Raw genomic sequence first — 286166 nt, 5'->3', positions numbered from 1 at the left:
CAACATTAGATCTCTACTCTTCACTCTGTCTTTCAAGTTAGCAATGTTCACCTGACAGAATAACATTTAGCAGAAACTGTGTCTTCACAACTTGGGAGTGAAGAGGACACAATGCACTGCAGGCATCCTCAACACAACCCCACTAAACACTTGTGGTTTTAGCCTGCGTGTGTGCTTCATGCCAAAGGAACCAACACAGCCACATTGGTAGGCTTGTGACAAATGTTGGTTGAAGAATGTTACACCATTCCACAGAAATGTGTTACCAAGCTGATGACCAGCATTGGGAGGAGATACCAGGCTGTTGGACCCCATGATCGGGGTGTTGGACCCCATGATCGGGGTGTCGGACCCCATGATCGGGGTGTCGGACCCCATGATCGGGGTGTCGGACCCCATGATCGGGGTGTCGGACCCCATGATCGGGGTGTTGGACCCCATGATCGGGGTGTTGGAGGCTTAGGGATTCACCTTGTAATCTGTAGGTTACTGGTTCAAACCCCCGCTCTGGTTTTCTCATTCATCGTGTCCTTGGCAGCATTTTATTTATTTTTTTTGTCTGCTTGCTCTATTCAGTGTGTGAATGTTTGTATGAGTTATATGACTGCAGTGCATAGTGCTTTGGAGTCCTTGGACATGATAAAGCACTGTACAAGTACAGGCTATTTACATGGTTTTTATGTGTGGTTCTCCTATAAACCAAGGTCAGCCAATTAAGTATTCAATCCAATGAATGATGCGAAATGAGCCAGTTGGCATTAACAGGGAGTATTTGACAAACTTATCTTAAAGGATAAATTAAGAAGAAAACATGAAAATGTTTTAAGAGTTAAAGAGCATACTAATTTAAACTATCAAAGAACAAAAATCAAGGAAAATACTCACATTAAAGTCCTAAAAAGGCTTGGGATCTTGGAGAGGAAAATGTGCAAACCATAAAATATGGATATGATTTTTTTTTTCATAGAAATATCCTGAAATTGCTGTTTAGTTAGTTTTGTGTGAATTCTTTCTTAATAGAGTGGTGTAATTTACAATTTTACCAATAGATGGCAGTCAGAAGCCACTATATGCATATACTAAAACAACTATAATGTATTTAACTTTTTTCCAGGTTTGTAGTTTGCAGCCACTATGGATTCATAGCAAGGACCAGCAGGAGGAGAATCAGGATGAACCTGCTCATGCGTAGAGAACCACAGGCTTCCTAGAAAACCAGAACGATTGTCTCCATGTTTGTGTGTGAGTGATAACGAGAATGTTCTGGAGTGCACATGACAGATGATGGGGGTTGGGAGTTTAATGCCTGATGCATCCTGCAGGTGCCTTGCGGATTGAGTGATGGGACATCTGTCCTCAAATCAGTAGATAGCAGTTCTGAATGAGGCTTTTTTTTTTTTTTTTCCAGGATCCAGGTCTCTGCAGGGAGCCCCGGGGATCTGGAAGTGGGACAGAGATGTGGGGATGTATTGGTATCCTCGAGTCCTGCCTGGCCTTCGGGGGACGGCATGGACAAGGGGGGTGTGCAGTGATGGTGTGTATGTGTGTGTGTGTGCGTGAATGAGGGGTGGGGGTAGCTTTCGTTGGTGGATGACCTCACCATTACGGGAAACTTTCCCACAGCCTGAACACAAAGAAGGCCGTCAAAAGGTAAAAAGAATGAGAAAGAATAGAAATTTAACACAGTGTGTAAAAGAAGGAAGAGCAGTTAGAGGATGGGAAAGAGGTTGTTTCGGAGGGGGAGTCTTGTTGCCTTTACAGGGTTCAGAGATTTTCGGGGTTGATAGAGGTTCTGCCTACCCCCTCACACAGCCTGAATCTGTCCTCAATCTGCTGAGTCACCTATCGCCATTTTCTGCCCCTCCATTTGCACTTCCTGCTGCACTTCCTGTCAGACAGCACACCAGCACCTGGTGGCAAGGTGGTTTTCACAGCCGCCGGCCAGAGCTTCTGGACAACATCACATTCCTGGCATTACTCGCTGAGAATGGTGTTTGGAAATCCAAAGGCCGGCTTCCGTTTGGGAATGCCTCCCTCACAGAGTCTCTCTCAGCCTCTGATCCCTGGTCTCCTCTCATTTTATTTGAGTTAGCTATTTAAAGCTCGTGCTAAGTACGCTGCTGGCTGTAAGGGGGTGGGGAGCAAACACACACACACTTCGTCTCACACGCTAAAACCACAACGACCCACAAATAATCCCACTCCTATTTTTAAGTTACTGGGCTGAGGGGGGATAGTGCCTTCAGGGCTGCCTGAAGAAAATTACAGATTTTCCTTTAGTTTTCATGTTATGCTTAAAATAAAAGCTGATCAGAGCAAAACTAAAGCAACATCACTAAATATTTACTTTTGGACAGTTCTAAAGTGAATCAATTATTAAAAAATAAAAAATCTTCACAGGGACTGCTTCATTTACCAGTTTAAAGAGCAGCAGTGATGATTTCGTAAGCTTTTGACACTTAAAACAGTTGCCTATTTTTACACACAGTAATTTCTGAATGTATTTGACAAAGAAGCACAGTTTAAAGATAAGTTTATTGAAAAGCACATTTTTACTGCACAAACAAAGGGGTATACAACAGAGCCGTTTAACCAGAATACTAAAGGCATCACCAAAAAAATTTATTAACAGTCTTGAAACCTAATTGCATAATCATCTACCCACAATTTGCCACTATATCTATTAAATGGGCAGTGTTTTTTATTTTTCAGGCACATAGGGGCATTTATGCCACTTTTTGCATAAAATTTTTCTCAAATAATGAAATTTAACCTGCTCAGTTCTGCCTATTTTGAGCCTCTTTCAGACTGAGCAGTTTCAGAGCCTCTTGTCACTTTAAATCCAGACAAGCTGTTGCTGGTCACCCCCCTAGCCCCCATAACATATACACTGGCATTTATATCCGTCAAAATGGCTGCAGACAGATGCACAATTGTACAATGGTCCATCTTCGAAACCTGAGTGAGACCCAGAAGGAGAAAAAGTGGAGTCTCCTGCACAAAGATCAAGGATCCAGGAGCAGTTTCTGAATGGTAAGCAAAAAACAAAACACTTGTCTTTTCCAGCAGCCATTGTACAATGCATACAACAATAAAACCAGCTGACCAAAAGTGCTTGTCCTCCACTTGGGTTGCTAGGTGAGTTGGATGGAGTTTGCTAGGTAGCAGCACTAGGTAGCAGTGCAGTCCCCACTGATTGTGACTTAATATCCGGGAAATGGTCAAAACAGCTTGTTCTCCTAAACACAAAAATAAATTTTCATATTGCCATAAATTAGCAAATTGCTTTTACTTAGGACTTTGATTGATTGTTTCTAGAAACAGTAGCATTCCACATGAAAGAAAACAAACAGGCATAAAGTGAATTTCTATAATAGATCCCCCTTAAGGTTTTCAATAGCACCAGATCTTTATAAAATAAAACCTGCAAGATGTGTCATTTTGGAAGAAAAACTTCACACTCATGCTACAGCAGTGTTTTTGCACTATACTAACTTAAAATCTTTGAAAGAACAACAATAGTGGGCAGTTGTGGTTCTTTTAATCTGTATTTCAGAACATAAATGATTTAAAATACTTTAACTTTGCTGGTTACATTTTGTCATAGAAGTTGAGATGAAAACTCTACCCTCTGTGTGTCCAACGTCATAGGGTCATGACAGCAGAAATCTGTATTTTACTTCATAAAATGTTTCCACTAATGTTGTATTTTATAAAAGTCTTTGTATGCAAACCATGTAAAATACTGTGATTTGAAGCATGGTTGGTTGGGTCTAATTGTTTTGTTTGCAAACAAGAATGAAGAACCTCTCTTGTGTAATTTCTAGTTAACAGAAACTATGAATAGCAGAGGATTATATAAACTGGTGACAAGCAAAATGCTGGGGGGTTTCTGCACAGCAACTACGTACAAGTAAGCTCCACTTTTGGTTCAGCGTCTATCCAAATTGTCCTACGCACTTAGAGTAAATTTCCAGTTCTCTGATTTGGTTCTGGTTCCTGTAATGGAAATGACAGAAAGAGCCTAGAGAAAATCACCCCAAAGAAAGTTCATGCAGTTTTTCCCACCCCATCCTTTTTGTTCTTTCAACGTGTTTCATAAAAGCTTTTTTTTTCAAACATGGTTAGTCTTGTTTCCACTAGTATCAACAAATCATGACAGTTTTATAAACTTCTTTGAGGCTGAAGGTTAATCTAGCTCCAACAAAAAGCTAAAACAACCATGCAGGCTGCAGCCTATCCCAGCTGTCATTGGGAGAGGGGTGGGGTACACACTCTGACCTGTCGCCAGTCCGTCACAGGAACAACACACACATACACACTCACTTCAGTGGAAATCACCAATTAACTTAAAACGAATGATTCTGGTCGTAGCTGCAAAAAAAAAAAAAAAAAAAAAAAAAAAAAAGATGTGTTGAGGTGGAGATTTTTTTCTTTGAGGCAACCAACTACCTGATCTTGTAGTTTACTTAATTAGCTGAAGATGCTTTACATCAGATTATGTCCCCCAAAAGCATAAACTAAGTTTTAAGTTTACCTGCACCGGCAGAAACTCAGAGTTACTCAATCTCACAAAGACCATCTTAGATTTATGTACTGAACAAGAACAGCTAAGACAAATATGGCTCCAGTGCACAGAGGCATCAAAAACTCAGATTAAGTGAGTAAGCATGGCGTGCTTTTACCGATATGCTTCACCTCTCTCTCTCACACACACAAAGACATGTTGATGCACACACCTCCACTTGTCAGTCAAGATTTGAGGCCTACGTGAGCTCAGGCACATGCCTGAGAAAACTGCTCCTTTATTGCCTCTGCTCTGCATTGCCTCAGCTACAGCTGACTGACAACACACTGTTTCGCTCACACACAAAGGCTCTGAGTACTTGGGTATCAACGTCAGTCTTAATGAACCTGTCTCCAGGGGGCGGGGCCAGGGTAATGTCCCACACAAAGAATCCCCCACTGGGCCACAGAGCCAACCAGAGGCCAACAGATTAACTTGCATTACATCAGCATCTCCACAATACACCTAATGAGGGGGGATTATGTCCGTGTGTGTGGATCTGTGTGTTTGTGTGGCTCTCAAGGCATTGCATCACTAATAAAATGCCCTGATTCACTTTTGCTGAATCAGTTTGCACTCAGCTGACAAAACCCGCAACATTTTGGTATAAATTGAACTCTACCAGTCTAATGTGTAGAGCCATACATTAGACTGGTAATTATTATTGTGAGAAATAAAATTGTAGTATCCAGTCTTTTTGATTACGTTTGAGATTTTAGCTCACAAACTGACTGTTTTGGTTAAATATAAAGTCAACCACCTGCCTGACTGGAAATAAAAGAAAATGTTTTATGATCCAAAAAAGGCATCCATGGTAAGAAGCTGCATAACAAGCCCAGACTAAAAGCCTCCTTAGTGCAACAACTTGATGTCCACAGGAAACTAATAAGAAAATCAAGTGATTTTGTGAAAGACATAAGGAAATATATGTCACTAAAATTGCATTGTTCAAAGAGCTTTTCATCATCTTAGCACAGGCAGCAGCAAAACTGTCTTTAAAAGTAATGATCAGTTTAACAGTCCAGCTTGTCAAGGTTAGGATTCCTCTTAGGATTCAAAGACAGGACCTTCTTTGGTGTTATCTTTGAGGCTAAGCCTTTTCACTCTGAGGACGTTTATTTGAGCTGTGTGGGTGGAAAGTCTTAGTTTTGTACTAGATCTATATCTCATGACCATAAAGCAGATTAGAAACACTCCAACTGTAAATCAACATGAACATGAGTCGGCTGCTGCCTTTGTCTGCCACACAACCTGCTCTGAAATGATGATGTAAAGCAGAACCAAATGTAGGGAGGACACGGGAGGCAGTTAGGTAAAAATAATGGGTAACACTTTATTTGACGTGTTACCCACGTAATGAAGGTTTTGCTATGCATTTTATTAATAATTTATTTGATTTATCTATGTGACAGTTTTGGATTTGTGTCACATTTTACCTTCTAAAGGAGCCTTTCATGAGGACATCAAGAAGTAAGAATCCCCCGAATGACCATGATCAGTGATCACCTAAACGTTTGGTGAAATCAAATTACACAGTAGAACTATGGATTATGTTAAAAAGTGAATGTAAGAACAACTCCACAAAGGGAATTCCACAAATTGCAGCTGAGTAGCCAGGAGAAAACCACAAATCAGTGAACATAACTGGGAAAAAATGCGACAATTTGTAAGAGAACTTAAAGAGAACCTTTGGTTTGTTATTTTGTTTGTATTTCCTTTTAATTCCTGTAAATCACTTTGTATTGCTTTGTTGCTGAAAATGTGCTTTATAAATAAAATTCCCTTTACCTTACCCTTTACCTTTAAAGAATGGACTCTGGAGAAATGAAAGGAGGCCGTATAATCTGATGAGTCCAGATTTACCCTCTTCTAGAGGCAGATGAAGAGATGAAATCATCAAGAATAGTGTCTACTGTACAAGTCTATGGGGGAGGTACTATGATCTGGGGTTGCTGCAGTTGGTCAGGTTTAGTTTCAGCAACATTATGAGATCAACTGAGGTCTACCTCATTAGACTGAATCATCACCATCATCTATTATAGACTGTATTGTTTCTTCCCTGATGAGACGGGAATATACTAAGATGACAATGCCAGGTTTCAACAGGCTGAAGTTGTGAAAGTGTGGCTTAGGAAGCATGAGACATAATTTTCACACTTGGATTGACCTTAACCCTATTGACCTTTACCATATTGAGAAACTTTGCAATATTCTGGAAAACAAATTGTATAGTCGTCAGATTTTCCCATCATCAATTCAAGATCTTCATGAAAGTTTTTTGTAACACTGGATGGAAATAAATCTTTTGACCCTGGAGAATCCCATCAACACAACGTCACCACAAATGTTTGGTCTAATCAAAGATAAAGACAGTCCAACAAAATACTGGTTGATGTGTACCAGTATTTATGCTCAATTGTGCACAGGTGCCTTTAGACTCCATCTATTGGGTGAACGCCACTCACATGCATGCGGACTGTTTCAAAAATGAAGATGTACAAGGCTAGCCAGAGCGACAAGATAAGCCCCCTCCCAATGGCACTAGACCATGCTGCTCTGTTGGGAGATTATTTTAGTGAGAAAAGAAACAGCAAGTATAACCCAGGTGTCAGAAACCAGGAGAATGGTTCAGCTTGAAACCGATCTAAGTTGCATCTCAAGGTAAAGTAAATTCTGATATTTTACTTAGCTCAATCTCAGATTTGGGAGTGCTATAATACGTGTCATTTTTATACAGAGCAAACTAACAGTCTTGACCAACTGTGTTGAATTTGAAAGAGGTTTTAAACAATTAAAGAAACACAAACCTGGACTTAAACTTCATAGTTTTATTTTATTACCTCTGTGTCCTGTTTTCTATATTTCTTTCCTAAATGTTTAGCAATTGTTGTTAGTAGAAATAAGGCTCAAAACTAGAGTATGAGCTGCCAAAAACAGTAACTTTATCTCATCACTTCAGAAAACAGTTTGTTGTCTCAGTTTACTTTTTGTGAAAACACTATGTGTATGGGGTCTCATTGTTAACATATTCTGCTTCTGTCCACAGTGTTTTATTGGAGCTGACATACCTCTGGTTCAAGTTTCAACTGTTTTTTCCCATCTTTAGTTTCAGTCACTGTCTCTTCTCTTTTTTTATTTCCTGTCTATGCTGGAACTGTGCAGAATGTGTGGACAAAGTGGTAAGTGTATGCCAGTCTCCTGCAGAGAAAGACCCAAGCTGCCAGTACTATTTGGCTCTCTTCATCCATCTTTCCCTTCCTCTTCCTTCCTTTCTTTTGTATTTGGCTCTATCAGCATTCTCATTTGGCACTTTGACCTCATGCGTTTTTTTGGCAGCCTTGACCCAGATTTTTCTCTTTCAGAAAAGGAAAAAAATAAAGCAGAAGGAAAATAAGAAAAGGAGGTCAGCATTGAAAATCTAATCACCAATTAGCAATCAATGAACTAATTAATTGGAGTAAGTTAGCTAGAAGAATAAAGAAGCAGCTCTGAGTGGAACAAATGATTGTGAGGCTGACGGATGAAAAGAGAATGTTGGACGAAAATAGGAATAGGGTCTATAGGGATCGGTTCACAACGGGCTGCAGTGTGAAGACACTCCAGTGTCTGTCCCACATCGTTTCCCCACACTAACGTGGCCCTGGGGTCATATGGGGTAAATGTGACAACAAAGGAACGGAGGGAATCCAGTGCTACTGTCTGTTCATTACACAATCCAGGAGCACTCATGTGGCTGTAAGTTGTGAACAATGTTCCTCCACTCACTCAGTTGCAGAAGTTAAGATGTGATTGGACCAACGGATATAAACCTAATAAACACATTGAGTTGCAACAAGAACTATCAGTCACACAGCTATCATAAGGACAGAAAATAAAAAGCGTAATATTTTTCTATTATAAAAATACATTGTGCATGTATTCTATGAAGTTGTTCTGAAAAGCTCAGGGTCTCTGTGTTCGAAATGGGATATTAAAACATGTTTTTTTCACTCACAAACCAACCATTTTCTTTTTTTTTCAACATTAACTTACCATTAGCGGTAAAAGTGGAGAGGCCATGCACTTTTACCGCTAATGGTAAAAGTGCATGGTTACATTTTTATAATTCTAAAGTATTTAGAGTTTGTCTATCACATCCAAGCTCAATAAAAGTCCTTAATAGTTTCTGACTGATTTTTTTTTACTTTGTTTGTAAGAACTGTCCTACTTACTGACAGGGTAGAGGTGTTGAAAATCAGCCGGAAAACTTAGTTTGCAGAGGCTTTTTACTGGATTACTCAATAGACGAAAGTGGGAACATAATGATAAAACAATGGACCTTTATGTGCCACATAAAAAACAATTTTTTTTTTCAACAATCAAAACCACTGTGTGTGTGTATGTGTTAAATGACTAAATTAAAACAAAAAATCTGTCAATTAAAATTTATTAAGCAAACAGCTGATAAAAATCAAAGCAAATAGGCAACAACAACAAAAAAAAAAAACCTCCAAAACTACATATATCTATTACATCATGAAGAAAAATTAATACATTTTAATCAATGTCAAAAAGTCTAGGTTTGGACCACAAAGAATCCACGATTATTTGTAATAAATTTTTTGTTGTAAAACGTTTATTTCAGCTGGAAAAAATAACACAGTATAGGTACTAATGGCTGTTTAGTTTTTATAGATTTAAATAAAGTATTGTTACATTGCAATGCATTATGGATATATGACGTATGGAAAGTGCTATGAGTCAAGCCAAGTAATTTTTGTGCAGAAAGCAACACTCAGCACTTTCAATTTGAATCGAAGTGCATTATGGAAGACAATGCAGAAATGACAAGGCAAAATGGAAATGAGGAGGAGCGTGTTGCCCATAAAAGCTAGTGTTTGTGCCACTTGGAAATGCTAACCAGAAAATGCTAGAGGTTAGAGATCAGAAAATGCTAGAGGCTTTTGTTTCAAATTCAAGGGACAAATATCAGAGTCAAAACATTTTCTCAATTTTAGTGTTAAAAGCTTAATATATGCTTCACTACTCTTTTAAATGGTCCCTCGTTTTCTCCCAATTTTCTTTTGGTTTTGTATTTGTCCATAGTGTTATCTCTAGCTAATATAGAAAACAGAAGATCACAAGCTGATCATGTTTATTTCAACCAACACCTCGTGCACAGGAAAACGTTAAGGCAGTTTGCCTCAATCCAGAAGTTTTTTGGGCTGCTCTGGCATTGTCCTGTCTCCCTTTTACAACTCCTCCACCACAAAAGACACAGTCATTGTCTGCTGCTTAACAGCAACAATGATAAACTTTATAGCAGTTTTCCAAAGAATTAGAACACAAATACAATATAAAAACCAACTTTATAAAGCTCTAAACAAACAAATTTCTAACTTTATTTGTATTTTTTTTGAGCTGGTAAAAAAAAACAAACAAGCAAAATAAACTTTATATTGATGAATAAACAGAATAGGATAACCAGATGCATAGTCTCCATTGTCAGATACCTTTTTTTATGTTGAACACAGACTTTCAGCTAAAAATATTTTAGTTTGCAATAACAAAATATGTTCCTTTTCTGGTCACTTTGTATCGATTGATTTTAATTAATCGAGCAGAAAAATCTTTTATGCGGCTGTGGTGTAATATTGCTGAATGGGTTCCTGTAGTGTCCTGTGTGTGTTTTTGACAAACACGTTAGATGCCAAGTCTCGGATTATATGATAGAGCCATGTTGACCACCAGCTGGTTCCTGGTGGAACAGACCGGCTGTTTGGGAAACCTCCAGAACCTCCTGGTGATCAGCCTGCCCCATATTACCAATAACATTTACTTAAATTGAGCTCCAAAAATCCAAACTTTTGGTTTGACTCAGTGGAGGGAAGTAACGAAGCACAAGTACTTCGTTACTGCACTTAAGTAAAATTTTCATGTACTTTACTTAAGTAGATTTTATCTTGGATGCTTTCAACTTTTACTCCACTACATTTTACAGTATCTGTACTTTCTACTTCTCTACATTACTTCAAAACCGTCGCATTACTCATTACATCCAAGTTGCATTGCGCTTTTTTTCCCATTAAAATGCGAAGTTCAGGGACTTAACAAGCCGCTGTCAAATCCAAGCAATAACACAGATTACTAATTACGTGTGTCTGTTGTTACCGATCGCATCCACCCTAACGTACTTTATCTGTGGTATTGTTCATTAAATGTATTGCTGATGTATTAAAATTAAATACAATAGGTACATTTAATGATATTGCATTAGCAAATAGGTATCACATTCAGCGAGTTTAATTTTAATACTGAAGTATTTTTAAAAGCCAGAACTTTTTCAATTTTACTTAAGTACAAATGTTAATGTAGTACTTTCACTTTTACTAGAGTACATGTTAGTCGGTTTATTTGTACTTTTACTTCAGTACATTATTTGAGTACTTTCTCCACCACTGGTTTGACTGAGACATTATGTCTTAAAATAGATTTTATAATTGCCTATCAAGAAATAAATACCAGGAACTGAGGAGAAGCTCAATGTTTTGGGCAGTTCAGGTGAGTCAGATTTTGGAGGGTCAAGGCTCGAGTTAATCTTGAGATTTCTCCTGCCATGTCGTGTTAATTCCTTTTACCACGGTCACAGGAAGTCGGTCACTCAAACAGTCTGAAGATAATCAAATTAGTGGCTTACGTATCTGTCTTTCTGGCTTTTAGGGCTACCTTTTAGACTGGAGCTTTTCTCACAAATGTAGTAATACTGAAATATCTGGGTAATTTGCACGTGTTACTTATTTTGTAAAAATAGCTCCTCTGGATTTGATTCTTGCTGATTGAATATCCTAGTCTTGTGAGACAGGCCCACGGCATAACCAAGATCAAAGAAAATAAACTACAAGGGTGAGCATGTCCTTTATCTCCTGTCAGCTGCTCTGGAGCAACCGGATGACTGAAGTTTTCATGATAATTACCAGATGTTTTCCTAAAGAGGATAATTTGTGTAACCAAGTTCTGCACAGGCTGCTTGGATTAGAGCTGAGTTCTCTCTCATCCGCACTGCTAGCCTAGCTTCTTCATTTTCAGATAGAACTGACAAAATAGTCATTGTGCTCATCTCATTACTGCACAGTCATGCTCATCTCAAGCAGAGTCAGCTGTCAGAGGCACCAGACTCCCTCACTGTGTGATGTCATGCAGCACAGGGCTGTGTGCAGGGTGTTGCGGGGTGGGGTGCGGGATAACAGTTAAGCCTGAACCCTCGACCTCATATTCCAAAATAGAGTCACCAGTCTGAAGGAGCTTCTTCATTGAAGGGTCCAAGAGAGGGTAACAGCTGGCTCTTAGCCTTAGCATGGGCTAATGAGCCCCGCAGTCTTGACCTGCAGGTCAGAGGGTCGAGGGAACACCCTGAGTCGACACCTTCTTTTTCTGTGTGCTCACATATCTGCATACAACGGCCATCTACTGGCGTTCCACCCAAAAATCCAGCAGAAAAAAAACCAAAAAAAAACAAGGAAATAACAGGTAACCTGATGCACATTCATGCACTCTTTCAGCCATCAATGCAGGAGCGGATGCATGCACACACAATCCCATCAAGGTAGGGTTACCTCCAACATAAACATCTACACCCAAAGAAAACAACACACCCCCTTGGGGACGCAGGGTTGTATCCTGAACCCTCCCGCTGATAAGCGTCATGTGTGACTGGGACACTCTAGGCTGAGCTTGGGCTAATTCAGCACCTGGGAACCCCTCCACACTCTTCGTCCAGCCCTGTCTAACTCACTCTTTGGGAACAAACCCACCCTTGTACGATTCCCAACAATGTCAGTGACACTCTACACTGCCCCATTGCCACTAATTGTTAGTTCACAATGCTTCCTGGTATTGTGTTCAACAATGACCACTCTGAATGGAGAGTCTAACCTACTTGTATTGTCACTAATTGGTTTCTTGAGAGGAGTAGAAAATGGGGAAAGAAAGAGAGAGAGGAGATGTTGGTAATGGACTGCAGTTTCATTGGAGTCATCAGTAAATAGAGTTCACAAAAGGCTTTGTGGGGTCGAGGGCTGAGGGTCAGAGGTGAAAAAGAAGAGGCGCACCTGCACTCTCCACAGTCCGACAATGAGCTTATTCAGCTGGTCTGCCCAGCAGGGTGATTGAGGACGGAGGCAGTGGCTGTCCCAGACACCAAGCCCCAGTTAAACAGTCAGGAGGTGAAATAAAAGCCAGAATGAGGGATATTGGGGAAGACTGGTCCGGGTGTTTATGGAAGGAATACACGTACAGAGTCATTGATATGTAAAGCAACATTTTTTTATTTTAAAGTCTACATTTTTCTTTCCATGCACAATTTAGGATTTTATATGTGGGCAATTCAGGAAAGGAACAACAAAATCTCTGATAAGCCATACTGTCAGAGAATAATTATGTTGCTTGTGCAGTTTTATTTGGGAAATGGATTAACTCTAATATACAGTTCAATCATTCAAGAAAATGATAAGTGTGGGAAGTGTTCAAGAAAATCTATTATTTTATTCAGTGTCTGTATCATTATCTGCATTTCTCTTGTTGTTAAATCTGTTCAATAGCTGAAGCCTGACCCAAACTGGACAAAAATCCCCAAAACAGTGTAATCTTGAACAGAATGGCTAAAAACGAAAAGAAAAAAAGCTGCTGTAATCACCCAGTCAAAGTTGATAAGTCCCAAGGTTAGGGGGTCTGTCGTGTCTGTGAAAAGTTAGTGTTACAATAAATTGTTGCAACTTTGTACTAAATTATACAATATCATTCACCAAGCTAATAGTCCTGTGATTTTTATTTACTTTGGATGTACATCTGTTCAAAAGTTTCAAAAGACAATCAAGTTTTCATGAGGTTTTTCTACTGACTAACTGCACCTTTCACAGGTCTGAGCTTGTGTGAGAAAATGTGCAGAAATACATGCCTAAATATTTATGCTGTTGAGTTGGTTCCACCTGAAGCAACAGTGATTTATATTGCACCAATATAAACTAAGATTAAATAGATAAATTTTTGCGCTGGGAGGAAGTGCTTTCATTCCTTTCACACCAACCATAAATATGTAATCCAAACATATATGCAAAGTTAAATACACATCTCAAATGCAACTCTGGTTCATATAAACTGAAATAAAAGTTTATATGAAGTTCAGTGCAGCTGGTGGATCATGCTCTCAATTTTGCAATTTTGAATAAACTCCTGCAAACATAAAATTTTACAGCACATACTTAAAATACATTCCTCACTGCTTACATAAACATTTAGTTCTGGAGACACAAGAAGATTCAAGATATTTGGAGTGTTTTCAATTGCTTCCAGCAATATAGACCCACATTAAGGATGATAGTCTACTCTTGAGGGAAATTTGCTGCCAAAACCACTCTGGCCCTATGTGAAAAACTAATTTTCCCTAATTATTGGTTGATCCAACAACTGCCATCAAACATTTGCAATGGGTAATGAGTCTTTTGCATAGCCTTAAGGGGGGTAATTTTATTCAGCAACACTTTCTTTTTATGAAAGAACAGCATATTTAAGATCATGCTTCAGACTTTGAGTAGGCAACACCAAAAACTTCTTTTTTGTTTACTATTTAGAGGTGGACTTGCTTGTAAGCTTCATGTCAAGTCAAAATCTTGAGCAAAACCCCAAGGAAGCTTTGGCTTGTGGTTATGAACTGATGGTTGGACATTCTCATGAGGATTTTCTGTTAAAGGTTAGAGTTGCCCTGTGATAGTGATGATGTATTCTACCTCTTGCCTAGTGATCGTTGGAGATGGGCACCAGCACCTTTGCACCCCTGGGGTAAAGGTAATGGATGAACAGATGGTGCAAAGTTCAACATACTGAAGCAGCAAGTGAGCCCAATCCATCATATCCCCAACATCTTGTTTTACTGTCAGGATGCTGTGATAGTTTTACACCAAATGTTACAAGAACACACACCTCCCAACCAGAAATTGTGCTCTAGTAAGGATAGTGCTGCTAATTAATATGACTCAAGTCGGAGTAAAAAAATCACAGTACAATCAATTTTCAGAACTTCAAAACTGTACTCAAGGAAATGTTGCCGTAAATTTGTTTTACCCAAATTTACAGCAACATCTGGGTAAAACAGATGTTTTACCCAAATGTTGGTCACTTTTGAGTAAACATGATCACTCGTGCTCTCTTGGAGTAATTTTGGTAGGTTCCATTTCAAGAAAATGGTCAATGGTGTTCCATGTTTTCTCTATTTGTTGATAATGCTCTCACTGTGGTTTGCTTTTGGCCAGAAGCCTTAAAAATTGCTTCCAGACTGATAAATGCCATCTGTTTTTAAATTCCTTTAGATCAGAACATGACATGATGTATTTTGAAACCTTTTAGTCTTCTTTGTGTTGCTTGATCGGTTCTATTTATATAGTTGTTATTTGTCTGGCATTAATTGGGTGTTCCTAGTGAAACTGAACTAAAACAGGCTGAACTATCATGATTTATTTTGATCCTGGATTGGGTCTACACCCATTTAGAAGTGACTTCCTTCTTTTAAGTGGCGCCTCATTCTGTCAAATGATTCTGTTTTTGTGAGCAAACAACATCGAGAGTGAAGGTCTATAAGATGAAACCGGCCTCACTGTGTCTACAGTGCTTAAGCACCTTCCCTCTTTAGCTTTGTGGAGTGTATAATGCATTTCAAATAATAAAACTTGTATAGGAGGGTTTTTTTTTTTCAAAGTGTGATGTGTTATGAAACTTGTGACTAAAGCTGAATGGTAAATGTTAAATACAAAGCTGATAAATCTGTACATTGTCTACTATCATCCACTTTGTACCTTATAAGGACACAGTGCTTGAATGCCTTTGTTGAAACAAACAGTTGATGAATGGGTGAGATTATTAGGTGTATCTTAAATAAATATTAAAACCCCCAGGGGACTTTCAATAGACCAATAAGTATCAATCATTCTCTGATGGTTTATGTTGTTATAACTTTTCTTTTTACTGATTACCTCACCTATAATTTTCCCTCTTGTTTTTTTGTCCATCTATGGTCTCTGCTTTTATTCCCACTCTCTATTTTCTCTCTCAAATTAATCAGTTTATCTTTCACATGTAACAGATAAGGCTGAATACTTTTATGTAGATTCTTTCCCTTTTTTTCCACAGACATACTCTTTTGCACATATGCATGCAGTGAAGGCAAGCACACATCAGGACACTCTCCTGTGCATGATATATATTGCTATGAACTCCCAAGGCCATGTTTTTGTTTCCATTGTAAATATAATAGGGTAAGTTCAGCCACTGCTGACAGAGGAGTCTCGGCTATGGAGACACTCCCTGAATGCAAAGCCTGTGGTATTATATGGTTACACTGAGAATGGTGTGTGTTACAGTTCCAATGATATATCTATATCCTTGTGTGTGTGTGTGTGTGTGCATGAATTGTTTGTGCCCTAAACATTTATTTTTACAAAGTAGAGTAATTAAAAAATTCACATGTCAAGATTTGGCGTGTTGACAAACTCCAGCAAAAGAAGAGTTAACACTGAAATTTAAACACACTCCAACAAACTGTTAGCTTTAGATTTCACACACTTAAACAATACATTTATTACACAATTTATCTTTATTTAATAACATAACAGTGTTGTTTAATTTTCAATCCAATTTGATGCCACTTTAGAATTGCACATATTTTTCAATGTTTCACTTTGGTCTTATTATTTTACGTCATAAAATCAGTTAACAATGAGCAGACCCTTTTTAGATGTTGGTGAAGTCAGTATTTTCATCCTCATCATAGCAGAGCACAATTTAACAAAACTTGAATTGTTAAATTGAAGTTTAACAATTCAGTTTCAAGTTTAAGTTACTGTTTAAACATTTGAAACATTGCAATCTCCTGTTCATAAACTTTACATGTGACATAAAATAATTTTTCTTTAAAAAAAAAAATGCTGATCCCAGACAAATTCTGACAACAAACACACCCAGGATGCAACAGGGTTGATTGAGTGCAACACATGCAAAATTATTTGAATAACAACCATCATGTTACATCTTGTCTCTGTGTAATTATTTGCACCCTTGCAGTTACATAGAACGAAACAAGTTTTTTATGATGCTGTCAGACCAAAAATACATACCTCTAAGGAAGAACTTTGGAGGGCCTGTTGGTGCAAGCACATATGAGGAAAATTCAATGAAGATGACGGAAGATCTCAGGGACCCAGTTGGCTCAGGGACGAGGAAACAGATTAGCCGCCAGTGTTACCAGTAACAGCAACAGCCCAAGAGAGCTGTAGCTTCCTTCAAGCCAGTGCATGCTCAGAGCCTGGGGGTTGAAGCTCCAAGAAAGAAATGAAACTTATAAATCTTTACATTTTAGTGACAGGGCTCCTTTGTTGCGAAGTTGAATCACAATTCTGAGGATTACAACAACCGTATTAATCAAGATTTTCCAAAGTCATGAGAGTTTGGGAAATCAAGAATGGTGGCAGGGACCATCAAACAACTGTTTTCTCTCATCATGTTGGATAGTATATCTGGTTATCCCAAAAGCATCCACTATTACCGTACAATCAGTGTCTGGGTTTACAGCCAATTAGCTGTATAATCTTTTCTGGGTCATTATCTTTCCATCCGTTGAGTAGCTACATTTCTTAACATAATGTGAGTATGTTTACTTCCATCTCTTTGATTGTGCTCATAGGTAGCTAAAGCAAACAAAAAAGTGCAGTAAAGCCAAAATATTAAATAAAAGAATTTATAAATCTCTAAATATTTTCATTCTATGAGAAATAGTGTGTTACTCAAAACAGCTGCCAACATGACCAGGACTGTCTGCTCAAGCACATTTACCCTGGGAACAGACTGCAAAATGCCAAAAGACATCTCCAACACTCTTGGTACTGTTTATATGCAAGTGCAAACTTCATAGAGGTGTGCCAGGAGGAAGCCTTTATCTCAAAGAAAATTAAGAAAGGCCAGAGACAGTACAGACAAAAAACAAGACCTCTGGCTTAATATTCCTTGAAACAAATTAGTCTACAATTCAATAATATGGACACCAGAACAGAAGACCTGTTTGATATTAACCAAATACACCATTCCATAAAAAACATGTCACAGTTTGGGGTAGTTTGGTTGCAGTGAGATCATTTAAAGATGTCAGTGTCCCAAAACATCCTGAGGACTGCCTGAGAATTTGAGGGACAGTTTTGTATATTTTCCAGGAACATAGTACAATTTTTTGGCACAATCAATTAATTATGTGGCTTTGGATTTATTTGGAAAATAAAAATCTTGTATCAAACATAACTTCAAAGAAATTTGACATCTTTAAATTAACATGTTCTTAGAAGTTTGTATGATAAATTCAGCAGATGTGGATCCAGCAACTATTTGGTAACTGCAGCTGACACTAGTCTGAAGGAGCTTGATAGAGATTGCAGTTCCAATTAGAAGCTTTGTGGAAGTAGGTGGTGCTTTGTCTGGTCAAGCACTTAGGCACCCTGCAAATGGCTGCAACAGGAGTTTCAAAGATCCCTTAAACATACATTAACTAATCAAAAAGAGTTTCATTTCCATATGATGTCCATTTATCGGCTTTGGTCCCACATTATAATTCTAATGATGCTCTTCAAATAAATTAGCTACATCTGCCCACTGCGGGAAAACAGAGAAACTCAGACAGTTTGTAACCACTCACTCGCAAAGTCCATGTCTAAGAAGTAGTTTATCCCGGGTTTAAAAAAAGATGTAGAGTCAAGGACTACTTGGACTTTTATGGAACCAACTTTTCCAACTTTTGATTCTTAGAACAGTTAACAACCAGTAAGAATATATTGCGACATGGAAATATCAGCAGAGGCATTAAAACTGGAAATGGGTGTAAAAGCAGAAGGGCAGAGGGAAAAAAGGCAGAGGGAAAATGGGGGGATTTATGAAGGGAGCACAGAGAGCGATATAGTCTGTTTGGGTTTGGGGGTATATTGAGGTCGCAAGTGAAGCAGTGCATTAGATAGCGAAAAAGCGAAGGAGTGGAAAAAAGCAAGAGAGAGAGAGAGAGAGCAAGAAAGGGGATGGGGGTAACTTTTAAAATAGCCTACATGGAACACCAAATCCCCTCAGCAGAACAAATCAGCTGACTAACCACCACTTGCCAAGGAGTAGGTGTTGGAGGGGGAGCAGTGCTTATAACTCTCCTCACTGACACATTCACCCTGCAAAGACTCGTACAACAGCTTTATCCATGTTGGCCCAGGAGAACTCTATCCCCACCTCTATCCCATCTAAACATAGACTGTGCATTGAGATGAGACGGAAGAGACCGGCATGTACACATTCAGGGTGTTTTCAGGGTGCACCTTATAACTTTTCTGTTTCAGTACTATTTCAAAGGGCTGCATTATTATGAATACTTTATGTTTCAAAAATTCTTTTAGTTCAGATACACAAGCTACCTCTTAAACCACTACTATAAAACAGCACATTATCCAAGATTTTAAAACATTTGGCCGTCGTAAACTTATGGACACAAACTCCCTTTTTGACTTGTTACTAATAGTTTTCAGACAAATTTTGGCCAGGGGAACCTTTTCCATCCATTTGGAGCAATTTGTATGAGAAAGTGTTCATTACTGCCAATACAGTTATAAAAACATTGGGTTTACTTAATGATTCAACATCTTTGGCAGCAGTTTCTCTCAGTAGTCATTTTCTGTTTGACTTCATCAGTCTCTCCAATCACTGTGGAAGAATTTTGGCCAACTATTCTTTCTAATGTTTAGTCAGACATTTTGTTTTTGCAAAGCTCTATTTTGATCTCACCCCAGTATTTCAGCGAGGCTAAGGACTGGTCATCGACAGAGTAATTGCAATGCCTTGATTTTTATTTCTTTTTCAACCTTTCTCTCATGAACTGATCAACTTTTCTTACCCATTGATGGCCTGAGGTAGGCAACAGCCATCTTGTGACCATCCAAGGATTAAGTTGGTATAAAAAACGGGCAAACATGTGTCGCTGTGTTTGGGATCATTATCCTGTTGGTGTCTCATTTTGAGCGAGGCATTCAATGTCAGATAATTGGCCTCGCATCTGAGTCTAGGACACTTAGGAATACAGAAAATTTTATGACCAACTCAGAGCTGCGAAGAAAAAAAAAAAAAAAAGCTCAGACCTTCAAAACCATGCCTAACAGTTGGTGTAACTTATTCTGAGGTGCTTTGTTTGGTTTTCTTCAAATATGGTCAGAGATCTTTAATCAAAGGCAGACATATGCTCTTGTGTTAATTGTTGCTTCTACTGCCAAAAGAGCTGAAATTCAGCAAAGTCTGCTGAACAGGTGTTATAAAGTCCTATAAATGTTGGTGCAGAATACAAGAAATGTTTCTCTTTTTTTCAGATTAACCTTAGGGAACATGAAGTCTACACAATTTGGATGGGTCATCGAACACACTTGTTACTTCCAATAAGCCCATTATACCAGACAGTTACACAAAATTACCAAATAGTCAGATGCAAAACCATAATCAGACCCCTTTCAAACAGCATCAAGCGATTGTACTCCTGTCTCATGCATTTATGATGAATTCTTTCAAAATGGTGAACTTAGTTTTGTACTGGCTGTTGGATGTTGAGCCCATTCATGATCTCTTATGCCCATTTGAGATGTCGCAGCTCCTTAGAAATTACAATCATTGTTATTTATTTTGTCCAAATAACAAATATGATATGATACTTTTTGGGTGCAATTTTTTAAGAACGTTTTCCAAAATGGAGAAACAGCAACCAGCTGCTATGTAGCTGCTGCTGCTGAAGCCAAGTGTAATGCAAGATGGTACAAAGCCAATGTTTAAAACATGCATGAATCTCATACTCAAAAATCAATAAAAGTAACATTTACGTAGCATTTTTGAGAAGATATTGAACCTCAAAGGAGTTTAATGTCAATGTAAATAATTGTGAGCAAAGGTTGCCTTCCAGGCCACAAGACATCTATATATTGAACAGAAGAGAAAAAAAAATACCCAAATTTGCTGAATTCAGGGCTGTAATCTCCTTTATTATACTGGTACCACCCAAGTTTTACCATTTTATGTCCTTTCTCCTACTCTGGGTGTCTTCTCCTTGGTTGAATGACTAACTTCTTGGAAGAGGAGGATGGAAAATATGCCTAATGTTTCCTAATGAATATCAGATATGGGTGTGTCATGGTTTCTGATTCATATCCACTGTTATCTCAAAAGCCCCATAAGTCCAACCACTATTTCTACACCAGGACAAAAAAGAATAGGAGAACAATTAAATGAGCTTTGGCCAAAACATTAGCTTTTAGTTGGAGTGATTTGAGCAAAAACAGATTCAGCTTGTACAGTGTCAAACTGATTCTGTCTTGTTGCAAATCAGAAAATTAATTTCATCTGGCCTGATTTAAAACAGACCACATGTGATCTTTCAGACCAGTGCTTCCACACATTATAGCCAATATATTGTCATTATGGTTTTAAATTGAAATTAAGCAATTTTTTTTTTTACTGCTTTCAAGTTACTTTTATCAACATTTACTAATGGTTTACATTTTACTGCACAGGTGTGAATCTCTATTCCTCAAAGGGCCGCTGTCCTGCAGTTTTTCGATGTGCCACAGATACAAAACACTGGATTGAAATGGCTTAATTACCTCCTCTTTGTGTAGCTAGGTTCTCCAGAGCCTTGCTAACAACCTAATTATTCTATTCAGGTGTGGTACAGCAGAGGCACATCTAAAAGCTGCAGGACACCGGCCCTCGAGGACTGGAGTTTGACACCCCTGTTTTACAGTGTAAGTCATGGTTGCGGACATTGTATCTTCAGGGCGTAACTCCACAGCTGGCAAAACACCCAGGATCTAAAATCTGTTGCCAGAGACCAATAAAATAAACATGACATGAAGTAAAAAAGAATGCCGTGAATGATCTTTTATAATAAAATATTACATCTTCCATCACATAAAAACTAGTTACATTTAAAAGCTATAAATTTTATGATTTTTTAAAATGCAATTTCTCAGTATCCACTGACAGCATAATAATTTACTCTTGTTGGCTTGCCATTTAAAAAGGACTGGAAATGTTCCTTCAGGTGTTTGAACTGAAAAGAGAGTGTGCATTTTCCCATTTCCATTGCAATTCAGCAAAGTATAACAAAGTCTGTTAATGTTAGATTTTCTTTGATGAATTAAGGTATCTTATGTAACAAATTATGACGTTTTACCCCAGATAGATCATGCAGCAAAACTGACAGCTCATGACTGAATGCGTTTTTTTTTTTGTCAGTGATTAAAGTTTCCATAAAAGTTAAGCCTGTGAATCTCAGAAAAAGTAGCTTAAATGGAAAACAATTCCTGACTAAGTGTGCACTGCCAACTAACTTATAAGCAAGCCAAATACAGCAGCAACTCTCGCCAGAAACTCATTTAGTAAATTCGAGAGAACATTAGAGTAACCATTCTATCTTGTAACCTTTCATATAAAACAAGAGAAACAATCGTCCATTGCCATACTGACAATCATCCACCACTTTATTAGGTACTTTTACTGTCCGGATTCTTGTTATCAAGATCCGGATGTTTTTAAGACACGTTGATCAAATTCAACCTGAGCATTAGAATGGGGAAAAATGGCGAGTGATGTGGTCACACTTTGTGTGAGGCCATGATTATCAACCAGAAAAACAGAGGATACTGAACCCAAGGTCACAGATCATGTAGGTAAAAACTGAGATGGGATAGACACATTGGGTCTTCATTTGCAGAAGGAACAATTAGACTGTCACGATGAAGAAAGAGCTGAACCAAATAACAGAGCTCTCAGTTTTCCCCAACCAGGACGTTAGGACATGCTTGCACATTCATCCAAATATGACAGATGACAGTCCAGACAGTCTCTCTCTTAAACATTTTCAAGAGCAAGAAGGCATGCAGTAAACCTATACAACAAATGAGAGGAATGTGCACACACTCATCGCAGTCTCTCTTGAATCTCTCAGAAGGCATGCATGACAAATACAGTAAGTGAGTGGAATGACGTGTGAGTCTTGTGTCCCTGCTGTGACACACAATAAAAAGCACTTTGATTACATTCTTCTGTGAGCAGTTATTTTCTACTTTCCAATCTCACTGCCGCCAGCTAGTGTTTTATGCCCAGATGCCTTGTTTTCATGATGCGGAGCAGTGATCTGGATCCTGTGGGGGGTGACTCAGCCATTATGCATCCTTTTGATTTCCTCAGCTTTAAACTTCCCTGTACTTTATGTTGCAGATGAATAAGTAGTGGGAGTGGAAAGAGGTACTAAAGAGGTTCTAAAATTATGACAAAGACTGTGGTACAGCTCAAATTCAGACCTAACTTTGAATTAGCTCAGTTACAATTGTGGTGAATTGTTTAATATACTTGAAACTAAAACATTTTTTAACCTAAACAATTTTAAAGGGAATACAATTTAAATAACATTTCTGTTTTGATCCATGGCCTCCTGTTTTCCTTGTTGCAAAAATGCACAACAGCTCCATGTTTGATTCTGGTTCTGGGGATGCAGAGCAGACCAGAACCAGGAGACCTAAGAGCTCTGGAATGGTTGACGCAACAACAGCAACTCTTTAATGTATTGTAGTGTAAAGCTGTTCAGTGATTTATAAACTAACAACAATAGTTTAAAGTATGTTCTCTGAGTTACAAGGAGCCAGTGGACGGACTTTAAAACTGCTGCAATGTGCTCTGACTTACTGGTTTTAGCGAGAACCTGAGCAGCAGTGTTCTGTATCAGCTGGAGTTGACTGACTGATTTTTTTAATCAGACCTGTGAAGACATTGTTGCAGAAATCAATGCAACTAAAGACATCAGTCCTCTAAAATGTTCTTCAGGTGATAGCAGGTTGACTTTGTTACTGTCTTTATGTGTCTCCAAAGAAAGTAGCTGCTGTTCTCAACTAGCTTATATCTCCAATCAGAGCAGCAATTCAGAGCTTAAGCTGTCACCAACAAGGCCAGTTGAGAACCCAAGTTTATATAGCACCATGCTCAGTGAATTGAAAAGTACAAAGTATCTCAAGGTTCACTGTGAAGCTTCAGTGAAGAAAAACTTCCTATCCGTCACTAAATCTCCATAACAACCAAGGAAAACTTATTAATATCTTGGGTTGTTTGACTTTGTTTTAGCTTCGTTATTTTTGTTCCTTTGGTTCTTATCTCTATTTATTCTGCCTTATTTTCATTGTCACTTCAGTTCCTTCTTAGTGATTCTAATCACGTTCTCTCTATTCCAGTTTGACAATTTTCTGTTCATCAGTCTTTATTAGATCAGCCTCGTTTCTCTGTTGCTTCTGTTTTGTTTCTATTCAGTTCTTCTTAGTGTTTCTACCCATGTTTACTTTCTTATTTCAAGTTATCATGTTTCTTCAGTCTAGTTAGTCTTTAGTGTTATCATTCTCTTCTCTTCCCAGTGACTCAGTCTGCCTCCTACTCTCTTCACTTACACCTGCAGTCAGTTCGCTCATCAACTGAGGTCTTTTGTTCAGCGTTCAAGCCAGTATTTAAGCCTCTCTTTCTCACTCACTACTCACTGGATCTGCTTGTCAACTCCTGTGACTTTCCTGTGTTTGCCTTGTGTTTCTCTGCTGGTTTCATCCCATGGATTTTGGGCTTTGTAGACTGCATGGCATCATACAGTCTTTAACATGGACATTCTAAAGTAAGATGTTCATTTCTTGAGAAACGGATCATTGTTTGCTCAAATATAAAAAAACAACAAACAAACACAAGCTAATTGCTATATCAACATGGCAATGGTTCAACAGAAAAATCAACTTTCTTCCTAATCCATTCTAGTTACTAATCCAAAATCCTGAACAAACCCACACACACACTTGGACTCAGCTGAAAAATAGAGAAGGCCTAGTACTCTGTATGATGTGAATGATCAATAAGCGAAATGATCAACAATCCATCTTTCTTTAAGCCCATGCTTTATGAGATGTTACCAGTATTAAAAACTGTATTTTTCTCTGTGTGTAAATGTCTTCTATGTACTGTATTGAAGGCTGGATTTTTTTAAGGATCACGTTGTCATACAAAAATATGTGTTTTAGCTGTTTATACATTTTACCAGTAAATATTTTAAGTCCAAACAAAAAAAGTAGCCATGTTAATAACTGATAAACTAGTCTAGAGTTATGTTTTTCCTTTTGCACTGGCATATTTAAAAATGACCTGTGGCAAAAGAATAATACAAACTTTTAATCCCCAAAATGAAATGCTGTACTTACAGTTTTTGTGTTGTTTGATACTAAAACGACTGTCAGCTCACTGACTTCTGATTGAGGTCCTCGCATTGTGAAAGTTGCGTTTGATCCTCCACTTGTGGGAAAATAGGGGATTTCTGATGACTGGAGTTAAGATTGGAGAGCCAAAAGAAGCTGAGTCATTTTCACCCAGATGACATGTTCTTTCTCATAAACAAGAAACTCCTATTGCATGTAGACCACAAAGGTTTTATCAGTTTAATCTCTCTCCTTCCTTCCTGTTAAACAGTGACTTTTAGATGATTAGAATGTAGTCTAATCCTCGAACAGTGTACTGAAATGTCTAGCATGTTTCATTGTAACATAGAATTGTCATTAAGCAAAATTCCTCCAAGTTGTCCATTTCAGACTCTACAACACAACAGAAGACGAGATGGCTGTCCATAGAAATATGGCTTAGACTGAAAGTAGAAGAACAAAAACAGTCTGAAACTTCAGTGACCAAAAGGCAAGAAAATTGAGTAATCTGTAGGTAAATAAAGTAAGAAAGGTTTATAGCCTCTACATTTGCTTGAACTCCCAGAGGTTTATGACAAATTGGCTTGATATTTGGTGAGCTTTCTCACAAGGAATGATGGGTCAAAAGTTATCATAATCCTGATACTACATGCATGTTAAAGATGTTATTCACATGCTGCAACACTTCACCTAAATTGTGCATTTCCTTTTAAGGTCCCACCACAGCATTTCAAACAGGTCTGAGCTTTGACTTGGTGATCATAACATCTTTTTCTTCTTATTCAATCATTCTGCTTTAAATTTCTTGCTGCATTAAATATTATTGTCCTGTTGAGAATTAAGTTTGGCCCAGGCTCCAGCTGATTGACATATTTCCTCACATTTTACAGTCAAATTGACCATTTTCCAGAATGTAGGCTAATCCTCAAAATGAAAGCAATTGACCAAGAGAAATGAACAAATATGTAAAATCTTTGTTAAGCTATGTTAAGAATAATAATGGAAATGTCTAAAAAGACTATTACGTGAAAATAAAAAAATAAAGGATGTAAGTGTGTGCTCAAATGATTCAATCAAACGAATGTCTAGTTAACCCTTTGACTGAGTTGCTCGGGGGCAAGATCCTTACATCTGCATTGGAACAAATGATTGGTTGAGAGAAGATGACTGACAGGACTGGCTGACGGAACCGATAGGCTGCTGAAACCTCCTGATCTGTCTCCACCAGTCCTTGCCAATCAGGTGACACGACTTCATAAAATCAATGCGATCCATCTGTCCCTACAATTAGCAGAAGCAGCTCTAACAAAAAATTGTAACTTATCAATTTGCCTCTTTTTTTTCTTCAGAAAAAACTGTTTTGTCTGCTGTGGATGGTTTCTGGCTTAAAGCAAATATATTATATTATATGGAGACTGACTAACTGCGGTACAGTGTGCTTGAGAGAAAGACAGATTTTATCTTACAATTAGAATTATGTGATCAATGTTAAAACTTATAATGAAGCTTTTAGTGAAGACTTAAATTTGCAATTTATTAAATTACAATTGTACATCTCCGGAGTTGGAATTTATTCCCATTTCTGCTTCAGTAAAGCAAATTCTTAAAATGTTGTGTGTTTGCTCTAGTTTAATGTCTACCAGCTACCTAAGGGACATAAATATCATAGGTAAAGGAAGACCAAGTTGACTCCAATATCTTACAACAATTATTAGAAATCTAGATGGCTAATCTTTGCTTTGGTGCCCACAAAATAGAACTTCAATACTTACAGAAATTTCTTTACACCATATAATACAACACATAGCAGCTTTTTCTTGCTGTTAGAACAGTGTTTGGTTTGTTTGTTTTAGATCACCAAGTGTAATCTTTTTTTTTACTTGCTTGATGCCAATTTAATAGAATGTTTTTTCCCTCTTTTTCTTTAATTATAAGTTTGCCTTTAAGTTAGTTCTATTTGGTAATAAGAAAACTACAGCGGGTTCCGATATATGCTTGTTTGCTTACTAGGGGAGGCCGACAGGAGTCTCTCCATGCAGGTAGGCATCCGTTAATTCATGCAAGGTCAAGGTCAGTTTTCATACACATTTCTTCTAGTTTTTCTTTGATTATGGATCGACATAAACATTGGAGTATTTGCTACAACTGCATAGTTTCCATCAATGTTGACATTCTCTGTCTTTCACATGCACATTTACTTTTTCTGTTTTAACACAAAAATCCGATCTTTCTTTTAAAAAGGAGGACGGAAACAAAAAACTACATCCTACTCATTTTTGATTCCAGAATCAAGACATTTTGAGACAAAACCCCTTTTTTGTTTTATTGGTTTGGTTAATTTTGGCTATACAAAGTTCCCTAAATTTGATGGATGGGTATGTGGATGAATACATATTCAATCTGAAAATTAAATAAATTACATCATTTTAAGTAGTAGTATGTGGTGCAAAATTTAATCTTGAGTAACTACCTGTTATTTTTAATTTTCTTTTCTGAACTGTACATCCAGAAAACAATGAAGAAGCCAAAGGACAAGTCCCATAAAACATTTAAAAACTTTTAGAACTTTAAAATAAATCAAGAGGAAGACCTGTGGAGGAAAATGTTTTTCCTTTTCTTGCTTAGCCATCTTTCAGTTCTTCAAAGGGCCACAAATGAAGTGTGAACCAGTTTAATTTGTCAGCTCCAGTGTACAATTTGCATGATAAAACAGTTACAACACGGCTACAGCACTAAGAGCAGTTTGCTTAGTTTAGCTTTGTCTTGTTTATGGAAAAATAAATGGTGATGTGATGAAAAAAACTAAAACCACACAAAACACGCAAACCCTCTGCAACGTCATCAGTCATTCAGTGGTGAGCACCAAGTAGACCAAGAAGCTTCAGAGACACCACAAAAAAAAAATGTTTATTGTCTTTGGCAGGACAACATGAAACAACAGCTCTTCCAACTACTTAAAGGCTGCATTTCTTGTTATGAGGGAAATATTTCCATACACAAAACAACTGTGGGAGAATGTAAGCATGCTTCACACATGTGTAGTAGTAAACAAACAGGCACGTACTGTGTGCTGTGCGTTTGCAATACAGCCAGCAATATAATGAAGTTGTGTGGAGACTGGACAGAGAGGCCAGTGAACATCTGTTATTCAAAAGCTGTAAAACAGATTATAAGTAGACGAATTGAAGTATTTCCTGAGGTAATTTTATTGTCTGCAAAACACAATCTTGGGATTTTAGGCATTTGATGTGCAAAAACTTTGATTATAATGACGATCAAGCAAATAGCAGCTTATTGTTATCAAGGTTTGTGGGTTTTGTTGTGTTTTGGATTTAATTTTTGTTTCTTGTTTTTCTTTTTTTTTTAACATAATGGTTCATGTTCTAGCTATAGTCAGTTCATTTTGGTTTCCATGTATTATTTCTAATAATACATGGAAATAATAACTTTATTTTTTAAAAGTTATTAGACATGTGCACGTTGAGTTGCAGGAACTGATTTCAGCAATTTGTTACAGGTGAAGGGCTAGTTTCATGTTAAAATTTATGCCTATGTAGATCATTGTGAAAGTTTCAAAGCTGTTTAAATGGATATCAACATTAGATCAGTTTTTTCATGCATATCAATATTCAGTGTCAAATAATATTAATTTTGAATTAAAATAAAGAAACATCACATTTTAGTGTCTAGTTTAATAAACCTTTCCAAGTTATAGTTATATTTTGACAGTTGTGTTCTGTGTTTTTGACAAAAACAAATGTTTTTTTAATCTTTTGGAGGCTATTTATGTTTCTTAGCACATTGAAGAAGTGGCCCTTTTAAAGACATCAGCAGTTGTATCAGGTTAAAACAAAGCAAAACAAAAACATCTGTAAGTTTATCATTTGCTCTTTTTCGTGACTTGTAGGAAACCAATCCATGGCCCAGATTCTCACTGATGGAGACATTTAATTGTTTTAATGGTGCTTGGAGTCGATCCCAGATTCTTGGCTTCTGTTTCTCCACCCTCTTTCTGAGAACTGACCACAAGATCTCAATGGGTTTAAGGTCTGTGGGTTTTCTTGACCAAAATGTTCTATGTTCTCAACTTTGACTCACTTTATTATCACTTTCGCCTTATGACAGCGCTTCATCATGCTACAAAATATAGAAGTCACCAAACCGTCTATGATTTGTTTCAAGCAGTTGATTTCAGTGAAAGCTTCAAATTCTTCGTTCATTGCCAATGTTTTTGAACATGAAAATTTTCAAGTCTACTTGCTTGGATGAAAAGTAGCTCACACAATAATATCACAATACACAGAAGCCATGGTAACTCTCTTTCTTGGTGGTTTCTATGACAAAATTTGCTACTATGCTGTACTTCTCAAAACTTCTTTGTGCGCTCACACCAAGTTGCTGCCAGAATTGATATTTTGTAGTTTTCTTTTTTCTATTGCACTTAGTAATTGAGTTTTACTAGCTTAGTAAATTCATTGAACTCTCTAAAAGTTAGTTATTTTTTTTAAACTATAAATTTTTATATTTAGATGACAAGTTAACCGTTTTTTTTAATTTTTGTATACATGTACATGCATGACTTGCTGTTTGAGAAAGTCAGTGCACTAATTTACTCATCAGCTATTGTTTTGCAAAATTTGGGGCTGAAAACATTTTGATTATTATTCCTTGCTGTCCCAACTTGGTCATTTTAATTTAAATTACTATTCTTTGCAGTATTGTATAGGGGTGCAATTTATCAGCCAACCAACTTGTTGGCATCAATTTTCTTAACTTTCGGAGCTCGGTAATCAGATGATAGTTGCTTATGTATCTCAGCAAAGGTCTAAAAAATACCACCCGCTGTCCTCTTTTGCTTTCCTGTGAGGGAGGTTTGACTGACAGACCTGCACGCCGGGTCATGTCTGCATGTTTGCAGTTAACAATAACATCACCTCTCTATTAGCAACTTGGTGACTTTTTTTCCTATATCCATCAACATTTCAGACAAAAAATGTCTGAAATGGTGTTGCCCAAAATCAGACTCAGTAATCAACGATCGGCCAGAAGACTGCAGTAGGTGCACCAATGTTCCCAACATTGTCATGTTTTTGACAATTTATGTATTTTGTGAGCCACACAGACTTTGTATGTACTAATGGCGAATGATTATCCCATAGTCAAGCGTACCAATTTTCTACTGTTCTCTTTCCAAATTCCTTCATTTCTGACAAATCCACTTACCTCCTTGAAATTATGCTTCACCCCTACACAGGATCTGAGCTGTTTCCTTCCACCTATTTTTGTTCTCTTAAAGTCCTTACATTCCCTCATTAACTGCTTTTTTGCCAGACATGCTAACTTTAGCTGTGAAAACTAAAGAAATAGCAATGTTCTGTTTGTCCAACTGAGAGTGCAGTTGGACAAAACTGCACTCTCAGTTCTATTCTAAGGCAAACTGACCTACAGTTCAGACAGAGAATTGATTGCAGGCCAGTGGTTACAAAGCACATTATTGGAGCTCTTAAAAGGGATCCTGTAGGAAAAATCTGAAATATTTTTTCATATGATCTTTCATGTTGATTAGCAGTGAAACACAATTTTTTAAGCCCCCTATTTCAACCCACTGAATTCATGCAATTTCCACTGCTCTGATTTGATGCTGGACTTGCAGCTCTGCCTCTCACAGAAGCAACATGTACTTTTGTGGCAAAGAACGGCACTTTTAACTTAATGAGGCCATGTACCGCCTGATTCATTTACTCCAAAATACATGTTGTGTGGACAAGAGCAGTATGTCATTAGAAATCACTTGACGGGGACTCAAAACAGAAACAGAGGAGGGAAAGAGATGGCAAACAAAGGCAAAAGAAATGGGAACAAGAGGAGCCAGGAGGAGGACCATGAATGGGTGTGAGGAAAAGTGTGAACTCCTGCTCTTTTGTGACCTGTTAAAATGACTCGATGAGCATTGAGGGTCATTCAGGACGGAGGAGGGAGGCGAATCCTCTCTTTCTCTGTTCCGCAGGGAACAGCTCATGCTTGACTAAGTCTTTGGATCCCCATCAAACCGATCTATTTGCGCTTTCTTCTTCCCATGTATCTGATTCTGAAAGTGTGTCAATGCCAATCACTGTGTTTGTTTCAGATATCACTGACCTCTGTGTTTGGAAGGGAACCCTCGAGGCATTTTTCTCATGCACTAACTGTTCAGCATCACAGCCAAACCACACAACAGAGGCTCTCTTGTAAGGACTGCGACTCTGTCAAATGCATTTTGCGATGCATGCTGCTCCAGAGGTCTAATTATGCTTGGTTTGAAAGTACAGACACCCCCATGTCAAAGACAGACTCTATAAATTACACACAGTCATTAGTGGGTGAAATATGCCTTAAACTCTATTCTTTAGAGTGCTTGGCAATACTACATAAAGCCTTAACAAATAAAAGCAATAAACTATTTATTGTTTCAGGGTTAGAATTGGTTACATCTCTCCACACAGTCAGGAATGGCATTTACGTAAACGAATTGGCTGTAAACGCTTTTTATTTGAAACCCAGGATATAATTAGAAACTTGTGGCTGGAATACGTATGGATGTGCTTGTGTGTGTATGACTTAGTGGTTGCGTGTGTTTTTCTTTTTCCCACATTAACTTTCTCCTTTTCATTATGTCAAGTAGCTCTCAAATATTTTGTGTCAGAAACAAAGTTTGTATGAGGAATTTCACAGTCAGCTGTTGAAAAAATACATTAGACTATATGACCAGAAAATATTAAACTGACAAGCTTGCTTGCACTGAGGACAAATTCAATATTGGGAAAATAAACATAACTTGTGTTGCCATTTTAGTGGAAAGATTTACTTTTGGTCTTTTAAAACCTAAATTTTCTAAATTTAAAACCTATTTAGGAAGTAGGTTTTACATTTCTTGAAGCAGTTTATACATTTCCAGGTCATGTTAATGTTTATTTTACTTACAATTATGGCAGCAAAATCAGAGCCAGTGCAATTGACTTTCAGAAGACAATGTTTTGTTGAGTCCATGAGCTTTGATTTTTTTTCACTGTACCAAACCAAAGCTGTCAGACTGAAGTCTACAAATAACGACCATGAAGTTAATTAGAATGGACAGGACTGTATCTGACTCCTCCCGGCATTTAGTGGGGGATGCTGCAGGAATATGGGGCTCTGGAGTAAACTTCCATACTGAGAGTAGACCAGGTCCCTGTATCACAAAAGCGAGAGTTGTGTCCAAATTGTGGGCATAAACTTGATGTTTTGCCAAGTGCAGGTTGGGCTACACAAGAACTGTTTCATGTTTTTTTCGCATTCTTGAACAGGATCTTTTGTCAAAATATCCTGGTTTGATTTTTGCTTTTGTGACTGCAATAGTTCTATTCAAGACTGAAATTAGTCATGTTCTCTAAATCTCATGCCATGGTTAAACCCTACACAGGATCACAGAAACCCTACAAGGTCACAGAAAGTCTGTGTCCTAGTTAATTTCCAAGCTTGGAAATTAACTAGGTGTCAGAGGTGGATAGATTGAAGTCTAACCTACAGTAATGAGAGTTGTGCTCTACTTTGCTATGTTGAAAATAGTAAATAAGCAAATCTCTAAATTAACCTCTCCATCTGTCTTTCATCTTTTACTGATAACTGTTATATTTTAACTGATATTTAGTTTTTTTGTCTCTCTCTCTGTGAACTAGATTTTATGCGTTGAAATCTCTTCTAGAGTTATTAAAACTTCTCTAAAAGATCCCTCCACTCATTGGCTGTTTCCTATGTCAAAACCCACCAGTACTATACCAAAGGGGGAAAAAAGCCTTAAGTATGACAAAAGATGGGGTAAGGGATATCCAGTGGAGCTCAGAGTAGAGTTGCTCTTTCTCTCAAACAAAGAGAACAATTTCAGTTTGTTCAGATAATCTATCAGAATAACTCCTGGATCTGTCTGTTTTGATTATTTCAGGCATAACTTAATAGAAGATATGTGAAAACTGTAGATATACATTTGAATGTGGAACTTTTCTTTATGGTAAAATACAGATTTTACATTCAAACTTAAACTTTACAACTTGACTAAAACTAGGTCATTTCTGTTGTAGTACCCTAAAACTGAGAGTTGACTTGTGTTTTACACTGGCTATATTCCTAGACCAACTCCTGCTTCTATCTTTCATGCTACGGTCTTTATTATGGGTCTAAATGCAGCCAACATATTTGTCTCATTACTGCTTGGAGTTGATCCCAGTCTATTGGCTTCTGTTTTTCTTTCATGCCTTTTGAAAACTGACCACAGGATCTTTAAGCAGTTAAGGTCTTGGAGGTTTTTCTCACCACAAGTTCAGCATGTCAGTGTTCTGACCTTTGAGTTTCTTCATTGTCTCTGTTGCCTTGTGAGACAGTTCTCCATTTTGCAGGATCACCCTTAGACCATCACAAAATTGTTCCTAAATTACTAGAAGAATTTGCTCTTGTGTAACCTTTGATCCCACTTTTTGTTCATTGCCAATATTCTTGGACAGTACTGGTAGGAAGACTACTTGCCAGAAAAAAAGCAAGTCATAACATGGATTATAGACAGACTCATTAATGTTGGCACTTGGCACTGCAACAGACTCTCTTCTCCAATTGTCCTGAACAATCGGAAGGTGAATGCCCCAGACTTTGAAACCTCACCTCTTCTGTCCATCTGTATACTTTCTGCAGAACCATTGTCAGTCCTTGGTTTTCTTGGAAAGACTTTGCTTTTTGCTTTTCTTCTTGTCCACAAATCTTCATTTCTTTGTGCATAGTGAAGGAAACAAAACTAATGCTTCCAGGTGGCAGGGTGTTTATGTTGCTCACTTCTTCTGGGAAATTAATTTCTGTTCAGTAATTTTCTGTTAGTCATTTCTACACAAAATGCAAACCAATGATGGCTGCACATCAATACCATTGTTAACATAAGAAGACAATGATGAACATCTACCTTTTTACAACAATAAGTCTACAAACAATCACCTTAATCACAAAGGACCTGTTGACCCTCTCAAGCAACTGGGAAATCTAGTCATTCACACCCCTAGCAGATTTAGACCTAAAGTTATGCATTTTTAACCCTCTCAGGCTCAAATTACTTGCAAAGACTGGCTAAGTTGTTGCAAATCTGCAACACCTACCTGGAGAGGGTTAAAGAAATTAATAGTTTTTTTCTCTGAATGGCACAAATACAACTGACCTAAGCAACAGTTTCAGTTTCAGAACCACAAATATAAGACTCATCCACAAGGGTCTGGATGTCTCCATCCATTCATCCATCCATTATCTAACATATTTATCCTTGTGAGGTTGCGAGGGGGACTGGTGCCTGTCTCCAGCAGTCAACAGGCAAAAGACAGGTCCACCTTGATCAGATCACAAGACAACCTTGTACACATGCATACTTACACCTTGGAGAATTTTGAGAGACCACATAAACAAAGTAAACTTACTATAGAAACTGCTTTTTGACGTGTTTGTCTAAAAGATCAGGTCATCTTGCTTCTTTCAGTAGCAAGACTCAATGACAATTTAACACAAACTCAGCAAGATGTTGAATTTATGTTTTATCAAGTTATTGTCATTTGTCAGTAAGAATAAAAATAGTCTATAATGACAGTAATGTTAGACAGCACTGTCAGTAGCTCAGCAGTCTTTTAATATTACAGATGTGGCATGAAAGCTATAGAAGGCTGCTGACAGTGATACTATTTTCACTCCTAGCATCTTTGCTGTTGCTCACCCCCCATGAAAATCAAATGATATGATGCACACATCAAGTCTGTTCAGACTCCCAGCACAATGAGCATAGTGAGCAGCATGTGACCATGCCTGGGTTGCACAAGATTTATCCATGGATTGATGGGGAGCATACTCGATGACTTCCAAAGAAGACAGATTTAAAAGGCGACAGTGGGATTACATTTTCATTCTTTTCTCTTTTTCCGCTGCTGACATAGCAGCATAGTCTATTTACTTTACCAGCCTTTTACTGCCACTTTGCCTCCCCACCTCAGTGCCACTCAACACAACTGCCTCACCAAACATGTATGCTAAGAGATAAGCTGAGGGCAGTCATTAATTTCTGCCCCCAGCACACTCAGTCTTTCCATTCACTTAAACAATCTGAGAGCTCAACATCTTTACAGAGTCACTGAAGTGAGGAGCACAGTTTTGTGTCTGACAGTCTGTTACCATAGAAATCACACACAAACACAAAAATGTTCTATAAACTTGTGTTCTCTATGATGAATGGCAATTAAAAAGTTTCTTTAGAATAGAAGAAGCCAAACAATATACAAAGCATGGATTCAACAGTGATTTGCAGCATTACTAAGATCTGCCTTTGTCTTTACATTTGGGGAAAGTCTGTTGGATGAGAAACTATATGAAATGTTTCCCACTTGTCAGTACTTTTTCCTAACATAAACTAATGGACGTAAGATACTTTGAAAATTTGCATTTAATCTTTCCCTGTTTGACAGGTAGCAATTGTGGCTTTTTTGAAATTATTTATAATTTACTTAATCCAGACCTGCTAACTAACAAAAACAAATACTTTTTATACAGATGATTCAAGTTCTTGATGAAAGTAAGCAGGTATTAATTTCATTTGATATGCACCAATAGGTTTTCACCAAACTTTTTCCACATATTTTCAATATAAACATGTTCACCATGATTATACTGAAAACTGCTTTAAAACTTTATTTTGGACATTAAAACATACTCCTTCTCAGTAGGATTTTGAAAGCTGCACATACATATTGTGCCACGTAGATCCCTGAAAAGCTTCTCTTGGCTTAGATCATTTTCTTTTACTGCTTGCATCAAATAATAAGCTTAAGCCTTTCAGCCATGCAAGGTCTTGCTAATGGTATGTTTACTTAAAGAGTTATTTTTTCCCTTTCAAAGCTCAGCTCAGTGCATTGTTTTTTGCTTTAATCTCAGTTAAGTGTTATGTATTAAAAGTCACTTTAAATCTAAGGCTTAGATCCTTGTTATTATGTCGAGAGTTATGACTAAGATTTTACCACTAATGCATTTTGTGACTACCTGGCAAGTATCAAATCCAACATTTGCTCTCATTTAAGCTTTGTCTTTTGACTGTTCAGTAATATACTTGCAGAAAATGTTTGGTGTTTCTGTAGCTAATAATTTGTGTTAACTGGTGCTTCATTGTGTTTGTGGGCTCTTGAGACAATGTGGTATAATGGTACTTTATTATGAGCCATTTAGCTGAAACAATTGCTTGCTTCAGTGTAAACACAACACGAACAGAGCGTTGCAAAGAGTAAACCACTAAATGTGCCTAAATATTTGAGAGTGTGAAATAAACCACACGAAAATTAGACATGCAACATTATTACAACACACAGCAAATACGTTTCTGAAACTTAAACATTTACGTTTGAAACGAGGAAGCTACCGTCTTGAACCTACAAGTCATCACGTAGAGAATAAATGTTGCTTTCTGGTGGAAACATTTATTTTACAAGACACACATAAAAAGTGCATCTAAAGTCAGTGCTACGTGACGTGGCTGCAACTCTGAACTGAACAAATTACGAGTGTTGTTTGTTTGTGGGAAGTAAAGCTTAACATGACATTTGTTTTACTGTGAATAATGTCTATAGGTGCAGTTATTTTGAAATCCTGACTTCCAAACAGGAATGCTGTTACCTCGGGTCTGACGTTAAACCCTTCTCCGAGTTCTGAGGCAACTTGAACGCAACATTATAGCATACTGTTCCTTTATTTAGAGGTGAGATAAAGTTAAGACAAAAAGCTATGGAATGTATCACTTATGCTCCAGAAATATAGAAATCTCTGAGTTCTAGAAAATGTTCAGTGAACATATTTTAAATAAACCTTAATATTTCTGAAAGTAACCTCTATAAAAACTTACTCAAGTAAATGTATGAGTAAATGTAAGTTGTCACCACCCTCCTCAGATCTGAGAGTAAGACTCAAACTTTCCTACTTTAACTATTTCTGTGTATTTGCCTGCTGTTCTTTCTTTAGTCCAATCACAAAAGATCTACAGAGAATTCTATTCAGCTTTTCAATAACTTGTTTGAATAATCCTATGAGTAAGCTGTACGTGCTTCCATGGAGGTCTTTACCTCTTTGCAACTGATCACGGTTTCACTCCAAGAGTTAAAGTTAAGATCACAATCCTCTTAGTGACGACTTTGTATTTCCAGTGTCACATGGTGTGATCCCATTTCTGCTGCAGGAAAGCCTTTTTTCACAAAGTGAGAAAGTGTATTTTAGGTTATAAGCAGCGGGACTAAAGACAGTCCACTAAAGATGAGTGGGTCTAGCTGGGTAACTGTGTCAGGCAGGAAAGGGTAACTGATCCTCTTAGAAGGCTAGAATTGGCCCGTTTGTTTGGTCAGGATGAAAATACCATGAGTCTTCTTCTTCCATCTTCTTCTCATCTTAAGTCTGGTTTGCTGCACATATAAAATATTTCAGAGTCTTACATGTAGATTAAGTTATTGTAACTCCTTGTAGTCTGAAGAAGGGTTCCCTTGTCCTATTGAAAACTATTTGTATTCAAAAATGTTGGAGACAGTTTCCTTGTTTAATAGGCAGCTAAATTATTCAGTGGTTATTGCTGTTGTCTTGCAGCAAGAAGATCCTGGGTTTGAAAACCAAATTGGGATTTTTCTGCATGGAGTTTGCATATTGTTCCAGTTCATGCTGGTCTTCTCCAGGGACACCATCATCCTCCCAGGTCCAAAATATATATGATGGACTGCAAATGTCTCCAGGGTGGATCTGGCTTCTCACCCAATGACCACTAGAGCTGAAAGATTCATGAGTCCAACTGTAGTTCAACGTGTCTTTACTTAACCAGTGCCTCACTACCCCTGCTGCTCAGATCGTCACGCTTTCCTGACATTATCATCAGCTACTCTGTAATCCTATTTTACTCAGTTGCACCACAAGACCAGTACAAAATTTACTGGCAAAGCTGAGAAGGCATGTGCAAGTAAGACCTGATCCAGTCACACCCGTTTGTCTGAGGCAATTGGGTCAAAATTCTGGCATACTATTATGAGAAGCTTGTGCAAAAATACCCCACATGTTGGACCAAGGTCAGACATTTTAAAAGCCAACAATCCAGAAATACTAAGTAAACATGTAAAAACTTATGAATTTCAAAAATAAAATTATTAGATTTTTTTTGCACTGGTGGAAAAAAAAGGAAATCCTGAAACACCATTACAGGGACATGTTTAGAAAATGTTGTGCCCTTTGTAACAGTGTATATAAACATTTGGTTTTACCTGTGTGTCTGAACCCTAATGTCTGTCTTTGCTCCCACATGCAGTTACCTTTATTAGCACACTCTACAAACTTGTTGGCGTGGATTCGGTCCCATATTCACCTCTGTTGCTGTGCACATTCCTCAGCTCGTCTTTCTTCTCTTGTCTCCAGATGTTTCTCTAACCATGTCATGCAGACAGTTTTGCAGTGTAATGAGACCATTCCATTAACTTATTGAAAACAGATACAAGAGGAACAGTTCATTCCCGAGCAGCAACACCCCTATTACAACAATCAATAAAAATTACCTTGTTTTAAAAAACATGCATGGCATTTATTAGATTTCAATAAACTCTCCAAGCATTGTCCCTGGAAAAAGAGGGGTATTGTTTTACAGCAGTAAAACCTGCATCATAAAACTCAAAAAGTTAATGTCTATGAAAATTAAATCTGTTCCTTGCTTTAAGGAATAGACACAGTATAAAGAAGACATAACTACGTAGCATTGAGGTCGACATATAAATGCATTTTTGCAAATACAAGAAACTCATGCTGATTTAGACTCCATCCAACAACCTACGGTCTCTAACTTTCTGTAAAACCATTCAACTGTTGCTCCTAACCTCAGAACAGCCAAATTAATAGGGTCTGAGGATGGTGGTTAACAAAGGCAGATGTCTGCCACCCAAGTTGGCATCCTACTATGAAAATATCCCTTCTTTTTTGCTGTCCTGAAATTAAAAGACATACTAAGTGGTGATGTTAGATGTCGAGTCTGATTATGATCAAAGTTACAAGTCCCGTGTATCCGTGTATCTTAATCCTCAATTTTTTGTGGGTTTATCAAATTTTCTATATCTTGTGGAGTATTTTGTTATTTAATGACCTGGAAGACACGCTAGACACCACTATCTCCCTGTAAAAATATGCCAGTCTTTATTATACGATCTTATTTCCTCCTTGATGTATGAGGCCTGTCTTTTCTGTCAGCATGCCGACTGAGTTAAAGAACACCATCTGATTTTCCTCTGTGGGATGCTGGCAATGCATATTATTTATGTTTTTTTGCTTGGAAGCCACAGTCAACATCATTCAGCAAAATTATGTGTTAATCATTTTGCTGATGGGAAAGCAAAGGAAAAAAACTTGGGACCGAAGGCAGTTGGGCTGCACAGTGTAAGCCAGCAACACTACAGACAATCTTAAAATATTTGGGCTGCCCCATGTGGTTGTTTATGAGTTTGGAAGAGATTCCCATTTGATAAGAAAGATTTTCATTTTGCTGCTTGAAGGAATAATCGATCTCAGTCCAGATATCCCCATTGGAATTTGCTGAATGCTATCAAAAATGTTGGGAACTAATTTGCCTGTGATGAAGAGTCTATTGCAAAAAAAAAAAAAGGGTTTGGCTGGATTTTTGTGGCTTGTAATGTTTTTCTCTGAGAATAAGATGATTTAACAAAGTCAAACATTTTTGGGACGTCAATTTCATTTCTGGTTTGTTGCAGTTTTCATCTTTTTTCAGTATTAATCAATTCAGTTAGTAAGGTAAAATTACATCAGTTTTGGCAATAATATTTGCACTCACTCATTTCTATAATGAAATTGAGGAGTTGTTTGAAAGTTCCTGTGTATAGTATGGTGAATTATGTTATACAATTTTAGATTGCTTTTTGTCTTGATCAGAGCTGATGACATGGTGTAGCAGGGGACAGACGAATTGTGGTTTTGTCTGCAAAAATGTGGCTTTTTTTTCTTCATGAATAAATTCCAGAGCCTTTCATAAAATAAAAAATGGATGAAATCTTGAATCCAGGCTGCTAAAATAAACGCAGTGTCATAGAAGAATTGGGCTGTGTCTAGTTCAATATGGTTAGGCATTATGTCACCATCATTAGAACACTGTGGTTGAAACCTTGTACAAACCCCTTGAACTTACATGAGAGTACTAAATCATTCTCCTACAAAAATACCCATTTGTTTCAGGTTTCTGACACACTCCATTATGACATTACTTGAGGATGCCCAATTTCAGGATGGACTACAACTTTTAAATTTCTCTTTCTTCCAACATATCTGAGTCAAATGGCTGAATTCCTTCATTGCGATGCTACTCAGTTTTGAAGAGGCTTGGTAAGAAGCCTTTAATTTGATTCAGCTGCGTTGGAAAAGAGACATCTTAAGGCTGCACAGTGGTAGCTCTTAAGTACTGTATCTGGGCACCCCTGCTCAAAGGATAGTAATGTGCACAGGGTCTTAGTTAAGCCATGTCAAGTTTATTTGTATAGTCCTATAACCAATTATGAAAATAGCAACAAACATTACATAAGCAAATGCCACCATCAACATCATCAAAAATAATTATCTTCAACTATACATCACATATATAATCAGTGTTCCAGTTATTAGTAATACAAGGCAGCTCTAAACAAGAAGATTTCTAATCTTGATTTGAGGGAGCTAAATGTTTCAGCTGTTTTGTAATATTGTAGAGGTTTGTTTCATATTTGTGGTACATAAACACTCCTGTTTCTCTATGTTTGGTTCTAACTCTGGGATGCAGTGTGAACATAAGCCAGAAGACCTGAGAGTTTTTTGTATGAGCGACAGCAGATCTTTAGTGTACTGTGGTGCAAAGCTATTGAGTGATTTATAAGCTAAAATAAGTATTTTAAAGTCTATTCTCTGCTTTATGGAGGTATTCAGATTTTAAGCCTTCTCACTAGTTTCTAGCTGTAATAACAGAACCTGGATGATGACTCTTGATCATTCTTCTTTAGGTGAAAAGATGAATTCAGTCTTATTTCTGTTCAGGTGGAGAAGGTTTTGACACATCCAGACATTGATTTGCTCTAAGCTTCTGTTCAGTGCTTGGATAGGGTTGGACTCACCTGGTGACATGGTAATAAAGAGCTGTGTATCATCTGCGTAGCGGGTGCCCCAGGGTTAAATCTTGGGATACTCCACATGAAAGGTTACCTACTGACACAAAGAAGTCCCTGTCCTTTAGGTAAGATTTGAACCAGTCAAGTACTGGACCAGAAAGTCCAATCCAGCTCTCCAGTTGCTTTAATAATATGTCATGGTCAACAGTGTCAAATGCTGCACTGAGGTCCAACAGAACCAGCACTGTGGTTCTTTCATAGTCTGTATTTATGTGGATGTCATTGAACACTTTGACAAGAGCAGTCTCAGTACTGTGGTGAGCACAAAAACCGGACAGAAAGACGTCTAAGTACTTGGTCATTGTCAAGAAGCCTTTAAAGTGTTGAAATGCAGCTTTTGGACTCTGCAGATTGGTAAATAATTCTGCAGTAGTGACTTGTCCAGACAGTTCAGCAGTTTGAGAACTTGACAGTTCAAGTCATTCATTAGTACAATGATTCTGTCATTTTTCATTGTGCCTGCCCTCATCAGCTACAGCAGCCTGTGAGGTACATAGAAAAAAACACCAAACATTACAAAGTGCAAATATTAAACGAAAACAAAATAAAACAACCAACAGTGCCAATCAAGCAGACGAACATCCACAAACAATCGACACCATGCTTAATTTAGAAAATAATTTACTTTAAGTAGTCAACAAATTTAAATAATTTAGACAATTTATTTTAAATAGTTCACTATTCCTTTACAACAGCCTTGAATTTTCTCTATAATGAAGGTGGAAAATTCATTGCAGGCCCTAGAGTTTAATTTAGATGTTACAACCTCAGAAACGTTTCTCAATCTGTCAACTGTGCCAAACATGACAAAAGGGCAGTTGGTCTTTTTGTCAATGAAAGAATGCGTCCCTTGCATGTTTATCGTTAAATGATATCTTCGATCTTGCCTCATGCCTTGCTTCATACCTCTTGTTGATGTTTGAAATTTAGGTTTCCCTTGTAAATTCCTTTTGAAGTGCAGCAAACTTGTTTATCAGTTGAATTGTAGTTTCATAGATGATGGGGTTTGTTTTGGCTGCAGTTCACTGTTTTGTTCTCAGGGCCAGAGTCAAAGAAGGAACATCTCAGTTGCTTGTCAAGGTACTGTCTGTCAGTTTCTTTATCATTTTGAATCATTGGTAAGGTTGTATAATAATTCCACAAGCCCATATTGGCATCTATCTCTAGTCAATGTGTCTTCATTTCTATTGCTTCAGTCCTCTGGAGAAGCTTGCCAACCTCTGTGGTTCAGCTTGTAGGTCATAAAAGAAAGTAAAGAATCTCAGTCCTTCAATTTGGAATTATCTAGTTATAAGAGTAGAATGACACTTCATCATATCAAATGATGAAGGACGACAAACCAGGAGAAGCCGCTTAGTCTCATCAGATCAAATGGTGCAAGTGATATGATCTGAACTACAGGGTTCAGATGACATCTAATATTTATGTTTGTGAAGGAAGGGATGTTTTTTCTTGACATTCCTCCCTGACAACTGCTTGCCCAAATAGAAAGAGTTTAACTGGTGTATGGCATGAGGACTATAGTCAAGTCAAGTCAGTTATGGCTCTTACTGTTATATCATAAATCTAGATAAGTAGTTATTTATTTTGTCACCATTTCTTGTCTTACATAAATCACATACAGGTAGACAATTTCTGGCATATTGTGCATTTTTGTGATAACTGGTTCAACATGATTGAGATTTTATAGTCAAGTTTACATACCTTCATTTTCCACAATCAAATAGATAACAGTAGGTTCGATGAGCTTGTTGTGAACCTAGCTCCATTTTTTCTTAGCTAGTTCAACCATTACACCCCTATTAATGCGGCACAAAGTGGCAGTCAAGCTAGAAGCTGTGTTTGTGTTTGTGGAAGGATACCCAAAGTGAAACCAAATCAAACTGTTTTTCGTTTATTATATAAAATACACAATAAAGGAATCCAAAGTTCTCAAGTTGAAAAAGTTAGAAATGTCTAAAAAAATGGTTCTCATTGTATATTCTGGTATTTAAAAAATATAAATGTTTACTCTTAGTGAGCTAAAAACAGAATAGGGTCAGCTTCATTTAATGTCAGTCATGGAGAAAAATAAGAAAAGTTGTTTATTTTTTCTGTGTATATCAATATCTGCCTGTCATTGTACATTGGGAGCAGATTTCATAACAAAGGAAATGTCAGAGGAAGATCTTCAAGAGGTGAAGACATGGATGTGAAGGTTCAACTTTGAGAAAGAATATCAAGTAAGAAAAGGAAAATGTGGTTTTCCTGCTGCCTATTAATTGTCATGAAGCCATAAGAGGGCAAAACATTGAGATCATACTTCCTTTACCACCACCACCCCTCCCTGCCACCAGTAAATCTTGTTGTATCAATTAAAGCAAGAGCAAACATTATTTACACACGCATAACATCTTCTTCTGAATTAGTTAAACCTCCCAGGCTGTTCAAGTAAGCTACACTCTGGCTGAAGTACAGAAAATAAGCAAGCCGAACGTGAGGCTCTAAATATTCAAGAAACTAAAATATCCAGAAACAGAAAAAAAAGTCATACTAAGAAAACTCAGCATTGAGTTTTCTCGCTTTTCTTGGGGTGTTTCCTTACTCTCTGCTTGCTTTTTTGTAATGTAGACTTTACACTTTTTCTGCTTCTGTGGTAGAAATCATACAATGGTCAGTACTGATTGCTTTATTTTCTCAGCATGTACCCCCCTCTCGTGTTTGTTATTGCAGCACAGGGGGACATATCAGACTGGAAGGGGCATGCAGTGTTTAGCCTGCACAATCTACGCATTTTTTTGTTCAAAAATTTGGAATCATGTTGGGTCAGTCATGTTATAAAAGGTGAAAGGGTGGAGGTCTTTGAGCTGTACGGTATGTGGTGGCAGTCAGGATGAGGGAAAATGCCAGATCACCAGGTCTGCTTAAGGTATATGAATGATGAGCAGACCGAATCAGATATGCAGACCGATTATGGCTGGTGTTCTGACTGATGTTATTATTTGAATGCTGAGGCTTTCATAGACCAAGAGTAAAACAACATTTCTTTTGCTGTAGACATGACCGGTGCCTTGTAAACTGATCATTTGCAAAACTATTTCACTTTTTCCGTTATGTCACATAACAATCACAAAGTTCAACCAGAACTGAGACTTTAATCTTGTAGACCAGCAGCACAGACCGGTTCACTATTGTGAAGTGGAAGGAAAAGTGTACATGGTTTCTCAAATACATCTACAAATAGCAATATTTAATGCAAATTTAAAAATGTGCATGTTTGTTTACCCTACTGGACTAGAAACGAGTTTCACTGTAATTAAACAGTTGCAAGTTATTTGGATCAAGTCTCTAATAGCTTTGCATAGCTACAGATAAAATTATTAATTTAATAATTTCTTTCCAAAATAGCTCAAACTGTGAACATCAATTTGTAAGAATGTAACATTGTCTAGTTTCCCTGGACTGTATGGAAATGCTGTGAATGCGCGCCTGAGAAAATGTAATGTTTGCGCAGCGCTCTCCGGAGTCTGAACGTAGCGGCTCTTCATGTTGGGGCTCTCCGCTTACATTATTCATACGGAGGAGGGTGTGACTTGCTGGCTCTTTTTCCGCCTGTATAAAGCGAGAAGTTTGCGCAAAAGAAAACACAGATGGAGAAGGCCAGTCGGCTCGCTGTGTCACAGAGAGTCACCTTAAGCCCGTGTGACAACTCCCATTCTGTCCCTTTGTGACAAGCTTAATCACTATAATGCCAGGTCTCTGCGCGCTTTGTCTCGCCGTCGCGCTGGCTGCGCTCGCCCGGCTCACCGGCTCTGTGGGGCCGGTGGTCCGATGTGAGCCGTGCGACGCCAGCGTGCTGCAGCAGTGCAAACCGCTGCCGAAGGACTGCGCGGAGAGCGTGAGAGAGCCCGGCTGCGGCTGCTGCATGACGTGCGCCCTCGGCGAAGGACAGGCTTGTGGAGTGTACACTGCGCGCTGCGGCTCCGGCTTGACCTGCAAGCATCAGCCCGGGGAGAACCGTCCTTTGCAAGCTCTGTTGGAGGGACGAGGGGTATGCACCAGCGCAACAAAAAAACTCATCAGCAATCTTAAGCCGGCGCAAAAACAAGGTAGAATGTGGTGCTTTCCATTTGCGCATTTTATGGTTACTCAGTATGTCTGCTTGGGTAATTCTGACAGGCGCCCTCTCCATGAGGCGCTGCTCTGACCGGGGCTGGGGAGCTCCCTCTTTATGCAAACAGATTAAGTGCGTATAAGGTTGAGACTGATCTTCTTATAGGGTAAATGGCACAAGTAAACATGCGCAAAGGTGCTACGTTTTGCAGCTATTGGTTGAATCAAGAAAACATTTTGAAAAACCGAGAGGGTTCATGTTTAAACAATAAGATTAAGTTTTTGTCGCTCTCCATGTGCGCATTTGTCGCAAATTATGAAATTTAAAATAATAAACAGAACACATTGGTTTGCGAGATTTTTCTCATTATAAAGCAACCAGTGCTCGTTTAAATTATTTTAAATCATTCATTTAGTGCACTAAGAAATTGACACAGATAACACAGGTTGTCATGAGGTATGCCTTTACACGGCAAGATTTCACAGATTATAAAGTATGCAAAAAGTGCACTGAATGATAATAATAAAACCTAACTCTATGTGTATTTGAGTCGATGTTATCATTGGATGCATCAAAATGAAGATGGTCAACTGCAATCAACTTTAGATAAGTACAAGGCCTGAAGCTTTCAAGTCCTTTTCCAATTGGACAGGGTTCTGAAATAACTTCAAAATATGTTGTTGTTGGCCCACATAACACCTTTGTAAGACAAATAAAATTAAATAGATCGGGAAACACCCTAAAAATTAAATGAACCTGCTGCAAATAACTCTAATCATTTGCTTAATGCCTTACATGATGTCATTGGAGGCAGGTGTGTATAGACTCTTTTTCTTTTTCTTCCCCTCAGGATATATTTAATATAAAATGGTCCCATAATTTAGAAAACTGACTATGGCACCTGGTTCTATAGATGATATACTATCCATAATGACTTAAACTGACTTAATGGAAATGTCTGTCTTGTAGCATTTACATAGCAACCACACATATGCATGCATGAAGATGACCTGGATATTTCCCCCTACCACCAAGTGGAGTATAACCCATTATTTAGAACTTTTCCTCTTTAATGCCCTAACTTGTCTTCAACTCTTGAAATGTTGTACACTTGCACAAGAATGCAGCAGCTTCCCTTAGTCCAGGATGGGAGCCAGTGTAGTTCAGGTGTCTAGCAGTGAGTAGAGTGACATAGGGGTTGGTTGGCCTATATAAACAAGCAACACACACTCAAAAATCACAGCCCATTATCAATGAGCTGCTTGCAAGCCTACACGACACTGGGGGTGGGATTCTGTGCATGATGATTAGTGTGGATGCTGCTCAGACTGGTGAAATGGCACACATGCCACCTTCATGTGAAAACACACACTTGTGTGTTCAGGCACCTAGGTGCCCCTGCATGTGCTTTCTGATTGTGTATTTGGTTTGAACACACAAACACTTGTAGAACTGTGTAGTATTTGACTTTTTCTCTCTATTTTTTAACCATTCCCTGCCTCAGTTTGAAAGTATTTTGAAATTCTTACATGAAAGGGAATTATTCATAATGATGGTATTACAGTGTCTCCAAAGATGGAGATGGAGTTAAAAAAAAAAAAAAAATGTAGGTGGTCTTAAGCGCCTCTGTTGGTCAGATTATGTCATTGCAGCTTAGTGGTTTCCACCCCCATTGGTTCCCATTTCCAGAGCAGCTTCTCCTCCCAGACATTAACAAGCTCCCCTGACCACAGTTTGTGCTGTTTACTCCTGTGCCAGTATACAAACAAATTGCGTAATGTGTTTATCCAAAATGCATAAAGCTATAAAAGGTGATTTATTTTGATCATAAAAAATTTTGTCCATATTATTAGCCAATGAAAAATATATATATTTTAGGGAAGTTGTTGTTGACATGTCATTTAGTTATTCCCAGTTCTTTTGACTGGATCACCACTGCCTCGCAAATTGATCAGGTAGCCACAGAAAAAATTTAAGGGTGGATTGCCAGCCTGGCTGCCCACATGAGCTACACGCCCACATGCTTGTCCACCGCCCTCATCACAGCTTGTGCACACCAAATCTGCTTTGAGTTAGAAACAGTCTTCAGGGTTCTGGTGTGCTTTTCCATTGCCCACTTTACTGTGTGATGATGTGGTTGATCGGGAGGGGGGCAGATTGTGGGTATATTGGTGCACCCCACTTTTGGGAGGAGTACTTGAAGCCCCGTTTTTTTTTTATTTCACTCATCTCTAACATTTTAAAATGAAACCACCCCAGCCCAGTTACGTTTGATGTTCTCCCCCACTTTTCATTTTACATTTTTTAAAATTCTCACATGTACTTTTTAATGTTGTCTTTCAAATCTTTTGCTTGTTTATGCCCAGAAATTATCAGATTTATCCAGTTCCTCCTTTATCTCTTGCTCTTCATTATATGCAAATCGGTGAATACCATTTGTAATTCTGACAGCCCACAAGGCAAAGACCTAACTTTATTTTGTTTGATTCCAACAAGCCTTTATTACACAGTCAACAGTCCTCAGTTGGATTGGGAAGCTTAGCAGTAATAATTCTGTATTTGTGTAATTTACAGGATAGAATCATAAAAGTTTGGTATTGGTTTAGAGGTAAATGCAAAAAATGTTTTGGGGAAAATAAATTATTATAATTTGCTGCCTGATTTTCATTGTGAAACCACATGAGACACAGCAAAATCTGGTCCAAGTATGGCAAGTTTTTAAACAAGCTTGAGCTTTGTAATAAATCACGTAACTCTTTCCATACATCTGTATACTGTGCCAAAAGAGAGAACTGGCATAAATTTCACAGATCTAATTTAAATTCGTCTTTGCAGAAAATGCAGGAAATCAAGTGGACGACGGCGCCAATGTGACCGTGACCGTGACGGTCGTGCCTGCTGAGGCAACTGTGAACTGCGGGCACAGCCCAGGGTCAATGAACACTAGGCCTCCTCTGCACAACACACTTATCCAGAAGGCTGAAAATAGGAAGACGCAGAGCTACAAGGTGGAACCTGTGTCAGGAGGAGTCAGTAAGGACATGCACAACTTCTCCCTGGAGAACAAGAGGGAGACTGAGTATGTAAGTCACACCCTGAGGCAATGAGACTTTCTGTGGTAAAATCTGTGTTTGGGATGATAAAAACATAGACAGAAGTAATTAAAAATTAGCTCTGTGGTAAATGTGGGTTCTGCACAGCTCATTAGACAACACATCACATTGCAATGCACACCTACAAAACGTTACCTCACCATTTAAGTGTGCTTCACATGCCTTTTCAGATGAATACCTACTTTCAAGATGAATACAGATTCACACCAAGAAAAGCAAATTATGGTCCAATTTGGACTTCATTCTATTGACCAGAGATGGCTATCTAGATAATTTGATTAGCAAAAATATGCCATGTCTTTTTCAACATTTTCAAAAACATTGTTAGTTGTCATTTCACAGTATTTTTGTAAAAAGGCCCATCAAGTTCTTACTACATGTTGCAAATATTTGATGTCCTCAGATGGTTTCCAGTCAATTTGAATGAGCTCTCTTTTATCTACAAGAATATACAAAAACAAAAAAATAAATAAATAAAAAGCAGTCTCCAGATGTGTAGAGTCAGTAGAATCAAAGAGTCAGCAAATCTTTTTAGGCAACTAACAAGATTGAGTCAGGGTACTGTATCCAACTACATTCTACAGTTTTCAGATTTATCTTGGTAAAAACAGACAAACCATTTTATTTACACTTCATCATTTCAGCACTACTTTGTTTTGGTCTATCAGATTCAGTCTAGATGAAATACATTGCAGTTCATAGTTGTTACATAAGATAAGGGGAAAAGGTTAGAAAGGTAGAAATACCTCTACAATATGCTGTTAGTGATGGCATAGTGAGTGAAGCAATAGCATTACAGGCATCAGGTGGCGCATCTGTCAATTGAAGTGGTGATCAGTTTACTCTTTGTGATGACTTCCCAGGACTTTAGTAAGATAGCAAAGAAAAAACCTAGTAATTACTACTTTACAACTTATTAATTTAACAGAAACAATTTTAGCATCGATTAGAAAGGTCACCCAACAATATCTTGTAGTGTTTCTGCGTAATCTACATTCGGGGAAGACATATGATCAACAAAGTGAGTTTTTTATGGTTTTCCTCTGAGTTTAAATTGGGACAAAGACAAAGATGTCCAGTACATGGAAGACATCTTTTGATTATCTGACTGCTACTTTACTGCTGTTCAAGTTGCCCTGCGCCTCTAATGTCATGCATTTCTCCTGGTTCGCCATAGTGCTTTTTTTTTTCTAACCAAGACATCGCCATAACTTCATAGATGATAATAAAGCTAATATGTTATTATATGTGTGGAAATCTTTGCATTTGTTGGTGTTTTGGTCATCTTTTCTACATCCTGACTGTGTCTTAGTTTTTGTCTGTCTACTTATCAAAAAAATGATCACAGTCTCAGGGATCTGGATGAGGCAGTCTTTGTAGGCCTCTTTGATGTCTGTGGAGCATGGAAATTTACTGCCTATAGACTAGAGAGTTGCAAACTGTCTTCAGGCACTCCCGGTGTTGTATTCAATAGAGCACAGCTTCGTTGTTGAAAATCCCTATCACTATGCATGTATTTATTTACAGCTAAGTCTTTTCCACAGTGACACAAGTAGAAAAGCTTAATGACATCTGGGCCCAAAAATGTGTTGCAGATTAATTTTACAGAAGAACTGATGTTTTATGAATGAACAAAGTAAAAGACAGACACTGTGATACCTTGGCCATTTGCAATAGGAGAAGATTTGTGACACTGTCACATGTAGGTGGTATTCATGGAGAACTTGATGCATGTGCTGGAAAAAACAAAACATACAAACGATGCCAAACACTGCCGTGCTCTGCAATTTGTGGATAAAAGTCCACAGACCAACTTTATGTTCTTTAGTGTTGTTTAGGTGCAATTACTTTTGATTACAAATATTTTGAAGCGGTAGGTACCACTTTTTTTCAAAGCTGGCATCTCATTTTGGGGCATGACCTCTTTAACCTGGACCCACCAGAAAGTTCATTTCTGCAAGACAATGAGTACCTACGCAGACTTTCCAGTTCAAACTAAGAAATTCGGATGTTTTATGCATGAAAGAACAGGGCCAGGATTAAGTGATAGACACAGGTCAATTTTCATAGTTTGTTGCTCAACACAAACTCTCAAATTTGTGAAAGTATTCCCAGTATTCTCTGTCTTGGCAATCTCTTTATGATGGCGTGTTTGCTGCGTTGTTAGGGGCCATGCAGACGGGAGATAGACAGCATCATGAACAGCCTGAAGATCAACAACGTGCTCAACCCTAGAGGCTTCCGCCTTCCTAACTGTGACAAAAAGGGCTTCTACAAGAAAAAACAGGTGAGTGGCTCTCCCTGCTGTTTCATCTATACTTTTTTTGTTACACACCAAACTCTCGCACATACACACACGCAGACACACACCTGCAGACATGCAAATAAACCCCCCACATGCCTGAACACTTCCAAAGAATCTTCAAAGACTCATCTCAACCACCCACACATGCACAATCCCCCCATTTTTGCTGCTCAGGTTGCCTTGACAGCCACATCAACACTTTATTATCAGAATGGCTAATAACCATGTATTACTCCGGTAAATGCACTGCAGCCGTCTGACTCATGCCTCACAGGAAATGAAGTCGGTCAGGTGTGTTTGTGGGTGTGTGTTGTGGGAGCGTGTGGGGGGTAGGGATGTAAGAATGTGGTCTGGGTGTGTGTGTGTGGCGCGGTGGATGTGGCAGCAGGGGAGTGTATGTATGGCGCTTGTTTGATGGCGGTAGTTTTTTGGTGGGGGTGCCGTTGGTGAGGTAAAGAAAACAAACAGGCCGTCACTGGTTTAGATTTTCTTGTCTGTGGAGCAGCAAACCGAGGCCACCCATGGCCAGCTCATTTAAAAGACGAGAGAAAAAAAAATCAAACGAGAGAAAGAAGCAAGAACGTGAAATTTTGTTGGAGGACAATTGACTGAAACTCCTTGAGGAAATGTGGTGCATGAAGGCAGGTGGGGCAAATAAATACCAACAGCTAATTTTGAGGTTGCATTCCACAGAGCCCATTCTAACAAACACATGAGTCACCTAAAACACGCATTATTACTCAGAGTCCAACTCAAGATGTGACAAAGTTCTAAATTACAGCCCTCATCCTAACCCCACTCCTCATGGCCCCAAACAGTGGTTTCAGTGTCAAACGCTCTTAATCAAACAATCAAACCTCTGTTAGATTATCTAGTTTTCTAATATTCCTCGAAAGATTTCATTGGATATTATAAGATTTAAAGACTAGGCGAGGCAGATAGACATTTTGGTTTACCACAAGGTTTTCTTCCTGTCCAAAACCACTGTTTTGGATATCTGAAATTATTGGAAAGACAAGTGGTTGGCTTTTTTCCCAGTCATGTACTTAGCATCACAGAGAAAGATTCCCTCGAATAAAAAACACCATTGATCATACTTGGGGCAGATTTAGGTCTAAAGTAATTTTAACATTCTGGAGCCAATTTGAACCTGTGATGGCAAAGAAGGCCTCCTGACTCCTCACCACAAACAAACTGTCAAAATACCAGAGGAAATGCCCTACATAGTTAATCAGAATTATTAGTTTACTACTTACAGGATTTTTTTTTATTGATTGCTGTGAAAAGTAGGAGTAAAATTAGGCATATGCTGATGAAAAACCATCAGCCTATGCTTCCAAAGGCTTAGGGATACTACAAAGTCAATGGCTCATTACCAACAGTGGCGTTTCCTTATATAGATGTTTTAATGCTTTTTTTTTAAACCAATATCATTAACTCTCCTTGACTGTATGATATCATTATGATATGGGATCCAGAAATTGCTTGTTGCTCTAGTTCTACAGTTTGATAATGATCATTATGCTGATGTCAGATAACTTTCCAATAAGCTTTGTCCCTTGTAACATTTTGCTGATTAATTTGCTGTCTTTTGGCTCACAAAAATAGATTTGTAAAGATCTAGAAAAGATGTTTCCCACTACAAAAAATTTATTTTAATTGTTTTATTTATTTTTCAAAATTGGGAGCAATGTATAATTCTGGAGCCAATGTATAATTCTTTGTAGTTTGGACAAATGGAAGTCTTCAAAATTGATTGTGAATAGAGAGATTAAAAATCGAGATCTATTTTTACATGACATTCACATTTTTACAAAAATGTGAATGTCTTACAGAAAGCCATTACCGTGTATTTTTCTGACTGTCATGCAAATTTCACTAGTAAAAGTATCAGTGCTGCTGTAAGGGTGTGTTAGGCTGAGGACTGTAGTGTGCCTGGTTCTGTCGCCTTTTTCTCAGAGGAGCAGGCGAGTGTTGTGTTGAACCCATCTGAGGGGATGTGCCTTCCCGGTGTGTTGCAGAGATTTATGACCGGAAACTTAGTGAAGAGGAGACCGTGTGAACGTCTAGGGTGACAATGCTGTGAAAAGAAGGGAGCAGGAGAGTTGGGGGTGGGGATGAGTGAAAGATTGAACACATGATTTACAGTACTATTTCTTCCTCTGTAACCTACAATCTTTTAAAAGAATTAAGTCCCAGTAAGCCTGCTGAAAGGTGTCTGGTTTCATCTTTCTTTTCTTCTGAGAACTAGATGGTGATCAGACTACTTCCAGGAAAAATGAATCACCAGGAGCCAAAAAGCAGTCGACTTAGGCTCCCATTTGTTTTTACTGCTTCTAATTGTGTTCAGGGATCAGGCAGAAATGTTTTTGTTAATAAGCCCCTCACACTATTGTGTGTCAGCCTTTCACTTCTGCTCCACCAGTGTAATGGATTTCTCACTGTACTCATAATTTCATCACCAGATAAGCCAATCTTCCACAAATCGTTTAAACAGGTTGGAAACGTCCTCTGCAAGGGCACTACAGCTTTCACCTAGTAGTTTTTTTCCAACTGAAATATTGTAGAAGTGATCCACTGGCAACATTGCTTGATCTCATAGTACTTTATATAGACACTAGTCTCACCTTGACATGCTGGATTCTTGAAAATTAAAGGACAACTAATGGCACTTCCTGTTTGATTAATTCACCAAATAAGGATCTGACCACTCGCGGGAATTGAAATGATTCACAGGTAATTCCCAAATTGCAGGTCAATGTTTTAAAATCATTAAAAAAAACTAAAAAGCAGTTGGCATGATGGAAAGATTACTAACTCAGACAAATTGCAAAACACCTCACTGTTAGTCCCCGTATGAAAAGCACATTAAAATCAACACACGTTCCAAAGGTGTGGCAAAAGTTGATGTTCCTCAAAAATACACTTAATTTCTTCCCATTTAAATCCAATTGAAACATCTTTATCCAATGTGAAAAGAGCTGTGTAAAATATAACAAATTTGCCATGTTTATTTTTATGGAATAAATATGTGACACAGAAGAATACTCTTGGGAAAATAAAGAGCTCATGGCATTGAATTAAGCCAAATAGGTATTGACCTACACAACTGAGAAAATGGCTAAAAACATTTTTGATTCACTTACACTTATGGCACTAGTAATTTTGTTTAAAACACACTTCTCTCCCAATAATTACTGTAAACAGAACTAGAAATAACAAAGAGGTGGTTTTATTTCCTCCATTGGTTGACTTAGTAAAGCTGGATTGCCACTGCTCTTATTTTACATTTCAATCTGGAAATGTCTTCTAATTCACATAAATAGAAGAAAATCTTCCAAAAACAGAGTAAAATTGTGATTTTTAGATGAAGAAGCAACCTCACTCATGAAGTCTCAATTATTATGCAAAGATCAATTATTATGCAAAGATTATGCAAAGAGAAAGTTGCAGAAATATAAGCGTGGTTTTCTGTTAGCTGGTAATATGAGTGGCCTGTAAGAAAAGAAGTCAAGCAGTGCAGACCGTCTCTCAGCTACAACACATAGAAACCTAATTTTAGCTGCAGTTATATGAATTGGCTCCATATCCAAGCTCAGGCCCTACATGAACCAACACTGACCCGCTCATTACACCCCTCAAAGCCTCACTCTCTCTTTCTCTTATTCATCATTCCACACACACCCATCATTACCCCCCTTTGTGCCTTGTCTACAGTCATGCACCAGCCTTTTGTTCTTCCTGCTGGCTCCATCATTCCGTCCATCCTGCCCTTCCGCCCACCTGGCTTTTCCTTCCTTGTTTGGCCAAGAATCACCCTACAGAGGGTTGTGAATGGGATGGCAGTGTCTGTTAGAGTTAAGTGTGTGTGTCTGAGAGGAAGAGGAGGAGCTGGAGGAGGTGGTGGGTTACGGATGTGTGCCAGGTGCCAGTGTACTCTTCTGCTTCTTCCTTCAGTGGGTGCTGGCAGTGCCAGGCCCATAAGGGTTGACTTATTGAGCGTGACTCAGAAGGATCTGTATAAACGTACTCACTGACCACAATGGCTTTATAATAACTGACCAACTTTCAGAGACCCAGACATCTATTTTCATTCTGTCTCTCTGCTTGGTTCTGTTCCCTTCCCAAATTTCAAATCCAGATCTTCTTCCGACTCCTCCTAAACAAAGTCTGTTTTCCTCCAGTCAATGTTGCATAATGTACAAAGCAGATTTGAGTTTTTTTGGAGCCAACGCAGTATACATTTGTGAAGATGCCAGTACCATTTTCTACTGAATCTAAACTTAGTTATCCTAATGAACATCAAATCTTAAAAACTGATCTCAGGATCACAAAAAATAATAATATCCAATGGGAGGAAGTGCTCAAGCCAGATCACAGTCATTACGTTACACTTTACGAGAACATAATGTGGCATCAATGTAGCACGGCTGTCACTTATACCAGCTGCTTGTGACGTGAAACACTCACTGTGATCCCCCTCCTGAACAATAACTGTCACTGCTGAAGGATCAAGGACTGCCACTCTTAAAATACTGCCAGTAAAAGGCACATAACAAATACACTAAAGCAAGGTTGATATGTTCATTCTGGCTGAGCTCAGATGTATTAACTGAATTTGTTCCCCAATTCATACCCGCATGTTACCTCTTTGTCCCTTTCTACTTCCATTTTGACCCTGAAAACAGATAGTTTTGTAGTTATTTGATGCTTACCTGTTTATTTCTTAGCATTCTTCAATAATATTGGAGAAAAAAATCATAAAAAATCTCAAATATTGCGTAAAATATAATAGTATATTATTTTGTGCTTTTTTCAATTGATTCCACTGTTTACTCTGTTCAAATCAATCGTCTCCTATTAAGCATGACAGAAAATGACCCCCAGTCAAACCAAAATTAATTTGCTAAATTATGTAATAGTCACAGAAAGGTTTCTTACATCAAATTCCAAAGTTTATGTAAAGTAAAAGTTGTACTTTTAAACAATTTGAGAAATCATAGATCATAATAATATGGTTTTGTAAGGTTCTTACAGGCTAATAACAATTGAGTTAATTGTAGGCACATCCACCTCAAACCTGCTGCTTCCTGTGACCTTAACAAAAAGATCCACAAACATAATAAAAAGGAGCTAAGATATCAAGAAGATGATTGTGGATCTCCACAAATTTGGTTCTTTGGTTCTTTAGTACAACTTTTCCAAACCTCAAATGCCACATTCATCTTTTTAAACAGTTACATGCAAATATTACCAGCTTGGGATTGTCCAGTCATCACAAGGTTCTGAAAAAGATAACATGTGTTCAAGAGATTAATATATTTTTTGTGTTAAATGTGCTTTAGTCCATAGCTGAAGACGTAGTGAAGACACTGATATAAAGTGCTCTAAGGTGAAGACTTCATCAACACTTGAAGTGCAAAGAAGCAACTTTATTAGTTGACAAACATGTTTCAGCTTGTGTCGTTCATCAAGGACAAGCACGCCCATGCATGCACTTAATAAAAAGAGGTTTTAGTATAAAGATTTGTAAACGGTAGTTTGTGTTTAAGACAGGGAACCAGTTGCATAGTTCTTCCCTGTGCTGCTTCCAAATAGTCATTCAATAATACAAATATGAGTGCAGTTTTTTTTTCTCTCTTTTTGAATCATAAATCATTTGATTGTTCTAAAAAATAATATAATGTACACTGTTTACATTGTTTATGTGCAACCCTTTTTTTCTGCTGAGTAACATTGCTTTTGCTAAGCAGATGGGTTGAAATACAAAGAAGCACAAACATATCATGGGGAAGGCATTGAACTGAAATAAGCTCAACTTTAAGGAAGTTAAAAAAGGAAGAACAGAGAAGAAAATTGTTCTACTCAGTTAACGAGTAGAACGACAGACATAATTAGCAAGGATATGACTAATCCCAGCACAGCTGATTATTGGGACCAGAATCAGATGAGTGTAATATGTTGAATGACTAAGTGCTGCATAGGGACATGAACTGAGGAGCTTATTGGAAAGTGAACACAAGAAAAACTAACAAATACTCAGCTCAAAACCAAACTCAAAGTCCAAGAATAATGACAGTAGATAAATTTGCAAATTCCATTTAATAATGTTTGGGTAGTTAATTAATTTGTTGGGTTTTTAAATAATTTCATCCATGAAATAACAAAAATGTTAAAAATGTACAGTGGAACATTGAAATAAATATAAAACTTTTACTCCTTCATGCAAATAGCCACAAAGAGTTGCTATGTCCTCCCAAGACAAAACCCTGTTTTAAACACAAAACGCTGTCGGTATTTACGCCAGTAAATTAGAAACATCCTATACATACTTTCTCCCTTCATTCAGGTTGAGAAAAATCTATCAAACTCTAAGATGATTACTGATCACATATAACTATTCTGATCTGGTTACACATCTAATGCCTCGGAGGTGTTTTTCTTTGTCATATCCTCCATACTAATTTTTTTTTTTTTGCGCCACACAAACTCTAGCAAGTAATATGTAGTCTTCATTTTAACATTAATGTACATTATGTGTTTGCTTAAAAAAAAGAATCCTGGACTTCATGTCTTTCAGATTTTTTTTAAATTTTATTTTAGAAAAGCAATATCCCGCAGCTACTGCCAATGCATTTCCAAACACATGCACAGATGCACCTTCTTTTATACAAATACACACGCCCCTATGCCTACAAACACACACCTTGCAGTTTATGAGCTTGTGTTTATCCTGTGGTCGAACCAGGCTCTTTTTAATGTCCGTGAAGCCCAACGGTGCTGCCATTAGTTATAAAGACCGGCGTCACAAGAGCACGCTTTCATACGCACAACACATGCATACACGTCTCATAAAGGCAGCATTATGAATGAGCAGCATGTATGTTTTTTTTTCTAGTGACAGCCGTGTTGGACCACGCAGCACCAGGAGCGTGAGGAGTACAGAGCACAAGGGTTTAACCTACCTTCAGTTTGGACTCTGGTGGAGTGTGTTGAGATCATAGGATAAATGGGTATTCGTCTCCCAAAAAACCATATTGACTATCAATTTTAATTTAAAATGATGGGGGGAAAGCTGTATTTCTATTACATTGTAACTCTCCATAATTTATGCGTTGGTTGATATTTATGCTGATCAACAAAACTTAAAATTGCTTGAAACGATAAGAACAAAAGGTATTCACACACTTCTGTGCTTTTAAAAAACTGTGTGACTCACTTTCTTTGAAATGCAAGTTCAAACAGCTGGTTTTACTATAGAAAGGTTTCTGATTTAAATGTTTGAGGCATATTTAAATAACTGCAGTGATAAAAGATTGTGGAAACCTCTCAAATGTTTGAAAAAAGTAAAACTGAGAGCTTTGTTTGTTTTCTAAATTGCCACATGAAGCACTTGACCATTTCTTGGAAAGTTAAGAATGACACTTTATTTATGAAAGTGGTCCAAAGAAGAAGGTTCTGGGGTTCTATTTTGTTTTTTTCTTTGCACCCTGAAAACATACATTAGTGTCCTCATTTCTTGTAATTAATAAGAAATGAGGACAAAGCAGAAAATTGATAGAAATGCCATCAAACTTTACACTGGAGTGTGAGAAACCTGTGAAGCTATTTCAAAGAATTTTCTTTTGTATTTCATATTTAGTTCATATTTTAATTAAACTTACTTTGATGTTGGTTTACCTGTAAAAGCTGTTCTTTTAAAATGTGTGCAGATATTTGTGAAACTATTTAGGTAGTTTGTTCCAGTATGGCAAGGACTCAGGTGGTACAGCAGGTGGCCCCCCACAGTTTTCTAGTTTAATCCCTGGTCATGGAGTCAATCAAGTGGTCAGGATGGGCATCCAGCATAATCTATGTAGGTCATGTGCGTGGAGCGCTGGAGCAGACGGGACGCTGGGCTGTGCCCTTTGGAGGGAGGTATTAAAAGGACAATATTAACAACCTAAGAGAACTTTTGAATTAGCAAAATATTAGTTAGTTTTAAAAAAACAACAACAAAAAAAACATTACTGTCCTTAAAGCAGTTGAATGATAACTTCAATTTTTTCCAATTGAATTTAGGGAAAAGGAAGCCATAAAAAACAAGAGACAATAACATTTTGACGCTTACATGGTTGGATCACCCGTCGTGTCACCTGGTGGAAGCAGTTCCAGTTGGCGAATATAACAGAATGCATTTTCGCTCTAAGATTACACTGTTGTGGTGGTTAAACTAGCTGGTATTGGACTGTTTCAATCCAGAACTTTTCAGCGATGCGTTCTCCACTTGTTGCTTGATCAAAAAGTTTTCAGTCTCAGTTTTCTTATGATACGAGTCTGACAAGGCTTAGAAGTTAAAGTTATGAGATGAAGAGTTACAGTTTGGGCGCTTTCGTTGGTTTTCGTAAGCTAGACCATGACACATCAGAAGTCATGGATTATCACAGTAAAATTAAATAATATATACACTTACATTAAAAATAGTTTTAAAAGACTATTTAATATTATTTTTAACTTATTTAGAAATCTAATATTTATTGTGGAATATTATTATTATTCTAACCAGGATTTTGATCATGTTATTTAATTTTTTTTTGTTGTTGTATCAATTTATGTCATGGTGGACGTTTTTCAACCTGAAATATTTTGTTTTTGGACATGACCCAAAACAAAATACTGAGTCAATAGTTTCATTATGTGACTTTAACACTTTCCTGATTTATACATGGCTCCATTTTTGTTTGTGGTTAATTAGCATTTACTCTGAATAATGAGGAATACCATAGTTAGCTGCATAAATTTTAATCCAGGTGCGTAATGCCATAGTGATATGATTTTGAAGACATTTTCTTTAACGATAAATCAGTTGAAAGAACACATTTTGTTTTTCCAAAATGTAGAAATAAAGCTCATAAATGTAATAATTACACAGTATATTAGCATTAATTTGCTTTTGGGTGTGTGTAATAAAGAAGTAAATAAAGAATTACTTTAGATGACTGCTAATACTTCATCAATTAAGGAGAGACTGAGCAGAAATTCAAAGGTAGCCAAGCAACAGGGGAAAGCACACATGCATATTTTGCTCTTCCACTCCCTTCCACCTTTCTCTTGGCTTTTCAACCCTTTTGTGCACACACACACACACACGCACATACAAACACACAACACAGACACACATATACATTCCCTCCATGCTCATGAAGGAGTCTATTATCATTTACCAGAGCACAGGAACACAATGTTAAGCTTGTCTCTGCAGTCTCGTCTGCTGGGTCAAGGCTAAAATAGAAGCTGTCCACAGAATTAGCCGATGGCACAGTGAGAGGAAGAAGTGCAGAGCAAGAAAAGGCAGAAAAAGTGAGAATGAGACAGTGAAAGAGGAGGAGCAATTGATAGGAAGAGAAAACTTTTCTGTTAAAAGAATCTGCTGAAGAAGGCAGCATTTTGGGAGGTGTACTTGCTCCCCAGACTGTTGCAGTAGTTCTTGGTGAGGTATTTTAATAGGCCTGTGTCTCTATAAAGCTGCCTTTGATCATGCACTTAGGCTGCACGTGAACGCCGGAAACAGACACCTGGTCACGCTCTAAAGCTTGTCTGTGTGCCTGCCTTAAAGTATGAAGTGACTTTGTGCCAATTCATGACTCAGATCAAACCGACATGCTTGTAGAAAAGTTTCTTGTTGATGGAATCTTGTCATTTCTTCACATGTGGTGCCATTACTCATAATTCATTACTCAAAACAAATAGACTACTCATCCTTAAGAAATAGCTGTTTAACTTCCACATTCATGAAAGGCCACCAGGGCCTGCCCAAGATATAAGCAAACTAAGCAGAAGCTCAGGGCTCCAGGGCTACCAAGGGCCCCCCTCAGAGTTTTATTTTTAGTGACGATTTCTGTCATAGAATGACAAAAACACTATTTCATCATGAAGTGATTTGTTTTTACAATGATACATATTTGATGATGTGTGTAGAAAGAATTTATGGACAAAAAGAAAATAAAAAATGCTAGGTGAGTTACGCTTTAGAGAAATTAATTTAATCATAGAATGTGATAAAAATGTGTGTAGGGCTGCACCAATTCCAGTTTTCTGGCCGATCCGTAGTTACCAATCTTTAAAACTCCTGACCTGCCAATTTTGATTTTGGACAATATCAATCTTTTTGTCTGTAATGTCACTAAATATAGCAAGAAAGTTACTGAGTTGGCAACAGTGGGGTGACTATTGTTAATTGTAAACATTCAGACCTGACCTGGTGGGCCGGTCTGGTCTGTCAGTCAAACCTTTCACTGCAGAGCAGAAGAGAACAGAGACTGATTTGTCGTCTTCGCTGGCGAAAATAAGACCAGTGGATAAGATCAGCTTCACATGTGAGCATCAATCGATCACCGATCCCCCAAAAATAAGAAAATTGGTGCCCAGAAAACCACCGGCCGATAAATCCATCCTATATTACATATGCATAGAATACAATGCAAACAGCATCATCAGAGATGGAATAAGTTTATTGCTGGTGTGTGAATGATCTAATATTCTAACCTTTGATTCCAGCCGGCCCACATTGTTAGCAGAAATAGAGGACCCCAAAACCAATTTTTGCTTCGAGCCCCACGGACGCTTGAGCCGGCCCTGAAGGCCACTCATCATGTAAAAGGCAATTTGCTGTCCAAAGCTTTTAATTTGTCTCTAAAATCTAAATGCCAATAAAGTCTCTAACATGAAAATGACACCATTAAACTACAACTGATAGACGGTTAGATTGGACCACAGCTTTCGCAAATACATTCATATTTTCTTCCTTTTGTACATCTAGCTTGTTTCAGTTGCTTCACCTTCATATTAAACATCAAGCAACAAGTTAAGTTGACCTTAAGTGCTATTAATACTTATAAGGATGCATTTAATTCTTTTTTCCGTATGACACTGTAATGTTAGCCAGTTTCCACTCAGTTGTTTGTCATTCTTTTCTATGCTTTTATAATTCATTTTGTTTGTGAATTGGAATATGACACAGTTGTATAAGCTTGTTAAAGGAGACTGACACCTCTTTTCATTTCAAAGCCATCCATCTGTCCACCTATACATTCATTCATAAAAAGAATTTTGATAAAGTTTTGATTTTTGATTTTTTTATATTTTGATATAAAAGTGTAGGAAGGACCTTACTAATCTCGGATTCTGCGGGGGATTTATTTTTATACCAAAACTGTTCTGAATGACACATACATCCAGTCTCAGCTGATCAGTACTGCCTTTTGTTGAATATTTTTACTAGTTCCCGATAAAACTCTGTGCTGGTTGGTCTTCTTCCCGTACAGTAGGAGATTACAGGAGGAATAAAGTGAGTCAAGGTTTACCCTGACTTGACTGATCGCATGACTTTAAGTGCAACGCAAATGGAGCTCATAAAGTTGCCACCCTACAAAGCTTGGCCCCCTGTGGGACATCTGATATTACAGCATACATGTGTTTGAGCAGGTAGGAGGTATGTCTGCGCGGAGTCTGCTGAAATCATGTTTGTGTGCAGCCTACATGTTTGCTGGTGCATGTTTATGTGAGCCCACGTGCACACGCAGGGAATAATCAGCTCCAGATGAGATTTCAGTATCTGCCAGCTTCCCAGAATAGCAGCGCTGCCTTCCCTGCAGCCCTCCAACTGGCCTTGACAAATATTTTAGCAACTTCATGTTTACCTTCACACTCGAGGGTACTCACCCCCTCACTCCCAGTCCCTCTCGATCAGAATTAATCTGCTCTCCACCAAGTAAACTCCTCAGCACAGCCTAAGTCGGACAAACTCTGCAGTGCGCTCCCCCGCTCTCTGCTCCAAAAAATTCATTCCCGTATCTATCAGCAAGCACGCAGCTGCATCGCCTGTGCTGTTTATCTCTAAAAGTTCCCGTACATAAAAATTCACAGACAGTCACAGGCAGCAAGGCATTCCACTCACCATGATCGATGGGATGTTTGCCTTTTTGGAGTTCTAGCGAGGCGTGACAGTTGAAAAGCGTCATAAAAAGAAGGGAGTCTGAATTAATATAAAACATTTCTGCACATATCTAACAATTTCTCACTGTGTCAGAGAGAGAGAGGAAACTATATTTTCCCATTTTCACAGTGCTTTACGAAAGCGTATATACCGCTTGAAGTTTTTCACATTTTGCCAACTACCACCACAAACTTTAATGCGTTTTTATGAGACAGAACACAAAGCAGTGAGTTATTGTGGATGCAGGGAAGAAATGAATGCAACTGATTTTATACAAAATACAAATCTGAAAGGTATCAAGTGCATTTAAGATTGTCTCTGAAATCCAGTGCAACTAACTGCAAACAGTCTGTCTGTGCAATTTAATCCCAGTGTAAATGCAGCTGATCTGTGAAGGCCTTAAAGGTTTGCTTGAGAAAATCCCACACTTCAAATCTCTAAGAGTACTGTACAATAAAGTACAACATAAAGTTAAAAAGGTTTGGCCAAACCTATGCATTACAAGCATTGGAACTGGTGCATCATTACTCAGAGGAATTGCAAAGAAACACATAATACCTCTGGAGAAGCTGCATAGCTCCACATGCTTGGTGTTGTACAGACAGTTATTAGCCGTCCTCTCCAGATCCCAGATTTAATGAGTGAGTGGCAAGATGAAAACCATAAGAAGACACATTTAAAGCTTGCCACAAGCTATCTAAGGGACACAGCAAACATGTGGAAGAAGGTGTACTGGTCATATAAGACCAATATTGAACTTTTTGACCTACATGCAAACACTATGTGTGGCGGAAGTCTAAGTCTGAATATTCCACTGAACCCACTACTCCAATGGAGAAACACTCTGGTGGCACCATCCTACAGCAGATGGTTTTTTTCTTTAGCAGGAACAGGCGAACATTAAAGGGGAAATGGATGGAGTTGAACACAGGCCAATTTAAGAAGAAAACCCTGTTGAAATATGGGCAAATATTCAGCCAGAGGTCCAATTGAATCATTAGGTCAAAGCATATTCATGTCTTAAAATGGCCCAGTCAAAGTCTAAACCAACCCCTTGAGACCTGAATTTGAGGAATCCTGGTCTAGATCATAAACAACTGAAATTAGTGGCAATATTTTTCAAAAGTTATTTGTTCAAGAACACTTTCCATCCATTCTACTTAGGAGCTTTGCAAAGAAAAATGGGCAAAACGTTAAGGTTAAAATTCTAATAAAGTCTGCTGAAGCTTCCAGTAATGCGTGAAGAAGTTCAGCTTCTGTGAATACTTTTGCAAGGTATAGCAACTTGTCACTAAGAGGTAAAATTAACTGTCTTCTCATCTGGTTTTGTGAGAACAACCAAACAATTTGATAACATTTCTAATTTTCCCATGTTTTTTTTTTCCTTTTTTTTTTTCCCTCTTCTTTTTTTCAGTGTCGCCCATCCAAAGGCAGGAACCGGGGCTTCTGTTGGTGCGTGGACAAATACGGGCAGCCTCTCCCAGGCTACGATGACAAGCAGGGAAAGACAAAGTGCTATCACCTGGAGAGTAAATGAGGGGAGGACAGATGAGACAACCCATGGATGGAGAGAAAGAGGAAAACAGCACAAAAAAAGTCAAAAAAAGAAATGGAACGAAAGAAATAAGGGAAAGGGAACGAGGACCTGTTTTTGCTCTTGCATGTAGATTGATGTAAACATTTGAAGGAACTTTGGACCTTTTGTTTTAGGTCCCATTTCAAGGGTGGGGGGAGTACAAGGATTAGGGAGAGGGTAGGGGGTGGAGCACAGTCTCCTGTCCTTTATAGCTATCTGTCCTATACTTAGGGAACCTCCATCCTTTCTTTAAAATATGTATAAAAAACAGTTAAGCTGAGACAGAATGGGAGGAAAGAATAAATCCTATCATCTGCACTATTTTTAAAGGGGGAGAGGAAGGAGGGACTTTCCCACTCACTTTAAAGAGGACTTGTTTATGACTGTGACCCCGCGCCCCCCTCTAAGAAAGTCACACCAACACCGATCTATCATGTGTGTGTTTGTTGTAAGTGTGTAACCGCGAGGTTTGTTTGTCTTTTAATCCGTGAGCGCCTGCATAACTTACGTTTTCACAGCTGCCTGTCTGTGCAAGATGGTGTGTGAGAGCATGCTTTCCCAAAACAGCTTCCCTTCCTTCGACCCTGCTCCATCAAACAATGCAGAAAAAGACAACACCTTCTGGCTCAGGGTCCATTTTGTAGTGCAAGGTGTATGGAATGGCAGAGTTTTTTTTTTTTTTTTTTAGCACGTTGACCTCCTTTCTTTGCTGCCTTTTTGCTGTTTGTCACTGATGTGCAGGGTAGATGGATTGAAGGCAACCTGTGCAGTTAAAGTGCCTTAAAATCCTTAACACCTCCTTTTTCCTTCTTAATTGCATGAGACAAGTTATGTTTCAAATATTAAGACTTGAGAAGTCTTGAGAAGACCTGAGAGCATCCAATGCATGTTACATTTCTAGATTTTGATAATCGTTTTAGAACAAATAGGTATATCAGCATAATTTCTAGCAGAGATCCAAGGCATTGTATCCTCTGTTTAAACAGATTTTGAAGAAAGGACATTAAAAATACCACCCCAGCCTGACTGATGGATGTTTGCTGAATTGAAAAGCCGTCCAAGCTAACCACATACGTTTTCATGAGTGCATTTAAAAGCTAGTTTGCTCACTTGAAATCAAATTTTTGATGGTTTTCTCGTAAAAGCAGTCAATCTACGTAAAATCTGCTTGCACGTTTACAAATACGACATTAATTTTCTTCCCCGTGTTCTGTGTTCATTCTTCTCTCATCGTTCTTGCAACTCTGAGGTTCTCTAGTCCTTAATCACATGCCATTGTCCTCAGCTTGCCCTCTTTCTGTGTATGTGCCTGATCCTGATCCCTTGCCCCGCCTCATCCTGTCTTAGTGGTGCAACATGGTGTTTGCTTGTTTCAGTTTTTTTTTCTTTACGGGTCAAGTCAGGTGTGACCGTTTTTGCTCTGCCACAGGTGCCAGCTGCCCCCTATGCTTCAAGCACAAGCACTTATAGCACTTTAGCTGTCCCGCTGCTACGCAGTTCTAGACAATTGGACCTATCTGCGTCTGCGTAACCTTCCATGGCGGTAATGCCAAATTTAACAGCGTGTTATAAGAAAACAATAATATTCCATTGAGAAAAATAAATGAAAGTAAATGTATACAATTCAGGTCCATTTTTGTGCAAAAGCTTTAAAGCGTCTTTTTTTCCTGAAACTTACAGGCTGTCAGACTTTCATGTAATCTTTTAAAGTGTGTTTGATCACCAGTTCTGGTGGCTTTGTAAAACCTTTCTCAGGGCTTTTAAAAAATGTTCTTTGAAAATCAACTCAACTGTCCGGTCCTTTTACCTCACCATGACAGTATACTGTGAATGGTACTTTGAAAAATAGCACAAGGTAATTACTAGTAGTAATTAGTTAGAACTAACTAGTACTAATTTGTTTTAACACCATAGTACCATAAAAGATAATTAAGGATCCTTTTGCATTTGTTTCATTCTTAAATGGTTTTCATTTTAATATTAGATTTATGAAAGGTCAGTAAAGTTACATGAATGCTTCCCAGCCCATATGTGTGATTTTATGAATAACACATAAAACATGCTTTAAATTATTCCTAAAAGTCTATTTTGGTCATTAATACATACAATTTTCAAAAAATATATTTTCTCCTCTTTTAGCCCACAGAAAAACTTTCAGATAGATTTAGAAAGGCTTGAGAAATTGATCTAAACCACTTCAGCAACATTGCAGGAAAGTCTTTCCGCTTGGAAGCAAACTATGAAGTAAAAGAAGGGTTGTTTAAAACTTTTGGACTGTAGTGGAAACCAGATCTCCTGGCAACAAATATAACAACAAATATAACAAACAACCGCGTTGGTGTTTTTCCATTGAGTGCATCTATTTTTTTTCTCCTTTGTTTTTATTGTTGATGCTTTTGTTTCTTTGAGAAAATGCTTGTGTGATCACATGCCAACAAATCTCCACAAGGTGGACACAGCACCAAAAATGCATTCACACACATGGCAGGGGGTCTTACAGAGGCAGTGCGGTCCTCTCTATGGGGCTTCCTGCCCCATGCTCTCCCACATCCTGTGCACAGACTTGAAATGTGGAGAGATGGCCGAAGAGAGCCTGCTCAGTTGCTCAGTAGCTCAGTAGCACCACATCAACTTAACACACTCAGATGGCGGCAACTTACAACCAGCCTATTGGTGCTAAATCCCATCTATTCAGAGACTTGATTTAAGGGGAGGAACAAACAGAAAACATTTAAGCTATTCCCTCCCTAATATTTGTACGTGTGTCTTTTTATATATTATTATTTTTATTGTTATTTTTAGTAATATTTCCTGGCCAGCTACATGTCTGACTGGACATCATGTACAGTGCGTAAAAATAAAAATTATTTATCTATGAAAGAATTATAAGCTGATCCAAAATTGGTTTTCTTATGAAGAATTCAGTGACTCACCGATTGCACAGCACAGTCTATATGATTCAGTGTATTTTTGGGGACTATAATCACTAATGAATGTTTTCTTCTTGAAGAACCATTTCCTTCTGTTGCTAACCTCCACTCCCTCTCAGTGTGGCATTCAGGCCATCCATGTTCACCAGCCCTTAAGGACAGTGAACCTCTCACAACATCACTTCCCTCCATGCACACACGCAGCCATCCTGCCTCCGCCAGTCAGCGCAGAACCAGGGTCACATTTCTGTTCTGTCACATTTTATTCAGTTTTCAAACCAGCTTCTTAAAGCTGAAGCTCTCTCTGTTCACGGGTATTGTAATGTTTTATTCAAGCTTCTCGTGGTACAAGCTACAAATCACAAAGCTATTTTTTTTTTCCAAAAGAGGAAATGATTTTGAATCAAGATATACTTTGTATTTAATGTCATTTTTTAAATAAAAATGAACACATTTTAAGAAGTTTGACTTTGATGTTTTGCTTTGTCTCTTTTGCGACTTGCACCGATGATCATCTAAGCACCACCAACACGCAACAACATCCCAGGTGAAAATGTGTAAAAACCATGTTAGTAAAAAAGCAGTATATAGTAGCACTGTAATCTCACACCAAAATTGTTTAGAAACTGGGTTACATTTATTCAATCCAAAAAAAAAGTTAGATGCCAATAGTAAGTCAACAGTTTGTTTCGAAGTTAGTATGTTAATATGTTTGGAAATAGGACATATTCAAATTCTGAGATGTTTTAAGATAACTGAAATTTATTTTTGGATGATTAGCCACTGACTGAAAAGCTAAAAGCAAAGCAATTTTTTTTTACTGCATGTAAGGTACCGTTTGCTCATAAATCTTTACTGAAATAACAATTCTGAAAAATGTGAACTATTCCTTTAATTAATGCAGGGAATCAGGACAAAAATTTGCTCCGGGGAAGCAATCAAGCTCCCCTCAGGGGTGGAATGTGTCAATACAGATGAAGCAAAGGTTGAATTTGTAAAGAACAAAAATAAATCTGGTGGTGCCAGGCAGGCTGGCAGTGGGCATGAGAGGTTGAGGCAAATTCCTGTGCCCAACCAAGGCAAATAGAGCGGGTCAAAAGGCAGTGCTGAGCCGGCTAAAGTTAGACGAGCACCTCCACTTTAGATCTCTGTGATAACAAAACAGACTACAGACAGAGAAACGTGATCTTGGAAAGCATTAAGTCATGAATGTTAGAGCTTTGTGATTATTTCCACAGTCATACTACCTTGTTATTTTTGCAAATAATTATAAGAAAATATATATTTTGGGGTATGTCTCTATAAACTTTCACATCCAGAGACTGCCATGCAAAGCCTCAAATTCAAAAATTACGGGCCCATTTTTAAGATTTCTTTTGAGATTTCAGTAATTCACCCATATGTTGAAAATAAGTTACTACAATGCAGCCACAGCTGCTGTGCACCAGTCCCTATAACGACCACCATCAGGCTATACAGGTAAGTGTCTCACCCATTGGCACAACTGAGACTGAAGCAAGGGTTCAAATCGACAACCCACCGATTACTCCTGCCACTGTCACCACTATTGGCCCAAGGAGAAAAATAGAAGATCTTTGGTGAGTTACAGCCCTTCTCATCTACTTCTCCAGGCTTCTCTAGCATCTAGTGATATTCTGTCAGGAGATTTGAGGGCATCAATGGCTCTACTGGATCTAACATCTCCCTTGCAAACAGTTGATCATTGTATTTTGGTTAACAAACTTCATAAGAGGGTTTATCAGATATGGCTCTTAATTGGTTTCACTATTATCTTTTTGATAAGATAATTCTGTGACATTGCAAACCAAATCATATCAGATTCTAGCAATGTCTTTTGTGAGCTACCGCAGTATTCAGTCCCAAAATCTATTTTATGTTTTACCCAAGGCCTATTCATTGGGGAGTTCCCTGATGGGCTCCATAATTTCTGCACTGTTGGCATGTATAGCCGAGCTTACATCTAAAGTTATCCTTGATAAAATATTGACCCGTATAAGCAGTGGCTTAGTGACAAAAAGCTTGAGTTATAGGAGTTCAAATTTAGAAATATCTGCCTATGACATAGATTGTAATAAAATAGAATAAAGCTTGTGGTTAAAATGTGGGATATATGACAGGAGTGCAACTGAGATTAATGTTTTTATTAAATATATCACCTTTTTTCTTTTATTACATGTCAGTAACAAAAGTGTACATAGAGTTAGTCACTTTGGAATAGATCCACATAAAATACAATTCTCTCTCCAACAGCAGCATGTATACAGAGCCGAGTCAAGCAGCTCACTCTTTGTGGTCATGTGGTCAAAGAGGACAGAAACATCAACAAAAAAAAAAAAAATGACAGCAGACACGTAAATATTGGAGGTAGGTTAATGTAGAGATACCCGTTTGAGAGGAGGCTCGGGAGAATTGCCACCCATCACGTTATCTGCAAACCCATGGGATCATGGGAAATGATTTCTGAGAGTGTAGAGGATTCCCAACTGAGAGCTTTTGCATTCACTTACAGAAACTGATGTATAATTTTATTAAATAAAAAAAAAGAAAACAATACAAAAATAATAAAAAATAAAAAAAGTCATGAAGTGAAAAGGAATAAGAAGATCATTTAGAAAAACTTCTAAATGAGATTTGGTCATTCAGTGCTTTTGTTCTTGCTCGGTTTTTCTCAAACCAAACCTCCAGACAGCTCCTTAAGGGTAGAGCGAGCTCAACTCAGCTGTGGAGCTGTGGGGGCCAAGATACATATATACACTTTATACACTCATAAAAATAATAAGATAATAACAATAAGGCAAAAAAGATATAAATACTCATGAATAATTACAAATAACAAATAAAAAGCAATAAAATAAATAAGGCTATAGAGCATAATGTAAATGCATTGACATTAAAATCTCCTTTACAGAAAAAACAAAAATAGATTTTCTTTGTGTCTTTGGGATGGAGGTTTGCAGAGGAAGGGGGGTTTAGGGTGTAGGGTGGTTGGGACCTATAGCCCCGTAATGACAGTGTACCTGAATTAAACACCACCATGGACAAGGTCAATAAATAACAGCTACCCAAAAAAAGGAAAAATAGTGGCTTGCTTTTTCGTTTCTTCGTTTCTTTTTTTTTTTCTTCTTCTTTTTTTCTCTCTTTCACTGTGAGATCGGACCAATCTCTTTAAGGACACTCGGCATCTGCAGGCAGGTCACTGGAACTTAAAAGCTTGCCATTCCAGGTGTTGACGCACCAACATCGGCCCTTTTGTCCATCCAGAGATGATTCACACTGTGGGGAAACAGAAACAGAAAGCCTTCTTATTTCAACTGCTTTCATTTGTCACAGATCACGACGCATGTATCAGCTCTAAAATGAAACTTGGTGCATATCAAGTTGCACGTCGTTTCAAAAAACACTCAAATGCCTTTCAGTATTATTACTATGGTTAAATTCCTGTACAGAGTGTCAACAAAAGTGTTAGCGCTGATAGTTTTCTCTGGCTGTGTCAGATTCCCTCTCCCCAACCTACTCCTGCACACTGCAAGTCAGCTGGCTCGATAAGGCTACTGTAGTTTTTCCTTGCCTACCAAAAAGACACTTTTTGTAGAACATTTTCTGGACATGAGAAACATGAACAGTCATGGTGTGGAAACTGAAAGAATACCACCCAACATTTTCATTAATGTAGTGTTGCTGTTTTAAAGCTACAGCTGGGAAGCAATGAGTGGGACGTCTGAACAGTGGCTAACTGCTGCCGCTACCTGAGCAGAGAGCCTGACTAATTACACAACTAATAGCTTGTAAACTTGCTAAGCAGAACAGATGTAGACTATATAGAATGACATAATATTTTGGGGGATTACATGTCAAAAACAGAATGATACATGCATGGACAACTTTAACATGAGACCTTTGAATAAAATATGAGAGTGATTTTATTGCATTACAAATTCCAGCATGCTTTCCATATGTGTCTCATATAGGTAAGAAATTTGATAAGTAATGGGCCCCAGATGGGATGTCTACAGCTTACATAATGGCTCAGTGTTAATCACTTCTACAGGCTGGATGCAGGATAACTGTGTAAAAAGGAATCCCATATGGGTCCAAGATGTACTGCACAATTTAAACTGATTTTATTAAGGTCAATTTGAGACCCAGTAAGACCTGCTGGTGTTTAGTCAACCAAAGCAGATCTCCTTTGAGAAGCTTGAGAAAAATCAGCTCATAGCTCACATACACAGGTTTGCTGAGAATGCTTGCAACAAATGAAATATCATGTTTCTTAAATATGTATTAATTGATTTGAAAGTACAAAAAAAAAAAAAACACTGCCTTGTTATAACTTGTGTTATCATGCTGTGCAAATCTCAGCCTCACCAATTCCTAAAATCTATCTTTGTCATCCTCAAAAGACACCAACCTGCTTGGGTTTGTAAAGGCCACGCTTGTCACAGTTGGGGAGGTAGAATTTGGTGAACTTCTCTCCTTGTTTCTCTTGGGATTTGGTAATCTTGTCCAAAGCAGTCACCAACTCCAGATGACAAGGACCCTAAACAGAAGAAGCAGTGGTGAGCAGATTAATCAAAACATCATTATCACTTTTTCGCAAGCAGCAAGCGCGGGGGTTCTGATATTAAAGTGCAAATAAAACTTAAGGAAACGCGAGTCTCGTTGCATCCCTCTAATTTCAAACAGCGCACCAGCTCCCCCTGGTGGTCATCAGTCATCTTTAAATCCTCCGAAAAACTTTCATCCTCTCAAAAATCTACATTTTCACGCTAGCAACGTTTGTCTCACCTGCTCCACCAGTTTCCTGCGAATGGCGATGAGTTTGGCTTTCATGCTCTCCTGAGCCTCAGTCACAGCCCGCGGGTCAAAGGGGAGACCGGGGAGGTAGCTGGAGCCGGTGATGGCTGAGTTGTCCATCTCAGCGTCTGGCTCTCCCTGGTCTGGAGGAGGAAACAAGCAAATGAATGAATGAATTAATGAGAAAACATATATGAAGAACTCGTCTGATTCCAGCGGTGCGGCTGTGGGATATGTGACCGTGGACGTGGGAGGCCTACCTTGAGTCTGGGGCTCCGGGGTGGGCGCCGGCGCAGCGCTCTCCGTGCATACGGCCTGTCCGCGGGTGAGGGAATGCAGTGGCCGGGGGTCGCCGGGTCTCGGGGTGCATCTCAATCCGGAGCCGCACGGTGCGGTGTAGATCCCGCACAGCTCCCCCGCCTTCAGGGCGCAGGCGAGGCAGCATCCGCATCCGGGCTCCCGCAGCACCTCGGCGCAACCGGGTGCCACCGCCGGACACTGGCTCAGTCGTTCCGGGGTACACGGGGCGCATCGGATCGGTTCTGACCCCACCACCGGGGACCCCAGCGTCACCGTAACGAGCAGCGAGCACACAGCCACTGCCACAGCTACGTGCCTCAATCCACGCATAGCCAACATGTTCTGAGTATTAAATTGGAATATGTAATAAAGAGCAGTTCAGAGAAAATTTGCAGGTGAAAAGGCGCCGGACTGAATTCCCACGAATGCTACTCTGTGCCTTTCGTTTTTTGGAAGATGTCTAACTGTGCGTTGCGCGCAGCCGTATTTATAGCCGGTCTCTCTGTGAGTGTTTGACGCATCGGCGTTATGAATGATTTCTGAAAAGAAGGTGTAATGATACGATGAGCTCTGATTGGCCCGTCCGTGTCCGGTCATGTCGCTCATTTGAATACAACAATCGCGTCAATATTTATTTTGGAACAGGCGGTGCTTGGCACGTATTGCTGACGACACCAGTGTTTGATGTTGCAATCAAGGACCCCCTCTTCCTCCCCAACCCCCATTCTCACGCGGGTGCTACTCCAAGCCAGCGCATTTTAAGAACAACATACAGGCATTAAAGTCAGTTTGAGCTTATTTCCATAACTTGAAAGGGGAATGTGTTGTCACTCTGGAGCTGAGCTGGTGATTACTTTAGTGCCTGATTTCTGCTCTCACACAAACGGACCTCTATTTGTGACATTATTGTCTATTCATGCGTGTGTTTCTCCATTAATTGTCCTCAAAATAACGCCTTACACAACTTTGAGAAAAACTAATAGCCTAATGAGCGCAAATTACGCACGCCCACGTTGCGCGCAAAGAGCGTGGGTGCGCTGAGAACGAACTGGCCGCTCCAGTTTGACATGAGAAAGCATTCCGAGCACTGCGGCGGGATAATAAAACCAAGTTTCAGAAATAGCTGCGCAAATAAGGGTCGCCGTTTTTGCCAAGGGACGGGGCGACTCGGGACTTCGGTATGCGCACACAAAAGTCGGGCTTTGGAGTTCTTCCAGGAGATGTCCCGTAATTACCCTTTTCCTGGGGATAATAATAGACCGGAGCTCTGAATCGGGGCAGTCTGACATGACCACAGACACGTCCCTCTCATCGGCTTCCTCTGGGGGGATGTGAGGGTCCCACGCCGGAGAAACCTGCACGTTTTCACGGTTTGCTGCAAAGACGGCTTATGCACTGTCACTCTTGCCCAGAATGTGACAACGTCTCCCCCGCCCCCCGTTTACAATCAGCCCTCCATAGCATAGCATGCTTCCTCTGCTTCACGCCCTCACCTGTGTCTGATGACACATTTCAATTAACATCTCCTGTCTCAATCTGATGCAATCCAATGGAGTCCTCCTCTACATGCAACAGCCTAATGGGATTGCATCAGCTGACTACTGGTGTTAACCGTCACTCTCACTGATGCCCAGATTTCTTCCAGAGGCTTTAATACAACCTGGTGTTGCTAAGAACATTTTCTACCACCCATCCCATGACACATCCATATGTACAGTCAGATACCCGGTATACAAAGCTGTAATTTTATTAAACTGAATCATATTCTTTTATCAAGGTGACATGTGACAAAACTGCTGAATTTTAAGCTAACTATGGAGTCAACCCATCACCTCAATGATTAAATATTAGAGGCAGTTCTGAGGTAAATGTGGGATCTAACCTGGAGCTAGCAAGATGTACTTATTCAATTCTCCCATAATTGCTGCATAGTACAAATTATAAATCAAATATTGATGATACTCCAAAAAGTATTTACTAATCAAATGTTATCTGCATTTTTTTTATTTATTTTATTACTATACCTTTTAGTGAATTACAGAAGTTTCTAAAAGTATTTAAAAGAAGTATTTAAAAATACAAGTTCTTTAATGAATATTTCTACTGAAGAAAAAAAACCTTAGGTTTCATGTAAAACTGTCTTTTTAGAGATTTATATCATATCATAATGTTATTCCCTCATCAAAACCATAGCTGAAGTGTCGCTTTAATGTTTTTCCATGCACGTTTGACAAATTCTTGAATCTCCATTGTCTTTGTGGGGTGCCTAAATATTTAATCTCACAAAGCTCCACCATTTTCCACAAACTTCTTCTTTGGAACCTGCAGTCTCCAGCAGAGCTTCGACCTCTCCTCCCCTGCGTCTTATCTACTAAGCTCCTTCAGACTAGTGGCAGCAGGTGTTAGCAAACACCTGGTGGAGCTGCTCTCCTGCTGGGATTATCATACAAACTACTTCTCAGTCCAACACGCCTAAGAAGAGTTGTAAATGGCGTAGTGGAGGAGCATTGTTGTGACAACATGAAAGAGTAGGGATTTCTTAAAGAGACAGAGGCTTTTTTAAAGGCTCAAATTATGAAGTTAAATTACTTTTTATGTCATGTTAGATATATTCAGCATTTTCTTTTAAGGATTGGAGCTAGCATACTTATTTGATTGTGCTATAAAAGTTCACTGTGTGCCTGGAAACCATGTAATTACATCCCTTTAAAAATGGCCTATTAAATATAAACAGTGTCTGCACTTTTAGACGTCTGAGTGACAAAAATACTCATAAATTTGGACACACACATCAAATGCTTTAACCAGTTATAATTTTAAAATGTCTATATTTTGTGCAGTCAAATTTCCACATAATCTTTTGAAGTAGTCTATTACAGCAGTTTCCCAACAGTTATTTTGGGCATAGCAACCTTTTTACAGATATTTATCAGGCTAATAGTATTTTGTGAATTGTGTGTTTAGAAAATGTGTGTTTAGAAAGTAAATATGTCTTTATGCTGCCCCATGACTGGCCCTGCTAGTAGTCCTTATGTGAGGGTCATTGCTCATTGACTACATCGGTGTGGTGTAAAGTTAATTGAATGTTTATATGTGGTTTTGAAACCAATTGACAGTAATGTCTTGGAGGTAAAGCAGAGGATGACGGATAAATTTGAAATTGTTGTTATTCAGTTTCCTGTTACAATTCAGCAAATCAACAAAAGTTTGATACTGATCAAACTAAGTTTTTTTCTTTTAGAAACAACACATTCTGCGTTATTTCATCACAGAGGCAAGTAATTCTGACATTAAATGTAAGTTGTTACTCTGTAGTTTCTATCTTACCAATTAAATATTTTCTTTACATTTTTGTCTGTGATGTTCAGTATAATAATTTGTTGCACAAAAAATATATAAACTTTGACCAAATAAGTTTAGAAAAAATTCTGAAAAGAAAAACCCTTAAGTAAGTGAAGAAAAGATTTGATCAAATTCTCTGTACTACATTACAAGAAATGATTGCTGCTTGAAAGGAAGATTCAATGTGAAAATGCAGGCCACACCTAAGTACTAAAGACAAAATGGAAAAGGTGGAAACATTGACGATATTTGGCTGGAGTCCAAGACAGTTTTTCAGCTACATAGAACAAGTCTGAATCACCTTCGGCAAGGTAAAAAAAAAAAAAAAAGAACATAAGGAGGTGAAAAAGGAGTGGGAAGGTGTGAGGATCCCATTCAAGTTGTTGAATGAGATGCTTTTAAACAGAGGCTGAAGTGGGAATAGTTCAGGTCTGATTTTTATCCCTACAGTGTATTATTTCACCGCCAAATAAAGATGGCCAGAGAGCTCCACTATCTTTTTTGGAGAGATCAAAGCTGAAAACTTGGGCTCATTTGAAACATCCTTAAATCTTTAACATGTCTTGAAAAGTAGAAGACTTTTTTTTTTTTAAACAAAACAAAAAACTGAACCAAGAGGCTCATAAAATGTACTGAAGCAGTGCATGATGATAAGGCTGCTCTCCTTGTTGCAATGCATTAAAGGACTTCCTGTTGGCTGAGAGTGAGCATAAACAAACCACACATGGACATCCTGTAGAACAAATTGTATAAGCTGTACATGAAAAACGTCACATGTTTAAATGGAGAATAGCTTTTCTGTTTTTTTGCTGTTGTTTTTTTGAGTTGTCTAACCCTAACCCTATGCCAGAGCAGATTCAAAGCTTTAGAGATTTATTTTAAACTTTGTTGCTCGTCTAAATTTGAGGAGAATGTGAAAAGAAAAGACACACAAGATGATAGATAATGAGTCTTTAAAATAGTTTTAACCCTCTCCAGGCAGATGTTGCAGATTTGCAACAGCTCATTGCTACTTAGCTAGTCTTTGCAAGTAATTTGAGCCTGAGAGGGTTAAACCTTCCAAGTATAACAAGATAATGCACAGTAAATGATTATTTCAGCTAAAATAAAACGAGGTGAACTTTTGCAACTTTATAGACAAAACAAAAATCGATATCTATTACAGCTTTTACATATTTTCTTTTCTCATATTTGTTTGCTATGTTCTTTGACTTATTGGTGCATGAGCCATCAAGTTTTGTATATATATATATATATATATATATATATATATATATATATATATATATATATATATATATATATATATATATATATATATATATTCATAGTCCTGATAGTCTTTTGACAAGCATAAAAAAGACTGTTGATCATCATCAGTGACTCTTTTTTGTGACTTTGAGTGAGGAAGCATATTTGGGTTTATGGTAATGAATCAAAAGGATATAAGAATGCTTTAAATGCATAAAGGCAGTTTGCATAATATGACAGAATGACTTATCAGTTCAACTGTGCTGATTCAAATAAAGATTGTATTACACTGCAGTTATTAGAAGCAGTCTTTCTCAAATACAGTTTCTAATTTGCTAATTTGTGATAAATTAACATTACTTTTAAAATGAAATTTACATAATTTTTTGTTTCACTCCTGTAACAATACCCTCATCTTCTTTAAAGTTTGAGTAAAATCTCAAGGAAAATGCCTGTTGCAAAAAGCATATTTAAAAGTAGGATGTATTTTTATTCTGGCAGTGTTGTTAATAATACATAAAAAATATAGGTGGAAACTACATCCAAGATGGTAAGACAAATTAATGTTTGTTTTGCATGCCCTTTAAGAATGAAAAATAGTAGCAGACCTTCATTTGTAGGTCTGTGGTGTGCAGCATTTGAATTTACCTGAAAATATAATGATGGGTGCAGAACATATTTTTGCTACAGAATAATTAATATGCTTCTTAGTAATTTTTAGGTTTAGATTTTTAAAATGAATGAAAAAAAAATATTGTTGATTGAAATCTTTTTTTAAAATCTATGTCATGCAAAAAAAAGACCTTTTGCTTTTGAAGCCACAAAGTAACACAGCTTGCATGTGTGTGGAAGGTCACATGCTTTTTTTCCCACCTTGCTTTAATAGAGTTGGTTCTTCTGTTAAAAGATTTCATAATTTCGATGTGAAGTTAAAGGTTTTCCTCAGCATGTTTCTCGATCTCAGCACACCTTGTGTCCCCAGCTGAACTGTGATGTAAAGATGATGTGGTGGAGTGGTGGCTCGAGGTCAGATGATCATCTGCAATCCTGCAGCTCTTCCAACCTAAATCCCTTAAAAATAACTTTTAAAGTCATCTGCTGCCGCATAAAGTCAGCTTTGTGGTATGGCAGTGCCTGGCATGGCTGGAAAAACACAGCATGGGATCGTGTTTAATTAGCAGGTTGATGCAAAGAGGGAGAGACATGCAGCATTAAAACATGTGAAGTATTCACATTGAAGAGCCATATGTCAGATTCTAGAGGCGGAGTGGTCAAATAAAGCCGAGTCAACCGAGGTCACCGACAGACCCACTTTCTCAAAAACATGTCCACACAGTGGGCTTCATCGCTACAAGCCGCCGCTGGGTTTGTGTTTGGGAAAAGCGTTGAAGAAGAGGGCCGCTCTCTCTCACCTCTTTCAGGTGTCACATGATAAGGAGATCAAAAGGCGCTCGGCATTGAACGTCCCGGGAGTGGAATGTTTGTCTTTGACGTGAGCAGCAGGGAAAAACAGTCGTGTTGTTTCACGGGGTGCTCACACACACACAGTCAAATACAAATGGAGGTCTCCAGGATCCACGTGTGATGATTCAAAGCTTCCCCTCGTTTTCAGGGTGTGAAGAGCCGGCAGCCGCGACAGGTGATCGGAGGAAAACAGAGTTGTTTTGAACGTCCCCTCAGAACAGAATCTACACGAAGCCATGTTTTTTTGTGTGAGCAGCACTGTAACTCGGCTCTGCAGGCAGTTTTCATTCTTTAAATTTATGTCTGATGGTTGAAATTCTTCCTGAAGTTACAAGGATGGATTGTTTTCCACTAAATGAATCTCTCACTTTCGAACATGACAGGAGCCACTGATAGCTTAAAAACATATTTATGTCATCATTTTAGAACTTTTCAAGGTTTCTGATAGTACAATGCTTTGGGGAAATATTGCAATTTATTGGACATTTGGTAGACCAACACAAAGTAGAAAATATGTGTGAAACAGAAGAAAATGACTTGTGGTTTTCCAACCTTATTTTATAAATACTTTGTACAATTCAAAAGCTTTAGACACAGCCACTCTATGGTTCTGTTTGTTACTTTCTGAAGATGTGATTAGACAGTATCAGACTATCTGTTCAGCTAAGACTGTTGAGTCTGAGTTTTAGATGTTATTGAGTTTGAATTTTTTTTTACCCTATTCACCATAAATACATTTTAAAAATGTGCAAAAATGGAGTATTTAGAATTGTAAAAATCATCCCTACCTTTGGCAACACTCAGAAAAAACTGCAATATTTGCTGAATGGACCCAAAAGTTCTGTATTTATCTTATTTTAGAGGTATCTTATCTCCACCACCAGGTCATATATTTTCCATGAAACTTACTCAGTAAATATCACATTCGCTCTGCTCTCCTCTTCTTTTATATTCTGGCTATATTTCTCCAAAAATGTCCTGTTAAACTTCAGTGATGCATCCCATTATTTTAATGTTTCATAGTTTTCTGGAATTGAATTGAACTGAATTAAGTGATCAAAAAAATAAGAAAAAAAGAAAACTGGCTGGTTGCATAATTTGCAAAGAAAAAAAGGAAGTAGAAACAACGACAATGGATGATTTGTGTATCTATTAGAAAAGCAGGTCAAATGAGGTAAGAAATCTCCATTGCAAAGTGAGTGGAATTTGTATTTTTATGATCGCAAAACAGTCCCAATTATTAGTGTTTTATAACAGTTTCAATTTACGTCATCAATATTCTTTATACTGGGTTCTGCATTGTTTTCAGTGAGTTCCTTGGTGTTATGCAGTTCAGCTCGACTGTACACAGTGGTTCCACATGGCCTTGTCTCGGGTTCAGAAAAGAGGCACAGAACAGAGGTAAACTAGTTTTTGGACGACATGTATTATTTGGATCTCAATCCAGCGAACAGTCTATGGGACCAGTTCGGTTGTTTCGACTATCTCACCCTTTCTCTCTCTCTCTCTCTCTTTATTGGTGCAAATCTGGTTTTCGGGATTGGACCACTCTGTTCTGGGTCACGTCTGCGGCGGTGCCTGTTTAATCGGCGTCCTCTCCCATGGCTGAGAATCAGCAGTCAGGAATGTGATCTGAGTGGGCACAATGACGCTTATCCTCCCCAACAAAGTTTTTTTTATTCTTCTCCTCCTCACAAGATTTCCTTAATCGGATAATTCCTGTCTTATTGAACAAGGAGTGTAGATCATGGGCCGAGCTCTGGGAGAAAAACACTGGAGTACAACTGAGGTCATTTATGACGAAGGAGTGTTGGACTGCTCTCACAGCTTTACAGTTCTGAATGGAGGGAGAGGTTTATTCATTTGGACCCCAAAATCTTGGCGTGCTGCAGGATAGTCCATGTGTGTGAGTGTTTCGGTGTGTTTCCAAATGAGTGTGTATGTTTGCAAGTTTGTGATTGTACATTTGTGTGTGGGAAACCCAGGAAATCCAGTCTCCCATGCGCCAGCATCCATTGTGTTTGGTTTCCTCCTCTCTCTGTCCTTCTGAGTGACTGTGTGTGTGTTTAGCTGCAGAGCTTTCCTCTCTCGCTGCGGCTCTAATGAGACAGAGGAGGAAGTCCAAGCAGGAGGATTGCACTTGGCAGTGTTAACTGGAAACACTCTCATGAATGGGTCAGAGGATCTGTGTTGGTAGGATTATTATGTTCTAGAAGAAAGAAAAAATACTGCTTTCATCCAAACTGTTTCTTCAGACTCACTTCTCCCTCCCCCTCTCCCTCCATTCGTTTGCAGATCCTTTCTTCATTCACAACAGAACAATCTGTCCAGTACAGACATCAAAGAATCCAGCACAGTAAATAAAGACTGGAAGATCATATGCAGAGAGGGAGAGCTGTGGAATAAAACCAGATGCCACCCTTTGTGATGTTGACTGGATTGACTCTCTGTGGTTCCACTTTGCTTCACTTTCAACTTTATTGTTTTCCGGGAGGAGCGGATAAATATGCACAGCATGCTGTAGTAGGTTTCACAAAGTAAAATTTTAAATATGTCTTAAAAACAACACCTTGCAAATCTCTTGACTTGTTACATTTTTATTAGATTTTTACAGGTTCTGCACTGTGTAACAAAGTAAGCACATCGATTTTATGTAGGTTCCCCTTTTCACATTAAAAATATCTAAAAATACTTTACAATGTAGTATAACATAAAATAAAATAAAACAGAGGTGTGCACAAGATGTCATGAATAAAATGAAAAAACAAATGAAGAGGCAAGAGAAGTAAATGTGATGTTGGATGGCTGAAAACACCTCAGTAAAAATAAACTACAGAGTAACAACTTAATGCCATGGCCATTATGGGAAGGCCGGATTGAAAGGATCCTTTTCAAACTACTTTTTAAAAGACACCACAAAGTAATCTGCTGTCACCGAGTTTCCCAAAAACCACAAAAAAACTTGCAAACAAAGTAACCTTTCTGTAACAGCTGCAGAGATATAGAAACAAATTTATGTCAGGGAAAATCCCTGATGGATGCCTTCAGGCTTTAAGGGAAGTGTGCAAATTTCTGAGTCATTCAGTAGGAGTCAGAAAAGTAGACTAAAATTGCTTCTTATCTCATACATGCGGAACTACAAGTCATTCATGTTGTCATGAGTTTTCATTTTAACTTCCAGGTTTTTTTCAGGCTCTTTCAAGATATTTCAAGTTTTTCTTTAGGCTTTAATTGTTTTCAAAATCTTAACCATCATAAAAAATAGAGTTTAAGAGGAAACTTATTATTTCCTGACCCATGGTGGTAAGTACAGACACCTGTGCCAGAATCCCATACATTGAGTACAATCCTTTACCATAAATTAACAAATAAGCTTCTGCCACTTGCCTTGAAGTGGCAGACTAGTTTTGTTTTATTGAGAGTTTTTCTGGTTCACTACTAACCAGGATAACTAACATATTAGTGATGTTCTTTCCCTTAGCGCAGACCCAAGCCAGCCCAACATGCCAAGTAAAACGATTTTGCAGCTGATAGCAAACAGACAAAAAGGAAAATCTTGTAAAGGCAAAAGTCAACAGGCGAAAGGATAACTTTCTGAGCATCTATAGTAAACTGAGAGCTAATTTTCCTCTTAATTTATTAATCAATCATCAATCAATCAGTCAACTTTTTTATGATGTTAGGTAGATTTGGTGATAGTGGGGTGAGTCAGCCATCTTGCCTGACAGGAAACTTTGACACATCAATAAATACAAATATAACATTCAAATTGGTCCAGTGCTTAAGACCACTTTTGCTTTGAAGTGTGAACTTTCAGGATAAATAATTATAATTTTACTCCTGAAAGAGAACTTTCTGACCCCAAAAGCATAGAAAAAGAAGCGCAGAAATAAATGCGTGTAGCACATGCAACAAAGACCTTAATAATGCACACAATGAAGGATTTCTCTTCATGATCAGATAGTTAAGTGGCATCATGTAATAAAACACAAACATAATGGACACATCTTTTGGAAACGCATACTTTCTTTTGATATTTTTACAGTCTTTTATGAGGTTATTTGTACAGTTATGAGTCTGAGGGTTAAAATGTTGTTTCCCCAACTCTGGTTTTCCACAGGATTTCTCAACTTTCCACAGGTCATTGTGATCCATTGTTTTTCCAGGTTATTGTGACATTTGCCAAATGTTTTAAGGTGTTTTCTGCCAGCGCTTCATATTCCATCACAGTGATCAGAGGAGACCAAACAAGCGGTAGCAGCACAGTTTAGGTTCGAGAAGGTCATTGCAGCTCTTGCACAACATGGAGTTCACTGACCTGCTGTGTATCTGTACAGCGTGTCATGTGAAAAACATTACATTCGCATTTGAGAACAACACACTTGCAGTGGGGGAAATCCTTGATGAGAAACAGTCAGGATGGAGGATGTTGTTTTCCACTCTTTTAATCACAAATGAGAAGGTTGGCCTTGTGCTGGACAGGAACAACTTTGTGAAAAAAAAACAAAAAAACAAATCTTTGGTGATAGAACCTTTGAAATTTGCATAGTGAAGAGCTATCCTATAATATGTTTGAAGCTAATGTTTTCTTATATGATAAACCATATAGAATTTCTTCACTTTCAGCCATTTTCTATACAGCATGCCTCAGCAATTTTTTTCTGGGATTGCATTTACTGTCATCAAACTCAATTTTATATCACAGCTGAAGAAACGATAGATACAAAAATGTTGCATATTTCAACTTTAAGAACTTGGAAGAAGCAGCTCATAGCTTAACTATTGATTAGAATGTCAAAGTTTAATTTTTCAAAACTTTCCAGAGTATAACATACCTTGTTGTTGCTGTTATATTTTTTAGGGAGAAAAGTTTTGAAACTGACAAAAATCTTGTTATTCATAAACTTTGTCTCGGTTTTAAAACTGTCAAGTTTAATAGATTCTAAGTTACTATGATGAGTGACAAGATGAAATGAAACTGTTTGCAAATTCAATAAAAATGGAAAATCCTCTGCATTTAAGCTGTGCCACAAAAGCTGCCACTAGAGAAATATGTTTATATAAATCTGACACTGGGATCAGCATATTAATCTATGCGTACAGTCTGATTTACTTTAGTAATGATGACTCTTTACGAAACAGATTATAAAGCAATGTAATTATTATTATTATTATTATTATTATTATTATTATTATTATTATTTTACAGTTTTAAAGATTCAAAGAACAGGGCCACATTCACAATTTTCATGAACAAAATATTTTTTGTGTTTATGCTGCAAATCCAACACAAAACTTCTTTGACGTAAATTACTTGAACAAGCTGATCTGAACAAACAAAAAATACAAGAAGATGGAACATTTACATTTCACCAGATGCCTTTTGGGAGAAGGGTTGTGTTTGTCCTCCCACGCTGTAGTTTCCAGCAGAGTTTACAGTAAGGGATGACACACAGGGGCACTGAGCAAGCATTCAGAAGAGGGTCATTAACCCTGCGAAGCGTACTGGCTTGCTGCTATCTTCTCTCTCTGCAGTGTGATGCAGGTGGCTGTTCCGCTGTACCACAGCTGCAAAAGAGGTCCGAAAAGGCCCATTTCCTCCTCTTATCTTAGAGTGTGCGAAAGTTTACGCTGGCACGTCTGAGTCAGACATGCTTGATTGTATCTAAGAGTCCAGCAGGTGGTAAACACTTGCATGCGTGCACACATGCACGCCCATTTTTTTATTTTATTTTTTTCAGATATCAGCAAATGGACTTTTGACATCCTCTGTGGTGATTGCACACAATCACCGCAAATCACAAAGCTAAAAGACGAAAGAGGAGGAGGAAGGGTCCACGGGTTTATCATTTGCCAGCTGGAAAACACAACCTTAATGTTTACATTTTGGGGCATAAACTTGTTTTGTTGCCATGACAACTGTCATTCAGGATGCTGAGCATGCCACACCAGAGGCTAAGTACACACACAGTTTTTACACTGCTGATGATTGTTTGGAGGTTGGTTCTTCCTGCGACAGGACTTGAAACATTCTTTCGATCTCAGAAATGGACCTGAGGATAAGACCCCACTGTTGTTTTGTTTTTCTCTGTCCTCTAACAAGGAAAACAAGGCATGAGAACGAGGAGAAACAGAAACCCCCTCAACATGATCCATCGGGGTCCTGGACTCTTTCAGAAGATAGGAATGTGAACAATTCTCCCTCGGGACAATCTTAAAAATAATTACTGCATATTTCAGCCTTCGAAATACGTCACAGAGATATGTTAGTTTCAGAAAATAAAAACTCAACCCAAACCTACAGGTAAACCTATTATCTCCAGAGTGAAAAGCAAAACATGGCTACTAACTGGGCATTATTTTAAATTTGAGCCATTTGTAGAACTATTATTTTGCAGTGATAATTTGTAGTTACTTTCTTTGTCACTGTAGAAATCTCTCATATTGCTAATAACTAAAATTTCAAAACATTTGTTTCTGCAAAGTTCACTTAAGTTTCTAACACAGCATTTAAAGCAAGTTGAAGTCTTGACTTTGTCTGGGTCAGTGAAGAACTTCTATTCTTTTTTTCTTTCAGACATTATTTTCCAGGGTTCAGCTGTCAGACGATGCCCTCACATTTGGCTCCATGGACTGAATAGCAAAGGTTCATCTGTTGTACAAAGCATACCAAAATCCTGTCAGAAAAGCACACTACCTCTCCGCCACTATACTTGACACTTGGAATGCATTATTATAGGGAATTAAATTGAAATAAATACACTGAGACCATTGTTGTAGGTCTCTTGGCTTCTTCATTAGTTTTCACCTTGATTGCTCTGTCGGTGTCTTCCCAGGTTTGCAGTTGTGCCGTTCCCTTTGAATATTATGTGATGGCCTGAGCAGTGATCTATGAGATTTTCAATGCTTGGTTTGTTTTCTAGCCTAGAACTGCTTTAAACCTCTGCTCCAGGCCTGCCTGCTGTATTTATTCGCTAATGTCCACTTACAAACGTCTGGGTTTTTCACGGAACAGCTGTGTTTAAAATGAGATCAAAATACACAATGGTGGACTGTATATACAAACAATATAACTTCATAAGAAGAAGGGGGCTGATGCACCCACACTTGATTTTTTTTACTCACATAGCATTTCAAAAAACTTTTATGCCTTTCATTTCAGCATTACAAAATGTTAAAAGTTCAGGGGTTGTGAACTCTTTTTTACAATAACATCATCCATTCACGCTATTTGCATCATCTCGGTGAAAGCAACATCGAGCGGACACTGACCTCCATGTTTATCTTACATCGGCTACTTGTTTTTTCTGACTTTACGTAATGCAGAACAATGTTTGATAGCCTCTCTGTGGGAACTTTGAGGGTAAAAATGAGCACAGGTGTGTTTGTACTGCAGGAGACAACAGCCCTGCTGGCTTTATTTTTATAACCTTTATAATACGTCAATAATCTCGCAGTGCAAACACTTAGTAGAAAATATCATCTTTAACAAAATGTACATTCACATAAAACATTTCCATAAATACATCTTCAACAAAAGGAACCTGACAAATATCAAATGATTTAGAATATATCTCAGAAATAGACAATATCAGCAGGTATTACCTACATATAACAACTAAAACCCGTATCTTACAGTATGAAAATATCCAATTTACAGGAAAAATATTATGCACAAATAATTTCCAATAACTTTCCATCAACTTTTTTAAAGCAACTTTATAAAAATCCTCATTTCAAAGCTCAAAGAAAACATCTGAGATACTAGATATTTAACCTATGTTAAAGATAAGTACAACACCTTTGTCATTTAAATGCTCCAAAATTGACACTTGCCTTTGTTTTTAGTTTAAAAAGGACTGTCCAGGAACAGTTAAAATAGTAAAAATACAGGCATTCAACACAAAAAAGATCCCACGAGAACCGTAGCCACACGCATTCAGTTGTGCTACAGCTCGACACAAAAAGTTTGATATGTTTATGAAAATAGGTTGGCACGTTTGAAAGAAACAGCTACCTGTTTTAATACAGCAAAAGCAGAGAGGAGGTTTAGAAGGAGGAGGAACCTTCCAAACCGATCTGCTTTGGCCTGGTGTCTATCTATCCTGAAATACACCCTCATTAAGATTAAAACACTAAGCTTATAAAGAAGACGTGTCAATAAAGCACCTTACATTCAAGAGGAACCGCTACTGTTAGCGCATGCAAGAGGACGACATTAAAAAAAAGAGCCTCTGCGTGTGTGCTGCTTGGCCTGCATCCGTGTTTCTTCAAAGCATGCATGTATGAGCCACAGGCTTGCAGGCATTGCATGCAAAAACTGATTACAGGAGAGTTAATGGCTGTGGTAAGCCGTACTGTGAGTGCTATACTATAAAATAAATCATCTGGGTTTGCATGACGAAGCCAGAACCAGAGGTTTGGGTGTCTCCTCATAAACGCGCACATTTTTTTTCTCAACCGAGACGGTTTGGAGTTGAATAAAAATAGCAGAACAGAACATTTTACCAGGAGCATAAATGTCTTCATAGACGGGAAAAAGGTTTTCTTTAAAAAAAAAAGAAATAATTCAGAGAGAAAGAGGGAATCACACCAAACTGAAACAAAAGTTCTCTAAGTCATGCTTCAACTCCACAGAGATAAAGACCAGTGTGGCTAGCTATGCACACTCTATTAGCTACGAACACTATCAGGTCAACTTAGGACCCAGCAGGCTACAGCATGCAAAGAGTGAACGCGCTGAGATAAGAGACAAACTGCTTTATTGCTACACTTTGACGAGGAAGAGTCTGGAAGTCAAGCATCACAGGGAAACGGACGGCAAACGCGACTGAAATGCAGCAGTGGCATCATGCACTTAGAGAAATATTCTTTAAAAAAAAAAAGTTACGTGTGCCGTCGGAGGTTTTTAATAAGGTGAACGGCATCCCCAACCCGTAACTGCCTTAAGGCAATGCCTTGTTTTGTTTTTTTGATAGTTTATATTTTGGCAAAATTATTCCATTACCTGCCTGCACTGATCAAACATTTGGTTTTAAAAATACTCTGACAGCAATAACCCTGTTAACAATTCATCTTCACTCAGCTCCAAAAATCCAGAAATCAACTAAAAGGCAACAAAAATGAGCCATAGACATTTGTGAGGATTGGCTGCGAAGGCAACAGCACTGATGTCTTATCGACTCTAATAAAATGGTCAGTTTAAAGGAATTCCCAGGTGTTGGTTGTTGTGAGAGGCTTGCATGCTACACCGTCAGTTGTGGAAAAAGGTTTTGGCAGATCCCAGAGACTTCCTTGGCCTTGGGTTGACGATGAAACAACGTGGCTAAAGCATCCCATATCCTGATTGAGACAACCTGCTTCAACGGGGAAGGGAGAGTCCAATCGAGGCGTCAGACTGGCCCATAGAAAACCCAGACTTGAGTCCAGGCCTCCTGCTGAAGAATCAGCATATTTGCCTTCCTGTGCTCCAGAAACACAACAATAAAGAGCGGAGACAAGCTTTCTCTGCTACAGCGATTCTTTAACCCACCTCCATTTTTATTTATTTTTTGTTTCCCAAATTCTCTTTGAGAATGCATGCATCACACCATTGCTGCAGAAGCAGATGGTAGGTATCTGGTGGTGCTGGTGGAGGTGGTTGGTTTGGGCACGCCCGGGCTCGGGGTCCTGATGTTGGAGTAGCTGGTCACTGTGGGTGCGGGGCTAAGCCTGGTGCAAACACTGCCATGGGTGAAGGCGCTCGACCGGCGCTCGCTGTTGGTGTGCTGCAGCTGCTGGCTCTGAGAGGGCCTGCTCCCTTTCCTGCGGCCCTCCAAAAAGTATGTAAGCATCTGGCCCTTGCCCTTCACACTGACCTGACCACGACACACAAAGTTGTAGTAATCGATAATGAGGCGGTAGACGTCCTCTGTCACCTGAAGCGTGAAAAAAGAGGACTAACGTTAGTTGGAACCAACATTTTTAATAGTTAAATGTTAATCTGTATCACCTATTAAATATATGGTAAAATAACATGATCACCGCCTGTCCTGTCCTCCCTTTGTCATCAGAACAGCCCTTATCAGAGGACCCATAGACAAATCTGGATCCCTTAATAATGTTTTTACATTATTAATGCTATTAATGCTACTTAATGCACTTAATGCTGTTTCACACTTTTTATAATTTTGATTACAATAAACATTCTTTTAATTTTACTTGATGCCTAAAACCATGTTACTTTGGCACTTAAGCCTTACAAATGAGTTGATGTTAATGGCTCTAGTCTGGAAGAGTCCTCCATGAAAGTAATCTGTGCTTTAAAAAAAAAGGAAAAAACAGAGAAAATGGGACAAAAGTTATTCCAAAATGTACTTTTGGAAAAGCACATTTTCCAAAAGAACATTTGGAAAATGTACTAATCAGTTACTTGATTTTCAACAAACCCACATTTCTTTATTTAGATATAGTTTTTAAGGGGCCTAATGTAATATTCTAAATTTAAATGTTATGTTTTCATTCGATGTGAATAGAAAATTATACAGAAATAAAGGCTTTCAGAAATTTATCTGCGCACACTTAACCTGCATATTTCACTTAGAGATAAAGTTCCTTCCATGGATGGGATTTTCAATGATAATCAAATTATTTTAATGTGTCTATATATGCATATAATATATATACACATTCGGTGGTAGACTGTCAGTACTGCAAAAAAGGCCCTGTGCAAAAACACATTATTTTCCAGAAATTCTGATTTTATATACAATGAAATGAGAAATAAAATCTCGAAATTAAAACATTTTCTATATATTGTTATAAAGACTGTTAAAAATGTGCAAATCAAAAACTGTCCAAAGCATGAACAAAATGGATACATTTAATTTAATAAAGCCTTCAGAAAACTATTGATGAAAACAAGCCATTTAAAGGATTACAAGAAAGTCTGACTGCTTAGAAACAAAATATAGGTTTGTGTATGAAACTGTACCAATATTTTATGTCAACACTGAAAATAATACATACCAAAACAATTATCTCAAAAATTCCACCAAAACACCAAACAAACAGTACACAGATGGTTCACAAGTTAATAACAACTTTCCTAGAGCTATGGCTGGTTGCTAAATGGAAAACATGACTACTGCTTCTTAAAAAAAAACACTTAAGATTAGATGAAGACATCACAGGGTGCATGCGGGAAGAAGCAACACAACAGAGGCCCTTTTCAGAAATCCACTTGTTTTTACAAATCTGATGACGTCTGTGTAACTACTAAGAAAGCTGCATGGAGCTCTGCCTAAACAATCTCAACAACATGTTTAATGAGGGAAAACAAACTGTTTACATCTACTTTGCCATTACAGACAGAGTAGCTGTTGCTTGTAGATTGATACTTGTTTCTTGGACAACTCCAACAGGTTATACAAGTAAAGGCCTTGCAGGTTTTTGTTTACAGAGATGAAAGAAAATCCTTCGCAGGAAACAGTAAATCTTTATAATATTTGAAATGATCTTAAGCACAGAGAAGAGAAATGTTTAGATCCTGTCCAAGGCTCATATGTCTTTAAAACTCAGGACTGTGCTTCAAAAGAAGTTAGCATTAATAAACTTATTAATTTTGCACAATTAATTATTTTTCACTCCCTTTTACTTGGTTTCTTTTATCTGAAAAGTATCACCAGGCTGGAATGTAGTAAAAATTCTTCAGTTTGTCTTTCATTGTTGCACAGTCTTAGACCAGAATAAACTACAAATAACTATACTTTCTGGTTTGTTCAGGCTGATGTTGGCTCTATCTGAGTTGTTTGGGCAATTCAAACTAAATGAAATGTGTTGGGCAGACTTGTTGAAGTGCTCATCATCATCAGTGACCTCAGAATTATCTCATGTATAGAGGAAAGACAAATAAAGATAACAGAGGGCAATTATGAGCCAATTATAAAGAGGTCATTGTGAGTTTTAGTGAAACTTAAAACATACTGAATCAGAACTGGTTGCATGCAATCAAATATTGTATGCAATCTCAAATCTTCTGCAAAGCAATGACAGATTTGTCCAGTTGGATGCTGGGAGAAAGTCATAGAAATGTTGTGTAATAGTAAAGAAAGAAAAGCATTTGGTGAATTTGTATTGACTGTAATCAATATCACTGTTGTATTTTGCCTGTTTACTGATAGAGTGCATTTACCATCTTAAACTACCTTCAATAAAGAAAAGGCCTGGTAGTGTGATTTTTGTTTCTTCACTAAAACGTAAATATAAAAACTTCTGTTATTTTTCTGTTTAAAGTTTTGAAGCTCCAAATGATAACTTTTGTCGTAGAGAAATTAATCATCAATTAAACTCTGATGCGTAACTTTTTTTAGGAAAGCATCAAGTTAGTCCAAGTAATTTGCTGTAGCCCCAGTGTAGCTTTTTGCAGTTAAACTGTTGCAGCAGTAGTTCAGGTCTCATACCTGTATTTTTCCTTGGACTCCTGTACTGTCCATCCTGCTGGCTACGTTGACTGTGTTTCCCCAGATGTCATACTGAGGCCTCCGGGCTCCAATAACTCCTGCCACCACAGGGCCAACGTTGATTCCTGGTGTAAACATAGTGAACACATAATCACATGTGAACATGTTACACTTTATGTTATTTCAGGTTTTTACCGTGTGACTTTGGTGTACAAGCCCTACAAATGAGTTAGTCTTAATGGATCTACAGTTCTGTAAATGCCCTCCAAGAAAATAATCTGTGACCAAAGTTTTTACAATATATACTTTTTTTTTTAATCTTTTTTATTTTACTTATACAATTTAAAATCATACTTTAACCAGTACCTGGAAGTTAAATGAAATTCACAGCAGATTGCAAATATGATTTACCTGCATTAAGGTACTTACCCAGTTTTTTATAGCTTAGTGCTAACACAAGACAACAAACACAAATACCTTCATTCTTAAAAGCTACAAATTGATAATGTTGAAACATAAACAAGTGGAATCGCAGACTAGAGTCATTTTAAAGCATAACAAACAATCCAGCCTTACAAATGTCTATGCTATATGTGACTATTTCTCTTTACCACACAATTGGATACCAGATTTATAGTAATGGAGGCAGAAAAAACTAAATTATTATAGCTCATTATTTTTTTTTAGCTCCAGCAAAGACAGACATTTTGGTGTAAAAAAAAGTATTTTCTATCCTACAAACAAACTCAAGCATGTGAAATTATTTAAACAAGACAGGAATTTAACTGGATATTGTGACTTGACACAAAGCTGGAGCTTTCTGAAAGATTATGTGGGATAATTTTTCTTCAGAAGGGTAATAACTTCAAACATATGGCTAAATAATATCAGAAATAGTTCACAAGACACAAAATCAACTTTCTTCCATGTCCATCCCAGTCCCAAGTTTAGAGGCCAATTTAAAGCCTGCAGAGTAACGTAAAGGGAAGAGAGCATATGAGGCTGATATTGCCACAATAGTTAAATACCCATTTCCTTTTACACTCCAACTTTAGGAAATATGACACAAGAATAAGAGTAGCTTGAAGATAAACTGTGCTTTTTCAAAGTTTTAACAGCAGAGGTGTCAGTAGCCACCAAATTAGCAAAAATGTGGCAACTTTGATTCACAATCAATAAATGTGATAGAAAAGGTCAGGCTTTTCTAAATCTTTTACAGAGAAACTATGCTACGATCACAAGGTAAGTTTTATTTGAAGGTGTTTATTTAAAAATAATGCAGTGTGAGACCCCTTAGAGAAAGGGGTCTCACACTGCATTCCTCTGTTAATGAGCTAACAATGGAGCCAGATGTGCTGCAGCAGAGCAACAGCTATTAGTTGCAGGACTCTGGCCTTCCAATAATGCAGGTTGAGACCACTGGTCTAGAGTGAGAAAATGTTAAATTAACATAAGCTCTCAAAATATCCTCTTGAAAAGCCACCTTCTGTTTCTCAATAAAAAGCCACTTACCCTCAGAAGAAACAACTATTTTTATAAATGTGGAATCACTTAAAACAAAAGCTCAAAGGCGATGTAATTTTTGCTCCAAAAGAGTCATGGAAAGCATGGAATAATGTTTCTTCCAGGTAAAACGCTGTGGTGTCATGTCGTAACAAATGAAGGGCAGTGTTTCTCTTGGTTCATGTTAATGCCAGAAACATGAAGTCTGTTCAACTTCCAACTAAATTAAGCAAATAAAACAGCCTGACTCTGCAGACAGGATAGCTCTATGTACACCAGCGTATACTGGGATTAAACAAAACTCTCCACAGGATACTGAACACAATGGACCCAAGAACTTCAGCTGACAGGCTTCCTGGAGGTGATGCTCTGTTTGTGATGTATTTTCCTGGAACATTTACTGGAATGGGCCTCCCCCAAAGTTAAAAGGTCTTTAGTGTTTGGACCACTCTGAGAGTTTGGCTCTTTACTCACCTACTCTCAGAACAAAGTCATTATAGGACTGGTAGTTGATGGCATCCAGAACATCAAACATCTCAATGGCAAAGTCTGACACTGTGCATAAATGTGAGGTGATGGACTTTTTAGTCTAAAAAGAAGCACACGTTAAAAGGACAAATTAGTTTGAAACATAAAAAAAATCTCACACATAAAATAAGCCTATGTTTAGGAGAGGGGAAGTATCTGACAGCTATACTTATTTTTATCTTTAAAAATAATCGAACAGATTTAAAGGATCTGAGAGACGAGTCATCTTTCATACATGAAATGTGTTTCATACATTTACTGTAAGTGAAATGTTGCATCTACTTTTTATCCAATGATTTTGTATAGCTTGATACTTATTTTAGATGATTAAGATTTCTGCTAAAAAGCAACAAACAAGAGCAAGATAATGGTTTTTAACTGAAAATTGACTGTCTTGAAAATTGTAAAAACAGTCATCTCACAAAGAAAAACTTCGCAGGAATAAATTATGAATTCACTCTTGTGTTTAAATTTTTTTTTGAAATAATAAAAAGTGTTCAATTTAATTTTTGAAAGACAAACATGCAGATTTTCAATTCTGTATTAGATTTATTTATTCATTTATTATTACACGAGAGGGCGTGTCATAAGAATCGCTGGTTTAATTTCCAGTCCATAAGACACTTCAGGCTGACCCAACGCAGCTATAGCTACAATCAAGTGTGTGAATGTGACCTTTGAGATTTCAGTTTGAGATACAAAGACCATTATAAATAAAATGTATTATTGTGCAAATCTTAAGTGATCTCTCTATGTCAATGAAAAATAATCCCTAAACCAGGTGAGTCATTCCAGAAGCTTAAAGAAGAAGAAGAAAAAAAAAACTCTAACCCTACTCTAACAGCCATAGTCCAAAAAGAAACCCCTCTGAAATTAGAGGCCCTGAATAACAACTGAACAAATTAAAAAGATTAGATATCTCAGTTTTGCATTTTGTTGTATAACTGCATTAAGAATGTGTATTGGCCTGCTTTTTGTGATGTTAACCGGATTAATTGTGTGAAAATCCAGAAATACTACAACAGAGCACCCTCCAAACAGCAGCTATAGCTTGAGGTTCCTTTAATTTCTGCATTTCAGAAAGGACTCCTTCATCTGTCATCTTTAGCTTAGTTTAAGAAAGCTTCAGGAATGAAGAATGTACTAATTCCACAGAGATCAGCAATCCTTCACATTTTACATGTTAGTGTAAACTGGGCACCTGAAACACACCGGATCTCTACAAGATGAAGTCAGATACTGTGCTAACATTCACAAACACAAAATCTAATCCTGATCTAAATACCAATACCATGAGTACCTTGGAAGCAGTCGTAGGAACCAGCCCCACAGCAGCCATATATGTGCTGCCAATGGTCTTGATTTTCTCAATATCCCTGTAGCACTCTTTGTCCATGAGCTGCAAAAAACATTTAAAATGGTAAGAAAAACTCCCATTAAACATTTTCCTTTTTAATTAGCAAATTATCACTAAATTTATGTATTGCAGCTAGAATATTTGAAGCATGTTTTGTAACTGAGTGCTTCATGTTTCTGATTACAGATCCAACCAGGCCAAAAGTCATCTGCAAGTAATTTGTTATATTGAAGAACTTTCCCAACCATAACCAAAGCTCGGTATATTACATCAGTAAACATGGTATTTCTATAAACCTCACTCTAGCCCACAATCTCATTTTTAAAAGATGATGCTCTATATGTTACCCTGCAGTAAGAAGGAACTCGTGGACCTGAGATCTGCAATGTGGAAAAAAACATCTGAAAACAGATGATTTATCGAACAGATGGGCGAATGGAACGAATCGTTCTACCAACCTCGTCGAAGTCCGCAATGATCTCATTGAGCAGCCTCAAACACTCGACTCCCATGTTGTTCCCATCCAGCTCAATATAGAAGTCATTGAAGTTGGCAATAGATGCAAACAGAACACCAACTTGAGCGTAGGACTGATAGTAAAGATCCTAAAGGGGTGATAGAGAAATGGTGGATTTGTATATTTTTTTTATTCATTACATTTTATAAAGTTGTTCATGTGTCTGACTCCATGTCACTGATACAATTTGACTTGGTGTATCAGTGACACTAAGTCACTGATACATAAGAAAAGCTTTACATTTTCTTATAAAATTGTTTTTTCCTTTTACTTGTTTGTTCAGAGTTCAAAAAGTGGTACCTTCCAGTATTTCTTCACTGCTAGTTTATTTGTCACACGCTTTAATATCTTTTAACAAACCCTTTCTTCATAATCCTCTTTTTACAAAGCTTTATCAGGCCACCTGGATGTATTGTGCATGCTTTGTAATTTGAGTTTCTTTTTCAGCTGCTCAAAAAGAAATATGATATTATGCAAAAATGGAGCAAAATCACCAAACACAAAACTTAAGTAGTACTCTCATCAGGGTTGACAGTGACAATGCCGAAATGTCTGCAGGCAGAAGCATCACACAGGGAGAATGCTTTCTGTAACCACACTGTTAGTGGCCTGGAACCTTAAGTCCCACAGTGCCGTGCCGTCTATGGCTGAACTTTAGCCTAGAGGAAACAGAGGAAGTCTTTCTGAGCGCTGCATCTCTGTGGGGGTCAGCTGGAAGCAAACTTCCTTGCTGATCCACACCGTCTGTTGCATTACCCCGTTGATTGTTGAAGGATAAACTACTGTTTCTATTTCCGCTTGAAAATTCAAAAACCCATAAATGTGAATGTGCTATTTCCAAAAACTGTAAAAAATAACTGTTTAAATGTATGAGTAATATTCCCTTACAGATGATAAAATATCCCATGTGGGTTTTTGTGCTGTTTAATACTCTGCAGGCATGATTTGGATGTGTTGATTTTTCATTGCTTTGTGCAGATTCCAAAAATTACACAACTAAAAGTAAATATTTATCTTGAGTCACTTTAAGTCTTTTATGCACTTAAAACGTCTGGCCGTAGGTTGTGTCTGGGAAAATAATTTATACGTACTGACTTTTTATTTCTGTGAAGTCCTTGTAGTTCCCATTAGCTCCTTTTAAAAATCAGAATGTAGCAGTTATTCACATCATTTCCCTGCTCTTTCCTCTTATTTTACTAATTGCTAAAGAACCAAGATGAACATTTCCAAAAACTAAATTTTTTTTAATGCATTTACTAATTTCATGACTAAAGCTTTTTAATTTAACCGTCACATATAAATTCAGCTCTAGCTTTGTTACTTGTTAAAACGGTGAGGAGATCATTGAGAAATAGCAGACACTTCTCCTCTTTTTCAGCTGCTGCGAAACAGAACTAAATACCTCCAGGTATTTTTTTTCTTCAATTTCCACATTAATTTTATATTTGTTTTAGATCAAGTTTGTAAAGGAGACAAATATAACATAGGTGAACACAAAAAGAAGATTTCAAACGATAATTGTATTCAAGTTTTCCCTCATAAGTCCATATAATGTTTTTCTAAATGTGTTGCAGATCATCAAGATAGTTTTTGACAAATGTGAGACTTTTTTAAAATATTTTTTTTATTTTTGCGTTTTGCCTTTTTTGGGTTGAGATGTAGTTTTGTCCTTGGAACTCTCCCAAAAGTCTCATTTTTTATTTTTCTCTTTCTTATCTTTGAATCATAAACACTTTAACTGAGGCAAATCAGGCCTGTTTTGTCACCCTCCTAGATGAGTTTTTGATGTACTCTTGGAGTAACTTTGGCATTCACTCCTGGGAAAGTTCACCACGTTCAGATATTTTTTGCATTTACAGGTAATGTCACTGTGGTTCAGGGTCTATTAACCTACTTTATGCTGCAAAGAATGGGCTTATCTGCACTTTTGGTGGAGAAATCCACATGTTTGCATTTTTCTGGCATGATTTAGTCAATTTAATGATATTATTTTAAATGGGTGGAGATCCTTATAAGGACAACATCCTAAACCACGGAATGGTTGAGACAAAAACCTTTAAAGAAATCTTGTAGTTTCAAAAGCCAACATGGGTTTTATTGACTGGCAACATTATAATTCAGAACAACAGCCGAGGGCCAGCCTATTTCTGTAAACTCTGCTCCGGTGCACAAACTTTATCAGGGCCTGTAACAGGATTAAACATGGCTCTGTACGTCATCTCAGGGTAACATAAACGGGAGGGAACACGATTATTGACTATTTTCACCCATTCATTGTGGAAAAAAGGCCACAGAGCAGCTGCTGAACCACAGTTTATAGCTGTCTTTCTCGTTTCAGAAGCAATTTATAGCTATGAGAAAATTAGAAGTGTTGCTCTTTTTTTACCTTAAAGTCACTGGGGTGAAATTCAACTTTTTGCAGATTGTTATCCTTATTTCACTCTTTAATGTATATGAAAATTCAGCTTTGAGAAATGCATAGATTTAGGTTTCCTTTATCTATTTAAACATTATATTTCTGCATTTATCATACTTTTTGTAGGGTTGTATCTGGATTTCTTTTTGCTGTAACCTTACAGATTTCTCACCATATTCCTGGGGTTTGACATTAGGAAGTGCTGAGCCACGTGAGCCGGCAGCAGGTTAAATAGGATCCTCTTATTATCCAGCTTCACCTTCTCCATGTCATCCCTCTCCTCCTCTGCCTGGAATCATAACAAACAGAGGAGAAGGACAATTTTATTTACACCGGAAATGACACTAATGGTTAAATGGTGGGGTGCTTTACATGGAATTGTAATGGCACGTCCTTATCACTAGATGGAGATAATGATTTGCAAACAAGACAGAAATGGAGCTATTCTTAAAATAGCAACACTCAGGCTTTTGTTCCACAGACAAAACACAAGACAACTGCAGCTTTTAGGGGAATACTTACTGTGAAAAACAATCCTTTGTCAAAACAAACCAAAAATGACAAAAGTCTAATACTTTTATGAATTTGCTTTGTTTAATACAAATACTGCACTGGCTTTGTCATCAAGCAATCAACATTACAAAAGAATCATCATCAGCAAAGATATTTATGTTCCATTTTAAAGTCCCTTTAACTATGTCATGGTCTCTGCTGGACTTCTTTATAAAAAACTTTTCAAACTATATATAATGACTGAGCTTACCACAGAGATAATTAGGATCAAATGTATCATACTAGACTCAATTGATTGATTTATTTTTGTAAAGTACCTCGAGATGGCATTTGTTGTTCGCTTTAATGTATTGAATATATTTAAATACATCAAAGTTAATTAAATTAATTAATTTATTTGAGGCGGTATTGTCAAATGTGTTTTTGGAGCGACATTGAGTAAAATTGTTTTCCTTTAAGTCATTCCTGTCCTGTTCAGCTTCTTACTCTTTTTTCTAAATTAATTTTGTGTTATGTAAATTATGAGTCAGTGTAGATAGTACTCATTTAGCTAGTACTGAATCACAAAGTCACTAAAATGTTTTCATTTTTAATGTGACCTTTCAAGAATTTCTTAATTTCTCACTTAACTATTTGGTTGGATCCCAGGTTGGGCCAGGGATCCAACCAAAGATTGGATCCCAGGCCCAACCTATGATCTGATATATTTCTACCTCCAAATGTTCACAATGAAAGATGGTTTCTAAATGCCTGGATGCACACTCACCTGAGTTGCCCAAAGATAGTCGAGCCGCAGCTTCAGATCCAGCTGCCTGGAATGAAGAGCCAGAGCTCCAGAAAACAGCAGAACAGCCAACACAGGATCATAGCCTCGAGTGTGCAGAAAGCCACCACTGAATGATGATGTAAAAACAGAGAAATAAAACAAATTTTATTTCTATTGTTACCCATTCATAGCAAAAATTAGACTGATTTAGAAATTGTCTATAAGAGCTGCAATGGATGAGGTATTCAGGACTCTACTTAAGTGAAAATCCAGCTCATCAGAGAATTAGCTATCACATGAACTTTCGTTTGAGTTATTGTCCTGAAGGTACAGAGTATTTTTACCACAAAGAATCAGATGTTTTACAGGAATTTAAAAAAAAGTTGTTTGGTTAAAATTGTAATTTTGTAAACCAGCTCAAAACTAAAGCTGGAAGGTCTAACCCCACAGCCTGGCGGTATCCGCTGCTTTCCATAACCACCGTGTAGGTAACAGAGAGCAGGAGGAGCAGGAGGATTTTAGGGAGCGATGAAACGCGGAGGTAAGGGACCACAGTGAGAGTCCCAGCCACACAGGACAGCAGGGCGTATGCCATGCTGGGACCAGTCTTGTCCACTGCGGTGCTATTGGCAGGTCCCACCCCAAGGGCATCCACAGCGATGTCCTCCACAAAACGGGTAGAGTTTGTCTCAACTTTACCCCACGGTACACATCCCGCCTGGAAGAAATTAAACATGACCATGCAACAGCGACTTCCCAATCAGGATTCATAGGATATGAGTGCAGGTTAGTTTCAGTGATCTGAAAAGTAATCCTTTACTTCATTGACATGTAAGAAATGGCATGAATCGGTTCACAATGGATCAAAATTATGTGTTTGTTTTACTGCAGTAAAACTTCCTTCTGCTCAGGTGTTTGGGGATGAAACTCTTGTTTGAAAACTTCAATGAAGACTAAAATTAGGAAATTGAATCCATAATTCTGAATCATTCCCCATCAAAATACATAGTTCTATAATTCCCTCCAAAAAACTAATGGGACAAGACAAAATCCTTAATTCTTGTGCTTTGTTTTTACTATAAAAACACAACCCACTTAGCAAAATAATATTAAATAAAAGAAAACAGAAAACAGTGAGTCAAGCAAGGTTACTTTTCTAATGGCTTAGGACTGAAATAAGCTTTTTGCAGCATTTTAAACAAATGAACACAGTAAATGAAGCAGAAAAACAAGAAGCCCATGCTATAGCAACATCTTAAAAGAAGGCATCCTCAGCATTTAATTGGGAGAGGAGCTGCTCCACTTCACAGTAATGGGTAAAAAAAGACATCCATTCTTCAGTTTATATATATAGGGACATAATACAAATGTCTGGTTCTATCATTTATTTTCTAAACATTGTTCCCTTCATAATAGACCGAGAGGGCCAAGGAACAAATTTTCTATTTCCCATTAAAAGGAAATATTTAGGCACATTTTTAATTCTTTATTAAAGTCCAGTAGATATTTCTTATAAAACTAATTGTATTCCAGAAAGCTCAAACTGCCATTAACCCCAACAAGGTCCCTGGGGGCTTTTGGAACATAAATCAGGCTCATAGCATCATAGATTTCCCACTGTACTGAGGATGATGTACTTTTCCCCATTATCACCTTTTGATTTGGCTAGACCCTTCTGGAGTGTTTGATGGATAAAAGTTTAATTCTTAGTTCCAGATGATCAGGTGATGTTCCTGTGCCGTCTACCTACCTCCACATGTAGGTGGAGGTAGTTAGACTTTACAATATCTCCCTTTATGTTTGTGAATGTAAGACAAAAGACAACAAATATATATTTTAAAGTATAAAACATAAAGGCCCCTCAAGTCTTTATTGACCTGCTTACTTAATGTTTCCAGGAACATGACTGAACAAGGTGAGGCACCATAATGGGTGCCAATAATTACAAGTATTTACTGGTGCCCAGAGCACTGACTCACCACACAGGCCTGAGTAACAGAGTAGGTGAGCAGAACCAAGAAGATGCAGAGGACTGTTCGAATCTGGATGGTCAGACAGCCTGGTTGGCACTACAATCAAAGACAAAAACTGATGGATGGAGAGTAAAAATATTCAGCAAATAAAGTCTCTCTTAATGTATTTCAGAAGTATTTTGGACTTACAAGTTTCTCTATTGAGTCCAAAGAAATGAGATTATTTAGTGGAGTGGCTAATGATATTCAGAGTTGGCTCAACACTGGATAAAATTCAAAATACTTGTGTATATATATTCTTTAAACATTGAAACTTTAAAAAACATGAGGCCACCTCCACATGCTGATGGCCTCAAATTGTTGATAAGCGTACCATATTAAAAAAAGTACAAATAAAACAGATCGGAAGAGTTAGTAGAAGGTCCTACCTGAACTCTGGTAAGATGTAGGTACATCACACAGGCCACATGGAAACACACACACAGCACCAGCAGCAGCAACACCAAAACCCCTCTGAAAAATAAAATACATCCTAAAGTTTTCACTTAGATAAATAGAGAATATGGGAGAGTAAGTGTGTTAGGGATGTTCATACTGTGGGATCATTAGAAGATAGATAAGGCCAAACAGGGCACCCAGGATCAGAGAGAGAACCACCGCACTGATGAAATGGTCATCATACACCTGGTGATACTAAGGGAAAACATAGAGATTGTAAGAAGTTGAAGATGCAAGAGCAGTATGCCACACACCACTCATGACAAAGAAAACGCATATATGCAAAAACCGATTGGGCCATGACTGTGACATAAGTGGGCTATGCAAGTGAGCTTGCATCTATCACAAAGAAAATGTAAAATGCTGACTGCTCATAAGTGCTTCACACAATCCCAGCTGAAAAAACAAAATTTCTGCTGAAATCATCCATTAACTCATTACAGACGTTCAGTAACACAGATTGATTGTGGTGGATGTCCCTTGCATAAAAAGCTGACAGCTGTGACTGGTCAGTTCCACCATCGTGTCCATAAGAAAATTACATTTTACTAGTAAATCACAAGCTTAAAAGAACACTTGAAGATACTTTCTTTATTAAAACTTAAACAAGAAAACTCCAAATCTAAGCGTAAATGTGTTTCCTATAGATATTGGATTTCAAATGTTTCAATCTGGCTCTAAACTTACTTTAATTAGTGGTATTTTGGTTCATTTTTAAAGCTCTGATGTTGTTAGATCTAAATTTGCCCAGCAGTGATGAAGTCCTAAACTCTGTAAAAGAAAATGTGTTGTGTGGGAGTGAACAAAATCATTACTCTAATTTGTGCCTTTCTGTTACCCTGATTAATTTATTTCCTGAAGGATAACTTTTTTTTCAGTTCAGTTTTAATTTGGATCCACCTGAACATTTCGATTCCTCTGTAACCAGTTTCACAAACAGACAAGCCGGACTGCGTCTCCTTTATAACACTGCCCACACACACATATGAGAAGGATGTCACGTGTGACGCTCAGACGTTCCCAAATCATTATCTGAAACCCCTCCTGAGACGGTGGGTGGATTCTTCATACAAACACACACACACACACAAACTCACACGCACAAAGACAACAAGCGTGGGAGAAACAGAATTATAAACTGTGTAGGGCATGATGTGCGGGAATGAGACAGAGGGAGGCAGATCATGCAGTCACGAAGCAGTTTTCCTCATTTGTAATAAGGAAAAGTTCATATCTGATGTATGAGTGTCTGCTGCTGTAAATGATAATCTAAAGCAAATGTTTCCCTGCAGGTGTGTGCACAGCCTCACCCTGCGCTCCCTGTCTCTGCTACTGTAAAACAGGGTGAAGTGGTTCAGATCTGATGTTCCAGACTCAGTCTGCCGCGCTTCGATGAGCCGACCGATGTAGCGATTGACTCTTGTGGCTGGAGAGTGCTGCACGGCTGTGGCCGAGAAGGATGTCCGACTCTTCAGCTTCTCCGATGCGGTCCGCAAGGCTCGCCGCTGTCAGACAGGACAAGACAGCGCCATCAATCAATGCACAGGTAGGCTTCACCTCAGAACCAAATTGAAGGTTGGGCATACAGATTTAGGGCTTGGTCAGCAGGAGTCTTGGAGTATTTAAACATAAATAGACAAATTTTGTCTATTTATGACACAATATCTTATCTCTAAAGATAGGGATTTTTTACATTGCTCACCAAATGGTGCCTGAACTAAAAATAAGGTAACTTAAGATTATTGAGTCCTTTAACAATATTTATAATGTAAAAATAAATAAATAATAATAATAAAGTAACTCAAGTAGTCATTGCCTCAATAACATGCCTCAGTTTGCATGTTACATGTTGACGTCTATGACAGGACAGTTAGAAGAAGAGTGAATAAATAAATCTAGGTTGAGAGAGAAAACCTTTTCTCTCTAAATAGAAATGGCAGCACAGCTTCATTTTGCAAAGTTGCATCTGAATGAAACAGCAGACCTCAGAAATAGTGTTGAGATCAGACTCAATAGATTTGGTTCACTGCAATTCAGACCACCATGTCAACAGAAAATCAAACGCATATCAGCACAAACACCTCATTCTAACTGCCAAGCACTTGTGGATTTGCAACTACAGGATCAAAGTATTTTTCAGTCAATGAGTGGAGCATGAACTTCTCTGTGAACAGGAGTCTTTTAGAGTGAAATGTGTGGGTATATGACCAATACCTATACAACAACATGTCTAAACCACACAGGACAACAAGGTTAACTTTTCTGAAATATTGCATATTTTACTATTTGCCAGGTTTTGCTCAACTAAAAAAAGGCAATTTTTAACAACAAACCAATAATAAAAAATGAACTTCAAAGCCTCTAGGAAAAGTCAGAATAGTTATATCTTAATATGTCACTGAAATTAATATTTTTAACTCGTAACACCACTTAAGACAGCATTTTGTTTTAAGATCAACACATCCCAGTGTTATAATTCTATGCTAAACTCCTCAGTGTCACAATGCCAGGATTTTGTCTACTTGGATAATCATGTAACAATGTGTGTAATGCTATTAGAGGAGATGATACCAGACTGTGGGTGATTACCAGTAGACATAATGCAATGTCATCAGAATCGAGAGGTACTAGTAATCTGGCCGAGCTCACACAGCTGGATGGATTAAAGGTACTGGACTATTTCTGACGACCAGACGTTGTGATGCAAAGACCTAGACTGACCGACCCATAGAGGAACAAGCCATCAAACTGAGTTACTGCTGTATTAATAATCCAGATGACTTTTCTAAAAGCAAACTTAATTCAGTAACAAATACACAGCACATAATAAGATGCACACTTTCCATAAAGGTACACTTTTCTTACATGGATCCATTAAATATTCTCCCAAAAGTCTATAAAGTCATACTCTAGCCATGTTGTAATTGCTTAAAACCTTACCTATTAGTGCGATACTTTGGGTGATATGAATGAGTCAGGATTTGAGTGCTGCAGTGTGAGCCATTTGTTTATTCAAGACATTGTTTACATCATATCTCAGTGCTTGCTTTGTCTGGGGGTACTGATGTGTGTGTTTGTTCTATACAACTCTCTCATAGATTAATTTTTGCCTCTTTTCCCTTTTATTGTTTAGAAAACTTTATATTGTTGAAAAATGAGTCATATCTGAGGCAAGTAATATTTGGACTACTTCAGGTATTGATATTAGTTGCTTCAAAAATAAAACATTGATGCATTTTGGTGAAATTATGGTAGGCAGGCCACTCCTGTGAAGCTTATGATGTTTTTTTTTTTTTTTTTCCAATCATAAGTGATGTGATAAACTGCTCAATATTTATAAAACTAAAGCAAAAATACCTTAAAATTAAGTTTTTTAAATTTATTCATTCAGTCATGTCCTTATTGCAACATTGAACAATAGACCTTTTTCACGGCAACCGGAAGCTGTAGATACAGCTGTAGATGGGGCTGTGGCACTTCCTGTTTTGGTGACTGTAATTCAAGTACTCTGAAAAATGGCTGTCCTCCTCCGGTCCTTTTCATCGTCCTTACTTAATTTGCCGGCCCTTTTTTCGCTGATGCGGAGGAAATCGCAGCGGCTAATTCATCCACCAGCAAACGTGTGCAATGAGCTGCTCCTTCATGCCCAATGCTACCCTGAATAAGTACATCAGGAACTCATCAATCAGAGGCATGCAGCGGGCAGGGCTGGCTTCAGCACATGCTTCCTCTCCAAGTTTCTGTGCTCTGGTCCAGTACACCAGGCGTGATGCAGAGGGTGCAATGGACTTCCAGAAGATCCGCAACACACATTCGGATGGAAATTTGGTGTAGAACACCGGATCTGGTCATCAGAGGCACAGTAGCGGCTAAAAAGTGTGGCAGACAAATCCACTTTTTGAAGTCTGGCCTCCAACTCCTTGATATAATCCAGAGCTTCATCAAGTGCACCTGTAAAACCACAAAATAAAATAGCAAAACCTACGGTTAGCAATAAGTTTTAATTATATATTTGAAACATTACTTCTGTGAAGATCAATACATGTTGTGAGTGGGAGCATGTATGTATACAGCCATCGCTCCACAAAATACATAACCACATAATCTCATAATTCCATTATTATGTGATAATAATAATAATAATAATAATATTATAGTAACAGTTATATTTTACTGAAATTATCTTACATGGAAAATATATACAATGTACTATCTTTATTAGACGTTTACCTGCGGGTGGATCATGGTCCGCAGTACCATCTTCAGCCTGGCTAGCTTTCTGAGAGGACAAACTGTCGTTTCTTAGTCCTCTCGAAAGCAGACTCTCTCATTGCCGGTGCAGTGAAGTTATTCCAGACAAACAGGGAAGGAACAGCTCCACTTTTAAGGCGGCTGGTGGTGGATCCGCTAACAAAATCCTCCGGTGTGAAGTGGCGGCTACATACGAAAGTGCTCCCCGTCTTTATGCAAAAGTCCGGACCTTCATCTCTTCGGATCGCCTGGATCCACTGCCTCCGTTGGTCCGGATCCGTCGGGAACGCATGATATGACAGATAAGGCTGTTTTCTTGCCCCACATAAACAACCAGGGACTGAACAAAAACAAATGCGCCGAGACCGAGACATTTTCCTAGCCTTTTAATGCTAACGCTATAGGCACCGGAAGTTGTCCAACCCCACATCCGCTTTAAAACCCGGAAGCGTGAAAAAGGTCACATTTTCTTGAAACTAGAACCCTATTTCATCACTAGTGTTGCCATGGTTACCTTCAAAAAGTAATCCATCTACTCTTAACTGATTAATCCTCCAAAAAGTAACTTGGTTACTTTACTAATTACTAGATTTCAAAAGCAAATTAGGTCATAAGTTACTTTTTTGTTTTCATCCAACAACAATTTACACTGCATTTTAGACTTGTTTTAACTTTTCAAATATTATAAAACTGGTAAATGAGAAGTCTGAAATTCATTTCTTTGCACTTTAGTCATTTTAATTTAATAATATTATTGCTAATTTAACTTAGTAATACTAAAATTATTTTAAAAAACATGCAATAAAATAAATGAGAGTCTTGTAGAAAACGTATCTTTTATGCAAATATTCTTTAGCAAAAAAATTATTTTTTGCAGAGCAAAAGTGATATGAATAAAGACATCTTGTTTCATCCTGTCCAATGAAATGTACCAATATGGTACTTATAATGTAAACATATTCATTAATCTTAATCATAATGTTTGATCCTGTGTGTAGATTATAGACTCCACAACCATTTTGCAGGGCTAGAAAAATGGACAGATCTCGAGCCTTGCTGAGCAAATCACATACCTTGTCATCGTCCTCACAGGTCATGACATTAGAGAATGGGATCTCGGCCTTGAACATCTTTCTACAGTGCATGAGCTGCACCAGCAGGTAGCACACTGTCTTGAACTTCATCCTCTTGGCTGGTTTGATGTCTGACAGGATAATCCCAGGAAAAATCTGAAAGTTGAGACAGCAGGGGATGTTAGCAATGATAGCAAACTGGACTTGTTTTAACTCCCATCTTTCCAGGTTCTAATATAAGTATAGTTGGAGTCAAACAAACTATTGATGTCGTCTCTCTGCCTGTAAGCAAAGATGAAACGTTTGCAGAGTTGTATATATTTAAAAATCAAGGTGTGTTGCATCTTCGTTTTCCGAATTGGAAGACTCAAATTGTATAAGTCAGGAGCCAAGTTTAAAATCACAAACAATATAAAATTGCTGTTTATATTTAAAAAAAACAACCAAACTAAGGTTACAAAACCTCGACATCTCAAGCTTTTGCTTGTGTATACATGTTTGTGGATTTTTGAGGATTTAAAACACTATGACATGCATGTACGCACTCTCACACACACGCAGACACATATGTCCAGTGTGTGAGAGACAATTTTACTACCCATATGTATGCCAGCTTAGCACATGCTCTGTCTCTCCCTCTGCATGAGAGGATTATTATTACTGTATGACACTGACAGCTGTGGCATTTCTCAAGTTTTTGTTGGTAGGGAAAAAGAAGCATGAAAGAGGTGTTGAACCGTACTTTACGTCTGTGCGAAGGCACGATGAAGAATGTCTCAATATGGTGCTTCTGCAGGAAGGCGTGCCTCTCGTGGCCAAAGCCTGGCTCCACCTCATAGTCTCCGTTCAAACACTCCAGGGTGGTCCTGGTGATGTGCACCTTACTGAGAGCAAGATGAAAGTAGTTGGTGTTAAAAGTCGCTGCTGACATCTTAAATCATTTCCTTCCTCATTATTTTTAGCGGGCTAATAGCTCCTCAGTTTGCTCAAAACTCTTCACAGTAAGAACATTTTCATCCTAATGACTCATTTAATCTTATGTGGAGAGGTAAAATCTTATTACTTAACGTATAACAGGACCAAACTGGGCCAAAGAGATGACCTCATTTCACAGTGTTTTTAATGCAAATCTGTTTGTTACTGTATATGGCTTTTTGTAAACTGAAATTTATTACCAATGCTCAGCCCTGTTTCTGGTTTTCAATGCTGTATTTTTAAAGAAAAATCCCACAAAGGCTTTAAATAATTTTAGAACATTATGAATAAGATGACTTCAGAAGGAATAAGACATTTTATTCATATCTTTGGACATGTAGCTACACCAGTTGATTTAATATAGTCTCTTTGATTATTTCCCAAAGACAAAAAGGGGCTCAGAACTCGTTCATGAGGTAACTCCTGTCCCACCTTGAACCAGTCGGTAGAATATATTGAATTCTGGTAATTTATTTAGCAGTATTTCTCAACGAAAAGATCCCTTGAATAAACAGAAACATATTGCCAGTATCATCAAAAGACACCTAAATAGTAAATAATCAACCTATGGGCTCAGAGATTTTTTAGAGAACAAACAGCATCATAATCAGGTCAGGGATTAAGTTGATGAGAACTTTAGACAAAAGTTAATCTGTTTGACATGTATATTTGAATAATAATAATAATAATAATAATAATAATAATAATAATAATAATAATAATAATAATAATAATAATAATAAACTCCACATCATTCTGAATGCCCAGAATGAGATTTGGTGCCAGCAGCATCATGCTGTGGGGCAGCTTTACCTCTGCAGTCACAGAGAATCTTTTCAGAGTTGATGAAAACTGGGAGAGAGCTAAAAACAGAAAAAAAAATATTGGAGCAAAGCTTGATCCTGTAGAGCTGGTTACACTGATGATGATCAGATAATCCAGCGCGTTTGATTAGCAGCATCTGGTTGCTAATTTCTATTTCAAATTGAATTGTAGCCGCAAGGGCGTAGGTATTCTTTTCTTCATACACTAAATGTTTTCCTAACTAGAAAATTAGCAGTGTTTGACGTACATCAACATCTGGCTAATCTTATTCATTTCTGACTTCCTGTAATTCTTTATATGGAACACAACTTAAATGTAATTGACACATTTTGAACACAGTTTTTTATCCTTTCTTTTCCCTGTGAGTGCTGCTTCATTTCAGTCTACAAGTTCTGACAGTCGTTACTGACCCAGGCAGCCCACCAGCCTCCATCACATTTGCTAGTGTGACATCGTTCGACCAGACATCATACTGCCACTTCCTCAGGCCCAACACGCCACAAAGAACCCGTCCTGTATGCAGCCCAACACGCATGTTCAGATCCACTTCGGTTGCTTCCACCACTGAACTGTTGGAAGACATAAAACAAGATAAATAGAAATTATTATCACTAAATTCTGATCACACACTCCACAGATTTGTAAAGTATTTGTTAATTTCAAATATTGCTTTTTAAAACTGAAATGTAACTCAAATTACTTTAATGCTTTAATGAAACTAAAAAGATACAATAGAAATAATGGCTAAATTTTTCTCCCACCTTTTTTCACTGTGGGTTAGTTCAGTCTTAGTTAACGACTGTACCACTGTATAATTTGGAAATAAAAGTCACTTCGTCTCAGCGTGATTTTCAAGAAAGTCGGAAGGAAACTTCCTAAATTTATCTGAAACTGTTTTTAACTGTTTTAACAGTGCTGCATCGCTCTCTGGCTCTGCAGTTGTTCATCACTTTGCATGGTGTAGACCAGGAGTGTCAACATCCAGTCCTAGAGGGCCGGTGTCCTGCAACTTTTAGATGTGCCTCTGCTGCACCACACCTAATCATCTAGAATAATTAGGTCATTAGCGAGGCTCTGGTGAACTGATCTACACAAAGAGGAGGTAATTAAGCCATTTCATTCCTGTGTTTTGTACCTGTGGCACATCGAAAAACTGCAGGGCCACTGGGCCCTCGAGGACTGGAGTTTGACACCTCTGGTGTAGACTCATCCAACCCCAATCAAGTACCCATTCATTAATGGGTACTTGATTGGGTACCCAGACAGGGTGAATAAGCAAAAAATAATAAAGGGGATCAGAATCAGGATCAATACTAAGTTGTCTGTCCTTATACATCTAAGACAGACTGCTTACTAGTAGTGATTTCTAACTATGTATATTTGTGTGTGTGTGTATATATATATATATATATATATATATATATATATATATATATATATATATATATATATATATATATATATATATATATATATATATATATATATATATAGCTGACTGGATAGCTCAATACATAAGGCATCAGTATATCACCCGAGAGGGCAGGGTTCGAATCCAGTCTGGGTCCTTAGGCAAGACCCTTCAAGCTACTGCCTACCTCATACCATGAGAGATACTAAGTTGCGTAACATGCCGGCTCAGACGTCGCCCGGCCAAACAAGGTCTGCGTCAGGTGTTGGGAACCAGAGCACCTTGATGACAAATGGGCTACTGGAACAAGATGGAAATGGGCGAGAGATGAAAATGTGGATCTGTTGGAATGCTACTACTCAAGTAACCCTAGTCAGAGGGGTTACATGCAAAGACTGGGGAAGGAATGGTTACTTCGACATCCCCAGTCAACACTAAGCGCTAAACAACTAGTAGCTCAGTGTTCCAACATCCGCAAACGGCAACTGCTATCACAACTTGAGATTGACGAGATACAACACAAATGCTACGGCAAAAGGGAGGAACCCGGATGTCAGGACTGTGGGGACTTAACTACAAGTTCCCACCCAGTGAGGGGATACACGGCCCCAATGAGCGAAAGTCTCAGGGCCTGACATGATCCATGCCTACTGGCTAAAGAACTCACTGCTCTCCATGAGCGACTGGCAGCCCAAATGAACCAGCTGCTACAAAGTGGGACTCACCCTGAATGGTTAACTGAAGGGCGGACAATCCTAATCCAGAAGGATCCATCAAAGGGTCCAGTCCCACCCAACTACCGACCAATAACCTGCCTCTCCACAACCTGGAAGCTCATGTCAGGCATCATAACGGCCAAGATAAGCAAACACATGGATAAACACATGAGCACGGCACAGAAGGGTATCGGTGTAAATACCAGAGGAGCCAAACACCAACTCCTCGTAGACCGCACAGTTGCCCGAGACTGCAAAACCCGACACCCCAACCTGTGCATGGCTTGGATCGATTACAAGAAAGCCTATGACTCAATGCCGCATACTTGAATCATTGAATGTCTAGAGATATATAACATCAACAGGATTCTGAGAGCCTTCATTGCAAACTCGATGAGGCTGTGGAAAACCACCCTTGAAGCCAACTGCAAACCACTTGCACAAGTGTCCATCAAATGTGGCATATACCAAGGAGATGCTCTGTCCCCGCTACTGTTCTGCATAGGCCTGAACCCCCTCAGCCAAATTATCAACAAGACTGGCTACGGATACCGACTCAAAAATGGGGCCAACATCAGTCACCTCCTCTACATGGATGACATCAAGCTGTATGCCAAGAGTGAGCGAGACATCGACTCACTGATCCACACCACCAGGATCTACAGCACTGACAGCACATTGGGATGTCATTCGGACTAGAGAAGTGTGGTCGGCTGATCACAAAGAGGGGGAAGGTGATCCGCACAGAAGGAGTCTCACTCCCACAAGGAACAATAGCAGACATAGAGGACAGTTACAAGTACCTAGGTATACCACAAGCAAATGGCAACCTCGATGAGGCCACAAGGAAAGGAGCCACAGCTAAATACCTCCAACGAATAAGGCAAGTCCTGAGAAGCCAGCTCAATGGCAAGAACAAAATCCGTGCGATAAACAGCTATGCCCTGCCAGTAATCAGATACCCTGCTGGAATAATTAGCTGGCCAAAGGAGGAGATAAAAGCCACAGATATTAAGACTAGAAAGCTACTAACCATGCATGGAGGGTTCCATCCCAAATCCAGCACCCTGAGACTGTACACAAGCCGCAAGGAAGGAGGCAGAGGACTAGTGAGTGTGAGAACCACTGTCCAGGACGAAACAACTAAGATCCATAAATACATCAGGGACAAAGCCTCAACAGACAATGTGCTCAGTGAATGTCTCAGACAACAGGGAACGGAGGTTGAGGTGCCAGAGATACCATCATGGGAGGACAAGCCCCTACATGGGATGTACCACCAGCAAATAACCCAAGTGGCTGATATCAGTAAATCCTACCAATGGCTGGAAAAAGCTGGACTCAAGGACAGCACAGAGGCCCTCATCCTGGCCGCCCAGGAACAGGCCCTAAACACCAGAGCAATAGAGGCCCAGATCTACCACACCAGACAAGACCCAAGGTGTAGGTTGTGCAAGGAGGCCCCTGAGACAGTCCAGCACATAACAGCAGGGTGCAAGATACTGGCAGGGAAAGCGTACATGGAGCGACATAACCAAGTGGCAGGCATAGTGTACAGAAACATCTGTGCAGAATATGGACTGGAAACCCCGAGATCAAAGTGGGAAACACCCCCAAAGGTGGTGGAGAACGCCAGAGCTAAGATCCTGTGGACTTCCAGATCCAGACAGACAAAATGGTAATGGCGAACCAACCAGACATTGTCGTAGTGGATAAACATCAGAGGAAAGCCGTTGTGGTAGATGTAGCAATACCAAGTGATTGCAACATCAGGAAAAAGGAGCACGAGAAACTGGAGAAATACCAGGGCCTCAGGGAAGAACTGGAGAGGGCCTGGAAGGTGAAGACCACAGTGGTGCCTGTGGTCATCGGGGCCCTCGGGGCAGTAACCCCCAAACTGGAGCAGTGGCTACAACAGATCCCAGGAACAACATCAGACATCTCAGTCCAGAAATGTGCAGTCCTTGGCACAGCCAAGATACTGCGCAGAACCCTCAAGCTCCCAGGCCTCTGGTAGAGGACCCGAGCTCAGAGGATAAGAACCACCCGCGGTGGGTGAGAAGGGAATTTTTTTATAAAGTGTGTAGCCATCACTTCTAACTTTACATTACAGCTCTTTTACAGTAGGCCTGTAGCATCGTCTTACTGCCAAAACCTTTCCTCTCCAGTGAACCACTTCAGCTTTTCATCGACAGCTGAATATCTGTCACTTTTACGTGACATGGAGCTGAAGAAGAAATCTGAGCGCACAAAAGGCTTTACAAATTGTGGGTTTATGTGTTTATACAAAATGAATGAAAAAGTAAAAGTGTCAGCCAGGTTGAAGGAGGGATGTCTCTCTTTCTCCCTCTCACACACACACACACGCACACACACACACACACAAATGGATGAGTATGCACAGCAGAAGTCTGCCCTCTGAGATAAAGCATTCCTTCAGCTGCATCCCTCCACTCAGACACAGCAGCAGGGGACAAACAGGTCAGTGAGTGTTCATATGAGACAATAAGGTAAAGGTGCCATTTATTTGTGGCAATATGCTTGAAAGAGAATGTGTGGTGGTGTCCGTTTTTTTCAAGGTGTTTTTGTTTTTTCTGTTTGGGTAAAATTACTACAGAGACCAAAAATCTTTCTGGTAATTTGTCAAATACAGAAACATTCCTGTTTGTCCTTCAGTTGGCTGGAGCTTCCAGTCAGTTGTATACAATGCTGAGGAACAGAAAATCCCTGAATCCCCAGGTTAAAAGGGAATTGTTTTCAAATCCCACATAGGAATGTTTGGTAACACTTTATTTGACAGGTTGTGAATAAGACTGCCATGACACCGTCATAAACATGACATACCACCTGTCATGAACATGATAAAAGTCTTTATGAATATTTATGACACTTTTAATACAAAGTTGACATTATTCAAAATGTCTCCATTATGACAACTTGACATCAACCCAGAAATCAAAATCTGACATAAATTTGTTATAAAAGGATTCCTGATTAAACGTTAAAAATAATGTAACTTTGCATTATTAAATCTAAAATTTAAACAGTTTCCAGATTGCTGGAAATTATTATATTTTAATTTCCAGAAATCACAATGAAACTTTGTTGCATTTCTGTGTTGGTAGATAAACCTAGAATAACATCTAAAGAGTGAAATTAAAGGAACTGAAATGATTCAGTTGAAACAATTTATTTAGAACAAATAAAAGTCAAAGTAAAAAGTTCAATACATTCTTTTCCTTCAAAGAAGAATGAATCACTTTCCCTTAAATAAAACCTTCTGTGATGCCACACAGGCCTGTCGGGGATGAATTTGTTTTCACTGTGGGTATTTGTTACTTACGCAATTGTATCGATCATATCCAATCCCATCTCCACACAGCAATGGGCATGGTCTGCCTTGGGTTGTGTAAGTCCCGACACACAATAATAACAGTCCCCCAATATTTTTATGCGCCTGCAGTGATTCTCCTGCAAAGACATGAAGAAGAGCACAAGTGAATACTTAAAACATGACACACTTAGTTCAGTTCTTTGGAGAGACTGATTTCTCCAAATTTTAAAATATGTAATAACCTTTAAATTGAAGTGGTTTTATAACCAATTAAGAACTTGCTACACAGCAAACATTGGACTATTGCAAAATTATTGCCATTTTTACAAATAAAAAGTCACTCACAACTTTTGGATGAAGGTGTTTCAACATATTTAAGTCAAATAATGACATAATTAGCAAAACTTTGCAGAACTTGACTGTGTACTGTCAAGTTGCAGTCAACTTGAAGGTACACAAAATGGTGCCAATATTTCCAAACCTTTCAACTTCCAACTAATGTTGGATGTAGTTTAATAATCATGCATCACAACCAAATGAAAACAGAATTACGACAACAAAACCACATCGGTGAAAAAAAAATGTTGTTTTTCCCACTCATAAATACCGTTTTTTAATCTTTTATGTGCCATTCTCTTGTTTTTTTTATATCATTGAATATATATCTTATATATTTTGACTTCAAAAAAATATCTTAAAACCGTAAAATTTTTCAACAAGTCCCGTTTCCAACTTGAAGAACCAATAACTAGAACAGAAATATTATGTCATAAGATCTCGTTTCACCCCAACAACTTAATAGTTCATTGATTCACATAAAAAAATTGACGTTTCAAAATTGCTTCTCTTGGTTCATTTGAATACAAGAAACATGCAACTTAAGAAAAAACCCACTTTGGATTAAATTAAAATAAATTGTGAGTGCTTCTACATTTGTCAGCTAAATCTTCAACATCAACGAACATCAACTCCTTCCACCTGACACATGACTGACACAGTCTACGAGCTGCAGCTGCACCCCTGAACATGTAAATCAGAGATGGTGGTTGTGAAACCATTTGTGCGTTTGTTGTTGGGGCCAACTCTAATTGCTCCGACATGCTCTTGAAGTAGAATCCCGCCCACACATTCCCCGACAGATCCTTCTATTTGTCACAGAGCACATTGTGCGTGAAGTCAGAACACGTACAAAAATAAACTCGCACCTTAGCAGAACATTACCAGTCAAGAAAACACAAACAGCCGCATTCTTACATGTGAACACCCTGTACTACACTGTACTTCAATTTGGTTTCATGCACAGGGTTCCCTGTCTCACTCAGTTATCAGACATAATGATGGCAAACCCTACAAAGCTTCCCCTACAGGCAGCCTGTGAGTGACAAACACACATACATGCACGCAAACACCCACATGCACACAGATATAGGGAGGATTCATGGCAACTGCAGGGTGAGAGGCAGAGATGAGAAGAGAGAAGATGGGGTGCTCTGGTTTTCCGCTCACGGGAGCAGAACGATTTTGGCGTGGGAGGATATGAGAATTCGGAACGTGGATGATTATCCCTGCCCAAGATTCAGAAAAGTGTGTTTGCGTGTGCGAATTTGAGCATCTGCGTGAGAAGAAACGAGAGAGGAGTCGTCAACTGACAGAAAGATACGTCTCAGGAGAACAGGAGCATTGTTTGTTTTCCGGGGAAAAATAAATAAAAAAAATTGAGAGTTTAAACCTGCTGACTTAGAGGCCAGGTGATGCATACCTGCCTTCACCTGTCACCTGGTTGAAGGTTTTGTTTAGGTTTGTATCCATGGTGGTTAAGTTTAGTTTAAACCCTCAGGGGACAAATGTGTCGTGTAGCGTACACAACAGTCGAGCTCAGCAGCTGTGACAGGCTGGTTTCAAAGCAAATTTCTCTCTGGCTAGCGCGGCAGGGTATAAATCTCAATTAGGATGCAGCTGCTGCACACATGCATGCAATATATTCTCATCACAAGATGTCCATGATGTGGGTTTGCAGAGCATTAGTTCAGTGCTAGTGAGTCACATATCACTTCTATCTTGCTCTCTCTGTCCCTTCAGTCAATCTCCCTACGTTAAGCCCTGACTGATCGCGGCAATGGAGAATTAACTCAACAGGGATTATCCTGCAGATCATGTGACTTTGCCTGTGTGCATGTGTATGGTGGTTATAAAATAGGAGTAAACCATCTGATGAGATCTTCTGGCCTTGAGGCAGGAGAGGTTGGGAGAAAGTTCTCAGTGACCATTTATTCTTAGGATTTTTCTAGAACTGTATAAAAACAGCATTATATCTGCACAGTACAATTAAAATAAACAACTATGCCAAGCAGTGAATTGTATGGACAGGAGCCAGCTGAGGTGACATCTGGTTAGTATGCCTCCTGGACGCCTCTTTGGTGAAGTGTTTCAAGCATGTCCCACTGGGAGGAGACCCAGAGGAAAACAAAGTACACACTGAAAGGATTGTTCTGTTCTTCTTGGCAGAGCTGGGATCGCCTTGGGATTCCCCCAAAAGGAGACATCAAAGAGAGTAGATCAATTTTTACTTTTAAGAAATAGTAAGATATAATATTCTATCAGTGTATAAGGAAGAATATTGACTCAGAAGAATGTTGTATAATTATGAAGTTATATCGTTTTTTTTTTTGTCATTATTGGTTTGTTTAAATACACTGACTGTTTTGTTTAAAGATGTGACTGTATGATGGATGGCTGATTGATAATTAGTTGCTTTTGAATGGATGGATGGATGGATGGACGGACGGACGGACGGACGGATGGATGTCAGATAGGATTTTTTTCCAACTACTCATTTTCATTCAAAACTTTTGTTTATATTAGCATGTGTGCTTTCAAGCTGGGTTTTGTTCTTATATATCAGTGTAAAGCTGTGATTTTTCTCGAGCGTAGGCATTTTCTCAACCAAGTTCAATCGTCCTTATAAACGGAGGAGGCTTTTCATTATTCTGCCACTTCAGATGCACCGCTTTTAAAGAAATTCTCCTATTAAAAAGTGAACATCACGACAGAGAAAATATCCTTCTGTTCAACAAGTAATAGCAGAATAGAGCTCCTGTTTAGCCCATTAGACTTTACTGCTCATAGCAACAAGATGAACACGGTGCACACAGAATGAAGCAGGTCCCATCTGTCCCTAAATCAAAACCTAACTAAAGCATTACAGATTATTTGATAAATCTGGACTATAGTTGTTACTACAGTTCAAAACTCATGATTATTTTTCTTCGATACCACTTTTTGAGTTTTAATTACGGTTTTATGAAAATGTATTCAGTATAGGTTAACAGTCCGCACAGTCACAAGAATCTTGACCAGTCAAAGTGTGACTCACAGGATTTTCTTAGACTATTCCAGAAGATAGTATTTAATACAGACCACACAGCAGCAGATTTTCTTATAAAGACAGAAGCAAACCCACAGAAAAATGTGTTTCGCATCAATTTATAAAAGAATAATGTGAATACTTGCTTTAGGATAGCAGTAGCTTGTAAGGGACTGGCAACCTGTCTAGAGAGTTATCCGCCTCCCGCCATATCACAGCAGGGATACACTCCACCCTGCAGCTACAACCAAGACAAGACGTTTTTAGAAAATATGTGGATAGATGGAAACAGTGAAGGCGATGTTGTAATTTATGTAAGTCGATGAAATGTCCTCTGAGGTGACCTAAACGGGAATGTGTGTGGCTGTGTGTGGCTCATGCAGTTTTAATATGATTATAGCGGTCTGCCGGCAGATAACCTATCTCTCACCTAATCTCCTTTCCTGGAGAACAACCCTGCATTGGCTTATTAATGCACAGTGTGTGCTTCTGCACACATTAACAGTAGTCTTGGTTGGGCCTTATCACACACATACATGTTCACGCACTCACACTTAAACAATCCTCCTCCTCAGCCCTCATCTCTCTGTGAAAATCGGCCTTCTCATCTCCACTTCTTGACCTTCTTCAACTCCTCTTCCTCCTCCTCAGTGTCAGTCAATTTCTCCAGCCTTACTTTCACAATTTGGATCAATGCATATATGGCTTGGTATAAGAAATGAGTTGCAGGACTCAATAATACATTCAGTTTTCTTGGAGACAAACAACTCACTGAAACACGACTTTACTAGCTGCCTCCATGGCTGTGGGCTGAGCAGGATGGCTCAGTGACATTATTTCTTAACAAAAGTTATAGAAGAAAGTTTGCAATATTTATTGTCAGCTTAAGTGCACAAATAAAAAGAAAAAATCTGCACCCTGAGCACAGACAGTACAAATAAACTTCAGTTCTTGCAACAGCCCCAGAATTACCAGAATAAAATAAAATAGAAATAATTGTTTGGAATTGGATTGTGTGGGTAGTTTTAAACTTCATTCTTATTGGCAGCTGACAAAATCAGGAACAAAAGCTTTTTGGAAAGTAATGATAGAACTATGCACATTTCAGATGGTATGTCCCAATATCTTATTACATTCGTTTAACTAATTGGAAGAGAAACTAGTAAAACAGACCACAGAGTAGCAAATAGTACAGAAAGTCCTGTTGGGTTCCCAAAATTGTATTTAGCAAGTAACGTTGGATAGAACACAACAGTTTTCAAAGTTGCTCAGTTTTCAAAAGTATACAAGATTTATAAAAAGTGTTAACATTAACAACTTATTGCATTTTGTCAAATTACAAAAGCAAAGCTCAATGATGAAAAAATGTCAGTTTTTAGTATTTCTTTACAAAGAACTGAAACATGCTGTTTAATTGGTCTTTTTTAAAAAAAAAAAAAAACCTTTAGCTTATTTACTGGGAAGAAAGAACTGATAATAAATGTTCCTGATAAGATGATTTTTTTTATGGAACAGGTAACGGAGGCTTCAGAGGAGATGTCTATCTTCTCCTTTCCACAGAACCTCCTTTGAACCAGGTTTGATTTAGGGACAGATGTAGAAATTAACCAGAGATGGGAAAGACTGAGAGGAACTCCCTACAGAAGAGAGGTGGAAGGCCCTGTGTACGTGACTGAATTGATATAAAATAAGAATTATATGTGTTAAGTTTCACTTCTTCTTCCTTCTTCTTCCTCTTTCTTCTCTCTCTTTCAAGTCTGACCTCTGAATTTTCAAAATAAAATATCTAAAGACAAATGTGCATTTCTCTGACTGTCTCAGTGTTTCACTAATTAGAAAAGAATATTTCATTATGGTCTCAACCCATTTTATCTTAATATTGTGAAATCCATTCAAGCCACTAGCTTCAAACGTTTCTTGTTTGTAGTCTGTATAAAAGCAGTTGTTCTGTGAAGGAGAGGAAAGAGAACATTGACCATTTTTGAGTAAAATGTTAGAGAAACTTGTTCTGGATCAATTGAACTCATTTAACCTTGCAGTATTCCAAAAGAAAAAAAAACACTCTGAGATAAGAGCTCATCTTATGACAGAAAATGCACTAATAAAGATCGCACATGCTTTCGGACACATCAGATTAAATAGAACTTTAGCGGTTCTTTTGATACTTTTAACCATAGCACCCTATAAGACGTACTCAGACATAAGTCAATTGTCTGCTATTTTTTTCCGACAACAGAAAATAATAAGGGAAATTGTTCAACTGATCTATGAAATTATATTTTCATATCAAACATTTATATATTTTCATCAGGTTAACACAAATTTGACTGGGAATCTTATCGCTCCATCTGTTCCATCTCTTGTTTAAATTTCTTTAAGTTGTCATTGTCATTTGAAGCCAGATGTTTTATGTTAAACAAGGAAACTCACCGTTGCCAGTTCATCAAACTTCCCAAAGAGTTCATTCAGCAACTTGACCAGTTCCTGAGCAGTGCACTGAGAAGCCAAACTGGTGAATCCCACAATGTCAGCAAACAGGATGCTGGAGAAAAGAACAAGAAGACATTTTAATCTGCATTTTATTCCTCCATTGTTGTTTTAGACTAACTAAAGTACTTGGTGTTTTAATACAAAAATGTCAAAAGAGAATGTGGATAGAGCATTGTGCTACTGTGCTGTGTTTTCCATCCTTGCAGCTAAACACACAGATCACTTTGAAGCAAGAGTAATTGGCTAACAGTGATCAGCAATGAAGCAAACAGCAAGTACTATAATCCAATCCCTGATAAGTGAAGGCGTCTTTTAGGCCAGCCACTAAATCAATTACAGAGCTGAATTGCCTGCTGCTGGCTAACTGAAGTAGTGCACAAAGTAGGTGTTGAAAACCACTTAGCCCCTCGTTCATTTGCTCAGAGGCAGCCCAGATGGCAGCAAAACAAGGTGTTATGGATCTTATTGACTCGGTGGAAACTCACTGCTCTCAGTGGAGCATGCATCAAAGCTTGAGTGGGATTTAGCTTAATCATGATAATTGACTCTCAAGTTCAGAGACACCTCATCCAGAAAAAATTACAGGAAAGTACTTTGCATCATCCATGTAAGGTTGACATGCTGGCTCGGCTCTGCAGCGGGCGCATTTCATGTTTCGTTTGTGTTCTTTATGCGGAACAGATTTCAAGTGGTGGAGCAAATTTGGGGTCCTGATGCCGATTTGAACCTTAGTGTCAACTGCATAATTGTAGATAACTACCTTTATATCAACGTGTACATTTTTATGAATTAACCTATTAGAAACAAAAAGCACTGAAAAATATCAATGTTCAATGGTATAGTTCTGTGCTTTTTAAGAAATAATTTCAAGAAAGTTCTGGTTTTGTTGCACATGTGACAATCTACTATATTCACCACATGTGTAGACTAAAGAGTCGGGTTTGGTTGAAACCTTGAAGAAGAGTGTGCTCTTGATTATATTACATTGATTCATAAAAATCCTGCTTTTGTGATCCATTGTTGAAGCCCGACTATTGTTAGAGATGTTAATAGGATGGTTTTAAAAACGTGCTCATCTAAACACATCAAAATCATAGAGAAGCACGATTTCAAATTCATCCAGATAAATGGTGCCAAACTCTTAATTCTTCCTCAGAGATTATAATTACTGCTGCATTTTTATGTAGAATACCTTTTTTTCCCCCTTCCTGCATCGTGACTATGTCAACCAAGCTCTTTTGCTGCTTGGTGCAGTTGCTCTGGAGCCTGATGTATGCAAAGCTGGGATCACGACCGTCGCTCAGCTGAAGAGCTCTGTTGTATAATATTTCACTGAATGGTTCCGTGCTACGGGTCATACTGATGTGTGGATGGTGAGGCGAGAGCAGCAAGGTTGGCCAAGTGCATGTGTGATTAAATGTTCTCAGGGAAACAGCAAAGGAACCCTGATCGTGGGTGCAACCCCCTGCACAGCTACATAAAGAATATTTTCCCTACTTTTTTTTTAAAAAAGCCCTGTTCTGATGCGTGTGCTTGCAGCAGAGCCCCAGAGGCAAGCAGGAGCTGGCTTGCTGGAAGAAATAACGGGATATTTGGCGGCGTGCCAGTGTGGTGATGAGGCTGCTTGCTCCCATGTTGTGATCGCAAAGGAGATGTACACTCAGAACTAAAATGATACAGGCAGACAGACAAGAGTTGAGGACTCCCTCTTGACAGAAGTGCTGTTGATATGCTACCTAACACTCGACTCCTACACTAAGCAGCACTAATGCACCTCTCCTTTTCTCTTTAACGCCTCACTGGAATGAAATCAGCTCAGAGTCGGGTCAGGTTCTCACACTCTATGTCAGCTGCGAAGTAAAGGGAGTACTAAAAGAGCTAATTAAAAATACAGGGAAAGATCAGTATTTATTGTACGCCTCAGGTAATGCTCCTTTTACTTTCTGGTCATTTGCTCAATTATGACAGACAGGCAGTTAAAATAAAGTCAACTGTTTGCATTTAGCTTTTTGTCAAAATCTTTAAAGATAAAAATTAAATAAGAAAATCTGATCCATCCGTCCATCCATCCAATATTTAACCTATGGTATTTCTGCTGGTTTCTTATTGAAACCATAAATTACCTACCATGAATTAAATTACCTTTTTTATTTTTTCTGTTTTTTGTTGTTGTTTTTTTTTCACTTTAATGTCAATATTTAGAAAAGCTGAAGTAAATTGTTAAAATGCCAAAATTGTGATGACTTTCATACCCAGGAAAAGTGGATGTCAGATTCTAACTGACTCAAACGCTACGTTAATGCTTCAAAATGATAAAGTTTAAGCATATTTCTAAAAGCCACTATAGTTTAATTACTCTCCTTCAAACTTTAAAGATTGTTTTGTTGCCTTTGAGGGAAAACATAAACTTCTTTCTCAGCAGCTCATGTTTTTGTTAACTGAACACCTCGTCTCTTATTCCCTAACTTTTTGCTCTGGTTCTGAAGTCATCACCCTGAGGGGAAACATCTGCTTATATCTTTACCAGTTAGTCTCTTACTGTTTCTGCCTGCTGGTGGTTGCTTGTCTCAATAATTCTTACATTCCACTGAGATGCACACAAAAATCAGCTTTGGCATTATGTGTGACAGCCAGGAAGATGAAGCAGAAACAAAAGCAGGAAGAACTGTCAGAAACTTCAAATTTAAGAGATATGACTATACTCTTCTTAACTGTTGTTAAGTAAGTCTATGTAAATCAGAGAGGTCTGATTTCCTTTCTGATTGGTAAACTGCAATGTCACACCTGAAAAAGTGAAAACACTCCCTGTGCACACCTACTGAGTTGTCACGACATCCCCATACCTGACATTGTCATGGCGCTGGATGTAGATCTTGTGAAAAATTCTCTCTGGTGGCTTCAGGAAGTCCTCCTTCATCTCCATGGCAACATTTCTGGGCAGCAGGCTCATTAGCAGACGCTCCTGAGGAGGGAGGAGGCGAAGCCAGAAAGAAGGCAGTGTTAGGACTTCGAACTGCATTAAACAAAGTCACCAGGAGTTGTCTCTTTCTCGCTGAAGATATGAGGATTTTATTTTTAGAAATGTAGAGAAAAACATAGTTAAACGCTGAACTTTTGGGGAACGGTTTCAGCATAGTTGCCTTATACAACCTAATCCTTGTCTGTGACAGTTTTTTGTTTTGTTTTTTGTCAGTGAATTCACTTTGAAAAAAATTTATTAAGAAACTTTATGTTTTTTTTCTACATATGCATTATCTATATAAAATGATGACATAACTTAGCTGGGGCATTTTTTTCTGTAAAAATAATGAAAGAATTGTATTCTGTGCTTGTTTGAACAGAATAAATGAAATAGAAAGTAAAAATAGATAGATAAATATATATATAAGTAAATAATCAAAATTCTGCAAATGGCAAGAAGTCCAAAGTTCTGCCCTGAAGGCAGACAACTAAATAAGGTATAACACAAAACAAGATCAAGATATGACATAGAGCCACTAATAATGTACGTAAAAAACAGAGATCATTGAAAGCAGTTGTGGCATTTGGGAACTACAGCTGGAGATGTCAGAGTTAAACAACGGTCCTCTCCAGAATAGCAGGGATATTTTGCAAAATGCACATTTCAAGTGCAAATATCAAACTTCATAAAGTGATTTCTTGGTGCTAAATGAGTGCAAATCTGACTTTATGCATTCTTTTCATTTTAAAACTCAACACCGAGGCAGAATTTACTCATAAAATAAGGCAGCAGAGCAAATGCAATCTCTCTCCGCTGACACAGTTTGTCCACATTTAAGTAATTCATTATGCATGCATGCCAGGGAATGCCCGACAGTATTTATATGTTGTTATGTAAATTACACCCAGAACAAATAGCTTCAAGTTCTCGGAGATGAGAGGTGCTTTAATTAAACGAGCTGTGCAAAAAAAATATATATATATATATAAATATATAAATAATTAAGGCTGGTAGTTATTTAGGAACAGAAGAAAAGTTGTGAAAAAAATCTACTGTGGTATTTGCTCAGGGATAATGTTTTTGCACATCATTTTTTTCAACATTTCTAAATTGTGTTGAAAATCATGGTGTTCTCTCTATACATTAACAATGCAGAATGTAACTGTGGAACATTGTAACCCTGCCTTACATGTTGTGGCTAATTCTGTAAAGGCATCCACATGCATTATCAAATTTAGAGGCACACAAACAAGTCGGGGGGGAAGAAACCAGAGCTTTCGAAGATAAAAAATTGTTTTATATGTCAATTGAAAGGAAAGGCATTTATTTTTTGTTTATGTTTACAAATTACATTTCTTTATTTTTTATTTTTTAGAAAGGCTGCTGGAGTGCTCAGGGAGAACCCACGCACATATGGGGAGAACATGTGTGCATGGGTACAAAGTTGACAACCAGAAGCATATTTTTATGTATTTATTTGATCACAACATCTGCTGGAGGACACCTGCGACCACCTGGTAAAAAAAATAAAAAATACTGACTCCCAGAGGGATACAGTTGAACTCAAGCTCACAAAACACATGTAAACTGATTGGGCGAACGTCATGCACCCTCCACATCTCTGCTGAGGGTGTGGAGCTGTTCCAGAGATTCACAACCAGGACCAAAAGCATTCTATCCTTCCTGAATCCAAGGCATTGTTACTGATGGATAAAATTACAAGGATTCTAATTGCTGCTGTACATAATCAAATACAGTTACCTTATTTCTGTCTGCAGAGCATTGCTCATTATGTACTCAGCACATTGTTTCTGCCTTTTTTAAAGGTGGAGATTAAAAAGCTAACACATTTCACAACAACAAATCATAGAGGTTGATGACATTCTGCAACACAGACAAACCAACATGTCATGAATAGGCAGGAGTGTTTTGATGAGCAGAGTAGATTGTGAAAGCTATCATGTAATTTTGCATTTTGAAGGATTAAAGAAAGTCATGGTTTCCCACCTTTTGTCAGTGGTTTTAACACAGTGTTTATGCCACTTATTTGTAAATGCTATCCAACGGTTGACCATGTACGGGTGCGCTTACCGTCTCAGCTCAAAACGCCCCTTGGCCTATTCAGCAGCAGAGTTACAATGTTTTCACAGTTTAAACCAGACCCTCACGCACATTCCTCCAGTTTAATACATCTGAAAGTTCTCAACAAGTCAGACAGACAAACCAGACTTCTGAAGAGTAAATACATCAAGCTAAAGGTTAACTGACTTAATATTAGCTGAAGACAGAGACGTAGAGAAGAAAGGTGGAGGCCAAAGAGTTAATTGACACGAGGATCTTTCTTTTTGTGTTGTATGGACCCAAAAAAGTATATATGTTTGTAGTTCTCATCCTCTTTGCTCAATCTTTCAACCCAGACACAGAATCAACTAAAAATGTCAAGATATCTCAAAGACCTTGAGCATTTGGTGTTGAGAATATAGTTGATTTTAGAGACAATAACACTCCTGCAGCCTGGAATTAAGCTGCCATCAGCTGTATTTACATGTATTTAATGAAATCTGCTTTGTAAATCTGGTGGAAAGATAAAGTTTTTTCCCTTATATGGTTTTAACAGGAGTTTCTTTTAAAACCTTACAGTCATGTTAAATAAATTAGAATTTGCAATCCATTGAGACTTTTTTGTCACATGAAAATTACTTTTTGAAAAGTAAAACCATAAGCAAATATTGAAAGTACTTTTCATTAATCTCACATTTAGTCATTTTTGGAATTAAATTCTTGAGCATAAGGTGGGCGACAAATAATTTTTAGTTAAATCTTCCACTATTCTTTGCCTCAACTTAAGTGAGTGTATTTGTTTCTTTAAAAAAATTATTAAAAAAAAAAAGACTCTTGCATGCTTGTTTAGTACGTACAATAACCTCTGCTGCCAGTGGAGTCAGAGTTTAAGGGTAGGTTCTTCTGTTTTACTTCAAGTTACAAAGTAAAAAGATTCATTTAGAGACAACATTGACTAATTCTGAACAAAGGAGCCAAGAATAGACTCAGTCCTAATCGATTGGCTCTTTTATTATATCCAAAACATCTGAGTTGCAGCACCATGAAGCATACTTCAAATTCTCACAGGATGTCAAATGATTGTAAACGCACTATGAATCATCTTGCAGCCGTGCTGCACAGCTTTGGAGAGGTAAGGCCATATTTCCATTCACAAGAAAAAGTAAGTAAGAGCTGTAAAGTAGCAGCTGTCAAACCTGCTGAAAATAAACCAGTTTAGCTTATTGCAGGCATTTCATTAAGTGTGGAAATTATGAAAACATGTGCCATGACCACATGCATGAAATATTAAGTCATTTGTTTTATTAATCTGTTCCACTTTTATTGCCTGACACTTTTATAATTGTCTGTTAATATTTAAAAATGTCCTCATCTCTTTCCACTTTATTTCACTAAGAACTTGTGAGACAGGAATTATTAATAAACCAAAATCATCGCACAATTATTTTCCCCATAGGTTTGCATGTATGAATGTTCTAAAATGCTTCTAAAATCACTGAAGTTGTTTGTTGTGTAACCTATGCACAGTACACAATAAACAACTGAAAAGTTTAAATAAACCATTAAAAGCCTAACATAAATATATGCCATCTGTGCCAATGCTACCCATGACCAGCATTGTAGCTCTTCTATTTATAATAACAAATTTGTGGTACACTCATTTTGAGAGGGTTCACTGGGAATCTTTTTTCTAGAAAGCATAAACAAAATGGAAAATACAGAAAGTCGAACACAGAAATAAAACTAAGGACAAAAATGCAAGCTGAAAACCACAACAGAGAAATGCATAAAATTATAAAATGTTGTCAGAAGTGGAGAATCTGATTTGCACTACTCTGCATGGTGGCTTGGTGAAATTAATGGCTGCATGAATAACTTTTCAAAATGTCAGCCAAAAGTCCTCAGGCTAATCCAATGAGCTGTGGTCATGTTTGTTTTCAAGCAGAACTCAAATCAGTCATGCTAATTGATTTTCAGCCAGTCGAATAATGAAACTAAATTAGATCCCCCCTTATATCTGATTCTGAACTGTGTGCTGAAGCAGCAGTGCAACCAAACCCAGATTTTGAGTCAACCCTAGATAGTGTTATAAAAATTATGCTGTCGATGAATTTTCCACAAGCTATTATTTCTTTGCAACTACCTAATTGCTATAAAATGGATAAAGTGTTGTTTTTCTTGCTTAGGACAGACTAAATTCTTAAAATAATGTCAACTCACATCCCCTGTTCCCATATTCAGCCTCTTTATTCTTTTAGTTCTGCTCTTGCACTGTTTCAAACAACGAGTGCTTGACAAAATCATCCATCAAAACTATCATTACCCTTAGAACTCTTACACACAATTTTATGTGATATCAACAAATCTCTACATGTTTTATGTGATAGATAGCATAAAGTAGTGCCTAACTATGGGAAGAAAGACAGTGAGAAGTGGTTCCTCAAAAGTTTTAATAAATAAAATAAAACACTGCCTTTCCATTTGTTTTCAGCATCCTTTACACATGTACCCCTAAATAGAACCAAGTACAAACATGTTACTTCAGAAGAAATAAGTAATAAAGTCCATCTTTGTGTATGTTCATCTCAGTATAAATACTACTTCTCTTTGAAGTCCTCAGAGGTTATATAAAGTACATTAGTGAACATTAGCAGCATCATGAAAGTCAAAGGATTTAGAGACCATATTCAATCCTTTAAACATCTCACAACTCACTGCTGCAAACCCACCAAGACATAAGGATCATAAACATATGGGTCAGACAGAGAGAATTTAACAGAAGAAGCCTGTGATGCCTCCTCACAGATCAAATGGGAGTATGTGTTTACAAGACAATTATTAATCACACATTAATAAATCTGAATTCTACGGAAGTGAGATTGAAAGACATTGTTCAAAGGAAGACACAAAAGCATATTTTTGTAGAAGAAGGACAGCTATTGAAATACAAATGTATCTCTTCAAGAAGCTTAGGTTGTTGCAGTAATATTGCAGAGCTATGTTGAACGTCTTCAACAAGTCTGCAGTCTAGAAGGCAGTATCTTCTGCAGTCCACAACTTATAAACAGGCTTATAAAGAAACTTTGCTCTGTTCTGGAAATTGCTCTGGAGTATTTGCTTATTTCCATAACTAGAAAATCAATACTGATGGCATTTTTTAAGTCACCTGTTATTTGTTTGTACAGTGATGAAATGTTCAAGGGGTGTGAATACTTTTGGCAGATAAAAAAAATCACTCACTGTCACCTCTGTTGTCTCAGAGAAACATTTGCATACATCTCGAATTAAAAGAAAGAAATGGAAGGAAACAGAGAATTTCTGGCAGTGTCACTCCATGCTGCATTCACGTAATAATTCAATTTATTTCTCTTAATAAATTTTTCCTAAATTCAGAGACAAGAAAAAAAAGACCGAGAGTTTCCATCTCTGATCAATCATTCTCAGAGATGGAGAACCTTTTATTCATATAAATCTCATTTCAACCAGACTGCCTTTGTTGGAAAGGCAATGAAAAGTAACAGATTCCTCGCTTACTTGATTTAATGAATGAAGAGGAAGTTTTGAATCGCTTCCCTTTTCAGAAAATTGAGCAGGAAAGCCGGTTTTCCACAAAGGCGTACCGAATATAGCCCTTTCTTCTTCGGGAATCAATAAGAACTGTTGATCCTGCTCAAACACACACCCTGAGCGATAAACATAGCCATGTTTCACGCCGCTTGATAGGCGATCATCAACTCTGAGACCTGTGCTCAGAGCAGCAGAGGTTTGCTGGCAGATCCTGATCAGAGGTCTGTGTGTTTCTCTTTCCTAAATAAACCATGACCTTTACTAGAGTCGGGAGGCCATGGAAGCAATCTGCTTGTATAATTGCCTGTCAGAAGGGAGCCTGTTACTGCTGGGGAAAAACACAGCATATCTTCTCCTAATCTACAAAGAACAGGTGCAAAGTGTGTAAGCGCTGTGTCAAACGAACGGAGAATGTATATTCAGGCGTATTGAACACATTAAATAATTAATTTTCTCTTTAACAAGTGCAGGATGAGATGGGTGCGGCTCAGAAAAAGAGAATTTCTGCGGGTTAAAGTTGCCTGATTGTTGCTTAGTTAAAACCCTCCATGTAGGTGTGCGTGGAGGGGGAGGAATGTGTGGCACTGCAGCTTGTGCCTCAGTAATTGTTCTTTCCTTAAATAGCTGCTGTCATAGTTACTGCATGCCTGTGGGCAGGTTGTTGGAATATGCTGGAACCTGAACACTTAAAAAAAAAAAAAAAAACTTCTGAAGAAGCTGTGAAGTTTGAAGTTCACGCCTCACCTGCTTCTCGTTTTCGTCCTCCAGCCGCAAACGCTCCTCGATGCAGTTGCGCGCCTGCAGGAAAACCTTCCTCTGAGTACGCTCGGTCAGAATCCTCACAAACACCCCCGACAGGTTCACACTGGTGAAGAGCACGGCGTTAGCCACCAGCTGCAGACAAACAAGAGCAGACATGCCTAAAGAAGCTGCACACATCTGCACATATAAGCCTCTGTGTGCAGCCAGCAGTCCCCAGTAGAACACATCTTCTTCCTTCTTCCAAGGTTACCTCTTCCTTGTGGCTTTTTGGTCAGTGAAAAAAAAAAATCTGAAAAGATACAACTTTTTCAAAGATATTGTAATTAGTGAAATGCACCTGCAATAACATAATAAAAAACAAATTTAAAAAATAGATTTATTCAAATTTGGGGGGAATAAAGACCCTACTTAGTTTCCTGAATCTTCGAATGATGTCATCCTAGTTGGTAGCACAGTGTACCTAACCCCAGTTCAAACTGCTCCTGGTGTTTTAAAGTGGTCTTAATGAATAGTTTTCCAGGCTTCCTGAAAAAGCTTTGGCTGATTTTTCACTTATTTGCTCCTATCAGAGCATGGCAGCTTATGATCAGTGTGTTCTTAGAAAATAAGACATGCAGTGAAAAAGCAGTCAAAGTCTGAAAGAGGTTCATTAGCACTGGAAAACTGTTAAAAAAAGACTTCTTTAAAATAGTTACTTGGAATATAAATATAGAAAATTAGACAGACTTTTGGGCAGTACTGCCAGTATCCATTATCACCGAGGAAAAGGGGTGATGGATAATGTACATTTCAAGTACAGGATGTGAAATGTACGTTTGCTTCCTGCTTTTTTTTTTCCACAGAAGATTATAGTTTAAACTAGCAAGAACTAGTTGTCCCCAACTCATAATTTCACATGGGTTGATGTTCTGTAGGTTTTAAATGATTCCTGTTTAATCTCATCTGGGTAAATTTTCACTGACAAAAACATGCATTTGTATTGTAGCACAGTAGCATATGTGCTGGGAACAACCTGTACTATAATGAACACAGATACACGGAAGAAAAGTATCAGTCCTTTCTTAGATTCTTTTTTTTTTTTTACATTAGACAGGAGGTCTACTTTTTTATCAAGGTGAAATCATGTTTCAATTATTTCTGGGTTTCTCAAAGATTACAATTAAGATTGCAAAAAAAACCACAGGGATTAATTTGAGATAATTAGCAAGTCTTAGATACATTTTATGTTGGCAAAATGACTCAGGTCAAATGTCCTCCATGTTTATAGTTACCAGCCATAAGCAGATATACCCAGAATACAACGACTGACGACAATTGTTATATTGCTGGTGTTCAACTATTTCTGAGATAGAGTCAACATCAAGCTACTTGAGCTTCTCATATGAATGGGAATATTCAATTTCATTTGGAAATCAAGGTCCTAGAGTCATAATTCATGTTCTTTGTCATGTCCATGCTGTGTTTAGTCAACTGTCTCACCTGGGTCCTGCCCTACCTAAACACCTCTCATCTTCTGCCCCCTTGCCAGATTACCGAACGCCCCCGAGCAAGTAGAGATCCAGCATTTTCTTCCAAGACTTCAGTATATTTTCTGTCCACGGATTTATTCCTTCTAGCAACTCCTTTATGGATCCCATCTGTTTCGGATTTCAGGACCCCGACCCAAGCTGTGCCACATGACCACCGAGTATTGCCTGCCCCTCCTGCTAAGTTTTGCTCTCTGTCCTCTACATTGTTCTACTGGGGAGTCCTGGCTGCAGAGGCTTACAGTGTGTGATCTCAGTTTGATCATTGTCTAAGTCCTTGGATGCTGCTTTTTGAACCTCTCTGTAGAGCTTTTCTTTGATTTGTCGCACTCTCAGAAGATTGTTAAATCTGGTTACCTGCACCTCCCTGTCATCAAACCTCAGTTCTTCTGCTCCACCCGTCCATTGCTCTACAGGTCAGTGAAGACCTGTAGAGCAATGAAGTGGATTGCAATGAAGCAATGTGAAGCCTAACATTTCAAACATACTTCTGCTTTATCTGTGCATCGCCAGCTTTCTCCCCTGTCTGCTGAGAGCTGTTGGATGACCTCACGCTGAGCAGCTACCAGAATTTGAAACTAAAATTAAACTTGTTTGTTCCTGATGAGTACTTCTGCGTGTGGTTGCATTTCTGGCTCCCCACTGAGTGTCCAAACACCTAGAGTCTGAAGACATAGTGGGGAGGAACAGAATCCAAATTTCTTGAGATCCAGAGTGAAGTTTTCACAGTTCCTGATGTTATGGAAAACCATGGCATAAAGGCCAAAGCAAATGCAACCATTTCCCAGGAAAGTCTTGGTCCCATGTGCGTGCGCGCGCGCGCGCGTGTGTGTGTGTGTGTGTGTGTGTGTGTGTGTGTGTTCCTAGCAGATGTGATCATTTCTTCTGTCTGCAGTACCTACTGGATGCAAAATTCTTTTTTAAATGGCCATTGTATCGCCATGCTTGATTCACCAGCAGATTCACTGAACCAAAACCCCAAAGAAACACTTGGATATAATGGTGTGGGAAATGTCAGACCTCAGAACAATATGGAAGAGCTGGAAACGCTAAAAAGAAAAAAAAAACGCCTCACAAGACTCGTAGGTTGGTTATATGCCGCAATATACTGGCGCAAAAAGAAGCTCTGATAAAGTAGTACATGCATCACAAAGTATTTTAAGCATGTCATGAGTTTTACTTCCTTAATGCAATTGCTGAAAAACAAGTTTTCAATCCCTATAATTACGTTGTAATTATGGATGCAGCTGTAGATTTCAATGCTCACAAAAGCAAACGGTGCTACATGACCACAGCAATGTGCTTCTCAGAAATAAAGCTCAGCAGCTGTGTCTGCATCCCGATTCAGCACCGAGAGGCGGACAGCTCCTCGTCCGCTGCATCTGCTGCAGAAAAACCGGCATCTTCTCGTCCTGGGGCGAAAATCGATGCACAGTGTTTTATTATTAACCTTTGCTTCTCCGGGGAAAGTTGGATGCGTAAACATGCTGCCTCTTAACTATCAGAGCGAAGCAAAGTAAATCCCTTCCACAGGTTAGAGATACTTGGAGTGAAGTTGAACAGTGAAACTTGGACTCAGAGCTCGCATGTTATCCTGCATCAGATTAGTTTCAGATTACCCAAACTGTGGGGTGTGGGTGCATTCTTATGCAGGTGCAGCACTCACCGGTCTCCACAGCTTCTGCTTCATCCCCGTCACGGACGTCGCTATTACTATGAAATGGGATGCAGACAGCATCACCCCGAACAGCACCGCCAGCAGCGTCCGTACGGGAAGCAGCACGTAAGCCACGAGGGTGACCAGCATGAGCTGCCACACGCCTTGCTCCGGGGTTGCAGCGCTCATCGTTTCCGGCGTGCCGAGCGCCAGCGGGAACGGACAGCAGAGCAGCGCGAAGGTGAAGCTGAACAGCAGGGCCAGCTTGGCGATCTGCTGCAGCTGCGTCACCTGCAGGTACTTGACGTTGGTGACGATGAAGAGCGACAGGAATACCACGCAGTGCACCGGGTAGGAGCCCTTGGACAAGGTGAGCCGGGGACTGGACAGCAGCTCCACCAGAGACAGCGACGACGCGGCCACGATGAGCACCGCCAGAGCCTTGAGGGTGGCGGTCTGCTCCAGCTTCAGGTTGTAGTTCTGGAAGAGAGCCTCCAGCTCCTGGCTGTTGAACTCGTCCTCGCAGGCGATGGCTCCCAGCGGCGCGCCGGGTGGGCAACGACCCTTTCTCCGCCGCGTCTTAACTCTTTCGAACGGCAGCTCCTCCATGGTCCTGCCATTCATGAAGCTGAGGTGGGAGGGAGGAAAGGGGGGGTTGGCGCACGACCCCTCAACTTTTCGGCTTCTCCCCCCCTCTGGAGAATGAAGCTGGCACCCTCTTCCGTGTCATGGATGATGGATGTCGGACTCGGAGTCAGAGGAGGAGAGGGTGGCTATGGCGCATCGCGCGCGCTCTATCCACAGGTTGATGGTTGTTGGTGTGCAACCCGACCACTGTGCCGCTCTCTCTCTCTCTTACTGTTTCTCTCTCTCCCTCTCTATTTCTCTCGGCACGCACAGACCACCTGTCTTGCCTCAGATGGGGGTCACCTGCGCTCCAAGTTCATTTAAATCAGGTTTAATTACCAAAACACTTCTCCAAAATGGCAAAACATCCTCTTTCACAAAAATTGTTTAAAAAGCACATTTTATTATCGTCCTCCTTTAAAACATAATATTTCAGAGCCTCCCTTGTTGCTGTTTGATTTGCTTCAGTGAAGGGTCAGTGGTTGGATGAAGACAGCAGCAGCGCTGGTGATTTCCCCTCTCAGTGTCTGCAGTCATAGCTGATGTAGTCCCCGGCTAAAAATAGACCAGCTGCACCGGTGGATGGTCCAATATAGCAACAATTTGGTCTTTCCCACATCTCTCTAGCCCTCCTTCCCCCTCAAACATAGTCAAACATTTACCTGCAGAGTAAAATCCTTCTAGCAAATAAAGAAATAACGGGAATAAACCCAGCGCAGGTTGCGCCCAGAGGGAGGTTTGAATGATAAGGAAGAAAAAAAAGCAGCGCATGTATGAATGATGACGTGCATCCCAAAATGTGCTGCTCCGTTATGGTGGAAGGTATGTTTTGCATATTTGAAATTACGCAACCCCGCTCTTAGCATTGTGCCCTGTTGATATGTGAGAGTTAAATTGATTTCCCCCGTCACAGATAAATGCGGCAAAATCTGAACCACAGTTGAAACATGTTTCGAGATTGATGAGTAACTCTCTTACTCCTTACACAAAGAGTAAAGGAGTAAAACTACTTCTTACACAGGCATTTATTGATCCATATATTTATCAGTGCTCCCACCTCCTAACCGAACAGCCACATTCTCCAGCACACACCAAGCTTTTTTGATGTGTGCTTATGCTCCTTTTATCACCATATTGGACCTTGGAGCTTATGTCAGGTCAGATTCTATAGTTCAAGCTTGTTCTCAAACAATTCGTAATTACCTGGACCGTTAAAAACATCAATCAGTCATCCTGCACGGATGTGTATTCCCTTTGTCAAGCAGAAACTTCAGAAGAACATACATATGTCCTTCTGTAGCCTTTGCACCAGAAAGATGCAGCATAGTCCTCCATCAGTACATAGGTTTTTGTGTGTCTTCAACCATCAGATCAGACAAAAAGGCAATCAAAGCTTTTAAAAATCAATGAACCCCTGATCTCTAGAAGACAGATGTAGTGGTTTTGATGGTCACACTATTGACCTTTGCACATGTGGTTTAGATTGCTTGGATGTCTGAAGAAATCAATGAGCCGGCTCATCGATGCTTCAAGTCAGTCGATGTGAGGCACTCTGGGACTGTTAAAATATCTCTTCATGCACATGCTCAATTACTGTCTGGTCAATATCCAATACTTTTTTTTCAATCATTATGAAGTTGACTTAAAAAATCAATAAATTAGAGACAATTTAACATCTAACTGAATGGAGCTAATTACCTTTAACTAGCCATTTTGAACTAATTTGAAACGTATGAAAATGTCAAAATTTTATCCCAAATACATAGTATTTCAGTTATGCTGACTCAATTGCTACATAATAAGCATTTTTACATCCAACAGCTTCAGGAGTAGCAGTTGGAACAAATATTCATGGTAAAAAGTATAACTAGTAATACATTTTACACTTGAAGGTAAGTACAAGAAGCCAGAGTCCTACTAATGCTAAAAGGCAAGTTAAACTGGGAGAAAACTAGACATCAATTAAATAATTAAGACATTCAGTTAAAGAAATGGAAATGAGGCTGCAGACTTTGTTGTACACCATCATGATCATCATGAAGAATTAACTAATGAAGATTCATGCAACAAATTTAACAATGTACTGCCTAGCATTGACTATGCAAATTCCAGAGTTGCATTTCCACTAGAACAGGTCCATAATTACAAAAGAAAAAGCACAAGACTTCTTGCTTTTATTCATCAGCATTCTGGAGAACTGCAGGAAGTCAGGAAACCGTTGGCAACAAAACCCCAAAACGCTCCATTCTTGATGACCGATTCTCATCTTCCTTTAGTGCTCCATCTTGGATTTATCTATTGAACTCAATTTGTCTGATTGAACTTCAACCAATCGGAGAACAAAAGGAAGAGTTGTGAACGCTGATTTTCTGCGCTATTTTGTAACAGTAGTCTGCCTGAAGTTTTAGCAATGATAGCAGAGGAAATGAACGAAGCCATTTAGTCTGTATTGGCCATGCGTTCAAAAATTGATTTGACATCGCCAGCCATCTTGTTCAGCTTGGTACTTCTGTCTTTGTGGTGCGGCGCTTATTTGCAGCACAGGCGATTTCTGGTAAGAACTGGCACATTGAACTGGTGCATTACCTGGTCATATATCCTGTTTTCATAGAAAAATAGTTCAGAAGAAAAAACATCAAAACAAAATACAACCAGACATTCATTTGACAAGCTGCTACTACCGTGGCATGAGACCTTCCATGATCTTTAGTCTGTTTGGGTTGTTTTCACATTATTTTTCTCCACATCCCCTTCAAAGCGTCCTCCCTACCTGAGTAGGTGAATATGCCTCAGAATGGGTTCTCTTTAAGTTTTAGATTGGCTTCATTTCTGTGACTACAAAAGTGACAGATGCAGATTTTTTGGAGCACCCCTCCCTTCAGGGTCCCTGACAATCCCCCCATTGCCATGGCAACAGAGGCAGTAAGTTGTAGCTGATACGCTGCTGAGGTGTTTCCCAATCTGACAGCCCAGCTCTCAGTCTTTGTTGGTATCTCTTTACTTTTGCCTCTCTCTCTCTCTCTTTGTTTCTCTCTCTCTCCCTCTTTCTCTCTCTCTCATGCTTGCACACACATGCACACTTTCCTCTCTTGCATGTCAGGTGGATTTTCTTTTTCTTTTTTTGGAGATGATGAGTGTCTGTATCCCTCTTTGGTGCTACAGTGACATGGGCGCCCTGCCCAGCCCTGCTACCTCATTGTGCTCACTGACATTTTCTCCAAATTGAGGCTCTGACATGACGCAAGGCAAAGTGAAGATGACACTTCAGAGGTGACCAGACCACACAGACCCCTGCCACCTTCACACAGCAGTCGGGCTCATACAGCAAGATTGGACTTGTCTTGTTGACTCACTTACCATGCAGTTGTAAAACAAATAACTGGCTAATAGTTTTGTTTTTTTTCTTTTTGTTTTTTTTAAATACTTAGCAGTGTAGCTGTACAGTGGTACAATTGGAAGCACTATTGCCTTGCAGGAAGAAGGTCCTGGATTCAAATTATACAGCACAAAGTACTTGTCAGGTAACTTGTCAAGACATCTGTTGTGAGTTGGTGCTACACCAATAAGCTCAGCTGAATTGCTCTGAATATAGGAGCATTTATTCCACTTTTCTGTTTTTTGTTGTTTTTTATTTTGTGTATTTTAAACAAAATTGACAAAAAAAAAAAGCTTAAGAGAATCTCAAACACAAGTCTGATGAAATGTAAAACGTGATTGGTGTAACCGATTGTCTCAAACTATGTAGCATGATGACTGCACCTTTGATTAATCAGCAGAGTTATCACAGTCAGGTGGTTTGCTGCTCATAGACTCTGCAACTGGGATTTTGTGTGCAGTGTGAGCCAGTTGGCAGGAAAAGAAATGGGAACTGGTCTCTTTAGTGCATTCATGAATAGACGCTCTCCAACAGAGCTAAGGAAGCTACTGTTGCAGCCATGGTGTTTTTGCATTCATGAATAAACCTGCTTGCTGTCATTCATGCAAACACAATTAGCTCCATGCTTCACCTGTGAGGAACTGAGACAGATGAACACAGAAACCTCTTATATGCATAAATGCTAATGAAACCACTGAAAACCTCATTAACTCTTTTGTGATCATAATTATTCTAAAACACAAAATGCATTTATCATCTGTATATATGGCGACAATAAATAAAACTAAAAAAAATAAAAGTTTGTTATAATAAAACATTTTTATGAAAATATATCTTTCATAGCTTTTTTGGGTTTCTTTAAAGCATCACATCTGCCGAAAGACAGCATGTTTATTCTGATGCACAGGGTGAGGATTAAAACACAGAAAGAAAATGCATTCAGAAGCAGAGTCAAAGTATGCCGTGTGCGCGCGTTTGCGTGCATGTGTGTGGTTGGGGGCTCTTGTGTTGTAGTGTGCGCGTGGGAGTGTTATTGGGAGATATTTTTCATTCTATATGTCATTGCCTCTCATCTCCTTTAGCAAGAGACATCGGAGGGAAGCTTGAAACATTTCCAATACTGCTATCATTTAAATTCACACACATACTTGTGTGCAGGCATATGCATTAGTGCACACTTATACAGTTTCTAGAGCCTTCCATATGGAAGCAGTTGCATCTTTGAAAATTAAAAAAAAAGCCTCCTGGATTGTGTGTGGATTTTGTGTTGGTATTTTGTGAGTGCTTGTGAAGGAAGTTCTACATTTTGAAGATCTGAATGTGAGGATAGGGTGATATCATTACAGATCAATTCATCTTTCTGTTTACAAAAATCTATTCACCGAGGTACACTAAAATCTAAAACAATTTCTATTATACATGCTATGTAAAATAGAGACTCTTTAGCTCCAGTGACACCACCAAGTCACATTGACCAAATTATACCAAACCACAAGTTAGAGAATGACATTATTAATTCCCTGTGGAGTAACTGCTGTCGATCTAATGACTTTCTATTATCCTGTTGCTTTTAGGAGTCTGCAAAGTCACTGTGGACTACAAAGCAGGATTATGTTTTCTCTCAAGTGGCAGGTAAATTGATTTTCCTCTCACTCCTCTTCATGGTGCAGCCTGTGAAAAGCACAAATGTCTCAATCACATCCCACAGTACATCTATAATGACTTTATGTGCCCCCACCCTCAAGTTGAAGATGTGACAATCCTGACAAGAGTATATAATTTACAAAAACATGTTGATGCTGAAGTACAAGAGATTACAAATGTTCTTGGCCTTTATATTGATGAAAATAAAACAACTGATGTCTCTTTAGACTCTCTTCCTCTAGTAAGGGAGAAAGGGAAGCTTATGTCAACTTTTTGAGGTTTCTCAAGTTATGATGGTACTGCCTCATTAAAAACAGACCTGGAATGTTTCTTTGATTTTTTTTCATGTATGTTTGAGGAATTTTTTGATTGTGCCTTTTTTTTGGTTCCTTATCTACAGGATGTCTGGGATGCACAAAAGGAAAACATAATTCAGTTTAATCTGCGGTAATTATTTTTCTAATATAATAATATTAAAGTTTGGAAAGGAGCCTGTGGAAGAGCTGATACTTTGCAGTAAAGCAGATATTCAGCATTGAGTTGGTTGTGTTGTGAAACAATGTCAGTTCAAAAAGAATAGATTCATGAACAAAATTACAGATAGTCACTATTAGCAGGAGCTTCCTATGCATTGGCCTAGACATTGGCTCTTATACGTCACAGTCTGTAGCTCCACTCATCAAATATTAAAGAGACGCTGTGAATTATTGATCCCAATCAATGACTGCAGATCAGAGCTCACAGTAGAGGAACTAATGTGTGGGCGCACATGGTGCTCCAGATAAACTGCAACTGTACAGTGTGGGCAAAGCACATAACTGATCATGATGAAATAAAGCAGATATTTTCATGCTTACATATGTCAGATTTTATATATTTATACAAATCAATTTCCACATGAATTTACATTAAAAAACTAACATTTTCTGAAATTTTAGATGCAGTCACAAAAAAAATGGATTAGCAGTCAATATTGGAAAAAATGGGTAGTTTTACTTTTCATAAAAGCAACTTCTTCAGAAAATTAATTCTCCAGAAAGCAATCTATAGGTTTAATAACATCATGTTAAAAGTATATTAATTTTAAAGGCAGAATAATATTGAAATAAATAAACTGAGCTCTGTACTATGAGCTTCCCTCATTAATAAAATTTATGTGAATCCTAATCAATCCTATTCTGAGCAAACCGCAATCTCAGTTCAATTTGAAGATTAAAGGGTTTATTTCAAATACCGCATGCTGATGGGTTTTTTCCACCCCGCATGCACACAAGCAGACAGAGAAAGGCTCACAGGTAGAGCAGCTGTGAACACCACATTTGATTATGTTATTGACACCGGGCAGGAAGCACAAGTGGAAACGTGCCTCAGCTGAGAGCAAAAACACACAAAGGACAAGACTGCTCCATCACGTTCAATGACATTACCAGTTCACATCATTGCTGCTTTACCACACTACAAAAATAAAGCTATTCAGAAATGTGGATCATCCCAATTCCTAAATCAGTTTGTTTATATATTAGAATTGTTAATTCTGTTCGCTGCTTTGCTTTGCCAGCCTTGGTCATGTCTGAGCGCCTCCAAAGCCCCAGGGTCTGTGCTACAACTAATGATTAGCATTTACATAATGAGCTAAATGTTAGCTGCTGCCTCAAAGTGCTGCTCCTCAGCTGAAGGGGGCAAGCTGACCTCCACAGGAGGGGGAAAAAAAAGTAACACACAAAAAACACACATGCTCTGGAAGAAGCAAATACATAATGCGCAATATGATGTTCAGGTTTAAGCTGGAGCATTTCCTTTGGGGTATTCTATTTTTAGCTTCATCTTTTGAGGGGATATTTAAAATTAATTTAAAAGGACCATGAACAAATCTCAACAAGTTCAAGCATGCAAGACCTGATATTGTGCAACAAGGAACAGGTTATCTGTTTCTAATTTTTGTATTTGGAATACAGCATCACAACCCATAAAAATAGCACACCATTGGATTTTAAAATACAAAAATTTGTGTTTTTTTCTTCACCTGCATATTTGAATATGCCAATGTATCTGCTTCTAAACCTACAAGTGAATGTTTCAGAAAATCACATAATTACATCAGATATTATGAAACTGCTTAAACTGCAAATGATACTCTCGTTCTGTAAAAATTGAGGTTGTATTCTAGATCATTTACTGAAAGTAACAACTTACTCTCCCAGAAATTCATAGAACTTTTCAGATCTTTAAAGATTTTTTTCAGAGAACTTACAAGTCATTTTTAGAGAACTTTAAGTTGACGTTACGCAGCTTTGCGGTATTCTGTCCCCCGAATTTAAGGTTTTCTTTCTGTGGATACCTATAAATAACTTGAATATTATATTTCAGAACTGTACAGAACTAAAAATGGCCAGTTATAGGGAAATCTTTTATAAAACCTTTGGATTACTAAATTTTCCAAACTATCAGTTGCTCTGGAGTATAAGTTACATCTGTCAAAAGAAAATGCACCATGAAGTGGAAAAACCATAATGAAAAAATGAAAAAATTATAATATAATTATATATATATATATATATATATATATATATATATATATATATATATATATATATATATATATATATATATATATATATAAATAAAGGGATATAAACAATATTCCTTGGCAATTTTTTAATGAGGCAGTTTGTTTTACCCACATGAGATTAAACAGGAATCATTTAAAACCTACAGAACATCAACTCATGTGAAATTATGAGTTGGGAACAACTAGTTCTTGCTAGTTTAAACTATAATCTTCTGTGGAAAAAAAATGAATGGAACATCAGAGGGCATAATCAACTTTTCAGTCACTTGGGGTGGGGAGAAAATAAATCTGGATCTGACTAAACCTATTTTTCCACAACTCATTCATTTTCTACACCCCTTTTCCCATGCAAACGACTTTTCTATTACAATCTGTCTTCTGATAGAGACAGCTTGTCTGACTGCCAGGAATACTCGTTCGAATCTGCTTGTCACTTCACATCTTTCTTGTCTTTGTCTTTCTTCCACTTTCGTTCACTCTCACTTACCTCTTTCCATTCACCTCTTCCTACACATGTACTCACCATATTCATCACTCTTTACATATCTGGAGATATCTTTTGATATTCTTTTGCTGAAAACCCAGAGGATAAGTAGTAGTGAGGGTAAGAGAAGGAGGGGCTGAGGTCTAAACCTAAAGACTGAGGTTCTAAATGTAAACAGTGGAACGCAGAGCAGCTTAAGAGGGCTATAAATAGAGCGATGGAGCATGAGAGGAAGCAAGCGAGCAAGAGAGAGAGATAGAGATGGAGAGCGAAAGCTTTGCTTACGGAATAAAAATTGCTCCCGACAGTCAGGGATTAGTGCTTCCCTGGAGGATTTTCACTCCAAAAACCCAATCTGGGGCGATTGGGAAGAGCACCAGCCTCAGTCGTCTTAATTCAGTTAAACCCTGCCGAGCGCACAGAAATAGCATATATCTATAGATGCTTGCATGCAGACATATACAGCAGGTATAAATACACATACCATAGCAGAAGGCACAACAATATTAATAGAAATAGGAATGAAAACGACAACACAAACACACCACTGAGAGCCTGATTACCAGCATATTACTCAGTACCAACCATAAAAATGCCTGCTGTGTGGTGAATCTTAAAAAATGGCTGAAAATCTTCAATCTTCCTGTTGTTGATACTGTTTAATACATAAAACAAAACTCAGGGGACAACATTCCTCTGCCAGTGGCATCAGCCCCAATATCCATCCTTAGTTCTCAACTTCTTATCGTCAAACATTGATTTAGGTATACAATTACAGTGGTAGATTTTCCTAATCAAGACCCCAATGACGTCTCAGTTATATTTTATTTGTAAGTCAATTTCTTCAGTGATTGATCTGAGAATTGGACTGTGTTTATGAAAGAGTTCAAAAAATTGACAAAAAAAAAAACTTGCTCTGTGAAAGCAATAATTATTTTTCAACTGAAAATTTCATTTGTTACATCTCAAAGATTTTCTGATTAACTTTTGTGCTACTAATCTTGAAAAACAGTGGACATATTAGAATTTCATAAGCAATGACAGAATAAAGAATGTTAAAAAATGTCTATGCTCACACTTGCTAACACATGCTGCTCATTATTTATGACATGGACTGAAAATAGGACTTGACAGTGTAGAAAATGACCTGTGAATGAATTGTAATGTATAAATTTGGTAAATACTTGGACAAGGATGCTGCAAGAGAATTCACAAGCAATACCAAATCTAAGGGGGTTGAGTGCCAAAACTTTTAATGAAATTGACCTTTTTGGCTTTGTAAATTCAGCAAACGCAACACAAATCATGAGTTGGTCAATTATGCAGTAAAGAGTTATGAAATGAAATAAAAATGTCTTTGTTTTGTTCTATTTTTTTTTCCTCCTGTTCAATTAGAAATCACAGAAAAAGTGACTGCTCTGAACGTTTTCTTCTGTTGTATAACACGTGCTGGCCTCCTGTGAGAATAAAGTGCTTCCTTGGATTCACATGTGTTTTGAAAATAGTTATTTGAACACAGTTAATTAGGGTGTATAGCAAGTTTTAAGCCAAAACTGTTCCATTAGTGAAGACTTGGTAATCATGGTTGATCTTCCCTGACAGAAATAACACAGCCTGAAGTGACCTGTCAACAGCGGTCACCGATTCCTTGGAAATGAAGAAATCATGTGAACTAGAGACATAAGGAAAGAAATGTTGAGCAATGAACAATGAGAGAAAAAGCACGTGGGTTCTTAAAGACACGTGCACAGTTCTTTCATTTAATCTGAATGTAAGTCCATGTGTTGACTTAATGTCTGACTCAAGACCCTCGAGCATTTCTAGCAATCATACATGTTGACTTCAGTCTGAACTTCTGCAGTCACAACACACAGCGTTTTGGAGTCTTATTCAGCTGGCATCTTACAGATAGTGTTGTTAAGAAGTAACACTGTCCTAAATTTGCCTAAATTTGTTTTTGTTTTTTTGTTGGTTTTTTTTTTTTTTTTGCAAGATTCCCTCTGAAATTGTAGGAAGAGTATATGACCCCTTAGGAAAAGGGAAGAAAAATGTAAGTGTGGATTAAGGTAGTGATTCAACTTCATGAGTGGAAACTCATTTCACTCATGAAGGTAATAGGGACGTTATATTATTTACTGCTGCATTATTTGTGCAAACTCTTGTGCACTTGTGCAAACTCATTTCCACAAATGAAAGTGGAAATGAGTTTCAAGAAACTCAGTGATTGACTTCAGTTAGTTCATTATGATTCTGAAAATAATATAGGTCAATAATTTTAGGCAAATGCACGTTTTTATTAAACTACTATTTTAGAAAATAATGCAGCAGTAAATAATATAGCGTCCCTATTACCTTCTATTACATACAACTGTTTAAAAAGATAACTGAGTCTGGAACTGTAATCTGCATAAAGCATGGAAAGATTTACTGTTTTTGTTCAATCACTGACATGATACAGCTATTTATTTTCTATTTACCATTAGAGGTAGTTATTTATTTATTTATTTGATAGTAGGACAACAAATACGGTAATTTCCGCACTACGTTTCTGACACTTTGAACAACGGGTTTCGAATGACTGTGTTGCTGAAAAAAAGAGGACAGCACAAGCTGAAGAGTGAGACGAAAGCGTTATTGAGAGCGACAAACGAAAGAGAAAGAGAGGGGGGAGGCAATGCGTGAGGCCAGGACGCCTGGGGAATATGATCGGAGGGCACGCACACACACCATCATCGCACCTGACCCGCAAGAACACAACACATTCCCCAGTGCGCAACGTGGCGCACAAAATTAGCACAAGACACACCCGATCCGCAAAAATGCGGATAACATGCGCAAGATGCACATGGCACGCAGAAACAGCAACGTTGCACGAGACACTTGATAACCTCCGTGAAGCTTTGACACAAGGCCCAAGGCGCGTACCTCGCGCTGGTGTGTGTGTGTGTGTGTGTGTGTGTGCAAGGCACGCGCGCCTATTTCTTACAGATTACACTGAATAATAATAAAACAAAGGAAAATAAAGCTGACTTATTTAAAGTGAACTCTCCTCCTGCCAGTTCACAGGCTCAGGTATTGTTTCTGTGACATCTAGAGGAGAAGGTGAAGTGACACCATGCAAGCATGGTTGACAGTTTGAATGATTATGTAAGAAAACGTGTTTATATGAGGTCAACTCTGACTGGAATAAAATATGTGGTTGTGATTATTGTGACAATCACAGAAGAGTAAGGGGATGTGATCAAGTTTATCATGATAAAACCTGATCAATTATTCCCCTTCATGACTTGATTCATTTTTAACAAGATCTTTCTAGAAATATCCTGGGAACAACTCCTCCTTTGTGAACATTTGTATCGTATAAATCCTGCACAGTATTACCACAGAAGGTCTTGCTTTAGTTTTATTTTCTCCACAGAATGAACAAAGTATAGCCTATACATTTTTCTGAGTGTGAATGAAAAATCGATGGCACTGAGAGCAGCAGGTATATTTGCTGAACATGGGGCGGGCACGTTTGGACTCCAGGCTCAAAGTAAATTCACTTTCACAGTTTGCCAAATGACTAAATAAAACATGATGCTCCAGTTTGCAGGGAAAATATTCTCTAATTGGAATTTCTGTTGGCCTGCAGAGAATTTACACGGAGACAAATTATTCATACGCACACTCATGGACACTGTGCATTTAATCTAGTTAGTCTATTTGGTTAACCTGAGGTGTTTGCATTAGCTTCATCCTTTGGGATGTTAGAAAATCAGGATCTGCACTGATCAAAATAGCACAAAAACTCCTTGTAGAGTTATTTGCTTTAATAATTGTATTTTATATCTCTGCAACCTCATTCTTGGGCTATAATTAGTATGCATCCTATTTTCTCTCGTTTTAATTACCATTTCATTGACAGGAATACAGGAAGTCAAACATGTGTTCACAGGTGCTAATCCTAAACAAATAGTCATTTATTATTTGCAAATGTTTGTGCAAAGTGAAGCATACAAACCTCAGTGAAAACAGATACACTGTTTCCTTCTTTTAAGCCCCACAGCCACCCAGAAATACATAAGCCTGTGTCCATTAGAGGTAACATGTGGGAACACAGCTCATAAAACTGAATTCGAAGAGGGGCTGCAGTAGGAAGAAATATAAACATAGTGGAGCCATGGTTGGTGACAGAGTGACACTGACGTAGATATTTACCGCAACCTTGATCCGGCCTTGGCCCAGGAGGACAGAATGCTGTAATTCTTCTTTTCACTGCCACACTTGGTCAGCTCTGAGACTTCACCTTCTATCTCTCACTGCTTGAAGAACATAAATACAATATTGTGTGATACCAATTATTTGGTTTTAAAAAATCTAGTTTTTTGTTAGAATTTAAAGCAGTCTTAGACATTTTTTTCCAGGTTTTTGTAAAGTTTTTTATAGTTTCTGATGCTGGTTATGTTACAAAATGTTTTTGTGCTTCATATAAAATACTAGCACAGTGGTGCCCTCAAGGGCCGGATTCCTGCATGTTTTAGTTCTCTCCCTGGTTTAACCCACCTGGATGAAATGATGGCTCATTAGAAGGCCTCAGAAGAACATTGACATGCCTATAAGGGTGTTACTACCTCCAGGGAGAGAACTAAAACATGCAGGATGCCAGTCCTCGAGGACAGACTTTGGGCACCACTGCACTGATGCAATCCTCCTAAAAAACACTATCTCCGTAGTGAAACAGGGATTTGGCAGCATCAAGCTTTAGGAATATATTACATAAACACCTACTAGATAACTGAGCAAAGAGCCAATTAAAAACTGTGTTGCCGGTTTTTGGGGAAGCTGAATTCCCAAACAAAACTTAAAAAGTGCAGTGTGATATCCGGTTGAAACTCATTTTAAAGATAACACTTTTCGATACTGTTGATCTGCTGTAGACAGTTTTTGGCTCTACCTTTGTCCTCCCCTTGGGTTCCTTCTACAGTGTGTTATGCAAGGAGTACACAATGCACTCCGGCCGTCAGTTGGAAAGACAATAGGTGCAAAAGCAGCAAAAGTCCAAAATGATTTTTGAAAACTCTTTAGAAAGCCTTCTCACCGCTTGAAAATAATGTAAAAAAAAAAATTTAGGAGCAAATATTTTGGAATTTGTTATATATCATGCTTTTACTGCCATGAAGAGTTAAAACTGGCCTTCAATAGCATAAAAACATAATTACAACCAAAACACACACACACACATGTGCAGAGTTAAAAACTGACTCCAAAGATCAGCCCAACACTTGGCATTTTAGTCATTAATGTCTCACACTTAGTTCCAACAACTTTTTTGCTAAATCTATTTGAGTGTCCACGCTTTTTTTTTTTTCATGGAAACAAAGCCTCAAGACAAAACTTCAAAATATTTCTTAGTCCAGATTTAAAAATGTGCTTACTTTATAACACCCACATAGAAGCACTTTTGCCTGTTTCCCATGTCATAAATTAAATGAATCTTGCAGAACTGTTCTTCCAAGTCTAGTTTCCACAAATACACATCTAAGCTCAGCTTTAAATGCAGTGGCAGTACAATTAAACTGGAATTAGAAGCACAACAGAACAGACAAGTACACCCTGTGGCTCTTTCAGTTCAGCCACATTTTACTATGATGCAAAATTGGGTCAACTTTGCATTATAATGTGACAGCCTCCCAACCCAACGGTGCTAACAGCAGTGGCACAAGTCAAATGATAGGAAAATGCATGTGTGTGAAGTCAGTTTAAAAATTCCTCTACAAAATGTATAGTTTGTTACTACATTTGAAGAAAGTAGAAAAATAAAATTCTAAAGAAATTGACCTGAACTGACCTAAAAAGGGAGAAGTTTAGTCTGATTTAATGACAGAGAAGAAAACAAGACTTTGTGTTTTTTAAATCCAAGATCCAGTATTTGTTCATTCTGTGGAGAATGTTGGCATGTGAAGTATTGAATGCTGTGCATTGATTGATGGAAATTTACTGACAAAGGCAATGTGTTAAAGAGAAGTAAGGCTATTTGTGTATGACCAATGTTTTTGTCTGCCCTTGATTTCTTTACTTTTGCACCTTTTTTCTTTTCGTCTGCGAAAGGCTGTGCTGGGCAGTACATCTCAGATTGGTGTGAAATCGCCGCCTAACAGGCGGGAAATTGGCTCTGTTATTTTTGGAGCGGAGTCATGGGGGACCATCGGACCATCATCCTCTATCTAATGAGCAGGTGATGGAGGGGTAACTTGGGAGGGAGGGAAGGATGATTGGTGTCTAAAACACAGCACTCTGGCAGATGTACAGATGAGATGCAACACAGCACTGCGAGAGGTGGGCAAGTAAAAGCAGAGAAAAAGAAAATAGTGCGAGTTCTATGCGCTACCTTGAATACCACAATAATGATGAGACAGATTTGGATCTGTTGTCAGAGCCGGACTCAGCCTGAGTTTAGCTTGTCCTCATGTTCATATTGTGAAACTGGAAGTGAACTCTGTGGCATGGTTTGTGCCCACGCACAGAAGTGTCACAAATAATCAGATTTTTACTTATAAACCAAGAATCTGTCTGATACATTCCCCTCAGCACAAATGCAACTCTCGACAGTAAAACGGAATCATTTCTTGTGGAAGATGCTTAGTCAGTTTGGTTAGTCACAAAAGACATGCTAATGAAATAAAACGCCACAATTAGTACTTTTGCATCAATTTCACTAATGAAAAACAGCATAGTTTATTAATGAGGTTTCAACATGGCAGATCATCTCTGTGGGATGGATCATTTTGTTAAATATTTTCCACTATAAATTTCCAGAATGTTTGCTAGCTATGTCACAGACTTCATCTGCTTATCACCATCATAACAAAAACATCTTGAAACAGCAATTAAGATGAATCACAACACAGGAACAAAAATATTGTATGCCCTGTACCCTCCTAAGCTGCAAGTTTGTTTTAATAAGCACATTGAAGCGTATTGGATTGATATCTCTGGTATACGCTGCACAATGGTGCACCTTGATTTGGCCATTGTATAGCTCATGCTCAGATTAAAGAAGTTATAGTAGTGGGAGAGTGTCAAGATTAAGTCTTAGCTTGTACTTTAGCATTAAACCAACAGATGCTTCTTTTTCAGCTGCTGACTTACACACACATACACTGGCACATTGAGTGAAATATTCAATCTTTGGTACCTCAAAATAAAAAATAAAGCACAAGACAAATTGTAATCCAAATTTAGACACTCATAGTTGAGTCTCTTGTCATCCCAGTTAGCAGTCTCACAATCTCTGGAAGTTAGCAGCAGCTAAACACTGACACCTGCTGTCACAACAATAGAAATAACTTGTCTTTTTGTTTTTAATTGTCATTCATTAAAAAAGTATCAGTTTCACAAGTCAGACCTGACAACACAGATGCTGAAATCACTGTATTAAAACCATGCTCAATAGTGAAGATCACTGTTCAGTGTGCATACTGTCAACAAGACTCCCTTTTGTCCTCTTCTCCAGATCCTTCGCATTACCAGCAAAAGTCTCACTATTTTAGCAAATCACAGTTCTGCTTTCAGTTCGCCTCGCTCTCGTGGCGTGCCAGCGCAGGGGGTAAGGTGCTCCCACACGAGCCATGAAAGTGGAACCTGTAACCAGAAGGAAAAATTACCGACAGACAGGTGTCATTGTGACTGACGTACATCAAAGAACAAAAAGCATGAGATTTGTCTCAATGTCAAATTAAAAACTTGCTTGAAGCGCTCAGTAGCTGGAGTGTTCTCCAGGTTGAATTCAGCGACAGGGACACCTCTAGCTGCCACCTGAGGAGCAAACATGGCTGCTGGATACACGACTGATGAGGTGCCAACCTGGAGGAACAATTAACTAAATCAGCATATAAAGAAGACTTTGTGGACAACTTTTAAATCGCCTCACAATTTCTTTATATTAAGTGTAACCAAGGCATAAAAGATACATAAAAAGTTTTTAAATTATGAAAAATAATTGTATTTTTACATTTTCTAGCTCATTTCCATTTTAAGAAATAGGCCAGATTCATAATAATATTTTGTATTTAAAATCCATAAAATTGTCTAAAAAGCACTGATAACTCTGGGAACTGAATCTGAAAAGGTATTTTAATCGTAGCTGTGAAGAACCCAATTAATTCAGAACAAAATCCAACTACTCGAAAATATAGTATGAAAACTGAACACGCACAAATTTTTCACAGTAATATAATGATGTGTTATTTTCTGGTCACATTTATTTGTGTCTCAGGTTCACAATGTGTAAATCTTTTTTTAAGTAAAATTTCACAATTAGGATTTTCTTGGATTTGCAGGAGTAAAATATCTAACTTTCTAATCCTCTCCAAAGGTGATAATTTTTAGATGACATAAAATCCTAAAATTATGCCAAATCTAACAGCAATTTACCAACATTCAATAATACATTTACTAAACGAACATCAAGAACAATGGAAGTATTGATTATTTTTTCCCAGTGATTCAAGAATTTGTTGTTTTTGTTGGCATCTTAGTTTCTTTCAGTCTGATTTTTTTTTTATCTCAGATTCAGCAAAAGAATAAGTGAACATTAATTAATTGTGCAGCTCTAAAAATAGACTGGAGTTTAACATATGCTACAATGTTACAGCAATCCGTTTACGGTTTCCTTAACACAAAAGAAATGATGTTCTGCTAAAACTGAGACTGAATAATAACTTTTTTTCTCATTTTAGAAGAGAAGGCTCCAAAATGAAGTGAAAATGTTTCTCAGAAATTATTTATACGAGAAAACATCTCAAACACTTACTATCAGACATAGGTCACAGTTGTCCAAGACTTTCTCTACATCGGAGAGAATGTCTGCATTCAGGGTCTCACCAAACCAAACCACAGCCGGTCTCAGAAGGCCATTACAGCCCCTGTGCTCACATCTAGAACGAACACACAAAATTTATATCAAAACTCAGTTGGAAGACATTAACTGAGGTACAAGTGTCTGAGTGTGTTGTACCGAGGAAGTTCCTCAACAGGAATCTGGGCATCCTGAGCATCAGGGTCAGGGGCTCTGAGGAGACAGGTTCATGCTACTCAGAAAGACGCTACTTTAAAAGCACATGGCATTCCTAAAGTCTACATTTATGCATACAAAAAAAACATTCTCAACTTTCACTTAAACTTTAAAATGTACATAATTTAACTATTTTAGACAATATCGTAACCAGTTTTCTTCTCCTTTTTAAACTTTTGTCTTCATCACATCTCTACATTAGACTAATCTGTCTAAAGAACATTGTTCCAGAAGATTTGTGCTCAACTTAGAGTGAGGTCAATAAAACTCATGCTGCCATTTTCTGTTTAATAAAAATAAACTTTCTTTTTCAGAATTGTTCATTCGTTCATTCAGCCATGGGTTTTAACGTTCAACGTGCCAGTTTAGGCCTGTTGAACCTGTAATGGAGCTCAGACTCCACAGGTACAAAATCTTAACAATAGGAAATTGGTTTTCAATCACAGACATCCATTTCAAATGTCAGATAAGAGATAAAGTGGCTTTCAGAGTGAGATTTGTTTTGAGTCAAATTTCTCCTTTTCACTATGTCATCGGGTGTTATTTAGCTCGCTGACATTCGACCGACTGAGACAGCCTTGTTTTCTCCGGCATTTCAAGCTCAAATGACGGCGATCGATATCTTTTAAAACACATTTTCACACCGCTTGGGAAAATAGTGGAGATTACGAAACCAGACGAGAATGAGCACTTACCCTCTGCCCTCTAGAGCGGAACAAATGGGGCTCTTGTAATTGGCCTCCTCATGACCACACATCATGCAGCGTGTTTTAAACAAGCTGCCTGCATTTACACACAGAAAATAAAAGACTAATTAATACTGGGAAAACAACAGTAAAGCTTGAGGTTACCAATTCAAAAATTTTCAGAATTCAGTTTGAATTAGTCCAGTGTTAAGTATACATGTGCCTAATATAACAAACACAATGGCTTTAAAACAACAACAAAGAAAGACCTCACACCATGGATTTCCAGCAGGTTTTTTGTTCCGGCACGGCGGTGCAGTTCGTCAATGTTCTGCGTGATGACGGTAATGTTTCGGCCTTGTTTGCCAAGACGTTCCTCACACTCTGCTATGGCCTGGTGGGCAGGGTTGGGGTTCTTGGTTAGCATAACCTCTCGACGGTAGTGGTAGAACTCCCAAACACGAGAGGGATTGTGGGCGAAGGCCGTTGGAGTGGCCAATTCCTGATATTTGGCCCAAAAAAAAAACAACAGTGCCGTTTTTCTAAATGATCTTAGATCAAAATCAAACACAATCAAATTTCTGAGTTAAACAATTACAGTTTCCCTCAAAATAGATCTAATAAGTTAACATATTTCTGAACCACTGGAATTGTATTGATTTCATAAAACATAACGCATACACAGCTATTTATTATTATTATTATTATTATTATTATTATTATTATTATTATTATTATAAGCACACAGACATGGTCAAATGAGAACTGGAACTACAAATAAAAACATTGAAAGACCTTCAAAAGGCCTGGAAAGCTATTGATCGAAATCAAAAACCATAGAATTGATAATCGGCCAACACTGCATAATCCAGAATAAATAGTTAAAAGTCACCCCTTGATTTAGGTTTGTGGAAGTAGAAGTTGTCTGTCCTAGACCAATACCAGTAGATACACACCTGTGCTTGCCATTTTCTCCAGTATCCTCCTGCTCCTCTGAATGTTGGAACTCCACTCTCAGCACTCACTCCTGCTCCTGTGATGATGGCAATGTTGTTGGATTTGGAGAAAATCTCCCTGAACGCTGCCAGGTCTGAACATAAACAAACAAAGACACATAATATAAAAACGAGAGATAAATACTTAAAATAAAAATAATAAAATATATTCTACTGTTCTTACCTGAACTGGGCCTTGCCATGGCCTGAATTCCCCACGTCTTTCTCAGCTGGGCATGCAAACGAGTGTTTATGACTCCACAGGTGAAACGATGTAAAATCATCAGGTTTTAGAACTAGTTGGAGAGAAACACAATGCAATATTCACTGCACAAATATGACGATCCTGTGCTCACTCCACGGTCTGGGTGTTTTTGGTGGAATATGTCCTCCACATGCTCGAATGAGTTTCTCCACATACTCATTTTCTTACCCCTGCCAAACACATGCATAAGAAAACTCTACAGGCTATTCTGCTACCTCTCACCCACTGACCCCCCCATTGGTAAAAGCGTTAAGGGTAGCAGTTCCAACTCTGGGGTTTACTCAGGATGAGCTTCATGAGTTGTTTGCAGAGGCTGGGCTTGACAAAGGGCAGTACCTTGTGGACAGGCAGCTGCAGGTGAACAGAGAGAAACAGCTCACCATATCCAGGGCTTGGGTCCAGTGGAAGTACTGCAAACCTTGTTGAGAAATAAGGTCAGACGAGAGGAAAAATCCTCCAAAGATTACAGCTTTTTCCAGAAGACATTTAGAACAATGGAATAGTGGATTTTTTTTTTTTTTTTTTTTTTTTTTCAGTGTAGTACAGAACAAAGTCATTTGTTATGTGCTATAAATGACTTTGTAGCACATAAAAACTAAATTTAAAGGGACACAATTAGCAACAAAGGGGCAAAATATTTGATCAATTAACATACTTTGAAAAGCCTGAAATCAGTGCAAAGCAGCTATATGAAAATTTGAAGTTTAATATCACTATTAAATATGTATGTTTGGAGATTTTTTTTTATTTTTTTATTTTTTTGGGAACAACTGCGTACCTTACATATTTTAAAGCATAATACCCACATTTAAAAATATCTACTGACACACCAAATAGACCAGATTTCTTTGCTAACCCGCCATGCTTAGCACTGCATTTTTTCCTTTTAAATCCAAAAATATATTTGTAAAATGTATGCTGGGATCTGATGTAGAATTGATTACATTTCATATAAGCGTATATTGAGAAATGCATTAATAAATGCATCAATAAACATCAGGAGAGAACGTGTCGAAGAGGGATAGGGAAAACCCAGACGTAGAAAACAGCTTTTCTACTTCAGGAATGTGCTTGTTCAACGGGCAGATTGTTGGACAATTGTGTTTATTTATCTCTTCTGGATAAGTACAATCTAGATCCATGTGCCGTCATGTCTAAAAAGTCTGTCAACTGTTTATTAGTAAAAGGTAATGATGATGCGTTCGAAAGAAATTTTGCAGTCAGAATCTTGAAATGAGAAAGAAAAAAAATCTAGGTAAACATCTCCAGAAGTATAGAATAATAATTTGAAACGTCTTAACCCGAGTGACAGCCTCTTCTGACACTTTCAGATCCCATGTATTACGGTAAAGTAACGTAAAATATTTCTGTTTGACTTTCATCGTTACAATGCTTTCTTATGTCCCTCTTAGATATGTTTATTAAAATAAACACATAATTTCCGATTAAAAGATGTTATTCATCATCTCGTAAGAGCAATTTTTTCCCCTCACACAACAGCAATATATCCAAAATTGTCGCAATTCCGAGTCTAACATTTCTCTTTTCTAACTACATTAAATGCAACACAGAGCTGTGCTAGCTAAGCTAACAACCTTGGAGTTGCACGAGAACACCCGTAACCAAGGAAACCACTAGCACTCAAACTTCTAGCGTAGGAAACTGGACCGAATCTAGGCTTTTGGTGATAAAATATGTTTTTATCTGACGTAGAGTTTCAGTTACAGACCTACCTCTCAGACCAAAACCAGGACAACCAGTCGTTTCAAACAGGAAGACGTTGCGTTTTTTCTCTTACAGACATGAATGACCAGCAGAGGGTACTGTTGCTCAACGTATTCACTGAGCAATTTGAGTCCGAAGTCATCGTGAAGGGAAGTCAAACCATAGACATTACGAGTAAAACCGTAAAACCATATCATTTCTATTAACTTTTCGGTAGTGATCATGACGGATTGCACTTTGTAATTTATTATTGCCAACATAAGAATACGTTTAAAAGCAATGACTGACCAACAGAAATTTGGTGAAAATTATAAGGAGCAGATTTGTGTTAGGAAATCTTTTTTTGACAAAGATCTTTTGAAGCAAATATCCACTGGTGGATAGTAGCTCTGGATCACGTTGTGTTGGTAGTGATTATAGATTGTAGATCACTGCTATGTTAAAGCATAACAGTGAAAGCTAATTAGCCTATAACTTTCACTGTTATGCTTTGCAACAAAATTACCATCATTTACTTTTAGGCATAAATGCCTAAAATCATTCCATAAGAAGTTTGACCATTAAGTTAGTTTAGAGAAAATGGGTATATTTTGTTAGCTGGACTTTGAAGAAAAAAACATGTTGACTGGAGAACTAATTGATGATTTGAATTTTACTTACACATGAACTACATATTGTAGCTGTCGGAAAACTTATTGTTGTAACATGTATTTCATTTTAATGAAAGTGTGTATTTTAATATTGTCATATGAAAATGTCCATTTTTATTTGACCTAATCTATGAAAACACACTTTACATGTGTTTGTGTTGATTTTAATGACAATAGTGTGAAAACGTTAACACGTTTTAGTGAAAGTGTTGACCTAATGTGTTAAAACGACATACATATTAGTTGTATCAATAACGACACAACATGTGTTGTCCCTCAGCTGATACGGCACACGTTAAAATCATGTTGTTTTTAACACACCTGTTTTAAGAGTGTAGAGTCATCTAGTCCCTTTACACGATACGGCTTCAACTGTTTAAGGACTGTTAGCAGTGTGCCGAATGCCTGCTGACTGAAAATAATCTGAACAGTCATGACATGTTTTTATTCCGTTGAATATATATATATTATTATATAATATATATATTATATAATATATATATATATATATATATATATATATATATTATATATATATATATATATATAGATATATATATATATATATATATATATATGTGTGTGTGTGCGTGTGTGTGTGTGTAACGTGTTTACAGTCATGACTTTAATCAGGAAGGAAGCCGGAACTGGCAGGAAGCTGGAGTGCCCAGACAGAAACCTGCAGGAAATTTATTTTTGATATTTTGTTTAAGAAATGTAATCACAAAATGTGTTTTTGACATTGTGTAATTAAATGTCAGAAATAAATTTATTTCTGAGCCTTTATTCTCAAATAAAGGCTCTAGTAAGGCTTTAAAGTTTTATTCACACGTAAAGACAATTTAGAGGCCAATTATCCAGTCATGATTTTAGCCGGATCACCCGGAGAAAAACCTGCAAACAGGAAACCTGTTAAATCTTTTTACCCTTTAATCCCATACATTTTTGTAAATGTTTAAGTCGCATTCACTAAAATTCTCCAGCCTCAAAATGTTAGATTATTTTATCATGTAGGATATTATCTTCAACAAAAATAGATATTTCTAGCTCCTCTCCGAAAGCACTTTAATCATCTTCGGGAGGAGAGGCTGGAGAAATTCGACCTGGTTTCCTTTTAATTTGTTCTCTTTTCATATACAAACATGAAGCCCCTTCTGAACATGTCTTCACTACAGCGGCTGTCTGCAGTGAAGACATGTTCATCAACAGTCTTCACCATCTGCTGTCCATGCATTATGTAAGTATAAAAATGTGCAGGGTCCGAAGTGGTATTGTGCTGTTCCACATTCTCTAGGAACATCCATGGTTGTGTTGGGAAGGATTCTGAGTTTCTTGTTACATCTGGCCAACTGTGGTAGAAAAAAGACCAGGACGTTGTTTTCAGTGAGGCAAACACTGAGGTTTTCAGTGTTTTACCTTTGAGCGAATAGGTAAAACACTATTCGCTCAAATAGTGTTTTATCTAGAGTTGGGGGTAGAGTTACCCCCAACTCTACCCAATATCTAAAAAGAGATATTACATTATCAATAGCTGTGGAGGGTGGAAGTACAACAAAGGGACTATTTCTGAGCCACTCTAAGTAATCCATGCCACATATTGAACAGCTGCCTGCACTGTATAACTCCCTATCCATTTTCCCACCAAGAGAGTCGAGCCTGGCGACCAAAGACTCCAGTAAGCATGAAACCTCAAAATCTCTTCCCAAGACCAGTCTTCTCTCCTTCAGCTCCTTGGGGACTGGGGAGAGTTCTTGTGGAGAAATGTGCTTCCTGGGATGACGGATGGCAGAGTGGAGAAGACCAGCACAGCACGGGATGGATGATGCCTCAATAAACACCCTTTCCCGAGCGAGACACCTCCTTGTCACGCTCAGGTTTAGGATGGCTTGAAATGAGGCATTCATCCAACTGTTTGTAAGACGTTGGAGAACTTAAAGAAGTTCTCTGGGTCTTCCATAACAGTTACTCCCTGCTGTGCGGCCTCTGTCTTCACCACATCCAGGACGTCCGAGCCAGCTTGCTGCTTTTGGACGTTAACCAAAAGGTTAATGTCCCCATCCGGGTTGGTTATCCCTTTAGGAGCCGTGAAAAAGCTGTCTCCAAAGACTTTACTCTCGTTCCCAGAGAGAGCTACCCCAGCCGGGGCAGCCTCGTCTTTGGAAATGGTCACAAACACGTCACACATTTCTGGGGTTTCAGAGTTGTTTGTGTCAGGAAGCACAACTGTTTAGATATTATTATGATTATTATTATTAGTAGTAGTAGTAGTAGTAGTAGGAGTAGTAATAGTACTCTTAGTAGTAGTGGGAGCAGTACTCTTAATAGTAGCAGCAGGAATAGTAGTAGTAATAGTACTCTTAGTAGTCGGAGTAGAAACAGGAAGAGGTTCTAAAACATCTAATATATAAATTCAGAATGATAAGATCACTTATGCTGTTTAGTGTATTGTTTCAATCTACCACTTAACAATGACTCTAACTGTAATAATTTTGTCAGTAAATTATAGTGTTGTTGATTTCAACAAATTAAAATGAATTGGTATTATTTTCCCTCTATAAATCTTTATAGAGTTTCGATTTAATTATTTTTTTCATATTGCCTCTTAAAGATTTTTATTACGTCCAAAACTAATTCCTTCACTTTAAGGTTTACAGGACTGCATGCCATCTACAGTAATGTGTGGCGGTTTGTTGGAACTTGAGCTGAACTGCAGGGATAGAGATATCCCATCAAGCCTCTCAGTTATTCCTCTTCATCTCTATCTCCTCTTTACGCCCCCTCCCAAGCCGTCTCTCCGGGCGAACGCACTGCTGACTGCTGCTGCGGCGGCGCCGACCCTCTCCCTCTCTCCTTCTCTCAGTCCCGCCGGTCGCCTGTGGACGCTGCCCGGCTTGGCCGAACATGGCGGCGGCGCCGGAGGAGGAGGTAGACCGCAGACCGATCCGGAGGGTCCGGTCCAAGAGCGACACGCCTTACATCAATGAGGCGCGGATCTCCCTGCACCTGGAGACAGGTAGGCAGCCTCCATGCCCGTGCATTCACGGCTTTGGGTGATTTCACCAGCTCAGTACTTCGGTTCTGATGGGAGATTAATTGCTTCGTTGGTTCGTGGCGAGTCCCATGGACGCAGCGTGACTTTGGGTTTTGTGCAGGGTGGACTGTGCCCGCGGTGCAGCTGCACACAGTAGCTCACGCACCGCGCTGTCATTCTGACAGTAGTCCACTACATGTGATGTGCAGGGAAGCCAATTGTCCGTGGAGGACGATGGATTGTTTCTGCTGCCAGCATGACTCCGCCTTGATCGTTAGCTGCAGTGAAATGTTGGGGAACTTGGCTGCTACGGGTTGTTAATTTTGCAAATCGCGCCTTTAATTTATGCCGGAATTCGGCGAAAACAGAGGATTTAGCCTTTGTGTGGTGGTTTCCTTTGTTACCATGGTCACTATAAGGTGCGCCTGTTTTCTTCTGCGTCTCCATACTGGTTTCTGCTCATCCTCTTCCTCATGTGAAAGCACGCATGGCTGAGGGAGGCGGCTGTAATGTCACAACACAGCAGAGCGGAGCTGTCCACTGCCCCACGGTGCTGAAAATGCCACGAATGGAGAGAGCAGCCGCGGCATCTCGTGAAGTGATCATCATCAACAATACCTATATTGTTATTTTTCTCCAGCTGCACCATAGCATTTTGGGTTCAACACTCCCTTCCCCCCAAAACTAGCTGCTGATGAGACGATTCTCAGTCACATGGTGTGTAAAGCCCAGTCCATACTTTCCATTTCAATCCAAACTCTGGAAATTTCCCTGCTCCTGGCTGTTGACTGAGACATGCACTTCCACTCCAACGTATACAGATTTTAAGCAAAAGAATTCAGAGGAATATTAAAGTATGACATTACATATTTCTTGTTCTGTTCCCTTTTGGTTTTCTTAGACATTGCACATTCGTCTTATGTTCATGCATCCATACCCATGATCATTCTCAATTGTCCTCTCTTTGGTCTATCACCAATTTTGTACCCTATTAAAAAAGCACCTTCTCTCAGGCAGATTAGCTAAGCCTCTGCAATATAAATAACGCTGTATTTCTTTCCTTGGATGCCTGTGTCAGGCGTTCCACAGGATTTAATATGCTCCGAACAAACAGGGAAAGACTGCCCTGTTTCCTCCTCTCTTCATGTCTGCCCCATGGAGCATTCCTCTTTATTTCTTTCTCAAATATTCTTCGAGTCTAATCTTATTTATTTTCTGTTATCACTTAAGCCAACTGCACACCCACTTCCATGATTTCCAGTTACGCTTTTTGGCTGCTGTTGCATAAATCCAACCCACTTCTGTCTTTGATGTGTGTCACCCTTCACATGTGATTAATTTTCATCAAGCATGTGTGTCTTTGTTTGCACACTTGTCTTGTGTGTAGGAGGATGGGTGTATCTCTGAGTAATTCAGTGTAGTAAATAACAGTTTATCACCAGATGGCTTGTTGTTGTTGCTCCCTTAAGTTCAACCATCTTCTGCTTCATCTGGCTTTTTCTTTAACCAGATTTGTTGACATCATGTTACTTTTTACAGTTTGAACTCAGAATGGACATTAATCAATTCAATCTGCTGCTACTCTGATAAATGTTCTATTCAAGAGCATTGTGCCTTAAAAATTATTCACAATAAACATTTTTTTTTGCATTTGGAATTTTATCTGATATTCTAACACAAATTAGTTCATAAATGTGAAGTGTTTTGATGACAATACAACAATACAATATATATGAACTTTTTCTCATCCTCTGACACTTTTCTAATTGACAAAAAAATGTTCTAACCACATAACTACCAGTGCAGCGCAATCAGCAGCTGCATGTGTGCCTGTTGTGCTGCTGTGTTTACCTGTTTTTCAGCAAGCATGTTTTTCTTTCTAGATATTTAGGGACTCGATGCATATTTTTAATAGATATCTATTTTAAAATTTCCTCAGTTATGGAGAGCTTCTTATGACTGACCCTCTTGTGACTGAATTTTTAAATCTGTCAAGTCTCTATTGCCTCTCAGAACTGTTTTCACCTGACTTCTGTCTCATATGGACATGTTTCTATACTCTGTTCCTGCTGTCACTTGTTACAGTAGCAGAAAGACTCATACACAATTCCTCCTACCTAGGTAATCAATATTTAGTTAATACTTTATATTAGGATTTTTCTGGTTGATCAAATATTGATCAAACAATTATATTCTGCACCGGTATATGGGTCTCTCTATGTTAAATATGGTGTTTTAGAATTTCACCTCATTTCAGTCACATTAGGTCACTACGGATCGTAAGTAGAAAGAATCCATGGGAATTCAGGGCATCTCAGTTTGAGCTGAAAAAGAGATGCTGGCATTATTCTGCTCTCACTCAAACACAAAGAGTGCTAATACCATCCTGAATGAGGAGCTGAGACAGAGAGTCTTTGAATAAGAGGAGGTAGAAGAGTGGGAGAGGCTTTAAGGATGAGAACAAGATGAACCCTTTCATGCTGTAAAACTCGGAATACCAACAGACTAAAAACAAGAGGGACCAAGCTGACTGGCATCCATAGAACGCTGTGTGAACAGGGTTTGTATCTTCTATTATTAACTGTGAACATCAGTCAGTCCTGGAGTAAGACAGAGCTACACATGCCTAAGAAAAAAAAAATAATAATTCAAACAAGAAGTCTTGAAATCAATGCAGTGTCTCCTAGCAAATAGACAAACCTTCCCTCTTTTCCTCTGAGCCTGTCCATTCAGCTCACACAAGCCGGCCATTCTGCTGAGTGAAAAATCCTGAGCCAGGGAAGGCAAATGAGTCAGAGCTGAGTTGCTACTGAAGACAGTGGGAATTATGTCTCCCTGCTGGATGATGTCAGAGTGCAAGAACAAGAATGAGGTGTGTCATAACAGAAAATACCCTGGAGTATTACCCAGTCAGTGCTGCTATGCTCAATAGTATTTCAGTGATAGGGCATGATTCTTTCTCCAGACTACATTATCTTTCATTCAAGCTTATTCCAACCAGAAATTGTGTGATGATGTAAACAATGCAATAATCTGGAATATGGAATTTAGAAACCTTCTAAATACTTGGGGTTTACATGCTCTTAAGAAGTAGGGAAAAAATAATGTTTCCAAAATTTTATTTGCAGGCAGCTACTTGTTTTGTCATCTGTGATCCTCATGGATTTCTCTTTTCAGCATGTACATTTATCTAATGCCATTCATTATTTACACTTATTTTTCCTTTATGGTATAGTTCCTCATAAGTAAGTAATGTTTAAATTCATTAAATTTATGAGTGGGTACAATTTTTTTTATAAATCCCCCATAAACAATTAATGGGCTCAACTGTTCACTTGGCTTCAGTAAGTGTCATTCAGGTTGCAGTTTATACAATAATTATTAGCTGCATATGATCTGAAGAATCGAGAACTGAATTTAAAGGTAAGCTTGATGTCAGTAGATAAAATAAGCATTTTATCCTCTTGTGATTTTGCAACATTGTTGAAAAGAAACAGTAAAACAGAGTACTTTTCTGTAGTTTATTTTGTTGTGTACAGGCAGAAAAACTTGCCAAATATCAAGATTAAAATGCATAACAGAACTTACTAAAATGCATATTCAGTCTATTAGAACTTGATGGGAAAGTATAGTGATAATTTTTTCTGTATCCACAAGGTTGACACACATCAGAAGCATGTGCCATCCTTTGCTCTGTAGACATTTGACAGGTCTTTAGTCTTAATCTGGATGGATGGATGGATGGACGGACGGACGGACGGACGGACGGACTGACCGACGGATGGTCAATGTTTGTTCTACATGACTGTCGAATTTAAACAAAGTTTATACATAAATGAGTTTGTGTGTTGAAACTCGCAGAAAAGAAATCAGAATAGGCACACTGTAAAATAAAAAAACTCTCGAATGTACAGTAAAATACCAGCAGCTGTGGTCACCAGAATTTTACCGTTTAATTACATAGTGAAATTTACACCGCATTTATAAATATAGTATGAGTTTTTAAACTGCCAGAATTTTACCTTATTAAATAAAAATTTACAGTATTTATACAATAAAATTGAATTTGTCTCCATAAAAATTAGGAAACACCTGTGATTTAAATATACAGTATGTTTAAAATGAAAGTGCTGTAATCTGTGATGACCGAGTTAGTTTTAGTTTTGAACGATCCAGACTCACCGTAAGACCGCTTAGTGACTGAGAAAGGTAAACAGGCAAACCACCCTGTCTTGCCTCACTTGCAGTATTGCCCCATGATGTGGTCCAGAGCTTCAGAAAGATGTATAATCAAACTACATACTCCCAAAAGAGGGCAGCATGTCTCACTCTGAATTGTTGCAGATATACAAATATTTTCAGCATGTACAGAGTAGAATTACTTCTGTGAAAAAAGGCCTTGTTTGTGTGTGTTTTTTTTTTTTTTTTTTAGAAATATTGTAGTACAAAATGCACTACATGTTTATAATAAATACTAAATATTTTGTATATGTTTTGTATAATCAACTGATATTTAGCCACACTTTACCTAATTTTAATGCAAGGTGTGCTTTTAAGGATTGTTTTACTCTTCCGTCACTCAACAGCAATGCTGAACAAAAGTCTGTTATTTTTAGCGGAATGAGAGCAAGGAGTTTCTTTCCTTCTCTATTTTTAAATGTAACAAATGCTTACACTTTTAAAAGAGCCAATTTATTGTGTAAATTGTTGCAATTGTGCATCTTTGAACTAAATAATATTTCATGTTACTAATGTCATATTAAGTGTATGTAGCTGGTTTTGTTATGAATGTGTTTTTATGGCAAACGGGGCTCCTAATAAACTAACGTTTACAGAAGACTATAGCAGAAATATTAGCTGTTTTAAACAGAGTCCTGGGAGCGTCCTCATGTCCAGATGTGTCATGAATTCAGACAGGTCAGTCGTGGGTCTTCAACCTGCATTGCCTGCCTGCTGCGTTGAACTCCTCCTGTTCTACAGTCTCTCTGTACGGTTCTCTTTCATGTCTCTGCCCCCTGTACCAGACAGAAGGGCAGCCCTACTGAACTACTGTAAGAAAAACACTCATCCAACTGCTTGTTTTGGTCTATTTTCATGAAGGCCACCAATCACACAGGAGACAAAGAGGATGAAGAGGGGGATGACTCATACCTCTGCGATATGCCAAGTCGTCACACATTTATAGTGATATTCACACATAAACAGACAAGCGCACACACTCTCCTAGAGGCCTTGGCGAACTGTCACTTTGTATTAGGTCAGAGCAGAGAGAGGAGGAGGGGTGTTTAGAGCCGTTGAGCGGTGAATGGCAGCGAGAGAGAAGATGAAGGAAATGTAAAACCAAAAGGAAACAATGAACTTTGGGTTGCCTTTGAACTTGCAAACTGCTTTTGTTCTTCTCTGTCACATCCCACCTTCTTTAAAATTGTTCCCGCTGTTTGCTGCCTGCATGTTTGTCCTAGCAGAGACCAAATCAGAAGCAAGAAAACTAAACAAAAAAACAAAAACAAACACTGCAGTTTTACTGTTTCAAACCAATCCCTGAATTGAGTATCCTAAATATTTTAACAAATCAACCAATCTGACAGTTTAGTCTGTTTCCTTTTTCAGGTTTGTCCATTAATATGCTAGTCCACACCAAATGTCTTATTCCTTTTCTGATTCTATCCAATCCTAAGTATAATTTTCAAATTCTCACAGAGAATTATAATATAATTTAAAAGAACAGTTAAAAACAGAGTTTTCTAGCTTTTAAGTCAGGGGTCTCAAACTCCAGTCCTCGAGGGCTGGTGTTCTGCACCAGCCCTCGTCCTGCACCAGATGTGCCTCTGCTGCACCACAGCTGAATAGAATAATTAGCTCATTAGAAAGGCTCTCGAGAACTGATCTATACAAGGAGGAGGTAATTAAGCCATTTCATTCCAGTGTTTTGTACCTGTGGCACATCTAAAAACTGCAGGACAGCGGCTTTCGAGGACTGGAGTTTGAAACCCCTGCTTTAAGTCAACTGTCTTTAACTACTGCTAATGTATTAGGAGTGTGTAACATCCCAACATGCATTGGAAAGACCATTGTTGTCTTTACCCGCATATCACTGCTGGTTTGTGTAGGGGTTGGTCTTTCACCAGCAGTCATTGGTTGGAGATCCAGACTGGATGGATCTCCAGTTCATCACAGAGCTACACAGAGACATACATTCTGACTGAAGATGACCCATTCTTGTCTGATTGTGACTTCAAGTTGATTCTAGGTTGCTGTCTTCTGTTTGCCTACCTACTTTTTGAAAACTGACCACAGCATCTAAATGGATTACACAAGAATAAAGCTGTGAAGTTTAGCCAAGGAGTGTAGAGCAGCTATCCTGCTGTGGAGCCAATTATCTGCAAAACACATTAAGCTCCTTCTATCTTCTATGATCGACGGGCTCTCTTACAGCACACCCACTGTGTTCATGTGTGTTTTAACAAGGTAGCACTTCAGCAGCCCTGCAGCCAGCAAACATCTTAATCAGGGATGGAACTTCTGGAAAGGGAGAGTGATGCAGATTAAAGTCAGAAGGACTGTATCTCACAGTCATCTAGGGCACAGCAGCACATTAATCTTGCTTATATTGCCAGGATCTTAGTCTCAGATCGAAACCCAAAATTAGAAGCAGTACCATCAAAGGCCGCAGGATGATTAATTTCTTTTGCCTGATGGAGAGAGATGCTCTGTTAATACAACTCAGAGATATTTAGGGTAATCATTAATAATCATCAGAAACAGGAGATTCTTTCAATGCAGAAAGGGCAGGAGAAATTATTTTTCAAGGGTCATGTCAGAAAAATAACACTAAAAGTTTTGATGTCACACTGTCCAGAAATCTTCTGATTGTCATAAGTACAAAGTCCATCATGACAACGACAAACTAATTTTTAAAAATAAAGATTCAGTGTAAAAAAAAGCAGACAACCTTAGTTGTTGTTAAACAAGAGTCAAATTTCCACTATTTTTGTGCATTTATAGAAATGCAGCTGCACATTTATTTTGCACTTTCTATAAATTGTATTCAGTTTGATGAAGCTGCCAATCACTTATATGACTAACTTAGTTATAGTACTTGGTGCACTTTGTTTCTGTTAAGCAACTTTAGTGTTAATCAATCTTTCTGAGCCAGTGTATTCTAAATAGACACATTTGGACTGCTGTTACAGTAACTTTTTATTACTTAAATTTTCCAGGTGTCTATGTAAGTCAGACATTTTGTCCTGCGGATTCTTGCTAACAGATAAATTGTGGTGCCATATTTGATTCCCTTACTGTTCTTGTTTTGTTTTGTTTGGGTTATTTTTGCAAACATTTCTTTGTAAATGTCTTGAGCCATAAAGGAAAAGTAAGGGATGAATGAATCTGAGTGTATTTTGTGAAACATGATGCAAGTCTTTCAACAGTAATGATGTGTATCAAATTCTCCGCACCTGAATTTTAGTAAAAATAAGTTGAATTAAACTCTTTTGAAGTTGGCAGCGCTTACTTTGAAAGCCTCGGTTAAACCATCTGACCCGAAAGCATTTAGGGTCACAGTGAGTCTGATTGGTAACAGTGCTGCTATTGATCGGGACAATTTCATTTGGCTTTTAGTGCGCTGCTTGTCACAGCCAGACATGTGCCTTCTCATCAATAACTACTTTGATTGTTTTCCTTTTAAAACACACTTTCCATTAAATGTCTCCAACGTTTTTCCATTTATAAAACTAACCTTGAACCTCAACCTTTTGCCGCCAAAGACTGTGCTTTTCTGCTGCCTTTTCAACAGTCTTGGTCATAAGAGTGAAATGCATGTGTGTAGTTATGTATGTGCAAAAAAAACATACTTCTGAGGTTGCATAACAGTCTTATGACTCTTGTTTTTATTTTGTAACCACTGAAACTGTCTGAGTTGTGACATGCAGAGAGTGGTAGTCATTGAATGTGTAACAAACCAACTAGATTTATAGTAAGAGGACGGTTTATGAAACAAAGTCAAATCAAAACCAGAAACTGAAAGAAAACGTAAAGTCAGTGCTTTCAGGATGTTTGATTCATGTTTTCTCATAGCAGGAGGATGTTGACAGAATCAGTTCAAACATGACAAAACCTAGAAAGAAAAATCTAGAAACAACACTGAGATAGCAAAAACTCAGAGATCAATTATTCTTGGCAGCATAATTAAAATCAAAACCCACATAAAAATCCTAACATGTCAACAGCTTGTCAGTGACAGTGATGATTAGACATTCTTTGAGCTATTTTTACACCCTTTCTGTTCTCAGATGTCGTTAAAGGGCCTTGATCTCCAAGTCTTGTTGGAGTCATCGAGGCTGACACAGATCCATGGAGATCATAGTTCAGGCAGGTCAAGGTGAGATTGATCTGGCTAATGTAGCCAGATCTTTAATGCAGTACAAAGATGTGAGAAGTTCCAGAGGGGAGATTAAGCTGTCTGCTGGTAAAGTTAGAAAACCTATTCTGGGCTGAAATAGATGCTGTTGGACAGGATGGTTTACAACCTGACAGATGCGGCAAGCTCAGTGTCTTATAGACGGCAGGTTAACTGACAGCTCTGTTTTGTCAGGAACTCCTTTGGTCAGAGAGCTTAGACTTATGGTTTGGAGAACCCCTTAGATATCAGAAAGCTCTTCATGTGTACATGAGTGTGTGCAGCATGTTGAACCATAACCTATCAAACATTTGAGTCCCCTCAGATTTTTGCCCTGTTAGAGGTCTCGAGCAGATTTATAGCACCTACACAATTTTATGCTGCAGCTCAGCTTTCCCAAAATGTACAAAAACTGGATGTGCCAAGAGGATTATAAAAAGAATAGAAGACATGGATAAAAATAAAAAATCATTCCACTAACGTAACACAGAAGGCACTTTAATTATTCAGCAGCATTGTAGCTGGAATATTTCTCTCAGGATGCACATCAACAGTTACCACACTTCACATTGCAGGAGGACAACTTAATTAGAGCTACTTATTTACAGCACTGGCTTACTTCAAGTGTATTGACAATGGATTATTTATCGTTACAACGTAAATGAGAAATACTTTTCTATTTAACAAGTTTACAAATAAATATTTTAGTTATATGTATTGTATATTTGCATTTAATTAGTCAAAGAAAAACTATGACATGTTTTACAAGTAATTGGAGTTACTAGCTCTTGCCTTAATTGAGAGTAATTTCTATTCCTATGTAGAAAAAAAAAAAAAAAAAAAACAGCTAGATGAAGCTGAAGGAAAAGACATACTTTGCCCCTATGGTTTTAACTAAGTGACCAGTTTAAGTTTTGCCCTTATTCTGGACCGACATTTTATCACTCACTTAAAAATACATTATATTTTACATAATTATGTCCTTTAGCTATGCAAAGCTTGTCCACTATCTTTAATGGGACTCCCAGTAAAATTGAGAATGCAATAAGTTCAAGAAAAACATCGGGAAACAGGTATAATTTGTAAATTGCCTAATTAGTTACTTCTTGCCGACTACAAAATAAAGGCTTTTTAAGTTAAAGGAGACCTGAATTAAAGCAGTGCTGCAGGATCCCTCCTCTGCAGAATTGTTAGCTTTTTACGGCAGTTTGAATACCTCTATAAAAATGGAATAACTGATCTCAAAGTGGGGATCATACAAGAGTGATTCAAAGATCAATGAACCAGGACCACAGTGATAGGCAGACTTCATTGGGAGAAGGAAGTAGAGCTAGAAAACAATGGACAGCTTCCACAAGACTGGATGTCTCTAAGCCTTTCTCTCAAATGTATCCAATCTCCTGTGCTGGGTCAATGGCAGGATGCAGCAAGAGATGGATAGATGGATTAAAACCCCATCCAAAGTTACATGGATGCTGCACTGGTCTGTTGTGGTGAAGAAGGCTCTGAACTAACAACAGGACCTGTGAACATACTAGCCTGTCTACATTCAGACTCTCACCAATGATCAAAACATGGATCATACCTAAAAAAAAAAAAAAAAAAAAACATTTCCAGAAGAAATTGATAAAATTAGTTTCCTCCATGGCATTGGGCACCCTTCAGGGTAGGTGAGTTGTATAATCCAGGGGTAGTTGGCATTAAAGCCACTGCTCTTTTGCATCAAAGTGATTTATTTCAGTTTTTTTATGTAATCATGAAAATAAAGTAAAAAACTAATCTAATCTAATTGTCCAACCTTGAGTTTGAATATGACAGGCAAACCTTTGATTTGAGCACAGTCACTCTAAAATTTTTCTGTGCCAGGAAAGACTTTTAACAGTACTCAGCTAAAGTGAAGACAAGGTCTGATTTGATGGGGAACAAGGACCAAATACAAGGAACCATAATGGCTCCTTATCTCTAAGAGTCTCTCAAGTCTCTTCAGAGTCTTACTCTGATGACTTGCCTGATTTATTTCCAGCAACTCTAATATCTCGTACACAGGGTTGACTCTCATGAGATAGCCTACAGTAGTGTCAGTCTTTACTTGCAGAATGCATAGACCTGCTGGTATGTGGGTGAGATTAAGCTCATAAGATATGTTACTCTGGTTTACATTCTCCTTTTGGCTGGAGGAGCTGCATTTTGCTTCAAAATGAGACCTTGGAATAAGTAGTCAAGCAATTGCTCTTTGTTTCTTATAAATTCATACCTTGTTCGCTTCACTCAAGCACTCTGAAGCATTTTTCTCCCTTACAAATCTCCTCCTTCTGCATTTCTATCTTTGCCTTAATGGTTGAGATCATTGCAGCTTGTGTCTGTATTGTTTTGTACACACTGCAATACATTATTTACTGGTTTTCCTTTTTAATATAAAAAGCGTACTGTGCAAGCTTTCAAAGAAAATAACAATCAGCATGAAGTAGCCACAAAACAATATTACTTATACATGTGAAGTGTGTTTTTCATGTACGTGACAGCTTGTGTTTGAAAGATGACAGGTATAGGAAATTATTGGAGGTTGTCTGCAGTCTGCACCCTGCAGCTCAGTCTGACACACAAATCAATGAGTTACTCCTATTTACTTTAACTGAGCTCCACCTGCTGGCAGAAAATTGTAACTATGTCTAACAAACCTTTTTACGCTTAATGAATTTCTACATTTAGTTTCTTTTTTATCATTTTTGCCATATTTATAGGTAGTACCACATCCTAAACACTAATTCCGGTTTCATGCAGCAATAACTATAACCAAGGACAATCTAAAAGACAGAACCTGCAGAAAAAAAAAAAGTTTACTGTAAGAAACTTTTTCCTATACCCATTAAATATCTGCATTTGTTTCTCTTTCTCTCTGTGTCTTCGTATGATTTTAAAGTTATATCCTCACACATCTTAAAACCTTTCTTTAATAGCATTTAGAAAAGAATAAAAACAGCTGTACTGTCCAGCAATGGGAAAATTCGGGTTAACAGCATCACCACATACAAAGGTTCACAAAACATGTATTTAAGTGTTAAAACCATATATTTAAAACAAGATTAATAAGAACAGTAACAAAAATAATGTACAGATAAAAAGTATATTGTTTTGTGATTATAGATGCGAATAGTGGACTCAAAATCTAAGGCATGCAACCCAGATTAATTTTCTAAAAATGCACATAAAGTTCTCGCCCGAGGTAGGCACAGTGACCCCTCACGAACCCACTCGGGACAAAGGTGTAAGAAAATGGATGCATGTACATTAAATTCACATTCTCTTAGCTTTTCAACAGGTTTTGTTTTAAAAGCTTAGGGATATTCAGATACTAAAAAATGATTGGCTAAAGTTGCTTGACCCGTACTAATAACTGCTCTGCGATTGGTTCATTGAGATGGGGCGGGTGCTGGGGGGGTTGGCTACAGAGCAGCAATGCCTCGTCAAGTAGCGGTGAAAACGGAAACATAAGACTTTCAAAATAAAGCTAAGGTCACTGAATAACGCCCAAATTATATTAGAATTTAAGAAAATTTACAATTTATTCCAACAATGTCTATTTATTTTATTACTATACCACCATATCAGGGAAGAATACATTATTTGGATTTATCTGACTAAAGACACAGTAAGGAATTTGTTAATTTTGGCAAACTTTTAAATATTTAATCTTTATACTTTATTGTCATAGTTTCGATTTATTTTGTATATATCTTGTGTTGTTTTTTTTTTTTTTGTCGTGTTGTTGTTGTCGTCTACTACCGGCGCTTTTATTTTGTAGTACACCTAACCGGTAACCACAGTTTACGACTGTTAACTTGTTACTGTTGGTTGACGCTGCAGACCGTTTGAAATCCCTTTCCACTCCTCTCGGCTGTGAGGGCAGCGAGGGCTTCACGATGCCTTTATGGTCTCGATTCGGTTCGCAGATTGACACTTCATGCGCGACGAACCCCACTGATGAAACGCGAAAGCAGGGGAAGAGGATGGGGACATTCTGCCTGGACAAAGTGAAGCCCCGCCGGCTTTGCGGGGACCGAACTGATGCTGCTGTAAACAACAACAACATCTCTCCGTTTATGATCCGATGCCAGATCGGTAAAGAAATCAAACATATCTGCAGCAACTGTAGAGGAGCCGAGCCTGTAGATGGTGAGAAAAAATACCGCTTTTAACTTCCAAAATCCTTTTCGGTACAACACCTCCTAATCTTTCTCCTCTCTTTGTCTGTAATTACAATAAAACCTAGTCTAAGATTCTGGTTTTGTGTTGAGTTTTGCTTCCCATTTTCTGTTCCCTGATCCACCTGTAAAAACAGAACAGTATGAATCTTTATTACATCGAGATCTGCTAACCTTCAGTTTACTTACTCATCAACTGTCAATTTGTGTCCACTGCTGTGGGGTTTTTTTTTCTGCTAGAAAAATTATAGGTGCTATTACTTTATCAACATTGTTTTAGTCATATGCTATTTTGTTGTTTTGTATTTGACTGTAATTTGAAGGTTATTCCCCATTATTTTTGTGTGCATTTTTTAAACAATGTCACATACAAGTAAACTATGTCACACTAGCCTACACATTATGATGTGTAGGTTTTAATATCCTCAAAATTCTGTAAGTACCAGACATGTAGTCTGTTTAGGTCAGTGGTATATTTGGCGATGTTTGCGGTTTAATTAAGCAGAAAACAGGGGAGCATCTTACTGTTAATGGGTTAAGAGGCAACCTTTTCAGCAAAACCATATTGATGTTGTGCAGCCCTTTAATACATCTCGTATAACAACAACACACACCTTCCAATAAGTTCCACTTTATCTTGTCAATCCAATTAATATCTTCTCAAATGTTTTGGGGATCATGAGAATATTCTAGAGGGAACTGTTTTGCTGGAGGTTTCAGTTTCAAGTGAAGGATGCAGTGCTTAAATGTTTTGATCATTTTTGGCAGAGTGGCCACACACATTTTTTTATTTACTTTGGCAAACTGTGACAATTAGTTTGACATTCTGAAACATATAAGTGACAAAAAATAATTGATGAGTGAAAATCATTTTTATGGTACTGGAAGTGATGTTGCAGGTAGAAGATAGTTAGGATTTTAGTTAATTTACTTAGTTTACTTTACTCCATTTGGTTTCATTCCCTGATCCGAATTCCAACGTTAGAAGGAAGAGGAAGGCAAACAATCTCTCATCCAGTTCAGTTCACTTTGTCTTTACATCTCTTCTCTTTTGATAAGCGAGCTTCTCATTTTTGAGATACACGGAACGCAGTCAAAGGCATTGCCAAATTTAATGTTTAACATGCTTAAAATATTGCTACCTATTAAAGTCATTCAGATAAAGGATTTTTCAGAAATCCTGGCTTTTGTTGGGAAATAGTGCAACTGATATATGAAAAGAAAACAAATTTTAGATAAGCTGAAGAGGATTTCAGGGATTATCTGATGATGTAAAATATTATTTTAACATTTCTTTATGAGTGATGCATCTATCAAGCTTTTACTTTTTAATGCTCTTCTTTATGGTTGGAGCTTTACATGTATTATTAAGCTTTTCAAGTTGTGTTCAACTCAAAATGGTTACGAGGCTTTTCACTTCTGAATGGTTCATTGGTCAAAGTTCTCTTGTAGATGTTCGCTACTTTGCTCCAGAACCAGATCTGAATTGACGTCCTCCTTGCTTCAAGTTCGCCTCGGGGTTTGTCTTCTCTGCAGCTGCTTACTGGTTTACAGTCACTTTGTTTTTCCATCATCCACATCATGTTCAGATTGTATCTGCTGTTCTGCTGTTTTGAGCTGTCATCTCAGATAAATCTGTTGAAAAAAAGCCCAGGATTCAGGAAGGAACATTTGATCAGAGCATTTAAATTCTGCTCTTGTTGTTTCCCACTTATTATTTTAGAAATCGGACACACAGCCTTGAGTGATGTTTGAGTGATTGTTGCCTGACAGTTGGCAGCCGGAATAATCCCACTGCAAACATTTAAGTAGATCTTAGCACAACCCCAGAGGGAGATATCCGATTCCAGTACACAGCTAAAGCAATAATTATTCTGTTTGGGGTGGAAATATCAATTTGAATTTCATTTGTCTCTGACGAATGGTCAGGGTCACTGTAGCTAGATGGATCAGTATCAACATATAAACTGTCAGGAGTTTATTTCTGTGTGCATCTTTGTGTGCTGACATCCACTCTCACCTCTCAAACTGCCATAAATCGCTCCCAGCTCCCGGGTCATGTCCTTTGTATCTAATGGAAAATGTGTCGTTTCACATGGAAACCTCTGCCTACTGTATACAAATTCTTTCCCAGGGGAGAAGAGTGATTTCAGCTCACTGAGACTTCCTCTAATGACTTTTTTCCTTCTCACAAATAGTTTCTGCTGATGAAGACCATGTCCGCTAACACCTGGGATTATCTGGTTTTCCAAATTGTGTTAAAAATGATCTTTGTTGGAATAATCAACCAAAAGAAAGTTTTATTTTATATTTGGAATGAAATCTGAAAGCAAAGTGATTACATGTAGATAATCTGGTAGATAATCTGAGTTTACTGAGATTTGTAAGAGCAGATGAAGACCTTAATGGTGTGTGAGTTGTCTTAAAGCAGGAAACTAAAACTCTCTGAGATTTTGAAGGCGGATATATTCTGTGTTTTTATAAGGCTGATGTTTAGTTTTATTTTATGACTTTAGGGAAGAATATCAGAAAGGAAATTGTTAACTTTTGGAATTAGAAAAGGTGTCTACATAAAGTTTTTATTTTATGTTTGGAAAAAATTTACACAAACACAAATTATTTTACCTGGCTCTGTTGATGGAATCTTTCTTTTCCTCAAATCTCTCCACCTTCTTCTTTTGACCAAATGTTTTCTTCTTTCTTTTCTTCGTTCCTCTCTTTAATCAACAGCTATTGTCCAACAGCTTGTTTTTGACTGTATCTTTTCATTTTGCTATTCCAGCAGAGGAAGTGGAGCGGCTGGCATCGATGCGCTCTGATTCTCTGGTACCAGGAACCCACACGCCTCCCATCCGCCGGCGGAGCAAGTTTGCCACTCTGGGACGCCTGTTTAAACCCTGGAAATGGAGGAAGAAGAAGAGTGAGAAGTTCAAGCAGACCTCTGCAGGTCAGAGCTGTAGCAGAATGAACCACAAATGCCTTATTTTCACCCCTGTGAATATTAACAGATGATGGATATCTTCGTGTTGCTAATAGCAGCAGACCCACAGTGCTCTGTGGAGTGGTTTTTGAGGTTAATGCTGTAGAGGAACTCTGCTGATGGTTGTGTGAACTGTCGAAGCACAAAGGTCAGGTCAGCTTTCGATTATCGACACCTGTTTTAGTCAGCAAACCATCACTGAGTTCGAGCAGCCTCTGAAATGTTATGAAGTCTTGAAAAATTTAGATTTTCTGCTGTTCTGTTTCTTAATACTCGTCAAAAAAGTCTAACCTTGCACAGAACTCGCAGTTTGAAAAATGAAGCACTGTAACACAAATACCTGTAAATTGAAGGACAAAAAAAAAAACAAGCCCATATCATCACTCCTCCATCACTGTGCTATGCAGCTAGGATGAGATAAATTCTCTGATATTTGGGAATCTCCAAACATATCAGGAAAGCATCCTAGGAAATTATTCATATGTGCCGCAATATTCACCCTGAGAAACAAAAAGGTTGATTTGCATTCAGGAACAGCCGCTGTTGCTGCTTCTCAGCTGGATAAATAGCGTTGCATCCTGTTCTCATTGAGAGAAACAAACATATGGCAGTCAAGCTGCTCCCCCAGCTGTCGCTGCTGATCAGTTTTCATCTATCATCTCCCTGCTCCTCTGCATCCAAACACAGAATGTGCAACTAATTAAACTCATATCTGTACACACAGGTCGCACATGGTGATATGGCAATCACTATGTGCTTCATCTGGATTAATGCCTTTTAATTTGTTGCAGTATTCATTAAAAATACATCACAATGTGTTTTTTTTCCTTCTGACATTGAATAAAAGTTACTACATGAAAAGATCTTGTCTGAATATTATGATGTGGAAAGTGTAGATAAAAAAAATAATACTAAAGTAATACCTGGGTTCACCGGTGTGCTATATTACTGTTCCAAATTAAAGTATTGTACTGTGGATGCAGATTATTTTGTGAGCAGAAGATGAAATAAAAGGTCAATAGTTGTTCAACGGTAGAGTTTCAAGCACTTTACAACTGGACAATATTCATATCACACACACTGATTGCGATATAAATATTGATACAATAATGGACTTCTCGGCGTGTGATAATTGCGGGCCAATATGTTGAGTGTTAGCAGCTTGCATTTTTCATGCTAATGTAATATTTAGCCAGTTGGACAGAGACGCAGCAGCAGATGTTCACACCCGACACAAATAGCATTGCCCAAAATGCTAAGAGTTCACAGACTGATGGAAGTAAACATGAGAAAGAGATAAAAAAAAATAATAGGCACATTTTGCCATTGAAAACTTCACTACAATATTTATAAATATTATGGCAATCACAAGATTTGCCTGATACGGTGCATCTTTAGCAGAAACCATACCTCAGGAGTGGCAGAGTGGGGTGGGTTTCCCGGTTTCTGAAAAAGAGGCCTGGAAAGTATTTACTAGCTCTGTAGTTTGATTGTTTTTTTCTCATGATGGTTTGTTTTGATTCCTCAGTGTTGGAGAGGAAAATGTCTACTCGCCAAAGCAGAGAGGAGCTCATCAAGAAAGGACTCCTGAAGGAGGTTTATGAGAAAGGTAAGAATGTGAAAGTTTTTGTAGGTGTTTTAGACATGACACTGTTCTCTGCTTTTTTAAATGGTTTATATGATGCAGTAATTTAATAAAAGACAATGTTGCTTTTTCTAACATTACTTTGAACATTAGATAGAAAAGGGCAATAAAAAACAACAAAACATTTAACAAACTACAATGAATTGAGTTGTTATGTATCAGGCGATAACAACATGTTAGTTCTTAACTACTAAAACAAATTAAATAAACATAAAAGCACTTATGGTATTATTTTGCATAATAATAAGCTTATTGTCAAAACTTTTTCCACTAAAGCTTCAGCTACTGGACTGTTAGCCTCATATTTGACTCTAGAAATCCTTTGGCTCCACCAGACGTTTGTGGTTGATTGGCCTCTGAAAAACAAGCCCACATCATTAACCCTCCACCACCCTGCTTGACTGTTAGTATGAGATGATAATTGTTTCAAACCACACAAGTTTTCCAGATCAGCAGAAGGCCAAATTTGTAGAAGTGGTCATTCTAGCTGATGACCACTTGATGAATGTTTATGTCAATGATATTAATGTTTAGAAACATCTGGAAGCTCCTCAGCAAGTTGATGGACCAAGCAGACATACAAAGTCATTTAGGTTTTCCAAACAGCGCCTTAGTTTTTCTGTGTGTGTGAACAGAAATAAATCTGGAGGGGATAACTGTCGACACGCTGTTGTACCTCAGTGGAACGAGTTTCCTGTGTTCTTAGATTTGAGATTTGAGAGTCTGGACTCATTGAGCAGCTGAATTCACTCAATTGGAAATATTCTTTTCCCTTAGATTTGTTTTTAATACAATTATATATTTGTGTTTGTCTTTCTTATTTGATTTATGCTGTCTTTTTAATCTCATGTTAATCACATGTTTTGTTCTTTGTGACAGGCCGTAAGTCTTTGTTGCATTAAAAATGTCAAAACTAGCAGAAAAAAGAGTTGCCTATAGAGGGAACTATTATTGAATTCTTTCTAATAACTTTTCCGTTAAAATTTTAAATTTGAATAAACTTCATCAGGTAAAGTGATGGAAATGTAATATATGGTGAACTAGCAGAGAGGACTTAAATTTGTGTATCTCCCAATACACAATATAGCAATTGTGTATTGAGAGATGAAAACATATAGTAACCAAAGTAAATCTTTGGTTACTATTTTCCGTCTTTTCCTCTGTAGATGGGACGTCCTCTCCAGTTCTCAGGGAGGAGGTGAAGATGGAGAACGGTCGCTCCCCAGCGCTCAGCTCTATCCCATCTGAACCTGAAGGTCCAGAGCTGATGGAAGGAGCGACAGCCGCTGTAGGTAGGAAGCAAAACGTCAACCATTGTTATCTGTTTGTTTTTGCCAAATGTAGCGCCCTCTGACTGCTTGCTGTTGTTATTTCACAGCTGGATGTTTGGAGTTTCAAATGCAAAGTGAGGGTACATGTCAACCAAACCAGGCCCAGAACTCCAGCCCAACTCCACCCGCAAAGGCTTCAGCAGCGTTTCCTGCTGACGGATCAGAATCCCCCCGCTCAAGACTTATTACATTACACAAACAGCCGCCTGCTCTTCCACCCAAACCTTTCAGCAGACTCCCCAATCACATCACAGGTAAGCTCTTCTCTGTACATGAATGAGTATCCATGTTTCTCTTTCTGCTATTTCCTCCTCCTTTTGCAGACGCCACCCCTGTGAAGTTGCCATGCATGTCAGCCAAGCTGTCTCCTCCTCTACCTCCGAAGAAGCTCCTGATCTCCGTTCCCGCAGGGAGCATGGAGCCCTCTCCTCTTGCCTTCCAGAAGTGCCCCGGCCCACCCAGCCACACTGGGATGGGCGGACACTCGCTACAGTATGGAGCGCTGCCGGTAGCCCTGCATCCGCCCAGCAGGATCATAGAGGAACTCAACAAGACACTTGCCCTCACCATGCAGAGGTTTGAGAGGTGAGGATGTGGCAGCCATACAAAAAATCTGTACATGTTCAACTGCATGAAAATTTTCTCCTTCCAGACTTTCCTTTATCAGTTTGATAAACTTTGCCTCAGAAATATTAAATCCACCCATGAGCTTCTTGTACTTGTATCCAAATTTTTTTTGTTCTTTTCAATTCAAAACTCTGTTGTAACTTTTGCTCCAACTGAAACAAGGTGAAACTTTCTGCTGCATTTTCTGTTTAACTCAGAAAATACTTCATAGTCTGAACATTGTCTGTAGTCTCCGACTGAGCTGCTGTCACATTACTACTTAAGTATTGATTTACTTGACTGACCTCCGACTTCTGACCCGCTCACTTTCCCGCAGTTCCATGATGCACACTGTTCCTGCCATGATGATCGAGTGCGACGACGATAAAGAAAATCTCCCGAATGAGGCCGACTATGAAGAGCTGCCTGGAATGTACAGGGATGAGGAAGAAGAAGAAGAGGAGGAGGAGGAGGATGAAGAAGAGGAAGAAGATGATGAAGATAATGAGGAAGAAGACGACGATACACTTCTTACAAGTAAGCTGCTTTCTTTTCCCCCTTTTGGTCTTCTAAATAGAGGTTTGTGTGCTGTGTTAATAATCACCATTTAATTTTATAAACTAGATTATTAAAAGTCAAAAAATTACTGTGAAGTACCCAAAGGAAGAATTCTCAAAGGGGAAAAAAAATCTGAAGGACAAATTTAGAATGCTGTTCGAAAACCTTTCACAGTGTTTGCCTAAATAGGAAAAGTAAACTGAGCATCCAGCATCTTGCATCTCAGTACTGAACATGCTGTAATATTACAGTGGAGTAAAAAAAAAAAATCTATTCTGAATCAGCACTCTGGAATTACATCCTTACTTTTTTCTGCTGAAGGTACGCTGGCCATGAAGGTTTTACGGAAAGACTCTCTGGCCATCAAACTCAGTAACCGTCCGTCAAAGAGGGAGCTGCAAGAGAAGAACATCCTGCCGATGCAGTCGGACCAGGAGCGACTGGAATACCGGCAACAAACCGCCACCAAACTGACCAGGTGAGGCTCCGACTCAGAGTTTAATCAGTGTTTACTGAAAGACAAGGGAAAGCAGAGGTGATGATTCAAATTGATAACATAAAAAGTGAACATCAGTGTGCCGTGTTGGGAGAAAAAAGGTGAGTCAGTGGAGTCGGGGGTAAAGTGTGTTGCTGTTACTGACATCTGGTGGTCCAGTTGGAGGTTGCAACATCACTAAATGATTCCACATTTTCTAAACAACGGAAAAATAAGTATACCCATAGGTAAACTGCTAAAATAATGATTCAGCAACCATTTCCTTTCCAAGTGACAATACCAAAATTATTTTTTTTTCCTTTCACTATATTCAACAAAAAGTATATGTGTGTTTTAATTTTTTAAAGTAAAATCCGACACTCTGAACTGGGTGCTTTCATTTTACTTCTAACGTTCATCCAATTCATGCCAATTACAGACTTCTTAAGAAACAAACAAATAACAGAATCACTAAGGGATGTTATGTTTGAAATAATAGTTTTTTTCTGAGTTTCTCTATTTTTAGCAAAAAATATTGCATGGCAAAAGTTTATTTGTACACTTTTTATTAATTTGTGGAAAATAGATTTTTGCAAACAAATCCTTTCCATAAGTTTTTATATTTTATGTAGTAGGACATCTATATATATACACATATATGTATATATATATATATATATATATATATATATATATATATATATATATATATATATATATATATATATATATATATATATATATATATACTGACTATAGAGGGAACTATTATTGAATTCTTTCTAATAACTTTTCAGCTGACTGGATAGCTCAAGCTGACTGGATAGCTCAATACATAAGGCATCAGTATATCACCCGAGAGGGCAGGGTTCGAATCCAGTCTGGGTCCTTAGGCAAGACCCTTCAAGCTACTGCCTACCTCATACCATGAGAGATACTAAGTTGCATAACATGCCGGCTCAGACGTCGCCCGGCCAAACAAGGTCTGCGTCAGGTGTTGGGGAACCAGAGCACCTTGATGACAAATGGGCTACTGGAACAAGACGGAAATGGGCGAGAGATGAAAATGTGGATCTGTTGGAATGCTACTACTCAAGTAACCCTAGTGAGAGAGGTTACATGCAAAGACTGGGGAAGGAATGGTTACTTCGACATCCCCAGTCAACACTAAGCGCTAAACAACTAGTAGCTCAGTGTTCCAACATCCGCAAACGGCAACTGCTATCACAACTTGAGATTGACGAGATACAACACAAATGCTACGGCAAAAGGGAGGAACCCGGATGTCAGGACTGTGGGGACTTAACTACAAGTCCCCACCCAGTGAGGGGATACACGGCCCCAATGAGCGAAACAGAGCTGAACGAGACAGCTGCTGACCTGAGAGAGAGAATCATGACCCGAATGACAACCAGGCCTCCCCGGCGCCAATTACAACGGCTGAGTGAAGTACCATCTGAAAGTCTCATTGAGAATGTGAATGCAGCATTGAGAACGATCCCTACCAACACCATAACAGAAACCAATGAGCTGATCTACAACTCAGCATCAGTGATCCTTGAGATACTTGGCTATAAGAGCAACCATGAGACCCAATACCCACCATGGAAAAGACGGTTAGAGGCTAAAATCAAGGTAACAAGGAGGGAAGTGAGCCAACTGTCAGAGCTCCACAAGGGTGCAATGAAAAGACCAGTACCCAGAAAGTACAGGCAGATGCCCATACCTGAAGCACTCGAGACTGCCAAACAGAGGCTCCAAGCCTTGTCCAGCCGCCTAAAGAGATACACAAGGGAGAATGAATCCAGAAGGATTAACCGGCTCTTCTCCACTCAACCAGCTAAGGTGTACTCTCAATGGCAGGGTAATAACAACAGAGCAGACCCACCAAGGCTGGAGACGGAACAATACTGGAAAGGCATATGGGAAAGGGAGGCGTCCCACAACAGCAATGCACAGATCTCTCTACGAGAGGACCACAGCAACCTCCCTGAGCAAGCCCCGGTAACCATCACTGTGACAGATGTTCAAGAAAGAGTCTCAGGTATGAAAACTGGACAGCACCAGGGCCTGACATGATCCATGCCTACTGGCTAAAGAAACTCACTGCTCTCCATGAGCGAATGGCAGCCCAAATGAACCAGCTGCTACAAAGTGGGACTCACCCTGAATGGTTAACTGAAGGGCGGACAATCCTAATCCAGAAGGATCCATCAAAGGGTCCAGTCCCACCCAACTACCGACCAATAACCTGCCTCTCCACAACCTGGAAGCTCATGTCAGGCATCATAGCGGCCAAGATAAGCAAACACATGGATAAACACATGAGCACGGCACAGAAGGGTATCGTGTAAATAGCAGAGGAGCCAAACACCAACTCCTCGTAGACCGCACAGTTGCCCGAGACTGCAAAACCCGACACACCAACCTGTGCATGGCTTGGATTGATTACAAGAAAGCCTATGACTCAATGCCGCATACTTGGATCATTGAATGCTTAGAGATGTATAACATCAACAGGACTCTGAGAGCCTTCATTGCAAACTCGATGAGGCTGTGGAAAACCACCCTTGAAGCCAACTGCAAACCACTTGCACAAGTGTCCATCAAATGTGGCATATACCAAGGAGATGCTCTGTCCCCGCTACTGTTCTGCATAGGCCTGAACCCCTCAGCCAAGTCATCAACAAGACTGGCTACGGATACAGACTCAAAAATGGGCCAATATCAGTCACCTACTCTACATGGATGACATCAAGCTGTACGCCAAGTGTGAGCGAGACATCGACTCACTGATCCACACCACCAGGATCTACAGCACTGACATTGGGATGTCATTCGGACTAGAGAAATGTGGTCGGCTGGTCACAAAGAGGGGGAAGGTCATCCACACAGAAGGGGTCTCACTCCCAGAAGGAACAATAGCAGACATAGGGGACAGTTACAAGTACCTAGGTATACCACAAGCAAATGGCAACCTCGATGAGGTCACAAGGAAAGGAGCCACAGCTAAATACCTCCAACGAATAAGGCAAGTCCTGAGAAGCCAGCTCAATGGCAAGAACAAAATCTGTGCGATAAACAGCTATGCCTTGCCAGTAATCAGATAACCTGCTGGAATAATTAGCTGGCCAAAGGAGGAGATAAAAGCCACAGATATTAAGACCAGAAAGCTACTAACAATGCATGGAGGGTTCCATCCCAAATCCAGCACCCTGAGACTGTACACGAGCCGCAAGGAAGGAGGCAGAGGACTAGTGAGTGTGAGAACCACTGTCCAGGACGAAACAACTAAGATCCATAAATACATCAGGGACAAAGCCTCAACAGACAATGTGCTCAGTGAATGTCTCAGACAACAGGGAACGGAGGTTGAGGTGCCAGAGATACCATCATGGGAGGACAAACCCCTACATGGGATGTACCACCAGCAAATAACCCAAGTGGCTGATATCAGTAAATCCTACCAATGGCTGGAAAAAGCTGGACTTAAGGACAGCACAGAGGCCCTCATCCTGGCAGCCAAGGAACAGGCCCTAAATACCAGAGCAATAGAGGCCCAGATCTACCACACCAGACAAGACCCAAGGTGTAGGTTGTGCAAGGAGGCCCCTGAGACAGTCCAGCACATCACAGCAGGGTGCAAGATACTGGCAGGGAAAGCGTACATGGAGCGACATAACCAAGTGGCAGGCATAGTGTACAGAAACATCTGTGCAGAATATGGACTGGAAACCCCGAGATCAAAGTGGGAAACACCCCCAAAGGTGGTGGAGAACGCCAGAGCTAAGATCCTGTGGGACTTCCAGATCCAGACAGACAAAATGGTAATGGCAAACCAACCAGACATTGTCGTAGTGGATAAACATCAGAGGAAAGCCGTTGTGGTAGATGTAGCAATACCAAGTGATTGCAACATCAGGAAAAAGGAGCACGAGAAACTAGAGAAATACCAGGGCCTCAGGGAAGAACTGGAGAGGGCCTGGAAGGTGAAGACCACAGTGGTGCCTGACTATAGAGGGAACTATTATTGAATTCTTTCTAATAACTTTTCAGCTGACTGGATAGCTCAAGCTGACTGGATAGCTCAATACATAAGGCATCAGTATATCACCCGAGAGGGCAGGGTTCGAATCCAGTCTGGGTCCTTAGGCAAGACCCTTCAAGCTACTGCCTACCTCATACCATGAGAGATACTAAGTTGCATAACATGCCGGCTCAGACGTCGCCCGGCCAAACAAGGTCTGCGTCAGGTGTTGGGGAACCAGAGCACCTTGATGACAAATGGGCTACTGGAACAAGACGGAAATGGGCGAGAGATGAAAATGTGGATCTGTTGGAATGCTACTACTCAAGTAACCCTAGTGAGAGAGGTTACATGCAAAGACTGGGGAAGGAATGGTTACTTCGACATCCCCAGTCAACACTAAGCGCTAAACAACTAGTAGCTCAGTGTTCCAACATCCGCAAACGGCAACTGCTATCACAACTTGAGATTGACGAGATACAACACAAATGCTACGGCAAAAGGGAGGAACCCGGATGTCAGGACTGTGGGGACTTAACTACAAGTCCCCACCCAGTGAGGGGATACACGGCCCCAATGAGCGAAACAGAGCTGAACGAGACAGCTGCTGACCTGAGAGAGAGAATCATGACCCGAATGACAACCAGGCCTCCCCGGCGCCAATTACAACGGCTGAGTGAAGTACCATCTGAAAGTCTCATTGAGAATGTGAATGCAGCATTGAGAACGATCCCTACCAACACCATAACAGAAACCAATGAGCTGATCTACAACTCAGCATCAGTGATCCTTGAGATACTTGGCTATAAGAGCAACCATGAGACCCAATACCCACCATGGAAAAGACGGTTAGAGGCTAAAATCAAGGTAACAAGGAGGGAAGTGAGCCAACTGTCAGAGCTCCACAAGGGTGCAATGAAAAGACCAGTACCCAGAAAGTACAGGCAGATGCCCATACCTGAAGCACTCGAGACTGCCAAACAGAGGCTCCAAGCCTTGTCCAGCCGCCTAAAGAGATACACAAGGGAGAATGAATCCAGAAGGATTAACCGGCTCTTCTCCACTCAACCAGCTAAGGTGTACTCTCAATGGCAGGGTAATAACAACAGAGCAGACCCACCAAGGCTGGAGACGGAACAATACTGGAAAGGCATATGGGAAAGGGAGGCGTCCCACAACAGCAATGCACAGTGGCTGATCTCTCTACGAGAGGACCACAGCAACCTCCCTGAGCAAGCCCCGGTAACCATCACTGTGACAGATGTTCAAGAAAGAGTCTCAGGTATGAAAAACTGGACAGCACCAGGGCCTGACATGATCCATGCCTACTGGCTAAAGAAACTCACTGCTCTCCATGAGCGAATGGCAGCCCAAATGAACCAGCTGCTACAAAGTGGGACTCACCCTGAATGGTTAACTGAAGGGCGGACAATCCTAATCCAGAAGGATCCATCAAAGGGTCCAGTCCCACCCAACTACCGACCAATAACCTGCCTCTCCACAACCTGGAAGCTCATGTCAGGCATCATAGCGGCCAAGATAAGCAAACACATGGATAAACACATGAGCACGGCACAGAAGGGTATCGGTGTAAATAGCAGAGGAGCCAAACACCAACTCCTCGTAGACCGCACAGTTGCCCGAGACTGCAAAACCCGACACACCAACCTGTGCATGGCTTGGATTGATTACAAGAAAGCCTATGACTCAATGCCGCATACTTGGATCATTGAATGCTTAGAGATGTATAACATCAACAGGACTCTGAGAGCCTTCATTGCAAACTCGATGAGGCTGTGGAAAACCACCCTTGAAGCCAACTGCAAACCACTTGCACAAGTGTCCATCAAATGTGGCATATACCAAGGAGATGCTCTGTCCCCGCTACTGTTCTGCATAGGCCTGAACCCCTCAGCCAAGTCATCAACAAGACTGGCACTGGATACAGACTCAAAAAATGGGGCCAATATCATCACCTACTCTACATGGATGACATCAAGCTGTACGCCAAGTGTGAGCGAGACATCGACTCACTGATCACACCACCAGGATCTACAGCACTGACATTGGGATGTCATTCGGACTAGAGAAATGTGGTCGGCTGGTCACAAAGAGGGGGAAGGTCATCACACAGAGGGGTCTCACTCCCAGAAGGAACAATAGCAGACATAGGGGACAGTACAAGTACCTAGGTATACCACAAGCAAATGGCAACCTCGATGAGGTCACAAGGAAAGGAGCCACAGCTAAATACCTCCAACGAATAAGGCAAGTCCTGAGAAGCCAGCTCAATGGCAAGAACAAAATCTGTGCGATAAACAGCTATGCCTTGCCAGTAATCAGATACCCTGCTGGAATAATTAGCTGGCCAAAGGAGGAGATAAAAGCCACAGAATATAAGACCAGAAAAGCTACTAACAATGCATGGAGGTTCCATCCCAAATCCAGCACCCTGAGACTGTACACGAGCCGCAAGGAAGGAGGCAGAGACTAGTGAGTGTGAGAACCACTGTCCAGGACGAAACAACTAAGATCCATAAATACATCAGGGACAAAGCCTCAACAGACAATGTGCTCAGTGAATGTCTCAGACAACAGGGAACGGAGGTTGAGGTGCCAGAGATACCATCATGGGAGGACAAACCCCTACATGGGATGTACCACCAGCAAATAACCCAAGTGGCTGATATCAGTAAATCCTACCAATGGCTGGAAAAAGCTGGACTTAAGGACAGCACAGAGGCCTCATCCTGGCAGCCAAGGAACAGGCCCTAAATACCAGAGCAATAGAGGCCCAGATCTACCACACCAGACAAGACCCAAGGTGTAGGTTGTGCAAGGAGGCCCCTGAGACAGTCCAGCACATCACAGCAGGGTGCAAGATACTGGCAGGGAAAGCGTACATGGAGCGACATAACCAAGTGGCAGGCATAGTGTACAGAAACATCTGTGCAGGAATATGGACTGGAAAACCCCGAGATCAAAGTGGGAAACACCCCAAAGGTGGTGGAGAACGCCAGAGCTAAGATCCTGTGGGACTTCCAGATCCAGACAGACAAAATGGTAATGGCAAACCAACCAGACATTGTCGTAGTGGATAAACATCAGAGGAAAGCCGTTGTGGTAGATGTAGCAATACCAAGTGATTGCAACATCAGGAAAAAGGAGCACGAGAAACTAGAGAAATACCAGGGCCTCAGGGAAGAACTGGAGAGGGCCTGGAAGGTGAAGACCACAGTGGTGCCTGTGGTCATCGGGGCCCTCGGGCAGTAACCCCCAAACTGGAGCAGTGGCTACAACAGATCCCAGGAACAACATCAGACATCTCAGTCCAGAAATGTGCAGTCCTTGGCACAGCCAAGATATTGCGCAGAACCTCAAGCTCCAGGCCTCTGGTAGAGGACCGAGCTCAGAGGATAAGAACCACCCGCCGTGGGTGAGAAGGGAATTTTTTATATATATATATATATATATATATATATATATATAAATATATATTAGTCTTTTTTATATAGGGCTGATCTTACATCATGATGCTTCAAAGCCTCAGTGATGGCACAGTATGTACTTCACTAGCAACTCATCTGTTCTTGCTTCTTTCATCTCTGCTGATGTTTCTGCATTTGGTCATCTTCAATATTATAGCATTTTAATCTGTGATGGAAATGTTCTATTTGATCAAAGAACATATTAGAAGTGTTTATTAATAATTTATTTTCCATTTCTTTTTTATTCATCCTCCATGGTATATAATATTCCTTCTGAAATCAGAACAGCTTGTGGTTCTGATCTTGCATACCAGCATGTGAAAATTAAAGTGTTGACTTTTTCTTCCTTTGCAGGCGGTTGAGTCAGAGGCCAACAGCAGAGGAGCTGGAACAGAGAAACATTCTGAAACGTAAGTGGCTTTGAAATTTTAGAGCCGGGTTATTATTTATCGCTTGTGTTTGGACATGTTTGTTCTCTATTGCTTTCAGCTCGAAATGATCTGGAGGAGCAGGAAGAGAAAAGGGAAATCAAGAGACATTTATCCAAAAAGGTAAGTTAGGCTGAAAATTTTCTATTGGTATTCTTCAAACCTGATTAGATGAACCTGATTTAACCTATGATGCTTTTTTGGGCCTTGTAGATTTTCTAAAGTAGATTTTAGATTTTCAAAGGCCGACTTGTTAAAAGTGGAAAAATATCAAAATTTTACGATTCAATACTTTGTGACGTAATATTTAAGATGTGGACATTTTTGTACAAAGTTCAGCAATCAGCCTTAAAATACTAAAAATATAATAAAAATAGCTTTAAGATGGAGATATTTAAAATAGAATATCTGCACATAATATTTTAATATTGGTTTTTGAGAAGCTAACATTGTTAGCTGTTAGACAAATTCAATAGGATTTTAAAGAACACCTTAACAATCAAACACAGTCAGAGGTCCATCAACTCTTGTGTATTTATAATAGCTATTGTTCCAATTAAGACCAAAACACTATTCAGTTAAGTTATTTTACTATTTAATGAGAATTTAGACGGCTGCTTATTTCCCCTCAAAATAAAAGCCGATCTGTTGACCTATTTTAATTTTAGGCTCTTTGCTTGAGATGATTGACCATCCAAACTTTGCACATTCAACCCCAAATGTCTGGAATCAACAAAAACTGCTTTAATTACTTGTCTTTCATAAGAGCTTCCTGGACTCGGGTGTTGAAAAACATACTTATATACTGGTTCTTCCCTTTTCAAAGGACACAGACAGAATGGACAGATTACAAATTGAAGCATGTAAGGATTTGATGAAAGAAACGTAGCGCTGGTTGAGACAACTCAAAATTAGTGTTTTCTTGAGAGTGTAGTTCCTATTGCATTTAAAAACATGCAACTTCAGCACAATAAACATCAGATTGAAGAGGTTTACACACAATGTGAATCTAAACTGCTTCTATTAACTTGGTGGTTTCCTTTCACTTGAAATGAGTGTGTAGTTTTGGAACTTCATTTCTGCTGCAAAATGTTTCTTCATCCGTCTTTTCTTCCACCATCCAGCTCAGCAACAGGCCCACAGTGGAGGAGCTGAGGGAGGCCAAGATCCTCATCCGATTCAGTGACTATGTGGAAGTCGCTGAAGCTCAGGACTACGACAGGAGAGCAGACAAGCCATGGACTCGGCTAACAGCAGCCGATAAGGTCCAGTTAAAGCACAAAATCACATCAGAACTGAAGCACACATTACTGTAAAGTATTTATTTGTCATCCGGCAGCTCCAGACTCCAGACTTTGACTAGGCCACCTCATAAACTTAATTTAGGTTTCTTTAAGCCATTGAGAAGTAGGCATGCTAATGTGCTTCGCTGGAATCATTGTTGCATTACCGAAACACATTTATTTTGGTACTTTGGCTGTTCCTTGGAAAACTGCTCCATTTTTTAACTATTTGTTGTTAATGACTGTGAATTTCTGGAGACACAAAGACTTGGTTTGTAATCCTTCCAAGAAATAAACCTCTTTCTGTGTCTACCCAGTTTATGTTTGTCTGTGATACAATTAGTTTTATTTGAACCTTTAAAGTGCAACAAAAAAAAAAAAGCTGCAGATATTTAAGAGGAAAAATATTTCACAGCAATTTTTTAAAATAAAATCTGGATTTATCCTGCTGTATTCATTTCTGGATTTCTGTTTGTCCTCAGGCTGCCATCAGAAAAGAGCTGAATGAGTTTAAAAGCACAGAGATGGAGGTGCACGAGTCGAGTCGCCATCTGACCAGGTTTGTGAAGAAAACTCAGTTAAATGACGCTGCACTCCTCGGTGAAAGTCCTGCTGTTCTACCCGACACGCAACTATTATCAGAAGTTTTGAGTTCCACTTCGTCAGCCTCAAGCTGCTGACTCTGTGCCTGATTGTTAAATCATAATTAAAGGCAGCCAAGCATGAACGTTCCAATAACCTTCCGAACTGGAAGGTCCTATCAGGAAACTTCTGAAACCGAAATTACTTTTTGCTGCCAGAGAGGAGCAGCAGAGACGCCGCTGCTTTACTGTTTGCTCATAACCCAGCAACACAAATGAGGCTGCAGGAAATGTACAGCGTTTAAGAGGAATGGCTGTAGAATTGCGCCGCTCATGGTAGTAGCATGTTGGAGTTGCTCTGTTATATCACTTTTGATCATTTTCCTTGGTTTAGATGTTGCAGAGTTGCATTTGATAATAAATATTCCTTTTAGTGTGGATGCTGTGCAGCTAGAATTCTTGATCTTTACCCAGAAATAAATATTAGATATTTCATTCAAAGATTGAAAATTTAGTTTAAGTAAATCATTTTTGTTTATCTTTCCCATCTGCAGGTTTCATCGGCCGTAGTCTGCACTTCTGCTGTCGCTTTTTTAAGACCTTAATCTTGAAAAAGTATCTGCTGCCCTCTAATTGCTGATCGGCATCAACCTGTTTGAGTCAGGAAGTAGGAGCAAAAACTTTGAGATGTTGGAGGGTTATGGGGCTGAAAAAGAAACAAACTCAGAACTGTTGTTTTCCCTCTATGGGAATTTTAATGACTTCTTGATATTCAAAAGCTTTTAACTGTCATTTTTATGATGAAGAGGAGGAAATATTTAATTTTGCCACACTTCTGATGTTGGGAAATCTGTGCCAAGTTTGTGGAAGGGAACAGTGTTTTTTTTTATTTTATAATCATGTTTGTTGGTGTTTGGAGGGAACACATTAATCTAAAACATGAACCAACTTGTCCTGAAATCAGAATCAAAAACCAAATCGACTCCCAGAAATTTGACTCTTTAACTCGCTAGAGTTCAGTATTCTGCAGCGTCACTGTGCCTACAGTAGTGTTTACAATAAGTTTTGAATTGCTAAATGACTATTTAAAATTGAATACTAGTTATTGACGCAGCTAAATGACTGAACTGTCTGGGATCCGCCTTTTTAAAAATAAAACGTGAAACCTGCCACCTTACAGCTCAAACTGCATCCACAAATTTGTACTTCTGACTGTGTTACTGAGGGTTTATTTAACTGTGTGTGTGTGTTTTTTGTGTGTGAATAAGAGTCAGTGTTCCTGCTGCCTTTTGTATGTTTGAAACTGTTTTGGGAGGAAAAATATTCTCAGACTTCTAAGAGGATGTACATAAACCGAAAGGATTTTCAAATGTTCTTTTTGTAAACGGAAAACTGCATGTTGATATTAATTTATTGTGAGTATTCAATGATGTATGGCATTTCTTAAACTAAAAAGAAACTTCTAAAAAAAAATGTATGTTTGTGTTGTGATTTTAATTAGAAAGAAATCCACATCCATAATTGGTAGTTCTTCAGTCTCCATCCTGACTTCATTGTCCGACCCTTTACAGTTTGTTGTGTTCTCAGTTGGAGGATGACATCCAGAAAAATGTTCTGGAATATTCATCAAAAGAGGTGCCTGATGAGTTTGGGGTCAAGTTCGGCAGAAATGATCCCATCAGACAGAATGCTGTGGTCTCCTGGTAGGAGGCAGGATTCCTGCTGCAGTCCTGAGTCTGCTTGTCTACACGGCGTGGTTCGGGTTGCCGCAGTATTTCTGCCACAAATCGATGGCTTTAGTGACGATAGCGTCTGTGTTTTCCTGAGGTATCTGGAAGAGACAGATTAAGATCTTAATCAGAGGCATGTTAAGTTTATATATATAGAAAAATTCATAAAATATGTATATATATATATCTTTTTTCTTACATTACATAGGAACTTAACCACGCCCTCTGGCCGGCTGTTGCCCATCAAAATGATTTTATAGCTGAGCAGTATCTCCAGGGCGACAAAAACCAGAATCTTACAGGAGCCACTGATCACTTTGTCCCAAACCCTGTAAAAAACCCCAAAACAAAACAAAAAAACTTACAGGTCTCAGAAATAGTTACAGGACAATATGAGCCACAGGGAATTATTCTGGGTATCTTCAAGTGATCCAGTAAGCAAAAAAGAAACCTTTTCTAATAATTAAAAAAACAAAACAAATGATAAATGATTAAAATTTACAATTTTAATAATTATGAATTAAATAATTATTCAAATTTTAATAATTATGAAATAAATATTCAAATTTTAATAATTATGAATTCAATAATTTGTGATTATTGAATTAATCAATAATTCAATATTCAATTTATGTAAAACAAGTGTTTTACTTGAATTTATATATAAAAAAAAATATTGTAATTATAAATTAATCCCAAACTACGTTTCCTGTTTCTTAGTTTGTGTCAAGACCACTATGAACATTTTGTCAAAAACCTGTGAATACATTGTTACACAGTCCCGGTTTGGTAGGATTGGGGTGATGGCTGCAAACTGACCTCTGCAGGCTGGATTCAGGCAGGCAGCCGGCGAAGCAGCGCTTGAACCACAGGCTGTACGGCAGCTGAGGCAGCGCCCCGATGCTCCTAAGGTGGTTCAGCAGCCGAGGTTCCTCCTGACTCAGATAATGCTCCAGACTCTTTGGCTACAACAAAGCGAACCGCCAAAATAAGAAGAAAACTGACAACGGTAAAATGACTTATGTCATGTCTTAAAAACACATTCAAAATTTAAATTCAGCTTAAAAACATGTTATGTTTTTTTCTCGGAGCCACAAGTAACACTTACGAGGTGAGGAAGCGAGTCTCCGAACTTAATGTGGAACTGATTTATAAAACACTTGATCAGCCAATAGCAGTCGATGGAATCATCAACAATCTCCTCCATGGCTCTGCTGATGGCCAGGAAGTCTTCATTCTCATCATTCTGGATATGAAACACAGCAATATTTAACAAAACAAACCTTGGTAGGTGCTGGAGTCTCCAGCATTGCAGTGTGAATTTACTATTATGTCAGACTAAATTTTTCCTATTTTACATCCTTTAGTATGATCAAGATTATTTCTATCATTCTAATAGATTTGGTGATATTCTTAGGCTCCGTTTGCAAAACCTATTTGTAGCTAAGCTTCACCTTCACATAATTTACATGTTTTCACCTCATAATGCCATCTATTTTGTAAAATGCACCAGTCATTCCCGGAGTAAAACATCCTCACAATGGAGGGTGGCTGTTATCAGGTATGTAACCATGTCTATTTCGTCCCCTCCAAATACAACAGTGCAACTTATCGACATCAGACCACTCAACCAAACATTTTCATTTTGCTCCTGAATATTTTTGCAAACTAATCTGGTATTTTATGTTAGTTTTGGAGTGTTTTTTTTCTTTCTCATTCTGTAGTTTTTCAGCCTATGTAGGAACAGAACTCGGTTTACTGGATGATCTCTCACTAGCTTCATCCAGCTTCTTCGCAAGGCCTGTTTGCTTTTGTTGCAGCATTGATATGTACATTTTACCTCTGAGACACACACTCTGTCTTCATTCTAAACACTATTATGGGGCAACATTGTCAAATGTTTATTCTTGTGGCTACATGTTAAAACAGAAGAACTTTGCATCATAAGGCTTCTTAGCTTTGCACCAAAGAATGAATCCGCCTTGTGGACGTTCACTGTTCTCTTCCTGATATATTTGCAGATTTTTAAATTTTTTTTATTTCTCCATAATGTCATGCAAACATGTTTAAAGTGTTGCCTTCATCCTTCAGCAGTTCTAGCTTGATGCTTTGGAAGAGTGGGGCAAGAGGTTTGCTGTTTCAAACACATTTTGGTTTGCTGCTATAAAATCAGGAGTGACAAGCTGGGGGATATCAAACCTCACTCCCATGACAAATCCAAGTATGTGGGGTTTGCTTCTGCAATTACAGGCACCAATGCTTTTTAATTTAGTTAGTTAATTATGTCTTGATAGCTTTCACAAACACATCTTTGAAATATCTGGTTTCAGCTGGCTATAACTCAGTATGTGGCTAATAAAAAAAGCTTCAAATTCCAAGTATGACGGATCTCAGCTTTAATTACGTAAAATCTTGACCACAACTGAGCCATGATTCGAGAACTCATTTCCTGAAGATAAGAGTTTATGCAGCTTCAGTTCAGCGCTGATCCACAGTATGTTACATCTCACCGGCGGTAAGGTCTCGGAGCATCGTGGGAGCACCTGGCTTTCCAGCTGGAACATCCGTAGGTAGATGTGGGTGGAAGGTGTAGATGAGTTGATGTATCTCATCACTTCCAAAGCTTCCACAATGTCCTGGTACTGCTCCTTCCTGTAGCCTCCAACCAAAGAGTGAGAGTCACTGTGTGGAGGGAGGATACCTGCAGGAATAGTGACAATCACAGACTGGGATGGAAGGTGAGATATTGCCACTTTATAACCCATCTACACAACTATACTTCAAGAAGGCAATTAATCAAAATTACAGCTATGAGAAAAACTAAGAACACTCCATGATTTGACAGCTTGTAGAATAATTTTAAGCAGCAATGGCTCATATTCGGTGTTTTGTGACTAGCTTTATCGGTCTCTCACGTCATTATGGAGGTTTGCTGACATCTGCACAGCTTTCTAAATGTAGCCCACACAGCACTATCCATCAGGATGAAACCTGGACTTGGACTGGACCATTGTAATCGCTGTCCTGTTTCTACAGAAGACACTATTGTCAACTCCATGACAGAGTCATCATGATCATCATTCCTCCACCACCATGTTTTGCAGTCGATGCTCTTCATTCTGGCCAAACATGTCCACTTTGAGTTTTTTTGCAACTTTCATAACATTACATGGTCTGACCTTGAGATAAGTTTGTTGGAAAATCTATTCCTGGACGTATTAGTAGAGGTCGTAAATGTTTACACTTGAAAATTACTTTCGCTGAAGAATCGATCGACATTAGATAGTTTGGAAATTGACTTTTATCCTTTCCTACACAGATGTGTGATAACAGAAGCATCTCACAGCTACTTCCTTCTTAAATACTTTTCCCATGGGTGTGTGGTTTCTTACCCAGCAGCACCTTCCAAACGTGGATCCTATACATGGACGGGAGAGGGAACCTCTGACTGAAGGTGCTCAGTTTTTCTAGATCTGCAGGACAGTAAGATTTTTCAGTTGTTTTGGTTAGTTAATAATCTCTGACCAATACGACATATATCAGCATTGTATATTGTTTTCAGTTGTGCTACACAAACTCCTTAATAAAAAAAAAAACCTTCAAATTTTCATCAGTTTTACCCATTCATTTAAGCAGCGTTTCAATAATAACTGTAACTGCTATTCACCTGTCAATAAATATAATTTTTCCTCAGCAAAGCATTGTTTTAAAAGTAACACTATCTCAAGAAGATGCAGCACAATATATCACACATATTTTAGATCAACACAAAAAAAATCTACTAATAAAATTGAATATTTACTCCAACAGTATATTACAGCTTATTTTCCATTTGCCAAATGTTCATACTGTTCCAATACTCAGTTCTGTAGTTTTATATTTCCATCAGTTTTTATGACATTATAGATATATGTATACAAGATGCTGCTAAATCTGCTCGCAAATCAGAAAAAGTTGTAAAGGGCTATTTCAGTTTTTTGTTATTTGGACAAACTCAGACCATTTAAAATCTTTAACACTTGGAAACAAGACAGGATTAGCGTAGATTAAATACAGATCCTACAAATCAGTTTGGAATCAGCAAAACATTCATTTCACAAAATCTAAAAAGGAATTTTAATCACGTGTTTAGCATCTAAATCAAATCTAGTTAAAACCAAAATATTTATGAGTTGCATAATCTGTTGTGAAGTGGCAAAGCAGAGGTAAAGATAGAAATATCTAGAAAACCCCAATTTTTTGTAAAATTCATATTTCTTTCTCCCTTTAGTTTAATTGGAAAAAAAGTAAAACTGCAAAATCTTTTATTGAATAAAAACTTTTATTTTCTTCATACCCATCTAACTTAGCCACACTTGGGAAAATACAAAACCAATTCCATAATTTTCAGGGCCGTGTAAGGAAGTAATGTTCCAAAGATCCCCCATCTGGCATGTGTGTTTCTGATATGTTTTTGTTTTAAAAGTGTTGCCTACCCAGTGGATTGTCCTTGAGAAGTATTTCCAGTGATTTTTTCTCCTCCACTCCTCTGAAACCCACTTTTTCATAATACGCAGAACGAAAGTTTCTCTGAGGGTCATCAGCCATGATGTAACCTGTACAATCAGATCCAAAAGCAGACATTTTTAGTAGTTCTGTTTACAATTTACAGTGACCACAATTCACAGTTTTTAGATTATTGTGTAGCGTAACAATACGTATGAGTGGTTCATTGGAAAGAGCATTGTTAGAGCAAAAATTGAAATCACTTTTATTATATTTTTGCTATAACATAAAACAGTTATCAAACTTCTTTTCCTTATAATTACACAGAAATCTCAAAATCAATCAGCAACGGATCAGAATCTGCCAATATTTCCTTGGCTCTAATATTTTATTGGCTCATTACTAAAAAAATTGATTTCCCTCCAATTGTTTCATTATACAAAAAATAAATAAGTCCTTGATTTACAAACACATACTTTAAATGCCCAGTCAGGATTTCACTAAAATTCAAATAAAGATCAGCGACATTTGACTTGTAGGTAGTCAAATGTCGCTAGGTAGAATCTTGTAATTCTTTAATTTTCAGTTGTTTTTTTATTGCAAAGAAACCTGGACCACATTGTTTCTCTTTTATGACTGGTGTCTGACTTGAAATCATTTTATCAAACTAACTATCCAACTGGTAATTAAGTAAATAAATAAATGAGACAGAAAATGATGAAAGTCTCTTTTGTAGGGTGTGGTTCTCCACAAACACAAACCTGCAGTCTCAACTATGCATCAGAACGTCTTCAGAGAAAGGAAACTGCAGCTGTGAGTATTACAGCTGAAATAACAGTGTTCTCCATCATAAAGCACGTTAAGGTGGGAGGCTTATTTGGAGTGAAGAAGGCTTTGAGGTGTCAAGAAGGGGCCAGAAAGCAAAAGCACTGTATAATACTGAGGAAGGTACAGTAGTGTTGCAGTGCAGAACTTGCTCAACACTGGGACCCAATTTTCAAGTGGGTGCATCAATATGCACAATTAAGAACAAAACTAATGGCCTTTTCAAACTGAACAATCAATACAATATTTGATGACAATCTGTGGTTTTTCCAACAGAAATCGTTGAACCTGTGGTCCGCAAACTCACCGAAACTTACGGAAACTCTGCCGATAAGATAATGAATGTCTTGATGTGCAAGGGCAACGAGAAACAATATGTAAAAACTACGTGACATGACAACATAATCGTCTCACCTTGGTGTACTTCACCTCCTCTCCAGTTTGTTGTTATCCTCAGTCCAACATTCGTTGTTTCTGGCTGTGGAGACCGAAAGCTTGAACACGTCACTTTTAAAACTCGAAATTTTAAATATCTTGGTTTTATTCCCTGATGTTCACATTATCTGTTAGGCTACTGAATTAGATTCAACTGGAAGTTGTTGCTTCAGATGCTAAAGTGAAAATTACCATAAGCCACTGCCGTATAGAATACAACTTCCGGGTACTACTATCAAAATAAAATCCTCAAGCGACTTGTTTATGTTTAATCAATATCGCTAAATTTCTATTTTAAATTAAAAGACACTTAAATATAAATACATACATTTTATCCAGCCTGCGAGCTAAATTTAGCTTTTAGCTTTTTGTTTTTATCTCACAAATAGCTTTTATTTAGAAGGTCTGTGACGAAATTGAAGAGGCAGGTCTCGGTTAGATATGATGCATTTAATTTGTATCGGATATTCAAAATCTGGGGTAGAAAATATCTAGCAACTTCGATGCTAGATGTTTACAATCAGTACTACAATTACTCCTTTCACTAACGAGAAAAAATATTTTTTTAGATGTTCCTATTTTATATAAAGAACAACTTGTGTACAGTTCCCTAACTTTTTTTCTTCCTTCTTTCTTTCAAACAAAAAAGGGCTAATTTGATTACGTTCTAGTCAATTTGAGTATGCCCAAGAGTTTCTGAAATGTACAAATTACTAGGGCACAGAAGATGTCTTCAGGTAAGTGGTCCCAGTAAAGTTATCTATAACACCTCAACTGCGTAATTTAACAAGATGCTGAGGAGGTGCCACTACTTCAACCAGGTATGCATGCAGCTGTCTCTCTATGCGGGGCAAGCAAGTACAGATTTTGAACACACCAAGCATGCAGTGAGTGGACTATGATTATACAAATGTTCGTAAGAGAAATTTAAGACAGAGAGGTCAAGTTTAGATCTGAGTGCATTGTGAGTTAAAGTTGGTAGAACTACTGTATTTTGCTGTTTATTTACATTTGTGATTTAAAATGGACTCGTGATGCAGTGGTGCCTTCACCAGGATGTACCTCATTTCTTGCAACCGTGGCTCGCATAAAACGTGTTTGTGAAAAACACAACTAACTTTATAACTTTATAGTAGGTTAAATAGAGTAGAACTAATTATAGCTTTTAATGAATATGTTGGATGATGTTTCATAACTTGTAATGTCTTCACAGCTAATTCACAACTGTCTGTGCCACAATATGTACATACTGTATAACGTTGCAATTTGCACATTTGTGCATGAACTATGCACAAATGTAACTAAAGTTCAAAATTAAATAATACAAAATAAAACCACAGTTAGCCACTCAGCAAAACATCTGCAGTAAAGCTAACATTACAAGATGGTCATTAATGTGGATGCAATATGAAATTGTTCTGGTTCAGTCATGTTTGCTTTGTCACACAATGGGATGTTTGACTGAAAGAGACTTTTAAAGGTGCTTTAAGCATTTATTTAACATGTACTCTTTAACTAAGCAGGAGGAGGAGCTTCAGAAGAAAATTTGTGATGTCATGTTTTGAAATGTAAAATGCATTATTTAGTACTGCCCATGCTCACCTACCTGTCCAGGTACCCACCACTGAACAAACATGACCTTTGAACTCTCTTCCTGTCCACAGGAACGAGTGACTTTAATTGTTCCTGATCACATGGCAGCTTCAAAGATTATGTACTGCATCACACTCTTCAAAAGGGAGGATTTTTTGGACATTCGGCTATGATGGCATGTAACAGACTTAAAGTTGGTATGACTATTGATTCAACATAATGCAGAAATTGATAAATAGATGAAGAATTCATCTTAAGAAAATTCTTTCAGTCAGAAGCTATCAAGACATTCCTTCCTTGGAAAGTTGTTTTAGTTTTGCATTGTGACATGGTGTTTGGAATACATAATAGGTTTAACAATTCATCTAAAATAATTGTGAAATTTTAGAGCTTATTGACCTGACAAAACTTTTCAATACAATTTGTATTCTTTAAGCACAAATTGCATCTCACACTTCTCCTGTTGCTGCATGAAGAGTAAACAACAGATTATGTTGTACCCAAAATCTAAATTAGTTAAAACTAATTAGCACACTCCAATTTCCTCATGAAATAAATCTGGATTCAATGAATTCACAAACCATTCAGAACTATGACATTGATTTGTTGGTGATTACTTGAAGTAGTTTTAGCTTAATTCTTTAATCTTTTTCTCAGTAGTTTTAGTTGAGTGTGTTACTTGCTTAGTGAGTTGGTTGAATAAAATGTTTCAATTGTGAAGTTGACATTATTTTTTAATAAACATTTGTATAATTGAGAGAAGTTGTCCATATTTAGTCCATATCTATGTGTGGCATCCTGCTGCACAGATAACATCAGTTCTAGACTTACGCCTTCAGCTATTATTATTTTAAAATCATTCTAGCCCTTATTGGGCAAGATAATAACTGAGACTGAATTCTTTGACTACATACTTAAACTTTTTTTTCTATAATGAGAAACGGTGCTTGGACTAAGTGATTTTTAAAAATTTAATTACTAGTTTTATTATTAGTTACAATAAGCAGTTTTAATAATTATTCACAGCCAAAGTTGTCTCTTTCTAAAGCACAACATTCTTTTTCTGATATTGGCTTAAGCGTACTGTATGTGCTTGGGTTTTAGTTTTTTACTTTAATAAAAAGTTTTGAATGTTCCAATAAAACTGAGGAACAAGCAGTAAATTACACAAAAAATAAGAGAATACACATGTCTTTAATGTGTTGAGTTATTGTTTAAGAAGAATCATGCACAAAAATGGTTTTAAATCCACAAGAGTACAAACTCTTCTTTAATAAATGATGGTAACAAATTAAACAGCGCATATAGTGCTAATCAGGAAACAGAATCCTTAAAAAAAAAGCAAAAAACAAAACCATTAAACCAATAATGTCAACAAACATATACCCCATAAAACAAACATAGATCATATTTTGATAATTCATGAAACAAAAGCTGATTATAGGAATTATTCAAAATGAAAGGCTATCCATATAACATGAAACTTTGGAAAATTATATTTTTGGAACAGACCATGCAAAAACAAATATGGCAATAATTTTAAGAATTATTTTGAGGATACCAATAGTCGCCATAACACATTTATTTCCTCTCAAAATACCTTATGGTGGTTAATAATACTTTTGTTGATTGTCACAAATCTGTTCTTTAAGTGTTCTTCATATCTTTTACTTGAAATGCCAAAGGCAAATTAAATCCAAATGCAAAATAAAGAACTAAAAACATTTCTACTGGACAGAAAGAAAATATTTAGTAAATTCCCACATACTGACAATATTGTAAAAACGATGATTTAATTTGCAAGAAAAGTGGATGAATGTAAAGATCTTTGCATTTTATGGATTTATCTGGTAGAGGAAAAGCTGGTAAAGCTAGTAAAATTATATTGTGTTAATGATGAACCCAGATCCAAACTGCTTCTGCGGGAGCCCCTTTGTGAACCACTTCTGGATCCTGTCTTGGATCCCGGGGCTGAAGCAATGTTGTATGGACTGCTGATACCTCTAGAAGATACAGATGAGGCCTGAAGCATTTTCACCCCAGTACCCTCTTCAACTAGGCAGTTATCAAGTACTTCTTTGTAAGAAATTCTAAGTTTGCTTTTGGGACATGTCAAATTTTTTGTGTGGTTTTTGACATCCAGGAGCTTTTGTGCCGTTCTTGAATCCAGCCAACCCATTTTCAAAGCATCCTCAATGCTTCTTCTACAGCCCTTTTCGGGGTCATAAAGCCCCCCTGTTGCAACCTGGAACTCCAGAAATCTCTGCCCCGCCTCATATGGTAGCCACATTTCCTTTATGGCCAGAGCAGCAGACAACTTCCTTTTGGTTTTTATATCCTCAAAACCAAAATAGGCTTTCTGGGCAGGTTTTAGTTTAGTCACCATGTCATTAGCTATTAAACCTATTTGGGAAGCCTCTTGTATGCTGACCCGCTTGCCATCTGTGGGATTCACAATTCCTCCAGTGCAAGCTTGGGCCTCAAGCAATCTCTGGGCTGTGATAGAATCTACTAGACCCCGATTTAAAGCCTCTGTGATAGAAACTTTCTCTACTGCCTCTGTGTCAAAAACGGCTCCTACAGGCTCCACCTCGCCAACTGGTTCAAGAGGAGAGGACAGAGTGATCGATATATGGGATCCCTGCTTCATGGAGTCTGAACATTTTTCAGCAACAATGGTGGATGATGAGCTTTTCTCTATGATTGTGGTAGTTTTTGTTGTAGTTGTTTTGGTGAATGTAGGAGATAACGGTCTTGATACAACAGTTGATGAAGAAAAGGATGAGGAAGATGATGTAATTGATGGAACAGGGACTACTGATGTTTTTGAGTTTGATGATGTTACTGAAGATGAGCTTAAAGAAGCTGAAGTTCCTGAAGTGGATAGCATCGACGACAATGATGACGATGTAACTGATGATCTTCCTGATGGTTCTGGGATTACGTTTGATGATGATACTGATGATGATGAAGCTGATTTGTGTGTAGCCTGATTACTGATGATGTCTGCAAATTCAGTGATGGTGATAGCTTGTGAACGATACTGCTCCACGACAGACTGATCAATGACTCGCTTTTCGAGCAGGTCAGTGACGTCATATTTTTTTCCAGTTGACCTGTCATTGATAGCAAACCGGATGGAACCATCTGGAGCAGTGATAGTGATCTCTTCCCACTCACATTCTTGTTCTGACAGCTCCAGGTAGGTGTCATAGTCAATATACCCTTTGTTGTATGCTTCACGTACTGTCATCTCTTTATCAGTCTCTGGATCCACAATTATCACTCTCCTCTTTCTTACAGTGTTCTTTTTGCTTGATTCCTGTTTCTTCTTGTCTTTGATTGGCAACAAAATAAGCCCAGTGTTCTTATCTGAGATACAATGTTTTTTAAGTTCCAGATACGTCAGGTTTTTCTCAGTGTTGGGATCAAAGAAACCTTTAGTGTCATCACTTTCATCAGTCAAGATCTTATTCATTTCTTCATTAAAATAGCCTCTTTGATATGCAACATTCACATCAATACGATGGCTGTGTTTGGGATCAATGATGCCTCCACTGGCAATCTGGGCCTCCAGAAGACGAATGCCATGACCCTTCTCCACTAGACCATTCTCTATGGCCTGAAAGAGGGAGACTATCTCACCTGTTACAGGCATTTTGTAACCGGTAACAGCCTTTTCTGCTGAAAGCAGTTTTTCCTTAAACTCTGGTCCAAAAAGCTTTCTATTGTAGGCTTCAGCAACAGTCAGAAAGAGATTATTGACAGGATCAATCATAAAACCTGATGCAGCTTGGGCTTCAAGTAGTTCTAGAGTAGTGCCAGGTCGCAGAAGTCCATTCTTCATAGCTTGATAGATTGATAGTACTTTATTACTGGCTTCATCATAAACTCCTGCTATACAAGTAGAACCTCCCAAGTATGACCTAAGTTGATCCTCAATAGCTTTGGTTGTAAGCTTACCTGCGTTCAGCTGGTCCACATCTGATTTGCTTAGCAACTTTGCATCAACCAGGTCTGTGACAGACACTTCGCGTCGAAGTCCCCTTATAGTTAATTGTGTAGGTTTAGGAAGAAGCAAAAGTCCAGTGCTGGGATCAGATTTGCATTTTGTCTTCAGTGATGCATATGTTGTTGGTTGTTGAGTATCAGGGTCTAGATAGTACTTGGGAGACTTATTCAGTGCCTGATAGAGGTCCTCATCAATAAGACCCTGTTTCATTGCAATGTCTTTAGGTAGGAAAACACTGACAATAGGGTCCAAAATTCCACCAACAGAGTCCTGAGCCTGAAGGATCCGTAGTGCAGTGTCTTTGTTAATTATTCCCTTTCTCATGGCTTGGCCAGCTGACAGAAATTTGGCATTAACTGGATCTCGATACCCAATAGCAGCAGTTTCAGCTGAAAACAATATTGATTCATCTTCTTTGTCGACTAGATCTCTGGCACATGCTTCTTTTACTGTATATTTCTTATTTGTCCTGGGGTCAATGATGTTACCTGTAGCTGCCTGGGCAAGAAGAAGTTTGTTAGCACTGTCAGCTGATATGATTTTCTGTTTTTTTGCTTCTGTGAAGGACATTTTTCCAAGAGGCCCAGCAGATACACCAGCAATTAAGCCTGTCCCTTTTAAAAACATTTTAATATCTATAGAAACCTCTGAAACAGTTCTCTTCCCTTTCATTAGTTGGTCAAATGTTTGTTTGTCCAGAACTCCACAATCTAGGAGCTGCTGTGCTGTGACTGTTTTGTGTACACCATCAAACAATAATTTGGAGGGGTCTAGCTTCCCTGACACTGGCAAAATATATAAACCAGTGTGAGTGTTTGTGTTACATTTTGCCTGCAGAGCCCCATAGGTGACATTGTGTTCAGTTTCTGGGTCAAGATAACAAGGAGGATTCTGTTTAAGGGCATGAATGAGTTTTTCATCTAACAGATTTCGCTTTAAAGCTACATCTTTTGGTAGAAATACACTAAGATCGGGGTCTAAAATTCCTCCAACTGATTCTTGGGCCTGTAAAAGATTTAGGCCAGTTGTCTCATCAATTAAACCTTTTTTCATGGCCTCAAACAATGACATTAACTTTCCTGAAATAGGATCTTTAAAGCCTGTGGCAGCACTTTCAGCTGCTAACAGCCTATTTTGGTCTTTAAAATCCACCACTCCTCGGATACATGCGACCTCTACAGTCAATTTCTGCTCTGTTTTAGGGTCGATGATGTGACCTGTGGCAGCCTGGGCCTCTAACAGTAAATTTGCACTGTCTTCTGACATGATCTTCAGTTTCTTAGCCTCTGCAAAAGAAATGTTGCCTTGACTGCTATGACTTACACCAGCAATAGGACCAGTCCCTTTAAGATTAACCTTCTTATCTGCAGATACCTCTGGGATAGTTTTCTCTCCGTTGAGCAACATGTTAAATGTTGATTGATCAAGAACACCACAATCCAACAACTGCTGTGCTGAAACTGGCTTGCGAATGCCATCAAACATCAGTTTGGAGGGATCTTTCTTCTCAGCAAGAGAAAGAAGCATCAAACCAGTTCGAGGCTCTGTTGGGCATTTTTTCTTCAAAGACCCATAGCTTGCAGTACGCTCTGTTTCTGGGTCAATGTAACACTCAGGATTCTGTTTAAGTGCACAAACAAGGTCTTGATCCAAAAGGTTGCGTTTCAGAGCAGTTTCAATGGGGAGGAAAACACTGAGATTTGGATCAAGAATACCCCCAGCAGATTCCTGGGCCTGCAACAAACGCACTCCGGTCTTTTTGTCAATTAATGCCTTCTTCATTGCCTCAAACACTGATAGAGATTTTCCAGTGTGAGGATCCTTATATCCAATTGCAGCAGCTTCAGCTGCTAAGAGTTTGTCTCGAACACTTCTGTCCACCACTCCCCTTGAACAAGCCTCTTCTACTGTCAATTTCTGATTGGTCATTGGGTCAATGATGTGACCTGTGGCAGCCTGGGCTTCCAGCAACAAGTCTGCACTTTCTGGAGGCATCAGCATCTTTTTCTTGGCATCTGAAATGGACATTTTCCCTAAAGATCCGACTGTGACACCAGCAATAGACGCTGTTCCTTTTAGAAATAGTTTCTTTTCTACAGAAATCTCTGAGACAGTTTTCTCTCCTTTAATTAACTTGTTAAATGTTGGCGTGTCAAGAACGCCACATTCCAATAATTGCTGTGAAGAGACTGGCTTGCGTAAGCCATCAAACATCAGTTTGGAGGGATCTTTCTTCTCAGCAAATTCCAGAAGCATCAGACCAGTTTGAGGCTCTATTGTGCCTTTTTTCTTTAAAGACCCATAACTTGCACAACACTCTGTTTCTGGGTCAATATAGCACTCAGGGTTCTGTTTAAGTGCTTGAAGTAGGTCTTCATCCAGAATGTTACGCTTCAGAGCAGTTTCTCTTGGTAGGAAAATACTGAGATTCGGATCAAGAATTCCTCCTACAGATTCCTGGGCCTGCAGTAATCGAACCCCAGTCTCTTTGTCAGTTAATCCCTTCTGTATTGCCTCACAGACAGATAGAGATTGTCCAGTGTGAGGATCCCTATAGCCAACAGCAGCAGCTTCTGCTGCTAAAAGTTTATCTCGATCACTTCTTTCCACCACTCCCCTTGCACTAGCTTCTTCTGCTGTCAATTTCTGATTGGATTTTATGTCAGTGATGTGACCAGTGGCAGCCTGGGCCTCCAAAAGAAACATTGCACACTTTGGGGGCATTAGCATCTTTTTCCTGGCATCTGAAATTGACATTTTTCCAAAAGATCCAATTTTGACACCAGCAATAGATCCTGTTCCTTTAAGAAATATCTTTTTATCTACGGAAACTTCTGAGACGGTTTTCTCCCCTTTGATCAACTTGTTAAATGTTGGTTTGTCAAGAACACCACATTCTAATAATTGCTGTGCAGAGACTGGCTTGCGAACGCCCTCAAACATCAGTTTGGATCTTTCCTCTCAGTTAGTGGCAGAAGCAGCAAATTAGTTTTGGCTCTGTTTTACATTTTGTCTTTAAATCACTGTAAGCAGCATCTCTCTCTGTGTCTGGATCAATGTAATGCTTTGGATTCAAGCTAAGAGCACGACAGAGGTCTTCATCCAAAAGGTTGCGTGTCTTTGCTGTGTCTTTTGATAGGTAAACACTGAGATTTGGATCAAGAATACCACCCGCAATTTCCTGGGCCTGCAACAAACGCACTCCTGTCTTTTTGTCAATTAATGCCTTCTTCATTGCCTCAAACACTGACAGAGATTTCCCAGTGTGAGGATCCTTATATCCAAGTGCAGCAGCTTCAGCTGCTAATAGTTTGTCTCGAATACTTCTGTCCACCACTCCCCTTGAACAAGCCTCTTCTACTGTCAATTTCTGATTGGTCATTGGGTCAATGATGTGACCTGTGGCAGCCTGGGCTTCCAGAAGCAAATCTGCACTCTCTGGGGCCATTAGCATCCGTTTCTTTGCCTCTGAAATGGACATTTTTTCAGAGGATCCAACTTTGACACCAGCAATGCATCCGTTTCCTTTCAGAGATAGCTTTTTATCTACGGAAACTTCTGAGACGGTTTTCTCCCCTTTGATCAACTTGTTAAATGTTGGCTTGTCAAGAACACCACATTCTAATAATTGCTGTGCAGAGACTGGCTTGCGAACGCCCTCAAACATCAGTTTGGATGGATCTTTCCTTTCAGTTAGTGGCAGAAGCAGCAAATTAGTTTGTGGCTCTGTTTTACATTTTGTCTTTAAATCACTGTAAGCAGCATCTCTCTCTGTGTCTGGATCAATGTAATGCTTTGGATTCAAGCTAAGAGCACGACAGAGGTCTTCATCCAAAAGGTTGCGTGTCTTTGCTGTGTCTTTTGATAGGTAAACACTGAGATTTGGATCAAGAATACCACCCGCAGATTCCTGGGCCTGCAACAAACGCACTCCTGTCTTTTTGTCAATTAATGCCTTCTTCATTGCCTCAAACACTGACAGAGATTTCCCAGTGTGAGGATCCTTATATCCAAGTGCAGCAGCTTCAGCTCCTAAGAGTTTGTCTCGAATACTTCTGTCCACCACTCCCCTTGAACAAGCCTCTTCTACTGTCAATTTCTGATTGGTCATTGGGTCAATGATGTGACCTGTGGCAGCCTGGGCTTCCAGAAGCAAATCTGCACTCTCTGGGGACATAAGCATCCGTTTCTTTGCCTCTGAAATGGACATTTTTTCAGAGGATCCAACTTTGACACCAGCAATGCATCCGTTTCCTTTCAGAGATAGCTTTTTATCTACGGAAACTTCTGAGACGGTTTTCTCCCCTTTGATCAACTTGTTAAATGTTGGTTTGTCAAGAACACCACATTCTAATAATTGCTGTGCAGAGACTGGCTTGCGAACGCCCTCAAATATCAGTTTGGATGGATCTTTCCTTTCAGTTAGTGGCAGAAGCAGCAAATTAGTTTGTGGCTCTGTTTTACATTTTGTCTTTAAATCACTGTAAGCAGCATCTCTCTCTGTGTCTGGATCAATGTAATGCTTTGGATTCAAGCTAAGTGCACGACAGAGGTCTTCATCCAAAAGGTTGCGCGTCTTTGCTGTGTCTTTTGGCAGGTAAACACTGAGATTTGGATCAAGAATACCACCCGCAGATTCCTGGGCCTGCAACAAACGCACTCCTGTCTTTTTGTCAATTAATGCCTTCTTCATTGCCTCAAACACTGACAGAGATTTCCCAGTGTGAGGATCCTTATATCCAACTGCAGCAGCTTCAGCTGCTAGGAGTTTGTCTCGAATACTTCTGTCCACCACTCCCCTTGAACAAGCCTCTTCTACTGTCAATTTCTGATTGGTAATTGGGTCAATGATGTGACCTGTGGCAGCCTGGGCTTCCAGAAGCAAATCTGCACTCTCTGGGGCCATTAGCATCCGTTTCTTTGCCTCTGAAATGGACATTTTTTCAGAGGATCCAACTTTGACACCAGCAATGGATCCTGTTCCTTTTAGAGATATCTTTTTATCTACAGAAACTTCTGAGACGGTTTTCTCCCCTTTGATCAACTTGTTAAATGTTGGTTTGTCAAGAACACCACATTCTAATAATTGCTGTGCAGAGACTGGCTTGCGAACGCCCTCAAACATCAGTTTGGATGGATCTTTCCTTTCAGTTAGTGGCAGAAGCAGCAAATTAGTTTGTGGCTCTGTTTTACATTTTGTCTTTAAATCACTGTAAGCAGCATCTCTCTCTGTGTCTGGATCAATGTAATGCTTTGGATTCAAGCTAAGTGCACGACAGAGGTCTTCATCCAAAAGGTTGCGCGTCTTTGCTGTGTCTTTTGGCAGGTAAACACTGAGATTTGGATCCAGAATACCACCCGCAGATTCCTGGGCCTGCAACAAACGCACTCCTGTCTTTTTGTCAATTAATGCCTTCTTCATTGCCTCAAACACTGACAGAGATTTCCCAGTGTGAGGATCCTTATATCCAACTGCAGCAGCTTCAGCTGCTAGGAGTTTGTCTCGAATACTTCTGTCCACCACTCCCCTTGAACAAGCCTCTTCTACTGTCAATTTCTGATTGGTAATTGGGTCAATGATGTGACCTGTGGCAGCCTGAGCTGCCAGAAGCAAATCTGCACTCTCTGGGGCCACTAGCATCTGTTTCTTTGCCTCTGAAATGGACATTTTTTCAGAGGATCCAACTTTGACACCAGCAATGCATCCGTTTCCTTTCAGAGATAGCTTTTTATCTACGGAAACTTCTGAGACGGTTTTCTCCCCTTTGATCAACTTGTGAAATGTTGGTTTGTCAAGAACACCACATTCTAATAATTGCTGTGCAGAGACTGGCTTGCGAACGCCCTCAAATATCAGTTTGGATGGATCTTTCCTTTCAGTTAGTGGTAGAAGCAGCAAATTAGTTTGTGGCTCTGTTTTACATTTTGTCTTTAAATCACTGTAAGCAGCATCTCCCTCTGTGTCTGGATCAATGTAATGCTTTGGATTCAAGCTAAGTGCACGACAGAGGTCTTCATCCAAAAGGTTGCGCGTCTTTGCTGTGTCTTTTGGCAGGTAAACACTGAGATTTGGATCAAGAATACCACCCGCAGATTCCTGGGCCTGCAACAAACGCACTCCTGTCTTTTTGTCAATTAATGCCTTCTTCATTGCCTCAAACACTGACAGAGATTTCCCAGTGTGAGGATCCTTATATCCAACTGCAGCAGCTTCAGCTGCTAGGAGTTTGTCTCGAATACTTCTGTCCACCACTCCCCTTGAACAAGCCTCTTCTACTGTCAATTTCTGATTGGTAATTGGGTCAATGATGTGACCTGTGGCAGCCTGAGCTTCCAGAAGCAAATCTGCACTCTCTGGGGCCACTAGCATCTGTTTCTTTGCCTCTGAAATGGACATTTTTTCAGAGGATCCAACTTTGACACCAGCAATGCATCCGTTTCCTTTCAGAGATAGCTTTTTATCTACGGAAACTTCTGAGACGGTTTTCTCCCCTTTGATCAACTTGTTAAATGTTGGTTTGTCAAGAACACCACATTCTAATAATTGCTGTGCAGAGACTGGCTTGCGAACGCCCTCAAATATCAGTTTGGATGGATCTTTCCTTTCAGTTAGTGACAGAAGCAGCAAATTAGTTTGTGGCTCTGTTTTACATTTTGTCTTTAAATCACTGTAAGCAGCATCTCTCTCTGTGTCTGGATCAATGTAATGCTTTGGATTCAAGCTAAGTGCACGACAGAGGTCTTCATCCAAAAGGTTGCGCGTCTTTGCTGTGTCTTTTGGCAGGTAAACACTGAGATTTGGATCAAGAATACCACCCGCAGATTCCTGGGCCTGCAACAAACGCACTCCTGTCTTTTGTCAATTAATGCCTTCTTCATTGCCTCAAACACTGACAGAGATTTCCCAGTGTGAGGATCCTTATATCCAACTGCAGCAGCTTCAGCTGCTAGGATTTGTCTCGAATACTTCTGTCCACCACTCCCCTTGAACAAGCCTCTTCTACTGTCAATTTCTGATTGGTAATTGGGTCAATGATGTGACCTGTGGCAGCCTGAGCTTCCAGAAGCAAATCTGCACTCTCTGGCCACTAGCATCTGTTTCTTTGCCTCTGAAATGGACATTTTTTCAGAGGATCCAACTTTGACACCAGCAATGCATCCGTTTCCTTTCAGAGATAGCTTTTTTATCTACGGAAACTTCTGAGACGGTTTTCTCCCCTTTGATCAACTTGTTAAATGTTGGTTTGTCAAGAACACCACATTCTAATAATTGCTGTGCAGAGACTGGCTTGCGAACGCCCTCAAATATCAGTTTGGATGGATCTTTCCTTTCAGTTAGTGGCAGAAGCAGCAAATTAGTTTGGGCTCTGTTTTACATTTTGTCTTTAAATCACTGTAAGCAGCATCTCTCTCTGTGTCTGGATCAATGTAATGCTTTGGATTCAAGCTAAGTGCACGACAGAGGTCTTCATCCAAAAGGTTGCGCGTCTTTGCTGTGTCTTTTGGCAGGTAAACACTGAGATTTGGATCAAGAATACCACCCGCAGATTCCTGGGCCTGCAACAAACGCACTCCTGTCTTTTTGTCAATTAATGCTTCTTCATTGCCTCAAACACTGACAGAGATTTCCCAGTGTGAGGATCCTTATATCCAACTGCAGCAGCTTCAGCTGCTAGGAGTTTGTCTCGAATACTTCTGTCCACCACTCCCCTTGAACAAGCCTCTTCTACTGTCAATTCTGATTGGTAATTGGGTCAATGATGTGACCTGTGGCAGCCTGAGCTTCCAGAAGCAAATCTGCACTCTCTGGGGCCACTAGCATCTGTTTCTTTGCCTCTGAAATGGACATTTTTTCAGAGGATCCAACTTTGACACCAGCAATGCATCCGTTTCCTTTCAGAGATAGCTTTTTATCTACGGAAACTTCTGAGACGGTTTTCTCCCCTTTGATCAACTTGTTAAATGTTGGTTTGTCAAGAACACCACATTCTAATAATTGCTGTGCAGAGACTGGCTTGCGAACGCCCTCAAATATCAGTTTGGATGGATCTTTCCTTTCAGTTAGTGGCAGAAGCAGCAAATTAGTTTGTGGCTCTGTTTTACATTTTGTCTTTAAATCACTGTAAGCAGCATCTCTCTGTGTCTGGATCAATAATGCTTGGATTCAAGCTAAGTGCACGACAGAGGTCTTCATCCAAAAGGTTGCGCGTCTTTGCTGTGTCTTTTGGCAGGTAAACACTGAGATTTGGATCAAGAATACCACCCGCAGATTCCTGGGCCTGCAACAAACGCACTCCTGTCTTTTTGTCAATTAATGCCTTCTTCATTGCCTCAAACACTGACAGAGATTTCCCAGTGTGAGGATCCTTATATCCAACTGCAGCAGCTTCGGCTGCTAAGAGTTTATCTTGATCACATCTGTCCACCACTCCCCTTGAACAAGCCTCTTCTACTGTCAATTTCTGATTGGTCATTGGGTCAATGATGTGACCTGTGGCAGCCTGGGCTTCCAGAAGCAAATCTGCACTCTCTGGGGCCATTAGCATCCGTTTCTTTGCCTCTGCAATGGACATTTTTTCTGAAGATCCAATTATGACACCAGCAATGGATCCAGTTCCTTTTAGAGATATCTTTTCATCTAAAGAAACCTCAGGGACAGTTTTCTCCCCTTTGATCAACTTGTTCAATGTTGGTTTGTCAAGGACATCACATTCCAACAATTGTCGAGCAGAGACTGTTTTGCGAACGCCATCAAACATCAGTTTGGAGGGATCTTTCCTCTCAGTTAGTGGCAGAAGCAGTAGATTAGTTTTTGGCTCTGTTTTACATTTTGTCTTTAAATCACTGTAAGTAGCATCCCGCTCTGTGTCTGGATCAATGTAGTGCTTGGGATTCATGTTTAGGGCATGACAGAGCACTTCATCCAAAAGATTGCGCTTCATGGCCGTGTCTTTTGGCAGGAAAACACTGAGATTTGGATCAAGAATACCCCCGGCGGATTCCTGAGCCTGCAACAAACGCACTCCTGTCTTTTTGTCAATTAATGCCTTCTTCATTGCCTCAAACACTGACAGAGATTTTCCAGTGTGAGGATCCGTGAATCCAACAGCAGCAGCTTCTGCTACTAAGAGTTTGTCTTGATCACATCTGTCCACCACTCCCCTTGAACAAGCCTCTTCTACTGTCAATTTCTGATTGGTCATTGGGTCAATGATGTGACCTGTCGCAGCCTGGGCTTCCAGAAGCAAATCTGCACTCTCTGGGGACATAAGCAACTGTTTCTTTGCCTCTGAAACATTCATTTTTCCTAAAGACCCAATTGTGACACCAGCAATGGATCCTGTTCCTTTTAGGGTTATCTTCTTATCCACCGATACCTCTGGAACAGTTTTGTCTCCCTTCATTAGTTCATTCAATGTTGGTTTGTCCAGCACGCCACAATCATATAACTGCTTTGCTGTTACAGGCTTTCTTACACCATCAAAGATCAGTTTTGAAGGATCTAACTTTTCAAGGATAGGCAAAAGTAACAAACCTGTATGTGGTTCTATCTTGCAACTATTTTTCAGTACTTGATAGGTGACCTTTTGCTCTGTTTCAGGGTCAACATAATATTCAGGCTTCTGGTTTAGCACTTGGCAAAGATTTTTATCTAAAAGATTGTGTTTAATAGCTGTGTCTCTTGGTAGGAATACACTAAAATTAGGATCTAGGATTCCTCCAACTGACTCTTGAGCCTGCAGAAATCGTATTCCAGTCTTTTCATCTATAAGTCCCTTTTTCATTGCCTGAAAAACTGAAATAGGTTTGGGTTTAGTAGGATCCTTATAACCAATTGCTGCAGCTTCTGATGCCAATAATCTGTCTAGGTCATTAATGTCCACTACTCCCTTTGAATAAGCCTCTTCAACAGTCAACTTTTTGTTGGCCTTTGGGTCAATGATGTGACCAGTAGCAGCCTGTGCTTCTAGGAGCAAATCTGCGCATTCATCGGACAATAGCATTTGTTTTTTTGCTTCAGTTAGAGACATTTTATGCTGACCGCTCACTATAACACCTGCTATTGGCCCAGTGCCCTTTAAATTAACAGTTTTGTCTTCAGAAACCTCAGGTACTGTTTTCTTTCCATTTTCAAGCGCTTTAAATGTTGGCTTGTCAAGAACATGACAATCAAACAGATGCTTGGCAGTAACAGGTTTCCGAACGCCATCAAACACAAGGTTAGAAGGATCCACTTTCTCAGGAATAGGGAGAAGACAAAGACCAGTATGTGGCTCTATTTTACATCTCCTTTTCATTGCCATATAGGTCACACCTTCTTCAGTTTCTGGATCTAGATAGAGCTCTGGCCTCTGATTCAGAGCATTACACATGCTTTCATCAATGAGGTTACGCTCAGTGGCAATGTCTCTGGGGAGGAACACACTAAGTATAGGATCCAAAATCCCCCCAACAGACTCTTGGGCTTGTAACAGACGCAATGCTGTATTTTTGTCAATTACTCCCTGTTTCATTGCCTGAAACACTGACAGTGGTTTGTTTTTGCCAGGCCCAGCGTATCCAACAGCTGCCGCTTCTGCTGCAAGTAATCTCTCTTTGTCCTCATCATCAATAACTCCTTGATGATATGCTTCTTTCACTGTTAACTTTTGATTGGTTCTTGGGTCAATGATGTGCCCTGTAGCAGCTTGTGCATCGAGAAGTAAGTCGATGCTATCTGGTGGAAGAAGATTTTCTCTTTTGGCTTCAGTAAATGTCAGTTTGCAAAGTGGCTTATTGCTAGACCCTGGGCCTTTTGGACTTTCAATTATCACCCCAGCTATTGGCCCTGTGCCCTTAAGAGGGACTTTTTTCTCAGCAGACACTTCTGGAACTGTTTTATGTCCCTTCAGAAGCTGGTCATATGTTGGTTTGTCTAAAACTCCAGAGTCAAGTAATTGCTTTGCAGTGACTGGCTTGCGGACTCCATCAAAAACCACAGAGGAGGCATCTGGGATTGGAGGCTCTCTAGCTTGCCTTAGCTCAGTCTCCATGGTCTGTCTAGCAATTGTTCCATCTTGCAGTTGTTTTTGGATGACTGATAGTCTACTCTTATTTTTCTCTTCAAGTTCCCTGTGTTCTTTCATCAACCTCTCTATCTCACTTTTTAAGGATTTCTTATCTCTCTCGAGAATATCTTTGTCAGTGTCATACTGCCTTATCAAACTTTGTTTGCTATCACATTGATCCTTCCAAAAAATCAGCTCTCTCTTCCCCCTCTCAATGTCGTCTTGTAGATGTTGCTTGTTACGAAGCTCTAACTCGTGGGAATGTTTCATGTGGTTCACTTCTTCCTGTAGTCTTAGCATTTGCTCTTTGTCAAATTCAAACCGTTGCAATTTCAGCGACAAAGAATCTTTTTCACTTACAATCTCACTGTACTTGGACTGAAGGGACTGTAATGATGTCTGTGTCTGCAGGAAATAAAAAGAACAAGAAGAAACGTTGACAAAGCATTAGTTAATTTATACATTTTACATTAGATTAAATACATTGTTCATTTTGGTCATTGACCCAGTGACATAATATTTATTGACAAATATCACACATATGCTTTTCATCTATGCAAAAAGACCCCCAAAAAGAGAGTTATGCATTTTTACAAGTAGCCTAACTTCCCTGTCCTGTAAGGCATCTCTTTATTTTATTTTTTTTTAATTTAGCAATTTTTTTGTTTAGTTTTAGTACTTAAAATACTCATTTTAAGAGGAATTTTTTTATAAAATAAAATAAAATGCTATTGAAGGCTTCTCAGCATGTGGGACACTGGAGTTCAGTGACATCCCAAAAAGCTTGCAGTACTATGTAAAGCCCTAAACTAAAAATGTTTTACACTAATTACCAATATTATAACAACCGCCAGATTTCTTAGCAAAATGAAATAAATTAAACGCATTACCCCCACTCTTCATCAACAGTACACTTATATTGTAATTGTTGCAATTTTTATTGATGTATTTTCAAAATGGCTTTAGACTTGAATGGTAATACATACATATTTACACCATAAATTTGTAGCCTCTGTTCTTCAGCGAAGGTTCTAATGGTCATACCACAACTTTAGTTTAGAACACGAGGGGATCCATTTTTTTTAGTTAGGGCAACATTTGTATTGGAGTAATTTTCGAGAGGAGATCAAATTTACAAAGTCACTTTCATTTTTCAAATCCTTCTTAAATGGATAGTTTTAAATGTGGGCTTTTTTTGTGCCTGAGGTAACTTATCTTCTGCCTAAGGTTTAATTATCTTTAAATTAATGTCCATAGCTTAAATATTATGTTTACCTATAACTGTTTCTGAATATTTATCTTATTTCAAAGTGGTACTTAACTTTTGTTGAAAGGTCTTAATGAGGTGTATTATTATTATATATTATAGAGCTACGTTGAGAAGATATGTAGGCCTAAATTTAAAATACAGCACAATACTTTGTGCTCTGAAATTTTGGTTGTACCTTAGATAAATGTAACCAATTTTACATCACATTGTACATTTTTGCTTTCACTGTAAATATTTTTTTTTGTGGCTGCAATTTAGAACTTAAAAAAGTCAAAGTCGACAATTATGCAATAAATAAAAAGCAAATATATGTGTGCTTCTATATGCTTCTATGTAATTTTTTGCTGTCTTCCTAAGATGACAAATCAGAAAAACCAATACTACAAATCAATCTGTTAAAATAAGAAACCAAATTTAAATCACTCACTCCCACACTGACTATTTTCAAGAGAATGGGGGAAGAAACACTATTGAATCTGCAACATAAAGCAACCTCAACTATAGAATTTTTTTATGCTACTCTGTAAATTTGCAAACCAGCATTGATACATAAAACTAGTAGATTGGTGTCATTCAAGACAATGTGTCTCAAATAGTTTAAACATTTACATTTTAAATGCATGTTATTGCTGATTTGCAGATTTGGAAAGATTTTAGGAAGTTCAGCTCATATGACAAGATCAACAATAATAAAGCTGAAGCAAAGCAGATAATTGCATTGTCAATGTGACATAATTGATCATTCTGAGAAAGCAGAATCGAAGATCACAAGCATGCATGTTTGCAAAATGTGGAAACTGACCAGACGATATCAGCGGAGATTGTTTGCATGCAAATAAATTACATGCAAGATATTTAAACACACACTGAAGTATGTGTTCAAATCAGTTTGCATCCGATGGGAACTAATGGATTTTGCATGCAAGGAAAGGGTAAGGCTACTTAGTGCTTGCTAAGTAGATATTGCAAAGGAATATCTGCTTATTCTCATCTTGGAAAGATTAGGCTAATCCACGATGAAGAGGCAAACTTCCATGTACCTCTGCGACCTGCTTTTGAATTTTCTCAGCCTCCAGCTTCAGTTTCTCACGTTCAGAGGACAGTTCTGACACCAGGTTGCGGTGTTCGGCATTGCTGCATTCACTGGCTTGCAGCTGTAGTTCCAGTGCAGTAATTTGTGAAGAGAGTTCATCATCAATCCCCTTTTTGGATTTCAAGAGTTCTTCTTTATCCTGCCGTACTGCCCTCAGCTCCTCTTTCATCCTCAGCTCTTCTTTGGTCTGTGTTTCTATCAACTCTTTAAGTCTTTTTAGCTCAGCCGAGTTCTCACTGAGAGCCTTACACTTCTCCTCAATAGTTTTGTAAAGACTCTCGTTTTGCAGGCTTGCCTCCTTTGCTCGAGACTGTTCCTCCAGAAGTTGCTGCTTTATGGTCTTCACCTCAGCACATAGCTGAGTATTTTGGTCTAAGAAGCTCTGATTTAGGCTCAAGGTTTTCTCAAGTTTTTCTTTTAGCTGAATGCACTCCTTTTCACCTCTAGTTTCAGATATGCTGGCCTGTTCTTGGCTCTGGCGCAATACAGTGATGGTGTTTGTGTACTCAGTCATAGTCAAAGTCATCTTTTCTAATTCTGCTTCTACCTGCCTTCTCTTGCCTAACTCTTCTTGATGTGTTTTCCTCAGATTCTCCACCTGACCTTCAAGGCTATCTCTCACACCCTGCAGGTCTTTGATGCGTCCCTGCAACCTGCTCATATTTTGGTCCATCCTGCATCGCTCCTTTTTCTCTCTTTCCAGTTGGAAGCGTGTCTGAAGAAGCTGCTCCTCGCACTCCCTCAGTTGTGTTGCAGCCTCTGAAAATCTGTTCAACTCCATTTGTAGCTGAGCTAAAGACTGCTCAAGAACCACATGTCCCTCCTCTGATGTCTTCCTCCTTCGAGTCTCCTCCTCTAAACTGTGAGTAACATAAACCAGTTGGCCACTCTTCTCCTCTAGGGTCTTTAGGATTTCAGCCAACTCCTCTCTATATTGATTCCTTTCTTCATCTCTCTGCCTGATTAGCAACTCCACTTGACTTTCTAACTCTCTCCTCTGTTGCCCGTCCTGTATCAGTATAGCACGCTGATTACACAATTCCTCCTCTACCTTCTTCTTCTGCTCTTCAGTCTGACTGATAAAAGTTCTAAGCCTCCTGAGTTCATCTTCCAGATTTCTTCTCTCTGTCTCCATTCTTTCATATTGCATCTGCAGTTCAGTTGTATTCTCATCCCTCTGGGCAGAAAGCCTCTGGATGTCTGTGCGACTAATTTGGATCTGGGATTCATAGCTGAGCTTTAAGCTGTTGATCTCCATACTGAAATTGCTCCTTACCTTTGACATCTCTTTTTGAAGATCCATCAACCTTGTTGATTCATTAGCCAGCTTCTGGCGCAGCTGCTCAATCTCATACTCCTTATTTGCTAATCTGTCTTCCACATCCTTCTTGGACCTGCAGACCATGTCCAGCTCTTTCTGCCTCTGGTTCAGTACAGTCTCCCAGTCGTTCTTCTGCCTGTCGTAGCCCTCCTCAGCCAGCTTTGCCTTCCTTCTCTCATCATCAAGTTTGTACTCGAGGCGTTGGACCTCACTTTTGAGCTGAGCCAGCTCACCCTGAGTGGAATCTAAGCTGTCCTTGGTGGCACTGCACTGCATCACAGTTTTTTGCTTTATCGCTTCCACTGACAGCAACTGCTCTTGCGATTGAGACAGCTGGAGCTTGAATTGAGCAACATCCTCTTCCAGTGATTTGTTTTTAGCATTGCTTGCTTCCATTTCTTCTCTCAGAGAGTGAAGTTGATCTCCAAGCATATTTATCTGGGTGTTTCGCATCTGAAAATAGGACAAAGCAAGAATTGCACATTAAACATTTAAATAGGAACTTTTGCTGATATTTTCATAATTTCTGTGCAATAGCAACAACTACAATAAGACCACAATACCTTAAGCTCCTCCATGCTTTTTTCCAACTGTCCCAGGAATTTGTAGTAGTCACCTGACAGAATAAGCAGCTCTGTGTAATGAGTTTGAAGATGTATTGCCTGGAATCAAAGAAAAAAAAAGAGAAGTGACATCTCTATTTTCCATAAGTGAAACCTTATGAGAATAAATAACTACCTCTTTATTAAGATCCATTGATGGTGACTGAAGCATTGTCCTCTTGATGGGGACATTGAGCAATGTTTCCAACCCAGAGGTGTAAGAGGCGAGGTCTGTTTCATAGTCCTGCAAGAAACTCATACATAAGACCAGAAAGCAGACATCTTTCATGATAGGATGCAAACGCGCCTTGCTTACCTTGATAGTATTCACACATGTATGTATGTTTTTCAGTACACTGTCTAGTGTCTCACGCTTTGCCTTAATTTCTGTGTTCAGGACCTTGAAAGACCAATAAAATACAGATATCACTGATGAAAATAGGCGCATTATTGCAAAAAAAAAAAAAAAAAAAAAACATGTCCATTCAAAGCAGTAAAGGCATGAACAGAAGACCTTTTGGTTGGTAATGTGGTCTTTTACTGCTTGAACGTTCTCTATCTTGGTTGCCTGCAGTGCGTCCTGTTTTCTACGCGTGGCCTCTATCCATTCAGTGAAAGAAGTGTAGACTTGCTTGTATTGCTGCAATTGAGGCAGATACAGCTGCAAATCCTGCAGCCTGATTAAAGATGAAATGAAACAAAACTGTTAACATGTGTATATATATATCTTTTATATATCAAAAGTATACTTTGTACAAACTGAAGGAAACAAGCTCTACCTGGTGTCAATCTGTTTCTGGATTCGTCTCCAGCGGTCGGAGAGCAAGCCCACCTGCTCTGTGAACTTTGACAACATCAGGTCACACCTGTGGAAGGAGCCGCCCATCTGACTGTTCCAGTGGCTCGCCTTAGACAGCTCTGACTCCATAGATGTCAGAACATCTTGTTTCTGCATCAGCTCTGCTTTCATATTCTACATGACAACATAACAAGCCAAGTCAAAAATTGCAGCCTTATTGCTGGGCAGTACTGGCTGAAGAAATATTTCTAACAACAAACTTGAAACAAAGACACTTAAGACTTAAGTCAGACAGTCGAGGCTGGTAAAAAATGGTAAATGGACTGAACTTATATGACGCTTTTCCAGTCACTTTGACCACTCAAATCGCTTTACACTAGAATCACATTCACCCATTTGCACTTACAAACGTGCACACATTTATACACCGATATGCAGATCAGTAGGCAATTTGGGGTTAAGTGCCTTGCCCAGAGGCACATCAACATAGGCCTCTGATTCCAGCAGGAGAATGCTGGAATCTCAAGACGACAACTCCTCTGACCACAACCAGCAGGCCATGTGTGTGAAGTGTCTTGCCCAAGATTACAGGATGAACTGCTACCACCATCACCAACATCGCCCCAAACAGTACAAACACTATTGGATAGAGCAAAAAAAAAGTCTATGGATATAAAGCATTGCCAAGAATACCTTCAGGGCCTCAATGTATTCATCAACTTCAGCAGGAGACAGAGATGTGGTCTCTTTTTCTGTCAGTCTTGCTTCATGAACTTTGACAATGTCTTCGGCTCGCGCTACGCTCTCCAGCATGTCCCTTAGAGCCCGCAACCTAAAAAGTGGTAGAGAGCCATAAAATAGTTAATTGCAATCTTCATCTTCTGGTAAACAGAAAACATGGATTCAGTACATACCTGATCTTGAATAACTAGAAAACTTCAAAAATACTTATTAGAAATATTTTCTTGATCTAACTGTGTTAAGATTTGACTAAGTTTATTAAATATTAACACAAAAGGGTTGATATTCTCACAAAATGTTATTTCTTTAAACATTATTTGTTGAGCATACATTTAATAAATCCAACTAATGTTTAAGGTGTCCCACTAAATTCCTGGATAAATAATTTTCTCCCCATTTGAACCATATTAGTGTGTTAAGCCAGTGACTATTTTTCGTGTTGTCATTCATGACAAACTAGATGTCTCTGAGACAGAAGTGACTGTGAAAAAAAAATGTAAATCCTTTTTCAAATGTAAATGTGCAATTTTAATCAGAACCCTATGTATAATATTCTCCCTGCTGTCAATTCACTTTAGAAGATTTCCAATAAATCAATGTATGAAAATGGTTTTTCTAAATATAATTTTCAAGCTATTTATAAGTCAAAATATTGTATAAGTACCTGGAGCCCTGATCTATTGTTTTCATTACACTCAAGTCAGTTATTGGCTCTTTAATATTTCGAAGTTCAAAATATTTTATCCAACTGAGGCCAACCTGTGTTTTTTTTAACGCTTTTTACAATTTTACAAGATGTCTTTTTATAAATGTTAACAGTTAAAGTAGTCCATCAATAACCTAAAAAACGTTTTAGGCTATGAATAGCACATAATGTCATAAATTCTGCATGAAAAAGAAGCTGGTGTGATTGTATAACACATAAATGTTTCATTTATAAAACCTTTATAAGAATCTTAAGGCCTCGTGTCTCACCTAATATGCTTTGGTAAAATGTTTGGGGTGCATTTGTGTTGGGTACCTTAATACATAAGCAGATGAGCTGTTCTCCAGATTTCCCAGTTTCTGGCTCATCACTGCGATCTCATTGCGGAGGAACTGTGCTTTATCTAAATCATTAGTGGTTTCCATCTCCTTCAAGATACGCTCTCTTAAATGTGTATACTCTCCACGCATTGAGGATACATCGTCCTGTATTGACTAAAACAAAAGCAAAAATTTTGACATATGAGGAAACTCAAATTATTTTACATTTGTATATATATATTTCTGCTTCCAGATTCCTATGTCTGTATATTTGTATTTACCTCTAGCTGAATGATCTTCAGACTACAGTCTTTAGCCCCATCTTCTCCAAAGCAAATATGAACATACTGACTGAGTGATCCCTCAGTAGTGTCCATCCTCAGTCTGAGGCCATGCAGCTCAGACAAAAGACGAGATGCCGAGGAGAAGGAGGAGGAGGAGGAAACTTTTCTTCTTTGCTCCGTTTTTGTTACTTTCACCACATCTTTCTTGATCACATGCTCCTGCCTTTTAAGCTCTGCTTGACGTCTTTCTTCTTCCTGCCTTCTGGCCTCCTCCTCTGCTGCAGCTTGTTGCTGTTGTTGTAGTAGTAGTTGTTGCTGTTTTTCTTGCTGCTGCTGTTGTAGTAGTAGTTGTTGCTGTTTTTCTTGCTCCCGTTGTTGTAGTAGTAGTTGTTGCTGTTTTTCTTGCTGCTGCTGTTGTAGTAGTAGTTGTTGCTGTTTTTCTTGCTGCTGCTGTTGTAGTAGAAGAAGTTGCTGTTGTTTTTCTTGCTGCTGTTGTAGTAGAAGTACTTGTTGCTGTCGCTGCTGTTCCTGTTGTTGAAGTAGTACTAGTTGATGTTGTTGGGGTTGTTGTTGTATAAATATCAGCTGTGGCTGAACTTGTTGTTCGGTTATTTGCTGTACTTCGATTTGTTCTTGATGTCCAGCTGTGGGGAAATGTAACATTTATTTGTTTTTCCTTTTGGAATAAAAAGAAAATTTATCTGAACATTTTAAGATATTATGCCTGGTCAAAGTTAAAGTCATTTAGTCTTCTTGCCATTAGAAATACAATATTGAATAGACTCCACAACACAATTTTTACGATACTCACTATATGTGGGCAGCTTTACCACTAGCTTGTCATAGTGGGCCTGGGCCACAGTAAACTGGTTCTCAATGCTCTTCTTGTCTTCATCAACAAAAACCTCTGAGCCATGGCTGCTGATTTTGAACTCCTCATAGAAGGCCTCCAGCTTCTTCATGATTTGACGGTACTCCTCAGGACGCATCTCGGACAACTAAACAACAAACACCGGGGATGATGGGTAATTTAGACATGTGTTGCGACTAAACTTAATTGTAAAAGTTTCATATTTTATAACCTCCAAAACCATACTAACTTTCAACTTTTAAAACACTGTGGTGCGCAAACTTCAATTAGATCCAAATGAAGTAGGGACAAAAATCGTCCAATTTCTTAACCCTCCCACTGTTTTTACGAGACAAGGTCATTTGGCTTTTGACTCTATTGTTTATAACAACTTGTATTTTGAATGACATATGAGTAACACAAAACTGAAACTGTAAGCACAAATTTGTTGAGATGCTCATTTAACACTAAAACATGGTTATATCAGCACATAAACCTAAAGAATATAAGTTCTATTTAATGTATTTCTTTACATTTAATTTAATACCTTAAATTATGTCATATTAGAGAATGAAGATGTCTTCATATTTTATTGTTCAATATTCTTATATTCCTTACCATAGAGATGGTGAGGGAGTTGACGTAATTGATTTCTCTGAGACAGTAGTGCCAGGAGATGAGACTCTTAATGTTGATGAACAGCTGATTCCAGATGGACATGATGGAATCAAAATACTGCTCGTTCCTTTATGTAACATAGGAACGAAAGCAAACACGTTGAACATTTCTTTCAAAGTCTAAAAATATTATAAAAGAGCACACCATTTCTGTTTCTTACTTTTTGGCAACGCTGATGCTCAGTGGATTAGGAGGTGGTACAATCAGGCACACAGAGGGAATCAACATGTCAATCCCTCCTGGACCGGTTACCAGCCATTTACTGCGCTGACTGTTGTCTTTCAGGATGGCCTCATTGTCTTTAAGGATAGCTTTCTGTAGGAATGAACAAAAAAATATATTTTATGGTGAAATAAGAAATATGTTTCTTTTTTTCTGCAAAATAAACAAATAAAACACAAATGTCACTTCAAGTCCTGACATGAAACTCCCTGGTTTTTATTTGTTACCCTTGTATACTATCAAATCAAGCATCATGAAATTGACCTGGTCTTCTCTGAAGTCAGTCAGAGCCTTCACGATGATGCCAGGGCTGTTCCTCTCCTCTGGGTTTCGGGGTTTCAACCTCACAATACTTTTTGACTTGACAGTCAAGTGTTTCACCTGCCGCTTGTTGTCCAAAATGTTTTCCTTCTCCCTCTGTAATGAATAAGTAATTATGAATCAAAAATAGAATGAAAAAACAGAGTTGCATTTTCCTTTCACAATTGTGAGTTCTCTGAGCTCCTTCTTGAAGACTACGAATCCTCTAAATTGAATTGCACAACAATGCGACTTTAAATATAGCTTCATTCACAATAGAAAATAAATGTACCTCCAGGCCTTTCAGGAGCTTCTGAAGGTCTTCCAGCGGGGTGTTCTTGTCACAAATGTACTCCTTTCGGATTGTCTCATGTTCCTTTTGCAAATTCTTGTATGTGTCATTAGCCTCTCTGAAGAACTTTTAAAAAAACATGATACTGGATAAGAATCAGGAAAGCACAATCTGTGATAAAGCAAATAGTGGAGTATGCCATTGTCACCCCTGAGCCATCAAGGAGCCAAGTGTGAAGTTGGTGATGTTGAGGCCAACATTTCATAATATCCAATTCAGCTACAGTCACCAGTTTCAAAATGACTTCACTTTTCTTAGCTTCCGTTATCACACGCCACAATTAGATAGGTGGAAGCTAAGGCATTTATTTCCAAGGTATGTGGAGTCCTATTGACTTTAAAATTCTTTAAAAAATGTTTTAAAACTTCATTCATAATCTTCTAGCCTTTAGATACTGAAATTTTAATTGCAGTAGTTGAACTTGTTTACAAGATTTTCTATTTTCTATTTATGCCATTTAATGAACACTGATTATAGATGAAAGTATTGAACAAAACTGTTAACTTTTGGACTGTGAAGACCTGATATTGCAAAGATGCAGTTGATTGTTAGTCAAGGTATGTCTGTTACCTGGCTGTATGCTGCATTCTCCTTCAGATGTGTATCAATGCATTTTGTTATTTGAAGAAGCCAGCTCCACTGAGTTTGCAAAGTGTCCATGTAAGCCTGACAAAAAAAAAATCGTAAAGACAGCATATTAAAAATTGCATCAATGTAAAAACAACAACAAAAAAACTCATGAGAAAAAAAAGTCATTTGGTGATTTCTATAAGAGGGTCACTGTTTCCAAACCTCAATCTTGTCAGATCCTGGGTGGTTGTCTTTCAGTAGCGTTTTCACTTTCGCCTTAAGTTTATGCAGGTCCTTCTCTTTCACCTCCAAGGCACTCATCAGTTTCTGTTACATAAGGAGAAGTTTTGAAACCATAAATCACACTGAAAAACACCAAGATGCAGTTCAGAGGAAAGCTTTGTGGTTGTTGCTTAAGTGAAAAATGAGTGATGACAAAATCTAATCTGCTGGAGATGATTTCTTCCTTACGAAGAGCAAATTAAACTCATAAAAAACATCAGGAGCTCTTTAGGCTCATAGAATTTGCCAAGAATGTTAATCTCGTAATTTGAGGTTCTTTAGCACAGAAACAAAAATATTGCTGTTGATGGTTTCACTAACCGAGTAGCTCTCCTGTTTCTTGGGGATGTACTGTTCTATATTTTTGTCCCCCCAATCAAACATCAGTTCCTCTTCCTCTTTACCGTTCACCCAAATGATCTCATTGGTTATCTGGTGAAGTATTTGGATCAGCTCTTGCAGCTGCTCAGTCCACAAATTTGACATTTTCTAAGACAGAAGAAGAGAGTAAGTATATAAAAAAATGCAACATAATTAAAAAAAATAATAAAAATCATGCATAATAGCTAATAAGGTTTGAGATTCTTTCACCTGTAAATTCTCCCACTCCTGCTCCAGGGCATGCTGGCTGGCTTTGTCTCGACTCTTTTTCTAAGAGATGACAATAAATCAGTTAAGCTTCATTAACATAACCTATCAAAATAAAACAAAAACATAAAATCCTCACCTCTCAAAAGATTTTTCCAACAAATAGAAATTAAAAAGTAAATATTCTGAGTGTGTGCATAGAATTGTATAGCAACTACACAGGTTATTACAACAACATCATTAATAATAACAAAATCCCTTTTTATCTGAGCCCCATCTAAGTGACTGAATGAGAAAACAGAACTCACCAGGTCTTCGCGGGCTCGGATCATCTCAGGCGCCCCCTGCAGGGACGCATGAAACCTCTGGTGGTTAATGAGCTGCTGTTCAATGGATGGAGGGTCGTCGGCCAAAGCAGTTGTTTCAATCAAACGCTGAAATAGAATATAAAGAATATATATTATTGCGACCTTGGAGTGAAAATCAAATATGCTCACGAGTCTCAAAAAATGATTAATAACAGACTTTGAATAAAGTTGTCTGAATGTCTGAACCTACACTTATTTATCTGAATGTTTCCAAATGTTAAATCAGTAATCTATTAGGGAAATTATCATCTAATTTTGAACTAATTTATTTGATTAATAGTTCAATCTAAACAGCTCGATTTTGAGACAACTAAATAAATTATTTTTGAAAAATCATATTAGAAAAAAAATACAATCCTTATTCATGGATGAAGCTGAATAACATTTTTTTTAGTAAACAAGTTTGTTTAAAGTACTATTAAGTACAACTGATTATATGACTTGCAGACAAGATTTTTTGGGGATAAATCTCAACTTTAGCTTTAACCAATTCTGCTCACAAAGACATTTGTAAGGAAGGTAAAGGTGGTACTTTTACGTTTTGCCTATTTTTCTTTCTGTATGACACCCTTTTTTTCTCAGTGGAAGTATTGCAGTATTGCTTTAGCAAGCTATAGCATCTGTAAGATATTAATAATTCATTTATTTGAATAGTTTACTTAGGTAAGTAATTTAAGTTGTCTGTAAACAACTTAAATCCTTCTCAGGTGCTGGAGACTTTGGTTTGGTTTGAGGTTTTTGGTTTTGGCTCAGGTATAAAGCTTTATGTGTGTCTGAGTTTGTTCCTGCCTTTTGCTGATGGATCCAAGCAATAGCATCATGGAAGCTCCTTCCAGCCTCTTCCCAGCCTCCAGAGCTCTTTCTGGTGCTCCTCCTCCTCAGAGAGGTGCCAGATATGGACCTATGGACCCCTCTCAGCTGGTCTTGGTAGTACTCCACGCTGCAAAATGAGAAGAAAGCAGCGATGCATTTGCATTGAGCTTTGGACAGAACATTGCAGACGTGATTAAAGGTGAAGTAGTTTTACCTCCTGACTACATTGTCACTGGGTTGTCCCATTTGATTCAACTCCATTGCAAAGACTTTTAACCTCTCAATAGCATCTTTTGCCATTATCATGTAGTCCTCTGCATCACCAGAGCCCTGCATGAAAGGTAAAACATATATATGCTTTACGTCACAGTTCACAAAGCTGATGTTGACATGAAGAAACTTTTCTTTTACTGAAACAAAAACAAAAATATTTCATGGAGTCAAGCTTTAGTAAACAACCAATTTAAGAATTTAGACTCAAAATTGTTTATCCCCATAACTATCATCAGACACTACGAATGAGCTTGTTAGGCAGAACCAGCTGAGAGCAAAAAAAGCCCTTTCATTGCCTGAATAATTTCTGTTGGAGCATCCATCGACTTTAAACCACAAAACATTTCTGTCATTCTTTTAAAGCCAACATAAAACATACTGCAACAATACACTCTCTTCTTTCATCAACTAAGTTTGAAAAAGATCTGAAACTCAATATAACATTTCTGTACCTACCTAAGCAGGAAAAGAAAAAGTAAAGAGCAGAAAAATCATCACTCACAGCCTGAATGGCGTCTTCGGCATTCTGCAGGTATTCGTTGCAGCGAGCCTGCAGCTGCATGGCTTTTGACTGGGTGCTCATGTAGCCACTGCAGAGGAAATTCATAAATATCATCTATGTAATCAGCCTCAGTTAATGCATTTCAAGCAGATTCAGGTAACATGACTTAAACATCCTCTGAAAGTACTGGTCAACTTATAATCCCCTGAGGCAATTAAAAACTTCTATTAGCATAAAATCCTTGAACTGCTCAGTTTTAAGTTTTATTTCATCATTTGTATCTGTATAATCTCAACTTGTTTTTTGTTACTGATCAGTTAGAAGTTGGTAATAGCCCTCTGAAACTGCATTTGGACACTCTTTACTGTTTTCTGTGCTCGACATTTCTAATAGTTCACAGCTCTAGAAAATAAATAAATGATGTGGGTCAATTATTGGCTAAACCACACATAAAACTCACACTTTAGATTGCAATGCTGCCTTCCAACGTTAAGCTCATCACCAAAACTAGCTCATTAAAATACAAGTAAAAACATGCAAGACGCTGGTAGACATTTGAAAATGGTCCAGAACTGCTGTATTTTCTTTATTGGTTATTGAGGTAGGAATAATTGCTGTTTAATGTGCTTCTTTTAAATAAAAGATTAATTGAGTAGAAGAAAAAAAAAAACGTTTGAGTATATGCAAGCCACACCACCAAAAATAGAAAGCAGAAAGGAATAATCTTTGAGGATCTCAAAGCTATATGTAAATATAAACACTGATCAAAAGAAAACATTTATATCACTTTCCATTTTTCTCAAGTCTAGGGTTCATTTGTTTAAATTTTCATTTCTTTTACTTTCTAGGGAAGTGCATGAAAGTGTGTGTGGAGAGGGATTAATGTAAGCACTTTTCTCAACTTTATGCTTCAAATGTTTTTTTTTTTTTTTTTTTTTTTTTACAATATTAATTCAGTTTGAATGACAATAATTTCCAATGTAAATTTTCCAGGGTAATTAATTATTTTAACTTCAACAGTATGCCTTGCATATATGATTTATTTCTCCTTTGGTTACAAGTTGCTTTTAATAACAGCCACACTTTCTTGTAACATTTTGAAGTAGTTTTGATCCAGCAGGTTTTCTCTAAACCAGAGAAGCTTTTTCACTTATTTTCAAGTCCTGACAAATTTCAGATACATTTTTATCTGTTTGTTGATGTACTTATTTTTAACTGGTATCTTTTAAGGCATAATAGGAATATATACTTAACCATTTCACATCAGTATGTTTCTTTTGATGTGTGAGTATTTTGAACATTCATCAAATTGCTAATATAATTTAATTTAAATGTTATACAGGTTTTTCATAAGTCCTATTTAAACCTGTTAAGTTTAAGGAACATCTTGCTGGTAGATATGGTTAATTGGAGTCAGATAAACTTTCCTCTTATATAAAATAAACCTTCAACCATAATAAGACTAAAGACCAATCAGCACATTCAGGTCACGAACATTAATAGATGCATTTGCATTTTTCATGCAAACCATTCAGGACAGATAATAGTTTGAACAAACAAGGCAACAAAGCAATTATGTTTCTTTTTTCAAAACCCATTGAAAAGTCCCCCATTTTACACAAACAGCTTCTGAAGAACTCTAAAGATCTCCAGGCTTTCTTTTTGTGGGTGTATCCAAACAGTTGCTGGGTGTCAGTAAAAATTGGTAGAAAGTAAATACATTTTCAAATATATAAAATGTTTCTAAGAAAAAATCATATGAAGATGGTCCCTTAAGCAGATGACTTAATCTACAGTACACTGTTTATTACACAGTCTCCTATCACATCAGTTATCTGCCATTCATAATTTTATATGCAAAGGAAATTTGCATATTTATATCTCCCACAAAACAATCTAAATTATACACATTTCACCTACTGGTTCTTAATACAGTGAAATACTAGTTTGAAAATTGCAGCAGCAAAAAACTTCAACAAAAGGCATTCATTTCTTCTAGAAAGCTCTCTACCATTAAAAGTCACTACCCGTCTTTTTGTAAAGCAGAGCAGTGGCAGATTTACTCTGTGGGGTTTTTTGGAGGCTGTGAACCTGAAGTGTCTGGAATGAAGAATGTTGAAGATGTTGCAATTGAGTGAGCCCAAAAGTTCAGTGCAGACCATAAATCAAGTGTCCCTGGAGGCAAAATGGAGCTGGTGTGCAAAGAAACCTTAGAAGTGACAGTAGATCACATTTGAGAGGGATGAAGTGTTTATGGCAGCAGGTTTGTTTCATTATCTGGGTAGGGGAGTATTTCAGCAGATATAAAATAAAATGATTATGAGAACTTTTAAAGTACTTGGACCTGTAGTCTTAAAGAACCAGTATAAGAATTGCTCACATTAGAACCAAGACATCAAAAAAATATGACACTGAATTATAAAATCTTTTAAATTCAGATTTGTCAGTAATTATTATTTTAGTTTTGTTCAGTCCAGGATTTGCAGCGGGTATAAGACCTTTAATATTTAATGCCTGCTACTTTTTCACTCTGAGTAATGAGAGAAGTTAACTGCGCAACAGAGCAACCAGGAAAATAAATAAATAAATAAATGTTGGCACCTCATTCCACCCATCGTGGCGCTCCCCATGGTGTTGCTCATCATCCTGCTACCCTTCGACATCGTTGCCCTCGAAAACGTCGCCGATCTATTAAATCCTTCCACCATGGGTTCGACTCCATTACCGCCTCCGTGCGCCACATCGCTCCGCGCGTAATGGTAGGTCATCCCGCCGGCGAGGTTGCTCCTCGAGTTGGCCCTTCGGACCGAGTTGAGCGCCTGGTTTGATCCGGAAAAGCTCATTGTGATATGGAAAGAGCAGCCAGGGAGCCAGACACAGCGCACAGCAGAGCCGTGCCGTCTCCACCCGTCCTCCTCCGGTCCCTCTGCTGCGCACTGCGAGCGGCGCGCTGCGGAGGTGCGTTTTAGGGGGTGGAGGGCCACACCTCTGTGTCTCCAATGTCCTCAAAAGTTTTTATGTCCCCGTTGCCACGCCCTTCAAAACAGGGCTGAAGGCAGAAAATGTGTGCGTTTTGTTGTAGGCCCTATTCCTAGTTTTATGAAGACCTTTGACTCTCAGAATATCCAATATTTTAAGATTAAGTTCAGAAAAGTGGATTTTAACCGCTAAATGGTAAATCAGGCGTTTTGGAGAAATGCTGTAACAGCAAAGACTTGTTTTCCAAACGTAGTCTTTGCGTTTGTAATTTGTACAGAAGCTTTTACAAATTTGTAAAAGCTTCTGTAAGTCTTTTTAAATTAACTTAAGGTGCCTTGTTTATTAATCATTTTAATTTTTTTTTATTTGTAGGATTGCCAACTTATACTCACAGTGTAGAGGGCACAAACTACGTGGAAAAACTGATTCTTAATTTTTATATTTAAAAAGTCTAACAATTCAAACTTCACTCAGATTTTTCTCTGCAGACCATTAAAATGTAGGTTTGCTTTCACCTTAGAGGACTGGTTAGTCTTATATTTCTGATAAATTATGACTGGAGTCCTAACAAAAACTTAAAAAAAAAAGGAAATATTTTTACTATGAATGAAGTGTCAGATACACATCAGTCTGAGTGGAGGAGAATGAAAAAAGCAACATGCATTGCAAAGGGAGTGTGCAGTAGCTTGTTTTTTGCAGCAACATTTATGCAGATGTGCAGAAATCAGTACAGTCCAATTGGTAGAGCCTTTGATTTTCAGGGAAAAACATTAGGCTGTTTTGCTGCAGGAAATTTCAGCCAAGCTCTCTGTGGTCTCCAGTGAGAGTCTACAGCACAGATTTCTCCCAGCCTTAAATATATAATAGATTTTAAACCATGGCATCTATAAAGACATAAAGATGTAAATCTTCCTATTGCAGTGATATCTTAAGGCTTTTGAACCATTTACAGTCTGTTAGAATGTCTTCAGGAATTCAGTTTTTTTCTCCTCAGATGAACAAATCTGCATAAATGTTGTAATTGCTTACATGCTTTCACTGCTGAGGAACTGAAACTTTTTTATTTTTTAATAAGTCAGTGGGTTTTCCAGAGAACTTTTAATTTTATTAGCTGTGTGTGCAGAGCAGCAATACTTCTGCAGGAGGAGGAGTGAGATTCCAGTTTAAATGACAACACTCAAAACAAAGAACTGCAGGGCCTCTGAGGGTTCAGGGGAGGACAACGGAAACACTTTTTTTTTTAAACCTTTTAGAAACATGAGTAAAGATGTTTTATTTATTTTCAAATGAGCTACTTGGCTTCCTCTCATGGCTCTTAAGGACTGTGCACTTAGTACTTAAAGATATGAAAACAAAAAGATTACTTATGGCAATATATCATACAATTTGATCCAAACTGTAAATTCTTGCTGCACTACAACAGACAAGCTCTTGTTTGTGCAAGCATCTGAAAATCTGGACTCTCGTTGTGGTCTGAAACAGAATCGCTCTGATTGACTGCAGAAATGCTTGCAGAGCTTCAAGGCAAACTGCTGAAAGGACGAGTGATAAATGAACTCACTAACGCCTGGAGCCAGAAGGAGGAACTCACAGAAAAACAAGTTTGACAGCCAATTAGAATTGACAGCTCTGTTTTCTTTTGCCAAAATACTCTAAATCATATGGTTTGACCTTAGAGAACTATCTCTTTCTCTTGTGGACAGACTTAGGCCACTGTTTCCCCACAACCCACTGTTTCTAAACTGGACTTTTTTTGGTTATGCACAGACTCACTTTCTTCAGGCGAACCTTTTAAAAAGTTTCAGAAAAAGACAAAGTGTCTTTTTTTGGGCTAACTTCATTATTGGGTGTACAGTAGAGTCATTGTATGCCTGCAGGTGGTGCGACCCTCCTACAAAGGCTGAAATGCACCTACATAATAGAGACTTTCTGGGAGGCACATTGCTGAAACATTACTCAGGTTTAACACCAGACTCCAGAGTCCTTTATTGTGTTAAAGCAGTTCACACACTAATTCAAGTTCAGAACAGAAAGAGTCAGACTGACCAGAATGAGACTGGAAACTACAAATGTAAAAATTTAAACCAAAAAACACAACTTTAAATGTAAGAAAACAGAGATTAAAGCAGGGTTTTAAAAATATTCTAAGCATTAAGGATCCCATTGAGCACAACTGACACTGAAAATAACATATCAAAGCTACAAACCTAACAAAACATTTCAGTCTGTCTATTAGACTGACATTGTCTCAGTCTAATGGACAGACTGAAACAATGGGCCTGTTGTAACATTGAATGAGTTACAGAGATTTACAGGTGTGGGAATCAGTTGATGGGAAAATGCAATGGTCATAAATATATTGTCACTGCTAAAAGTAAGTTACAAAAAGTCTCATCGGCAGGTTTGCCAAGAGTTATTTAGGACGGGGATAAAAGAGCTATGACTAGATGAGAACAAGATCAAACATTTCAGCGGAGATGCAAAATGAACACGACCCTGAACTCTTCACCCCTACAGTGAAACAAGGTGGCGGAGGCATAATGGAGGCATAATGCTGTTTTTTTCAGCAAGGAGAAAGAAGCTGGTTGTAAATCTAATCAGTGGAAAATCAGTTTTCACAAATGTTCAATTAAATCAGTCTGAATTTGAGGTGTTTTGCATAGAAGAGAAGGCAAAAATGTAAGTCTGTAGATGTGGATTAAACATACCAACAAAGACTTGCAGCCGTAATTGATAAATCGAGAGCCTCGCCTTTTGGCACAGCTCTCTCTCCTCTATGGTTGTTGGGCACAGAGCCATCATCACTGCAGATGCAGCAGCAATCCTCCTATCGAGTCACGGAAACTTCTGGTTTGTAACGTGACAAACTGTGAAAATGTTCATGGTGGAGAAAGATCTTTTAACACAATGAACAGAGCTCTGGAGAAATTGCTGAAAAAAGAACTGAAACACATTGAGATGCTGTCTTTATTGTGAAAACAGAAATAGGATACTATTATGGAATAGCACAACTAAAAGATCTAAAAATACTTCAAAAATCCAGGGGTTCAAATTCAAGAGTTTCGAATTGGTTCAAAATCAGCCAGAAACCATTTAGAAACATTATATCTGTCTGAACCTGATCCTTAATGCACCTTCATTTATTTTCCCCACAGATCATTGCTTTAGCTTGCCTGCACCTTGGTTTTATTCAAATCTGCAGCAAATGAGGAATGTGGCATGCATGTGTTTGTGAGTGTGTGTCGTTTGTACTCGTCCAAGGGAGAAAGTCTAAGAAGCAGAAATGGAAAACTACAGATAACTGAATGTCTTTTACAATTATTTCAACTGACTTCAAACTTCTGTTTTCTCCTGTTTTTAGGTCTAATTAGAGACTATGGAGATGACTTACTGCTGAAGAATTTTTTTGTGATATGGCAACAAAGGTGGCTGTTTGAACTTTTGGAGCTTGTATGAGTCCAAGTTTCTGTGGGTGATTCATAAAGGTAAAAAACTACTCCAGTACTTTCCTCTGTGAGAAGAAGTCTCACATAACTATCATGTTATTCCCCCCGGCATATGTTGATCAGGAGCACGCCCTTGCCTGCACGACTGACACATACTTTCGTTAGGGCACCATTCCAGTAACGGATTTTCTGTTCTGTTAAAATTTTAACAAAATGAGATATAAAGTGTTTAAATGAATAGAATTTTGCACATATAAAGAGTTAGAGCAGTTCAAGGAGTATTTCTTTCCACCCTCCTTTATTAACGTTTGTTCTGCAGACAGGACTCGACTTGTAAACTTGGATTTTGTCCAAAGATTTCCAGAGTATTGTGAGCCATTAAAATTCTATTTTAGTTGTGACATAATATTCGTTACAGCACTGAAATTAAATAAACAACTGGTTGATGAGGTTTATGTATGTTTTACCAATTTATGAAAAATTCAATGAAAGTGATATTTCACATGATCTATTTTCATGTACCTAGCTTTGTGCTTAAAAAATATACATTACAAGATTATGTTTTGATTTTTCCTCTGTGTTGGATTTCAAAGCGAAACCTGCATTTGTTTTAAAGTAAAGAGCAGTTCTTCTTTCTTTCTGTCTTGCATTCAGTTTTTCAGAGCAGCAGAATCATCATCATTTTTCTATGCTTTGATTCTGAATTCAGTTTGACTATATTTGTTCATTTATTTCCATTTAATAGGAAGAGAAAACACATGCATGGAATCAATCTGGGAAAGTTACAAGGGCTGCAGCTTTTGTATGTCGTGCACTTTCTCTACCACTGAGTCATGTGGTGGTTCAGTGGTCATTTTGTATATGACATTTTGAATAATTAATAATGGATTGGTTAAATGTGCACAACACTTAAAGAATGTGCATTCTTTAAAAAATATATTCATTGTCCTGATGAATTTAGATTTAATGCAATCTCTTAATTTTACCAACATGATTGGAAGTCAGAGTCACTGTTTGGACAATGCATGTTATCTGTTTTAGGAATCTCAAGATCTAAAGGGAAGGAGGCCTTAAATAAACTGTCAAGACATCAGTGGTAATGGTCAAATCGCTTCTCAGCAATTATAAGTGTTTGATCATAATGAATATTTCAGTTTTTAAAAGCTTGCAAACTCACTGCGCCAGATTTATTCGGGCAAGCATGTTTGCAAAGAGAGATCCAAAATTAAACTGAGAATTTTGGATAAGTTTAGCAAAGGCAGCAATAATTGTGGCTGAATGAGCAATTTCTCTGTTCAGGAAAGAGAAAACAAGATAAATTCTTCATGAGATCAAATATATACATTTTTTAATTTTGATAAGAAGCAAAGTTTCTCATAATTCAAAGACAGAATTGGAGAATGTGGCAGAAATACAATTATTTAATGGACTAATTAAATCTTGTATTAACCGTGACATTTTATAACCTTCTTCTGACTGATACCTTTGTACAATAAGATTATTTGGACTTTTCTCCCAATCACGTCTACAGGATCTACACTGTAGATTCTACAGGATGCGGACAAGAAAATATCTAAACACTACTGAGACACTTGAACTTAATATTAGTTTTATTATATTATTTATGATTGAAATCCAAATGTTGTCACTGAATCAACAGCTGTTTGCGTGCTTATGTGGCAAATGTTTTGAAATTATTTATCATAGTCTTCTTATTTTACCTTACAAAACAAATTGGATTTTAACAAGGTTGTGTTAATTTTCCAAATCTACTATGTGTCAGCTTGATGTCATTATGAGCAACAAAAAAGTTGGAGTCTGCTGAGGTTGGCCTCCTGAAACTTGCTTCTAATGACAGTTTGTAATTGAATAAACATGTCCTCAGCCCTTTTGAGGTGTAATCATTTAGATCAACCTTATTGATACCAAAACACTCTGATTATTTCTAACCTGGCATTGTCCCACAGGCGAACTGTGGGAAGCTCCTAAAAGAACTCATCCTCCACCCGGGACAACACCCACTCACACACATGCAGAATCAGCTCTTAATTTTCACACACTGCAATGATTAAGGACACATCACAGCATGTTCAGGCAGCATATTCTATGAGCCGAGGTGGGAGAGGAGGGGGTGCATTTTTAATAATTTTCTTTAGATTTTTTTTTATTTGATTTTTTTTACTGTCTGATGGTGCTGTCCCATCTTGTCAGATCTTCTGTGTTTGCAGCTATGCATACCCTCATTTATGTTCACTTAAAAGAGATAGAGTGTGTGCCAAGTGAAACCTTTTATACGTTAAAAGAAAGGATTAAAAACAGATGAGCGACAGTGATAGATGCTCATACATAGGGTGTGTTTGCTTGCTTGACATTGTTCTCAGGAGCTATTACTGAGAAAGAAATGTTAGGAAAACTACTTTTATGAATGAATTTAATTGCTTAGCTGATAATAGCTATCTGAACATCTAAACTGATAGCTATCCTAGGTTTCTACAACCTAGGTTATCATGCAGTGCTTTTCAGCTTCGTCTAAGCAGCAGAAATCTGAAATTTTAAGACATGCACACTTTAACACTCTCAGATATAACTGAGCCACCTAATGAAATGACAGAAGTGTCTTCCTCGGTGTTTGTCTTTCTTGGATGAACACTAAGGTGTGGTCCTGCAGTGTCTCTCCACCCTGAAGGCATATGGCATGCCAAGCTATCATCCTTGTCTGCACCTGCAAAAGCAGGTGGTACAGGGCGGAGATACCAAAGTGTGACAGTAAAGAGAAGGGAACAGAGAACAGAAAGCTGTTATGTCATGTGTGCCCAGGAGATATTTGCGTGCGATGTACAAATGGCATCATGGCATCCAAGCAATGGATGCCATGATGACCAAAAAGCTTTGATCATTTTCATTCAACATCCAGAATATTTAGAATTTTTTCTAACAGTATTATTTATTCTTGCTTAGCTTAATCTATTTTAGTTGATTTTATCTGATTATCTTTTTTTAATCTTTGTTAAGGTAGGCTAGTTAGCTTAGTGTAACATTAATTGCTCTATTTTATGTTGGTTATTGTGTTCATTTCCAATTTACTTTTATTATTTTTTGTTAAAGCTTTTTGTTTGCTTTTCTTTCTCACTTGGCTTATGTTATTGTATCTAAGTTAATGTTCATTTGTTTTATCTTGACTTAGCTCAACTTAATTTAGTTTATCATGATTCAATTTGACTTTTTAAATTTTATTAATGTTTTTTATTATTGTTATTGCGGATACTGTAGCAAAGGCTAACTTTATATGCCATATAAGAGCTATGCTAACTCTAAACCAGGAGATATTTGAATGTACAATACAGACCATGGTAACTTTCACACATGCTTTACTTATGAGGATTTGATATAATCTGATTCTCCAATTTCTGGAAAATACTGGAGAAAAGTTGAGAATATGCTTCGTTTGAAGCTTCATTTAGAGAGTAATTTAGTGTTAGTAAATGTACCATACAAAACAAAGTAACAGATACCAAAACCAATGTGTAAAAGAGACTACTCATATGGTTTGTTATTACAACTATTCTAACTATTTTTTCACCATTATTGCTGTTCATATTATCATCATTGTGTTTGTGCTGTGCAATGAGCTTGTAATTTGTTTCTGTGCAGGCCAAGTTTGCACACACTTTGAATATCCTGACAGAAATTCTATGGAGGAGGTTTGGGTGGAGCAGCAGCCACAAACCAAAAAATTCACAGACACACGCCAATGCACGGAGCAACCCAGTTTCATTTTAGAGACACTGCCAAGGTTTTTACAAGATACCAAAGCTGGAACAAAAACAGACTTTGGAGATATTTAAAATAACAACCTTTTAATCCATACATTTATTGTCAGAAGGAGTTTGAATCACCCTATTCTCGTTTAAAGTGAAATGTGGTGCAGTTTTAAAGATTTTGCAGACATAAGCACTCCCATTATCTGTGTGTCTACTACAAAACAGTATAAAACGCCATACAGAAAAGCTGCTATTTGCTGCACCCTCTGATCGTGTGACACAGGTGTGTTTGTGCAGTCGGTGACATTGATATGCCTCCAGGGATATAGAGGCAGAGCCAGGGAGCAGGAAGTGAATGGGAAGGAGTGGCCAACGCAAAGCTCTGATACCTGACCCTATCTGGGTCGCTGGTCACAGGATGATGCTCCTGAAACACTGAAACTCTTTCACTACAAATATCAATATCATTTTGACTAGAAGTCTTAAAGGAATAGATCTTTATTTTTATAAATTTCTGAAAATCTAATAAAGATTTGTGATTCTGTTAAATGTTTTCCAAAACCCCTAATCTAATGAGTTACAAATTAGCTTGTTCTGCAACACCAAACATTTAATGTTTAAACCTCAGTTTCTTTGTTTTTGTTAAAAGTTGAGTCGCTTCAGCTTGTCACCTTGTTGGACCTTTTGTTTGCAGTTCAGCCACTGGTGGTCAAATGCCTCCAAATTGTTGCTGGAAGTCACTGGCTCCCCCTGGTGTCTGCTAGTTGTTAGCTGCTGGACATCTTCTGAGGAGAATTAGCTTGATATGTTTTCATCTCCATCACTAAGTTTTCTTGTTCAACCAATATTTCTGTGATCATCACCACTGTGTGTTTGAGCTTTTTCAAGAAAGTTTAAACAGCACATCCTGAAATTTCAGTCTGTCTTGAAATAATTATCTGAAGAGTGACTTTGTTAATGGCATAAAGTACCTTGTGTCTTGTTGCTGTGCTCACTCATGCTATCGTCTTTGACCTTTGACACAAACCTATCTGTCACAGCTTCTCCACTAGAGTTTGGCTGTTGCTTATCCCGTTTCAGACTGACTCCACAGTAGATTGTGTTTTATTCCATGGCTGCATTTCAGCCTTCCTATGAAAGTGATTGATTAGTAGCTGCTTGGTACAGTTGCCTCTGTGCAACTCATTAATCATATATTGCAAAACATTATGTGCAGCAAAACATTCTGTGCACTCCATATTATGCTTGGGAGATTTGCCTATTCTTGATTTGCATATCTAAATTATGAATATATATATTTTTATATATCTAAAATATTAAAAAGAAAATTCATCTTCAGAAGCTGAACCATCACTTGTGTACTTGAAGCCTTGAAACAAAGCTGTTCCCTGGAACCCATCTCCATATATGGCAGCTGACAGCTCTGGAATTTTTTCGCACCTTTTTATTTAATCTTAACCACATTTCATTGCATCTGCAGGTTTGGATAGTGTTACCTAAGGTATTTTGGTATGTGTTTTACGATGGGTGTGTTTGGCACAGCATAACATCAACAGCAAACAGTGTTCACAGTTTATGAGTCTCCACCAAGAGGTGAAAACAGGAGACAGAAGTTAGATAAGCAGGCTGTCTCCTCTCTGCTGAACCGTGAGGCATGCCCCGAAAATCAGCTTGGTGTTGCTCATAGACGACCAGGCTGTTTTCTAATAAAGCCACAAATGTTCTCACATTTCTCTGAACTGTAACCTCTCAGAAAGTGCTTAAGTTAGTAGCTGATTCAAAACTTGACTGAATCACAGTTCCACCGCTGAGAAAATTAATCTGGACTACTTTTAATTTGTACTAGTTCAACACCTAATATACTAGAATGACCCAATTTGTTTTTCAGTTGAGTGTCCATTGTCCCCTTGATTGTCCCCAGCTGTCCCTCGTTTCCCCTGATTACCTTATCTGTGTATTTATACCCACCTCTGTCTCTTGCACCCTGTCAGGTTCTCCTCTATTGTCTTATCTACCATCTGTTGACATTTGCCTTGTGTCTGTTGATGATATTATTTGAGTTGCTGCAAGATTTAGAGATTTTCTGCTGCTATTGTGTGCTCCCTGGATTTTTGTGTAATGTTTGTTCATTGAATACCATCATTTGCATCTTAATCTGGGTCCAACCACATGAGGTAGACGTCCTTATTAGAGTGGAGAAATTTTCACGTCAATCTAAAGCTTAGTTTCAGCTAACCTCAAAACTGAGCTGTTCTTAAATCCATTAAATCGAGTTTATCTGTGTAATTATTTCATATTTTATCATCTAAAGTAAAAATGAGGACTAATTCTACATTTGTTTGTAGGGCAAATTGGTGCAAAAATTCTTAGTTTGGTGATCTGTCGCCCTCTGGTGGCTCAGAGGCAGTACAGCATCCAGAAAACAGCCGTCCTTCTATTGTTTCCCCAAACCACTTACTAATCTATTTATATGAAGGTTATGAAAGGAGCGTATGACGCATTTCTGAATCCGTGGGATGCAGCAGGAGAACCGATCTAAAAGTATATAGAAGCAAGAAAGAAAAACCACCTGGAGCAGAGGTTGTGAGTACTTTAAATCATCCCGCTTCGTTGGGAAACATGAATGACTGAGTGATCCTAACAGGCTTAACACTCATAGGCGGCACAAAGGGCACTATTGTTGCCTCCAGATGCCCATCAGTGGCGCAGTCGCTCTTTGAAGCCCCTCCAATCGCTGCGAATAGCGCCACCGACGGAGGGCGGGGTTTGCCCCCCCGCCCGTATCTGCTCCAAGCCCAGCTTTGGCACAGCTTTCCATTGATTTCCACGGAGAGGAGCCGAGCGGCGGGTTTCAAGGATCTCGCTGTGGAACGGTTGGATATCTGGGAACCTGAATGATGCGCAGCTGCAGGAGGGCACGGTTCGGACAGGTATGAGACCTGTGGCGCTCAGAGATGAAGGTCACACTGATGTTTTAACCACGCTGTCATACGACCCCCCCAGGCCTGGCAAGGTGGAGCCCCACATGGATGGATCCTGCTGTAGGAGCTGTACTCATGGAATACAAAGCCTGGCTGAGTCCGCCCCTCTCCGGAAGCCTCCCCGCAGCCCTCTCCTCCTGACACAGCCTCTCCTGGTCCCTCTCGACATGTGGGTCTCTGCTCGGTGATTCGGTGGACCCTGCTTTTATCGGGCTCTTGCTCTTGTACGTAACTCACGGGATTTGTCTGCGCTCTGGGATTCCTTTGTGTCAAAAGGTTTAGCACAGGGTGCGCAAAGGGTGGCGGAGCGGGGGGCTTCGTTTGCGCACAGCTGCTGTGTTTTTGTGGCCGGGTCGTGATGGCGGGTCGCCGGCCGGAGGCGCAGGACCACCCGCCCGAGAACGGCTTCACCCCGCTAGAGCGCCCCGCGCCCCGGCTGCTACCTCACATCGACGGCTGTGTGCTGCCATCTCTGGGGGGCTTCGGGAGACACCAGAAGCAGCTAGTGGTCCTGACATGGATACCCGCGCTTTTCATCGGCTTCAGCCAGTTCTCGGATCACTTCTTGCTGGCGCAGCCTAACGGAACGTGCGTGCTGCCCGCGGGTAACCACAGTAATTGGACCGGGCCACCCGTGCTTGCCAGCGGCGCGCCCGCGCTGCAGCTCCGGGCCAACGGCACCGCGGAGGAACCCGGGAACAGCGCCGGGCTGCTGTGCGCCTGCGAGGAGCGGAGGCTGGAGCTGCAAACAGGACTCCTTCAGAATGTGGTTACCAAGGTAACAGCAGACACCCTCTGTTCCCCATCATCATCCTCACCATCAGCGAGCATCAGTGCTGAGTGTGGAGCAAACAGCTGACTGGCAGCTCACCCACTGACCTCAATATGAGACTCAGCAGCTGAAGGTTAAGAGGTTTAGTGATGGACTTTAGCACTTACAGCACGATTAATTATATAAATATTGCAGATTGGTAAAAATAATGACCAAATCAAAACTAATTAGCCATTACTTTGACTGATATCAAGCATTAGTTCTGGAAATGTACAGAACATTTAAACACCACTTTTTTTTCTTTCTTTCCATCTTGTTCCACAAAGTTCACCATATTTTATTTTTTTCTATGAGAAATCATCACAGAGCAACACACAGTTATGAAGTGGAATGGAAACATTAAATGCTTTTAAAGTTTTTTCCCCTTCACTCTAATAACCCTAAATAAAATCCAGTTCCTCCTATTGTAAATCCACCTGTTTCAGTGATGCTCTTCTGTAAAATCCTCCAAGCTCTGAACATTGGTTAAGCCTGGATTTAATTTGTGAAGAAAACAATATCCTGAGCTTTCAACGTCTCAGAGATCTCTGATCAAGGACTCATATGAAAACAAAAAGAGCACAGCTCCAATGAAAAGCTACTAAAATATGGTGGTCTAACTAAACTGGCAGGCCAGGCAAGGTGTACATTATTCAGAGGAACAGACCATAGTAACTTTGGAGGAACTGCAGGAAATCATAGCTCAGGTGGAGTATTTGTTGACATGACAACTATTAGTCATACATTCCTTTAAAGAATAAGCAGGCTAATTTTGAATGAAACGTATAAGAAACGCAATATGATGTTAGACACAATCAGGAAGAATGTGCTCTGGTCAGATGAGACCAAAAATGAAAACTAACACAGCTCATCTCCTGGATAAATTCCTCAGCTTGTGGCTGAGGGGATTCGGCTTTTTTCAGCAGGAAATTGGCAACTATCCGCACTGAATTTTGTTTTGTGGCGCCAGAGTAAAGGGGAGGTGAATATACGCCACCGTTTTCAGATGTAAAAGATGTTGGAAACCATCAAGTCTGTTCCTTCCACTTTCTAATTACATGCTGCTTTATAGAAATAAAATATTGCTTTTCATTTGTATACAGTTTTGCTAACTACAGTGTAATTACAGTTTAGAAAAACCTACAGTTAGTGAAAAAAATAAGGAATTGTTTGATTCCTGACATATGCTTAATTTATAATGAATGTGACTGATTTCTGACTTGCATGTATGAACAACATAAATTTCCTCTGATATTATTATAACTAATAACCTATATGTAGCAAAACATGGGTTGGAAGTGTTCTCCATATCTGCACCACAGGCTTTGTCATTGCTAAAATAATCATGCAAAGTTACTAATTGACCCATTGCTCCCCCTTTAGTGGCAGCTCAGCAAATAGTTTTCTGAATTATTGTTAAACACTTTCCACACAGCCCAATCTGACTGCAGGGTTGCTGATTTCGGAGTTGTATGCAGATAAAGAGCAAGCTGTGCCTCCTTATTTGAGTCCTTGGCTGTTTTTCAGATAGTGAGAGCTGCAGTGGTGTGTTCACTGACCCGTGAGACAAAAACTATTGATTTCTGTCAGTGAGGACGCGCTCGCACTTTCCCATGTGTTTGTTGTTTGTTAGTTTGGTGTTTATTTGTTTTGTTATTCACACACGTGTTTGTGTTTTATCATGATTTTATAGACTTAAATGTGAATATTTCAGAATTACAGAGAAATTGAGTATAGGAGGACTGTTTTGGTTCATACACAAGTCCTGATGTTTATTTCCCTTTTCCGGGAGAATTTCAAACTGACTAAACCTGCTCCTCTCTGTTTTCTGTCTGTTTCAGTGGCACCTGGTGTGCGACTCGGCGTGGAAGGTCCACATAGCCAAGTTTTCCATGCTGGTGGGCTCAATATTTGGCTACCTGGTGATGGGTGTGATGGCTGACTGGTATGATCCATATTCTCTGTTGAATTGTTTATTTTAAAATCAACTTTTGTTTTTTTGGATTTACAAGAAACAAAAGTTTCAGTTTTTAACTACATTTATTTTCTTTAGTTTTGTTTCTCGTTAATTAATGAATTATTTGCCTTTATTACAGGATTTGTCCTGAAAATCAATAAAACCTTGATTTTCAGGATCCCTTTCCTTTTTTCAAATAATTAAATGTTTTAGACATAAAAACAGGTAACCGGATTCATTTTCTCCAAACTTCTCAAGTTGTTTCTAGTCCTGAAACGAGTTTTTTTTTTTTTTAGCACTGATGCTTCTGCACAAATATAGGTTTCAATGCGTAATAAAACTTGGGCAGCTGACTTTCTAAAACAAGCTGCAACACCTGATTTACACACGTTTTCCTGCTCACAGGTTGGTAGTGATTCAATTTACACTTGGTTTCGAACTGCATCTCCGCATTAATTAATTTGAACAACTCTGAAAGGAAAGCATGCAGCGAATGTTCCAAAAGCTTAGATGAAAGCAACAATCAGAACAGCAGCAGACCATGCAGATTTGTTTTCAAAAAAAATTTTTTTCACAATCTGACATGAACTGAAACTGAACATTTTGTGTTAGGATTACCAGAATTATCTGTTTGCTAAATGGCAGCATATTAAGAGATATATATATTTTTGTCACTTTATTCAAACTCATTTTTAATGGAACTAGGTGTCTGCACCTGGAACATTTCTAAATGTCAGTTCATTTCACTCAAAAACCTTCAGGTGTCTGCTAGAAAGCGGAGGCTAAAGAGGGAATCACAGTCAGTCCAAACACATGTCAAAATCAACAACAGAAGACAAATGGAGACACATTTTCAAACTTCAGAATGTCCTAGCCAAAATTCAGATGTAAATCTGTCAGAAAATGTGTGGAGTATCTCGACTGAATCACCAGCTGACGTTATTATTTTTCTCATTTAGTTTGTGGAAAACATAAAAATCTCCTGCAGCAGTGAAGCACAAGTCAGGTGCATCCTGTATCTCAGAGAGATTCCTCATTCATTAGAGCTGAGCATGCCAGCTCCTGCAAGATGCCTGCTTTTGCCTGGATGCCTGGATTTGGCTGTGCACACTGGAGTATACTTAAAGATTTTTTTAAAAAAAAGCTCACTCAGCTAGAAGATATTACTAATGTGTTTTCCGTTAGTCAGCAGAAACAGCGCTCTGTATTACCATCTTCACATCCTCATGTCTGATTTTGACCAGTTTTCGTCTGGATATGACCACATGCACATAGATACTGGTCCACATGGGAATAGACCTGTAATCATCACATAAACAAAACACAACTTTTTTTAGCTTTAACTCAATGCTTTGGAAAATCAAAGTTATTTGACTAACAAGGCCACAGAGTAAGTTTTAACTTCAAAATGAACCCATTGAAACTAACCTTGAAGAAAAGTTTGAGTTCTCTGTTCTTAGGCCCACTTCCAGAAGCTTCATGTAATCCTCACATAATTTAAAGTGAGGACAAACTCAGAAGAAAAGCTAAACCAACATTTTTTCTTTGAGTTCCCAGCAGATTTCACACTGACGCTGCTGTGCTGGTTCAGGTCTGCAGCCTCAGAGAGAACCTAATCTGGACCGTGGGAGGAAATGGATCAGTAACAATGAAAACAATGCAGCAACTCTGACCTGCTGCCCTAATGACCTCATGCCCCTTTTAAACCAGAGCACACAGTGATCTCTTTCACCTGATTTCTCTGCAGTCACTCTCACTTTTTAAACTCTTTGCTGCTTCTCTCTGTCTCTGTTTCCAAGGTTTGGCCGACACCCGGTGTTGATTCTCTCGGCGCTTTTCATGCTGGTGTTCGGCCTGTCTGTCGCCTTCTCTGTAAATGTCACCATGTTCAGCACTTTGCGCTTCTTTGAGGGTTTCTGCTTGGCGGGCCTCGCTCTCTCCCTCTACGTGCTCAGTAAGTACAAGCTTATGCCTTCTGATTGTTGTCTGCCTTTTGTCCTCCTGCGGTTTGTCTGTCCCGGTTTGTGCTTTGCTCAGCATTAGAGCTGTTGAATTAAGAAGATTTTGACAATAGGATCAATGTCTTGATGTTAATTTATGCTAAATTAATAGTTTTATCCAATCTAGTGTAACAGTGATGAATGACTCCCTGTGTGAACACAGCAGACCCAGGAAACACAGTGCTGGTCCTTTGTAAAAAGACCAAATTCATGAGGTTGTCCAACATATGCAAAAAAAAAATAAATAAATAAAGATAAGACAAATGTTACTTCCTCTTTTTTTATTATTATCTAAAGTGTTTCCTTTTTCTTTAAATGTTTTGTAAAAGGCATTCCTTGGGGCGTCAAGCTGACACCAAACTGGTGGATGACGTTTTTTCCCAGACATTGTCCCCTGCATTCCCTGCCTCCCTCGTCTCACCCTCTGTGGGCCTCTTCTCTCTTTTCAGGCCACTGTGAAATTAGTCACACATGATGCAGGAAGCTCAGGCAGGCTCGAGTTCGGGCGATGGGGTGTTGTTTTGTCCTCCCTCAGCATGGTTCCCTGATAAATTTCAAATGACCCTCTTCTGGCTAACAAACAAAATGAGCCGTCTGCGGAGAAACCTGTGAGGACTGGGATTTAATCTGTGATGTAAACATCAGCGAATGAAGCTTTGGTAACAGTGGTGTGTGGTATTTAGAGGGAGTCCATAGATAAAGGCTATTGGACTTAGAAAGGATCAGTGAGATAAATAAGATGGATTATAAAATAGAACCATTTCCAGTGATGATTAGCAATTAAAATGTGGGTCAGAAACTGAATTTTTGTCACAGATGTTCTTAGAGCTATTTAGATAAGCATCTGAATTTGCTTTATGTTTGCGGCTTTAATGCAAGACGCGACTGTGTGGTGAATGCAATTTAAAGTGTAACTAAACAGTGTTTCTGTGAGCTGTTGTTGGTAGACTGTGTGAGGTGTGCATGCATACAGAAGGAGGAACAAAAACAAGCTCTGTTTACACATTATTCATAATCTAAAAATGAGATGTTTCTCTGACTGTCAAACCCATTTAGTGTGTCATTTTAACACAGGGAAACAAATCAGAACCAGAAAGAAAATATTCTTCAATATGTGGCTATTTCTGAGTAAATTTTCAGCTGACATGTTAGAACTACTTAAAAATCTACATTTACAATAATCATAGCTATAAATATCTTTTATATTGTTATTTTAATAGTTCAGATCTCTTTACACGGTGGAACAATGGGACAGAAAAATCTTGTAATGTTTTTTTGTTGTGAGTTTGTTGCACAAGTTTGAATCTATTGCCATAATGATCCCAACCGCACATAATCTGGTTTTACAATGAATAAATTTAAGGATATTATTTTTCTATTAAGATTTTTTTCTTTTTTTTACATCTAAGCCATTAATTTCACTTAATTTATTGACTGAAAATATCATCACTAATAATCAATTAGTTGATTTTTGAACATTTCAGTTGATTTTTATCTTCAACACACCGTTTGTAGATTCCTGTTGTTGTTGTGATAATGGTGGCGCAGTAGAACGTCTCTGTATAATTAAAAAAGTTCCAAATCTATAAAGCCTCTTAAGATAAAAAAATTCTCCACATTAAAGCTTAAACTCTGTATTTAATCCCCCAAAATAGTGTTTAATTTAAATCTCACTGAGCTGCCGATTTAAAATAAAACCGCCTCACTGTCATGAAGCTGCACTGTAGCAGATGCTGAAGCACAACAGGGGCACATAAAGCCCGTTATACTGCTGAGCAACACATACGGAAAGAGGTCATACAGAAAAATACAGAAATAAACATGTAGGATGGATTTACTGTATTATAGATGAAGGAGGAGTATTTATGTTGCAGAAATAGCTGCTTGCCTCGTGCGCTCTTTTCACCCACTGCTGCCGCTGTAAATTCGGCGCAGAACTTCTGTTTCTAAATCTCCTCTGCTCTCCATTAACCCCCTTCCTCTTCCTCATCCTCTACCAATTTATTAGCCCCACCCCACGACTCACTCATATTAAATCTCAATGTTTGGTTATCTCTCTGCAGCACACGCTGCATAATGAACACCGCTGAAGCAGTCAGACGGACCCTCAGTTTACTCAAATAAATAATATGTGCTTGTGGTATATTTGCTTATTGAACCATTTCTGCACAGAGGTAATATTTGATACCCCATCAGGATTTTTACTGCAACCTTCACTTTGTTCTTTCTCTCTTTTTGTATGTACAGTAACATACTAACATTCTTACCTTTAACTTTATAAGTTGTTTACTTTGTTTGCTGAATATTTGGTGTGTCTTGAATTTGTTTGTGCCATATTAATATTCTCAGAAAGAGTTCTAAGATTCAAGGCAGATGGAGTTGTTCCAAAAGTCACATTTAAAAAAAATGTAAAAAATATGATCCCAAAAACTTAAGGTTGAATCTGAAAGATGTGTCATTGTTCACAGGAACCTGCTCATGGGTGAAAGATTTTGGTTTACAATCGCAAAAGTATTAGGAATATTGCAAAACCACTTATCTGTTCAATAAAATTTTGGTATTTTCTGCAGAAGGGCTGACCTTTATCACCTCATTGATTCTGCTTTATAATAATAGGGTGAAAGGCAACAAAGCAAGTGATGGAAAAACTAAAAACGAACAAAACCAAAAAAACAAAACTGCAAACAAATATAAATCTGACTTGTACCCTTTTCTTAAAAATTGTCCATAAAGAATAATTCTTTTAAATATTCAGAGCAGTTCTGGTTTGCACACAACAGAGGGAATAATTAATCCGCATGAGGCATCTCCAGAGATCCTTTTACATATAAAATGGGTCAACATCCTGTAAATCAAAAGTACAGTTCTAACTCAAAGAAATTATAGGAGGTGCTTCTGGGGATGACAAATTTTGACACTGACTCGTAGCATATATCTACAATGAAGGTTTATGTCCAGAAATCAGGAATTGTCTCTCTGATCTCTCTGTCCCTGCCTCTCAGAGTGTTGCAGCTCATGACAAGGGCAAGGAAAGTAGAGCATGTACTAAGGTTGTGTTTCATTGAGCTGAGGCGAGGGACTTCTGCTGACTCAGCTGGGTTTAATGCTGCTGTCATGCTGTGCCTGTGTCGAATTGTCAAACGTTTCACATCCATTCCTAAAGTCCCTACTGAGGCTCAGAAGAGGGTTTGTCCTTATACTGTTTTATCTTATATAAAAGACAAAACAGTATCTTATCTTCTTACTACCTATTACTAACCTTTTATTACTATTTATTAAAAGGTTACTAATATTAAGCTTCACTATTCTCTCTACAAAGTGTGAATAGAACTACATTCTCTCGCATTAAATTTCTAAAACCAAAGGTTTTGTTCGACAGTGACTCTTGAAGAAATTATCTTGGGTCTTTTGCTTAAAACCTCAGAGTGATCTTGGACAACAGATAGGCAAGTGAATAATGACAAACATCTTTATCATTAATTGCAAAGATGAAGCTGTTTTCTTATTTTAATGACTTGAGAAATAACTTTGTCGTGGTTGTTGTATTTATATCTGAACAAAGGATGAAATCACTTCAGGCTGCCTTGTTTTCATTTGTGGACTTTCAAGAGCTTGTTTGTTCCTTTACCTTTTCCAGATGAACTCCAACTAATTTTTACGTCAAACGCCTATCTAGTGTATCATACAGGTGAAATGGTGGATACGTCCCTCCCCTTTATTTAGCATTCCCTGTCTGTAGTTCTATTTTGGGCTTGCAGAACATGAAACTTTATGTAACTCTGCACTTTGAGTTGCTCCCAAAGCAGCAGAATAAAAAATAATAATTTTGAGATTATTGTTTTTCATTTTTGCCCTGCTGCCTGATTAAACTGAACATAACAACAGCAAGTCAAGGTGCATATTTTTTTTTGTGACTGAGCTGTTCTGCATAAGACAAACTAAACCACACAGTGGTTTTTATGAGAACTCATGCTGACAGAAAGCCAATGGTCCCTTCACTTTGTTATCAAGCCTCGGGCGAGGTTAGGGAGACAGCAGCAAAACAATACAATGTGACTGTGGTAAAGCTCTCAGCCGTATGCCTTGAAAGACAAGTCTGGTTACTAGCTCTTTGGTTTTTGTCGTCTTCTCTTTGTCTCATGTTTTTTCACTCTGGGTTTGTTGTTCTGCAAAGCCTCTGCAAGTTGCAGGTGTAAAGTCAGAGGAGAAGCTGCTTGGTGAAAGGAGGAGGATGGCGATGGGGGATGGTAGATTTTTTATTTTTTTTTAAGAGAGTGAGAGCCACTTCAGAGCGGCAGAGGAGAGGGAGGAAGGGGGAGTGAGGGAGGATCAGCTCATGGAGGAGTGGTGAGATAATCAGCATACGAATAATGGTTCTCACAGTCAGCTTTAACAAAAATAAAGATTCTGACCTGAGCATGTTTGTGTGTTATCAGTGGGATTTGACACCTCCTCAGAGAACTGGGGAGCATCCTTTGTTTTGCTGCCTTTCCACCCATTAGAAGTGATGGTGCTCATTGTTTTGCCAGTATGACTCTGTTTAAACTTGATTTTATTATGCGTCCCGGCTTATTTAGATACAAATGAATAGATGTTAGTATGGCCACTTACAGCTGCCATTCAAATTCTGTCTTCATCAGATTTGTTATCTGATTCATATGCAAATAGACATGGAGCCACAACAATGCCTTAATAGGTCTAATTCTAATACTTATTTACCCTCCTTGGCTTCCCTCCGATTTTTCAATCATATTTTCCATAATAATCAAAGACAGTACATGTTTCTCAGAGTCCCTCCTTCCTCTATCCTCACACACCCTCAGTGGTCACCTTGAGAAACGACGTCACCATATGGACCCAGCCATCTGGAGTGTAAGATGTTACAGGCAGTAAGAATGGGAACTTGAGCCTCTTCTGGGGAAATGGGAATACTGAACAGCTAAGAGTTCTAAAAAGCTTTCACTTTGGCACTAAATTGTCAAATAATTTACAGGATACACTTAATACCAGATCACTGCGAGACAAAGACTAATCTTCCTCTTTTAAACCATTGAATCCTCTGCTTTTAGTGACATATCCTCAATCGCATCCCATTCATACCTGATTAACTCTCCTCTCTGGCTGCGACAACATAATGAGTCTAAATATTCAGAGATAAAATCTTCCTTTCTTTCTGCTCTGCCTCTTTATTTAGGAATCGAGCTCTGCTTGCCAGGCTGGCGCTTTTCCATGACCATGGTGGCCAGTTTTCTGAAGGTGGGCGGGCAGCTACTGATGCCAGGGGTGGCCACTCTGTGCCGCCATTGGCCAAATGGGGATGACTGGCAGGTGCTGCAGATCGTGATCATCAGCCCTTTTGTTCTGATGCTACCATACGTCTGGTGAGTCCCACCCTCTGAAGACATCCATCCAGGGTTCCTCACACTGAGCCAGGCAACGGCTTGTACAGTACACACACTACACAGTACGGAGCAGTCAACACCCAAACAAAGATGTCTTTCTCTTGCTGTTTTCTTCTTCATTCTTTCTGTCTTGCTCTTACAGCACAGTCTGTTCTCCTCCTCTGTCTTTCTGAGGATACAAATGCAAAAGCACTGGAGGACATTTAGAACTGTTTGGAGTGTATATCAATCATTCTTTCGTTCCTGTTCAGCACTGGTCCAAAATCGGCAGCAAAACACATGGCTTAATCAGAAATAGAGTGATGATTTTTGATATCAAGTGTTTACAAAATAAATAAAAAAATATGGCAAAAGAACACTTCTGCACCAATATTGTTGGGGCTCCATTCATCAATTGCATTTTAATATAAAAATTGTTCTGGAAGGCCCAGATCACCAAATATTTTACTTTATTTTGCAGGTTTTGCTTTCTTCTGTTATTTTCTGAAAATAAGGAAATTAGGTAGCATCAAACTTTCTCCTAAAATTCTCTAAAAATTCTTATCCCTGTTAATTTTTTTTTTCCTCATTAAAAAACATTTTCTGTTGGATTCCTTATGCCTGTTGCAATTTCTAGTGAACTTTTCATCACACATCTTTAGAAATGTCATCCAATTTTATGCCTGAATAAGTCGCAGCAACATCAGTTAAACTCCAGGACATGAAACAATTCCAACACAGATTTTTAGAGATGTTTTGGTTGTGGCTCGTTTCCTTTCTTCTGATTTAAGAAGTTGTGCTGTGAGCTTCTACTCACCCCACGCCACAGAAGTTTTTTTTTTAATTGTACAGCTAGTTCTACTTTCTTTCATAGTCCCAGAATTAAATAAATTCCAAGAAAATGAGCATAACAGGATATATTCCTTTTTGATGTTCAGGCAGAAGCTGCAAAAAGCTCCTTTCAAAGAGTCCAACTTTACTTCACATCTTCTAAATCTGCAGGATTTTCCCCGAATCGCTACGCTGGTTGCTGGCGACCCAGCACTACAAGCGGTCCAAAGCCATGATGCTGCGCATCACCAGAAAAAACCAGGTTGACTTGACAACTGAGCCCAGTGGAGTTCTTGCAGGTGAAGACAAATTTAGCAGATGAAAGCTCTCAAATCCATTTAACTGCCAAATATGCTTTCGGTTGCCTCACTCAGATCTTTATGCAAGATATTTTACACCATCACCTGCAGCTTGTGATGCTCTTACTAATAATACATGTACATTTGTTTCCAGGTAGTCAAGATATGTAAGTTTATATTGGTGGTAACAATTTCAGAATTTCTGACAGTGTATTGATTTTATCCAAATATGATGAAAACAATCTTTTTCCTTGAACAGATACACATTCATATCTTATATGAGTGTCATTTTTTCTGAGTGACCAAGAAGATATATCAAGTCAGCGTGGCATGTTAGCTTCTCTGTGCTAAAAAGAGCAAAAGATCCCTTACTATCATATGAAAGGAAAAATAGATCTCAAGGTGTACATTTCATGTTTCCTACCAGAGCTGGAACAGGAGCTACACAAGAAACCCCAGAGGAGCTGCATTGTCAAGATGATGAGTACCAGGAACCTGTGGAAAAACATTGTGGTGCTTTGTGTGAACTCGTAAGTGAGTTGTGGTTGCCTTTAAATACTTCTTTTGCTCATCATAGCCAACATCCGGTGCGTTGACAGCATGAATTACTTCATCCACAGGCAGACTCAAAGAATGTGGGTCTTAATCCCTGTGGCAGACGCATGTCTCCTGTCCACGGCTGTGTTCTCACTTTGTATTTGTGTAGTCTGACAGGTTATGGGATCCACCACTGCTTCGCCCGCAGTATGATGGACCCGGAGGCCCAGCCCACGGCTTTGTGCCACACAGACTACTACACCATGGCTGGCATCGCCGTAGCCACATGCCTGGCTCTTTGCCCTGCAGTGGGACTGATGGGTCGGCGTGGAGGACTGCTCACCTTCATGATTATAACAGCTTTGGCATCACTACTGCAGCTGGGTCTGCTCAACTGTGAGTGCACACTTACCCCCAGGCATGGCACTTTGAAGTTGCTTTGGAAACTGTGCTGTGGGTATTGACTTGTTTTGTAGATAAAAAGGCAGAACCAACTATAATCTGATGAAATCTGATTTTCTCAATCAACAAGAGCATTTTTTGTCTGAAAAAGACAAAAAATGATATGATGCTACACAGCATATCTTCTATTTTTAACAATTTAAATGTTAAATTTTGATTGATGCTCAATAGTAAATGCATTTTAGTGTGGACTTTTAACAAGTGCAGCACCAAGTGACTTCTGTTGCGTAACAGCTGAGGACTTGAAGTACAATAAATCTGTTAAATCTGTGACCAGATTCAAGTTGCACTGGCTACATTTAAAGGGGAAATTTCCATTGGGCTTGAAATAATTGTAGCTATATTATTGCTTTTAAAAGTTTTTTTTTTCCAGAACTCATTTGGTGTCATAAAAAATCTCAGCCAGTTATTTGGCAGAACTTACAAGTTACTTGTTACTTTTAAGTTACTGTTTTTACTGACTTGACTAAGTTACCTTAGTGGAAGCACAGGGTACTTCACATAACCTACAAGTCAAGGTACAGCATTCTGCTGGTACTTACAAGTTACTTTGCAGAGAGTTGCAGGTCACTTTATACACAAGTTGCATCCTGGGCTGTGCAAGTTACACTGCCACAACATATAAGTTTGCTTGACGTCACAGATGAGTTTCCAAGAATGAAAACAAGTTACAAGTTGCTTTCTGTGAGCTTACATGTATCTTATAATGATAGCTACAAAGTGATTTGTAATACGGGTTAGTTTCGAAAGTACAATGAAAGTTTGGGAAAATACTTAGTAGCTTCTGGGAAATAATTGTGGAATACAAATGACTATTGTGTATTCCTAAGAATATGTTTATGCAGCTAGTAAAAATCCTCCAGGTGTTACCCATAACAACTTTTTAAAAAAATATCCTGTATGTCACCCATTTTATTTTATTATTTTGTAGTGCAAGCAAAATCAAAATTTAAATTAAGCTAGTTAGCCAAACATGCTGACATTTGCATCTCTTAACTGATCCTTCATGAATTCCTTTTTATTTATTTTGAACAGGCAATTTCCATTACATATTGTATTTCTAGATCATTTAAACACATTGAATTTGAGATGTTTAGTGCATAGCAAATTTGCAGCTAAAGGTAACTTAACTGAATGAGCATGGACAAAATTATGCTTATATGTATTTTTTTATAATAAATCTAAGTATTGAATCTTATGTTGGGCAGAAAATTGGTTATTCAGCACACCTTGCAGGCAGTTCCTGAGTCATTAAAACAGCACAGACTGCAGTTTAACTATCATTCTGCATTTCTGACCTACATGTGCAGCAGTCATTGTTTATTGGTCCTGTTCAGAGTTCTCCTAAGGGCTTTTTTTTTTTTTTTTTTTGCTTGTTTTGAGTCAGCACTGTTCTTCCATTTGTGCTTACTAATGAATTGCTCTCCTTTCTTTTCCATTCTTCAATGCTCACTAATGAACTCCAGTAATTGGAAAGTACAGCCTCCGCCATGATACAGGTACAGCTGCTGCTCCAGTACAATTTTGACCTAAATGCTTTCCTCATCAGGTCTTTTTACTTTGCTGACATCATCTTGCTTTTCTTTTTTTTGGGGGGACAGTCCTACGAGACACACTGAACAGAAAATTCTCAGTGGCCTTCTCCATCATCGGCATGTTCTCTTCTCATGCCGTCAGCACGCTCAGTATTTTCTTTTGTGCTGAAATCACTCCGACTGTCATCAGGTGAGTCAAAACAAAGCTGTTTTTACTGTTAAAGTTTAAACCAACAACATAAATTAATTGCAAGTAGTACAACAGTAAAATTACATTGCATTCTTCTGATCACAGTACATTTTATGAAGAGCAACAGCTCTCTCTTGTGGTCACAAGAAGCAAGTAATCTTTGGTTACCTCAAGATATTTTATTTATGAGACTTAAAAACACCTTGACCTCAGCATTCAGTTTTACTTTGTAGGTAAAATTAGCAAATATGAAAAAATGTAAACATTTGACATGCTTTAGAAAACAACAAGAGAATCTCAGAAGAGTATTCAAATGAATGGAAGTTTTCTTTTCTCCCAGTAAATGTTGCATAGATAACATAGATTACAAATGTTCAGTTCTTGCTTGTCAAGTCAGTGAGGTTGAGATCAGAATAATTTTCTATGATTTCAAGAAACAGTTCCCATCTCAGAGCCATATTTTATGGTAATCACCGGAGCCCATTAAGGTGTTAAAATACTTTGTAGAAATAAAATGCTCATAGTATTTAATAAAACTGCCAGTTCAACCATATTGTGGTATTTATTTAACCCTCTTAGATAAGACTTTGGAACATAATTTAATTTATTTTACACATTTATTATAAAAAAGGGTATGGAGATTAACTTCTACATGGTCTTTTATGGGCACCATTTATAAAGTAAATGCAAATGTTGAGTCCACCTCACCTGACTAAGACTGCTGGATTCTGCTACTTTTACACATTATGACTGTCATAACATATTTTTTTGTTTTACTAGAACAATTTCAGCTATGTTTGTGTGAATATAATTTTTGTCTGCTGTTCTATCAAAACACGAGTGAGTTTGAGTTTCGCTTTGTACAGGGGTGGGGGTCTGGGCCTTGTCCTGGCTAGTGCAGGCTTTGGGATGCTAACCGCCCCAATCATGGAGCTGCACAACCAAAAGGGCTACTTCCTGCATCACGTGATCTTCGCCTGCTGCACCCTGCTGTGCATCATCTGCCTGCTGCTGCTGCCAGAGCCGCGGGGTCAACCGCTGCCAGAGAGCCTCGCCGACGGAGAAACCTTCACCCGTCAGACCCTGCTCCACCCTGGGGAGCAGCATCTCCTCCTTGTCAAGTACGAAAGGGACTACTCGCGTGTCCACGACACGCCGTTACATCTCACAGCCACAGGGGGCGCTACGGCGGCAGTAGCCACCGCTCTGGCAGCGGTACCTGCTTCCTATGCTCTTGCAACCGGTGGTGAGGTGATTGGTAACTGTGCCATAGCCAACGGGGTATGAACATCACAGCAATAGTCTTCTACTGTGCAAATAACTGATGCAGCGATAACCAGATCAAAGACGTGATCAAATGTTTTAGGAGAAAAGGAACAAAAATGTTCGGACAAACCAGATGAACTGCTGTTAAACTGTAGTGAGGTTTGAGATGATGACAATGACAGCAAGCCTGTGTAATATTTAGTGACAATGATTCAGTCAGGAGTTGCCAAAAAATATTGTATGGACCTGGTTTATCTGAAGTCAGAATGTGACAATGGTGATTTTTCTGCACTGCTTAAAGTAAACGAATGCAGGGAAGTGAACCAATGGCAGATTAACTTTGTGACTTTTGTGTTTGTAGATTTGACTTGTTGAAACAGGCTAATTGTGGATCATTTGAGTGGGCCCAAATAGTTCTTGCGTGTGGAAAACTTCTGGTTTTTGTTTTTGGTGAACTTAAATGTTTAAAGATAACCTAAGCAAGTACAAAAAAGGTGGTTTTCACATAATAATTTTATTTAGCAAGTGGAAATAAGGTAAATAAACCCAATTTGAAAAACCCAACAGCGACAGACTGGCGACCTTCCCAGGGTGTACCCCGCCTCTCGCCCGAAACGGTCGCTGGACATAGGCACCAGCACCCCTCCTGACCCCAGGAGGGAGAAGGGTGTACAAAAAATGGATGAATGGATGGAACATATGTTGGTGTGGAGGAATTTTGGTCCACATCTGCAGAATACCTTCAGTTCAACCAAACTTAATAGTGTTTAATCTTAAAAGGCTTATTTAAAGTCATACCACTGAATCTCAGGCAGATCCCAATCTAGAGTTTGAACAGGCCAGTAGAACACCTTAATTTGTGTTGGCTGAACATCTGCTGCTGACATTAAATGTCAGTATTCATGGTCCCATCAATTCAGTTTTGTGGGATAGTCAAGATGTTTAAGTTTGGGAATATGGGATGGGTTTTTGTGATATTTTTGCTCACCAGTGAGAACTCTTTCATTGGTGTCCCTTTTACCCAGCCTCATTTTAAATGTTGCATGATCAACACAAAGGTCTGCAGTGCTTTCAGATGTTGTTCTGGGTTCTTTTGTGACCTGGTTGAGCTGCTCTGTGTGATTCTGGTTCACTGATGTTCATTGTTTTCTCCATTTGTGGGCAATATGATTTATTTGGTGTCCTGAAGCCTTAGAAATGGTTTCATCTTCCATTCCAAACCCAAAGGTGTCAATCTGATCATAAATTTCTTTAGATCAATTCAGTGTGTGTGTTTTTTAGATCATTTAACAGTCTTTATGATTTTAAACTTCTTCTAAAGTAATTTCATGATTCTGTTGGTCTGAAGCTAATCAGGATTGGTGAAATTGAACTCAACTTTCAGAAAATGTAATTGATCATAGTGAGGTCATCATTTAAAAAAAGAAAGGGACTGGGGCTCCCTGAATATATGAAATAATTTGAAAAGTGTTTCACTCAGGTTATCTTTGACATAAAACTTGCTTTATGGTTTTAGTATACAAGTGTGACAAACAAAAGCAAAAACAGAAGAAATCTGAAAGGGGGCAAAGAGTTTCTTACATTATTTTGCACTAAATGTCAAAGACGCAATCAAGTGTTTGTGAATTTTTAGCCAATATGTTGGAAATACAGGCTTAGTCCACTATAAATATTTGTTTTTTTTTTTTTTTTGCATGAAAGGGCACAAATGGTTTTAATAGTTTTACATGTATGTTTTCTCCCCTTTTCTCATTTGTGCCCACTAACTGAAGTCCATTTGTGGCACTTTATCCTCAGAGATGCAGTCGGTGTAGACGCCGATCTTTAAATAAAGACTAACACTGTCAGGGGGACATATGATGGTTGTCGGATGTTACAAACAGCCGGAGACCACGGCAGATTTTTACGTGTAGCCTTTTGAGACTTGATGACGAGACAAACCTGAGAGCTGAATGGATATTAGGGCGGTGTACTGCTGTATGTCTAAATGATGTATCTCAGCATTTCAATGGCTTTATCTCATCGTCTCTGTTTTTTTTACAGATTTAAGATGAGATGTAACTGAAGAAATCCAGTATTTATTTTCTAATGATGCCAAGGGCAAACTTGTTGCTTGAATTACCTCCTTCATTAGCAAATATTTCCGCTTCAATTGTCACTGTTCGTTCTGGGTATGTTAGTATTGTTAGAATCCTGCTGTTTCTATGTTTAACATTAGGCAGAAAGCACAATAAAATACTGTTGTTTTTTTTTTAAATAAACACGTGTGAAGATTAGAGTACAGCAGTGTAGAACTGGCCTAGTTGTAACTGTGAACATTTATACTATGTGAATACTGAGTAGGATTTGTACATGTGCCATTCATTCATCATGTATGGATCTTGATCTTCACATGTTTAGAAGCACATCAACTAGATGAACCAGCCTACTAATCCAAATAATGATTCGAACCATATTAGTGTTGTATGGGTTTACTGGTTTGTATGTTTAACAGGTAAAGCAATGAAAAACAAAACAAACAAACAAAAAAAAACTCAGTCTCTAATGCTGTTTTCTAAGTGTTATTTTTTTAATAAGATGCATTTGTATAAAAAGCCATAGGCCTACATGTTTTGATAATAAACCACTTAATTTATTATGTCAATAAAAGAACAGTGGATGTGATTACTTGTGTGTCTGTTCTGTTTTTTTGAGTTTGGTTGCAGGACAATGAGAAGAATAAGCAGGTGTTGATGTAAGGAAAGTAAATGTCTTAAAGGGGTGGTGTGCTTCTAAAAGTTCTCAGGGTGAAGCTCCAGCTCCTTTTTGATCCGGTTTTCCACCAACAAACTCAGGCTGGAGTCTGTCATCGGAAGACTGTAACTCACAAAAACTTGCTTTTTGGTCCTCTTTGCTGTGAAGAAAAACAGAAAGATCTTTGTTCACTTGGTTCATTAGACAAACTCACTGGCTAATGTTAAAAAATAACATGAACTATGTATGTGAGGGAAGAAAGCATTTGGACTTATGCTTTGAGCTGTGCTAATTAAAAACATGACTTAAAAATACGGTGGGAATTTAACCTGAGAAATCTGAGTCGGAAAGGTATACTGATGTACAAAATTAATGACAAAGGGTTGATCCCAATGAAGGTAAGGGATTTTGAGTATTTCTTTGTTACAACATTGCTTCTATTGCAATTAATCTTATACGGTTGGACTGTCTGCTTTTTGAAAAATGCATTTGTAGTTTGAGCAGCAGAGCTTAGTATGTGAGTTGCACAAAAAAGATTGCTATAGTTACTGAAGCTTGAGGAAACAAAAATATTAATTTCTTAATTTAACAAGCAAGGATTTGGAATTTTCTTTCAGCGTGAAATTGATTAGACAACCAGACCTAGGCTTGCTGGCAGGCGTTTTGAATTTTCTTCCATTTTAAGAATATTTTACATACAACTGAATGAATGATCTAAAATTATTTTGAAACCTCTTTAAAAAATGTCCCAATCTCATTAGCTGTTACAATCTTTTTCTGAAGGCCTCAGACAGCTCTTCTGACTTCAACAGTCAGAAAAACAGCAAAATTGTTGGTTTAAACAGGGTAAACCCTCCTTCAAATTGCAATTGATGAGTAATTATGCTCTCAACATGTGCACCTAATTTGATGCCTGTGTGCAATTTTTGCAATATAAAGAGAACAAACATAATATATCACTCACCAAAAACAGCATGACAAAAATTTTTTGTCATGCTGTTTAAAAAGCCTCACTTAGTTTATACCATTTACCTTTCGTACTTGGATGTCAGTGTTAAATTTGATATTCATTATCTATATGTGATATACAGTGGAAATGAAAATGCTGGTACTGTCACTGCTGTTATACAACAGGCAAACTAGTATGTATTCATCAGGTTCCTTCAGCATCAATGTTAATATCACTTTCAGTTTTGAGAGAACTTGAAATATCAAATGCTGTTAAGTTTAATTTCTACAATTCTCAAATCATAGTAAAATGCATCATAATCAAAATTTGTGCATCCAGCCAAACATAGCTGAAAAAGACAAAATCATCATCAGTGCAGAACAGATGAAGTTCTCCTTTAACATAATACAAGCTTTAACTCTTAGACTAATTATACCCGGGTACAGAAACATTGTGATAAAACAGTAAATTCATACTGTACATTACCTAGCCTCTGTGCCAAAGAGTTTGCTGCAGTATTAGACGGATCTCCCAACACCAATGTTGATAACGGCATCGAGTCCTGAAAACCATAAGAAGAAACATAAACTCAGAAAACATCAATGAGAAGCTGCTCAATTGACCCATTTACTTACATATTTGCTGCTCATTGAAACCGCTAGGTTGGATAGAGCCGGAGCCGAACCGACCCAAAGGAAAAAACCTCCGTTCAACTTCATCACGTGGAAGTGGACGACCTGCTCCAGAATCTTCTCGGAGAAATTATGCACTGAAATTCCTCCGAAGTCCGAACCGTTCAGCATTTCAGTCATTTTGACGCACTTCGTAACGCTAACATTGGAAAACGATGAGCCGTGTGAAACAACAGGAGTCACTTCCTGGTTACGGCGGGGAAATGGCAGACCAAACCAATCGATTTCAGATGCAACGGGCTACTTCCGGTGTTCTGACTATCTGCGCTCCACAGATAGAACACCGCCACAAATCGCAACCAATAAAATAATTACTTTTTGAAAATATTACAATGAACTCTTTACTAAATGTTGAATGTGCATATATTCAATTACATTTCGGCAATTAGAAAAAAAATTACTTATTTAACTTATGGTCCTTAATTTATCCTAAAAGTCTTGTTTGTTGTTGGATAATTTTTTTTATTTCAAAAACAGCAACAGAAACAACATTTTGAAAAAAAAAAGTTTTGTTTGAAAAAAGTTAGATTCTGAAAGTAATGCAGTAATTGTTTTCATAAACATCAGATCAAGATAGGCAAGCATGTGCTAAGAGATCAACTGAGTTGATTTCATAGTTCTATGACAATTGTTTCCAAATCTAAAAAAAAATATTCTTGATTGTTCACATTTACATGTTTCTGATAATCAAACTTGTTTTATCAAACAAAAATAAGTTTTTAGATTTTGTTTACTAAAGGAACGTAGCTGTGCAGCCTGGTCAAATGTGGAAAGGCCCCCCGAATCATAACAGATTCTTGTGCGACCAATATTAATATGATGAGGTTCACTACTCTTTGAAGCAAAGAGCCTTCTTTTTTCATTATGTTGTTGACAAAATCTCATTGTTGAACTTGCAGTCAACAACTAGCACTCAACGGAATTACAAGCTGTGGACTTAAGGCTTAAAAATATTTTTTTTATTTGTCAAAGAAAGAAAAACAAAAGAAAATTTAAGAAAAACAAACATATCCAAGATGAAGATCAGTGTTTGCAAGCAACAAAATAACTAATGATCTGCTTCAGTCTTTGAGGAAGTCTTCAACTAGTTTGTTGAATTCCTCGGCATACTTCAGATGGAGGTTATGCTTTCCCGCTGGCATTAAATGCAACCTAGATTTAGGGAGGGGGAAATGTTTTTGCTCATTGTTACAATAAATCTAATGCACTAGAAGTTATTGGTTGGAACATGGTCTCACCGTGATGCTTTTATGTTTTTGTGAAGGTAATGAGGGTGGAAGCTGGGGACCATAGGGTCTTTCTCTCCATGAATGATCAGGGTTGGACAACTGATAAGAGGTAGAAGTTCCATGCAGATATTGCCTAAACATGCAATGCAAAAAGAATAATTTCAGCCTAAAATACAAAATAAGACATAAATAAGATTACTTTTATATATTGCTTTTTCAAAAATTGGCAAAAACAGGGCTTATTTTACTTTCATTTCAGTTGTTATGCTTCTGTAACAGCATTGTTTTCCTCACCTTCTGGTCTTTTTGCAAATTGAGCAATGCCATCCACCCAGTTCTCCCATATTTTAGCAAATGCTTCCGCTCCATACACTTCCTCCATGGGCTGCCTCATTCTTGCACTCCACTTGGAGACATCACGGACCACTAGATAGTTCCAGAAATAAGAAATATGCAATCAATAGTTAAAAAACAATGTCTACTATTGCACCTGCAGTTATTTTGGACAATACAAACTGGAGTACTATTGTAAAGCTTGAGGTCATCCTCAGTAACAAAGACGTTAGATCCCCAGACGACCATCTTATTTATCAGCTCAGGGTTCCTTGCAGCCGCAATCATAGCAGTGATTCCCCCATCACTCCAACCCAGCAAAGAGAATTTCTTAAAACCTAGAGTCTGTTAAAAAAAAAATATGAACAAAATACCAGTGAAGGAATATCTTTTATAAATATTTCCATAATAACCTTTTAAAATAGTATACATTTTTGTGATACACACATAGGTGATTATATTGTTTTATATATGAAAATGTTAGCAGTTTAAGACAGATGAGACATCTCACCTTTTAAACAAGAATTACAATGTTGACAAGGCCTAGAAAGTCATTTCGACCCAACGTTGCATGTGCACTTAAAACAGCTAGTCACCCACTCTTCCTCATTTTGCTCAGAAATTGAAGATAAATGAGTCACTGTTATAGCTAATATATTATGGATAACACATCTCTGGAAAGAACAACTCATTTAAATAAGGGATACTTGGAAATCAACAGAAATTTTGTCCTGACAAAAAGAAGGCACTCAAAGCAAAGATTTTATTAGAATTGTTAGCCATTAAAGTACTGATATAGGCTGTTAACCTTGTTGTTTTTCTTGCCTTTAAGACACATGTTTGACCGTGTTTCATAATTCTGTGGAAAGAAATAATCAGAACATGAACTGTGTTTTATGAGTGCTTTTCTTTTAGCTGTATTTATTGGAAGAGGATCGAAACACACTGAAAATGGTTTTGGAAAGTTAAGTGTGGCCATAAGTCACCTTCATCAGATCTACTCCGTCCTTTGCATCCCTCTCAAAAAAGTCAGAAGGGAAGTCTCGATCTGGAGGTCGGGATTGCCCATATCCACGGGGGTCCCACCCGACCACAGTGAAACACTCTTTGTTCAGAGACGTCAGCTGTGGACCGAAATCTGTCTTTGTGCTTCCTGTGGTAAAAAGGGCAGATCTGTTATACACAAGGTATTAAATCTTATCCTCAGATTAGTGGGTCTGTGTTTACCCAGAGCACCAGGAATGAGAAGAACAGCATGTTTCCCTTGTCCTGTTTGCTCGAAGTACAGATCAACGCTGTTAACACGCCGCTTGCCTGAGGAAGCTGAAGAGCTGCAGAGAAACAAAACCGCATCTGAGCAAACACAAGAAGAGACGCTAAAAACGTGTTTGGATCTGAAGGATAGATGACCGCACTCAGTAGTGTGAATTATTTTGTGAAGCAGAAAAAAAAGTAACAATCTCAGGGAGTTCAGAAAGGGGTCAAAACACATTGCAAGGTGAGACTGTTAAGTTTTTTTTACAAGCTTCAATAATTTGTTTTTTAATGCAATACAATACCATGTAAACATTTTCAGCCATTGCTTTTTTTTTTATTGAAAACTGTCTTCCAGACTGTAGGCAGACTATTGGCTGAGCCATTACCACAGAGTTCTTCAGAAAACACTGGAAGTTTTAAAAAAATTATTATAATAAAATTCATTGACCAGACAATATTATTTTTGCAATAGTTTGGCTCCAGTGTTTGAAATCCTTGATAAGGAAATCAAGCTATTCCAGTCAGCTCTAATTCTCTTTACAAACTGCTACTGTTAACAAGTTTTTTTCTAAAATTAACAGTGTTCTCACATTTGTCTCAAACACCTTTAAATGAGACAAAAAAAAAATAAAAGAACAAAAAAAACCCCAAGAAAAATCTAAATTAATTTACAATGATTGCTATATGCTTCATGTGACTTCACCAGGGATGTGCATGCGCACGCTCCTTTTTGGGAAGAAATATTTCATTTCAGTTGAAGATTAATTCCTATTTACAACAAAATAATAAAACAAGCTAGAGGTTTTTCTAAAATGGACAATATTTAAATGATTTTAGAATAAACTCTAGCAGACTGTTTTAAGGAGTAAAAAAGTGTGCTGTCCACAATATGAGTGAAATAAATTTAAAGTAGAACTGAGTCAAATTTACCACGTAAATCCTAAACAGAAATGAAAGCCTTAACCTTAAAAAAAAAAAAAAGAAAAACATAGCTTAATTAGAAAATACATATGAATCCCCTATGAAATAACTCCAAAGGAGTTTTGGATGTTTTCCTGGTGATTTTGGCGACTTTCGCCATTCTTTGTGCATCTAAAGAAATTACGCCATCTAGTGGAAATGTATATATAAAGAAGAAAAACAAACATTGAAGCAAAAGCAGCTGCACCGAAACTAGACTTGTCCGAATGATCTTCCCATCTGTTTTGGAGGCAGTTTGAAGAACTTTGAGCATTAAACGATCTCCTGCTGAATGCAGCGCAATGCAAACAGTTACCAGTACAGCTGCGACGCCTCCATGAACTTCCCGACGTCTTTGCTGCATTTAAACGAGCGTCTTCCAAACAAAAGCAAGGCCATTTAGTCGACCAGCGTTGCGGCCACACGGTCAGCCACGGCAGCTTGGATTAAAGCGGTTTAAGTGTGTTCAAAGTCCTCTCAGTCATGAGCCAAATGTGGTTGTTTTCAAAGGAAGTCCGGGCAGTTTGGGAGTGTTCACGTTAGGAAAATTTAAAGAGAAAGTACAGGAAGGAGCAAGAAGGTTTAATTTACTTTATTGCAATCCAGAGAAGTATGTTTTGCTTTGCTTTAAGTGCATTACTTCAAAAGTTTCATTTCTTAAGTTTGGCTTTGTATAGTAATCACTCTAAGAAAGAAATTACATATTTAAATGTGTATTTTCTTTTGTGTGGGGATTGAAGAAAGGTGAGTTCAAAATACACTGGTTGCCTATGAAAACTTACAATTTTATGGCACTTTCCAGGTATACAGTTGCAACCAAAATTATTCGTATCCCTGGGAGATTCAAGTTTGAAGTAATTTATCTTTACCAATACATACTTTATTGGTATATTTCATGGTTTTGAGTGGTCCAGCGGTATTGGGCCAAAACTTAAGTCTGATTGAGAATCTGTGAGAGTTGAAGATTAATAGCAAGAAAATGAAACCTCTGTTTTATTTCAAACCACAATAAAACTTCTGTGTTGAATGAAACTACCTTGAAAAGTTAACCTAGCAATGGTACAAAAAAAAAAAAAAAAAAAAAGAACTGTTTATAAAAAGATTGCTTAGTTGGAAGGAACTACTTCCTTTTAATAGGGAAAACCCCAACAGATCCAGGCTCAGCATGAGCAGCCATCTGCCATGATTGAGCAGAAGCTGAGAAGACAGGACAACAACCAAAATCACACTTTCTCTGTCCATCATGCAGCAGCAGTCAAAATAAGTCCTTTTTAGTTTTCTTTGAAACTCCTGAGGTTAATCTTTAAAAAGTGCAATATTTCTTTTCATTGATTCGTGGATTACTTTCCCATTTCACCCCTTCAAAAAAGAAAGGAAATTATACTTTCTTCTGCAACAGTTTTGCAAAACACAACTCACGGTTTGAGATAAACCTCCAAAGCTTAAATGGAAAAACTGATCTATTGTAACACTGATCTTCTGCAGAGATAGTGTCTTTGATTTGCTAACCTCACAATGTCGCCTTTAAAGGCCTATGTAGCTTTAAACCATCGGTTGTGAGTTAAACACTCTAAATATGTGAAGATTTAATTCAGTATTTGACAGACTGTACCAACCACAATGTGTGGCAGATGAAAATTCACCTTTAGGACCTGCTTGTAAAATAAGATTTTCCAGCAATATTTGATGTTAATGTTATAATTTCAAGAAAATCTCCTCTGGAAAAAAAAGAAAGGAAAAATAAGAAACAAACATAAATGTCTGTTAAAGTCTACATTAAATTAATTACATATTTTTTAGAATATATATTTGTACCAAAGTTTACAAAGACCTAGCATAAGATATGTAGAGGTTGCATTTCCAAATGCAAATTATTACACACATTTATGTCTTTAAAATTGTTTCTTAAACTTTGAGAATCTAGTGGCCTTTAGATAGACGGAGAAAAGTCAATGAAAAAGGTACAGCGATAGAATTTTAAGTAGGTAGTGAAAATGATCAAGCAAAAAAGTATTTCCTGTAATAAACTTATGAAAGACTTTTTTTAATATAAACCTCAACAAAGGCCGGTTTGTTTATGTCTGACTTGTCAGCCCTGATGAGCTGTTTGAGACCTCCCCGGTTTTTGTAAACGCCTCCGCACTCCTGTGCTTGTTAATGAGTGTGAGCAGTGCCATGTTCTGAACCGCATACAGGAACACAAAACACAAACCGGGCTAAAAATACCCTGGTTGCCTATGAGCGATGAGGTGAAGGTGTCGCCAGATTTACTGGAAATGCAAAACTTGAAGTCTGTTCAATGAAATAGAGAGCAAGAAATTAAAGATAAGAGGGGTAATTCTTAATGTCAAGAAAAAACTTGGCCCGTAATCAGGCCTGTGTTTTGATTATCTTACTTAATTTTCTGTAATAAATGAAATATGTTAGGGCTCTTAGTTCATCACATCTACTGGATGAACTGTTCCAACCTCCGATTGTAAGGACCTTTACAGAGAATATAATTGATTTGAAAGTATTTTTTTACAAATAATTAGATGAAATACTGTCACAATTATTGGAAAATGGGGGATTACACTTTCTTAGTCAAGCAAAACCAATAAAAATGTGATTTACTGCAAGTATTTTGATCCTGATTGAGAAGTGCTCCTTGTATGGCAGAACAGCTCAGCACATGGTGACAACTAGACGTCACCCCGCGCTGGGTGTGTTCTCCTGTTTCTCCTGGCACTCGACCATCTTTGTCTGGCTGGTATGTGTCTATGCATGATCCCGTGACCCGGCTTGGTCTAAATATAAATACCCAAGCAGTGTGCTTCACTACTAAGGTGACATTACGTAATTCTAATCAACATGTTCTTAGTGAAAGATCTCTCGGGACATGAGCTGTGGACGTGTCAAAGGTTTTGTGATATTTTGGTTGACCCCAAAGAAGTTATCAAGGATGGTTGGAGGACGGTGAGACGGAGCTTGTCAGTTGAGAGCAATGCTGCTGTAGAGCATCAGGATTTTGTTCCCGAAGCCTGAATTGGAAGATAAGGACCATATTGTCTTAGATTTGAACTTACTTGCGTAAGACATTCTGTCAAAGATGGGTAATGGAATAAGTAAGGTAAAGTATCAAAGAGAATCGATTTAAATCTCCAAAATCTCTTTTTGCATTGTCCTTTCAGCTCTGTTCCCTTGCTCTTTTTAGATCCTACCAGATCTGTACCTTGGTAACATTAAAGGTAAGCCTTCATGTCAGTGAAGAAATGATTCCTTTTTTAATCATTTTCAGGACAGCGTAGTAGAACACGTTTCAGTTCCTCATAGGGAAGAGCATGTGGTGAACTGCTACACTGAGCTTGGTTTCTATAGAGTAGAGAGGTCACAGTGTGAAGCTGAACGGCTGGAGTACTACATTTTGACAAGAAAAAAATAACTTTTACAGTACTGTTTTTATCTTCACTGAAGTTTTTCCTATGTGTTTGAGGTGTGCAGCTGCAGGGGAACATAAATCGTATGTTGTGAAGTTGATGAGCGTTGGCGTGGGAGGGGATGCCCCGTGCTGTGGGGGTGTCCCTGATATGAGATGCATTCCAAATGTTTCCACAAAACAGCAAACCAAAGCATGAGGTTGCTCTTTTTAAGTGTAATTCACACACTGAACCATAAACACGTAGGCAATAGCATAAATATGTGGAAGACTTTTTTTTGTAAACGTGACCTGTTCTGAAAAATCCTGTCAAATGAAAAACATAATACCTTTCATCTTAGCAACACCTTTTATGTTTTTCTTTCTTTTATGCTTGTCACCTTGCCTATTTAAAGACATTTGTGTACGACAAAGGAAATAATAAGGTCTAATCTTCTAAGGCTGCCTCTCATGCTACTTATACACCTAACTGTGTACATCACATTTTTTGTCTTAGATTGAATTAACCAAAAGTAAACTTTTTAAGGTCCATTTTTAAATATATATATATATAGATGTACTTGATGAGTTTTACAACTAAACCTTTGAGATTTCCATTTATGATTTAAGTTATTTTAAACACATTCAGATGAGATTCAAGTTTAGTCAGCTAAAACTGAATTTCAAATGTAATGTATTCAGGTTTAACAATAGTATTTATCTAGATAAATTCACTTGATGAAGTTCGTAGAAAAAAATGGAGTCTTGATTTGGATATCTGCTATACTTTTCCAGATGTCTACATGCTGCACTAAAGGCTCAGAAATTGGGAATTCCCCAAAAAACCACATTTACTGGGCCAGTAATTGGTGGATTTCCATAGTAGCTGAACTCTAAGCAAGTGTCTAAGACTAAGACCTGGTTAAGCAGTGAAATCCAAGGGCAAGCCAACCTCTAAAAACCAGTTCAATGCTACATAAACTTGGACATCCTACACAAACAAACTGCAAAATTAGACTGTCAATAAATTTAGATGTTGTGAAAGTTGCAGTCTACCATGAGGCCAGAAGCCAGTAGTCACTTTCAAACTGGATCTCTCATTTATATACTTTGTCTGAGTAAGCAGAAAAAATGAAAGTTGCATCAAATAAATCAAATCCATTTATAACTTTCTATATTTCACAGCATGTCTGTAAAATTGGCCTGTTCTGAATTTGGGATTTGAGAACTAATATCTTAATACCACAAAACCATGTGTTGAATCTACTTCTACACATAGACAGTGTTTAAATTGTCAGTGCCTAATATGATTTAGAATTCTATAGGGGGTCAAGTTCAGTCATTTTCCCAAATAATAAAGTTATCAAAGTATGCAACTAATCTCAACAGTTTACAGTCATATTCAGTAAATCAAAATATTGCAGAAATGATTTTATGTTCAATAAATCAACTCAATAACTGAAATAATAATTAGAAACACTTCTATTCTCCTTTATTTGTGAAGGCCTGTTGCCTAAATTCACAATTTTAAACTATCTTTGACCTTCTAAACAGATTTTACATTTCTTTGTGCACTGTCCATTGGACAAATATATGCTTTGATGGGCTACAGATAAAAATAGAGATGTGAAAGGCTACTCATACTTTGCTCTACTGAGCAAAGCAAGCAATCATAGCCTTTTGCTTTGAGTCCTTTTAGTCCTTTATCATTTGCTAATTAGGAATTTGGTGAGTATGGTTGAAATTTTAAGGCAATGCAATATTTCTTGCAGTTCCTATTGGCTTCAAATTAATCAGAGAATGGATTGGTGTGCAGATTACACCTGCTGTCAACAACTGCAGCTTCTATGTGAAGTTGCCGCACATCAGGTGCCTAGCTAATGGTAAGTTAACTTATCTACATCTAAATCTAAAGAAATGAACTGATTTCTAACTCTACCCTTCAAAATAAACATGAACATTGTCTTAAAAGATATTAATATGTTAAATATGTGACTTTCTGTCTTATGCACAACATTGTGCCAGCTAGTCTTAATTTAAAAAAAAACTCATTCCCAGTCAAACATGCATTACTAGTTATCAAACTAGAGGAGACATTACCAATATGAGTCTTGATAAAAGCAATAAAAACTGCATGTGTTCACACTGATGAATCACATCTTATATCTTTGGATAATTAAAATGCATAGTTTTAATTAGTATGCATAGTTTTAATAAATGTTGGTCTTAAATGTTGGATTTTGGCCAAAAAAAAAAAAAAAAAGAAAATTAAAAGTTGTATTTTGCTCTTTGAGTCTTAGGGAAATTACTAGCTTTCCTTCAATTTATGATTTATGTTGCGTAAAGTATATCCTAGGAACATACAGGTAGTGACTCAGGATTGCACTTCTCTTGGAAATACTTTGATAATTAAAAATGCTTGTATTGTTTTACCGTTTATTACATATTTTTGCAACATAATCTACATTTTAAGGTCGCTTAATGCTACTGGCATTGTAGCAAGGCTTTGTGAAGGCTTCTCTAGGCCTTTTTGGGGTGGCATCAGCAGCATCCTGCACATTTGCAAAGCATGAGAAAAAAATGCTTACAGCACATCTGTCCATCGTAGAAAACATTTGGCTTCCTTTTAAAGAACAAAATTTGATTAAAACAATTACTGTTTCTTGCTTTTCGGCCAAGCTGTTGGACTGTTTTAGAAACACTGGTTTTCCGGTTTTTCTTTCAGTTCAAAAGAAGAGCAAAACTTTTAAACCATAGGGCCATATTTGCTTGGAAGACATTAAGGGAGGGGGGGTGTTGTTGGGCAGAAAATGCTTTATTTAGGTTGCAGCTTTCATGCTGACATTTGTCATTGGATGCAGAAATAATTTTAAAATTCTCGATTTTCTGTGATTCACAGATGCACAGGACCGGGAGCTGCTGGCAAAGCACAACATCACCCACATCCTCTCAATCCATGACACAGCTGCACCTGTCCTGGAGGTGAGGCAGCTTCAAATTGGATGTTTTACATGAGCTTTTGTGACCGAATGACCTGAACCTTCATCCAACTATAGAGTACTTAGTGTCCTTTGAACCCAGTCACTTACCCGTCAGTGTCCCAACTGATCAGTACTCATTGTGAAAGTATGAAATCTCTGTGGAGCTGTTATGTCTCTTCAGAGTTAAATATCTCCCTACAGCTGTGTGTGAGTACTTTTGTGTGACAAAGGTATGTAAGGAATTGACTTAAAATAGTTTATAAGTGTATGATATATCTTATCACCCTTTCAGTTGATCCATTTTATGTTGTCAACCTATTGAAGAATCACTTCCTGAAACATTTTTTCATTATCTAAGATCACTAGTGAGATAAGAGCATTCAATGAAATCGTTATCAAAGGCAGCTGAAATAGACAGATGTTCATATTTTCAATTGTGTGACAGTCATAAGACGTGGAATCCACCAGGTTTTAGAAAACACAGCGTTTACTGAGGCTTCAGTATTCTTTGGAATTTCAGTTCATGTGTGAAAATCTGTGTCAGCTGATGCAGCTGCAGTTTGATGCTATATTTTCTTCACAAGAAGCTTTTAGTTCTGCACATTGAGGACTAAAAACCTTTGAAAGAAGAACTGGACAAACAGGAGCAACTTTTATTTTTTTAAGTTTTCACTGCGACATTTAAATGTGCCAATAAGTGGAGGAATGTTTTTATTTCTTTCTTTGTGTTTTTATCATATTGGATAGAACATGAGAAACAAGGTGGACAGAAAAAGAAATGTGTTTGAAAACAATCGATTGGACTCATATTTGAAAACTTGTCTGATAGCCCCAGTGTCCGCTTTCACAACTTTCATCTTTTCCTTGCTGAAAGCGATCATGTTTTCTGTACACTTTCTCCCATCCATGCCAGAATGTTTCATTGAACATGGAAGAGAAACAGCAACTTGTATTACACAGTATCACTACCTAAACTGGTCAACCACTAAAATTTTTCAAATGTTTTGGCCCACAGATACTTCACACACTTTTGTTCATTTCTAGTAGAAATGAACAAAAGAGAATTATGAGAATTTTTCTGTCAAAAAATGCATGACACTGCTTTTTTCTTTTCTTTTTTTTTTATTCTGTACCTAAAGATGACTCAGGTCGAGTTTAGACAGAGTGGCCAGCTGGGGCAGTTTATTTGCATACTCAACAGTCAAACTGCTGACTGATTGATTTCTTGGAAGACGACGTGAAGGTTCCTGAGAGAAGATGGTGAAATTTGCAACCACCAAGTCTCTGTGGTCAGACGTAACATTTACATTGAAAAGATGCAGTTGTGATTAGAATATTGCAGAATAGAGCGATGCAGTTATTTCTATTTGATCAAATCTGTTACAAATACACTTTTCTTTACAAGAATAGAGTTTAGCTATGAGCATGCATAGGAATAAAGTCTCACAGTCGCGGTTTCATTGTATTAAATAATAGAGATGGACTTGTGCAAAGACATGAGGTCCTTTCAGCGACTTCTTCCAGACCCAGAGGGTCAGAATTTAAATAAAGGTTGCAGAGACTGTGGACATATTTTTACCAATGCTTACAAAAAGTGTCTGGAGCACTTCCAGAGTTTGCGCTGTCCCTGAGGACTCAGGGGTTTTTGCACGAGTGCAGTCATAGCACGATGAGGTGGTTTCTGTCCAGTTAATGTACCATCAGCTGCCAGGTGCAACGAAGAGTAAACGCACACACACGCACGCACAAACTCACACCCTCACTTTGTTATGTCGCAATCTACATCGCTCACAGGGTAAGGACTGCAAGGTTTCAGGGCACGTATAACGGAAAAACAGGAAGGGTGTAATAGCCACCGCATTTGCATCTAAATGACCTCGAAATACAAAGAGCAATTAATACATTTAATATTATTGGTTTTGCAAGTGTAAGAGAACTTCTATTCACAAAATACTGCACCTAATTTCTTTTAACATCTCTAATTTAAGCTGTTCCCTCTTCTGTGCAGGAGATGACTTATCTCTGTATATCTGCTTCTGACCACTCAAAGCAAAACTTGTGAGTACTAAAAAAGATCAGATTTTGGCATTTTATGTGCGCTGCAATTTGTTTAACTTTTCTTTCTACTGAAATATGTACCTTTGATCTGTACCTAACACATTCCACTTTAGATACATACCTCTCTATAATTAGAATGTTATGTTTAATGATAAGCTGCTTGATGTGATGTTTTCTCCAGGATCCAGTATTTCAGAGAGAGCATCATGTTTATCCATGAGAGCCGGCTGAAAGGAGAGGGCTGCCTCATTCACTGGTGAGGACCAGTTCTTAGACTTGATCTCTTATTGGCTTTTTGTGGCTTGGAGCCAGAAATCTTTTATTTTGAGTAATTTATTAGACTGACACAACATAATACATAATTGTGACGTTTAAGAAAGTAGTAGTATGTGCATTGCAACCCTTATTAAAAAAAAAATGGTTGGAAAAGATTTAGGACTAAAGTGGAGGTTCACCTTCAAGGAGGTTGACAACATTAACCACACAACCAGACCTACAGTGGAATGGTTGAAGAGAAGTTGTAGATGTGTTAAAATGGTATAGTCAAATTTCTGGACCTACAAAGACTTTTTCAACAAACCCTCTCCATCTGATCTTACAGTGTTTAATTAATTTTATTTTAAACAACAATCAGCAGCACGTCTTGTAGTGACACACCCAAGAAAACAGAAATTCATGCCACACTTTTTATATTGACGCTTGTAAAAATTTTGAAACCCACATATACACAACTTTGTCACATAAAAATCTTGATAAAATACATTGATGTTTGTGGCTCTGATGAGACAAAAAAAGATGAGAAAATGAAAAGAAATTGGATACATGAAGTGATGACTTATTGGAGATTTATTCTGCAGCATGATGCACCTGCAGGTCTTGTGTCAGGTCTGTGTTTCATTGTTTTTTTATTTTACTATTTATTTAATTTTTAAATGTACTTTTGGATTCTGTCTTTCTCGTGTCCCACCAGTTCGAATAACAGCTGAGGTAACAAGGAAGATGAGGTGTAAAACCTTTGAAAGACTTATGTATAGCTTGGAGACTTTTGAATGATTATAACACAAAAGAAAAAAAAATTTCAGAGCTTACTGGTGACTGTATCAGAAAGCAGCAGAAAAAGTTTGTAATTCCCTGTCCTACTAAGAATTTACCTCAGAATTACTGATAAATCTTCAAATATTAGCGTAGGTCTCATTTTCAGCCACACCAAAAAGATCCTGACTATCAGGCTTTCAGGTTGAAAACTTTCATAGAAAATGTCCTCACCTTTCATCTCATCTCATATCAAACAGCAGACATTTAACCACAGCGTCAGGAGTGGGTTTCACTTCTTTTATACTCTAAAGCAGAGATTCTGCACTTGAGAAGGATTACTAACTGTGAGGGTCTGTGCTTGTCAGTGTGGCAGGAGTGTCCCGCAGCGTAACCTTGGTGGTGGCTTACCTCATGACAGTGACAGCACGAGGCTGGGTGGAGTCCCTGGCGGCGGTCCGGGCTGCCCGGCCCTGTGCGGGCCCCAACCTGGGCTTCCTGCGGCAGCTGGAGGAGTTCGAAAACATGGAACTGGCAGAGGTTAGTCGTTTGTATGAAGATATGACTATATGAACGTGTATTTTTAAAAAGGACCTCTGAGAGATCAGAAATTATCCATAGGGTTCCTACACAGCCTGGAAAAGCTTCAGTAGTTTTTAAGTTTTAATAAATATGGAAAAGAATAAGGTGAACAGAAATAAAATGTGGATTTCATGAGTTGATGCCTCATCCAACTATCCATTGTTCCTCCCTCTTTCTCTTGCTCAATTCTTTCCTTATTTCATTCTCTCCTCTCTCCCTTACTTCTTTCTTTCCTTACTTGAGTCCTTCCCCATGTCCTTTATTTTTTGCATGTTTCATATTTGAAGCCGACCCACAGCAAAAATTTATGAAAAATGCATAAAATTTTATGTTTGTAATTTGTTGGTTTGTTTTAACAGTCATTCAACAAACAAAAGAAAAAAAATAAACAGCTTCCAGTATTTTTATGAACCAGTATAAGTGTTGGCAGCCAGTAGAAAAGTCAAGGATGGAAAGTAAAATGAACTCTGGTTTGAACATTTTTACGATTGGCAGGTTAACTTGTCAAAAATGTGGACAGGGTAATAAAGTAGTTTTTACAAACACATTAGACTTAATAGGATTTTTTTCTCCTTTGTAAAATCATTATAAAACTTTTAGAAAAATAAGAATTAGGGGTTTGAATTCAAAGAAATAGTGGATTTCCTCAAATATTTACAGACTCCAATACACTCACAGTTCACTTTCTTACATACACCTGTTGAATATCAATCTCTTGAAGATCAATGCATTTAGAGATGAGTGGTGGTGAAGATGACTTTGTAAAGTTTGAACAAAGTGCAGAATTTGGAAAAAAGGTGATTTGAGAGTGTTTAAACAGAAACGGAACCTATGGAGATTTTCACACACTGTCCTCCATTTAAAGAATGGTATAAAACTGTACAATGCAAAAGTTAGGCATCTAATATTTTCTGAAATATCAGCGTTGTCTGGACGTTGTTCATTACATCTTAATTTTGGAAAGAGACAACAGATCCAGAATCTACACTTAACACAATGTGTTCCCCAAAATAAGCATAAAGATAATTGTGATGTAACATGACGGAAATATTGCCTCAGCTGACGTCTTGAAATATGCTATTAGCATCAAATTCTACGTTTACATTTTTTCTAAATATCATAAAACTCTTCAATGACGACGCTGAAATCATTTGCTTTCTGAGTGTGTTTGTTAAGCGAGGAGCCAAACACGTGTGTTTCTATCTATCTACATCTCAAAAATGGTTGTGATGTAATGAAGAGGGGTTGGGAAGCAAAGAATTGCAGATTAAATATTTGTATTTAGGGTTATTCAGCTGTTTTACTGCAGCTAAAACTACTTGATTCGGTCGGCTGTAAAACCACGTTATACAGTTTTATAATTGATCTGAATCTTTTTCCAAGACCTAAAAGAAAGATCTTCAGAAAGTCACAAAAAGTCTGCTTGAAAAGATTAGAAACAAAAAATACAGACAAATCAGGGTGCCTTTTTCATAAGAGACAACGATAAAGCTCTTTCTCCCCTCTTTTCAGTATCGAGCCTGGTGGACGGAGAGGTACGGGAAGAGCTCCTTTAATGACGATGAGGAAATTCAGAATCTCATCAATAAAAAGTCTAATAACAGTGTTGGCAGCAGCAGCTCTGTCAACATCCCCCCAGCTCTGGGACCAAGTCACACTTGAAAAAAATATTCTGCTCTCATCACTCCGGGGCTGCAAAATCTGAGGAGTGTTGGAATCGCACCAGCAGGAACGTTCATCCAGTAGTTCTTTGGTATCATGAATTGGTTGAATGTCATGCTTGCAGATTGGCCGGGGGATTTCATATCTCTGTTGTCATGTCATGTCTTGGCCTCTAACTGTCAAAACAACATGCAAGGCCAGCCAAGCGGGACCCCAAGGAAGTATGTACACAAAGTCCTGAGTGTGAACACACAGTTAGTAGCGGACACTCCCCCTCCGTGAGTTATGTTATGCTGTGTCTTGAACTTGAAATATGACTATTAGTTTCTATGCAGAGAGTGGAAACTAAAGAACAGTTTCCCAGTAAACATACCACAACATGCGTTTTTTTTGTATTATAATTGATATTATTTGAATTTATTTGTGTTGCCTTATGTCCAGCTAACAGTAGCCTCTGCATAAAAAGACAAGCAGTTGTATTTTGTGTAAATACATTTTAATTGATGTCAAATTTCACCCACCCTCTCAGGGAGTTATGAGTTCATTTCAAACAGGTTCATTTATTTTGACCTGTTTTGACTTTCACAAATTTAACTAATTTTGCTTTTTACTGATTAGTATCTGAGATGTATCCAAAAAGTCTTTTTTATTTATGTACATGTTGTTTTTTTTTTTTTTTTGAAGAATTTTTGTCCTAAACCTTTTCATGTTTTGTTACACAATAATTTAAAGGTTTTTATTGGGACTTTATGTGATGGGTTTACACAAGGTAATCCATCGTTGTGAAGTTAAAGGAAAAATTATGCATGGTTCTTAATTACTGATGTATTTTTTAGAAATAGGAAATGCAGGAATATTACCCATCCCTCCTGATTCAAGACTTTGTCGAACCACATTTTGCTGATCTTTTATGTCTCAGCAATTTTCCACATTAAGAAACTGAGACTATTGCCAATAGTGCTTTAGAAATTGGCTATCAGATTCTCATCTGAACATCATATTTTTAATTGAATGAATTTGTTATTTTTTTTCAAGGCGTTGACTTGCCCACTTTAGCAATTCATTCATCTTTGATGTAAAACATTCCATTGTAGCTGTGACTGTCTGCGCAGGGCCGTGTCGCCCATCTCAAGCGCTTTGCAACCAACTTTCTTTCAGAATTATCTCATAAATAACTCTTTCCATCTTTCCATTAACTCCAGCCATTTTTTCCATCCCTTGCCCAGTCTGTCCACAAGATGTTCAAAACCTGGGATATTGTTTTGTAGTCTTGCTCTGCATTAAACTCTCCATAATATTATTCCCGACCTGACTTTTGCTTTTCTTGATTTACATGATGATTGTTCATTATATATTCTCCAACACACTTCTGAATCCTTCACAGAACAAATATTTATATACTGAGATTAAATCATGAAAAAATGCAACACACCTGGTCAAAAACAACCAATTCGAACCAGGAGGAGTGTCATGGTGCTGTCAATCATCCTTGTATTCACACTGATTAATGTGCAAATGGTGGAGAAACATGTCACAGTTCCAGGAAATGTTTTTCTGCTGTCATTGGCTAACTAGCCTTAGCACTCAGAACGGGCTCAACTGATGGCGAGAAGCTGTAGTGTTGCAGAGAGCAAGGGGGAGTCTGTGAGCAGTGTACACAAGAATGATTGACAGTGCTAAGACCCTCCTCCTGGCTGTGATTGGTTGTTTCTGATTCAGCAGTGTAAATCTGTAATTAGCACTTGGAGAAGACTGGGGGTTTGATTTTTTTCCACAGATTATGTGTCGAGTGACAGTTTTAAGTACAAGAAAAATGTATTTTTAAGTAAAAATTATGCATCCAAGGTCTAAAGTGACTTCCTCTAAATTTTTGAATGCACATTTTTGATTTTTCAGTGTTTCATTTCTTTTCGCACAACTTGCCGTTCTCTAAGCTTAATGATAAAATTCATAACAGCTGATTGATCCATGACTGGACCAATACATTTCCTAGTTGAGTCAGAACTGGTATTTAAACAATTCACTTTAACATCATAAAATACACCACTTTTTTATCAGTGGTGTATTTTATGATGAATTAAAAATCATGAAATGTTGCTCATTTAACATGAAAACATTTTGTTTTTGTAAATCTTTTATTTTAAATATCCACTTCTTAAACTAATTAACTCAGCAGGGGACTGTGACTAATTCAATATTTGTTGGATGTTGAAATTTAAGTTTCGACAAGATTAAAATAATATATTTGTTCTATTTACTGTAGTTTATAAGACTATTGTGTTATACTTTTTAGTTTTAAAATGTTACAAATAAGTAGTCTGAGTTTGAATGTTTATTACAACTTATTTTTGTGTCTCTACTTCCTTATGTAAGGGCTCAATGATGGCTATATTGAGCCATCATTACCTCTGCAGGAGCTGTTAAATCCGCTCTATTCTTGAAAATATTATTTATAAAGGAGTTGAGATGCTGCACATGCAAACTAGAGAAACTTTAAATTCTCAAAGAACCCACACACACACACATACACCCACTGTCTGTTTTTGTTCTTTGAAACTAACTTATTCAAATACATGTACATTGAGCTCTGACTTACTCAAATGTTCATTTTCCCAGATGGTCCAGCTATAAAATGGTGGCCACTTGACATGCATTTTGTAGAGGAAAAACCAAGACAATAAGTATAAAATGACAATAAATTTAATTTTCTATAACAGTTTTCGTATAAAAACCCCAAATTGAAAATGAAATAAAGGTAGAATAAATCCATGAATAAAGGTGTATATATATATATATATATATATATATATATATATATATATATATATATATATATATATATATATATATATATATATATATATATATATATATGTATATATATATATATATATATATATATATATATATATATATATATATATAATATATATATATATATATATATATATATATATATATATATATATATATATATATATATATATATATATATATATATATATATATATATATATATATATATATATATATATATATATATATATATATATATATATATATATATATATATATATATATATATATATATATATATATATATTTGTTTTTTTTTTTTCTGGTTGAACGGTATTTACCTTTTCCAAGTTTCACAAGCATTTTCTTCATTCTCGAATAGGCTATAGTTGTTTTTCTATCGGCCTTTTTTACTCTCTTGCACCAGAGCGGGCGAATTCCTAAAACTGTGTTTAATCTCATCTAATCTAATTATATCGATTGTTCTTATTTAATCTTCCAGCAGGAACAAACTACATTTCTTTCTTTCTGCGCATCATTTCTCCTGCAGGACCACTTTGCAGCTGCTTTTTTTCGTAAGGCTTTATCATTTCAAAGAATTGTTTTCGTCTCCGTCCTCTGACTTTCCACCCGTGCGGGTGTGTGACACTTCTGTCTGACGCCGGCAGGGTTTCCCCTGGTGTCTTACTGGAGATCCGCCGCTGTGAGCGCGCTGATAAGCTTCGCAGGAGGGGAGCTCGGCGCGGCAGCGGCAGGAGGCGCAGCAGCGGCAGGTGCGTCCTCCTCCTCTTCCTCCTCCTCCACCTCCTCCTCCTCCTCCCCCTCATCAGCATCTTCCTCTTGACTCCGCCCCTTTTGCGGCTCGTTTCACGCTGCGAGGATTTAAGCGGGCCCGCCGGAATGGTGAGGGCTTTCTGAGACTGACAGATTTCAAAACTTGACGGGTTTCGGGTTTCGCAGGTAAGGCAGCTTCGACTCGCACCCGGGGCGCGTAAAACAAGAGCACAACTGTAGTCTGCGTGGGAGTCCACGTTGAGCGATCTTCTCACTTTTACAACTCTTGATTCCGCGCTGCTTTCGCAGCCTACACATTATATCACATTAGGGTGCAGGACCTACAAGCGGAGTTTTGCTTTTGTGTTTTGCTCAGAGATGAACTCTGAAGTGGATTACGGAGGCTCCGGGAGCAGCGGCAACGGGAAGCTGCGCCAGTGGCTCATCGAGCAGGTGGACTGCGGGAAGTATCCCGGCCTGGTGTGGGAGAACGACGAGAAGACCATCTTTAGGATACCATGGAAACACGCCGGGAAGCAGGACTACAACCGGGATGAGGATGCCGCGCTTTTCAAGGTAAGAGACAGAGGGCATGGATGAGAACCAAACTGGCAACTTATCTAAATATTTAGGACAGTCTCAGTTTAAACTTGTTGTTCGTTCATTTAGAATTAAGTTGTATTTTAGTCGCCTGTATAAATATTGATGCGCGGTTGATCTGCGGAGTATTTGTGTATTATTTCATGTATGGATAGACCGAGACAAGCAAGCAGAACTATAAAAATGAGTCAAATTCAATTCGGTTCAGTTGATTTAATTCACTATAATATGTTATAATTTCTAACAAGTCAAATTCACCAATCGAAACAGAAAAGCCATCAACTGTATGCATTGAAATTTTAACGGCGGACAACATTTAAAATACTATTTAAAATTTAATGTAAATGTAAGAGAAAAAACACATTAATTTACAAAATACATATGTAAAGTTTTGGAGTCTAATTGCGCACTCATCCTCGCATTCCTGCGCTGCAGCCATGTAAGATGTGACCCACTGCTCATATAGGTAGGCTATTGCTCTTTTTTGTAATTTTCTCCCTGCGAATTGTCTGCAGGCATGGGCGCTGTTCAAGGGCAAGTTTCGGGAGGGGATCGACAAGCCGGACCCTCCGACCTGGAAGACGCGCCTGCGTTGCGCCCTCAACAAGAGCAACGACTTCGAGGAGCTGGTGGAGAGAAGCCAGCTGGACATCTCTGACCCTTACAAAGTGTACCGCATCATCCCGGAGGGAGCGAAGAAAAGTCAGTGGCTCTAACGCCATCAATACGTCAAGCAGCTGCATGGGTTTAACTGGGAAAGGTGAAGTTAAATCTGTTCTGTGTTGCACGCAGGGCCCAGACCGGAGGACAGTCCTCTGAGCCCAGTGAGCTATCAGATGCATCATCCATATCCTTCCGTACCCACTCAGGTAATTTACATATGCATACAAAATGAGCGGGGCGGGGCCTTAGAGAAACAGCAGACAGGCTGCTGAATGAACCATGGAATGTTGTTCGTGCATGAATGAACTGAGAAACAACAGTTTTATGATGTGTTGAATGATGCTGAACAAACATTTGTAAAGGGACAGTACTTTACATAACAGTGAGGGGAAAAAAATGCATAAGCAACTTTTGAAAAACACGTTCGAAATGGATCGTTGAACACAAAACATTTTAATAATGTAACCTTGTAAAGCCATGCTTGATAAACAAAGCTGGATGTATGTGTTTGTAGATACCACAGTACATGACAAGTCCGGACTGCAGTTGGAGGGATTACTGCCCGGAGCAGCCGTCCCTGCCAGACCTGCCTTTCACTCAGTGCCCCTGTCCCCCTCGCAGCCTGCCATGGCAGACCCCATCCATGGAGAACGGTACGTCATTTCTATATATAACAGCTGCATGAGACCTATGCGTTTTACATCCACTTTTTGGCATGCCGAGCTTGACTCTGTTCCTCTTTCTGCGCAGGATACCAGCTCAGAGCTTCCATTTACTCCTACGGCCCCACAGACAGTCAACCCTCTCCTTTCCCGCTGGACGCCAGCATCAGATCAGCAGAGGCGCTCTCAGGTGCACATGATACGCTTTCACTTCACCATATTCCCTCTCACGCCATGACATTGTAGGGTCATTGTGAAGCAGGAAGCAATGAGGCAAAATGCTTCGTGCAGATTAAAATATGCCAAAATAAGTTTTTTTTTTCCCCAGCCGTATTGAAGATTTATATGCACAGAAATCCTGTCACCTGCCTGTTTGGTGCACCAAAAATGAAAACAGATAATCTGTATGTGATCATTCCCACCAATCATCAGAGATGTAACCAAAAACATGACATTTCAGCAAGAAGTGAGCAATCTTTTCAGCCCCAGTGTAATAAGTGAAAATAAAGACTTTTTTAGCAATTAAGTAAACATGTTCTTAGTATACACCCTAAAAGAAAAAAATGATTCCAGTAATCAGTTGCTAGAGATGCACCTACATAAATTTGACTATATTTAGATGTATAATGGTTAAGCAGAGTTTTGTCAATTTCAGGTGACCTTCTACCTAAATCAATGCTGTTCCTGATTGTTTTCAACACACATTTCAAACTGTTTTGATCCAACTACAGTTTTGAGTCTGACTATACAGGTGACTGAAGCATAACAGGTTGAAAACAGGCCAGGTTTGTTGACCCTCTGTCGGTTTTCTCTTCTCGAACAGACTTCCGCCTCCACGTGTCGGTTTATGTACGGGACACTCTGGTAAGGGAGGTGACCACCTCCAGTCCGGAGGGCTGCCACATCACCCCGAGCCCACCAGAGAAGCCCTACCTCTCGGGTGGTCCCGATGTGGTGCCGCTGCCTGTGGACACCCAAAGGAGGGTGGACGAGTGCCCGCCGAGTCCACCGTCCGGCCTGGAGAGTGGGGTCCTGCTGTGGATGGGCGCAGACGGACTCTACGCCCGCAGGATGTGTCAGAGTAGAGTGTACTGGCAGGGAGGCCCTTCAGTGTTCGGAAACAAGCCCAACAAGCTGGAGAGAGACATTGTTTGTAAACTTCTACATACACAGGACTACCTTACAGGTGAGACTTCAGAATGTGTGATCAAACTCAATTACAAATACATATTTATTTCATGATGATTTTGAAAAAATACATGGATTTTAATGAGGTTACTTTTAAAATTTTACATTTTTGCATCAGTTTATTTATTTTTGTTGTTTTTACCCACAAGGGGTTAAAAAACTGCATTGAAATTCACACCATTTCTTATTTAAATTGAACAAAGAGGCTGTATTACCAAAACTAATTAGAAAAGGCCACATTAGCCAGATGAAAGGGACAGTTTTGAATGTGAAATCACATGAGTACCAAACTTGCAGCTCATTTACTGGAAAGGCCCCTCAGTAGTATCTAAGAAGAATTGTGGTGACCTTCTTCAAATAACTTTTCACGATAAGCTGTCAGTCACATGACTTTTTACAGAGCCACATCTTCCCCACCCACATGCACTGACAGCCTCAGCTGTGACTGACAACTAATTGTATTTGCATGCTTAGTGTGACCAGGACTTTCCATTCGTTTTACCCCAAAATGTCATACCACTTCAAGAGAAATTCTGGTGAAATCATTTTGAGTACTGTTAATAATAATGGAAACCTGTGCTGTTTCTCTTTCCTATCACACAGAGATCCAGAGTTACGGGCTCCACGGTCGGCCGCCAAGTCGCTTCCAGGTCCTGCTGAGCTTTGGAGACGAATGTTTAGATCCTCAGAGACAAAGGCGAACCCTCACAGTCCAGGTGACTGCTAGACTCCATGTTTAAGAAATCTTATAAGGGCTCTTTGTGTAAATATATGTTAGAAGACACTGGAATCAAAATGAAATCATAGTTTGATTTTCAGCGTTACATTTTAAAAAGTTTCAAAAAAGTAATGCTGAACTTTTAAGTTTGTTTTCAAAACTCAAAAATAGGACTTGAAAGTCTGCAGGAACTTCTCCATTGTCAAGATGCACGCTTTGTTTCAGATCTAAATTTAGATTCAGAATAAATTGCTAAGAATCAGCATCAGTCTGGTTCCACACTTTAGGCTGCAGACATCTTTGATTTCTACAGCAGCATAAGGTGTCAGAGACCTCAAAATGACAAGGAAGGCTATTTTTAGCACGGCTAGCCATCCTTCATCTATTAATCTACTTTTTCGGTAATTTGTAACATTTCTTGCTTGCAATAGCTCTTTCTATAAGCAAGTTCAACAGCAACCCAGTCAAGATAAATCTTAGTCACAGAGAAATAAGAAAAATAATAGGATATAATAATAGAGAATTTCTCACCTTAAATTCAACTTTTATGTGAGTAACTGATAGAAACATAGACATGCAGAAATATATGTGACAGTGCACAGGGAACCACGTCGTATCTGTGACCTTTGCTTATAGGAATGAGACTGTGTGTGTTTTTTCAGAAGAAAGAATGAAATTGAATTACCAAGATTGTTGTAAATGGCAACAAAGTGCAACTTCCTTGAGCATTGTTAGCCTTAGCACTTTGACAAATTAACAAACTCATCTCAGACTTTTACCAGTTTAAAATGGTACATTGATGTTGTGCTAGTCAATTAAAAAAGAATAATAACTTCAAGTGTAAAATGGAGCCACATTAATGTGTTTTTCTCCCCTGTGTTTCAGGTGGAGCCGCTATTCGCCAGGCAGTTCCTGTTCTACGCCCAGCAGACTGGTGGCCACTACTACCGCGGCTACGAGCATCCCACAGTTACGGAGCATATAAATGCCACCGAGGACTATCCAAGAGCGATCACGCATCACCACAGCAGCAGCCTGCAGGAGTGAACCGTGAGCGGTTTGAGTGACTGTGAAAAACTTCATGAAGCAACCAAAGCATTTAAAAAAAAAAAAAAAAACATGGCCGTGAAATCTCAGGGACAAAGAAAAATGGTCAACTGTGTACATAAACGGAATATTTAGTTAGCCTCTGTTTACGATTCTGTGTATTATCATGTGAGTAAATATGTGTTGGTGTGATAAAACCAAAAATTGCTGCGCGGTTTTATTTTAACTACACGTTATTTGTCTTAGGAAATTGAAACTGACAGCGGAGGTGATTGTACTAACAAACAAAAAAGACTTTTGTGCCTTAAAAGAATAGTGTGAAACATACATTTTGTTTTGTAAGGTCATAAAGCTATGAAATCCATCCTGAGATCCAGAACGTGACCAGCATTTGACTAGCTTAGCGTAAAACTGGAAGCAAGAAGGTCTGGCCTGCTTAGATCTCCAGCAAAATCCACCAAAGAGTTACCAAATGTTTGATTCTTAAGTTAGAGAGAGAAAAAAAGTGTTGCTTTCTCATTGGGCCAAACTTTTATTTCTGTTAGTTAGTAGCTGCAACTAACTCACACTTTGCAATTATATTGTGAAACTGAGGATGATCAATTTTTGTCGTAGAAGACAAAAAGATTTTAATTGTGTACTTTTAAGCCTTAAACAAGTTGGAAGGTTGTTTTTACTGGTTACAAAAGGTCAGTGTTGCAATTTTTTATGAGAAAGCTTATTGGCTTGATTTTTGTATTTTATTTACATAAGAAAAAAAACCATACATCATGTCTGTACAACTAAATATCATCTGGGATAAGAAGCTAAAAGTTTTTTTTATTTTATTTAACAAACATCTTGTAAATAGGAATTTTTGCTACATATATATATATATTTTTGCTAGTGGACACTATTACTACTGTTTGTATAAGAAACTCAGCTGAATGTAGATAAGCTTAACTTTTATTTTGTACTGCAAATGTTTCACATCTGAACAAAGCCGGTTTTAATCTGAATGTCTTTTGTCTTCAAGAATAATTTGTGTTTGTATATATATAAAAAAGGAACAATAATAAAAAAACAACAAGACACTGTGAGAAAGGCCATGCTCTCTTCATAATTGTGTGAGTTCTCCGGATAACGTCAGTACTATCTGTGCGTGGTTTGCACAGGAAGTGTGGTTCACATGCAGGATGACGCTGGTTAATCAAACTCCGGGTTATCGCAAACAGTACGATGACATCAAGAAGGGCGGAGAGAGAGAGGAAGAGGTTGGCCGCGCTTTCCGCGTAAAGCAGCGGAGAGAAAGCCTTCCTGACTTCTGCTGGCAGAAGTGTTTCCACTTTTATGGAAAACAATCGAAAAGAAACCACAAAAACATTTCTGTCAGCCGCAAAATAATTCAGAAGATCAGCGAGAAAGAAATTGTCATCAGTTGAGGAGGTTAGGTTCGGAAAACAAGTCAGAGCATGTTACTTTGGAAACCACTGGTTGTACTAAAGCATGAGGAGGAAAACAGCTTAAATTGTTTTCACCAAAATTTTATCACCTACCAAGGTAAAAGTCTCAAACTTTTTCTTGATAGGTTATAAAATATGCTCACACTTTACGTTTATGTGCAAATATGTCCATTTGCACATAAACATTTGTGGACACGTGGAGAAAAAGAAAAAAAAATTAAACCTTCTATTTCCACTGTCTCAATCAAATTGTTAGTAATTGTTAATAAACTAAGTCCTTGTTGCATTCATATAAAACTCTTTTCCTTTGTCAACCACATCCGTGCTGCTTCCACCTGCATCCTTTCACTCATAACTTGTGACAAGGTATTCCTCTCCTCTAATCCCAAATGAACTACAATATAGTGAAAATCACTCTATACATTTTGTTGGGATATTTGTATAAGTGACAACTAAGACCGTGTTTACATGACAATGTCAGGACAATAACTGGAAAACATTCTGTAGCATTTTCAATAGAGCATTTGTCATTCAAAAACAAAAGTTTGAACGAGGCTCAAGAAAACAGCTTTTTTTTCTAAACACAATGCAAAGTAGGTCTGTGTAAATGCAAGCCAAAAATATCTACAATATTACAGCAATGGCGGACCTCTGTGTTCTGGCTGTGCTGCTGCAGATCTTGACATCTAGAGGCATAGATCACATGTGCCAGATCATACGTGCACTTCTGAAAAACATGCCTCTGGATCAGAAAGTCCACAAAGGTTCCCTGCCTCCTACAGGCTTGGCAAGCACGCTACCTCGTCTCCAGTGCTGTTGGAGTTTTCATCTGCAGGTGAAGGGGAGCCTGCAGGACACTATCTGAGGGTACGCACAATACTTTCACTGCAGCTGACCCACAAGAGCACAACCACATTTCTGACATGCATCATGTTCATGTTGCAGAAAACCAGCACAAGACAAAACCACACAAGTACTGGCCACATGTGCGTAATACACATGGCACATAAAAACAGATGATCTAATAAATAAGACAGACAAAGTCTACCTGTGTGATCCAGGTGCAGGATGGAGATTCCCAGGTTCAGGTGGTTGTCTGAGACTTCCACAGGAGGAGATGAAGAAACAATGTTTGCCTAACTTCAACTCTATTGGCAAAGTTTCGACTAGATTTAAAGGTTTAACTCTCCCACACGGTAGATGTCATGTTCAGCTGTCAGAGTAACCCGTCAACTCTTCAGTTTGTGAAATCACACACAAAAAAGCTGTTAATCAGGACATCATGCCAGAATCACACGTGGTAAAAAGCTCAGGTGGGGTTCACTGGACCCCTCTAAAAACGATGGGCGAGTTAAAACTCTGCTTATTCATTTTTAGCTAGCTTCACTACATTGTCACATTTAGCTTACAGAAAAAGCACCAAGATGCCAAATAAAAAAAAAAAGTCAACTCACCAATAACACAGCTTTAGGACGTAAATGTGCCCTATAAAGTCTCACAGATGTGGGCTACGTACAAGATGTTTTGACATAAAATACATCTTCTTTCTCTTGCTTATATTAAAGAGTTTTATATATATCAAAAAATATATACATAATCAATTAAATTTTTTGATTTTACTTAAAGGAAAATCTCAAGCACTGTGAGTGAAGGCGTACAGCTGCAGGCGTTACTGTGCATGTAGAGTATTTTCCATCCGCAGTTGTGCAAACAGTTAATCTTTTTTGGATACGTAACAGAAAACACTTAAGGAAATGCATTTCCTAAAATATGTAAGTAAAATTTAGCTTGATTTCAACACCAGAATTGGTCCCTAATTCTCCAAAGTAGAATTACTCTTGCAGCCACAGCTAAGATAATGATTGCTCATAAATAGTCCACAGAATCTCACCCAATAAATAGCAAGACTTTATTAGCTTCACTCAAACAGAAAATTGTTGTCTTTCTGCTAACGACTGTGTTTTAGCACATATTTAAACTTTGCTCTTTTAGCAATGGGAACTATCTTCTTAAGTACATTAAAAAACACATCTGCTCCAGAAAAACAGGTTAAAAATATGTTCCACAACTAAGTTGAGCCAAAACAAATCCTCTTTGATGCAATAAATTTCTCCATCTGCTCATTTACCCACTCACTATGAAGAAAACATCACGTAATCAAGTCATTTTCTTTCATCTGGCGATTTGATCTTTTCTCCTGAATGGAACAGAGAATAAAAAATATTGTAAACAGAAAAACTCCCCCTTTTCACCTTTGTTACTGTAAACATATCCGAGTGAGGAGCGGATAAGCTTTGAACCTATTTTGTGAATGAATCCGTGGGAGGAAAGAGCTAAGTTTAGAACACATGCGATCAAAACAACTCTTGTCTGCATTGCATGGCCTTCCCCTAGATGTAGATGGGGAAACCAAGTCAGAAAAGAAGAAAAAAAAAAAAAAAGGTTCGGGGTGTGTGAATGCAGACGATAACAGAAATCTGAAAACAAATGACTGAGAAGAGCAATCTGTGGTTTGCACATTCAGAAGTTGAAATTTAATGGGTCAACCTCTACAGCACATCTACTCTGCCCTCAAATAACCCCCCTCATCCAATCAAACTGCCTCATGTGATCTGTAGGCGTGTTCTTCCCTCTACACAACTTCAGCAAGAGATGCTTGTTTCATGAATCCCTACGCCCACAACCATCTTTATCTGGTATTAAATAAATGTGTTTGCTCCCTCTCAGTAACGGCCAACACCTTCCCCACCCTGCACACGCCCTGAACCCACCTTCCTTCCCTCTCTGCCACAGAACCAGACGCTGACATGTCAAACGGCATGTGCAAGGTGATGAGCTGGAACTTCAGAAATGAATAATACAAGATGATCGTTTGAACAGATTTGCACACACACCAACTGTCTGCTACCATGCATTCACTGCTGGTGAATGCATGGTTGCAAATGGGACATTTAGACATGAAGTTAAATTTAAAGTCTAACTGGAAATGCGTTTAGTCATCACGATTTGGTGAACATGACTTACAGAGGCTTCAGCCAAGCAGTATAATGGGAGAGAAATTGAGTTTGAAAAAAAAACCCCAATGTTGTCATTATCAGACAAACTAGTTTGAGTATTTAAGAAACTGTTGATCTGCTAGGATTTCCCCACACAACTGTCTCTCTGGTTTACAGAGAATAAACGGGCTGGAGATAATATAAAGACATCAGTAGCTTAAATGACCAATCAATTTAACAAAGGTATACTGTAAACATTTTCTAAAACACTTATCTGAATTACAATAGCAGAAGTCCACTGACTAATCAAGAAATGGAAGCAGTCTACAATTTGCTAGAGCTCACCAAAATGGGACCAAAAAAAGCCTGAAAACGTCTCCTAATTCAAGAAGTTTCATTTCAGCCGTTGCATTCATTGTAAAGCATAAGTCCATCCTGCCTTGTAGCAACAATTGTGAATGATTGTGCTGGTGTGATGGTATGTTTCTTTTTGTTTTATTTTACACTCTTTGGGCCCGTTACTGCATCACTTGAGTATTGTCGGTGACCATATCCATTCCTTCATTGCCAGACCTACCTTCAGAGGGCAACTTCAGCTTAATAATACATCATGTCACAGAGCTCAGTTTACCTCAAGCTGAAAGGTAGCAAAAAGTTTCACAAATTAAAAATTGACATCTTGCTTGCTTCAACATTGCACAGCAGAGATGGTGCAGTCATAATCTGGAGGTTCTCTCTTCGGTAGAGCTGCTGAATTTCAGGTTCAACAGCTCTGGGTATCTCTCTTTGTCCAGATGCCCAAGACACTCAGTTCTTTTGGTTCAAAATTACTCTGAATACCAGGAATCTGGTTTTTATGCTCCACTGACCTGGAGCAAAGCCACATTCAAGAAAGAATGTTGAAACTCAGAGTTCTTTTAAAGAAAGACTAAAACCCAATTTGGTTGGAGTTTCTTTCCATTAATATCAAATCAAACATTAATTTTAGTCTGAATTCCAATTTTCTTTCCTTTATGTTATTGCAATATGTTTTGTTTTCATCATACAAGGCACTTTTTAATTATCTTGTT

At 38.5% G+C, this 286166-nt stretch overlaps 12 protein-coding genes and 1 long non-coding RNA gene across 19 annotated transcripts; 6 read left to right on the top strand and 7 right to left on the bottom strand.

The window, feature by feature from the left end:
• The first annotated feature begins 44727 nt into the window (after positions 1 to 44727).
• Positions 44728 to 67540, top strand: igfbp3 (insulin-like growth factor binding protein 3). The gene is made up of 4 exons (XM_055056466.1): positions 44728 to 45181; positions 48022 to 48269; positions 50467 to 50586; positions 63993 to 67540. The coding sequence occupies exons 1-4, from the start codon at positions 44821 to 44823 to the stop codon at positions 64113 to 64115; spliced, it is 852 nt and encodes a 283-aa protein (XP_054912441.1). The 5' UTR covers positions 44728 to 44820; the 3' UTR covers positions 64116 to 67540.
• Positions 67541 to 69231: 1691 nt separating this feature from the next.
• Positions 69232 to 72690, bottom strand: igfbp1a (insulin-like growth factor binding protein 1a). Of its 2 annotated transcripts, XM_055058618.1 has the most exons (4): positions 72160 to 72690; positions 71891 to 72042; positions 71514 to 71642; positions 69232 to 70378 (listed from the first exon to the last, which is right to left on the bottom strand). In XM_055058618.1, exons 1-4 carry the CDS (start codon positions 72536 to 72538, stop codon positions 70271 to 70273), a joined length of 768 nt encoding a protein of 255 aa, XP_054914593.1. In that variant the 5' UTR covers positions 72539 to 72690; the 3' UTR covers positions 69232 to 70270. The 2 variants fall into 2 exon arrangements, with proteins under 2 accessions (XP_054914593.1, XP_054914588.1); XM_055058613.1 differs by having other exon boundaries at positions 71891 to 72690.
• A 7041-nt stretch (positions 72691 to 79731) lies between these two features.
• LOC129376212 (uncharacterized) lies at positions 79732 to 80633 on the top strand. The gene is made up of 3 exons (XR_008607726.1): positions 79732 to 80162; positions 80327 to 80449; positions 80552 to 80633. It is a non-coding gene; the product is annotated as an uncharacterized LOC129376212 (long non-coding RNA).
• A 5003-nt stretch (positions 80634 to 85636) lies between these two features.
• LOC129377558 (adenylate cyclase type 1-like) lies at positions 85637 to 132986 on the bottom strand. Its single transcript, XM_055057596.1, has 20 exons — positions 131751 to 132986; positions 128541 to 128690; positions 122050 to 122168; positions 119147 to 119258; positions 113362 to 113489; positions 108302 to 108460; positions 106834 to 106975; positions 106092 to 106247; positions 102078 to 102272; positions 100865 to 100962; positions 100698 to 100782; positions 100276 to 100365; positions 98740 to 99014; positions 98297 to 98423; positions 97190 to 97306; positions 94543 to 94689; positions 94028 to 94126; positions 92674 to 92788; positions 90697 to 90821; positions 85637 to 88173 (listed from the first exon to the last, which is right to left on the bottom strand). Exons 1-20 carry the CDS (start codon positions 132363 to 132365, stop codon positions 87841 to 87843), a joined length of 3387 nt encoding a protein of 1128 aa, XP_054913571.1. The 5' UTR covers positions 132366 to 132986; the 3' UTR covers positions 85637 to 87840.
• Positions 132987 to 147059: 14073 nt separating this feature from the next.
• On the bottom strand, positions 147060 to 154155 carry LOC129378335 (NAD-dependent protein deacylase sirtuin-5, mitochondrial-like). Of its 3 annotated transcripts, none has more exons than XM_055058661.1 (9): positions 154139 to 154155; positions 151362 to 151473; positions 151139 to 151272; positions 150459 to 150684; positions 150192 to 150279; positions 149440 to 149493; positions 149236 to 149359; positions 148171 to 148286; positions 147060 to 148064 (listed from the first exon to the last, which is right to left on the bottom strand). In XM_055058661.1, exons 2-9 carry the CDS (start codon positions 151459 to 151461, stop codon positions 147992 to 147994), a joined length of 915 nt encoding a protein of 304 aa, XP_054914636.1. In that variant the 5' UTR covers positions 151462 to 151473; positions 154139 to 154155; the 3' UTR covers positions 147060 to 147991. The 3 variants fall into 3 exon arrangements, with proteins under 3 accessions (XP_054914636.1, XP_054914628.1, XP_054914619.1); XM_055058653.1 differs by lacking the exon at positions 154139 to 154155 and adding an exon at positions 151779 to 151958; XM_055058644.1 differs by lacking the exon at positions 154139 to 154155 and adding an exon at positions 153176 to 153247 and having other exon boundaries at positions 147062 to 148064.
• A 2276-nt stretch (positions 154156 to 156431) lies between these two features.
• On the top strand, positions 156432 to 188110 carry phactr1 (phosphatase and actin regulator 1). Of its 2 annotated transcripts, none has more exons than XM_055056100.1 (13): positions 156432 to 156830; positions 172231 to 172395; positions 173957 to 174037; positions 175240 to 175365; positions 175452 to 175658; positions 175728 to 175989; positions 176348 to 176547; positions 176890 to 177046; positions 184913 to 184968; positions 185048 to 185109; positions 186111 to 186251; positions 186752 to 186828; positions 187405 to 188110. In XM_055056100.1, exons 1-13 carry the CDS (start codon positions 156719 to 156721, stop codon positions 187418 to 187420), a joined length of 1662 nt encoding a protein of 553 aa, XP_054912075.1. In that variant the 5' UTR covers positions 156432 to 156718; the 3' UTR covers positions 187421 to 188110. The 2 variants fall into 2 exon arrangements, with proteins under 2 accessions (XP_054912075.1, XP_054912070.1); XM_055056095.1 differs by lacking the exon at positions 156432 to 156830 and adding an exon at positions 169077 to 169419.
• A 215-nt stretch (positions 188111 to 188325) lies between these two features.
• On the bottom strand, positions 188326 to 194511 carry tbc1d7 (TBC1 domain family, member 7). The gene is made up of 8 exons (XM_055056107.1): positions 194305 to 194511; positions 193056 to 193175; positions 191973 to 192053; positions 191091 to 191281; positions 189689 to 189826; positions 189400 to 189545; positions 188780 to 188909; positions 188326 to 188681 (listed from the first exon to the last, which is right to left on the bottom strand). The coding sequence occupies exons 2-8, from the start codon at positions 193165 to 193167 to the stop codon at positions 188595 to 188597; spliced, it is 885 nt and encodes a 294-aa protein (XP_054912082.1). The 5' UTR covers positions 193168 to 193175; positions 194305 to 194511; the 3' UTR covers positions 188326 to 188594.
• Positions 194512 to 197093: 2582 nt separating this feature from the next.
• LOC129368747 (desmoplakin-A-like) lies at positions 197094 to 226885 on the bottom strand. Its single transcript, XM_055043852.1, has 25 exons — positions 226514 to 226885; positions 223913 to 224000; positions 223352 to 223467; positions 223114 to 223264; positions 222265 to 222390; positions 221960 to 222019; positions 221690 to 221857; positions 221309 to 221413; positions 221087 to 221182; positions 220457 to 220582; positions 220129 to 220281; positions 219803 to 219957; positions 219583 to 219709; positions 218926 to 219112; positions 218112 to 218758; positions 217826 to 218004; positions 216757 to 216895; positions 216044 to 216237; positions 215779 to 215941; positions 215581 to 215664; positions 215401 to 215508; positions 215226 to 215324; positions 213289 to 215115; positions 208849 to 211383; positions 197094 to 200116 (listed from the first exon to the last, which is right to left on the bottom strand). The coding sequence occupies exons 1-25, from the start codon at positions 226753 to 226755 to the stop codon at positions 197762 to 197764; spliced, it is 10230 nt and encodes a 3409-aa protein (XP_054899827.1). The 5' UTR covers positions 226756 to 226885; the 3' UTR covers positions 197094 to 197761.
• Positions 226886 to 236932: 10047 nt separating this feature from the next.
• On the top strand, positions 236933 to 255012 carry LOC129376297 (solute carrier family 22 member 23). 2 transcript variants are annotated; one of them, XM_055055895.1, is made up of 12 exons: positions 236933 to 237028; positions 237102 to 237248; positions 237356 to 237857; positions 239732 to 239835; positions 241647 to 241801; positions 247042 to 247228; positions 248231 to 248358; positions 248786 to 248888; positions 249065 to 249291; positions 250824 to 250856; positions 250959 to 251082; positions 251949 to 255012. In XM_055055895.1, exons 2-12 carry the CDS (start codon positions 237124 to 237126, stop codon positions 252367 to 252369), a joined length of 2109 nt encoding a protein of 702 aa, XP_054911870.1. In that variant the 5' UTR covers positions 236933 to 237028; positions 237102 to 237123; the 3' UTR covers positions 252370 to 255012. The 2 variants fall into 2 exon arrangements, with proteins under 2 accessions (XP_054911870.1, XP_054911861.1); XM_055055886.1 differs by having other exon boundaries at positions 236933 to 237248.
• On the bottom strand, positions 254804 to 256925 carry psmg4 (proteasome (prosome, macropain) assembly chaperone 4). Its single transcript, XM_055055905.1, has 3 exons — positions 256666 to 256925; positions 256517 to 256592; positions 254804 to 255241 (listed from the first exon to the last, which is right to left on the bottom strand). Exons 1-3 carry the CDS (start codon positions 256840 to 256842, stop codon positions 255120 to 255122), a joined length of 375 nt encoding a protein of 124 aa, XP_054911880.1. The 5' UTR covers positions 256843 to 256925; the 3' UTR covers positions 254804 to 255119.
• A 741-nt stretch (positions 256926 to 257666) lies between these two features.
• On the bottom strand, positions 257667 to 261024 carry bphl (biphenyl hydrolase like). Its single transcript, XM_055053932.1, has 7 exons — positions 260818 to 261024; positions 259512 to 259615; positions 259271 to 259437; positions 258476 to 258629; positions 258246 to 258377; positions 257961 to 258084; positions 257667 to 257874 (listed from the first exon to the last, which is right to left on the bottom strand). The coding sequence occupies exons 1-7, from the start codon at positions 260898 to 260900 to the stop codon at positions 257784 to 257786; spliced, it is 855 nt and encodes a 284-aa protein (XP_054909907.1). The 5' UTR covers positions 260901 to 261024; the 3' UTR covers positions 257667 to 257783.
• Positions 261025 to 263375: 2351 nt separating this feature from the next.
• LOC129372208 (dual specificity protein phosphatase 22-B-like) lies at positions 263376 to 273510 on the top strand. 2 transcript variants are annotated; one of them, XM_055049326.1, is made up of 8 exons: positions 263376 to 263610; positions 263695 to 263728; positions 265668 to 265778; positions 266795 to 266877; positions 268885 to 268934; positions 269116 to 269190; positions 270335 to 270506; positions 272061 to 273510. In XM_055049326.1, exons 1-8 carry the CDS (start codon positions 263590 to 263592, stop codon positions 272208 to 272210), a joined length of 696 nt encoding a protein of 231 aa, XP_054905301.1. In that variant the 5' UTR covers positions 263376 to 263589; the 3' UTR covers positions 272211 to 273510. The 2 variants fall into 2 exon arrangements, with proteins under 2 accessions (XP_054905301.1, XP_054905310.1); XM_055049335.1 differs by lacking the exon at positions 265668 to 265778.
• Positions 273511 to 275927: 2417 nt separating this feature from the next.
• Positions 275928 to 281698, top strand: LOC129372200 (interferon regulatory factor 4-like). The gene is made up of 9 exons (XM_055049314.1): positions 275928 to 275966; positions 276157 to 276356; positions 276896 to 277082; positions 277173 to 277249; positions 277558 to 277696; positions 277794 to 277895; positions 278529 to 278891; positions 279497 to 279609; positions 280497 to 281698. The coding sequence occupies exons 2-9, from the start codon at positions 276159 to 276161 to the stop codon at positions 280656 to 280658; spliced, it is 1341 nt and encodes a 446-aa protein (XP_054905289.1). The 5' UTR covers positions 275928 to 275966; positions 276157 to 276158; the 3' UTR covers positions 280659 to 281698.
• Positions 281699 to 286166: the final 4468 nt, after the last annotated feature.

This window comes from Poeciliopsis prolifica, unplaced genomic scaffold (genome assembly GCF_027474105.1).
Source record: "Poeciliopsis prolifica strain line A6 unplaced genomic scaffold, Auburn_PproV2 SCAFFOLD002, whole genome shotgun sequence".
NCBI lineage: Eukaryota > Metazoa > Chordata > Actinopteri > Cyprinodontiformes > Poeciliidae > Poeciliopsis > Poeciliopsis prolifica.
Note: the sequence above shows the minus strand (reverse complement) of the source record. Positions and strands in the feature narration are given on the sequence as shown.

Bases quoted from the DNA above. Each gene is read 5' to 3' on its own strand.
- igfbp3 (XM_055056466.1), top strand. From the start codon at position 44,821: ATGCCAGGTCTCTGCGCGCTTTGTCTCGCCGTCGCGCTGGCTGCGCTC. The intron at 48,270-50,466 runs GTAAGTCACACC...CTGCGTTGTTAG, and splicing joins ACAAGAGGGAGACTGAGTAT to GGGCCATGCAGACGGGAGAT. The intron at 50,587-63,992 runs GTGAGTGGCTCT...TCTTTTTTTCAG, and splicing joins GCTTCTACAAGAAAAAACAG to TGTCGCCCATCCAAAGGCAG.
- igfbp1a (XM_055058613.1), bottom strand. From the start codon at position 72,538: ATGTTGGCTATGCGTGGATTGAGGCACGTAGCTGTGGCAGTGGCTGTG. The intron at 71,643-71,890 runs GTGAGACAAACG...TCTTCTGTTTAG, and splicing joins GCAGGAAACTGGTGGAGCAG to GGTCCTTGTCATCTGGAGTT. The intron at 70,379-71,513 runs GTTGGTGTCTTT...GTTTCCCCACAG, and splicing joins GCCTTTACAAACCCAAGCAG to TGTGAATCATCTCTGGATGG.
- LOC129377558 (XM_055057596.1), bottom strand. From the start codon at position 132,365: ATGAATGGCAGGACCATGGAGGAGCTGCCGTTCGAAAGAGTTAAGACG. The intron at 108,461-113,361 runs GTAAGTAACAAA...GTCTTCCAACAG, and splicing joins GATATGATCGATACAATTGC to TTCAGTGGTGGAAGCAACCG. The intron at 94,127-94,542 runs GTTGGTAGAACG...TGTTTTTTGCAG, and splicing joins TCATTGCGGACTTCGACGAG to CTCATGGACAAAGAGTGCTA.
- LOC129378335 (XM_055058661.1), bottom strand. From the start codon at position 151,461: ATGATTTTACATCGTTTCACCTGTGGAGTCATAAACACTCGTTTGCAT. The intron at 149,494-150,191 runs GTAAGTGCTCAT...CTGTCTCCTCAG, and splicing joins TCCGCTCTAGAGGGCAGAGG to AGCCCCTGACCCTGATGCTC. The intron at 148,065-148,170 runs GCAAGTTTTTAA...TTCTGGTTACAG, and splicing joins CCAGCTACTGAGCGCTTCAA to GTTCCACTTTCATGGCTCGT.
- phactr1 (XM_055056095.1), top strand. From the start codon at position 169,167: ATGCCTTTATGGTCTCGATTCGGTTCGCAGATTGACACTTCATGCGCG. The intron at 185,110-186,110 runs GTAAGTTAGGCT...TCCACCATCCAG, and splicing joins AGAGACATTTATCCAAAAAG to CTCAGCAACAGGCCCACAGT. The intron at 186,252-186,751 runs GTCCAGTTAAAG...GTTTGTCCTCAG, and splicing joins GGCTAACAGCAGCCGATAAG to GCTGCCATCAGAAAAGAGCT.
- tbc1d7 (XM_055056107.1), bottom strand. From the start codon at position 193,167: ATGGCTGATGACCCTCAGAGAAACTTTCGTTCTGCGTATTATGAAAAA. The intron at 192,054-193,055 runs GTAGGCAACACT...ACTGTCCTGCAG, and splicing joins TCTCAAGGACAATCCACTGG to ATCTAGAAAAACTGAGCACC. The intron at 189,827-191,090 runs GTGAGATGTAAC...TTTCATATCCAG, and splicing joins GCTCCGAGACCTTACCGCCG to AATGATGAGAATGAAGACTT.
- LOC129368747 (XM_055043852.1), bottom strand. From the start codon at position 226,755: ATGAGCTTTTCCGGATCAAACCAGGCGCTCAACTCGGTCCGAAGGGCC. The intron at 222,391-223,113 runs GCAGGAACAAAC...ATTCTATTTCAG, and splicing joins CTTGGATCCATCAGCAAAAG to CGTTTGATTGAAACAACTGC. The intron at 215,509-215,580 runs GTAAGCAAGGCG...AGTTTCTTGCAG, and splicing joins CATGTGTGAATACTATCAAG to GACTATGAAACAGACCTCGC.
- LOC129376297 (XM_055055886.1), top strand. From the start codon at position 237,031: ATGAGACCTGTGGCGCTCAGAGATGAAGGTCACACTGATGTTTTAACC. The intron at 248,889-249,064 runs GTAAGTGAGTTG...GTATTTGTGTAG, and splicing joins GTGGTGCTTTGTGTGAACTC to TCTGACAGGTTATGGGATCC. The intron at 251,083-251,948 runs GTGAGTCAAAAC...CGCTTTGTACAG, and splicing joins ATCACTCCGACTGTCATCAG to GGGTGGGGGTCTGGGCCTTG.
- psmg4 (XM_055055905.1), bottom strand. From the start codon at position 256,842: ATGACTGAAATGCTGAACGGTTCGGACTTCGGAGGAATTTCAGTGCAT. The intron at 256,593-256,665 runs GTAAGTAAATGG...TATGGTTTTCAG, and splicing joins TTTCAATGAGCAGCAAATAT to GACTCGATGCCGTTATCAAC. The intron at 255,242-256,516 runs GTAATGTACAGT...TTTTCTTCACAG, and splicing joins CTCTTTGGCACAGAGGCTAG to CAAAGAGGACCAAAAAGCAA.
- bphl (XM_055053932.1), bottom strand. From the start codon at position 260,900: ATGGCCTTGCTTTTGTTTGGAAGACGCTCGTTTAAATGCAGCAAAGAC. The intron at 259,438-259,511 runs GTAAACACAGAC...TTTTTACCACAG, and splicing joins TCTCATTCCTGGTGCTCTGG to GAAGCACAAAGACAGATTTC. The intron at 258,630-259,270 runs GTGACTTATGGC...TTTTTTTAACAG, and splicing joins ACGGAGTAGATCTGATGAAG to ACTCTAGGTTTTAAGAAATT.
- LOC129372208 (XM_055049326.1), top strand. From the start codon at position 263,590: ATGGGTAATGGAATAAGTAAG. The intron at 265,779-266,794 runs GTAAGTTAACTT...TGTGATTCACAG, and splicing joins CATCAGGTGCCTAGCTAATG to ATGCACAGGACCGGGAGCTG. The intron at 266,878-268,884 runs GTGAGGCAGCTT...TCTTCTGTGCAG, and splicing joins CAGCTGCACCTGTCCTGGAG to GAGATGACTTATCTCTGTAT.
- LOC129372200 (XM_055049314.1), top strand. From the start codon at position 276,159: ATGAACTCTGAAGTGGATTACGGAGGCTCCGGGAGCAGCGGCAACGGG. The intron at 278,892-279,496 runs GTGAGACTTCAG...CCTATCACACAG, and splicing joins TACACAGGACTACCTTACAG to AGATCCAGAGTTACGGGCTC. The intron at 279,610-280,496 runs GTGACTGCTAGA...CCTGTGTTTCAG, and splicing joins GGCGAACCCTCACAGTCCAG to GTGGAGCCGCTATTCGCCAG.